Genomic DNA, 288,358 nt, shown 5'->3' on the forward strand with positions numbered 1-288,358 from the left:
GGCTCTGCCCTAAGCCCGCTTCTCTTCAACGTGTATCTCAAACCATTGGCAAAGATTGTCGAATCGTGTGGCGTCAAAGTGACTTTCTATGCCGACGACACCCAGCTGGTGTTCTCCTTCAAAGACCACGCTGAAAAATCCTTTGACAACTTTTGCCATTGCATGCTAAAGATCGCCTCATGGATGTCTGAGAACAATTTAAAACTCAACACTGATAAGACAGAAGTCTTATTTTTTAATCAAAAATCACCTCCACCCCCTAATATCTGGTGGCCCACCGAACTAGACCCTCCCCCAGTGCCTGTCCTAACTGCCCGAAACCTAGGATTTCAATTTGACACTTCCCTCTCCTGTAAAGCCCAAATCAGCAAAGTCACCTTTGCTTGCTTCGGGAAGTTACGCATGTTAAAAAAAATCATTCCCTACTTACCACCAGACTCCCGAAAAACAGTAGTACATGCCCTAATAACCTCCCACCTGGATTACGCGAACAGCCTATATGTAGGTGCCCCATCTTACCTCATTAACCAGCTACAGAGAGTTCAGAACGCAGCGGCCAGGCTAATCAACAATATCCCTTTCCGTCACTCCATCTCTCCCCACCTTATCAAACTCCACTGGCTCCCAATAAAACTACGGATCCAATTTAAAGCCTTGACTTTGGCTTTCAGAGCCCTCAACGACCGAGGCCCGACATATCTTCAACGCAGAATGAGGTTCTCACAGTCACAACGTAACCTCAGATCCAATCATCTACGCCTAATGATATCCCCCCGGTTTCGTCTTGCACGTACAGGAGGAAGAGCTCTTGCAGTCGTCACCTCCAAACTCTGGAACCAGTTACCCACAGAGTTGAGATTCACGACTTCAGAACCCCTCTTCAGAAAAAAACTAAAGACCTGGCTCTTCTCCCAGATCTAAATCCTCCCCCTCTTCCCCCCCGACCCCTCTGAGATTAATGTCTTCAGCGCCGGGACACCTCCGTCGGAGGTAGCTGCGCGCTCTATAAAATACTAAATAAATAAATAAATAAATATTGTGTGGCTATTTGTACTAATTAATTGCTATTAAATCTGATTATGAAATGCCATTTCATGTTTTGGTCATTCAAACTGAGGCCTTAGATAAATGTTTCCCATGAACAACCATTACCGTATCTGTGCCATTTTTAGGGTTAAAGGAATTTTCTCTAAGGTATGTGCATTGATTTGACAGTGTATAGGCAAGGAAATTGACATTCATTGAGTGTTTCGTTATTCCAGGTCCTCATAAGGAAATTGCCTCACGTTCTCTAAATATCCAAGTCCCTGTTAGCTCAACAAAAAGATCCATTGGAGGACCAAGGTTTGATAATCAGGATGGTTAAATATGTAAAGTGATATGATTATGGGCCTGTTGTGGATGGTGATGTGAAATGTTGTTGAGATATAAAATGTGCAAAGCATTTCCGCTGCATCACACTCAAATACTGCAACAGGGAATTGAGAGGTAACCAGTTGACTTTTGCGCAGGAATATCCACCAAGTAGCAACACATGTTTAAATAGTTTTAGTAACTTTTCATCTGTTTGACCTACAAACAAATTTGTTTTGGTAAAAGTTTCAAATTTTGCAACAGATGATGGATTAGGTGGCAAATCCATAGTTATGCGGCAAATGCAGTGGTTGCAGAATCACATAATTCCTGTGGCCTGCCTATGCTTTTGAGTCCATATACTGAACAGGGGTTTGTTGTGTTAAACAAATGATTGTGATACAGAGAGTATGGGGAGAAGTGGGAAAAGAGATTCTGCGAACAGACACTCTTTTTCCTGCACGTTACTATCCGAAAGATGGTATTTGTCTGAACGACACACTTCAACGAACAGCATGCTTTGGTTTTGTAGATATTAGATAGTTATTAATTCATATAATTTCTAGATACATTTATTCAGAGTGTTAAACACAGGTGGAATGAATGGTCTGGATGCTAATGGTACTTCCAAGAAAGTAACAGACAAATCTAAGGGAACATGTATTCGAAATCTGCACAGAAATGAATGTCATCAGACACTTGCTAAAGAAGTTTTGGGACCATTACCAAATAGAGTGTATCTGAGGTAGGTAAGGTTCATGTCAGCACATACTGCTTGGGAAATTGTGCTAAAATGGCCTAAAAATATCCACAGGCTGTAATAACAGAACTCATTTGATGAGCAAATAAAGGTGAGCGTTTTTTCTCAGGGGACCACAATAAAAAGAGTAGGTCAAAGAGAGATTTCATATCACAGGTCACCATGGCGCTCATTTAAACATCACTCAGTACCAGAGAGTGGGATTAGGGAGACATATGCAACAAATATTAAAAGTATGCTCAGAATAACAGCTTTAGAGATCAGAATGCTGAAAGAAGACATGCATTCAGTTTCCGAATTGACATCATCTGCTTTTACAATAGTGACATTTACATTGGAAAGTTATGTGCACGTGTAAGAATAAGACAACGCAATGTTTGTAATGGAATCTTATTTACAGGCGCTGAAACCGCACAAGGTGTGTTATCAATGACCCCATTTGAAAAAGAAAGTATTACATGTTTATTTTATATGTTCACTCTGATACCAATAACAGTTTTGTATTTTGAAGGACATTTACTGAAGAAAGAAATGGGGGTGTTACCATGAAATAGGCACTGCTCATGTATATTATTCCGAGAAAATCCTATACCAATTGCATAATTTGCTGAAATAACCACCAATATTTTTAAATACTGCAAATTGTGATAGCCTCTGGGTACGTCCTCGTACAAAAACAGTTCACTGTGCACAGTCATTCAATGCAATTTGACTGATTTGAATTATATATATATATAGCGTTCGTGGTACGAGTAAAGCCCCTCTCCGTGTTTTTGGGCGTGGTGCAGCAGGAAGCTGGGATTCTGTGAACCGGAATCGGAAACTGTACTCCGGTAGGAGGAAGCTGCCCGAGCCCCTGTGAGGAACACACGTATCTATCTGGACGAAAGGAGTCTGAGCCGACCTGGTTCGTTGCAGGGAAGCCGGTGATAGCCGAGTCCAGGTAGGACAGTGTATGCAAGTCACAGAGGGGAGAGTGCCAAACAGTGAACGCTGTGTAAATTTAAAGCGGGACTGATTTGTTTTTTTCGGTGGAGCAGTCAAAGCAATCACCATTGAAAGCCGAAAATGTCCGCAGACGTGTTGAAACGCAGGGAAGAAGTTGCGGGACACATGTTTGTGGAAAACCCAGAGGGGGCGGATTTAGCGCCTGTTCCGGGACGTAGCATGGGAGCGGCTGGCAGTCCCAACGTGAGGGAGACGTTTCGCAAATTGGAAAAACTAATGAAACGTGAACAGTCCAAGTGGTGGGAGCAGAAGTCTTTATCCCAGTATTTGACGGTCAAACGGGTACCACGGGGCCTCAGAAGTACATTGGCACCGAGTTATGAGGATCCGGACCCGGCGATGTTAGCCGAGTGGGCGGAAATAAATTTGGAATACTCTGCACGCCTCATGACTGTCCTGGTCAAATATGCGGAGAATGATCGAATTAAACTACAGACCGCAATCGAAGCTGTGGAAATGGAGCTGACAGCAATGGTTGTCACGGAGCAAACCACAAAACTGAGAGAGGAAATGATGGTAAGGTTGGTGAAGGAGGAGGAAATAATCAAAAAAAGAAAAATATTCAAATTCGAGCGGGACAGATTGGACTACCTGCATGGCCAAATTTTTACCTTTGCACGACGGTTTGATAATATAAAGGCGTTGGTGGGAAAAAATGATCAAAGGTCCGAAGAAAATGCTACTACATCAGCCTCCTCCATAGATCTGAGTTCAGGAGCGGAAAGTGACTCCGAAAACGAAAGAAGGAGAAAAAACTTGCAAGAGGGGTTTACCAAACTATCCCTGGCTCAAGAGGTCAATTGCCTCTGCGAAAGCCGCCGGGATACATTAAGATCGAAATCGAAGGTAGACCCCAAACAAAACAACAAAGGGCCAACAGCAAACGCGCAGAACGCCGCAAACGCCACGAGAGGAAATACGGCCAGGGGAAAGAGGGGCAAGCAAGGAAACAGGGGCAACTGGAACAGATTCCAAGCATCGTCCCAAATCCAAGCGTCGACCTCAACCCAGAAATAACTATAATGAATTTAACTGATATCAATTTGACCGCAAAGGCGAAGCAAATCTTGATTTTGGGCCTGTCCTACTGTCCCCCAAGTAATATGAATTACGCGAACCTGAGAATGGATACTTTTCGTTTTATTCGAAAGTTAAAGCTAAGTAAATATCATCGCTTACATCCTTACAGAACACATGAAAACTCAGGTACATTGAGCCCCAGGTTGCAGTCAACAGAAGGAGATACAACGCTCAATGAAGTATGGGGCCTTCAACAAGAGAGTTCATTGGGGGGACAGGCCCAAATGCCAAATAACGAGGCTTCAAATGTTGAACATCTTACTTCCTTCAAAAAGAAATCCACCTTTTTTCCCATTATGGTACATGACAGTATTGATCTGTATCAGGATTGTGTAATAAGGGACCTGAAGAAACTTTATGCCACCACAAATAAAAAACATGCAATCATAAGCCGGCAGAACCAATGCTATGATAACTTGATTAAGAAACTGAAAACGGATAAAAACGTTATTGTGAAACAGGCGGACAAGGGAGGAAACATTGTCCTGTGGAATCGGGATAATTATATCAAAGAAGCTGAATCCCAACTGAACGACTTAAATTGCTACAGAAAGAGCAGCCTCACTGCAATAAAATCAGCCTGGTCGGAACAAAACTCCAAACTAATGGCATGGAGGAGCGGTGGCCTGATTACAAAGGATGAATTCAAGTTCCTTAAAAAAGATTATCCAGTGATCCCCACCCTATATTTATTGCCGAAGGTTCATAAGAACATGTCCAGCCCACCTGGAAGGCCCATACTTTCGGCAATAAACAGCTCAACGGAAAACATTTCCAAATACATTGACTTTTTTCTGCAAGAATGGGTGAAAACATTATCATCCTATGTGAGAGATACAGCTGATTTGATTTGCAAGTTAGGCAACCTTGATTGGAATGATGATTACATTTTAATGACACTAGACGTCTCGTCTCTATATACGTCTATAAGACATCATGATGGCTTGAAGGCCGCGGAGGACTATTTGTCCAAACGTCCAGGCAACTGTTCTAATCACAATCGTATGATTTTGGGCATGTTAAAACTGTGCCTGGAGCAGAATTACTTTATTTTTAATGGGCAAATCTATCAACAGCTAAGGGGTGTCGCTATGGGGGCCTGCTTCTCCCCCAGTTTCGCATGTTTGCACATGGGACTGTGGGAGGAGCGGGTCCTCATGGGGACACACGAGGACATCATGAGAACAAATGTTGTACTATATCTGAGGTATATAGACGACCTTTTCCTGGTGTGAAAGGGTCTGAAAACGAGTGCAGAGGAATTTGTGAAATTGTTGAATTTGAATACTTTGAACTTGCACTTTACTTCACAGATAGATGAGGTTTCAGTTAACTTTTTAGACGTTGAAGTGTTTGTAAGCAATCAGAAACTTGAGACAAGACTCCACAGGAAAATGACTGCTGGCAATGCCGTATTGCATGCCGCAAGTCAGCATCCGCGTCATCTCATCAACAGCATCCCCTATGGGGAGATGCTGAGGCTGAGAAGAATTTGTAGTCAGGATGTTGACTGTGAAAATGCACAACAGGCATGCAAACAGCGCTTTCTGGAAAGAGGATATAAAGAGGATATCCTTGACAAAGCAATGAGAAAAACGAGATTGATAACGAGGGAAGAAGCTTTGATTCCAAGAGTCAGGGAAAATGTGATGCCTCTGGACAACTCGAAAGTAAATTCCAGGGTCATAGTTCCTTATTGCCAGCAACATCTGGAGATCAAAAAGATTTTCCAGAAAAACTGGAATTTGGTGAAGGGAGATCCTATAATTGGAGGGGATGTCTCAATAAGACCTCAAATCACTTTCCGTAAGTCACCTACAATGGCAGATGCTTTAGTCAGCAGCAATTTGGAGCCTGCAATGTCAGGTACCTGGGAAGCCTTAAGTAAGGGCTTCAAAAAATGTGCTTTTTGCAAAGCCTGTAAGCATGCAGTAAACAAAACTCACTATAAAAGCCCATTCAAGGAGAATCTCATACCCATCACGAAGAGACTAACATGTAAGACGGAGTATGTTGTTTATGTGTTGCAGTGCCCGTGTCACCTAAATTATATAGGCAGCACGCGCCCCCCGGCACATAAACGCATACTCCAACATATAAGAGCTATAATTGGCAAGGACCAATCCTACCCAGTGGCGCGCCACTTTGAAGCCATGCATAACAGTGATCCTAGTGAGCTTCAATATTACTTAGTGGACACAATCTTGCCACTAAAGCGGGGAGGGGACAGGGAAGGCAAGTTACTCCTTCTGGAAACAAGATATATCTTGGAAATGAACACCAAAAGTCCAGCAGGATTTACACCTGTCTAAAAGAGCTATGAAACCTTGCCAGCACAATTTATAGTTAATGGTATCATTATTGTATATATATTTTTTGCTGATTTGTGGAACGTTTCTCCTGCTTTGCAGTTGGGTACTGGAGGTTGCTTCTGGTTATGTTACGGGTGGGTTGACTGAGCAAACCCTGGTTTATGTGTTAGATTGATCTTTACACAACCATTACATAGCCACATGGATTAGTAAAATACTCTGGATTCCGCAACTTCTGTCCATACTGTGAAGAATTTCCTTTTTTTCTTTTTCGTTTATTTTAAAGTAAATGTAACTAAAGATCCTTTTGGACATACAGCACGAGCACTTTATAGTATTTTTGGATTTTATATATTTCACAGCTGTTTTTCAAGGGTCCTATTATCACCATGAATTAATTGGGAAGCCAATGGCATATCGGCAAAATCTGGTCAAACTATCTGTCTGATGACGATGGAAGATTATCCATTGTATAAAATAATAGAGTAGCATATACTAGATAGACAAGGCAAAACATCAGAACGTCAAATTTCCACAGCAAACGTTTACATGAGAAATTGTAATGTTTACATTTGTATATAAATGGAGGGATTTTTGTATATAGATATTGAGAAGTATATATATATATTTTTGTAGAATGGAGGAAATGTTTTATACTTTAGTATGGAAATGTGTATATAGATGATTGATTTTATAGCTTTTGTACAGATGAAATTAATTATGTACATTAAAGTGGAAATAGTTTATCACAATCATCACTAGAGATGTTGGAGTGTATAGGATTGAAAGGAATGGGCACTTGCCCGCAATCCAAATTGGAATTTAACAGATAGGCACTTGTCACTTTAAACACAAGTATGATATGCCGCGCCCACAAGTGGGAGTACTTAAGACCCTTATTTGTTTCAACATACGTCATGTGATCAAGCCTCGTTTGTGTGGAGGTGAAACGCGTTATGGCGGATGGCTGGTGTGAAACTGAATAAATAATCACCGGAAAATTGCACAAAAATTGGGCTTACTCTCGTTATTCCTTCCCTTGGAGAGGAAAAAATGGTGAATGGCGTTTTCGTTATATATATATATATATATATATTTTTTATTTTTTTTTCTAAAAGAACAAGAAAATGCCCATTGTGGCTTATATGAATCGTGACTTGCCTGTAGTTTATATCAACACAGAGACAGATACCCACAATATGTGGTGCATGTTAATAGACTGCTGATGGATACGCGCCATATGGAAATGTTGTAAATGTATGATGATTGTTTGTAATAGTCACAGGAATCTTTTACACCATGTGGTATCATGTAACTTAACTCGTTACTCTTTTCTTATTTAAGAATGTGACTTTTCCAAAATGCGCGAGGAAAATCTATATGTGTAAATATATGAACTGCATGCACTGTTACAGAGAAGATTTTCTCTTTCTCCACGCAAGTCGGGTATTCAATGATTTATTCTTTGCGAGTTTCTTTTTAAATTGTTTTTGAGCACGAGCACTTTATTTATCGCCATTACTCTCCATGTATGAACGTAAAGAATAGCATTTTGCACCTTACAAGATGTCTGCCACTATCAGTATTAACTGCTGGCTCAGTCCTCTTTTGATGTTAAGGGAGAGGGGGAGATATAATGGCGTATGCACTTTATCACATTGACACTGAGGAAGCCGTTTCTCGGCGAAACGCGTTTGTCTTTTCCTGGGGCAGGGGGTCTGCTATTAAATTCTTGAAACATCTATAGTTTGGAGTGCCGTCTGCTTTCTACGATATCCAGTGAGCGTGTGTTGATATTACGCGGCTCACCACCGCGAGACGAGAGCACCCGGGACGTGGCGGAGCGACGGCGGTGACCGCTCGGTGCTGGAAGTTAATTTGGCCGTTAGCCCCGAGGTAACAGAGGAATTCATCGTGACATCCGTATTGCGGAGCTTGGAATTATTACTGTGGAGGAACCTGGTGCGACGCCTGCCCAACCCGTGAGACCGCAGAACGCCTTGGCTCCTGTGGACGTCCGGAGACGGGTAAGCGCTGTTGACACCGGTATCCGGAAATAGACTGTTTATTCCTTTACCTCTGTCCCGTTAGTAAACTAACTTAGCAGACCCCCCCACAACTTTTTGTTGCCCCGTTAAGGAAACGCTGCTATCTGTTACAGCGTGTTACGCTAGTGCCAAGTCCTCCCTGCCACTATGTCCTCAAATACAGAAAGGGAGAGAGACGCAGATGAAGTGTTCAAAAGCCTCAATGCTGTAACGACCAAAAGACCAGAGCCTTCGAGTTTGCCACAAACAGCTATGAACAGCGTGCAAACTCTATTCCACCAACTAGAGAAAATGCAAGAGCGCGAGATACGCAAATGGTGGGAGGCCACATCACTCCAGAGATACGTGGACTGCAATAGAGTTCCCAGAGGCCTGCGGATCTTCACCGTCCCATCATACGAAAATCCGGACCCCCAACTATTAAAAGACTGGGCGGCATACGTAGCGAATTCATGCAAAGGTATGCTTTTAATGCTAGTACAGTATGCATGGAGCGACCGGGAAAAAGCTCTTGCTGAGATCCAAAGACTTGAAGATCTAATTGGTAAAGAAAAAGACACAAAAACCATTGAAGACCTACGTGCCAATATGCAAAAACGACTCAAGGAGTATGAAAATGTCATCAAAAAAAGGAAACAAACAAAGTTCCAACGGGACGAGCAGGATTATCTAACGGGCAGAATTCTCACCTTCGCGAAAAAATTCGACGCCACGAGAAAAAGGCTCGCCCAAGGAGCAACACGGGCCAACGCCAATGTCACCTCAGAATCAGAGGTTACAACATCTGAGGATGAATCAACGAAAACGAGCGGAAGATCCACAGGAGGAGGGAATGCCAGAGAGCCTTTTTTAGACGAATTCGAGGTGATGAAAGAAACGCGACAACGCCCCCAACCCCAGATGAGGAAAAAAGCTACAAAAAAAGGAGGAAAACCAGGCGCGGCAGAAGGGGCCGCACAAGATACAACATCAGTAGTAACCCGGAGCAGGGGCAGGGGGGGGAAACGATGAAACATGAGAACACCATCATTAACCTCTCTCAGAGAAAACTCACGATTCATGAGGAAAAAATACTGAGAAGAGGCATGACTTTCTGCCCAACTGCCAACTTCGATCCTGTAGAAACAAGGATCGACATTTTCAAGTTCGTAAGGAAACTGAAATTGGATAAAATCTTTGCTAATCGCCCACTATTGGAACAAACAACTAGTGTTGGCACAACTGACGAAATGACTAGCGATCTCATTGATGACGACTTACCTCTCCTTCAAACCACACATACATTAGCAGGCATTGAAGATATGCCAAGCTCGGGAGAGACGCTAAGGAGGGAAGATATCGCCCAAAAAAGAGATCCTAGCAAGTTAAAGAAAAAATCTAGATTTCTGCCACACGTGACACATGACGCGATCGACGTCTTCAATGATGCAATACTTCAAGATTTGGACAAAATGACCTCTAAGAGGATGGAAATCACCAGAAAAAATTCCAATATATCCAGCATGGAATGGCAAGCAATAAAATCGCTCAAGGAAGATAACACCATAGAGATAAAACCCTCTGACAAAGGGGGCAACATGGTTATTTTCGATAAAGATCAATATAAATTGGAAGCTTTGAGACAACTGGAAGACAAAGAATGTTATGAGGTAATCTCCAAGACTGAGTTTGATAAATGCGTTTTGGAATATCATGGACTCCTCAAAACGTGGATGGATGATGGTATGTTGAGCAAAAATGAATACGAATATCTATATTGTGCACACCCGATCATCCCCACCTTCTACCACCTGCCAAAGGTGCACAAAAACATCAAGCACCCACCAGGGAGACCGATTGTCTCATCCATAGGGAGTCTTCTAGAAGCTACTTCAAGGTTTATTGACAATTACCTATCACCCTTTGTCAAGGACCTTCCATCATTTGTGAGAGACACTCAGGACTTCCTTAGGATTATTGATAACATACAATGGGAGGATGATATGCTTCTCATTACTCTGGATGTGGCTAATTTGTACACATGCATCGGCCATCGAGATGGACTTCTAGCCATTGAATGGTTCCTGAAAAAGAAAAGCATGCATTTTCATCAACACAATCGCATGCTTCTAAAGATGACTGAATTTTGTCTTTTTAATAATATCTTTCTTTTTTCAGGTACAATGTATCGCCAGATTAGGGGGACCGCCATGGGCACGTGCTTCGCCCCCAGCTACGCGAATTTATTCGTGGGCTGGTGGGAGAAGCACGTGGCCTGGGGGGAGACCAACGAACACTGGCTGGACAACATTATGATTTGGACCAGATACATTGACGATTTGTTTGTCGTCTGGCGGGGGGACAGACCCTCGGCTGAGAGGTTTGTGTCAACGTTAGGCGAAAACAGTCTCAATTTGAAGTTCACCAGTGAGATCAGTGACAAAACAGTCCACTATCTTGATCTGGAGGTTTTTGCGGAGGGGGGTAGGATTCAAACCAAACTTTACCGCAAGCCGACGGCGGGCAACGCCGTCCTGCACGCTGCAAGTCACCATCCAAGATCCATGGTAAGAAATATCCCATATGGCGAATTTTTGCGCCTGAAACGGAATTGCTCTGAACATAGCGATTTCCTTTCGGCACAACAAGCAGCAACCGCCAGGTTCTTAGAACGAGGCTACTCACGGAAATCACTACTAGAGGCCTCTAAAAAAGTGGATCTGGTAAACAGAAAAGATCTACTGGTGAACAAAAACCTGAAAGAAACAGAAGAGACGAAACCCATAACCAGAATGATAACGACCTATAACATGAGATCCAGAGAGGTGGTCCAGATTTTTAACAACAACTGGCACATTTTATAAACAGATGTTGTTTTGAAGGACAGAATTTCACCGAGACCAACGATCACATATAGACGCTGTCAATCTTTGGGCGATCATCTAACTAGGAGCCACTACAGGGACCCCCCAAAACCAGTGAGATCCAAACCAATTCAGGGCTTCTACCCCTGCATGCATTGTAAGGCGTGCAAATATAGCCATAAAAAAAACAAGTATGAGGGTAGACCCAATGACCCCCGACCAACCAGAACCATCAAGAAATTTTTGAATTGTAATTCAGAATTCGTGGTATACTGTCTTGTTTGCCCGTGCTCAAAGAGGTATGTTGGAAGTACGATCAATCCAGCAAAGAAACGCATCCTTGAGCACATGCGTGCTATCACCAATAAAGACAAAAATTACCCGGTGGCACGCCACTTCGAAACCCACCATAACAGCAATAGAGATTTACTTTCTTTCTATTTGATAGATCAGCTGGAAAAACAAGAAAGAGGTGGGGATAAAATCAGAAACTTGAGGGCTATGGAGTCGAGATACATCATCGACCTCCAGACTATGAAACCGGTGGGTTTAAATAATGATGAAGAACTTTGGGTACATCTGGAATAATTACATAATGGGAGCAACCTGCAAAAAAGTATGGGGTCACATCTGAAACAAGACCAGGACACCAATCTTCTGCCAAAACTCTCCCCTAAGTTCTGTTCTGCAGAACTAGTTAGGATAATAACGGAACACATTAGGGAGGTCTAAGCCCATACAGGGCTAGATATTCTAAAAGAACAAGAAAATGCCCATTGTGGCTTATATGAATCGTGACTTGCCTGTAGTTTATATCAACACAGAGACAGATACCCACAATATGTGGTGCATGTTAATAGACTGCTGATGGATACGCGCCATATGGAAATGTTGTAAATGTATGATGATTGTTTGTAATAGTCACAGGAATCTTTTACACCATGTGGTATCATGTAACTTAACTCGTTACTCTTTTCTTATTTAAGAATGTGACTTTTCCAAAATGCGCGAGGAAAATCTATATGTGTAAATATATGAACTGCATGCACTGTTACAGAGAAGATTTTCTCTTTCTCCACGCAAGTCGGGTATTCAATGATTTATTCTTTGCGAGTTTCTTTTTAAATTGTTTTTGAGCACGAGCACTTTATTTATCGCCATTACTCTCCATGTATGAACGTAAAGAATAGCATTTTGCACCTTACAAGATGTCTGCCACTATCAGTATTAACTGCTGGCTCAGTCCTCTTTTGATGTTAAGGGAGAGGGGGAGATATAATGGCGTATGCACTTTATCACATTGACACTGAGGAAGCCGTTTCTCGGCGAAACGCGTTTGTCTTTTCCTGGGGCAGGGGGTCTGCTATTAAATTCTTGAAACATCTATAGTTTGGAGTGCCGTCTGCTTTCTACGATATCCAGTGAGCGTGTGTTGATATATATATATATATATATATATATATATATATATATATATATATATATATATATATACATATACTCTGAAGGTGTCTCCAAAGCGAACAATCACTAAAGTAGCCACAACCATGAAAAACAGTTCAGATGTAGTCAGATTTGCAGGAACACCCTCTTCTTTCAGAAAACGATACAGTTATAGGATTATAGGGCATTCAACAATTGAATGCTCTGAATATGAGTTGTTCCCGCCAACAACAACATATTTGTTTGTTTACTGGCAAGATACTAAAAACACCTGTATGCAAACCTTGAAAAGCTGCTGCTAAAGGCAGATATAGCACTAAAATCAGCAAATGGGTATGAAACTGTACATGTAGCACATAGCACACCAGCCTCTTTGCCAGTGTCTAGAAGTCATTCTACATGCATGAAACACCACAGTTTGGCACATAAAAGCAGCTTGTATGGGAATATAAAATACATTTAAATAGTCTTTAGAATCAGGCTCACAGATCCTAGGGTACTTTAAATATAGTTTGTATCTGGATTAGCTGCAGTAATATTACTAGGCAGTGCAGTACCAATTGGAGTACAGATAATGCTCAAATGAAATCATGTGCTGAGGGGGCCACAGAGGTGTTCAAAGTGTGAATCATAGGATGAAAATGCTGGATTAGGAAGAACCTGTGAAGTACGGGTATATGAAGACTTTGCCATGTATCTATATTTCTGATCTGGGTCCAAACTGAGGTGGATGGTGTGCAAAATAGCATTGGACTGGGATCCGGCCCCGAGGAATTACGAGAGGCTGAGACTAAGTCAAGAATTCCATCCATAACATTTTAGTTTTTTGTCTGTTTTTTTGTGTACTTCATTAAAGATTGCAGCCCCGCTCAGGAGGCCACCATCCAAAACACAGATAGAAGAATGAGAGGCATGAAGCAGAATCTCATCATTCATCTCGAATATTATTAAACACAAATTACAAATATAAAAGTACAAATAAGCATGCAAGATGGGGCAAGGGATTGTCAACCAATCCGAGCACATGATGTGGGTGATAAGTACTTTTTCTAACAGTTACCGCTAGCGCTGGAATCAGTGCTTAATTTGTAAAATATTAAGTGCCAGGGCTCTGACCATGAGGCCACTGCGGCTTGCACCACCCCTCGCCCCCGTCATCGCTGCCAAAACAACTACTAACAATCTCTCTCGCACATGAAAATGCGACAGTTCAGATTATTCCAGGTCCCCAAAGCTAAAGGAATGGCTGGGGAGGCAGGTATTAGTAATTTTTTAATGTATATTGTTTTCCTAAAGAACTGTAAAACTGCTCATCTCCAAATTACATGAGCAGTGCCACCTTGTCGCAGTCTGCCCTAAGTGTGGTGATGACAATGAGGTGCCAGTGGTGATCACCGGAAACCAATTAAGTGCCGGTGCTCGGCACCGGAAAGCTCCGGCTCAAATTAAGCAGTGGCCGGAACGCCTCTTTGGAGGAAGCTGTGCGCTATAAGTGGCTTAGTATTTTATGTGTGGCAAGGCTTTTCTATGTACTCTTTGATGCTGCATACAACACAGGCAGTGGCGTAGCAAGGGGGGCAGTCCTTCCTGGGTGGTAAGAGCTTTTGGGGGCGGCCTCCCCAATGCCCATACCTGTGGCTGTCGAGGGGCACGCAGGAATCACCAGCACATCCTTCCAATCTAACCGGCAGCAGGGCCGCAAAAGCAGTTACTGCCACAGGCGGCATAAGGTCTAGCTAAGCCACTGAACACAGGTCTGGTTGTAGTTAGCATGATTCCTGCTTGTGTTTTTAAAATGAATGCAGTGTGTGGTGCGAGTACGGGGCCCAGTAGGCACCTGATCTTGTTGTTTGTAGAACTACTAAATATGTACTTAGGGGCATATCAGCAAGGGCCGGCGATAATTATCGCTCAGCGCTCTTAGCGTGAGGATAATTATCGCTGGCCAACTCTGAATGTTATCGCAGAGATAGCGTGCCATCAGCAACGCTTATCTCCAAAGCGATAAAATTCAGAGTGCAAGCTGCCAACTGTGCGATTATCGCTGGAAATCCAGCGATAATCACACAACTTTTGGGGATAGCTTGCTGATAGGGCCTCATATACTTAGCCATGATATCCACCTTACATAGGATATCATGGCTAAGTCAGTTTCAAAGCAGGCGTAAGGAAAGTAGCGATAACAGAGGTTATCGCTACTTTTCTTGTCGCTATGCTGCTTTGCGTGAGGCTTGATAATAGGAGAAATGTCGCTTAGCGACATTTCTACCGTTATCCTGGGGAGGAACGCCCACTTTGCATCTCATTAGAGATGCAAAGCTGGCCGTTCGGGGAAATGGTGATAATGCAAGGTTTCTCGCAATAGCGTGACCTTGCTGATAAGGCGATAAAATTATCGCTGCTTTCCGTCCAAAAACGGACGCTAAAGCGACGATAATTGTTTATCGCCTCGTTGCTGATATGCCCCTTAGTTTGCCCCATTATTCCCTGATTCATGGTAACAAGACAGCGAAAAAATTCCATTCTCTGGAGCACGCCCTGCTCGTAATTGCCACGGGGGAGATGCGGCTGTAAAGGAAGATGCTCTTGTGTGTTCTGTCTCGTAGTAAGAAGGGTGGAAAGCATTAGTAAGCTTCAGCACTTATTTTGAACAAGAAGCATTGTTCAAATATCCTCTGCAATGATCAAGAGAAGTCCTGAAGAAGTTTGTTTATGCAATGGCGGATCCTCCGTTATGGCAGAGGAGAGTCGCCCCACTGCTGGAACCAGCATGAAAACATGTAAAATAAAATGATTATAAAGCAAATAATAATACTGCTGTACTATAATTTATATTACATGTCAGAGGGAGCCGCATCCCAGCCTTTTGGGCAGGGTCATCAGCAGCAGGAGGAGTGGTGGGCACAGAGCACCAAGTGCGCATTTTGGTTTGGCCGGCCATCTTTAGACGCTTAAACGGACATGCGCACTTGGATATCCCCAGGCTGTTGCTTGGAGGTATTAGCAGGGCTCAGGAGCACAGTCCCTGCTGGAGCGTGAAACCACCCAGCTCCACCCAATCCCTGCTCTTTTTTCATGCTGGGTCTGAATTGGCGCAGGCGAGTCTGGCAGCCTGGTTGTGCAGCTCCTATGCATCAGGAGCTGAAGAGCACAGCGATGTGGCAGGTAGATGGCGGCAGGAAGGAAGTTTTATTTTTTATTTTATTTGTCTCCCGCGCTTCCTCACCACTTTTCCATGGTAGCGGCTGCCACTGTGTTTATGACACTAATGAGAACATATTTTCAAACAGACTTGTCTGACTCCAAACACTCCTGCCCATTACAGCACAACTCTGTGGTAGAGGAGAGACACCTGCCCATTCTCCTTTTCTCCAAAAAGGATGCAGTTAGCCCCTGGAAGACTGGTCACTATAGGAGCCATACACATATACAACTCGATGAGGCACGACATTAGTAGAGCAACCAACTGACATATCCACTAATCATATCCATCACCATAGACTCTATGGACACAAAGCAATATGGTGTATCTATGTAATCAATGTGCCAATGTTACAACAATACTTATGTAAATGTAATGAAAATGAAATAAGATCGTTTTACAAACAAACAAAAAAACTTGGAAGTAACACAACACTTTGGATGCACTCCCGTCCAGTCCAGTCCTCTCCAGTCCAGTGCTATCCAGACCAGTCCAGTAGAGCCTGAAGCCTTGCTGGAGAAGCAACATAAACAGTGTGACACCCACAGTAGCCAAGATTAGTGAGCCACACAGCGACAATACTGGCCAGGAAGGGCTGGGCAATGCGGGCACTTTCTAACCACCCTATAAACACATCATAGTCATAAAGTTAAATTCATTTATGCGTCAAATTTTACAGTAAGATCCATTGTTACTTATGGGGGAGATCAATAAAAGGCTTATTTTAAACAAGGTTCAGGAAATCAATATTTATGATAACCAAGGTTCTGACGTCAATGTTAGAAGGCCGCAAAGTCAATGTTTGTCACAAGATTCAAAGGATGTGGAAAAATGTCCTCCATGCACAGCTGGTTAGCAAAAAAACCTTCAAATAGTTTATAAATAACTACTGGTGTCAAACGTGGCACAAACTCATAGGGAGCGGGGGAGGGCAGGGCTGATAACAAAGCATGTGATTTAATAAGCAAAGAATAATAGAGGAAAAAGCCTTATAAATATCATAATATCCTCGTCTTTTCATATAAACCTGCCTTGTGCCACTCTGCCAGTCACCATGAGGGCATTAATCCTTCTAGCAGCCACCGTAGCCACGGTGTTTGCAGAAAGTGAAGTCTTCCAGGACGCGCCCACAGGTAAAATGTTATTATTTTATTATTTCCCATTCATGCTTTTCCTTTCTCACTTGTGTTTCCGAAGGTTCCATTTTTATTTCCTTCCACATGTACAAAAATTCGTAACAAAAAAGCCTACATACCATACAGTTCCAGAATAAAATAATTAACATATGACAACATCATGCCTTATTCTTTGTTTGACACTTGACTGAACCCAGGATGTCCTATTTTATCTGCCAGTGGACATTTGACAAGTCATTTCAGTCTTAATCATAAATAGATTACAAACTATAATGTAAAATTAGCTTTTACTGCTCTGGACCAACTTTAAGGACCATTCCTTAGACACACAGTAAATACTTTTAATTCCACTCATTAACCGATTCAGGGCATCTTTGTCCATGCAGGAACCAAGTGATAGATATTTAGATTTCTTAAAATTTATTTTTGACATCTTCATTGAAAAGAAAAGTTTTTGTATCAATAACATGCCAGTCGTGGTTTAGTACCCCTGGCAAGCTCCAGTTCTTCCTTATCTTCATTTTTCCAGGACCCTGTAGGCATCTCTTGTGGCAACATACATTCAATGATGTATGTACCCCAATAAAGTCCAGGATACAGGAAACCCCCTGAAAACCACTGATAAACTGAGGTACAGCGACTGATTTCAGGGCTGGGTGGACTTGGGTGAATCCTGTCCTGTATGCAGTATCGTGGCACACAATAGTTTTACAGGCCCAGGCATGATTTTCTGTTTTAGAATAATACAAATAAATTGAGAGCTGCCTTCTCCAGCTGGCTGATGACCAAGGAGGTCAGTGCTGATCCTGTGATCATAGGTGCTGCAAGCAGGAGTGCAGAGGGTACCACAGCACCCCCAAAATAACCATTCTGTACTTCAGAAGGTGAAAGCGCAACAAAGACGCCTTTAAAGTTTGTTTATATCTTGTCACTATGGGGCATATTACCAAGCAATAGCGATAATTATCGCTATTGCTTGGTTAGAGACAAAAATGTATCGCCGACCTGCGGCGATTTTTATCGCAGATAAACCTTGGTATTACCAAGGTTTATCGCAAATGCGAAAAAAATCGTCCGCAATGCATGAATATCGCTGAAAAGTCAGCGATATTCAGGCATTACCAAGCTAATGCTCTTAGCCATGTTATCCACCTCCCATTGGATAACATGGCTAAGAACTGCTCTGGGCAGGTGTTAGCTTTTGGAGATATTCACGCTTAGCGCGAATATCTCCATAAGTTGGTAATAGGAGATAGCGATGTTAGCGACTGTTTCCAGTTGCTAACATCTTGGCACGCCCACTTTGCATGTCATTAGTGATAAATTTCTCTGACATGCAAAGTGGGGCCCAAGATGGTCGCTATCTCCTACTAGCTGTCGCTAACTGGTGTTAGCGACAGCTAGGTAATAGGGAGATAATTTTATCTCCGCTTTCTTGGCCTTTAAAGCCAAAAAAGCGGAGATAAACCCCCTTGATAATATGCCCCTATGTCTTCTGACGAATTGCTGCTTATTTTTTGTGCGGGGATTGTTTTCTAATTGAAGTATGTGGCAATCTTGCTGGGGTACAGAGTTAGATAGGAAAGACTGTAGGATGGCATTGTTCCAACACACAACATTTAAATACCTATAAATAAACTGTACAAACATTTAAAAATGTTTCAGCAGCAAGAAAGCACAATGAGACACATTTATAATTCAGAAGTGTGATAGAAACAAACGGCCTCATTTATGAAAAGTGACACATTGCTGCGTGAAAACAGAGATGCGTCACTTTTCATTGCGCCCTCCTTGCGACATGCTGGATGCGTCATATTTACAGTATGATGCATCATGCCGCAAGGAGTTACAGATACGTCAGTTTTTCTGCCGTATCTGTAGGCGCAAAAATGACGCATTGCTGGAGTGTGTCACGAAAGTGACGCAACTCCATCAATGGGTCATTTCAAATGGGAAAGTCCCATTTCAGATGTGCCTGCGTCAGTCTACAGCCTGCTGTGAGGCAGGCGTAAGATATTGACGCATTTGCGTCCTAAAAGTGACGCAGTGAAATCTCATAGATTTCACTGCGTCACTTCTACGAGGCTTACTTGTGTCAGAACGCCCACCCTGCATACATTATACTTGGCGCAGGTATAATGTTGTGCAGGGGTTTACAAAGTAACGCATCTACCTAGATGCATCACTTTGTAAATATGACGCAACATGGCGTATTTTTTACCCTGCTGGTGCGTCACAAAAAGTGACGCACCGGCGACACAAAAATGATGCATGGGCTAATAAATAAGCCCCAAAAATTTTAACAGGATCCAAGTAAATCAATACACTTTGCTTGGTGAAGTGCAAACTATATATATCTGCTTAAACCTATTTTCCAGAAATTATCATTTGTGTGCTATGTGGTTTTATCAGTAAAACTGTGTCTGTGCAAATTTGTTAGTCACTTTGATGGAACTTGTGCTGTCCGTAAATTATAGCGCACTACCACACCATGCCTTACTGATATGTGCAACAGTGTGCTACAAAATGCTCACGGGACAGATTTACACACCTACGGTTCTAATAATGGGATCACTGACACAATATCGGAAACAACAATATTGTTTACATTGGGTCGAAGATCAAGAGGGGGCTGGTAAGTGCCTACATCAAAAGGGTGGCACCAGACATCGTCCTACTACAGGAGACTCACCTCAGGGGCAATAGGTGTGCTTTTATAGCGAGGGGGAACCACGTGGCACTGGCACATGTGGGATATACATCAGACTCCAGGGGGGTGGTGATTTTAATAAAGAAAACAGCACCGTTTCATATCACACGCACATGGATGGATCCACAGGGGACTTATGTGGGGGTGCAAGGGACATGGAAAAACTGTAGGTACACTATCATTTCAGTATATGCACCACCGAAAATCCAGGAACGCACCCTCAAAGCAGTCACCTCCATCCTCATCGATACAGCGGACACTGTCCAGATAGTGGGTGGCGATTTCAATGATGTCATGTGTGCAGCACAGGATCGTACTGGAACAGCGCGTCAAGGGGGGTCATGTTCGGCACTAGCACGACAAATGCACACCATAGGACTCACTGATGTCTGGAGGTGGCTCCACCCTACACAAGCGGCTTACTCTTTCTACTCAGGGGCACACAGAGTCTTTTCAAGGATAGACTACATATTCACATCCAGACAGTTCCTAACCTCGAGAGACATGGCGGAATATAAAGCGAGGGGAATCTCGGACCACTCGCCACTCTATGCACAGTTGGGAAGGGAGATGGGTAGAAGAGGGGCTGAATGGCGCCTAGCGGCATGGCACCTCCAAACAACGGAAATACTGCGTGGCATCAGAGCAGACATTAAGGTTTACATAGCCGAAAACGAAGGGACAGTCAACTCAGGGGTCACATTCTGGGAGACAATGAAGCCGGTACTGAGGGACCGAATACAGAGCAGATTGGGGGAGGCACGACGGGCACAACAAGCTGAGGTGTCCACCTTGGAAACGGATATCCTGGCCCTAGAGGCGGATTACCAACAGAGGCAGGAACACTCAGACAACTGCTGGATACTCAAAGACACTATAGGGAGAAGGTGTCCAATGAGGCTCGGACACAGTCGTTGGCAACCCTACACCGATTATACGATGTGGGGGACAAATCGGGCAAACTCCTGGCATGGCTCAGCAGAAAGGAAAGAGCGGCGAGGTGGGTGGAACAGGTCACGGCAGCAGATGGAAGGCAGATGCATACAGGCGAAGCCATAGCGGAGGTCTTTGCGTCCTATTTTGAACGTTTTTATGAGGCCAGGGACCTGGGCACGGGTGACGACGCACAGTACTATATAGGCGATGCAGAGGTACCGGTATTGTCCACCGAGGCCTGCGAGACACTGGAGGCTGAGGTCACTCTGGAAGAGATAGCAGACGCCATAGCCACTCTGAAGTCGGGGAAAACGCCCGGACCGAATGGCTTCCCAGCGGAATTTTTCAAAAAGAAAGCCGATCTACTGACACACCACTTAAAAACCCTGTTCTTGGAGGCATGCCGGGAGGGATGCCTACCACCAGACCTCACGTTGGCCACAATAGTACCAGTTTATAAGGAGGGCAAGCCGAGGGGAGAGTGTGTATCATACCGCCCCATATCTCTCCTTAATATGGAGGTGAAGATCTTGGCCACCATTCTAGCTAAACGTCTGAGGACAGTCATAACAGACCTTATCCATATGGATCAGTCGGGGTTCCTGCCGGATAGGGCGACTAAGTTGAACCTCCGTCGTACTCATAACTGGTTGCAGGAGGTTAGGGGGAGGAGGGAGCCCCATTGGTTCCTCTCCCTCGACGCGGAGAAGGCATTCGACGCGGTACATTGGCCGTTCCTAATGGCGGTGTTACATAGATTTGGATTCGGCCCCAAGTTCCAACAATGGGTCCGACTTTTGTACACAGCCCCAAAGGCACGGGTTTGGGTTAACGGGAGGCTGTCTCGCGAATTCCAAATCGGCAGAGGCACACGCCAGGGGTGCCCGCTAGCCCCCCTCTTGTTTACACTCACCATAGAAATCCTAGCGATAAGGATTAGACAGAATCCGGAGATCCGGGGCTTTTCGTGGGGAGACCCCAGCGCTACTCAGGAAAAAATATCCCTGTACGCGGACGACGTGTTGTTGTATGTCACCGAGCCAGAGACTACAATCCCGGAGTTATTCAGGGAGTTGGGCGGCTTTGGTGCCAAGGCGGGCCATACCATAAACTGGCACAAATCGGTCCTCTATGACCCTCAAGGTCGAGAGCGAGGGGAGTACCTCCCGGAGCAACTAATACATACTCCGGTGGGATTCCAGTACCTGGGTATCTACGTTACCCTGGATAAGGAACTCTCCTTTAACAAAAATATAAAATGAATCATGGATAGAACGACGACGGAGATGACTAGATGGAGACACCTGCCGCTCACCATATTGGGCCGAGCGGCGATGTACAAAATGATTATCCTTCCGAAGTTTCTGTATGCGCTCCAAAATGAGTACTACCAGCTACCGGCCAATACAATAACCAAAATCCACGCAGACCTCCGGGCGTTCCTGTGGTTAGGGAAACAACCCCGAGTGGCCTTGTCGACTTTACAACGCCATCAGTACAGTGGGGGGATCTCACTCCCCAACCTAGAGGCATACTACTGGGCGGAACACCTCGCCCCGATCAATGAATGGCTACACGCGCCTGCTGATCACCCCACTTATGCGCTGGAACGCTTCACTATGTCGTCCAGAAATTTCTTCTATTATCTATACGGGGGCGGTACGGACATCGCTTTTACCGGCCGCGGTGATCACCCTAGACGCCTGGAACAGGGCTACTAGACGTATGGGGTGGGACAAGAAGCCTACCCGACAGACGCCACTGTGGCATTGCCAATGGTTGAGAGAACTCAGTAAGTTACGCGGTTTGCGGAGATTGGATGATATAGGAATATCCACCATTGGGGATGTAATTGCAAGGGGGGGTTGAAGTCCTTTCAGGTGCTTAGAAACGAATTTGGGTTGCACAACACGCAGTTCTATAAGTACGCTCAATTGAGGCATGCATGGAGGGCACAAAACATCACGCTCACAGAGATCCCAGAATATGCACCGCTGGAGGGTAGGCTACTCCAAGAGCAGGTCATGGGAAAAGTGGTATCACTCACATATAAAACCCTGACGAACCACATGTTAGGCGACTTGGCAAGGCTGCGGAGAATGTGGGAGGCGGATGTGGGAGAAATGGAAGATCTAGACTGGGAGATTGTCTTGATGCATCCTCGTGAGGTGGCGATTAAATCAAGGCTACGCCTCATCCAACTGAACGTGCTACACAGAACCTATTTTGACAGGGTACGCCTCCTCAAAATGGGAAGAATAACTGACCCGGCGTGCCTTAGGTGCCACCACGGCCGTGGAGATTTTTTCCACACGATCTGGGCATGTGACACTATACAGACATATTGGGGGCACATATTCACTGAGCTGAAGGAGGTCCTGGGATTGGCTTTGACACGCGACCCTAAATTAGCTTTATTAGGCATGACAACTGAGGTTGACCTACCGCGCCCTCTGCTTATCTTCTTGGTACTTGCCTTGGTGGTGGCGAAGCGAGACATTGCAAAATATTGGGGTGAGGCGGAACGGCCGGACATTGAGGAGTGGAGGAGGGGGATGGACCTGTATATGGCAGCTGAAAGAGTGACTTATAAATCTAGGGGCTGCCCCAAAAAGTTTAAGAGAGTGTGGACAAAATGGAGACAACACCATGGATTGGAGGGAGGCCTAGGGGGGGAACTGAACGACGGGAGGACTCGGGACACAACAGATTTGGTAGAAGCTACAGTGTGGAACAGGCGCAGCTCGACTGCTCATACTCTTGTGTGGGGATAACAGACTGACTTGATAGGGTGGAAGGGAGGTGGTTCCGGGGGAAGAGGGAGGGGGGGGAGGTAAGCTGCTTTTGAAGTGTTGACGCCCTGCCGGCTGCTGAAATATCTTGCCGTTTATTCTTACAGATGCAACAATAAAAATAAATTAAAAAAAAAAAAACAATATTGTTTACAAAAATATCGTGTCAAAAATATTGTTTACAAAAATATTATGTCCCAGTACTTATAATGGTGAGTACAAAAATATTGAAAATGAAATTTGTTTCACAATAATAACATTAAAACCATACAAAAATATTGTTGTTTAAATATAGATAGTTTAAAATAGTAATCTTAAATATTTTAGTATATAACATTAATATGTAAATTAAATAAATGTAACTAAAATGAATACAATATATAAATGTATACTTCTAGAAATAATGAACGTGGTAAAGGTATGCACACCGTTTTTATCCATTTTTACTCCAGTATATTTCATATTTATCATAAGAATGCGTGCCTAGTGGGTAATGCCTTGCCCTGGTAGCATATCAATATAATCGTTACTGTGGGGAGCGAAGATTCGTTCCACACCCAGTCGCACAGCGGGAAGTGGATATACCAGCTACCTTGAAAACGTTCCTTTTTAAATTCATCCTTATTCATTACCGTTTTTTAACAAACTTTAGTCCATATTTTAAACTCTTCTTTTTAATCCACAAGTATTCGAATCCTGCTTTTCGAATGCTTCACATGTTAAAGATGTGCCCATCCAGGCCTCTATCAAAAACACGATCGAAATGCGTGGTACGTTCAAAGCAGCAGTTCTTTATTGTTACCCAATGCATTTCGGGCTTTATATAAGCCCTTCTTCAGGGGTCACTGAAAATATCAATAGAAAATAGCCATTACCTCGTGTATTTTACAAGAACATACTTAATATTGTCATTTACTTATATGACAACAGATTAAATACAACGACAAGCAGGATTCGAATACTTGTGGATTAAAAAGATGAGTTTAAAATATGGACTAAAGTTTGTTAAAAAACGGTAATGAATAAGAATGAGTTTAAAAAGGAACGTTTTCAAGGCAGCTGGTATATCCACTTCCCGCTGTGCGACTGGGTGTGGAACGAATCTTCGCTCCCCACAGTATCGATTACTTCTAGAAATACACACACATATATTTGTGTGTGTTTATATATACACAGATATGTATATATATATGAACTCCACTTCCAGTTTCCTCAATTGGAAATGGACACTGACACAGAGGCTGGATTTTGAGTCAGTTCTGCATTAATTTATTTTTCTGTTACGCGTTTCAGCATTTCCTGCCTTGCTCACACATATATACGCATACACATACATTAATATGTCAATTAAATACATTTAAATAAAATGTATACAATATATAAATGTATACATTTATAAATATAAATATACACATATATTATATATATAGATATATATGTATATATTATAGGTATATAGATATATATCTATATATATCTATGTATATATCTATATCTATCTATCTATCTATCTATCTATCTATCTATCTATCTATCTATCTATCTATCTATTCACTGAAAGAAACATAGGTTTCAGGCCTTATATAGTTAGGAATTAGCATTTAAAAAACCTTTAAAATTCACTCAAAAAACTATAAATTTTAGGGGTGTTATAGTTAGCTGGGCATTTCACTCATACAAAACCATTGAAATTGCTCCTGTATAGTTAGTTGTACTAACTATATTTCGCGCACCCGCAATCCACTGCTGATGATGTCACATATTACATCGGCTAGGGAGGACAGTGGCAGTGTCTCCCCGATCCGCTTGATGCCAGTTAGCGACGATACGGGTAATTATAACTGGAACAAGCACCTCATGTTGGTAATTGAAAGCTGATTTTAATATTGCACATTCTGAAAGCTTTTTAAAAGAAAATTGATAGCGCCGTTTTTAGTGGGTGTCACAGAGATAAATAAATAGTACCTGCTCACATTAAGGGAAGTCTGCTCGATGTTGTAGCCTGCCCGCCCCGGTCCGACTCGGCAAATAGCGCCGTAGAGCGGAGGGCGGACAGGTAAGCCCGAGACAATCACATCGCTCCACTTCCGCTTCACGCTGCGGGTAGCGGTCTAGCTGTTTACAAGGAGGGGTTACTTAGGCAGCGAGGAGCTGCCGGCTGACACGGCTAGGGAGGACAGTGGCAGTGTCTCCCTGATCCGCTTGACGCCAGTTAGCGACGATACGGATAATTATAACTGGAACAAGCACCTCATGTTGGTAATTGAAAGCTGATTTTAATATTGCACATTCTGAAAGGTTTTTAAAAGAAAATTTGTAGCGCCGTTTTTATTGGGTGTCACAGAGATAAATAAAAAGTACCTGCTCACATTAAGGGAAGTCTGCTCGATGTTGTACCCTGCCCGCCCCGGTCCGACTCGGCAAATAGCGCCATAGAGCGGAGGGCGGACAGGTAAGCCCGAGACAATCACATCACTCCACTTCGGCTTCATGCTGCGGGCAGCGGTCTAGCTGTTTACAAGGAGGGGTTACTTAGCTCTCTCGTCGCTCTGGGCGCGCAGCGGTCGCGTGCAGGGGAGCGCCTGAGGACGCGCCTGAGACAAGCCAGAGAGAAGTCCGTCCACGACCAGACGGGGCCAGGGGCCATGGAGTCAACATCGTCTGGAGCAAGTGACCCAACGAAGGCTAGGGTGAGCTATTCATCTCAGGCTCTGATGTGTTTAAGAACCTACCCACAGATTGCATGTGGATTAGAAGAACATACCCCTCCCGAAGGGCCGTTTTCGTGCAGGCATTGCCATTTTCAGGCTGTATGTGATTTAAGCCCTAGGACCACTGACCAAACTCAATACAACACCACATATATGGTCACTGAAACCATTCAGGGGGGGAAGAACCTGTTATGTAATATAAGGTCGCTACCCAAACATTACATCAAGGTTTGGGACCTTATGTCTACACATGAACCCGACCTGTGTTTTCTCACAGAGACATGGCTCAAACCCCACTCTATCCCGGTTATTACCCATGGGATCCCGGAAGGGTATAAAATCATTAGATTGGATCGACCGAAGAAAGCAGGAGGGGGCATAGCGATTGTGCATAAAAGCAGCATTGCTGTTTCTATTCTAGATCAATGGTGCAACTCTGCTTTTGAACTGATGGTTTTTAAAATTGGCACGTCTGCCAAGTATAGCAGGAAGGGAGCGTTAGTGTATCGCCCTCCAGGCCCGATAAAACAAGTCTCTAGTTTGTTGGTGGAAACACTCGCTCCGTATGTTGATGCAGATAAAGACTTCATACTGCTTGGAGATTTTAATATCCATAGCGAGGTAAAAGATAACATGGAGGTTCAATCTTTTCTGAATGATGTCTCCCTGTTGGGACTAAAACAGTGTAATAGTGGGCCCACCCACTTGGCGGGACATACTTTAGACTTGATTCTTTCCAACTTTCCTGATATTAAGTGCTCTGCGCCTAAACAGATTAACTGGACAGATCATTTTATTTTGGAGTTCTCAATGCCTAAAATTGATATATCTTTTAACCGCCCTTCGCAGATTCCGGTACGGTGAAGGCAATGGCATAAAATATCTTATGAAACCTTTAAGAAGGTCTACGTTGCCCCGAAAATCCATCTTACGGAAGACATTGATTCTGCCCTACTCAAATATGAATCTGCTATTCACTCTGCAGTAGAACAGATTGCCCCACTTAAAATATTTAAAAGCCGTCCGGCGAAAAAACAGGAAGTCTGGTTTTCCGAAGAGCTGCGGTGCCTTAAGCGTACCGCCAGGAAATATGAGAAAGTTTGGAGAAAGTCGCACTTGGAGGTGGATAAAATGAACTATCAGATGGCAATAAGCACCTACCACAAAGCCATCCGAGTGGCACGTAAGAGCTATGTTACCACACAATTGGAGGCGGCAGGCAACGATCCTAAAGTGCTGTATCAAATTGTAAACACCTTTCTAAAACCGGTGGCGTGTGAAAGTGCGGACATGTCGTCCCAACAATTATGTGACGACATCTCAAGTTTTTTCACTGATAAGATTGACATTATCTATGAAAAAATTGAGGCATCCATTCCACCTATAAATAATCATGGTATTCTTATGCCGGTGCAAGCAGTAGCGGCCAATCCCAACACCTTCCTTAAATTTCCGCATATCACTCTCTTAGAGGTAGAGATGTTGATCAATAACATCAAAAGTGGGAGCCCCTCAGATCTATTACCAGCAAGATCAATGGGAGTGGTGGGGAGAGTGCTTGGTCCGGAAATCCAGAGCCTGGTAAACCTCTCACTAAAAACGGGAAGTGTCCCACGAGAGTGGAAAAAGGCTCTAGTTAGACCTATTCGGAGGAACATCGCCGTTCCATGGACCAATCTATCTAATCTTAGACCCATCTCCCTGCTGCCTTTTCTGGGTAAAATCATTGAAAAGCATACTAATAAGCATTTGTCTAACTTCCTGGAACAATCGGGAAGCCTTGATCCTTCACAGTCTGGTTTCAGGCCAAAATACAGCACCGAAACGGCCCTGCTGTCGATAACTGATGATCTCCGTATGTACCAGGACAGGGGTATTTCCGTTGTCCTGGTACTTCTGGATTTATCGGCAGCGTTCGATACTGTCTCTCATAAGATCTTGATCGAACGACTGACTGTGAATGGACTGGGTGGCAAGGCGCTGGATTGGATAAAGAGCTTTCTCTCCGACCGTACCCAGTGTGTCACCATGGGTGAATTTCGGTCGGATGAGGTTAGGATTACCAAGGAGGTGCCACAGGGCTAATGTTTGAGCCCAACTCTTTTTAACACCTATGTGGCACCCCTGGCAGATATAACGAGAGCTTTTGGTTTCTGTCCAGTGTCCTATGCTGACGATACCCAGCTGCTTTTCCCATTTAAATCTCTGACCCCGGAGGTTATACAATCTTTCTCCGAGGGGATGAAAGCAGTATCCCAATGGATGTCTTCCAACTTTCTTCAGTGCAATGTTGGTAAGACTGAGGTGATGCTTTTCGGTGAGGCCAAGATGCTATGGTCCCCTGATTGGCGGCCATTAGATCTGGGGCCAGTTCCCGAACCAAAACAAGTAATCAAGAACCTTGGGGTTCGTTTAGAGCCGGAACTGACAATGAAACAACATGGAAACAATACGGTGGAGTCCTGTTTCCATGTCATAGGACTCCGCCGGAAGATATTCCCGCTCCTTCCGGACTCCATTAGAAGGACTTTGGTGCAGGCTCTAGTGATCAGCCAACTTGATTACTGTAATGGTCTCCTGGTGTCTGCCAATGAAGAGGTGATGGACCGACTACAGGTGATACAAAACACCGCAGCCAGGTTGGTCCTCAACGCTCCCCCTAGATCTCCTTCTAAACCTCTGTTGGAAAAACTGCATTGGCTATCCGTCCGCCAAAGAGTGAAATTTAAGACATGCTGTATAGTACATAAAGGACTACATGACTTAGGACCTGTCTATTTCGCAAATAAATTTGTTCCATATGTTCCCATGCGCACCCTTAGGTCAAGTGATCAGTTGCTGCTAAGGGTACCCAAGATTAGCAGGACCAGACTAGGTGGCAAGGCTTTGTCAGTGGTGGGTCCCATTTTGTGGAACAGTCTTCCTCTCCAACTAAGACAGTGTTCTGATCACTTTGCTTTCAGAAAACAACTGAAAACTTTTATGTTGCAGGCCTAATGAGTTAAGTTACGAGGTAGTCTAATGTCAGCCAATTTGTGTGTTTTGGTCTGTTACTGTTATTATTGTCCTGGCTTTTGCTTCTGTTGTCTTTGAGCGCGGAGATAATCCTTCGGGAGTTTATTCAAGCGCTTTACAAACCCGCAAATAAATAAATAAATAAATTCATGACATGGTCAGTGACATCACTGATGACATCTCAAATGACATCACTGATGACATCACTGATGACATGATCCAGTGAATGTGGTTTGCTTCGTTATTTAAATATGCATTATATATATAGCAATTTGCGTTGAAGAATGAGTGGATATATAAAAAATAAATATTTGGATGGAGGATTTAGTACCAGTGTAATTGACTGTTTACTTGACCAATGTATAGTGTCTCACTAAATATAGTGGATAGTGACTAAACTGTTTGAATATCTGTATCACTTTGTCAGTTGTTGTGTAAACTGGTTTTCCAGTTGGTTACTAGCTATGTGAAAGTCTGTATTAGTTATTGATTAGTTAACTGAGTATTTGTATGGGAGAGTGAATGTGTGTGGTTTGGTGGGGGGGGTGTGACTGCCCAAAGATGTGTGAATAGTTGATTCACTAGATATATGAAGTTAAAACTACATGTTCTAACAGTTGTTTGGGTGAGTGAATATCTTTATGGGTGTGGTGATGAGCAAATATATTTCTCAATGGTACATGTCCAACAAACTAGAAAAATAAAAGGCAGTGTATGTGTCAGTTGTTGTATATTAATAAGTATACATAAGACTCAATGATTGTGTGAGTGACTGTATGGATAACTTTATACTTGTAATAATGATTTTATAATTCACTAAGTATGACTTACTATCTAAATGAATAGATGAAGTTGTGTTTGTATAAGTGTGAAGCTAAGTAAATATGTAAGTATGATCCATTGTTTGCATAAGTGAGTAGGATGACTTCATATGTGAATAGGATGTGTGCTGGTGTGTAATGTCGATTTAGGTGTATAAGTATTTTTGATAGTGTGCTATTGTTCATTGACAGCATGTATGAGTGAATCTACAGGTAAGTGATTAGATGTGTGTATACATCTATGAATCACTGAGTGGGTTTTTAGATACTTGTATTGCTGTAACAATCGATTCAAATATGATACTCTGTATTTTACAAAGAGTGAAGAAAGATTTTACGAGTGTATGAAAAGGTGTATGTGATTGTCACGTGGATGATGTCATCAGTGATGTCATCAGTGATGTCACTGACCATGTCCTGAGTGATGTAATATGTGACATCATCAGCAGTGGATTGCGGGTGCGTTAAATATAGTTAGTACAACTAACTCTATAGGAGCAATTTCAATGGTTTTGTCTGAGTGAAATGTCCAGCTAACTATAACACCCCTAAAACTTATAGTTTTTTGAGTGAATTTTAAAGGTTTTTAAATGCTAATTCCTAACTATATAAGGCCTGAAACCTATGGTTTTTTCAGTGAATTTGCAAGGTTTTTTAAATGCTAATTCCTAACTATATAAGGCCTGAAACCTTTGTTTTTTTCAGTGAATTTCAAAGTTTTTTTTTAATGCTAATTCCTAACTATATAAGACCTGAAAGCCCACCAGGAATCTCCAGTATGCGCCAGGGGACTGCATTGCAGAGAGGTGTAATGAAGCCATGCCCCTTTTTACACCTCTCTGCAACGCAGCCCCCGTGCATGTTTGAAGAGGGGGAACTAACTCCCCTTGCATAGGGGGGGCCCTGGGGGCCAACTAGCCCACCTTGAACCTCCAGTATGCGCCAGGGGGCTGCATTGCAGAGGTGTAATGAGGCTATGCCCCTTGTTACACCTCTCTGCAACGCAGCCCCCTGGCGTGTTTGTAGAGGGGGAACTAATTCCCCTTGCATACTGGGGGTCCCTGGGGGCCAACTAGCCCACCAGGAGCCTCCAGTATGCGCCAGGGGGCTGCATTGCAGAGAGGTGTAATGAGGCCACACCCTTTTTTACACCTCTCTGCAACACAGCCCCCGTGCATGTTTGAAGAGGGGGAACTAATTCCCCTTGCATACTGGGGGTCCCTGGGGGCCAACTAGTCCACCTGGAACCTCCAGTATGCGCCAGGGGGCTGCATTGCACAGAGGTGTAATGAGGCTATGCCTCTTTTTACACCTCTCTGCAACGCAGGCCACTGGCGCGTTTGCCGAGGGAGGACTAATTCCCCTTGCATACTGGGGGTCCCTGGGTCATATCTGCCCAAACGCCGAAATTCCGAATGATTGAAAATGACTTTTATTGAGAAACATTTGGATTTGGATTATCATGTCCTATACTTTGGAATTTTTGAAAGACTGACTTTGAGGATGCTATAAATTACTCAAGTCTGCCCGAATTGTGTGGGTAAAATTGATACCTAGTCACTTTGAATAAGAATGTACTTACGTCTCGTCTAACATTTGGAAGAAAAATCTAGTTATATGACAACAGGATACCAACATAACTTGAAGGAAATAAGAACGCCCTAAAGAAGTTCTGTTGTACAGAACGAAACGTGTCAGCTGGCTGTGGTACATAAACTTAAGCAAAATAAAAGCATTTGAATATACACCAAGATTCAGCGCTTCAATAAGGACTCTAAGTGATATGATTTGATTGGACTTATTGTGCAAGTGGTGCTGTGCCAAACTTTGGAATATTCTCCACTACTCTCTACTACTTACGCTCTACTACTCCACTACTCTCTAATACTCACTCTCTACTACTCATTCTCTACTACTCTACTACTCTCTCTCTACTACTCACTCCCTACTACTCACTATCTACTACTCTCTACTACTCACTCTCTACTACTCTCTACTCTCTACTACTCACTCTCTACTACTCTATCTCTACTACTCACTCTTTACTACTCACTATCTACTACTCTATACTACTCACTCTCTACTTCTCACTCTCTACTACTCTCTATTACTCACTCTCTACTACTCTCTCTCTACTACTCTCTACTACTCACTCTCTACTACTCACTCTCTACTACTCTCTACTACTCACTCTCTACTACTCTCTCTACTACTCACTCTACTACTCACTCTCTACTATTCTCTCTCTATGCTACTCACTCTCTACTACTCTCTACTACTCACTCTTTACTACTTCCTACTACTCACTCTCTACTGCTCTCTACTACTCACTCTACTACTTACTCTCTACTACTCTCTACTACTCACTCTCTACTACTCACTCTCTACTACTCACTCTACTATTCACTCTACTACTCTCTACTACTCACTCTCTGCTACTCTCTCTACTGCTCTCTACTACGCTCTACTACTCACTCTCTACTCTATTACTCACTCTCTTCTCTCTACCTCTCTACCTCTACCTCTCTACCTCTACACCTCTACACCTCTACCTCTCTCTACACGCACACATATACACATATATATATGCAGATATATGCATATGCATTTATGTATGTGTGTATATATATATATATACATACACATATAAACATATATAATCTACATATCTATATAAATACAAATTTAAATGCATGCATACATATACATATATGCATACATATGCATGTTATTTACCTGAAAGTTTTAAAAACACTAATAAAAACAAAGCTAAAAAGCCACCTCATTACAAACAGAATGGCTTTAACTTAAACGAGGGCGAGATCTATTGCATTTTCAATGCTTGTTTACTTTGGTTCCATCAAGAAGGCATTCAGATGTGTCACACATTTGCCATAAATTCTGAATGTTAACACTCTAGTTGCTCATTAGATCACTGTAGTAAAGCTACTGCTCACCAGGGAAGTCTGCTGCTAATCATACTTTCTATTTCTATGGCAAAATGAACCCCCTCATTTTGTTCCTTTTTAAATTAAATGTTTTCAGACTTACCACTTCATTCCAATCAAGATGGCTTCTGGTGTGCCATACTTTTGTCATAAGTAAGACTGTTAGCGCTCTAGTTGTTCTTTAGAACACTCTGGGACATTCTGTCATTGGGCTATACTTGGGCTACATCTGGGTGATATTTGGGCTACATTTGGGCTCTTTTGTCTCTGGCGGCCATCTTGGGAGACTGCATGTCAGAATTTTTTTATGAAATAGAAGAGGATTTGGGAAGTCACTCAAAATGTGCCCTAATTTTTCTTTCTGCAGCACTAATCATACTTTCTATGGCAAATTATACCCCCTCATTTTGTTCCTTTTTAAATTAAATGTTTTAAGAGTTACCACTTTATTCCAATCAAGATGGCTTCAGGTGTGCCATACCTTTGTAATAAATAGGACTGTTAGCGCTCTAGTTGTTCGTCAGAGCACTCTAGGAGGCTGCAGTAGAACACAAAGGAATCAACTGAAAGTCTCTGTCCTTGTTGGATGTACATGTTTTACTGAGAATGTCAGACTTCATTCTCACATGACTGAGAAAGATAATGTGAATTACTGAAAATATGCTTTCAGTTTAGCTTATAGATCCCCTTCCAAACCACTGTGGGAAAAGCATGAGATAATAGTTTTCTTTCAAACATGATTCATGATATCCCAGCAGAAGGCTTTTTCACATGGTAAAATCACCTTAGAACACACCACAATTCCTAAAATGAGTATGGTACCATCAACAAATGATTTATAATGTAACTAAAGTCTTAAAACCCTCTATTAACTGCAATGCTTTTTAATGAGGTGCTATCATGTATATTGGTCCCAAGATGGCTGCCAACACTTCTTGGATGAAGTGCTGAAGCCCAATCAGATCTCACGATGAGATGTGTGGTTAGGCTCCGCCCAGATATATATGTGTTTTTGAAGTTAATTTTCATAAAAACCACTGGAGCAATTTTCACCAAATATAGCAAAGGCACTTCTGCGTACCAGTCCCTACAATTTTGCCAAGTTTGGTGTAATTCCGTTCAGCGGTTCGAGCTGTAGCCTTGTCAGAACGTCCTATGGAAATTAACATGGGGAAAAAACGTTTTGGGACCCACTTTTTTCTCAGCCCCCACTTCACGAATCTCCCCGAAACTTTCAGGGAAGGAGCGCAGCGGAGTTGGCCACAATTTTGGAAAATTACACGCAAATTCCTCAACCGGCGCCAAAGTTATTCCCAATAGAATATTGCGGATTTCCTATGGTAGCTAGGTCCTAACTATATATACCTACTGGCTATCGCCAGTAGGTAATATATATATATATATATATGTATATATATAAATTGCATTTATATAGCGCTTACTACCCCTGACGAGGCGTCGGAGCGCTTTTTCGGCGGGTAGCACGCTACTCCGGGACCCATAGAGGATTAGTGTTGAATTAGTATAGTGAAACATGCAAGTACATTTTAAGTGGTGGATGGGTTAGTCAGTTATTTGGATTTGGAATTATAGCAGAAGGATAGAGGAGGACAAAGGTTTGTATTTATTTATCGCTCGCTTAATGACACATGCTATTCAGGAAGCCTATAAAGGATTATTGGTGAATTAATATGGTGAAATATGAGGTAATTTCAGTGGTGGATATTAGTCTGTTACTTGGAATGAGAAGGATAGCGGATGGATAAAAGAGGAAGAAAGATTTGAATTCATATAGCACTTGTTACCCCTGATGGGTGTTGAAGCGCTTTTCTGGCGAGTAGCACGCCACTCCGGAACCCATAAGGATTAGTGTTGAAAATTAGTATAGTATAAATATGAAGTAATTTGAGTAGTAGATATGTTATTCAGTTATTTGGGCAGTATATTAGTATAGTTGAATATGGAATATGGAATTTGAGAAGTGAAAATGTTAGTCTGTTAATTTTGATTGAAAAAGGATAGTGGAGGGATAAAAGAGTGAAGGATTGTTTTTTTTTTAGGTCTTAGCAGTAGGGAGAGGCTTTTGGATGAGTAAAAAGGAGTTTTGGAGGGAAGGAGTCAGCGGGGAGAGTTTAGAAAGGTTTGTTTTAGGGGATCGGTGTAGTAAAAAGAGGTGTCAGATGATGCAAGGAGGGGTAGAGCAGGAGAGAGTCTAGAAAGGGTTATTTTGGCGATCATAGTAGTGGTATGGGGTTTGGGATAAATGAGAGAGTGGATGTAAAGGATATATTGATACATGTATAGGATGAGAGATAGGGTAGTGCATTAGAAGGAGTAGTAGAAAGGAGTTTGAGATGAGTCAGAAGGTTGGGCTACAAGATATATTGAGCGAAGTATACGCTGAGAAATAGGCTAGTGCATTGGAAATGCTAAATTAGAAGAAAGTGATAAATATATAGATCCATAAGTACATTGAAAGTATATAGATACATAAAGGAAGGAAGTATATGTAGATTAAATATATTGATAGAGGCATACGATGAGAAATAGGGTAGTGCATTGGATATGCTTTTTCAGGAGAAAAGTAACAGACACACAGATCCAAGTACATGGAAGGTACATGGATGCACAATGGAAGTATGTACATGTAGACCAAAGATGATTTTTATTTATTGATGAATATTATTATTATTATTATTATTATTATTTTTTTTTTTTATCTTAACAACATACTTATTTTACATGTTTTATAAAGTAATACACAAAGATAGGTACATATCTATAGTGAAAACAAATGCTTATATACAGAGGTATATGCTGTAAATTTCTGTTTCCGTATGGTGCTTATGTGGGGAAGAGCCAGATCTTGAGTAGTTTTCTGAAGATAAGGTGGTTGTCGGTGGATCTTATGTTGGGGGGTAAAGAGTTCCATAGTTTGGCTGCTTGAACAGAGAAGGATGTGCCACCCATGGTTTTTTTCTTGTATGGTGGGATTTTGAGGCGAGATGCTCCTTTAGAGCGGAGGTTCCTTTGTTGAATGTGTTTGGTGATTTTATTCCTGATGAAGAGTGGTCCTATTCCATGTATTGCTTTGTGGGTAATACAAAGCAGCTTGAACGTGGATCTTCTGGCAACCGGTAACCAATGCAGGGCTTTCAAGGCAGGGGAGATGTGGTCTCGTGGTTTGATATGCAAGAGTAGTCTGGCAGCCGAGGTCTGAATCCGTTGTAGTCTTTTCCTGGTCGTCAAAGGTGATCCGTGGTAGAGGCTATTGGCGTAATCGAGTTTGGATAGAACAAGGGAGATGGTAGCTTGAACCTTGTGTGGAAATCCCAAATGAGGGAAAATTCGTCGCAGCATTTTTATAGTAGCAAAGCTTGATCGTGCTAGTTTATCCACTTGGACATTCATCGACAGCTTGGAGTCCATAGTCATTCCGAGGTTTCTTACTTCCTTCGATACTTTAGGCAGTGATCCCAGTTCATTAAGCCATGCGGCAAACGGGTTGTAATTTTTCCATTCGCCACACATGAGTATTTTAGTTTTTTAAGCATTCAATTTGAGATGGCTCCAAGTCATCCACTGATACAAGGCTCTGAGACAGCTGAAAATTGGTGATTTGCCAATGTCTTTGGGGCACTCCAGTTGAAGGAGTATTTGCGTGTCATCTGCATAGTTGTAGCACGTGAGGTGAAGTTTATTGATCAGTACTGGTAAAGACTTCATGTAGATGTCGAAAAGCATGGGCGAGATGATAGAACCTTGAGGGACCCCTGCTTTTGTGGAGTTCAGTTTGGACGAGAAAGGTGGGGTGTGGATGACATTAGTTCTGTTTCGAAGGTAGGACGCGATCCAGTCTAGAGCAGTTCCCTCTATGCCAGCTTCATAAAGTCTTTGTTTCAGAGTGTCATGGTCAATTGTGTCAAAGGCAGCTGAGAGGTCCAAGAGGAGTAGCGCAGCAACCCCATTGCGGTCAACTGTATTCTTTAGGTCATCCCAGATGGCAAGGAGGGCAGATTCAGTGCCTCTTCCCGGACGGAATCCTGTTTGGAAATCTGAAAGTATGTCATTCTTTTCAATGAATTGTGACATCTTGGCGAACGCTGCTCTTTCTATCAGTTTGCCCAGGAAAGGTCCATTTGTAATGGGTCTGTAGTTGTCAGGGTTCAGCGGGTCCAAGTTTATTTTCTTCAGTAAAGGGCATATGTATGACTTTTTGAGTTGTTCTGGAAATATTCCAGTAGTTAAGGAATCGTTGATGATTCTTCTTACTGAAATGGCAGCAGAGGTTGTTAAAAGAATTGTCTTGAAAGTTTGTGGCCGACAGGGGTCAGAAGGGCTGCAGGCAGGCCTGCTTGCTTTGACCAGGTCCATAAGTTCATTGTGTGAGATGTTTTGGAAGGAACGGAGAGGCTTGATTAGAGCATTCTTGGATAGTTGTTTTGTACAAGGGTTAGTGCTGGTGCTTTGTTTCTGTTGTAAGTACGAGTCCAACGTGTCTGCTTTGTCCCTGTAATGATTTGCCATGTATTAACTCCACTTCCAGTTGCCTCAATTTGAAACAGACACCGACACAGAGGCTGAATTTTGAGTCAGATTTACGCGCTTTGGCATTTCCCGCATTTCCCGCTTTGGTCATATACATATATGCGTGAACAAGGGCTTTTCAGCTCGAAACGCGTCGCTGGTTCTGTTTTTGTAATAAAAACATCTTTGCTGACTTCGTTGGTCCGTTCCTCATTACTGCTGGCATGGAGGCGGTGTCTGCGAGCGCAGAGCGTGCTGAGGAGGAGCCTTAATTTTATATATATATATATATATATATATATATATATATATATATGAAACAAAATCCAGCTCCCACAGAGGCTCCATGGAAGAAGGCACGGACTCGAGGTGATAAAGGATTCAGCATCTGTTTAATCAATCAGGTTGCCCTTAATCCCAAGAACGAGGAGAGACGCGTTTCGGCATACAGGTAAGCTTTTGTCAATCTGGTTTGGCGCCATTTTACAAAACAGTTATATAACCCTTCCCACTCAGCCCATTGATAAACATAAAAAACATACTATCATGTATGAGATCAGCCTATAGTCCAAATGCCAAACATACATATTTGCTGCAGCTAACACTCTACGTTGTTTCAGGTAAGGTATAACACAATAATCATGTAGAAAAATGCAAATTAGAAAATACTATTATGTGTTGCATAGGCATCTGAATTATATGTAAATCGCTAGAGCATCCGCCAATGTGGGACTAGTGTGGTCAAATTAATACATCGCCAAACTCATCATCCTATAATGCCTCAATAAAATACATAATGCAAAATAAACTTTAAAAGCAATGCTGTGCTCCGTCACTAAAAATGTTAAACATTACTAATCACATTGTCCCGGAAAGCATTTTCAAGCTGATAACTAACAGCCAGCGTGAGACCTCTGACCTAGACTGAGAGTGGATCTGGATTTCTGCCACGCTGTAAATGTCTCAAACCATGCAATTCAAATACCGAGGGGCACGGGAACAGAAACTTGTAGCTTCACCTCGGGGTTATTATATCCGACAGTGTCTATTTGCAAAACAATGTCAAAATGCAAATCTGAATCGGTACTTGTGCATGTGCTTCCCACCTCCTCGGGACTACTGGTCCCATAATGCCCCTTGATAGTCCAGGTTATCGAAGACAGCTATCCATTGCAATCCTTATAATCCACACCTCATGGGGAATCGGGGAAAAGGAAAAGGAAATTGCAGCCTCACCACAGGGTTTATAATGACAGACGAAGTGTCCATTGGCATCTTCATGACGATATGCATTCCAAATGTCATGCTCGAGCTTGACCTTCAAACCCCACGGGACTGACAGTCCCCAAATGCTAGCAGAGAGTCAGAGGCTATAGCAAGGAGTGAGTCAAAATGTGTATGTTCCTTGCTACACGGTCAGTGTCCAAACCGCATGTGCCCTGGACAGAGATACAAATCTTAATGACGGGCAGCAAAAATTAGCTTAGATACGGCACAAACTCGGGGTTAAGGGGAACCCATGGAAAAAAATATGGATAGAGCCAGAACCACCTCACCGCATCGGCATAAGCGTCCGCGGTGCCCAGTCACCAGGTGGCGCCAGTCTTCTGGGCAAGGCATTTCTTGCTGGAGAAAACGTGGATCCCATGCTGGCAGTCGCGAAGACCGCCCCGCTACGAGACCCTGCTCTCCCACCACTGTCATCCTCGTTCCTCTTCCTGGCTGTCCACCTGGGGGCTCCCCCGATAGCACTCCCATACTCCTCCAAAGACATCAGGTCTGAAGGGAGAGCCACAAACAACTGGTGTTCCGTGAAAGCGTGACGACCGCTCACGCTACATTAAATGAAACAAAATCCAGCTCCCACAGAGGCTCCATGGAAGTAGGTAGTTATAGTTAGGACCTATTTTCCATAGGAAATTCACAATATTCTATTCCCAATAACTTTGGCGCCGATTGACGAATCTTTGCGAAATTTTCAAAACGTATGGCCCGCTCCAGCAGCTCCTATCTTGAAAGTTTTGGGGTGATTCATCAAACGGGGGCCGAGAAAATAGGGTGGTCCCAAAACATGTTTTCCCCATGCAATTTTCCATAGGAAACTTTAGACACGGCTACAGCCCGAACTGCTGAACGGAATTACACCAAATATGGCAAAGAGGTAGTTCTTGGTTCAGAAAGAATCCTATTTGATAAATGGTGTAAATCCGTTCAATAGTTCCTGAGAAAATCAAAAGTAAAAACACATATATATCTATGGCCACGCAGGATCCGCGCACCCTCCCGATCACAAGCTGTATGCTAATTGGCTGTCAACACACCAAACCAGGATGTGTTGGCAGCACTCTTGTGCCTCGGTAGAACCGAGGCACAAGAAATCGGGAACACTTGTGAGCAAAACGCAAAAAGGGGCAGGGTAGAAACACCCTGACCCCCTAGGCCAGCTTAGGGGGTCCCACAAGGACCCCCAGGGCCTCCCAAAAATTACTGGGCGAATTGGAGAGACTGCGGAGACATGAGGTGGCTAAATGGTGGGAATGCACATCACTTAAGAGGTACCTAGATGTGGGCCACATACCGAGAGGGCTGAGGAATCCCGTGGCTCCAACCTACGAGGACCCGGACCCTGCTATGCTTCAGGAATGGGCCGACAACAGTGCCCAATCATCGAGAAACATGTTTCAGATATTAATAAAGTTCGCAACAACAGACAGAGAGAAAATATTGGCCAAAATAGAGGAAATATGTAAGGAGCTTGAAAAAACAACCAACCAAGATGAGGTAAAGAAAGGTTTGACTGACATAAAGAACCGTGTATTAAAGTATGAGCAAACGATCAAGGAAAGGAAAGCCAGCAAATTACAACAGGACAGAAACAATTAACTGTATGGTAGGATTTACACCTTCTCGAGGAAATTCTAAAACATCCGTCGTCAGCAGCTATCGACAACAAGTACTGGCCCACTTGGATACCATGAACCCAGTGAATCCAATCAGAGTTCAGAATTAGAGTCGGACCCAGAAGCAAGTGGAAGCGGGAACCAAACACGTAAGGCTCCAACACCGGTTCAGGAGGTTTTTTTTTTACGCGTAGAACGTCTGATGAGTCTACGCCCAAGACCCCCACGACAGGAGCAATCACAAAAGGATTGGGGAACCCCCCATGGTCCCCAACGGAGAGGGCCAGCCCCGGGGGATTGGGTCCCCGGGGCTATAAGTGGCCCAGGAGGAGGGCCACGCGTCCTCCCTCCCCAAGTTAAAAAAAATATAATAAAAAAACAAAGGCCGAACCCGGGGATAGGTACCCCGGGCCATAAGTGGCTCGAGGAGAGGGCAACGCAGCCCCCTACAAAAGAAGGAAATTTAAAAAAAGGCCATGCCCCGGGGGATGGGGTCCCCAGGGCCGATTAAGGCCTCGGGAGGGGGGCCACACAGCTCCCTTCCAAATTTTTGTATTACATTTTTTTTTTTAGGGGGCAGGCCCTGGGGGATGGGTTTCCCAGGGCCAATAAATTAGAAAAAGAAGGGGGAGCACACAGCCTCCCTTCTTAAAGAAATAAATAAAATAAAAGACCGGCATTACGCCGGGGGCCACACCCTCTCCTTTCAGCATTCTGGAAACGTGCCCCTGGCGTGTTTGCAGATGGGGAACGAATTCCCCTTGAATACTGGGGGTCCCTGGGGGCCAACTAACCCACCAGGAGCCTCCAGTATGCGCCAGGGGGCTGTGTTGCAGAGAGGTGTTCTGAGGCTACGCACCTTTTTACACCTCTCTGCAACGCAGCTCTGTGGCGCTTAATGGAGGTAACTGGTGGGCTAGTTGCACCCCAGAGACCCTCAGGATTCAAGGGGACTTAATCCCCCAACAGTGGTGAAGGGAGGGGGCGGGGCCTGAGGTGACATTTGTACAAACATTACCTGTGGCGCGTTTTAAGTTGGGGAATTAATTCCTCTTCAATCTAGAAGACCCCTGGGGGCCAACTAGCCCACCAGGTACCTCCAGTAAGCGCCAAAGAGCTGCGTTGCAGTGTTGTTAAAAGGGGCGTGGTCTCTGAATACCTCTCTGCAATGCAGCTCCCTGGCGCATACTGGAGGTACCTGGTGGACTAGTTGGCCCCCAGGGACCCTCAGGATGGAAGAGGAATTAATTCCCCAACTTAAAATGTGCCACAGGGCGTGTTTGCACACATGTCACCTCAGGCCCCGCCCCCTCCCTTCACCACTGTGCAAACGCGCCCGTGGCGCGTTTTAAGGTGGGGGATTAACTCCCCTTGAATCCTGAGGGTCCCTGAGGGCCAACTAGCCCACCACGTACCTCCAGTAAGCGCCACGGAGCTGCGTTGCAGAGTGCTGTAAAAAGAGGCGTGGCCTCTGAACACTTCTCTGCAACGCAGCTTTCTGGCGCATACTGGAGGTACCTGGTGGGCTAGTTAGCCCCCAGGGACCCTCAGGATTGAGGAGGAATTAATTCTTCAACTTAAAACGCGCCACAGGGCGTGCTTGCAGACGTGTCACCTCAGGCCACGCCCCATTCCTTCACAATTGTGCAAACGCGCCCCATGGCGTGTTGTAAGTTGGGGAATTAGTTCTCTTTCAATACTGAGGGTCCCTAAGGGCCAACTAGACCAACAGGTATCTCCAGTATGCACCAGGGAGCTGCGCTGCAGACAGGTGATCAGAGTCCACGCCCCTTTTTACACCTCTCTGCAACGCAGATCTGTGGCGCTTACTGGAGGTACCTAGTGGGCTTGTTTGACCCTAGTGACCCTTAGGATTCAAGGGGACTTAATCTCTCAATTTAGAACGTCCACTGGGTGCGTTTACACAGTGGTGAAGGGAGGGGACGGGGCCTGAGGTGACGTGTGCAAACATGCCCTGTGGCGCGTTTTAAGTTGGGGAAATAATTCCCCTTCAATCCAGAGGGACCCTGGCGGCCAACTAGCCCACCAGGTGCTTCCAGTAAGCGCCACTGCGCTGCGTTGCAGAGAGGTGGTGCATGCCGTGCCCCTTTTTACACTTCTCTGCAATGGCGCTTACTGGAGGTACCTAGTGGGCTAATTTGACCCTAGGGACCCTCAGGATTCCAGGGGACCTAATCTCCCAACTTAAAACGGCCACAGGGCGTGTTTACACAGTTGGGGAAGGGAGGGGACTGGGCCTGAGGTGACGTGTGCAAACACGCACTGTGGCGCGTTTTAAGTTGGGGAAATAATTCCCCTTCAATTGTGAGGGACCCTGGGGGCAAACTAGCCCACCAGGTGCTTCCAGTAACCACCACTGCGCTGCGTTGCAAAGAGGTGGTCCAGGATGTGCCCCTTTTTACACCTCTGTGCATTGCATCTCCTTGGCGCTTACTGGAGGTACCTATTGTTCTAGTTGGACCCCCGGGACCCTCAGGATTCAAGGGGACTTAATTCCCCAACTTAAAATGTGCCACAGGGCGTGTTTGCACACATGCCACCTTAGGCCCCCCTCCCTTCACCAGTGTGCAAATGCACCCGTGGTGCATTTTAAGAGGTAGTTTTAATCCCCCTGCCCTATTATATACTAGGGGCTTACAGAGGAGGTCATGCTAATCACAGGGGAAGCCCAACGCATAGTGTTCCCTAGTGTATGTAGGTGTTTTAACTGTATTCTAAGCGTCTTTTACCATAGCTCTGGCTCTAGGACTGGTCAGTCAGAGTCAGTTACCACCAGTACCCATCTGAAAAAGTTGAGGGAACAGGATGATTTTGCAACAATGCCGCTTTCTCCTCCTCTGTTTGTTCTTTCTACACGTCTTCCTTCTTCCTGCACTTTTTGTCTTTGAGGATTTCTGTTGCTTCTTTCTGCATTTCTTTTTCTTCTTTCTGTGTGTTTTTTCTTCACATGTCCTACCTCTGTAGGCATAGTTAGAAACTAGCATTTGAAAAACCTTTGAAATTCACTGAAAAAAGCATAGGTTTCAGGCACGTTATAGTTGCAAATTAGCATTTAAAAAAACTTTGAAATTCACTGAAAAAACCATAGGTTTCAAACACGTTGTAGTTAGGAATTAGCATTTAAAAACCTTAAAAATTCACTGAAAAAAAATAGGTTTCAGGGGCGTTAAAGTTAGTTGGACATTTCACTCGTACAAAACCATTGAAATTCCCCTGTTATTGTTAGTTCAGCTATACAACTCGCGCGCCCGCAATGCACTGAAGCTTTTGCAGTGCCCCTAGCTTTGAAGTAGCACTCCACGAAGGCATGTTTAACAAAACCATTTATTCAGGAAAACGGCAGCCATAAATCCAATTGATGTCTTTCCAGTAAGCGGTATGCCGGGAGTAGAAGTACCAATTCTTCCGTTCCGGTACAGCCACGTATTTACCAACAATGTTTATTCCTGCCAATATTTATTATTTCGACAGCCCTCCAGTGGGCCTCAGATTACAATGTCTGATTTCCTTTCCTTGAAACCTTCGTGCTGCATAGGAGCTGCAGTTTATTAACCGGCCCCACAGACATTGTCCAGTTGTGAGTAGCGGTGCATACTTCCACGGCAGGAACCGCTGTGTAATTAAATCTTCAAAAGAAAGCCTCAAGCTTTGAAGTACCACTCCACAAAGGCATGTTTGACAAAACCATTTATTCAGGAAAACGGCAGCCATAAATAATGAAATATTGGCAGGAATAAACATTGTTGGTAAATACGTGGCTGTACCGGAACGGAAGAATTGGGACTTCTACTCCCGGCATACCGCTTACTGGAAAGCGATTGCCAAAAGGGTACAAAAGGTGGTGGTCTGTTTATTTATCGTCTGAGACATCACTGTATATAATTCTGTCACCTTGCGCCGTTCACGCTGTTCATCCCTTTCACTTGCGTCGTCACCTTTCACTTATACACATCTCCTTGTCACCAAGTGCTTCTTGGGTTGTTGCATGATTTTTTCTTGTACAGTGCTGCTTCCAACTGTATTTCCATGTGTAAATATCTCTAAAAATTGGTGAATTACAAGCCATGTACTAACTAACTGAGCCTCCTTGTTTCCTTCATATGTAATGTTTTTTACATGCATAACCTAATTGCCTGTGAATTTGTTACCTATTGGGACATCGTGTTCTATATATCAGCAACGCTTACGTCACAAGCGATAGGAATCCATGCGTTAGCTGGAAAACAGTGTGATTATTGCTGGAAATCCAGCGATAATCACACTGCAATCAGAAAAACCTTGCTGATAGGGCAGGGTGATCTTAGCCCTGCAATCCACCTCCCATTGGATTACATGGCTAAGTCAGGTTACAAGTAGTCATTAGGAAAGTAGCGTTAACTGTGGTTAGCGCTACTTAACGCTCTGCTTGTTTGCGTGCAGCTTGATAATTGGAGAAATGTCGGTTAGCGACATTTCTCCAGTTATTTTGGCATGGAATGCCCACTTTGCATCTCATTAGAGATGCAAAGCTGGGCGTTGTTATAAGGGGCGCTAAATCAGTAAAACACACGATAGCTTGTCTTTGCTGATAAGGCGATAAAATCATCGCCGCTTTTCGGCCGAAAACAGCGATAATTTTATAGTGCCGTCTTGGTAATATGCCCCGTAGTTCTTTGCTGGTGATGGAATATGGAGACTGAGACATCCCCATCCATCGAACAATGCCCCCCCAAAAACAGTGCAGTAGAAGAAAGGCTCTATTATATTGACATGAAAAGCGGGTGAGTTGAAGAAGAGAAGGGTGCAGGGAGAGAAGGAGAGGTTGCATATATAATGTTATACAACAGTTACATTATTTAAGGGAGCAGGGAGAAGTTAGAAGTCCCATACATGATGTTACAGGATGGTGAAATTATTTAGGAAGCAGGGAGAGGAGAGATTGCCTACATAATATTATATGTTAGTGACCACTGGCAAGGTACAGGAATAGGCCGTAAAATGTGATTACCAAGACATACAGACATCCCTTCGGCGTCAGCCTCTTAATGTTTCACAATGGAATCACCTCATGCTTATCAGTGGAGCTCTTCTGCCTCACCCGCCTCATGGGTAAGGCAAGGGCACAAGGCTGATGCCTAGAAGTGGGCAGGGAACTTAGCTACCTTCCACATCCAAAAAAACAAAATGCAAAATTCCTTGGCACATAGTCCAGTAACTCTGTTTTCATTTTATCTAGAGGAGAGCGAATATAAATTGGACTCTCGATGGCTGAATGGCTACGACCAGCCACTGTTTTTTACTTGCCCGGGTCAGGATTCGATCAGCTCAATAATAAGGTATGATTAATGCATCACCTAAATGTTTGTTGTTAATATCATCATTGACATTGCTGTAATGTACTCCATAGTCACTCTGCATTGTTCTTCTGATTGTTGCTTAATCCCTCCCCTATGTCTGGTATCTTTCCTGCCATGTTTCACAAGGTTTCTCTTCTTCCGCCTCTGAGGAAACACAGGGGCATATTTACAAGCCCCTAGCGCTACTGGAACGTCACTTTTTATGACATTCCTGTGGCGATATGGGCTTCGCCTTATTTACAAGGCAGCGTTAAGCCACTTAAGGTGGCTTAATGCTGCCTTGTAAATAAGGCTCCCTTTCACGCTATGCTTAGCGTGAAATGGGAGGGCATTGGGTGTTGCTGTGGGCATTCCACCGCAAAACTGCAGAAAGGTTCTCCTTGCTACTTATAAACAATACTTTTTTTTATGGTGTTTTGCAACTTTTGTGTATGCTGCATTACGCAGCTCACATAGAAGTTACAAAACAGCATTTAAAGATTGTTTATGTGCAGGAAGGGGGACATTCCTGCACATAAGCAATCTTCAAAGGCACGCAGACACCCTTGCACTATGGTGCAAGAGTGCCTGTGTTGGCACTAGGCTGCTAAGTGTAGCGCCAGTGCAGGAGGAAACACAGGGCTGCACCAGATTCTTGTAAATATGGTGCAGCCCTGCGTTTCTGAAGTGGCGGAGTGGGGTGTTAAGGCAGGAAGGCTTATGCCTCACTCACCCACTTCCCTTTTAAATATGTCCCACAGATCTAGTATTACTTATTTTTCACCCAGCATAGCCCAACAACCAGATTCTACTAAAACTGGCCTGCTGCTGCTGTCATTCTATGCACTAGTGATTGGCGCATCGCACAGCCTCGCACCATGGTGCAGAGGTGAATGTGCTCTTTCTGGCATAGGTTTCTAGTGCAAATTCCCATATCTAGACAAACATAGAAGGATCCAGTGGACAAGACATGTGATATGCACTTCAGCACACATACAATGCATTGTTTTTGGAGAAATAAACACATTTCGATTTGTTAACACTTGCTTCAAGTCGGTGTTACTTTTAAACACAAAACCTGATCTGGCTACCTTAGAGGATCTAAGTTTGCATTAAAACCTATTGGTTTTTGTGCTCATCTGTCCCAGTAATGCCTCCTTGCCGAAATCCAACACAGTGCAGCACATAACAGTATTTTTGTGCTGAGAATAAGGCATGTTTCCAGCACAAAACTCCTTTGGTTTTACTTACCAGTAACAAATATCCTTAATCACTTTGCATTGCTTTGCGTTGTTACAAGCCTTAAGTAAATCTGTGCCAAAATATTTTCCCTCTATGATTTCAGTTGTCACCTTCTTATCTCTTTCCTTCCCTTTCTTTAAAATATCACTCAGTGAACTTTGCATCAACACCTCATCTGCTTTATTGACTCAAGGTCTCCCCTTTCCCTTGTAATGCATTAGGTTTGAACCCTTAGCTATGGGCACCTAGAAGGTTAATTTAACATGATGTTTTGGAAGTTTGAAGACACACCGGCTTTGCTCTTTCAAACTCTGTGTTCATTATGTAGGAACCTGGCAAATTCACATCCATGTTTGTTTCTTATCACTTGACACCCCTGTGTACCACACATGTAAAGAAGAGATGCTGCAGTTGTCACAAACACCAGGGGCCCTATAATGTAGAGGGCACAGTTTCCTGTTTGCGACCAGCGCACCTTAAAACAGGTGGACCAGGTGCAAACGGAAAGTGTGCCCTATTACATGGAATGCACAGCCACAAACACGCACTGCCCTTGGGGCAGCGCATTCCTGTGAAAAACGGAGCGGCTCCTTTGAAGCAGCTCCTTGTGTTCCGTGTTCCCCCTCCAGAGGACTGCCATCAGGGATCACTGTTTAGATGGTGCACTATCAGTGCACCTCCTGAGAGCTTCTTTGCCCCTATTCCGTGTCTGTAATACGGCGTGAGCGCAGAGACAAAGGGATTCAATAGTGTGCATGGGGCACACTCCATGGAAATGAGGGAACGCCCCCTGAAGATAAAGGGCATCTGCGTTCCCTTCTGTAATACCAAAGTGCCTCGCTGGCACTTAAGTAATGTGGCCCCAGTTAGGTTAATACAGCGATTTCCATAGAGGCTCTTTATCTCTCCTCATAAACCTTTTTAAATTCAGGCCATGTTTCCTAATTATCCCTCTGCTGCTGCTGTAGTACAGAAAACAATAGCTTTGTCATTTTTAGGTTTCGCCTGCACAGTGCTTGAGAAATCTATTGTTTTTAATATAAACTTAAAATGGGGCTTTCAGCCCACCTCCTCTCCTTCTGGCTTCTCATAGGTTCCTGTGCGTGCCACTTCCTTTTCCTCCATTTCTATAGGCTGTAGCATATTGTCCTGCATTTCCCAATGCTTGTTCCTCGTATGCTTCTCTTAGCACTTTCCCGTACCCGAAATGCTGTTAACATCCGCTTTGATGGAACTATTTTTTATGAAGTTTTGCCTCTTTTTGCTTTTTACTCTTGCGTCATATTTATATAACAAATTATAACTGGAGAGATTAAGTGATTTGCATAGAAACAAAGGATATTGGCCCACGGTGACTAGAACCAGGATCCCCAGCTCTGGCCGCTGTGCCACACCCTCTTCACTCCCATGTGTTTTTTCTTCTTCTTCCGGTTTGATGTTTTATGACTAAGCAATTACTTCCTCTCCATAGTGCTATAAAGCCGTAATCCCGCCTTCGGAATTGCTGTATTTCCCATGACAGAGAGGCTAGTCTGTAGCAGGCTATGTTTAATCTGTGAGCAAGATCTCACGTTTTTTCCAAGATGAGTCGCTTTAAAAACACAGTGACACCTTTTCTTTCCTTTGTTACACTTGGATGCGCAGGCCGTGAGTGTGCCAGTGATTCATGAGTGGCTTAGCAGCTGATCCCCGTCAGCTGGAAGCTTTACACCCAAATAAAAACAGACTCGACATGTTTCCGACTGGCATCCATATTTTTAAAGGCTGTCCTAGCACCAGTGCTTTAAGTGAGCCGGGTCTCACCGCTGCTGAGCACCAGCAGATTTTTAAAGGTGGCCTCAAAACGTGTCTCTGTCGGGCTCTGTCTTGTGCACAGGCACAGGCTGTCAATTTTTTTCTGAACTGCAGTGACAGCAGGCTCATCGATGTGGCGTGCTCACACTGATCACTTCTCACTATTGGAGAAGTTACGGCATGACGTCATGCCAGGGTAGCGTTGTAGGGGAAGGGAAATCCTTTAAAGAGAGTCATTTTCTCTCTAGAGTTCCCATCTATTTTTGAAACTCAGAAGCAGCAACATTCTCGTGGTGTTACCAGGGCTTTAAGTGGAAGCTTTTTCAATATTATATACAAGCCATAGTGGCTGCTTATTTATCTTATGCAACTTACAACCATTGACAAAGCCAATAGGACTGACCTGTTGTAGGTATGATGTTACTACTTGTTGAATCATATATCTGGATGCAATGACAGAAACAGCACAAGCATTTACAATGCAATGGTCTCGGCATTATTAAAGGTAGAGCTATTGGCATTGCTCATGACATTTAAAAAAAAAATTTTAAAACATAAATAAATGGTATTGTCATTTACAATGGCAATAGGTGAGCATTAGAGAGTAGTAAAGAGTATTCGGGGACACAGAGCCACACACACAGAAAGCCACACACACACAGCAAACCCCACACACAGCCAGCCACACACACACAGCCAGCCAGCCACACACACAGCGAACCCCACACAAAGCCAGCCAGCCACACACACACAGCCAGCCAGCCACACACACACAGCCAGCCAGCCACACACACACATCCAGCCACACACACACAGCCAGCCACACACACACAGCCAGCCACACACACACAGCCAGCCACACACACACAGCCAGCCGCACACACAGCGAACCCCACACACAGCCAGTCAGCCACACACACACAGCCAGCCAGCCACACACACAGCCAGCCACACACACACAGCCAGCCAGCAACGCACAGCCACACACGCACAGCCACACACACACAGCCAGCCACACACGCACAGCCAGCCAGCCACACACAGCCAGCCAGCCAGCCACGCACAGCCAGCCAGCCACACACGCACAGCCAGCCAGCCTCACACACAGCCAGCCAGCCACACACACAGCCAGCCACGCACACACAGCCAGCCACGCACACACAGCCAGCCACGCACACACAGCCAGCCACGCACACACAGCCAGCCACGCACACACTGCCAGCCACACACACTGCCAGCCACACACACTGCCAGCCACACACACACAGCCAGCCACACACACAGCCAGCCACAAACACACAGCCAGCCACACACACACAGCCAGCCACACACACACAGCCAGCCACACACACAGCCAGGCACACACACACACACAGACAGCCACACACACACACACAGCCAGCCACACAGACACACACACACACAGCCAGCCACACACACACACACGCACAGCCACACATGCACAGCCACACACGCACAGCCACACACACTCAGCCAGCCACACACACTCAGCCAGCCACACACACTCAGCCAGCCACACACACTCAGCCAGCCACACACACTCAGCCAGCCAGCCACACACACTCAGCCAGCCAGCCACACACACTCAGCCAGCCACACACACACACTCAGCCAGCCACACACACTCAGCCAGCCAGCCACACACACTCAGCCAGCCAGCCAGCCACACACTCAGCCAGCCAGCCACACACTCAGCCAGCCAGCCACACACACGCACAGCCACACATGCACAGCCACACACGCACAGCCACACACACTCAGCCAGCCACACACACTCAGCCAGCCACACACACTCAGCCAGCCACACACACTCAGCCAGCCACACACACTCAGCCAGCCAGCCACACACACTCAGCCAGCCAGCCACACACACTCAGCCAGCCACACACACACACTCAGCCAGCCACACACACTCAGCCAGCCAGCCACACACACTCAGCCAGCCAGCCAGCCACACACTCAGCCAGCCAGCCACACACTCAGCCAGCCAGCCACACACACAGCCAGCCGCACACACAGCCAGCCACACACACAGCCAGCCACACACACACACACACAGCCACACACACACAGCCACACACACACAGCCACACACACACAGCCACACACACAGACAGAGCCACAGACACACACACACACAGACAGAGCCACACACACAGACAGAGCCACAAACGGCCCTGCCGTTGACTATTTCCAATACTAAATCAATTAGCAGGCAGCCTTATATTCCAGGAAGACGCACACTCACCGGGCTATAAGCAAAAGACCCCTCATCCCCCAAAGCAGAATGAAACAGGCTGCATAGGGTGCATGAAAGGGCGCATGAATCGGGCTGCGGCTCTGCCTTCAAGAGGGGGGAAGCGAGCTGCAGCCGGCCCTGGAGAACTTCGGACGCGCAGAAAAGTCATTGTGCGAGCTCTTCGGGACTTTCAAATCTAACTCTATGCGTGTCGGCAAAATATCCACGCTCCCTCCACTGTCCCAGGCCCGGGTTTGTGTTACTGACTGGGGTGCGTGTTGCAGAAATACCAACGCTCCCCCCACAGCCCCAGGTTCCTGTTATGTTATGTTAGACTGGAGCTTTGACTATGGATTTCTCGATTTTACAGCAATCAACTCGAGCAAATACCGCGGCTATTTCTGCAGATCGATTTTCCATACAAAAGGCCCCAGACTGGCTGTAAAATAGTGAGAACCTAAAAAGTGCTGTTTTAACTAAGACTGTTTTCGATCAATATCAGAAAACCTGCCTTACATAGGATACTTCTCATGAAATTCAAAAGCCTGTTTTCTTTTACCTTTTCTTTTAGCCACAAAAAAATACAAAATAACCACAATATCAAAGTGGTATTTAAAGGGTCTTTGAAAAATAATGTCTACATGGAAAATTTATATACCCTGGACATATATCTTTTTTTTGCCCTCTGCTTGTTTCTGCCCCTACATTTATGTTGGGCTAAGTCGCGGGCGGTTTGACGCGGTTTTACAAATATTTCATTTATGTAAATTAAAAAAAAAGCACGCATATTTCACTTACTGCACTCTGCTTATCTCTCTTCATACTCGCAAACTATAGGCGTGTTTTTATATAATTCACTAATGAACGCAAACATCAAATACTACTTAATACATGAAAGTATTTATGAATACATTGGCCTTTTTTGCTATATAATTTTCATAATATTTGAATTGCATAGAAATACTAGAATAAACTGGAGACGAATTACGGCCACTAAAACGATCAAATTAACCGCAGATAACTTTTTCCCAGGCATTTACGTGCAGTGGAAATCCACTGACAGCTTTGTTTGTTTTCGTGTTGTATTGATATGGTGATTTTTATAGACTTAGCCCGAATGAAGGCAAATCATTTATATTTATATGTATTTACAAATGCCCTTACGTAAATCTCTGCAATACTGGACATTAAATATATGTGTTATATGTAACTGCCGCTATATATCAGGTATCACGAAATGCAACTATATATCGGGAGAGAGAAAAATACAGCATTCAGATACTTTAGTGTTCCGCAAAGATTGACGTAGGTTAAGGTCTCATGGTGAGATTGTGATCTCAGGGTGGGAGTGGTGTCAAGTTGAGAGAGAATGGTTTCAGGGTGTTGGGCATTTATGGAAGATGCGGAAGTTACAGTGTGAGAGTTTGGTATAGAAATGTGAGGTATGATGCTGCCATACCGGGTGTTTTATAAGGATATGGAGTTCAGTTTGGTGGGGTGTAGTCTCAAGCACAGGATTAGTGTCCAGCTGGAAAAGTCTGATCTTAGAATATATGTGTTGGATGTCTTGTCATCATATGATATGTGGTCATATGGAGCTGCAATCTAGTCTCGGGCTTGGGGAAGGGTATTAAGATAAGGAAGTTTAATATGAGGGTGTCAAAGAGTGTTGTTTATTGTGGGAGTGTTTCATTGCTTCGTAGGCTGCAGAGTTTGGTCAGAGTCTAAGCTGGGGGGAGGGGGGTAGGGGGGAGGTGGTGATAAGTTTTTAATTGTGCTCTAAGGCCCCCGTAATAGAGGGGAAATTATCTAATGGTTCGTGGTCCTGCCCCTTGTGTTGTCCGGTGTTTTTGTTTGGGGTTGCGATCTCAGTATGGACTCGACTCGGTGCACTTCAAAGAGAGTGTTAGAAGCACTTACCTCTCAGGCAGAACATCCCGCACGGCTGTGCAGAGAGCGGTGGAGACGAGCCACGAGAAGGAGTTGGTGCTTCATTCCTGTCTTTCCGCGATAAAAGAGTTGATAAAAGGTTTTGCGATACCATTCGCAGTATGTATCTTTTCTGCAGCAAATGTTCTTCTTTTAAAAATATTTCAAATAAAAGTGAATGTTTCCTGGCTTCTTGGATGACGCATACTAGAGCCGCCTTTTGCACTTTTCAGACTACATTCAAAATGTGTATGTCTTACTGCCCAGTTTGTACTTCGCTTGCTGCGAGCGTCATCATTATGGTGCGCATGGAACCTTTTAGTGTGGTTTCCATGACGAGCGCTACCTCAGGGGGTCTTGAGAAGGTTCTCAGCGCGACCGCCTGAGTGTACTCGACCATCTGAGGTGGTTTTGTTTGCTGCCAGATATTTATTTCCAACTAAGTTATTTCCTTCGAAAACCACTGTGAGGAAGCACAATACACCTGCACGTGCTCAAAAATAGTAAGACACTAACTGAAAGTGACTTCGTGAGTGCCCGGCTTGCGTAGATTTGTCGGTCCCGTGCGCCTGGATTCGGTTCACAGGAAATAAACCACGTCTTTCTATTAGTTCTCTAGTCTGTTAAGTAGAGAGAACGCTGTGCAGTCACGCCGCCCATTAAAGAAGAGAGAAAAACCAAAGGTGATGATGGACGGAGCGTTGACAATACAAACACTCACCCCCAGTCAACTGATCTGGGTTTAATCCATCACCGTTCTTTAGCTCACTCCGCCACCCCAGTTCAGACATGGCTATATGCAAATCAGTCTGACCCTGTGCCTTCTGGGAACAGTACAGCCCGAACTGCCAACTGGCTTGGCAGTTCGGGCTGTACTGTTCCCATGAGGCACAGGGTCAGACTGATTTGCATATAGCCATGTCTGAACTGGGGTGGCTGAGTGAACTAAAGAATGGTGATGGATTAAACCCAGATCAGTTGACTGGGGGTGAGTGTTTGATTCGTTCAAACGCTCCGTCCATCATCCCCTTTTGTATCGCTTTGTTCGCCCTAAGTGTGGCAGGGTATGCTCAGACGTGAGTCCCTTGGCCACTGGATTCAAGATAGCCTGGCTGATGAGGATTATGAATCCGAAACCGGTCCCAGGATGCTTGTTTCCGGTCCAGGGAAGACATGGCTTGTCAGTTCGGGCTGTACTGTTCCCATGAGGCACAGGGTCAGACTGATTTGCATATAGCTGAACTGGGGTGGCTGAGTGAACTAAAGAATGGTGATGGATTAAACCCAGATCAGTTGACTGGGGGTGAGTGTTTGATTCTTTCAAACGCCCCGTCCATCATCCCCTTTTGTATCGCCCATTAAAGAAGAGCAAGAAGGTGTGTTTGAAGGTGTGTTTGTCTGGGTTTTTTGTAGACTCTCTGTGATGAACTGGTCGGAATAGTAATCGGCGTGATTAGTAGCTCCGGCGTGATTAGTAGCTCCGGTGGAGAGGGGTTAGCTAGTTCCTGTGAGATCCCGAATAAAGGGCATCGGTGAACTGTCAGTTTAGAAGAGCAAGAAGGTGTGTTTGAAGGTGTGTTTGTCTGGGTTTTTTGTAGACTCTCTGTGATGAACTGGTCGGAATAGTAATCGGCGTGATTAGTAGCTCCGGCGTGATTAGTAGCTCCGGTGGAGAGGGGTTAGCTAGTTCCTGTGAGATCCCGAATAAAGGGCATCGGTGAACTGTCAGTTTTAAAGAAACAAGGCAGTGACGTGTCAGAGGAATCGTTAAACCTGTAATTTGAATCAAGCAACTAGAATTACCGGCACTGCAGAGTTTTGGGAAAGCCTGTCAAAGTGGCAAATCCCGCTGGGGCGTAGTCGGGTGCCATAATGCGATCAAAGAAAATGAATGCTGTCCTGTTATTGAGTGTACTCGGCGAGAGGTCTGGATCCGGGTCCTGGTTAGAACTTAGAAGCACTTTCGGGTCGCCACAGGCAGCGCGGCGGCCCCTTCAGGTCACTGCAGGCGGTGCGTCAGAGCGCTTCACAATAGGAACAGAAATGATCCATGAGACGAGTGAACACTTTACAAAAGCAGACGTTAAGTTAAGTTAGGCAAAAGTGACAATTGTGAGCAAACAAAATACAAGAGGCAGCAAACGGTGCATTACAGGAGAAATAGACTGGGACCTCGGTGAGAGGGAGGGTGTAACGCCCATCACTAGAAAAGGGGCGGGGCTTAAAAAAAGAGACAAAACGCCCCCGAATCGCGTCAAGGCGGGGCATGAACTGAGCGACGCCCCTCTCTTCCAATGGCTGGCCAGCATTTACAAGGCCAGCCAATGGAGAAGAGGGGCGTGTTCTAGCCCCCATACTAGACAACATAAAATCCCGGACTCAGCCCACTTCGTGGGACGCTAGTCCGAGACCTAAAAAACCAAGTCCCATGGCACACTATGCTAAGCACATATTTTTAGCTTATGTGTTTTTAAGTCACGCCTGTAATTACATTGGAGTATAATTGGGGGGGTTTTACCCAAAAGGAGTCCCTGGGACCTGGGTTAGCTAAGTATTATGAGAAAGGGGTCCCATAAGGATAAGGAACATACATTTTGAACTTAATACAGAAAGTGATCACTGAAAAGGTTGAAGGGACATCCTGTTTGATGTTCCCCGTTAGTCTGAAAACAGTGTTCGGAGTCTGATTAGATCGTCGAACAGATCGGAGGCCGAATGAATCTGGCTGAGAATCCGCACGTGTTTTCAGACTAACGGGGAACATCAAACAGGATGTCCCTTCAACCTTTTCAGATTCCGAATCGTTTTCAATAAGGTGGTCTGCCCCATCTCCCTTGTCCTGAAGAAGACCCCGCTGCAAGGATATATTAAGACCTGCATATCTGAGAGGGTCGAAACGTCGACAACTATCTGTTTTTAAATGTCAACTCCACTGCCCAACCGTTCATATATTGTACTGTGTGGAATATGATATGGCTTGATTTACAATCCAAGTTCTTTTGTTTTTTCTTGTACATAATGTGTAACCATCAAAACTATTGTGGTTTGAAGTATTGATTATTCTGTCACCCTAACCTTTCCCAATCACAGTATCCTCACATCATCACGCACTCCGCCTCCCTCCGGGGCATTGCTCCACCTGTTCACTTCTAATACTTGATTATTGTCGTTATTTGTTATACATCCCCATTGTGATTAAAACATGGCGGTTTGATTCAATGTCTTTGTGATCACTTTCTGTAATTACATTGGCCACACCCCTTTGAGAGAGCCCCTAGTTTTTTTATCCCACTTAAAGCCCTGCCTAGCACATTTGTAAAATTGCTGTAAATATGCTGCATTGTTGCATTTTTTCATAGATTTCATAGCTTGGCAGCCATCGCTAACAGTTTTCTCTGTGTATCTCAGTCCTGACCTTCCGCTGCGCAGCGCACAGTCTCGGCCCCTCTGGCTATCCGCTTCAAGCAGAAATCCAAATGGAACAGGTCTGCGCGGCTGATGTGCAGTTGGTACATTTATAGTGCTGGTGGCAGAGTGTGGCTGTAAAAGGACCTCTCATGCACGTGTGTATGTCCACCTCTATGCCTCTCACTCTCTACCCCCTGCAGCGCCTCCTCAAATTGAGCCACTCCGCTGGCATTCTATGCGCTTGTGTGCGTTATAATACTGGAAACTTCAGCAGACAGAGCCATTTACCTATTGCTGCCAAAAGGGCAGGTTGTGCCTTTCAGCTATTCGCTGCCTATCGTTACTTGCCCCCTAGCTCAGATCACTGTTGGCGCTGACCCCAAGCATGGCAGGGACTGCGTTAGAAATCAACATAATAGAATTATGTAAACTGCATTACGTTGTTGTTTTGGGTGACAGAGGATAGTTGAGCCATCAATAGCTTTGAGCTTGTTGCAATGAAGGTCCTGAAATCTTGTTCCACAGAAGACTTTCTACTGAAATGTATTTTTAATATTGCAATATTTAACTACCAAACAGGGAGACACAAGTGCAGTCACTTTGCAGTTAAAAGAGGCATAATTTGAATGGTGCAGTAAATGCAGTGTCACTGGGGCCAAAAGCTCCATGAGCACCACTAAACACAGATTATTGCAAAATATTACTACCAAACAGCTGTCCCAAGGGCAGTTATCTAGCAGGCACTAGGGTCATGATTTCAATGGGGCTGCAGGTGCATTGGCACCAGGGCCAAAAGCTCTATGGACCCCACTAAACACAGATTACTGCTACATTTTACTACTAAACAAGACAGTCACAGGTGCAGTTATCTAGCAGGTACTGTTGTGTATCGATTTAGATTCCGTATGAATTTCCCGATTCATGCCCTTATATAGGTACATTTCACATTGCCCTTATATAGGCATAGATATCCCGTCCTTATTTAGGCATAGTCCATGCTACCCTAATGCAGGCATGGCTACTTCCATCCGTTCATCTACGTCACAACGAGTTCTTGGGAAACCAGACTCTTAAGCCGTTAGGGACTTCCCCTTGCTTGGTTATTGATTTCTCCAAGAACTCATTTATTATGCATGAACATCTATTCCTTAGGGGTTCATTCATGACGTTCATATGCCTGACTTTACGTCAATACTGGCATTCCTAAACACCTTCAAGGTATAAATATACCTTCACTTGCTATGGCAAAGCACGGTGTGGTTTGGTGCAGATTGACTACGTACTTGCACGACGCAGCTCGACACAGCAAGTCCAGAAGGAAGCCAACTCTCCAGCTGACGCACTGACTAGACGCTGTTATCCTCCTTCCGAGAATCCAGCTCCAGTGTTTCTGACTCCCTTTGCGGGGTGTTGGGAAATCGGGGCCTGAGAAAGAGATACCAACCTCTCTCATTCTAAGGTATGGAGCTGATTAGAACCTAGAGAAACCTTTGGCAATTCTTGGCAAAACGAAACTTAGCTAAAACAGCACCTACGTCTTCCCTTGTACTAGACCTAGGTTAGGTACACCGGGGTAGGCATATTTTAGAAGCACCAGTTGAGTATTTTGGCCTGTGTTATTAATATATATATTTTTATATATGTCATAGCAACAGACAATGCTATTACAGTATTATTTTATATTACTGCTTACGCTGTAGCATTATACTTTGCATTCTGTGTAACGATTGTAGCAGTTCATATCTCTTGCATGAGAAATAAGACTGTTCAATGAACCCCTTTTTTAGGACTCGCGCCTGAGATTGCAGGGCGAAAAGCCCTGCTGTCGCAAAGCGAGTCTATTGTGATCGTTTCAGTTGTTTCAGCTTTCAAGAACTACCAAGAGGAGTCAAGAGACTGGCACGCGCACGCAGCCTGCCGGAATCGGATCAGGTCGCGCGCGTGAACACGTGCTCCGATTCCGGCAGGCTGTTCACACACACACAATAAATATAAACGCGCACACACAATCAGACAGGTACACACAGACACACGTACACAGACACACGCACACACACACGTAGACACACGCGCGCGCACACACACACACACACAGACATATGCAGACACACGCGCACACACACAAACATGCACCCCTCCCCCCACCACTCACCGGGCTCTTTCTGGTACCGGCTCCTAAAATGCGGGGCTCCCTCAGCTCACGGGAGCGCGGACACTGCTACAGGATCCAAAAACGCACTGCCGCACACTCCCAGGCAAAGTTTGCAGCACGCATGCACAGTGCGTAAGGACTGCGTGTGTGTGCGCTTTCGCTTCGGCTAGGCGTCCCTTGTTAGGTCGAGCCTGCGAATAGCGCGCTCTCGCTTGCGAGGACTATAGCTGTCTCACTACGGGTCTCTTAAGGTTTCCATTAAGGTTTCTCTCCTCACACACTCTAGCGGGCGCTCTCTCGCGCTTCATTAAGCTGTCTGTCTCTCCCTGTCTTGTGCAGTGTCTCTCGCTGCCGCTCTCTCGCTCTTCATTTAGCCCGTCTCTCCCTGTCTTGCGGGGTCTCTCTTAGGCCCGGTCTCCATCCCACTCCGCTCTCTCCCACGCCGTCTCGAGGGAGCCCTTACCAGAATCCAGCTTTTAATTTGTTGTGATGGGTGGACGGGCTGACGGTCGGATTACTGGCAGTAAAACCACAACCACAGTGTGGGCTCGAGGAAACGCAGGGCGGGGGTGATAGTAGGAGGGCAGGTACGGTGGGGTGGGGGCGGGGGTGATAGCGGGGGGGCGGGGGGAAGGAACACGGAGTTACAGCAGAGGGGCAGGTATGGTGGGTGGGGAGGGGGGATAGGGCACCGGAGTGACAGCAGGGTGCAGGTACAAGGGGCGGGGGTTGAGGGACATGGGGGTGACAGCAGGGCACAGGTACGAGGGGGTGTGAGGGACACGGGGGGACAGCAGGTACAGGATATGAGGGACGCGGGGGTGATAGCAGTGGGGCAGGTACGAGGAGGTGCGGGGGTGACAGCAGGGGGCAGGTACGGGGGGTGGGGAGGAGGGGTGAGTATCGTAGGGGGACAGCAGGGGGCAAGGTATGGGGGTGCAGAGCAACGGTGACCGTAGAGAGGTGGGGAGTCCACTGCACATCTGACAATGCCAAGGCAGGGAAGTGCACTCAGGCGAGATTGGGGGGGAGGGGGTGCAGGGAGGGACCGGAGGTGCTTAAAGACGGTGAGCGCAGAGGAGGGGGCAATGCAAAGCGAACAGGATAATGCAGGCAGACGAGGGAGGGAGCGGCAGGGGGCGCAGAGGGCACGCGCAGCGTTGAGTCGAAGCCGAGGGGGAATGCAGACACGTGAAGTTCCTGCAGTTTCAGGGGGGAACTTCCTTCAGGGGTGCCGAGAGAGCGGGCAGTGCAGGAAGAGGGTAGTGCAGAGCGAGCGGGCAGTGCAGAGAGAATGGGGAATCACAGAGAGAGGTTAGTGCAGAGAGGGCAGGAGGATCCAGAAAGAATGGGGCAGAGAGAGTGGAGCAGTGCAGAGAGGAAGGGGTGCCACACAAAGACCGGGGTAACGTCAGCGGAGAGGGCAGTTTGAAGAGAGAGAAAAGGGGCGGGGGGGGCTGTCAGAGAAACTGGTGGAGTGGATGCGTGAGGGGCATGTAGGGCGCAGAGAGACAGAGAGCGCAGCGCGAGTTGGAGGGTGCAGTGAGGCCGTGGCAGTGCAGAGAGAGCCCTATGGGCAGTGCAGAAAGGATGGGGCATCACAGAGGGAGGGCAGTGCAGAGATAATAGGAGGGTGCAGAGAGGGCAGGACGGTGCAGAGAGGGTGGGAGGGAGCAGGGGACGGGGGTGGTGCAAAAAGAGTGGGGCAGTGCTGAGAGAAGAGGAATCACAGAGAGAAGGCACTGCAGAGAGGGCAGGAGGGTACAGAGAGGGTGCAAAAACAATTGGGCAGTGCAGAGAGGTTGGGGCAGTGCAGAGAGAGTGGGCCAGTGCAGAGAGGGCAGAGTAGTGCAGAGAGGGTGGGGCGGTGCAAAGAAAGTGGGGCAGTGCAGAGAGGATGGGGAATCACAGAGAGAGGGCAGTGCAGAGAGTTTGGGGCAGTGCAGAGAGGTTGGGGCATTGCAGAGAGGTTGGAGCAGTGCAGAGAGAGAGGGGCAGTGCAGAGAGAGAGGGGCAGTGTAGAAAGGGCAGAGTAGTGCAGAGAGGGCAGGGCGGTGCAGAGAGGGTGGAGCAATGCAGAGAGTGTGGGGCAGTGCGTTCATATGCCCGACTTTACGTCAATACTGGCATTCCTAAACACCTTCAAGGTATAAATATACCTTCACTTGCTATGGCAAAGCACGGTGTGGTTTGGTGCAGATTGACTACCTACTTGCACGACGCAGCTCGCCACAGCAAGTCCAGAAGGAAGCCAACTCTCCAGCTGACGCACTGACTAGACGCTGTTATCCTCCTTCCGAGAATCCAGCTCCAGTGTTTCTGACTCCCCTTCCGGGGTGTTGGGAAATCGGGGCCTGAGAAAGAGATACCAACCTCTCTCATTCTAAGGTATGGAGCTGATTAGAACCTAGAGAAACCTTTGGCAATTCTTGGCAAAACGAAACTTAGCTAAAACAGCACCTACGTCTTCCCTTGTACTAAACCTAGGTTAGGTACACCGGGGTAGGCGTATTTTAGAAGCACCAGTTGAGTATTTTGGCCTGTGTTATTAATATATATATTTTTATATATGTCATAGCAACAGACAATGCTATTACAGTATTATTTTATATTACTGCTTACGCTGTACGCATTATACTTTGCATTCTGTCTAACGATTGTAGCAGTTCATATCTCTTGCATGAGAAATAAGACTGTTCAATTAACCCCATTTTTAGGACTCGCGCCTGCGATTGCAGGGCGAAAAGCCCTGCTGTCGCAAAGCGAGTCTATTGTGATCGTTTCAGTCGTTTCAGCTTTCAAGAACTACCAAGAGGAGTCAAGAGACTGGCACGCGCACGTAGCCTGCCGGAATCGGATCAGGTCGCGCGCGTGAACACGCGCTCCGATTCCAGCAGGCTGTTCACACACACACAATAAATATAAACGCGCACACACAATCAGACAGGTACACACAGACACACGTACACAGACACACGCACACACACACGTAGACACACGCGCGCGCACACACACACACACGCAGACATATGCAGACACACGCACACACACACAAACATGCACCCCTCCCCCCACCACTCACCGGGCTCTTTCTGGTACCGGCTCCTAAAATGCGGGGCTCCCTCAGCTCACGGGAGCGCGAACACTGCTACAGGATCCAAAAACGCACTGCCGCACACTCCCAGGCAAAGTTTGCAGCACGCATGCGCAATCCGTAAGGACTGCGTATGTGTGCGCTTTCGCTTCGGCTAGGCGTCCCTTGTTAGGTCGAGCCTGCGAATAGCGCTCCCTCGCTTGCGAGGACTATAGCTGTCTCACTACGGGTCTCTTAAGGTTTCCATTAAGGTTTCTCTCCTCACACAGGAACTCTAGCGGGCGCTCTCTCGCGCTTCATTAAGCTGTCTGTCTCTCCCTGTCTCGCGCAGTGTCTCTCGCTGCCGCTCTCTCGCTCTTCATTAAGCCCGTCTCTCCCTGTCTTGCGGGGTCTCTCTTAGGCCCGGTCTCCATCCCACTCCGCTCTCTCCCACGCCGTCTTGAGGGAGCCCTTACCAGAATCCAGCTTTTAATTTGTTGTGATGGGTGGACGGGCTGACGGTCGGATTACTGGCAGTAAAACCACAACCACAGTGTGGGCTCGAGGAACGCAGGGCGGGGGTGATAGTAGGAGGGCAGGTACGGTGGGGTGGGGACGGGGGTGACAGCGGGGGGGGGCGGGGGAGGGACACGGAGTTACAGCAGAGGGGCAGGTATGGTGGGTGGGGAGGGGGGATAGGGCACCGGAGTGACAGCAGGGTGCAGGTACGAGGGGCGGGGGTTGAGGGACATGGGGGTGACAGCAGGGTGCAGGTACGAGGGGGGGTGAGGGACACGGGGGTGACAGCAGGTACAGGATATGAGGGACGCGGGGGTGATAGCAGTGGGGCAGGTACGAGGGGGTGCGGGGGTGACAGCAGGGGGCAGGTACGGGGGGTGGGGAGGAGGGGTGAGTATCGTAGGGGGACAGCAGGGGGCAAGGTACGGGGGTGCAGAGCGACGGTGACCGTAGAGAGGTGGGGAGTCCACTGCACATCTGACAATGCCAAGGCAGGGAAGTGCACTCAGGCGAGATTGGGGGGGGGGGTGGTGCAGGGAGGGACCGGAGGTGCTTAAAGACGGTGAGGGCAGAGGAGGGGGCAATGCAGAGCGAACGGGATAATGCAGGCAGACGAGGGAGGGAGCGGCAGGGGGCGCAGAGGGCACGCGCAGCGTTGAGTGGAAGCCGAGGGGGAATGCAGACACGTGAAGTTCCTGCAGTTTCAGGGGGGAACTTCCTTCAGGGGTGCCGAGAGAGCGGGCAGTGCAGGAAGAGGGTAGTGCAGAGCGAGCGGGCAGTGCAGAGAGAATGGGGAATCACAGAGAGAGGGCAGTGCAGAGAGGGCAGGAGGATCCAGAAAGAATGGGGCAGAGAGAGTGGAGCAGTGTAGAGAGGAAGGGGTGCCACACAAAGACCGGGGTAACGTCAGCGGAGAGGGCAGTTTGAAGAGAGAGAAAAGGGGCGCGGGGGGCTGTCAGAGAAACTGGTGGAGTGGATGCGTGAGGGGCATGTAGGGCGCAGAGAGACAGAGAGCGCAGAGCGAGTTGGAGGGTGCAGTGAGGCCGTGGCAGTGCAGAGAGAGCCCTATGGGCAGTGCAGAAAGGATGGGGCATCACAGAGGGAGGGCAGTGCAGAGATAGTGGGAGGGTGCAGAGAGGGCAGGACGGTGCAGAGAAGGTGGGAGGGAGCAGGGGACGGGGGTGGTGCAGAGAGAGTGGGGCAGTGCTGAGAGAAGGGGAATCACAGAGAGAAGGCACTGCAGAGAGGGCAGGAGGGTACAGAGAGGGTGCAAAAACAATTGGGCAGTGCAGAGAGGTTGGGGCAGTGCAGAGAGAGTGGGCCAGTGCAGAGAGGGCAGAGTAGTGCAGAGAGGGTGGGGCGGTGCAAAGAAAGTGGGGCAGTGCAGAGAGGATGGGGAATCACAGAGAGAGGGCAGTGCAGAGAGGTTGGGGCAGTGCAGAGAGGTTGGGGCATTGCAGAGAGGTTGGAGCAGTGCAGAGAGAGAGGGGCAGTGCAGAGAGAGTGGGGCAGTGCAGAGAGGGCAGAGTAGTGCAGAGAGGGCAGGGCGGTGCAGAGAGGGTGGAGCAGTGCAGAGAGGGTGGGGCAGTGCATAGAGAATGGGGAATCACAGAGAGAGGGCAGTGCAGAGAGGTTGGGGCAGTGCAGAGAGGTTGGGGCAGTGCAGAGAGAGTGGGGCAGTGCAGAGAGGTTGGGGCAGTGCAGAGAGAGTGGGGCAGTGCAGAGAGGGTGGGGCGGTGCAGAGAGGGTGGGGCAGTGCAGAGAGGGTGGGGCAGTGCAGAGAGGATGGGGAATCACAGAGAGAGGGCAGTGCAGAGAGGTTAGGGCAGTGCAGAGAAGTTCGGGCAGTGCAGAGAGAGTGGGGCAGTGCAGAGAGGTTGGGGCAGTGCAGAGAGAGTGGGGCAGTGCAGAGAGGGCAGAGTAGTGCAGAGAGGGCGGGGCGGTGCAGAGAAGGTGGGGCAGTGCAGAGAGGATGGGGAATCACAGAGAGAGGGCAGTGCAGAGAGGTTGGGGCAGTGCAGAGAGGTTGGGGCAGTGCAGAGAGGGCAGAGTAGTGCAGAGAGGGTGGGGCGGTGCAGAGAGGGTGGGGCAGTGCAGAGAGGGCCGTGCAGTGCAGAGAGGGCCGTGCAGTGCAGAGAGGGCCGTGCAGTGCAGAGAGAGCCGTGCAGTGCAGAGAGAGCCGTGAAGTGCAGAGAAGCCAGGCCCGCACAAACACAGTGGGTTCGGTGAGACTTGAGAGGTGCAGTGAGACATATGGGTGCAGGGAGATATCAGGTACCGAAAGAGAGCACAAGAGGAGTGCAGAGGAGAGATATGCAGAGAGTCAGGGGGTGCAAAGAAACATCGGTGGTGCAGAGAAATATATCAGGTGCAAAGAGAGCGAGAGAGGAGTGAATGCGAGAGACGTGCAGAGAGAAGGAGTGCAAAGAGACATCTGGGTGCAGAGAGATATCATGTGCAAAGAGAGAACGAGAGAGGAGTGCAGAGGAGAGATGTGCAGAGAGAAGGAGTGCAAAGAGACATCTGGGTGCAGAGAGACATCAGGTGCAGAAAGAGAGCGCGAGAGGAGTCAGAGAAGAGACGTGCAGAGAGTCAAGGAGTGCAAAGAGACATCTGGGTGCAGAGAGACATCAGGTGCAGAAAGAGAGCGCGAGAGGAGTCAGAGAAGAGACGTGCAGAGAGTCAAGGAGTGCAAAGAGACATCTGAGTGCAGAGAGATATCCCGTGCAAAGAGAGAGCGAGAGAGGAGTGCAGAGGAGAGGTGTGCGAGAGTCAGGGGGTGCATAGAGACGTCAGTTTGCAAAGAGATATCCGGTGCAGAAAGAGAGCTAGAGAGAAGTACAGACGAAAGACGTGCAGAGAGACAAGGAGTGCAAAGAGACATCTGACTAGCATCTGATTAGCAGTGGAAACCGGTGGGACTCATTTGAGGGGCAAGGAGCGGGTGTCTGGGGCTGTAGGGCAGTGGGAGAAGCACGGGAGAGCAACAGGAGATCAGGCAGGATGTAAGGTAATTGGGTGATGGAGAAGTACCTCTGAGGTGGCATTGAGATGGGGGGTGAGTTCTGGGGGTACATTCTCCTGGATTTCCACTCTTCTGGGAGGCATGATGAGTCCCCACAATGAAGAGCAAGTTTTGGGTGTTAAGTTATTCACATTTGCATAGCGCACTATCTGCCAGTGGTACGCATGCCCTGGGCATTAAGTAGTCTTGCGATACATTTGCAGACTGTTCTGAGGTTTCCTTTGCAGACCTGCCATCTCCCTGCCCCGACCATTCCTTCATGTTTCTTTAGACTCTTTATTCCTATATTTTCCCCTCCAACTTCCCCTGAGCAATCTTCTGCTCATTAATACATCTAGATGTTTTCTACACAGTTCCCTTCCTCTATAGCACTTACATTATCCCTTCCTTTAGCTACACAATCCTTTCCTGATCCTATAAATGCCCTTCTGCTGTTCCGGGTTACTTTCTACTGCAATGTTATAATCGTCCTTATCTCATGCACTCCCTTTCCAATCCCATTCACTGCTCGGCTGTTCCTCAGACCCCAGTAATGTTCCTGTAGAACCCCTTCCAGGGACCAGAGAACCCCTTCTTGCTGTGTTTCTTGCTCACAGCTGCTCTACAATTTTTGCTTTTTAGGTCTCGCTGCGAAAAGTGCGCGAAAGCGCTCTCTCACCGAGACACTATAGCAGTCGGCTCAGCCAACAACGAGGGGAGACAAGAGCTGGCCACGCGCGCAGCATTGCCTATGGTAGAGGCGGAATCAGACGCTCGCCTTCGGATTGGGTCGCGCGCATGAACTGTCTACGTTACAAGCTCAGGCGCGTGACCCAATCCGAAGGCGCGCGTCTGAATCCGCCTCTGCCATGATGGTGTCCTGTCCACTCTTGTGTCTACTCTCCGTTCTCGCAGGATTCGAGGTTCAGCTGGGAATGACAGAAGGCCTCCCTGGTGCTGGCTCCTATGATGTGGCCCCCTGTTTGAGCGCGTAACACTACAGGGTTCAAAGTGGAGAACACGTTTTATAGCCCGGTCACCAGCAGGCATGGGTGTGTGGCAGATGGACGGTGACGAGAAGGGCTGGGAGGGTGACTGGTGGTGAGCGGGCCCGTACCCCAGGGAAGTGCGGATTGTGTGACTACCTACTGGGGCGGGAGCCCTCAAGTTTCACAATGAACTCCGGATCGGGACGATCAACCCGCTAAGCTATGTTGGTCAGACTGAAACATACGACTTGCAGGTCACACGCATAGATATCTCTGCAGCTGACGCGTCAACCGACTGAACTACGCCACCGGCTAGACACTGGCCCTGGGCTTCTCCCGGAGTCGGATCCCTCATTCCTAGGGGGCATTCCTTGCCCTCGAGGGCCCTCCCTTCCCCCTGGTTAGCTGGCGAGCATGATCAAAGCTCTTTCGCTCCTCCCCCAACTACCCCCCAACCCCGAGGAGGAGGGGGCACAGCTGTCGCCTGCGAGGGCCGGCCGAGGCTGAGCCTGGACACAGCTCCATGGAGGCAGCCGGGACACAGCAGCTCCGCTTGGACATCTCCCGGACCGCTCCAGGCCCCTCAGGGCCAGCTCGGGCCCCCCGGCCGAGGAGCGAGGTGTGGGCCTACCTGATGACCTTGGCGGACCGGGGCCTGCAGAGGAAGAAGACGGAGGAGGAGGCCAAGCACGGAGTGAGTGTCAGACACAGGGGCCCGCGGAGTGAGTGTATGGGATGGGCTCTGTGAAGGTGATGAGAGGCAGCGGTTGGGGGCTGGAAGGGGGAAGTTTGAAAGGATGGGGGCAGCGGAAAGGGGTTGAGTGCTGGACGGTACAGGGGTGAGTGAGTGTGCTGAATAGGGAGTGAATGTCCAAGTTTGGTGGCTAAAGTGGGGATTTGGAAAAATGTATAGGGTGAAGGATTATGGTAATTCGGGGATGGGCAAGAGAATTGCTGCGTGCCGGGAGTAATAGGCTGGGTGCTGCAGGCAGAGAGGAGGGTGAATAGGAGGCGCAGAGCTGGGGTGAGTGTTGGATGAGTGACATGGGGGCTGAAGGGACTCGGGCGGGATGATGGACTCCGAGAGGGGTCGCCTGGGCACGATCGTGTATGTGTGGACCGTAGCCCACTGTATGTCAGTCACTGGGTATGAGGAACCTCAAAGTTGCAGAATTAAGGCGGTAAGGGGTTTCCCCCTTCCTCACAGGTGAAAATCCTCATTGGAGAAAAATCTGAGGGAGGTGGTGAGTGTGGGGGTGTGACTCTTCTCCCTCGAAGGTGGTTCTGGTGCCTCTAAGGTGAAAGGAGGCTAGGTATTCTCTCGTCATAAGCGGAGGAGCTGATGGGGGCGAGAGGGGATTTGCCCATTATGGTTAAGTAATTCAAAGTACATTATTGGCCAAGTAACTCCATGAAATGTAAATGCTGATTCAATGCCACTGGCTCCCGATTGGGCACTGAGGCCACTGCACATTTCTTACTACCTTTCAGGCACAAACACGTATTTATAAAAAATGCGCACTCTCTTCCAGTCTGGTGATCTGACTATGTGCTGCCTGGTGTCAACAATGAGATAGCATACATTCTCTCTCTCGCCAATAACGTGCTATAAGTGTTCTTGTTCACTATAACACTATAACAATCCTATCCAGGCCCTTACATGACCATCATAACATTAAACCTTAACCAAACAAATATACAATGTTTACATATTTATTTACAAACAACAAAATAGGCACTTGCAAATCATCTTCATGCGCCAATACAGAGTTTGTAAAAAAATTCATGCAACACATTGACATATACAATGCCAATAACTCAAACTTGAATGCTGCGAGACCTATTGCATTGCAAATGCATGTATTGAAATGCCGTCCCTCTATTTCTATGCAACTCTGTAGAAACAAAGCATGCACCATTGACTGAGTGAACTAGTTATCTATTGTTTCCACGATTCTGAAGATATTGTTTCGATTCTAGGGAAAACAAAGTTGTCATATTTATGCGGTTGTCAGAGACTAATCCCTTCTTGTTTATTCGAGAAAGTTTCTAGTGACATCTGAGTTAGCTGGCACACACACAATTAAGTTTAATATACTCGATAGAGACACACTTACCTTAGTCCTATGTCAAATCTATAGTGTATGTTATTCCAATGCACAGAGCTTATTAGGGACATGGGAACTACACTACTGTGCTGGGGTCATGATTTCAATGGTGCTGCAGGTGCAGTGGCACTGGGGACAAAAGTTGTCAGAACTCCTCTGAACACCAACTATTTCTAAATGTAACTACTAAACAGGCAGTGGCACCGTCGTCAAAAGTTGTCATGGCAATATCTGGAGTTTAGAGGATTTATGACAACTTTTGGCACTGGTGCCACTGCACCTGTTGCACCATTCAAATCATGACCCTATTGCCTGTAAGGTAACTGCACTTGTGACTGCCTGTTTAGCAGGAATATATTGCAATATTTGGTGTTTAGAGGATTTATATTTTACTACTAAATAGGCAGTCACAAATTCAGTTATCTTGCTAGCACTAGGGGTATGATTTGAATGGTCCAGCAGGTGCAGTGGCATCAGGCCCAAAAGTTGTCTGAACTCCTCTAAACACAAAATATTGCTATTACATCAATGAATTCTAATATTTCCCTCTTTCATTTCAATTTTCATTATGTTACTATTACTTAACCACACTATATCATTAGTAATATCACAATATATTTTCTTTTTGTACATAAACTAGTCATAAAACTTTAACACACTTTCTGTATCTTATACTAGCTTATCCGTCGCGCGTTGCTGTGATCTCCGAAGAAAGGAAATTCAAGGAAACTCGTTATGATAACATTCAATTTACATTGTGTCATTTTTATTGAAACTTATTCATTTGAATATGGAAAACATTTCAAAGTGTCGTTTTAATTTTTTTATTCCAGGAACCGTTGCGGGAGTGTACTCATTAACTTCTCAAAGTTTCCTGGTGATCGGATGAATGCTGTTTTAATTCTAATTATTTATTCGAGTGCTTGTGGATACACGATTTTTTGTTTTTCCGTCTTGTGCGTACACCAGTATTCGAAAGATTATGAGGGCCCTGGGGGGCCGATATTTAAAAAATAATTATGCCAGAAACCTTTGCGGGAGTGTATTCAACAACTTCCCAAAGTTCCTTGGCGATCGGATGAATGCTGTTTTAATTCTAATTATTTATTCGAGTGCTTGTGGATACGCGATTTTTTGTTTTTATGTCTTGTGCGTACATCAGTATTTGACAGATTATGAGGGCCCTGGGGAGACGATATTTAAAACAATTTATGCCAGAAACCTTCGCAGGAGTGTACTCAACAACTTCCCAAAGTTTCCTGGCGATCGGATGAATGGTGTTTTAATTCTATTTATCTATTCGAGTGCTTGTGGATACACGATTTGGTGTTTTTTAGTCTGGTGCGTACATCAGTATTCGAAAGATTATGAGGGCCCTGGGGGGCAGAAATTTAAAAAATGTTTATGCCAGAAACCTTTGCGGGAGTGTAATCAACAACTTCCCAAAGTTTCATGGAGATTGGATGAATGGTGTAGTAATGCAAAAAGGACAAACAAACAGACAGACAAACAGACATACTTTCGTTTTTATATATATATAGATTATACAACTACTCAGCAAGCTACAACTACTACAAAAACAGCTTATTATTAATCACATAGGTGAAACTAATGCATTTACCAATGCTTGTTAAGCATGTTCTTCAAATTCTCTCTCTTCCTTAGTATCTTCAGTTAAGACTGTTAACCCATGTAAACATTGCTGCTCACATCGATAACTGGTTTCCAACTTCCTCCTTCACCCCATCGTTTTTATGTCACCAGTGATGCCCTGCGTAAATTCAGTACCATGCTTGGTGCTCTCATCTTTGGCTCTGAGGGCTACAGAGGTCAATGAGGCTTTATGAGCTAAAGGAACATAAGTACTGACCCCTACAATACTGAGTAGTAACAAACATCTGTGCTGACCTAGGCATAGAGTCTACTGAGATACAAGGCATGAAAGTCTTACCTATATAAGGATGAATATTTCCTTAGATATCCTGAGCTGAAGGGATATTTTGGATGTGATTGAGGGGTATATTTATAAGGGGATAGTGATAATAATAATAATAATAATAATAACCCACATTTGTAAAGCGCACAATCACCCGTAAGGGTCTCTAGGCGCTGGGGGCCGTCGGGAAGATTAAGCAAGCTTTTGCCCAGAGTCACATGGTGCTGGGCTGACCTGCCACCGGTGCCGGGGATCGAACCGTGATCCCCAGATTCCGGAGTCAGTCGCCCTGGCCGCGGCGCCACCAGAATGTCACTTTTAGCACAATTCTGGTGGCGCTATGCCCTTCTCCACATTTACAAAGCGGCGATAAGCCACTTACATGCCTTTTAAATACGGCCCCCTTACGTGCATCACTTAACGTGAAAGGGGTGTGCAATGGGTGTATCGGTGGGCATTTGACCGCAACATCCATTGTTTTTGACACTGCCCCAGATTTGCAAGGGTCTGTAAATCTGAGGCAGCGTCAAAAACCATGCAAGGGCAGGTGTTAGAATGGCGAAATGTGGAGAATTACGATTATTTCTCCTTGTTTTTGCTTTTTGTATGTGTGCTGCATTCTTCAGCACACACAGAAAGAGCACACCATCTTTAATGATAGTTTATGTGTAGGTAAGTGTCCCTTTCAACACATAAACAATCATTAAATAATAACGATTTGCTACTTCTATGTGTGCTGCATTCTGCAGCACACCTAGCAGTAACAAATCTCCATTATGGATTGTTTATGTGCAGGAAGGGGTCCCATCCTGCATATAAAACAATCATTCCCTGCAAAGCAGAGCCTCTTGCACTATGGCACAAGGGTGTCTGTGTTGACCCTGGACAGCTATTTTTAGCACCAATTCTAGGGAAAACACAGGGGTGTACAGTATTGTTGTAAATACGGCGCATCGCTGCATTTTGGAAATGTCGGAGCACAGCTCTGCGACCAATATTTCATAGTAAATATGCCCCAGAATACCTAAAACTCACTGAGAGTCACCAGCTATAGTGAACAGCCCTTGCTTCCTCCAAAGGCATTCCTCATGACCTCAAACATGATGTCACAAAAAGCATGAAAACTATCATCATTGGTGGAATCACAGATAACATCACATACTTAGATACTCCTTTTGGGCTCAAGCCACAGGCTCCACAATATTGGTACATATACATAACATATTGATATAAATTGTAAATACTTCAGGGTCTACCATAGCAGTGATAAAATGATGGATGGCAACATAAGCAGAGCAGGTATATTTCATTTTGTTGCACAGCTCCTCCCACATGTCTAGAGTAGGTCTCTCCAAAATGGTCATGTTGGCCATTTTATTATACTTTTTTGTCCAATTAAAGTTTTTTATAGACCTGCATGCAATGCTGTCTGACCTTATATGAGGTAAATGCAGGAAAGGGGTGGTCACAAAGTACAGATATCCCTTGATAAGGGAGGACTGGGAGCTCCCAACTATGAAGTATATTATCTTGCAGCTCACTTGCAATGACCCATGATATGGTTTTGATAGGCTGAGAGGGAAGAAAAGCTGAACCTTTAAGTGAGGCTCACTGTGAAAATATATCAGCAGGGGCACAGCTTAGTTAGTCAGATTTGTGGGTGTGAATCTCAAATTTCCCAACTAAAAAAAGCAATGGGCCACAGGGTAAATCGGTGAGATGACCAAGGTTCGGCATGGACTGGTCCCATGAAGTGCAGGGTCAGAACTGATATGCATTAAGTGGTCCTCTGGGGCTGATTTGTAGTTTGGTTGACAGGTATCAATTGCAACAGCAATGGAGTACCCTGTTCGCCAAACTCTAGGTATGCCTGTCCGATTTAAAGTCAGACGGACAACAACCTTTGCACTGATGGGATAAAATGTACTCAGTTGGTGGAAAATAACCTGCAACAGCCTGACGGAGTAGGCACTATTGGCGGCAAGCCACCTGACCGTCCGCACTATTTAGAGTGGACAGTCAAATGGCTTTTTTTTCTTGTCCATCACAACCAGGTATAAAGTCCTCTGCCTCCCATTCTGCCAAACACTAAATCAGGCCCTCCATCTAGAGAGGCACATTGGGTGAAAAACGGTGGTTTGGAAATCTACCCTGAGCAAATGCAGTGGTTAAAGTATTTGTAACCATTTGTCCCATTACCTTTTGGGTGATTGCCAGTAGTACACCTGGAAACCTGAGACTGGCACAGCTTCCAAGCCTACTACCGCCAATGTTTGTGGATTCCAAGCAGCAGTAAATGTGCGTCCATTCGAAGAGTACTTCTATGGATGCAGATGTGCTTCTCATTTGTATATATAGCACCAATAGCTATATTACCTACTGGCGGTCGCCAGTAGGTAGTTATAGTTAGGATCGATTTCCATAAGGAAATCACAACATTCTATTTGGAATAACTTTGACGCTGGTTGAGGAATCAGCCTGAATTTTTCAGTAACTTTGCCTCGCGGCTCTCCGCTCCTTCCCTGAAAGTTTGGGGGGGATTCGTCAAGCGGGGGACGAGATAAAAGGGGGGTCCCAAAACGTGTTTTCCCCATGTTAATTTCCATAGGGCGGTCTGTCGCACTTTTAGCTCGAACGGCTGAATGGATTTTCACCAAACTTGGCAAAATTGTAGGGACTGGTAGCCCGATGTGCCTTTGCTATGTCTCAAGATATGTGTTCCAGAGGATTTTGAGTAATTTAGGTTTAAAAAAATGTATATATCTAGAGCCGCGCCCCGGTACGCGTACCGGGGAGCGCTCCGGGCGCGCCACGCGACCTGCGCACGGGAAGCTGATTGGCTCCCGGGTGTCTGTAAACATTCGAAACAGTTCGCAGCGGCCGCCATCTTGTGTCTCGGTAGGATCGAGACACAAGAGGTGGCAAAAAACAAAGGGGGAAATGACCAAAAGGGGGCAGGGTACACCCCCCCCCTGACCCCCTAGGTTTGATGTGGGGGCCATAAAAGGGTCCCTCGGGTAAAACATTTTTTTTATATTTTTCGATTATCGCGGGGGGAGCGCCCGGTACGCGCACCGGGGAGCGTACCGGGGAGCGTACTTTGGTGAAAAATAGTGAAAATAATAGTGTAAAATAATCATTTTGAGTGATTACAGGTAGGGTAGCTCTGAAAAGAGCTTTTGGGTTTTGTGGCTGTTTTAGGTACCTACAAGTATGTCCCACACACACCCACACGCACACAACCCCACACCCACACACTCCCCACACACACCTCACACCCCCACACCGACACCTTACACATGTATGTATGTATATATAGATATTCTTATATAGCGCGATTTCCGTCACCCAACGGGCATCCTGGCACTTAGACTGTCCTGACACCTACACATACATGATGTTTTCCAGCAGCAGATGCATTTACATTGCCCTGGGGAACAGGTGAGTTTTCAAGGCTTTTTTAAAAGAGTTAAAATTTTCCAGACCTCTCAGACCTAAAGGGAGGGAGTTCCATAATTTTGCAGCCGCAAATCTAAAAGACCGACCACCAGTCCGGGACCTCAGAATCTTAGGTACAACCACCCGATGAGAAGAGCCTGAACGTAGCAGTCTGGACGGGGTGTACCAAGAAAAAAGGTCCCGCAAAGGGGGCGGACCCTGCCCATGTAAGGCCCTAAACACCAAGCATAATGCTTTAAAATCAATCCGCTGGGAGACTGGCAACCAATGAAGGTCCCTAAGTGCCTTAGCGGAGGAGTCCAGGCGACGGCGTGAAAGGGCCAGTTTGGCGGCAAAATTCTGCACCCGCTGTAATTTACCGACTAAGTTAGCCGGGGCTCCCAAAAGTAGTGCGTTGCAGTAGTCAATGCGACTTAGAATTATGCTCCACACTACCTCTGATCTTACCTGTGACGGGAGCAGGGGCAAGATCTTGCGCAGCGAGCAAAGCAATGCCATGCAGGTGGCCACCGTTCGATTCACTGATGCATCAAGCTGCAGGCCAGCGCTCCACACATCCACATCCACACCCACAACCACACATCCCACACACCCAGACACACACACACACCTCACCCCCCCAACACACACACATGCAAACACAGATACCTCACAGACACATCTCACACATCCCACACACCTCCCCCCCACACACACACGCACACCTCACAGACACATCCACATATCCCACACATACACACACATCCTATACACATACGCCCCACACCCACACACACCCCCCACACACCTCACACACTCACACTTCCACTTCCACCTACACCGAAACACCCCACACACCCACACCCACACACACACTTTACACACCCTCATCCCCACCCACACCCACATACCACACACAGATATACACCTCATCCCCCCCAGACACACACACACACATACACACCTCACAGACACACCCCGCACATCCCCCACACACACCTCCCCCACCCCCACACATGGGGAAAACTCAGTGAAACACTAAAATAATAATTTAAAGTGCTTAGAGGTAGGGTATCCCTGAATAGAGTTGTTGTGTTGTGTGGGTGATTTAAGTACCAACATGTAGGTACCAATGCAGAGTCTTAAATTCAATGTACACCGTTTACTCTGTAGATAATTTGCATGTTGTTATAGAAGTTATTGTGGTATATGGAATCCATACCATAGTCTGTCAGGAAAACATAAAGAACGTGGAGGCAGGAGATGAAAAAGAGATGTCAAATACACTTTGGAGATAATATAGTGGGAGAAAGGAAGTATCTATGAGCAAAATTACTATGTAAAACAAAAAAGTTGCACAGTATACTATAAGTTTGACTTTACATTATAATCAATTTGGTAGTAGTTTAAGATTTACATATAAAAATGAATAATGTCTCACACAATTTTAGAATTATTAAATATACATTTATTTTTGAGATTCATTTTCAAAATTTGATAGAACGTCTAACATTTGACTGTCCGAAATGTCCTCTTTTTGAGTGAACATAACTTCCAACATTTGACTGTCAGAAACGTCCTCATATTGAATTAACAAATCCACAGATTCTACACATTGTAGAAGTTCATGGTCCCGAGATTCATCCATGAATTCCAAGTCAATGGGTTCAATGATTTCCTCATTGTTCATCTCTAGGACAATTTCAAAGGAAACGTTCTGTTCTCCTTCCATTTTTGTGCTGAAATTTGCATTAAAAAAAAATCAGTAGAGATAGGGCACTGTTGGGTTTAAGTTCAGACAGGTAGTTTTGATTTTTTAATAGTGAAGTTAACTTTGGGCAATGTATGGTAACAGGCAGGAAGTAGAAATATAAAAAAGTGCCTGTGAAGAAGCGTAAGTAAATTCATAATTATAGCAGAGAAGCCTAAGTCAATCCATAAATAAACAGAAGAGCCTATCTCTATCTATAACTATAGCAGAGGGACAGTAAATAACTATCAGAAAACGTTTTTAAAAAATAACTTAAAGTGCCCCTTACAAATTATCAACTTACTTTACAGAGAGGTGAAGAAGACAAAATGCGAAAGTCCTTTCAAGATGTACCTCAGGCAGTTGTACTCAAAATGGCCGTGTTTCCCTCTCATTTTTCATTTATATTCATGTACGTAACCAATCAAATGTCAGGAAAAAAAAATAGAAAATGAAAGTAACATTTTAATTGGTTGTCAATTCTAACACTTCAGATGTGTTTTTGTGAAGTAATTTACCTCAGGGTATTTAGAGAGGTCTACAGGCTAAATGGCTCAATGGAATTCCATCGAATTTGGGAAAATGGTAGGGATTGGTATGTAGTATGAGCTATTCTATATTTGGTGAAAGTGTCTCCAGTGGTATTTATGTAAATTAACTTTTAACATTTTTTTAGAGCGCTTCCCGGCGCGCGCCCCGGTACGCGTACCGGCAGCGCTACGGCAGTCCTCCATTTTGTTTTTGGTAGATTTAAGACAGAAAATGGAGGACAAACAACGTTGGGAATGGGTATAAGGGGGAATCGTAGGCACTCCTTGACCCTCTATGTTTTGTGAGGGGGTCTTAGGAGGCCCAAATAGGCAAAAAAAAACAAAAAAATATTAAATTTTTCGCGGGGGAGCGCCCGGTATGCGCACCGGGGAGCGTACTATAGTGAAAAATAGTGAAAAAAGTTAGAAAAAGATAATCATTTGGAGTGATCAGAGATAGGGTAGCCCTGAAAAGGGCTTTTGGGTTCTGTGGCTGATTTAGGTACCTACAAGTAGGTACCAATGCACAGTCTTAAATTCAGGAGGAATATTCTATTCCCCTCATCTGAAAAGTGCACACCATCTCCCCTGTAGATATCTAGATATCTTCCATGTTGTAACGTAAGTTATTATTGTATATTGAACCCATTCCATAGTCTCTCATGTAAGCAGAAACAGATTTATTCAAATGTTTCCGTGCTTTCTCAAATTGTGGACAAAATTGATTGGACCACTTCCATTTCTGTCTTTGGCATATATTGGAATATACCAAGGCACTTTGTGGAAAAAGTGCCATCAAATGATCAAAGGCGTCCTTTAAAAGCATTTCCAGACCTACCCCAGTTAAAGTGCCCAAGTCATTTCCTCCACAGTGCACAATTAACAGGTCAGAGTGTGGCAAATGCAAAAAGGTTTTCACCAATGGAATCAATTGGTGACATTTTAATCCTCTCTGGCCAATCCATTTGAGGTTCACGTTTGATAAATCAAGGTTGTGAAAATTTCTGGTACTAGCATACCTTTGAGCCCAGTGGATATAGCTATGTCCAATAATCCAGACAGAATACATGGTGAGAGGAGATTCTGATGCAGTCAGATGAAGTGTGGAAAAGAAATGGCAGTTGGAACAATAGGAGTTTGTAAAAAAAAACCTGTGGAGTTTCAGTGCTCTTGAATCACAAGCAATGATTGGTAGACTCACGAACATCTCTGCGGTTACCCTGCTAGCCAACCAAGCTCTCGCAAAATCCAGGCCTTTGTACGCTTGCTTCGTAGACCTGAAAGCAGCCTTCGACAAAGTCCCAAGAGCCAAGTTATGGGTAAAATGCGCAACTGGGGTGTTCCAACCAAACTCCTGGATGCCATAATCAACTTGTATTCCCGGACATGGGTTCAGGTCAGGAAAGGCGACGGGCACAGCATCACCAAAAAGATTCAAACCCTAAACGGGCTAAAACAAGGGTGTGTGCTGGCACCCTGCCTCTTCAACATCTATATCGCCGACCTAGACAACCAACTACGGTCAACTCCATCAGACCCTCCAAAACTGGGTAACGTCCCTATACCCAGTCTTCAATATGCGGACGACATTGTGCTCCTCGCTCTAACACCAGTAGGCCTGCAGCGACTCATCACCAAATTAGGAGCTTATACCACCAATGCCCAATTAACTATCAACCATCAAAAAACAAAAGTGATGTGTTTCGCCAGAAGAGTTAAATCTAAGGCTCATCGCAAATCTACCTGGCACCTAGACGGGCAACCCCTGTCCCCAGTAGACTCCTACAAATATCTAGGTTTCACTATTGACCGTAACCTCAACTTCAATTTACAACTGGGGCAAGGCCGTATCAGAGCCAAACAACTGCAGTTCGCCTTCAGTGTCCTAAAGAAAAAACTTACGGGGTGCTCTACAGGCCACTTGCTTAAAGCCATTTCAGCTAAATTTTTACCCTCAATTTCATACGGCTCGGAAATTCTAAACACGAAAGACGTTATCTCCTTAAACGCTGCTCAATCAACTCTCTTCAAGGCCCTGTTCTCAATCCCCCGACACATTTCACCATCCCAAATTCGTCTTGAGTATGGCCTGAGAAACCAGACCCCCGACAGACAAGGGACATTAGTAAAATACTACTGGAGAATGAGGGACGCAGAGGATAACACCTTAGCACACTACTGCTGGAAGGAAATTGAAACCCAATCCAGGCTAAGTAATTCAACGTTCAGCATTCTGAAAGTCTCTCTCGCGGCACTGCAAGTCGAGGAGGCCTGGCTCACCCTCCCCACTTACTCCAGTTTCAAAATCGTAGTGAATAACGCAATTAAAAGGACCTCCCTATTAATGGACAAAACAACTGTCTCAAAAAAAAAACACGCTTGGACCGTGATTCAAGGCTATCAGCGGCTGAAACCTCAACCATATTTACTTGATCACTTCTCCCAGGAGAGAAAACAGTACTTAACGTTATTGCGGCTGGGGTCATTTCCATCAAAAGATATGATACCAAAATGGAAACACCTCTGGCAATCCAAGGAATGTCGCTTATGCGGAGGTCGGGAAGAGTCCCTTTTACACCTGCTATGCATATGCCCCTCCCTAGCAGCCACCCGAAGAACGGTCCTTCGGGAAGCCTTAAGGAAGGAAGAAATACGGACATGTAGAGCAGCTATCATCCAATGCCTTGGAGGGTCATCAATCCAACTGTCCTGTAGGGCAATAACATTCCTCAAAATGGCAGCAAGAGAGCTGGATAAAAAGGAAACCATTCACTAATTTAAATAGTTTCAGCATACCCATCAATGGCATAGCCTTAATGTTTTAAATTCCTCTGTTTTAAAATTTAAAATGTATTTTTATTTAAGGTGGTTTTCCACCCTTTTATGATTTTTTAATTGAAATCAAATAAAAGTATTCAAGACTCTGATTGGTAGAATGAGATAGGTGAAAACTGAAAGTTAGGGTGCATGGTTGTGTTCTTTGTAAGAAGTAATTTGAATGGTTAAAAAAAAGTCATTTAAAGAAACCTTACAACAGATAAGCTGGTGTATTTGCAGGTCAAACATCCTTGCAGAGGTGATTTGCAACATTGTAGAATAAACTTTTAACCCTGGCAGCTCAGTGAGGAGGGAGTTGCTATGGTAACAGGTAGAAAGGGCTGAGGGGGGGAAGGGTGTTGGTTTGAAAATACAGAGGGAAGAGTTTTGATTGGTTACCATGAGCAATATGTGTGTAGAATTAGAGGTTTTCTGTGCCTTTATGGTTTGCAGTGCCTGGAGAACATACCTTTTCCTCTGCTAAAGAAATATTGGTGTGTGTATCTGACACTGTTCTGAATCTCCTAAAGTATTTGTAAATGTGAGTTATGATTCATTTACTATACATAGAGACTTCTATACTCTATGGAGAAGATTTGGAAGCAAAATGTTGCTTTGTGTCATGCTTTTTGATAATGCTTGGTAAAAAGTTTTTACTGCATAGAGGAATTGTATTTTGTAAAATTGTGAAGTTTTAGTAGTGATATGGAATGCTTTTATTTGGGACCTGTGCTGTGTTTTTCAAATGTGATGTCAAAAACGATTTTGGGAAAAATGAATGGCTTTTACATTTTTTAAAAGGAATAAAGAATGTGTGCATGTTTAAAGAAATATATTTGACTCTTTACAATGATGTTACCTGTGTTTTAACTCAGTGTAGGAAGCATATTGAGTTTGTTTGCATAGAGGAATTGTATTTTGTAAAATTGTGAAGCTCCATGTGAAAGCGTTTGCCTCAGTCTTATCCCTGTTGTGAGGCAGGTGCAAGATTTTGCCTCAGTCTTAACCCTGCTGTGAGGCAGATTATTGTAAATAGGATCTGTGCTGTGTTTCCTAAATGTGTTGTCATAAACGATTTTGGGGAAAATAAATGGTTTAAAATTTTTAAGTATAATGTGGCGCAAAGGTTTAAAAAGTGACGCATACATGCGTCACTTTTTAAATATGGGGAAAAAAGGTACATGTTCGGGCTTTCCTGGGGAGCCTAGGTGGTGAGGCTTGTATCTAAGAGTGCGTGGACTAGGCTTCATGAAGCATATCCCTGTCTGCATTCTTAGACACAGGTGTCAATTTGACTCTTTACAATGATGTTAGCTGTGTTTAAAATCAGTGTAGGAAGCATATTGAGTTTGTTTGCACAGAGGAATTGTATTTTGTAAAATTGTGAAGCTCCATGTGAAAGCGTTTGCCTCAGTCTTATCCCTGTTGTGAGGCAGGTGCAAGATTTCGCCTCAGTCTTATCTCTGCTGTGAGGCAGATTATTGTAAATAGGATCTGTGCTGTGTTTCCTAAATGTGATGTCAAAAACGATTTTGGGGAAAATAAATGGTTTTTACATTTTTGAGTATAATGTGGCGCAAAGGTTTAAAAAGTGACGCATACATGCGTCACTTTTTAAATATGGGGAAAAAAGGTACATGTTTGGGCTTTCCTGGGGAGCCTAGGTGTTGAGGCTTGTATCTAAGAGTGCAGTAGACTAGGCTTCATGAAGCATATCCCTGTCTGAATTCTTAGACACAGGTGTCAATTTGCCTCTTTACAATGATGTTACCTGTGTTTTAACTCAGTGTAGGAAGCATATTGAGTTTGTTTGCATAGAGGAATTGTAATTTGTAAAATTGTGAAGCTCCATGTGAAAGCGTTTGCCTCAGTCTTATCCCTGTTGTGAGGCAGGTGCAAGATTTTGTCTCAGTCTTATCCCTGCTGTGAGGCAGATGATTGTAAATAGGATCCGTGCTGTGTTTCCTAAATGTGATGTCAAAAACGATTTTGGGGAAAATAAATGGTTTTTACAATTTTGAGAATAATGTGGCGCAAAGGTTTAAAAAGTGACGCATACATGCGTCACTTTTTAAATGTGGGGAAAAAAGGTACATGTTTGGGCTTTCCTGGGGAGCCTAGGTGGTGAGGCTTGTGTCTAAGAGTGCAGTGGACTAGGCTCCATGAAGCCTATCTCTGCTGCATTCTTAGACACATAAATAAATAAATAAATAAATCTGCTGTGAGGCAGATGATTGTAAATAGGATATTTATATTATATATATATATTTAAATAAATAAATATCTCTGCTGCATTCTTAGACACATACATAAATAAATAAATCTGCTGTGAGGCAGATGATTGTAAATAGGATATTTATATTATATATATATAAATAAATAAATATCTCTGCTGCATTCTTAGACACATAAATAAATAAATAAATAAATCTGCTGTGAGGCAGATGATTGTAAATAGGATATTTATATTATATATATATATATATATATATATATATATATATATATATATATATATATATATATATATATATAAATAAATAAATATCTCTGCTGCATTCTTAGACACATAAATAAATAAATAAATAAATCTGCTGTGAGGCAGATGATTGTAAATAGGATATTTATATTATATATATATATATAAATAAATAAATATCTCTGCTGCATTCTTAGACACATAAATAAATAAATAAATAAATCTGCTGTGAGGCAGATGATTGTAAATAGGATATTTATATATTATATATATATAAATAAATAAATATCTCTGCTGCATTCTTAGACACATAAATAAATAAATAAATAAATCTGCTGTGAGGCAGATGATTGTAAATAGGATATTTATATTATATATATATATATAAATAAATAAATATTTCTGCTGCATTCTTAGACACATAAATAAATAAATAAATAAATCTGCTGTGAGGCAGATGATTGTAAATAGGATATTTATATTATATATATATAAATAAATAAATATCTCTGCTGCATTCTTAGACACATAAATAAATAAATAAATAAATCTGCTGTGAGGCAGATGATTGTAAATAGGATATTTATATTATATATATATATATATATATATATATATATATATATATATATATATATATATATAAATAAATAAATATCTCTGCTGCATTCTTAGACACATAAATAAATAAATAAATAAATCTGCTGTGAGGCAGATGATTGTAAATAGGATATTTATATTATATATATATATATAAATAAATAAATATCTCTGCTGCATTCTTAGACACATAAATAAATAAATAAATAAATCTGCTGTGAGGCAGATGATTGTAAATAGGATATTTATATATTATATATATATAAATAAATAAATATCTCTGCTGCATTCTTAGACACATAAATAAATAAATAAATAAATCTGCTGTGAGGCAGATGATTGTAAATAGGATATTTATATTATATATATATATATATAAATAAATAAATATTTCTGCTGCATTCTTAGACACATAAATAAATAAATAAATAAATCTGCTGTGAGGCAGATGATTGTAAATAGGATATTTATATTATATATATATATATATAAATAAATAAATATCTCTGCTGCATTCTTAGACACATAAATAATCCTCTATGCAAACAAACTCAATTTATTTTCCCCAAAATCGTTTTTGACATCACATTTAGGAAACACAGCACAGATCCTATTTACAATCATCTGCCTCACAGCAGATTTATTTATTTATGTGTCTAAGAATGCAGCAGAGATATTTATTTATTTATATATATATATATATATAATATAAATATCCTATTTACAATCATCTGCCTCACAGCAGATTTATTTATTTATTTATTTATTTATTTATGTGTCTAAGAATGCAGCAGAGATATTTATTTATTTATATATATATATATAATATAAATATCCTATTTACAATCATCTGCCTCACAGCAGATTTATTTATTTATTTATTTATGTGTAAGAATGCAGCAGAGATATTTATTTATTTATATATATATATAATATAAATATCCTATTTACAATCTTCTGCCTCACAGAAGATTTATTTATTTATTTATTAATGTGTCTAAGAATGCAGCAGAGATATTTATTTATTTATATATATATATATAATATAAATATCCTATTTACAATCATCTGCCTCACAGCAGATTTATTTATTTATTTATTTATGTGTCTAAGAATGCAGCAGAGATAGGCTTCATGAAGCCTAGTCCGCTGCACTCTTAGACACAAGCCTCACCACCTACGCTCCCCAGGAAAGCCCAAACAAGTACATTTTTGCCCCATATTTAAAAATTGACGCATGTAGGTAGATGCGTCACTTTTTAAACCTCTGCGCCACATTATACTCAAAAATGTAAAAAACATTGATTTTCCCCAAAATCGTTTTTTAAATCACATTTAGGAAACACAGCACAGATTGTATGTACCATCATCTGCCTCACAGCAGGGATAAGACTGAGGCAAAATCTTGCACCTGCCTCACAACAGGAATAAGAGTGAGGCAAACGCTTTCACATGGAGCTTCACTATTTTACAAAATACAATTCCTCTATGCAAACAAACTCAATATGCTTCCTACACTGATTTAAAACACAGGTAACATCATTGTAAAGAGTCAAATTGACACCTGTCTCTAAGAATGCAGACAGGGATATGCTTCAGGAAGCCTAGTCCACTGCACTCTTAGATACAAGCCTCACCACCTAGGCTCCCCAGGAAAGCCCAAACATGTACCTTTTTCCCCCATATTTAAAAAGTGACGCATGTAGGTAGATGCGTCATTTTTTAAACCTTTGTGCCACATTATACTCAAAAATGTAAAAACCATTTATTTTCCCCAAAATCGTTTTTGACATCACATTTAGGAAACACAGCACAGATTGTATGTACAATCATCTGCCTCACAGCAGGGATAAGACTGAGGCAAAATCTTGCTCCTGCCTCACAACAGGAATAAGACTGAGGCAAACGCTTTCACATGGAGCTTCACAATTTTACAAAATACAATTCCTCTATGCAAACAAACTCAATATGCTTCCTACACTGATTTAAAACACAGGTAACATCATTGTAAAGAGTCAAATTGACACCTGTGTCTAAGAATGCAGACAGGGATATGCTTCATGAAGCCTAGTTCACTGCACTCTTAGATACAAGCCTCACCACCTAGGCTCCCCAGGAAAGCCCAAACATGTACCTTTTTCCCCCATATTTAAAAAGTGACGCATGTAGGTAGATGCGTCATTTTTTAAACCTTTGTGCCACATTATACTCAAAAATGTAAAAACCATTTATTTTCCCCAAAATCGTTTTTGACATCACATTTAGGAAACACAGCACAGATTGTATGTACAATCATCTGCCTCACAGCAGGGATAAGACTGAGGCAAAATCTTGCTCCTGCCTCACAACAGGAATAAGACTGAGGCAAACGCTTTCACATGGAGCTTCACAATTTTACAAAATACAATTCCTCTATGCAAACAAACTCAATATGCTTCCTACACTGATTTAAAACACAGGTAACATCATTGTAAAGAGTCAAATTGACACCTGTGTCTAAGAATGCAGACAGGGATATGCTTCATGAAGCCTAGTTCACTGCACTCTTAGATACAAGCCTCACCACCTAGGCTCCCCAGGAAAGCCCAAACATGTACCTTTTTTCCCCATATTTAAAAAGTGACGCATGTATGCGTCACTTTTTAAACCTTTGCGCCACATTATACTTAAAAATTTTAAACCATTTATTTTCCCCAAAATCGTTTATGACAACACATTTAGGAAACACAGCACAGATCCTATTTACAATAATCTGCCTCACAGCAGGGTTAAGACTGAGGCAAAATCTTGCACCTGCCTCACAACAGGGATAAGACTGAGGCAAACGCTTTCACATGGAGCTTCACAATTTTACAAAATACAATTCCTCTATGCAAACAAACTCAATATGCTTCCTACACTGATTTAAAACACAGGTAACATCATTGTAAAGAGTCAAATTGACACCTGTGTCTAAGAATGCAGACAGGGATATGCTTCATGAAGCCTAGTTCACTGCACTCTTAGATACAAGCCTCACCACCTAGGCTCCCCAGGAAAGCCCAAACATGTATATTTTTGCCCCATATTTAAAAAGTGATGCATGTAGGTAGATGCGTCACTTTTTAAACCTCTGCGCCACATTATAATCAAAAATGTAAAAACCATTCATTTTCTCCAAAATCGTTTTTGACATCAGATTTAGGAAACACAGCACAGATCCTATTTACAATCATCTGCCTCACAGCAGGGATAAGACTGAGGCAAAATCTTGTACCTGCCTCACAACAGGAATAAGACTGAGGCAAACGCTTTCACATGGAGCTTCACAATTTTATAAAATACAATTCTATATAACTATATAACTCAATACTTTCTCGGGAAGCATAGGTGGTGAAACCTGTGTATAAGAGTGCAGTGGACTTAGACATAGGTCTCATCTTCTTTGTACTTGTGGACAGAGCTGTCTTCCACTATACTCTTCAATACAGGCCTCACCTTTTGTGCACCCCTGGAGAATCCTCACTTGATCTGTAACCCTGTATAGATCGTTTGCTTTTTGTCATTGCTTTGTTGTTTGGTAATAGTGGTCTATAATGTGCTACTTTTTTCTTTAACACAGATTGAAATCGTTATTTGAAGAGTAAGCAAAGATGCCCACAAGGGAAAGGACAAGAAAACAATGTAACCGGGAAAAAACAAAAACAGCAACGGAATTACAGCACTCTTCCACAACAAATACTTAAAAAAACAGGAACCAAGCTCCTGGTAAGACAACTAAGTCTTTTTTACGTAACATATGTACATCCCAAAAAAATGATGGACAGCATGTACAAAAAGAAAATGAGAGAGTAAAAATAAAAAGGAAGGAGAGAACTTCAAAGAATCCTAAAACTGGAGCAGGAGAGAATAATATGTATAGGAATAGAAGGCAGAATCAGTTTAGAGACATTCGTAGACGAATGTTTTGCAATAGAGTGGTTTTAAATTTGTTAAAAAACATTAGGAAAGGTAAACAGAGAGCTGCTTTTTATAAGAAAAAGAAAAGTGTAGAGAAGATTGTTGATCAGGCTTTTGAAGTTAAGAAAAAATTATTTATTTTAATAATCAATAGAATTAGGACACTTAACAAGACAATTGATGTTTTCAAATCAAACAGTAGATGGAAAAGAGTAATTAATCGGACTAATTTTTGTAAAGTTTTTTCTGGAGAATGGATGCACAGTTCAAGTTGTGAGCCATTTTTTAATGAGGAAAGTTACTTCCAGGAGAATGATTTAGTGCATGCAGTTGACACCAGTGGTCGAGCGTATAAAGTGAAAGACGGTTGTCCGATTGAAAAAGAGAAACTTGTGCCTAGAGAACCAGAAGAGGTGTTATCTGATGGAGTTTTAGGGAGACGTACTAAGGGTCCAGTGTACACTTGGAAGTGTAGTAGTATTTGTAGTGTGCGACAGGAATCAATTGATTTGTTTTGTAATTTCTTACGTACATATAGTAAGAAAAGTATAAAGCAGAAAGTGAAGTTGTTGCAAGACTTAGATCCTTGCAGAGTGAGAGGAATCACAGGTTTGCAAGGCCATTCACTGGCTTGTCTTTCTAGAAAAGTCTGTCAGAGTGTTTTTCATCATTTTAGGATGTTAGCAGTGCATCATACCAAAATGAGGAAATTAGTGAGAATGTTGTATTATGCAAAAAGTCCCGCACTTAAGCTTAAACAATTAAACAGTGCTCTTTTGCATGGAACTGAATTAGATGTGAAGAAGATTTGTGAAGAAATTGAGATTTTTTTTCGTGAAAAAGAGGACAGTGTAGAAATTGAGACAGCAGTTCAAGGTAATGTGGAAGACAATGTACAGATTTTAAATACAGAAAAGTTTGAGAAGGAAATTACCAGGTTTAAGGTGAAATCAAGTGAAAGGCCGAATTTTACTTGTGTGTGTTGTCGACGGACTCATTATAAGATTCAGACTAAGTTAGTTGATTTATATGCAAAAAGTGAAAAGATGGATAATTATGAGTGGAAAGATTTACCAACTTATTTGTGGGTGGAGAATTGTTTTGATTTGAGTTCTGATCAGCGTATTTGTAAATATTGTTATGATAAATTAAATCAAAACAGAATGCCTGCTAGAGCTGTTCATAATAATCTGGAGTTAGTAGACATTCCCCGTGAATTGATGGATTTAAATACATATGAGTCTATTTTGATTCAATGTGTCCATCCTTTTCAGGCAATTGTTCGCATGGAGCCTAAGATAGGGAAATTGCCTCCTACAGATTTGCAGCGAGGATTAAAGGGAAGAGTTGTTTATTTGCCCCTAGATTTGAAAAAAAATATTGATACAATTGGTATAGAAAAAGTAGAAGAGGAACCTTTAGTTAGTCTAGTTAATGGGGTTCCAACAAAGAGTAAAAATAAATGGCAAGATTTAGTGGATGTTAGGAAAGTCAAAAAGGCAACGTTGTATTTAGTCAAAAACAATGAGTACTACAAAGATGTATGTGTTGCAGCAGAGGAAAAAGCTGCAGATGAAGACAGTGATTGTTCAGGCGGCCAAATTGAAAAAGTTGATGTGTCTAGAAGTGAAGAAATATATCAACATTATACTGTTCATCCTTTGCATTCCAAAGAAGTAATGGGGAATGCAATTGAATTGTTTCAAATGAAAACAGCAAAAGGAAGTCCCATTAGTGTATGGGAAGAAAGTTTGGAAGCTCGTTGTTTTCCACAGCTATTTCCAACAGGTCGAGGTGGACGATATGACGATCGACCACTTCAAATTCCTGCATCTGAATATCGAACTGTAAGATTGTATGCTGAAGATGAAAGGTTTCGTCAATGCATTCCCTATTTGTTTCATCTACTGTATGAAAGTGACTTGTCTGGGCTTTCTTATGCAGTAAACCATATTCTGAAAAGTGGAGCACATCTGCAAAATGTTTCGGCGAGGGACTTTATGGAGAAAGTGAATCTGCAAGATAATATTTTAGAATCTCATCTAATCAATCTCATGGCATGTCAGCGTGGTACAAATGAGTATTGGTACCGTCGCCATGGGGAATTGAAATGTATGCTAAGAAACTTAGGAACTCCTACATGGTTCCTCACTCTTAGCTGTGCCGAGTATGCATGGGAGGACTTACTTCAATTTCTACGAGAGGCCAATGCTAATATACAAAATATAGAATTCAAAACACCTGGAGAACTGTGTTCTTTGGATCCAGTGAATGTATGCAGATATTTCAATCATAGATTTGAAGCTATGATGTCTTTTATTACCAACAAAAAAAATCCTCCCCTTGGAGAGGTTTTCGATTTCTTTTGGAGAAAGGAGTATCAAGCGAGAGGTGCTCCTCACATTCATATGTTATTATGGATTAAAGATGCACCCAAATTTGGAACAGATTCAGATGAGACAGTGATGAGCTTCATTGAAAAGTATTCAACATGTGCTGTTCCGAAAACTACCGAAGAAAACAATTTAAGGCAACAAGTTTTACGCTTTCAATCCCATCATTGTGGAAAGTACTGTCGTCGAAAATTCAGAAACAAGGACAAGTTCTACACAAAATGTCGTTTCGCTTTTCCACGACCAGTGATTTCTAAAGGAAGAGTAAATAATTTAATGTCTTCTCTGCGACATACTGTGACGAGAAAATCACCAAAAAATACATACAATTTAAAAAGAAACGAAGAGTCCAAGTACATCAATGACTACAACCCAGTGATTTTGTCCATGTGGAATGCTAACATGGATATTCAATTTGTTGCTGACAACTCTATTGCTGTAGCTCGATATTTGACGTCTTACATCACAAAAAAAGAAAAGACAGAACTGAAGGAAATGTGGGAGGACATTTCACATGAAGAGAGCCTAAGCAAGAAATTGTACAGTTACAGTCTGAAGATGTTGTCGCATCGAGAAATTGGAGCATATGAATGTTCTGATCGATTGTTGTCAGCAAGTCTCTATGCCAAATCTAGAACCATCATTTGGGTGAGTCTAGGTCTTGCTGCAACACGAAATCGAGTTTTGAAATCTGTACAAGAGATAGAGTATTTGGCGGAGAAAGAACCAGAAAGTACAGATATTTTGAAGACAAACATGTTGGATACATACTATCCAAATAGAAGTCCTCACCTTGAGAACGTTTGTCTCTATGAAGTTCTGCAAAGATATATTTATAAAAGAAACATCAGAGAAGATATCAATAATGGGATATATGGAATCATTGGATGTGAAGGATGTCTACTGTAACAGAAAAAAGGTCATTTGATTAATCATCGAAAATTGAGTTGTGAAAATCCAGACAAAAGAGAATTTTACTATTTGGCTCTTTTGCAACTCTTTAAACCATGGCGAGAAGAAGAGGAACTACTTGGAGATTTTCTCTGTTATGAAGACTCTTTTAATGCTACGAAGGATACAATAGAATGTCCTGTTTTTCCAAATTATCTGCAAATGTTGAATGAAGAAATAGAGCAAGAATCAACAATTGCTGCAGAGATTGCGAGAGATTGTTCTCAAGGCAGTCAGAGTTCTGCTTCATTGAGTCAGGATCCACTAGGAGGACCAATTATCCAAAATGAAGCTGCCACTGCAATGGATGAAGTGGAAAGAGCTATGGAGCAAGCTCAAGAGGATGTAATTCATTTAGAAGATTTGGTGAAACAATTAAACCTTGAGCAGAAACTGATATATGACGAAGTCACAGAACAGGTTGAACATGGATTGAGTCATGAGAAGAAAGAGTGCTCATGTACATCATTTAAGCCTGTCCAACTGTACGTGAGTGGAGAAGCGGGAACTGGAAAAAGTTTTCTGATTAAAGCAATTGCATCTTATCTGCAGAAAAGGACTGAATCACCGCTGTCTTGTGTTGTTACCGCTCCAACTGGGCTGGCAGCACATAATATTAAAGGGATTACTTTACATTGTTTACTGATGCTGCCAGTGGAGCATGATAACAAGTTGCAATATCACAAGCTATCTGGAGATGAGTGTTCCGAAGTTTCGAGAGTCCTGAAGAAAATGAAACTTCTTATCATTGATGAAGTAAGCATGGTGTCAAATATAATGCTTGCTTTTGTGCATTTGAGAATGCAAGAAATTCTTAGAACAGACTATGATGTTTTATTTGGAGGAAAACATATTATTGTTTTTGGAGATCTTCTGCAGTTGACTCCAGTGAAAGGACAACCTGTGTTCAAAATGCTCACACATGAAGATACCAGGAAGTGCCTAGGAAGCATTGGAAACGTTAATATATGGTTAAACTTCAAATATGCAGAACTGCTTCAAAATATGCGGCAGGCAAAGGATGAAGATTATAAAAATATTTTACAAGATGTAAGAGTAGGAAAAATAAGTCAACAAGGGAAAGAAGCTTTACATGGACGGTTAATTTCTAATTTGTACCCAAATGAAAACATTCTTCCAGAGAATATTTTTAAGAAAATTAACGAGAAGAAATCTGCCATATGTTTGATGCCTACTCTGAAAGAATGTTCCATGTTCAACAACAAAATGTTGAAGTTAGAAAATGAAGAGATAGTGAAACTGGAAGCTATAGATAAAATAGAGCATATGGGAGCAACAATTATTTTGTCAGAAAATTTGAAATCAAAATTGGATTCATTGGAGAAGACTATATCTAAAACTGCTGGTTTTGAAAAGACTCTGAATGTGTGTTTAAATTGTCGTATTATTTTGAGAAGGAATTTAAATGTTGAAAGAGGTCTGGTAAATGGAGCAATGGGTCATGTTGTTGGTTTTGTGAATTACAAAAATAGAGATGGAATTTAAATTTAAAAAATGTAATTGGATGGCATTGACGAAATAGAACAAATTTGTCGTTGTTCAGCTAGATTTTTGCTTGTGAAAGACTTATATGTTCGCCGAAAACAGTTTCCTGTTTGTTTGGCATATGCAGTGACAATTCATAAATCTCAAGGTTTAAGTGTAGATAGTGCTTTGGTGAACATTAGTTCTGTGTTTAAAGAGGGTATGGCATATGTGGCATTATCACGAGTGAGAACTTTATCAGGATTGTACTTGATTGAGTGTGATGAAACAAAGATTTGTGCTGATCTAGATTGTGTTAAAGAATACAATAGGTTAAGAAGAGAGTATGCTCCACATTTGCCTCAATATCCTCTGATTGAAAAACGTGTGGTAGGCCGAAAAAGAAGAAATGAGAATAATTGCAGTAAGGTAGAAGCAAAAAGACAAAAAATAGATGAAACTGTAATGGTAAGCAGAATGAAAATTGATTCTGTTGAAGATGTTGTTGGATTTCAGTTTGAAAACAGTTCTGGTGTCAACTGCTATGCTAATGTAGTAGTTAATGTTGTTTTTTTCTTCAAAATGTACAAAAACAGATTGTCGAAAATCGGGAACAAACATTGTGCTGTTTATTGAATTCTGTGTTAGAGAAATGTAGTAGTGATAGAGGAAAAATAGAAAGTGTTTCAGAAATTAGGAATCTTGTAGACATATGTTCAGGTCAAAATCAATTTTCACAGATAATTCAGCAGGATTGTCAGGATTTTTTAATGTATATGTTTGATGTATTGGAAGATGAAGGAGTAGATATAAAAAATCTTTTTAATCTTTCTTATCAATGGCAACATGACTGTGATAACTGTGCTTCATCAAGTACTACTAGAATAGACAGTGAAAGATTTATATATTTGACTTTACCAGACTGCAAATCAGTGCCTTTTAATGATCTAGTTAAAGCAGCTGATCACAATATGGTGTGTACCCAATGTAAGTCTACAATGCTGTCCACATTATTTCTACAAAATTATGGTCACTATGTCATTTTAATGTTCCAACGATGTAGACCTGATGGAACTAAATTGACAACTTCTATTAAAAATTTCATGGCTTCTCAGTTATCGATATCAGGAAGAACCTTTGCAACTGTAGCTATAATTTTTCATCATGGTCCTTCTACAACATCAGGGCATTACACATGCTATTTAAAAACTTCTAAAGGTTGTACCCAATGTAACAACACTCATTTGACTTTCAAACAACGTTTGCCTTTTGGATTTATAAATTCATACATAGGGGTCCATTAGGATGTCGGGCGGATTTCCTCCGCCAGGCTGGCGGTGGCTACCGCCAGCCTGGCGGAGGAAATCCGCCCGACATCCACAGCCCAAATCCCCCCCGCCATATTAGTATGGCGGGGTGGACCGCGGCGGTGAGAAACACCGCCCGCATGTTTACCGCCCCGGTCGCCTGGCGGCCGGGGCGGAAAACGAGTAACATGGTGGCGGTGTCTGTTAGACACCGCCCGCCATATTACAATGGGCTGACATCAATGCATTTCCGTGGCGGCAATGCCGCCACGGAAAGGCATGAGGAGACTACCTGCGGGGGCCCGTTGCGGGCCCTCTGGGAGTCCCTGGCTTGGGGGGTTGCACATGGGGGGTACCTATGGTACCCCCCCGCATTTCAAAGTGCAACATGGCAGGCACCGCGCGGTGCCTGTCATGTTGCACTTTGAAATGCACAACGTGCACGTTTCACAAGGCAGCGGGCGGAGATTACTGCTCCGCCCGCCGCAATGGCAACAATACAGGATGCGCCCGCCTGTGTGGCGGGCGCATCCTAATGCACATTTCAGGACCCCCGCCCTCGAGGCGGGCTGTCCCGTTTCCCGATAGGGTGGCGGGCGGGCCCCCATAGTGTTTTTACAGCCAAAATTGAGGTAAAAGTAATTGGCATATGAAGACAGGAGTAGTTTATAAAGATTATTTTGCTCTTTAAAAATATATTCTGAGTAAAAGTGTTCCAGGCAATATAAAAAATTGACTTGTCATATAGGTACTGTAATTGGATCTCATAATAAGTGAGGTTAGTATTATACAAAATGATGAACATGAGTGAGTTAGAGATGGTTTTACAAATATTTAAATGTTGTGAAAATGTTGTAGAGCCTTTCTTTCAGAACGTCGGGAAAAAGATAATTTCAGAGTGCCTTAGAATTAATTTGAACAAATACTCATACATCTGACACTATTTGGCCAAATGGAAAGGTGCAGGAATGAGTAAAGAGTCATGACTGAAAAAAGGAGTATATGAAAATATTGAAAATATTTCAGATGGTCTTGAAGCTTTTCTTCTAGAAAGTCGATGAAATGGATTTTTAAGTGAACAGCAAAGTACTTTCCAACGCGAAAAGGACCACCATGATACAGTATTTGGCCTCAAGGAAAAGTAAGTTAATCTAAGATTAGCGTAGATTTGTGATTTGTCAGTATCTAAGGTTTTTTTTAAAACACAATCTTTTAGATTGTGTTTTTTTTTCCCGCTGTCATATGATGAGTAATTTGAACTCAGTGAAATTCAATATATTCTGAGAACAGCAAAAATAAACTTTGTAACATGTTGTACAAGTTATTTTATACTTTGGATTGTGTAAATTAAATTGTATTCCATTCTCTGACATTTACTTTCCTTTTTCCATCCTCTTTCACCTCTTTTTACTCACTTATAATGTCTTTCTCTCACTCTCTGTAACCCCTGTTCCCTTACTCCACTTCTTTGACAATCCCTCATTTTCATTTCAACTGTGTGTATCCCGTCTCTCCCTTGCATAACTTTTCAGCTTTCAGTCTTTCTGCTTTTCTTTTCTTTTCCGTATTTTCCTCCTTTGCTCTTTTAGTAATTCCTGTTTACTCACTCAGCAGTATTATTTCACTCTATCACTATAAATCACCCACTCTCCTTAGCTTATCTTTGTTTGCTCCTTACTTTTGACCTCTTCTCTCTGTTTTTCGTTCACTACTTCTATGTCCTCAGTGCCTCACTCTACTTGTGTTATGTTCACTTGTGTTTATATACCTTCTATCACTTCTTTTACAACAACTTCACTGCTCCTTTCTCATCGTTCTTCATCCCATTTCTTTTACTCTGGTTCCATTACTATCCTTCATTTCCTTTCTTTCAATGTCCTTCTCTTTACTTTCATCACCAAATTATTTTTTCTCAGTACCACTGTTTTAGTCGTCTTCTCCTCTCTTTCCTTCTTTTTCCTCACTTACTCATTTCCTTTTCTCACTCATTCTACTCCACCTCACTCAGTTTTTCTCTTAGTGTGTCTACCTTATAACTTCCTCAGTCCATTTCCTTCAATCGTTGTATATTATCCTGTCTCCCTTCATCCTTTCACTCTATGACTGTTCTTCACTTACTCTCAGTTATCTTCTATTCCTCATTCTTCTAAATGCATCCTTAATTAGACTGTTTTCTGTCTCAGTCATTATCTTTTTACTTACTTCTGTTTCCTGATTTAGTTTTGCTAACTCACATTGTTTTAGTATCTTTCTTACCTTCAGTTCATTTCTCTGCTCTTCTCTCTCTTTTTCTCACTGAATCTATATGCCTTACTCTTTGTAATTTGCTCTCCTTCTATTTCTTGTTCCCTCTTTTTGTCCTTCTACCTTAGTTTATTTCCCTTTCTGTGTTCTTCACTCTAACTTTATTTCTAAATAGAGTGTTATGATTTGTAACCTCTTCATTTGTATCTTTTAATTTAAAATACATATTTTACTAATTATAACCTATTTTTTCTTCTCTCTTTCACAGATATTTATTTATTTATTTATTTTTACCATTTGTTGAGCGCACTGTTACCGGGCGGTGTCCTGGCGCTGAAACGATACATTATCTCCAAGAGGCAAAGAAAGTTACTGGAGGTTAAAAAGCCATGTTTTGATATTTTTCCTGAAGGTCAGGAGATCATTGCTTTGTTTTAGGGCGAGGGGCAATTCATTCCAGATGTTAGATGCTCCGTGGAAGAAGCTACGGCCTCCCCATCGGGCTTTCCTAATACGGTTAGTCATGACCAGGCTTTTATTAGCAGATCTTAGTTGTCGCCCTGGTTTGTACAGTTGGAGGTGTTCTTGAAGGAAGGATGGACCTATTCCATTTACTGCCTTGAATACCATACAAAGAGCCTTAAACATGATACGTTTCCGTATTGGAAGCCAGTGTAGATTTTTTAATTCCTGAGTTACCGATGCAAACTTAGGTAGACCAGTAATCAGTCGGGCAGCAGCATTTTGTAGCGTTTGCAATTTGTTCAGAACTCCCTGCTGGGCCTCCAGATAAATGCTATTGCAGTAGTCAAGGCGAGACAGCACAAGTGCTGTCACCACCGTTTTCCTGCTATTACTGGAAAGGAAAGGAAGGATTTTCCTGATGGTTTTTATTATCCAGTGAATGGAAGATGATAAGGCATTAGCCTGTGCTTTGAAAGAAAGTTGGGAGTCAATAATTACCCCCAGGTTTTTTACTGTAGTGGCTGGAATGGGTAGGGCTCCCATTTCATGAGGCCACCAGTCAGGGGTCCAGAGATTGGTCACATTTCCAAAGAGAAGAACCTCAGTTTTAGAGGAATTCAATTTAAGGCAGTTCTTAGCCATCCAAGAACTTACTGCCATCATGCAGATACCAACTATAGTAAAAAAAATTAAAGTTACATTTATTATATGGTAAGTATGACTAAATAATGTAGTTTGTTATCACCCTTTGCTTTAAGGTCACTAACATTTTCTCAATCTACCTCACTCCTGTGTTTTTACTCTGCTTCTCTCACTTATTCTTATTCTCCATGTTTACTCCCCTTTCCCTATTTACCCTCTCATATTCAACTTTTTTTGATCCCTATTCTTTACTTCACTTACCCTCTGTTCCCTTCCTTTGATTCTTCACTCATTCTCTTTTTCTTAATTATTTATCTTACTCCTACACATATACCTCATCCCCCTCCCAACACATACACACACCTATTACATACACCCCACACACACACCACACACACACCTCATACACACAAAAAATCCTCCCACACACACTCCTCAAACACACACACACATTCCATACACACACATACATCGAACACATATACACCCCACACTCATACACTTCTCACACATATTTCACACACCCTCATCTCTACCCACACCAAAACACTCCACACAACCACAGACACACCTTACACACCCACACTCCGACCTACACCCACTGACTCCCTGTAAGTCACACACACTGCATTACTTATCTTTTTTTGCTGTTTTACTCAAGCCCATTCAGGTACTGTTTCCTTTACTCTCTTTGTCCTCTCCCTTTGTCACTCCCCATGTGTTATCCTAATTCAATATTTCTCCCTCTTTCACCCCTCTTTACTTATACTATGGGTAGCGCACCGGGGAGCGTAACAAGGGGAAAACCAAGAGAAACAGTAAAATAATATTTTAGAGTGCTGTGAGGTAGGGTAGCTGTTGTGTTGTGTGGGTGATTTACTTACTGCACTCCTTCCACTCCTTTTCTCAGTCCCTCTGTTCCCACAGTTCCTCACTCCCGTTCACTCAGTCCGTCTCTCTTACTGTAATTGTCTCTGTCGCTTCACTCTTACACTACTTGTTCATTATGCTTTCTCCCTGAAGTTCAAGCACACTACGTTATTTACATTTCTTTGCTCCTTCAATTATTCCCTTTCTGTTACTTCTTCTTTTCTTCTTTCAGTTTTTTCTCTCTGTCAATCCACATGTTTTAACTTTAGGCGATTTTATCCATCTTATTTCATCCCTCTTTAGTTATGCACACTACTTTTTTCTCTCTCTCCCTCACCAGTGTTATTTAAATCTGGTTCCGTTATTACCTTTTATTTGTACATCATTTTTCTCTTTCCTTTTACTCTTTACAGCCACTCACATTCTTCATGTGCCTCTGATTTAGTATTCTTCTTCTCTCTTTCTTTGTTTCACAGCCTTATATTTTTTTCATTTTCTCTCTTACACTTTCTTATATCTTTTACACTGTTTTACTATGTATTACACAGTACCTCTGTGTTGCTCCCTCTTGCTGTCTGTCTCTTAACATTACTCTCTCTTTCTCTTTCTCTTATGCTCTCCTTCTCTTGTTTTTTTTTTCTTGTTTTTTTTTTGATTGCGCTAACGGGGCGCGCACCGGTCCGCGCACCGGGAAGCGCACCGGGAAGCGAACCCATGAGAAAAATGAAGTCAAGAGTGCTATAATTTTAGTAATTTTTTAAAAATGGGAGGTAGTTCTGAAAAGAACTTTTTTAAATGTTTTTGTTGTTTTATATTTTTTTTATTATTTTTCTGATTTTTTTTTTTTAAATATTTTGAACACTTTTATAATTTTTTGGGTGTTTTTTTGGGGGAACAACAAAAAAAGGAATTACAAATGGCTCAACAGGAGCAAAAAAAAAAGATTTATTGCCTCTTCTTTTGGTTACATTGATGGTTTTCCACCGCATTGCTTATTAAGATCACGCTTAGTTCCCCATAGTGTCTTGCCACAGAAGACACATACAAATTTGAGACTGCCAACATTTTTTTGAACATTGGGCACCATTTGACGTCCTTCAGGTGCTGCATGTGATACTTTGGCAGAGGAGGTGCTGGGCTGTGGATTCTTCTGATTTTGCGCCATGGCACGAACCTCTGCTTGAGCAAGATTATTAGGATGCAACCTTTGCATGTGGCGCAACATAGTATAATTGCCGAATGAATATTTCTTTTTGGAATTGCCCCTGGAAAGAATATCTCCGCAAATAAGGCACTTAACCTTAGGGGCATTCACTTTCTTCTGCCCAGGAGGGTGGGAGAAGAAGTCCCAAATAAAATGCACTTTTATGTGACTCTGTCTTGGCTCTTCAGGCAAAAATTGCCTGAGTTGTTCCTCCTCCTCCTCCTGTTCTTCCTCCTCATCCTCTTCTTGTTCAGGGACAAGGAACTGGGATGGTGGTCCTTCCTTTCTAGGTGGTTGTGGTGGTGGAGGGGGTCCACAAGCTGCAGCTACTAATGATGCCATTGTGAGAATCAGATACAGGTCTTCCTCTCTCAAAGTAGAAAGTCAGAGTGAGGAAAAAGGTGGGGGCTTTCATCATATGAAAAAAAAGTGTTCTGGACCAATGAAAAGTGTTATTTTCAAGTCACATGATCCAAGGTTTCATCATTTGGAAACCAAAACTGATCTGCACCAATGAAAAGTGTTATTTTCAGATCACATGACCCGACGCGCTTACGCTACGCGCCGGGGGCGCGCCCTGGGTCGCGCCCCAGGGCGCGTTGCGTAAGCGCGTCATGACGTTGCGCGATCGTATGCCATCGCGTGATTCCGGGTGCGCTTACGCAGTGCGTCATATGACGCATCACGCGACTACGCGAAACGTCATGATGTTGTTTTCGTTCGCAGGAATAGCGCTCTCGGGACGCTCCCCGGTACGCGCCCCGGGGCGCGCCGTAACATTGCGCTCCGGGGCGCGTACCAGGGCAAACAATAAAAAAAAAAATATTTACACTATTTAAAATTTATTATACAAATTATTACTTTCTTACCTATAGATATTTGCTATTAAAAAACCTATGAAATTCACTGAAAAAACCATAGGTTTCACACCAGTTATAGTTAGGAATTAGCATTTAAAAAAAACCTATTAAATTCACTGAAAAAACCATAGGCTTCACACCAGTTATAGTTAGCTGGAAATTTTACTCGCATAAAACCATTGAAATTCCCACGTTATAGTTAGTTGGACTCACTATAACTTGCGCGTGCAATGCGCTGCTGATGACGTCACATATTACATCACTCATGACATGGTCAGTGACATCACTCATGACATCACTGAAGACACCATCGAGTGAATGTGTGTCTTTCAGAAAAATAAATAATAGTGAGTAATGTTTAAATATTTAAATATATATATTAATGTAACACTTTGTGTATAAGTGGCTGCATGGGTTGGTGAGTAGCTACATGTGTATGTATATGGGTTATTAGATGTTTTTCTTAGTATCAGTGTGAGTGTCTGTATGGTTTGGTGGGGGTATTACTTAGCACATAGATGCATGAATGACTGACTCTCTGTATGTGTTTTGAAGACAGCATATGTGCAGGACTGTATGGGTGGATGAGTGTGTATATGTGTGTGTTAGTGAGTGAATGACTGTCTCACTAGTGTCTTTATCAGTAACTACATATGTTTTAATGTAGTATATGTGAATATTGATGTATATAAGTGAGTATATGTGAGAGTAAGAGATTGTAAGAGTTCCTGTTTAAATAAGTAGGTGTTTCTATAAGTGATTGTTTAAGAGAGTAAGTATGTGAAAGTTTCCTTAGAAGTAAGGTGGTAGTGTGTGTATAGCTGTATATGCAAATAAATGGATGTTCAATAGTTTATTTGCACGTGTGAGTATGTGTGTGAGTAACTTTTGGATGATTGTCGGTGTGTAACAGGATGTATAGGTGTATCACTACATATGACGAGTGAGTATATGTATGAGTGACTATATAGAACTGTTGGTGAAGGAGTGGATGTGTATATAGATGGTGGAATTACTGAATTGGTTGTTGTAACTGGTATGGGTATCTCCATTTTTTTGAAAATTTTAGTTTCTATTTTTGAATATGTTTCAAGGGTTACATTACAGTGAAAGGAGGTCTGTCACTCTGTCACAAGGATGATGTCTTCAGTGATGTCATGAGTGATGTCACTGACCATGTCATGAGTGATGTAATATATATATATATATATATATATATATATATATATATATATATATATATATATATATATATATATATTACCTACTGGCAGTCGCCAGTAGGAAGTTATAGTTAGGACCTAGTTTCCATAGGAAATCTGCAACAATCTATTGGGAATAACTTTGGCGCCGGTTGATAAATCTCCGCGAGTTTCTCAAAGAAGTTGGCCCGCTCCGCTCCGCTCCTTCCCTGAAAGTCCCAGGAAGATTCGTCAAGCGGGGGCTGAGAAAAAAGGGGGGTCCCAAAACGTGTTTTCCCCATGTTAATTTCCATAGGACGATTAGACACGGCTACAGCCCGAACCGCTGAATGGAATTACACCAAATTTGGGAAAATGGTAGGGTCTGGTACGCAGATCACGCATTTGTTTAAATGGTGTAAATCCCTCCAGTAGTTGCTGAGAAAATGAAAGTTAAAATCAATTAAATATCTATAAGCACGCACCGTGCGCGCACCGTGCGCGCACCTTGCCGTGCACGAGCTTCATGCTGATTGGCTGCCACTGTCTGTCAACACTCCAAAACAGAAATTGATGGCAGCCATCTTGTGTCTCAGTAGACTGAGGCACAAGAAAGCAGAAAAAAAAGTGTAGAACTCAAAAAGGGGGCAGGGTAGAAGCACCCTGACCCCCTAGGCCTGCTCAGGGGGTCCCAGAGGGACCCCCTGAGCGAAAAAAAACACCCTGACCCCCTAGGCCTGCTCAGGGGGTCCCACAGGGACCCCTGAGTGAAAAAAAAAAGTTTTTTTGACTTGGGGGTCCATGTGGGAACCCCTGAGCAGGCCTAGGGGGTCAGGGTGATCCTACCCTGCCACCTTTTTGAGTTCTAAAACTTCTCGAGCACGAGCTGCATGCTCATTGGCTTTCAACACTCCAAACCAGGAAGTGTTGGCAGCCATCTTGTGCTCGGTAGACCGAGGCACAAGAAAGCAGAAAAACAAACGTGTAAAACACAAAAAAGGGGGTAGGGTAGAAGCCCCCTGACCCCCTAGGCCTGCTCATGGGGTCCCACATAAAAAAACCTGGTATGTTTATTTAAAAATTACCCCCCAGGGGGACCAAATTGTGGGGGCATAGTGATAAAGAAGTGTGGGGGGTGCCCAATCCCCCATCCCATCCTGCCCCGGGGACCGCCGCCCTCCGGGGCAAAGCAATGCAGCCCCCTGGCGCATACTGGAGGTTCCAGGTGGGCTAGTTGGCCCCCAGGGACAACCAATATAAAAGGGGAATTAGTTTCCCTTCTGCAAACGCACCAGGGGGCTGCGTTGCAGAGAGGTGTAAAAAGGGGCATAGCCTCATTACACCTCTCTGTAATGCAGCCCCTTGGCGCATACTGGAGGTACCAGGTGGGCTAGTTGGCCCCCAGGGACCCCCAGTATGCAAGGGGAATTAGTTCCCCCTCTGCAAACGCGCCCGTGGGCTGCGCTGCAGAGAGGTGTAAAAAGGGTGTGGCCTCATTACACCGCTCTGCAATGCAGCCCCCTGGGGAATACTGGAGGTTCCTGGTGGGATAGTTGGCCCCCAGGAACCCCCAGTATGCAAGTGGAATTAGTTCCCCCTCTGCAAACGCATCAGGGAGCTGCGTTGCAGAGAGATGTACAAACATTTTTTATCAATTTATATTAAAAATATGTAATGTAATTAAAAAAATTATATATCTAAAAATAAAAAAACTATAATAATGTAGTAAATCAGTATAAAAAATATAACAATTATTACATTAAAAAATGTTCATTTACAAAACCATTGAAATTCACTGAAAAAACCAAAGGTTACAGCCACGTTATAGTTAGGAATTAGCATTTAAAAAACCTTTGAAATTCACTGAAAAAACCATAGGTTTTACACACGTTATAGTTCAGAATTAGCATTTTAAAAACCTTTGAAATTCACTGAAAAAACCATAGGTTTCACACCAGTTATTGTTAGCTGGTCATTTTACTCATACAAAACCTTTGAAATTCCCCTGTTATAGTTAGTTCAGCTAACTATAACTCGCGCACCCACAATGCACTGCTGATGATGTCACATATTACATCACTCATGACATGGTCAGTGACATCACTCATGACATCACTGATGACATCTCAAATGACATCCCTGATGACATCATCCTTGTGGCAGACCTCCTCTCCTTTGATAAACACGATCAAAAATAGAAAGTAACATTTTCAAAAAAATGGAGATACCAATTCCAGTTAGAACAACCTATTCAGTATTTCAAAAATCTACATACATATCCAGTTATTCACTAACAGTTCTATATAGGCACTCATACATGTACTCACTCATCAAATGTACTCATACACCTATACATCTTATTACACACCGACACTCATCTATAGAGTTACTCACACATGCAAATAAACTGTCAAACATCCATTTACTTGCATTTACAGCTATACACCTACCACTACACTAATTTCTACAGAATCGTACACATACTTACTCTCTAAAACAATCACTTATAGAAACACATACTTATTTAAACAGGAACTCTTACAATCTTTCGCTCTCACATATACTTATTTATATACATCAATACTCACCTATACCAGTTTAAAACATATGTAGTTACTCATAAAGATACTTTTGAGACAGTCATTCACTCACTAACACACTCACTAACACACCCATACACACACTCATCCACCTATAAAGTCATGCACACATGCTGTCTTCAAAACACATACGAACAGTGAGTCAGTCATTCATGCATCTGTGCGCTAAGTAATACTCCCCACCGAACCATACAGACACTCATTCTGATACTTAAAAAAACAACTAATAACCCATATACACTCATGTAGCTACTCACCACCCCATGTAGCCACTTATATACAAAGTGAGACACTGATAGAGATATTTCAATATTTAAAGATTACTCGCTAATACACCTATTCACTAAGATATACTTAATAAGTCAGTTATACAATCAATTTCACACAAAAAACATCCATTTAGAGACTTATTTACCCATTCAATCTTCCATCGCTCTTTAGATATACATATATAAAAAATATTTATTTATTTTTCAGAAAGAGACACATTCACTGCATGATGTCATCAGTGATGTCATCAGGGATGTCATTTGAGATGTCATCAGTGATGTCATGAGTGATGTCACTGACCATGTCATGAGTGATGTAATATGTGACATCATCAGCAGTGCATTGCGGGCGCGCAAGTTATAGTTAGCTGAACTTACTATAACAGGGGAATTTGAAAGGTTTTGTATGAGTAAAATGACCAGATAACCATAACTGGTGTGAAACCTATGTTTTTTTCAGTGAATTTCAAACGTTTTTAAAATGCTAATTCCTAACTATAACGTGTGTAAAACCTATGGTTTTTTCAGTGAATATATATATTTATATATATATATATATATATAAATATATGTGTATATATATATATATATATATATATATTCACTGAAAAAACCATAGGTTATAGACCATATATAGTTAGGAATTAGCATTTAAAAAACCTTATTTTACTCACACAAAACCATTGAAATTCCATATATAGTTAGTTGCACTAACTATGTATCGCGCACCCCCAATCCACTGCTGATGATGTCACATATTACATCATTCATGACATGGTCAGTGACATCACTGATGACATCACTGATGACATCTCAAATGACATCACTGATGACATCACTGATGACAACATCCAGTGACTGTATGTTTCTGTAAAGTTAAAATATGTCTTACATATTGAAGAATGAGTGGATGTATAAGTGTCTGGATGAAGGATTTAGTAGGTGCATGACTGACTGTATAAGTGAGTGATTAAATGTGTCTCACTGAGTGCATGGGTTAGTGACTAAACTGTTTTAAATTGTGCATTATTGTGTCTGTTGTTCTGTAATCTGATGCATGTGTTGATCAGTAGCTAAATGAGTAACTATATGGGTTATTGATTGGTTGCCCAAGTATTTGTATGGGAGACTGAGTGTGTGTGTGGGTGGCTGGGAGGTGTATGACTCTGTGCATAGATGTGTGAGCAGTTGATTCACTAGATGTATGGGTTCAAAAGTGCATGTGGAAACAGCTGTATGGGCGGTTGACTGTGTGCATGAGTGTATTGGTGAGTGAATGGATATCTCAGTGCTACATGTCAAAGTAAGTACATATGTAAAACACAGTACATGTGATAGTTGACATATATAAATAACTGTGCATAAGAGCCAGTGAATGTGTGAGTGGCTGTATGGATTGTTGTGAACATGTATCAGGGATTGTATAACAGAGTAAATATGTGTTATATGTTTCAATAAGTAAGGTGTGTATAACTATATAGTTGAGGAAATGGAGGTGTGATTGATTCTTTGCAAGACTGACTAGGTGTGTGAGTAACTCCATGGATGAGTGACAGTCTGTGAGTGTCTGTTTACACTGAGTGTATCTAAGGTTATATTAGAGTCTGAAGAGGTTCATCGTATCATCACATGAATGATGTCATCAGTGATGTGATCAGTAATGTCAAATGAGATGTCATCAGTGATGTCATCAGTGATGTCATTTGAGATGTCATCAGTGATGTCATCAGTGATGTCACTGACCATGTCATGAATGATGTAATATGTGACATCATCAGCAGTGGATTGCGGGTGCGCGATATATAGTTAGTGCAACTAACTATATATGGAATTTCAATGGTTTTGTGTGAGTAAAATAAGGTTTTTTAAATGCTAATTCCTAACTATATATGGTCTATAACCTATGGTTTTTTCTGTGAATTTTCAAGGTTTTGTAAATGCTAATTCCTAACTATATATGGTCTATAACCTATGGTTTTTTCAGTGAATTTCAATGGTTTTTTAATAGCAAATATCATAAGCTGTCGATTGTCAAGTACGTGGTAAGAAAAAACATTTTCGTGTTTATGCACACTGATCTGCTTTTAATGCTGCCCCCCCCTCATTTCTATTAGGAGTACTCTCTCTTTCCAGATAGTGAAGGGTAGTTAACGCAGGCCTTTGCCCCCGTTGTAATCCGTCGTGCCTGCTTCTCTCTCCATTTGATTGATTGTTATCCAAGCATTTGCAAACAAGCACAGAATCGCCATACTCTGTTTAGTCTTTGCAGATAGTGAAGGATAGGTAAATGCAGACTTTTGTCCCCATTGTAATCCGTCATACCTATTTTTCTCCCCATTGATTGATTGATTGAATCGAGCATTGAATTGTTCGAAGTTGGTTCTCTTAAGGATCTTCTCTGCCTGCAAACGGGGAAGAATAGGAATATTCTCTATCCCTTTGCAGATAGTGAAGGGTAGGTAACGCAAACCTTTAACACATCGTGCCTATTTCGTTCCTCATTGATTGATTGTTTGCCCGAACATTGACTGTTTGGGAATTGGTTCTTTTTGGAGGTATTCCCTGTTTGCAAATAAACGTAGGAAAATCTTTGCAAGTAGTGAAAGGGTAGGTAATGCGGACCTTTGTCCCCCGTTGTAATCTGTCATGCCTATCTACTCCCCACTGATTGATGCACCTGTTTCACCCGGACCATTTACTAGAGATAGGTCATCTGGCCCGACCAGAGAGCACCCCTAGTGAAAAGGACATATGCAATAATAACGAAGTGATCACTGTATCCTGTTAACAGAAACTTTAGCATGAAACAACCTGGAAAGAAAGGAATAGGAAAACGAAAATCAGTAGGCCACTGATGAACTTTTTATTAAATAACAAACAAAGTAACAATAACAATACGTAATGATAAAACCTATTATTGTCCTAGAAACAAGAAACGTTAGAAGTAAGCCCGTAATAAGAAACCTGAAAACAGTAAGAGAAACCAAGTGTGACATTGCAACGGCCACAAGGCAACGAGGCTTCATCGCCCCTCACTGCCCCAAAACGTGTCTGTCCCATCGCCTGCCACGCCCAAATAACGGCAAACTGGGAAAGATACAAGTCAGCAGACATCCGCCCCATTCTGGAAACTTCCAAAGTGCAACAGGTTTGCGGCTACGCCCAGCCGGAGGCAACACATATAAGGCGGGTCCTGCTGCCAACCGTCGGCAGAAGATCATCACGTAGGGTGTAGCCGGAGGAAAGGCCGAGGCCAATGGGACCCGGCCAGGGGGATTGCTACGACAACCCTGGAGAGTTGCAAGGGGGGGAATGTCTGTGTCCTCGACCCTCCCCTCTCCCAGTCCGGCCACCATCAACCAGAGGCCGAGGCCGACGGGATCCGGCCGCGGTGGCGGTAACCCTGGAGAATTGCAGGTTAGACCCTCTCTCTCCCAGTCTGGGCCAGCATCCATGGAGGGCCTGGGAGTGGAGAGGCCACTGCACGAAAGGCCCAGGAGAGGCACCACACGCCAAGGCCTGCCCCACCGGATGAGCCAAGGAACCCGTTCATGGGGCCAGAGCAAAGGGCGTCCGGCCGCCATCCACCGGAGGTCCGGCCCAAAGACGGACGGGACATTTCTTCTTTCTTTTATAATGGCTGCGACAACACTGGGGGGGGATGTCTTGCACATGCCTCCGACCCCCCCCCTCGTCCTCATCGCCTGGTCCGGCCATAACAAATGTCAAGCGAGACGCCGTGGGGTGCACTGGGAGGGAGAGACGGTGCGAACCGGCCTCTCCCGCCTCCCCAGGTGGAGGCTTCCCAGCTGCACCCTCAGCGCTCCAGGCGCCCGGAAAAGGGTTCTTCCACTGTGGCCATGCTGCAACGTCTCGCCCGGCAGGGTAGAGCCCGTCCGCTCATTTGACCCCGCGATCGCCGGTAGCTACCGAACTCTCAAAATGGCGGTCGACCTGGCAAGAGCGGGCCCAGCATAAAGAAATGGCCCGGTCACTGGTTGACTCCACCACCGTAGTCCTCCACGACCTTGAAGATTCTAGAGGAGCCGCGGGAGTTCCCGACCCCCGCAGACACCCCCGATGGGGAATGACTGCCATGATCGCCCGTGGAGTGACGAAACTGTAGCCGCGGGACGTCGGCGCTCCCATGCTGGCGCCAGCCTCAGTTTGAATGACTAGAATCCTGCAGACCACAGTTCGGATCAGTTCCGGTGAAAGCACAGTGTGACCCGGTAGGAAAAATTGTTGCACCCCCTCCCCTTTTTGACTGATGGTTCAAACCACCGATCCTTTCCTTTGCCCTTTTAACGGAACTTTGGACTGCCTCCCCCCCCCCCGGGGCGCCCCACGCCGTTATTCGGAGGGCGGCAACTTACTGGACATCACCTTGGTGCCATCCACATTTCAGCGCGTTCAGCTGCCTTGGAACTATTCGCACAACAGACCGCTACTGACGACCCACCCCCCGGGACGCCCCACGCCGGATACCCAAATCAGTGCGGCACCCAGGCAACATCACCTGGGTGCCGTCCAGAAATCTGGACGTTGTGCTGCCTTGGGACTATTCGCACAACCGACCGCTACTGACCATTGTTCCTTCTTTTTCCCTAAAAATGTTTAAATGTTTTTACTGTTTTTGTTTTGTTGTATATATTTATAAGTTATTAAAGTTTTATATTCCTACTACTTTGTTGGAGTGCTATATATTTTTAATGTGACACATAATTGTAAAAACTTTGATGTAGAAAGAGTCATCCCTGGAATCTTCCGCTTCAGGCTCAGTCCCCTCCCCAATCACAATACAGGATGGTTTTCAGATAGTAGAAACGCGTGTGGTGTGATGGATCTCATCGGGTGTGGGCCTTGATCTACTATAACTCCTTTGAAGAGGGGTGATTCTTTACAGCTGGGGCCATAAACTACATCTGCAGGGCTAGCTGATAGCCTGGGACCGGCCTGGACAATCGGACACAGAGGAAGAGGAGTGTCAGAGGGTGCGGTAGTGAATAGGGCGAAAGGGAGGTGTCGGGCGGGCACAGAGTGTGATTCTCAGGGAAGAGCAGCGCAGATGGGGGGAGGTTTATTGCCCATGCATAAGACAGAGAGCGGGGGTGACCAGTGCCTGGGGGAGATGCTTGCGAGGGTGGGGAGCCATGCTACGGATCGACAGCGTGCAGAGAGTGGGTCTGGTCAAGGCATCTAAAATGGCTGCCGTGCACGACAAAAGTGTGGCATTTGAAAAAAGGCAAGATGGCGCAGACAATGTTTTTCAACACTTCCTGATTTCCTTCGAATCGAACGTTAACAGACGTTGGGGCATATTACCAAAGTTAAGCGATATTTATCGCTAACGATGCTTAGCAACGAATTTTTTACCGCTAAGCATCGTCAGAAATTATCGCAGATAAACCTTGCTATTATCAAGGTTTATCGCAAATGCGATCAAAAACGGCCGCAATGCATGAATATCGCTGAAAAGTCAGCGATATTCATGCATTACCGAGCTATTGCTCTTAGCCATGTTATCCACCTCCCATTGGATAACATGGCTAAGAACTGCTCAGGGCAGGTGTTACTTTTTGGAGATATTCACGCTTAGCGCGAATATCTCCAAAAGTTGGTAATAGGAGATAGCAATGTTAGCGACTGTTTCCAGTCGCTAACATCTTGGCATGCCCACTTTGCATGTCATTAGTGATAAATATCACTGACATGCAAAGTGGGGCCCAAGATGGTCGCTATCTCCTACTAGCGGTCGCTAACTGGTGTTAGCGACAGCTAGGTAATACGGAGATAATTTTATCTCCGCTTTCTTGGCTTTTAAAGCCAAAAAAGCGGAGATAAACCCCCTTGATAATATGCCCCGTTATCTCTCCCACACTACCGGTCGAGGCCGGAGATGAAGAAGAGATGTCAAATACACATTGGAGATAATATAGTGGGAGAAGGGAAGTAAATATGAGTAAACTTACTATGTAACATAAAAATGTTGCACTCTATACTATAAGTCTCATTTTATACTACAATCACTTCGCTACAACCGCATAAATTAAAAATAAAAATGAATAATGTCTCAAACAATTTTTGATTTCTAAATATAAATTTATTCTTCTGAATTTTCATAATTTGAAAGAACTAGTAACATGTCCTCATCAGGAATTTCCTCTTCAATCATCTCATCAGGAATCTCCTCATGAAAAGTCTGCAATGATGATTCTTGTAACTCTATAGTCTCCAAACATTCGATAAATTCGCCGTCAAGAGATTGATCAAAAAAATTATTCAAGTCATCTCCTCCTTGTGAGAATATTTCATTATTGGTGCTGTCAATTTCAATAAATGTAGTGGATAATTCAAAAGAAATTGCCACGGTCTCTTCATTGTGATCCATTTTATTTTGAAATTTCTTGCTGTAAATTGCAGAAAAAAATAATCACTTTCATTTATCGTAATACATAATATAAAACTAACTTTATCAAGTATTTAGTATAACAGAAGGACTGTAAATAAATAACAGAATTTTTTTTTCAAATTATCTTAAACTCACCTTTTTGAAAGTAGGAGAAACGTTAGTACTGTGTAAATCAAACACCAGAAATTGAGCACCAAAAATTCCTCACAAATGTACCTCAGACAGTAGTATCACAAAATGGCTGTGGTTTCCTCTCATTTTAGATATATACATAACCAATTAACTTTCATCACACACAAATACAAAACCAAAGTAACATTTTAATTGGTTCTAAATTTCAACGCTTTCAAATGTGTTTTCCCCATGCAATTTTCCATAGGACATTTAGATACGTCTACTCCCTGAATGGCTGAACGGAATTACACCAAACTTGGCAAAATGGTACATCAAACCTAGGGGGTCAGGGGGGATCTACTATGCCCCCTTATGGTCATTTGCCCCTTCGCTTTGGCCTCCTCTTGTCTCTCGATCCTACCGAGAGACAAGATGGCGGCCGCTACGGACTGTTTGGGATGTTTACAGACGCCGGAGAACCAATCAGCTTCGCTTCACAAAGGCGGAAATAAACCCCCTTGATAATATGCCCCGTTATCTCTCCCACACTACCGGTCCCCCTGGGCTTAAACGCCGAGATGGTAGGGACTGCATCCCGTGGAGATAGTCCGAGACGTCACTCAGCAGAAAAAAAAGTTAAAAAAAAGTCTATAAACATACAATAAGTTAAAAGTCAATCATTCTTCTTTCCTTGTAGTACGCTCCCCAGTCCGCTTCCCGTTACGCTAACCGGGCGCACCCCACCAAAAAAACAATTTTTTTTTTTTTTTCCCCGCGGAGCCCTTTTAAAGCCTCCACATCAAACCTATGGGGTCAGGGAGGATCTACTATGCCCCCTTATGGTCATTTGCCCCTTCGCTTTGGCCTCCTCTTGTCTCTCGATCCTACCGAGAGACAAGATGGCGGCCGCTACGGACTGTTTGGAATGTTTACAGACGCCGGAGAACCAATCAGCTTCGCTTCACAAAGCTCCGTAACGCGAAAAGTACGCGAACTGGAGCGCTGCCCGGTCCGCTGTTACAGATATATATCTTTTTTTGAACGTTAATTTCTCAAAATCCACTGGAGCACATATATTGAGACCTAGCAAAGGCACATCGGGCTACCAGTCCCTACAATTTTGCCAAGTTTCGTGCAAATCCATTCAGCCGTTCGGGCTAAAAGTGAGGCCAACCGCCCTATGGAAAACTCAATGTTAAAAACACGTTTTGGGACCCCCCTTTTTTCTCGGCCCCCCCTTGACGAAACCCCCCCAAATTTCCAGTGGCTGCTCAGAAACAAAATGTTCCATTTTCCTGAAAATTTCAGCCAATTCCGTCCACAAACGCCAAAGTTATTAGACATAGAATTTTCAAAAATCCCATAGACAAAAAATCCTAACTATATATACCTACTGGCGACCGCCAGTAGGTAATATATATATATATATATATATATATATATATATATATATATATATATATATATATATATATATCGGAATCCACAGTCCTGCAGTACACGGATCCAAACGAATACCAGCACAAACAGGTACAGACCACAGCAATGGAGGGATGATAAAAAGTGCTTTATTCCAAAATGGGTAACATTTATATCCAACCAAAAAACTCTCCTTAGTAAGAAAAGAAATCCGGGCCACTTCCAAGTTGCAAAGCGTGTTTTTATTTCAAAGGCTTTTCTTGATGTGTTTCGCAGATGAACCTGCTTTCTCACGAGCTCGTGGGACTCGCTATCCCATCCGAGGCCCGCCACTGGAAGCGGCAGGGATCCCAAGCGACTTTTGTTTGGCTGGAATATATATATACATATATATACAAAACCTCCTCCGAGTACCGGAGCCCCCGACCCTTCAGGGAGGCCTCTTTACACAATGACCACAGAACAGCCCACTAATTCCACAAGCATGAAGCAACCAATAGAGGCCCAATGCTGGAAAAGTTGCATTTATTCTTAGCACAACAGCACGGAAGCTTCCGTCTCCTTACACGTTTCGGCGAACATTGCCACCTTGCTCACAGGTGGAAGCAGTGAAAAATGCAAAGTGCAAGCGTGCATATTTAAAAATCATTATGTCACATGACCAGTTAGTTGAAACTTCATTTCCCATAATGCAGATAAGTTCTCTTTGCAATACAAGTAAGGAAGTCCTTTTCCTATTTTACCTGCACGATGTTGGTGTGGAGAAAAATAAATGCAACTGGTCTTGCTAGTTTATAATTTTTGCAAAGTGCTGAAATGTTTGCGTGATTCGAAAATGCCCATCTCCCGCACGATCAGAAAGGATGTCTTCCTTTCCGAATCCCTTTCATGCACTCTCTGGATTCGCTAATTAGCATGTCTGTTGATAAGACCTGAGAGGACAAGTGGGTCATGCTCCTCCTTCAACATTCCAAAACCTCCTCCGAGTACCGGAGCCCCCGACCCTTCAGGGAGGCCTTTCTACACAATAGGCATTGAGCAGCCCACTAATTCTACAAGCATGATGCAACAGATAGAGGCCCACTGCTGGAAAAGTTGCATAGCTATATATATATATATATATATATATATATATATATATATATATATATATATATATATATATATATATATATATAAAAAAAAAATTATTATCCTGTGACAGCACAAATGTATCTAATCCCAAAGATCCATAAAAATCACAAAACGCCACCAGGGAGGCCGATCATATCGGCAATTGGAAGCCTATTTGAAAATACAAGTATCTTCATAGACCACTTTCTTCAACCTGAAGTCAGAAAACTCCCAGCATACATAAAGGATACAGGAGACTTTCTAACAAAAATATACGATGTTAAATGGAAGGAGAACTATCTATTCTTAACATTGGATGTCCAGTCGTTATATACGAGCATTAGACACAAGGGCGGCCTAAATGCCATAAAACACTTTTTGGGGAAAAGACCAATAACCCTATTCGAGCACACCAAGATGCTACTGGAAATGATAGAATGGTGCCTGACAAACAATACATTTATTTTTTACAGACTATTTTATCAACAGGTCCAGGGATCGGCCATGGGTACTTGCTTCTCCCCCAGCTATGCAAATCTGCATATGGGCTGGTGGGAGGAGCAGGTACTTATGAAATTATATCATGGAATCATGACCCGAAATGTGATTGTCTATAAAAGGTTCATAGACGATATTTTCATTTTGTGGGAGGGCAGTGTGGAAAGTGCAATGATGTTTACAGAAAAACTCAATGAAAATGCTTTAAACCTTAAATTTACCTGCAACACAAGTAGGGAAAGCATACAGTTCCTTGATGTAGAATTGTTTGTCCAGAACAACAAAATACAAACACGCACTTATCGCAAACCCACTGCTGGTAACACGATCCTTCATGCCAATAGTTTCCACCCTGCACCACTAAAACAATCGATCCCCTACGCAGAATGTCTTAGGATGACACGCAACTGTAGCACAAATGAAGGACTAGCTGATGCCAAACGAAATCTATTCACGAGACTCAAGAAAAGAGGGTACTCTGATAAAACATGCAGCATTGCCGAAGTCAAATGTAATACTAAAAACAGACATGACCTACTGTTCCCAAAGGCAACAGAAGGTGAGAAAGCCACACAAGAAAGACAACCCCCGAGGCTTATCACTGGTTTCAATCGCCATCATGCAAACCTTCGTAAAATCCTCAGAAGGCACTGGCCTTTGATCCGCAATGATACAACCATAGGGAACTTAATGGGCGGGCAAACCGCTAGTTTCCTTTCGCAAGGCGAAATCAATGCGGGCGGAATTGGTGTGCAATGCCCCGGTTGTCAAGAAAAAGAAAAACTGGCTACAGTCACAAACGGGCTTCAGAAAATGCAGTAAATGCAAGGCATGCATTCATGGAATTAACACGACTAGTGTGATGGCACCATTTAGACAAAAACCATTTACCATCAGAGACCAATTTACGTGCAAAACAGAGTTTGCAGTTTACGTACTCACATGTGAGTGCAGCAAACAATATGTGGGATCCACTATCCACCAAGCACATGTGAGAATCCTACAGCACCTGCGAGCCATCACGAACAGGGATCAAACCTATCCAGTAGCACGCCACATCCATGAAGCTCATGGTGGTGACTCAACAGGTCTGACGTATTTCGTCATAGACAGCATCCCCAAAAATGTGAGGGGCGGGAATCGCAAATTGGCACTACGCCGATTAGAATCAAGATATATCATTCTCTTGAATTCCAAGATCCCGTCAGGGTTAAATGCAGACGAAGCCCTTAGTGTCCACATATAATACAGTCATCCAATTCCAGCCGCCTTCCCTTTTCTTTCCTGAGTACCCCCATAAAAACATCCGCCATCCATGCACCATCACTGTATTAATACAAAATGATGTCATAATGGGCATTTGTACGCACTGCAGACACAGAGGCAGCATCACCATGACACGTCTTCCAAATCCCGTAATTCCCGTAATTCCCCCACCACATGTATTTTACTCGAGAATGACCACGAGACATTGAGCCAGCGCAGCTTGGGCCCATGTATACGCACTTACCGGCACTATGCCGCAAACAGGGACACATGCTCCTATGTAAAGTAAGCCGTGCAATGGTTCCCGGAACCAGCAAGCAAACCAGGTACTGGCGGTGTGGTTACCATGGTTATAGACATACTAACAGGGCACATCCAATCAGAATCGGGGTACGATCCCAGCCACAGTCAGACAACGAATCATGAGAGTCATTACGGGCCATTGGCATAACGGGGAGTGGTAAACAAAATGTTAAGACACTACGGATGTATTGTATTTGTGATGTTTGAGTAGTCTCAGTGCGGAAACAATTTATTTGCACGCCCTTGCATAATGTAATGTTTTAAACATGATGTTAATATTTGAAATCAACATATGATTTGACGTAAAGAAAGGATAAAAAGACTGCCATGAAATTAATGTGCTGAGTCAGAAAACTTTTCACGTCGCCGCAAGGGTGCAACCTGATTACCATAGCAACCAACAATACTAATTAGCTTTGTTAATTGAAACCCATGACATGATGTATATGTGTATATATAGTGCACAGCAATATGGTCAGATGTTAGTGAGCAAGGCGGGAGCAGGCCGCCGAAACGCGTCTGAGCAGAAACTGATCGAAAAATAAACGTTTGAATTGAGATACACGGAGTCAGCGCCTTCTTTGATGGAAAGTGTGGTATGGTGAAAATATATATATATATATATATATATATATGATGCGCTGATGTGCACCATCTGTTGGAGCACAGTGTAACTGAATTTCACGCAGCTTGCAATGACCTCCTCCTGCTTGCACAAGATTACAATGACCATATCTGTTCTTTTGACTTAGTGAATTGGAAGGGGACCCTGTTTGCTCGGAAAGGTGCATCCCGCAGTGCTTTCGTCTTCCTTGGCTTTCAATGGATCTCTATAACTGCACATGGAAAACTGAATTTATAGCCTGTTATTTCTACACTTCAGAACTCTTTCCCCCCCTTTAACTCATTGTTTTCAGATACTCACTATTTCTACGAATACGACTTCCCACATTCGCTTTGGCTCTGCTTTTCTTAGCGTTGTGTTTGCTTGGGTACTACAGACTTCGCTGCTGAACATATTATCAACTGCACTAATTTAGCATGATCCCTGCAGCCATTATTCAGCTTTTGCGCACGATAACGCAAATCTTTATTTTTCCAAAATACCTTGTGTGGTATCCTCCACCTCCCTTGCTTGTCCTTCCCCTTGCTTCTGTGTGTTCCCTCCGTTCTATCTTGGAATGTGTTGTTCAAGATGTTCCACCTTCCCTGAGTCAGTTGCCTGCTGATCTCTGGAGGATGAGGTCCCAAGTTTATGTACTACAATAAACCTCTACTTGTTCATCTCTATCTGCCTGGACATCATTCATTGGGCAATACCACATTTTGGCGACGAGGATGGGATACGAACCCACGCGTGCAAAGACAATCTCTACTCTCCTCATTGCCGCTCCAGGTCTAGTAAAGCTCAAAAGAAAGTGCGAGTGGTGGATATATATGAACCAGAACAAACAGATTCAGCTGTATGTCAAGTGAATGCGGTTGGTGTTGACGGTCCCATGGAAGATGTATTAATAGAGGGATGTTCTGTCAACATATTATTTGATTCAGGTGCCAAGATCACACTAATTCCCAGATTGTTTTTTGAGAAATACTTACTTAACAAAGTAAAGTTACTCAAACCAGACCTAATTCCTAGAGGGTATGGTGGCAAAATAATAAACCTTTTAGGGTACTCTCTGGGTTCCATTGACTTCAAAGGGAGAGTTACAGCCGGTAAAATTTATGTTTCCATGAAAGGAGATTCCCTTATTAGTTGGGAACATCAGAGAGACCTTGGAGTTTATCTTGATCCCAATCAGTCTCCTTCAGTGTGTTTAAGAGATATGCCTGTTAATATCGCAGTTGTCTCAGATCACACTGGTTGGGCAAAAAGATATCCTGGGGTCTTCTCTAAAGAACTGGGGTGCCTTAAAAAGTATCTTCATTTGATAAAATAAAAGAGAATTCTGTCCCCATTGTGGCAAAGGTGAAAAATGTCCCACTTTTGGTTCGTGACAAAATGAAAGCTGAACTTGATAAGCTTAAAAACAATGGTGTAATAGAAGAGGTTGAAGGTACAGAATGGGTTTCGCCTGTGGTGATGGTCCGTAAGGCCAATGGCGAGGCAAGATTATGCATCGATATGAGAGAGTTAAACAAAGCTGTAATTGTCGACCATTACCCCCTCCCGAATATAACTGAAATGTTGTCCTCTTTAGGTGGGGCCACACACTTTTCTACACTAGATCTGTCCTCTGCTTACCACCAGGTAAAATTACATCCATCTTGTCAAGATTTCACAACCTTCATCACTCCCTTTGGGACTTTTAAATTTCTTAGGATGCCGTTTGGCCTTATATCTGCGGCCTCGGTATTTCAAAGAGTGATGGAGGGTATTTTAGATGGTTTGTGTGGTGTCAAAGTTTATCAAGATGACATTTTGGTTCACGGAGTTGGTCCTAAGGAACACGATGACAGGGTCTGCGCGGTGTTGCATAGGTTACAAGACGCGGGTCTCACGCTTAGACTAGACAAATGTAAATTGGGAGTAGAGACAATTGAGTATCTTGGACATCTTGTTTCGGGTTCTGGTATCAAACCTAAGCCTTCATTAGTGGAAGCTATATCCAATCTCAAATATCCCAGCAACAAAGATGAGTTGGTTACATTTCTTGGGATGTCTGAATTTTATAATAAGTTTGTTCCAGGTTTTGCCCAGAAAACTGAAAGGTTGAGAGGTTTACTTAAAAAAGGACAAGAATTTGTTTGGGACAAAAGTTGTTGTGAAGAGTATAACCTTATCGATTGATTGATTGATAAGCTTTTATTCGATATGCAGGATATCTTATAAGCGTACACACAATACAGCCAATACAAATCTACAAAAAAAATCACCTTATCAAGAGTTGTCTCAATAATGCACAGAATCTTGCCAGCTTTGACCCCACCAAAGATTCCTATATTATGACGGATGCCAGTTGCAAAGGCATTGGAGCTGTTCTGTTACAGAAAGGTGAAGAAGTCGACAACACCATACTCTTCATTTCAAGACCTCTTAGAGGTGCTGAGGAAAACTATTCTGTGGTGGAAAAAGAGGCTCTCGCTGTCTATTGGGCAGTTCACAAGTTGAGGAAGTTTGTTTGGGGCAAAAGATTTTCTGTTATCTCTGACCACAAACCTCTTAAAGAGGTTTTTGAAAAAAAGGGTGTTGATTGCATTTCACACAGAATTAGGAAGTGGGTTGTTGCTTTGCAAGATTTTGAATTTGGTGTGTCTTATCTACCTGGGTCTAGTAACATACTGGCTGATTGCTTGTCCAGGTTCACGGGCGAGGCTATTTCTGAACCACATGATGACTTCTCTTTGTGTAATGAAGACGTGTCAGAGGATTTAAAAGTTTGTGTGGTCACAGAGGGTGTCATTACGGAAGATGAGTGGATAAGTGAATTAAATTCTGATGTCGATCTTCAGCAAGTTATTGCATATGTGCGTGATGGTTGGTGTTTGAAGAAAGATTGTAATGATTATGTGAGGAGTTTTTGGTCTGTGAAAGATCAGTTGTCATTGGTAGATGGTGTCTTAATGAGATGCAGTAGGCTCGTTCCTCCAATCAAATTAAGACATAGAATTGTAGAGTATGCACACTCTAGTCACATGGGCATTGCAAAAACCAAAACAAGGGTCAGGGAAATTTATTGGTGGCCTGCCATGGACACTGAGATCGAAAGAACTGTGAGGGATTGTCCACAATGCTCTGTGAGTGATAAGATACTCAAATGTAGGACTCAACCCATGGTAATCAGAAAACAGTCCACTGGTTCGTGGGTTGATGTCTCGTTGGATATTTTGGGTCCTGTCAAAGTTAGCAGTCAGGACAAGTATGTTATTGTTTGTGTAGACATGTTTTCTAGGTGGCCATTTATTAAAATTGTGAACAAGGTAGATTCCTCTTCTGTGGTTACCTTTTTGGATGAGTTGTTTTCTAGTGAGGGTCTACCCAACTCTGTACTCACTGATAATGGTGTACAGTTCATCTCTGGCCTCTTTGAGGGTTTTCTTAAGGAACGAGGTATTCTTCACAAGCGTGCCTCTGTTTATCATCCAGAAAGCAACGGTGTTGTAGAGAGGTTCATCAAAGTGTTGAAGGAGACGATGCAGTTAGCTTTGGTTTCCAGCTACAATTGGGAGGAAGCTATTAAAAAGAAAGTGTGTGAATATAGGTTTACCACACATTCCTCTACAGGTGTGTCTCCCTTCGTGTTGTTTAAAGGAAGGTCTCCTTGCACGCCTCTCAAACCTTCTTGGGTTGCCACGAAGCTTGGGGTTAATGAAACTCTTAACGCTGCATGGAAAGAGAAGGAGTTGAGAAAGGTGGTGAAGAGGAAAAATGAGTATGACATGAGGAAAGCTGTTTTTTTTTTTTTTTTTTTTTTTTTTTTTTAGTCCTCATTAGTGCAATTTTATTAGTAAGGAGTTGTCGGGGCCCCAAACTCTCTTTGATTTTAGCCTTCACCGTCATATATCCGAGTGTATGTATCTAGACAGTTCCCCTGGAGCGTTTGAAAGAGAGGAGGATTCCCTTATTTCCATTACTTTGTAGAAGGATTTAGTGTAGGGGGGAGAGCTAGCCGTTTTGGCTACTCAAACAGGCCTTCTTCCTGATTTTCTATTGCTTACACATAATCATTGGACTTTTGTATTGGTCTCTATGCGCCGTATCAGCCTTAGAAGCAATATCAAAACAAATACAAGAACAGTTAATCAAACAAATTAGCTTAGGCTTATCTGGTAATTTTCCCAGATGTCCCAAAATTTAAGCTTTTTACTTGGGGCTTTTCTTTTATCAAATTTATATATTCTTAAAATTGATGTTAACCAATCACTATGGGATGGAGGGACTGGGTTTACCCAATTCACACAGATTTCTCTCCTTGCCAGCAGTATTAACATGAAAAGTAAATTTTCCTGTGCTATAGAGAGTTTTTCTAAGACATTTGGGTTCCTTACCCCAAATATAATTAAGTCAATACTTACATTTAGATGTCTTCCTAGGACCCCCTCAAGTGTCTTACCCACATCACTCCAGAATCCGTCGAGAAGGGGGCACTGCCGAAACATATGTAAGTCGTTGGCCCTTTCCAATCCACATTTTGGGCAGACTTTCACTACTGTCCCAGCAAATTTCGACAGTTTTTTCGGGGTCCAGTAGGCTCTATGAGAAGTGAACAGATGGTTTCTCTTTAATGCAGCTGATGTTACAATTGTCCAGCATTTATTCATAGATACTTGCCATTGGTTGTTTAACTCCAGCGTCGGCAGATCTTTCCCCCATACTCTCTCCGGAATCCGAAATTCTTCTTCCCCTGCCAGAATCAAGGCCCAGTACCAAAGCGAAATTTCTTTTTTTATAGTCTCATTTTTCTGCATTTCTTTTTCCAAGGTTAGATTGCCCGCTCTAACTTCTTTAAGAGATTTAGCCCAGCTAGATAGTTGATAAAACTTAAATTTTGCTAATAGGCCATTAGTTTTTGAATACAAGGTGTTCCAGTCCAGAAGGATGTTTTCAGACATTAGATGACCCCACTTGGTTATTCCTGCTGATTTTATCGGGAGTGCTAGTTTGTCTTTAAGACACTCTGGGGTGCCAGGGGAGTCCCATATGGGGGCCAAGTCACTGTGGTAAGGAATGTTCAATGTGCATCTTATACCGAACCAAGATTTGGCCGCAAACTTCAGCGTCTTAAGTTTAATTTTTTTGAAAAATTTGGGATGTCCAAATTTATATAGGAAGTGGCTGGTTTTGTTAGTCATTGTTTGGAGGTACGACGGATAAGTTTCAAATGTATTGAGGAGCTTTCTGGTTGACTTAAATTGAAAAGCTCTGCAGTACTCAAAGAGATCCGGGCTTGCGATCCCCCCCTGCACTTTTTTCCTTCTTAGTTTGCTCCAGGCAATTCTGGGGGTTTTTGAAGACCAAATAAAACTTGCGATTTCGCTCTGGATTCTTTTTATTACTTCTTTTTTGAATTCCAGCGGGATGGCACCAAAAGCAAAAGTAAATTTTGGTAGAATTGACATCTTTATTAAGTTCGATTTACCTAGTAGGGTCAAGGGGAGTCCCTCCCATACCTTCAGTAACTTTTTCACTTCCTTTTCTATTCTTTGTATGTTAATGAGGGTCACCCTGTCTAAGTCTTTTACTAAATCTATACCAAGATATCTGATTTTAACCTTATTATAAGGGCTAATTGAACTATCATTCCAACTCATAGTTTCCGTTTTATCTTGGTTGATTTGATAACCAGAAATACTTCCAAAGCTGGTTAAGGCCTCTTCGACTGTTGTTATTGATCCACTGAGGTTGCTTGTGAAAATCATCAAGTCGTCTGCATATAGGGCAATCTTCTTAGTCCAGTTTTGGAAGGAAAAAGGAGATATAGAGGGATCAATTCTGAGATGTTCCGCCATAGGCTCAATATAAAAGTTGAAGAGCAGGGGGGAGAGGGGGCATCCCTGCCTCGTTCCTCTCTTTATCTGTATATTAGAGGTAAGGCTTCCATTAATTAAGATTTGAGCTCTAGGAGAGGAGTATATTTTTGTGACCATGTTCAGGATATTTACCCCTAGATTAAATTTTTTCAGAGCTTCGCATAGATATACCCAGTTAACTCTATCGAACGCTTTGGCGGCGTCGATGGTGATTATTGATAGAGGGATTTTCTCGATGGTGGCGAGATCTATAACTGCGAATAGTTCTTGCGTTAGATCTTGTAATTGTCTTCCGGGTATAAAGCCCTTCTGGTTGTTGTTTATTAGAAGTCCCGCTATTTTTCCGAGTCTCTTTGCCATAATCTGTGTGTAGATCTTGTAGTCACAATTCAAGATCGAGATTGGACGGTAGGATTCGCATTTTTTGGGGCTTTTCCCCTGTTTTAGAAGGATGGTAATTGTCGCTTCATTCCATGAGTCTGGAAGATCCTCTTTTCCTATAAATATTTTGTTCAATAGTGTGGTTAGGGGTAAAAGTAATGCTTCTTTTAGTTTTGTATAAAATTCGTTAGGTAGAGCATCTGGACCTGCCGCTTTGCCTTTCTTAAGGTTTTTTAATATCTCTTCTACTTCCTGGGACGAGATTTCTGCGTTTAGTTCTTCTCTCAACTCTATTGATAAGGTTGGAAGAATTAGGGGATCCAAAAAATGTTTTATTTCTTCCAATTTGGGATTACAGTCCTCGTTGTAAAGATCTGAGAAAAAAGTGTGGAATTCTTGTTTTATTACGGCTTCTTCAGACCCATTCTCCGCTGGGTTTTTGGGGTCGATACAAACAACCTTATTCTTAGCTTGCTCTGTCTTAGTTTTCCAGGCGAGCATCTTGCCACAACCTTCACCATATTCATAGTGGGCGAATTTGCTGGCTTCCCATTTCTCTCGCACTTTGTTTTCTAATATTTCTGTTAAACTATCTTTTTGACTCATCCGGTCCACCTCTAGTTGTTCTTTGTGGGAGGGAGAAGTTGCTGCGGCTATTTGTATATCTAGGATTTTGATTTTTTCTTCCAACGTTAATATTGACTGTTTCATGCTCTTTGATTTATGGGCTGCTAGGCTTAGGATGTGTCCCCTGATCACCGCTTTATAAGCGTCCCAGGTAGTCTGTATCGAAGTACCTTCTTTATTATCCTCAAAGAAAGACTCGGTCCTTACTTTTAGCTGGTCAATGATCTGGGGGTCTAGGAGGATTGTACGGTCCAAAGTCCATCTTGTACTTTCCTTAATAGAGTCTAGTTTCAAGGTGATCAAGACTGCAGAGTGATCCGAAAGGTGGGCAGAGATATGTTCTACTTTAACTGTTTTTTCAACTAGACCACGCTCCAGCAAAAAGAAGTCGATTCTTGATTGGGTTCCGAGTCTTTTGTTTTTGAAAGTGAAATTGTTCTGTTTTTCCCCCTTTAGTTTCCATATATCCACTAGGCCCAGATCTCTTTTGTATACCCCCAACCAATCTCTCATTTTTGGCAAAGTAATTTGTTTTCTAATGGGGAGGCGGTCTGTTTTTGGGTCGAGTATTATGTTGAAGTCTCCACCTAAAATTATTGGGGAAGAAGCCGAGAGTAAATGAGAGTACAAGGTCTGCAGCGGAACCGGGTCGTCCATGTTTGGACCATAGTAACCTACCACGGTTAACGGATTGTTCCGTATCCTTACTCTAGCCAGGGCCCATCTCCCCTTTGGGTCAATTTCTGAAAATTCCACTTTTACCCTCAGAGATTTTTTAAAGAGAATGGCAATGCCTTTAACAACGCACTCTTGATTAGTGCAGATATATGAGTCTACCCAATGCAATTTTTTCATGATGTCATCCCACTCTTTTTTTTGTAAGTGAGTTTCTTGGAGGATTATGATCTCGCTATCTATTGTTTTTAAATATTCTAATATTCTCCTTCTTCTACTCTTAATTCTTAAACCATTCACGTTCCAGGATATTATTTTGACATGAGTTGTAATTGTATTCATTTTTGAGATTAGTTCGTTCTGTTTTTACGGGGCTCCAAGTACTCCTTCTATTTCTGATTGTTGCTGAGGACGTTTTTTCCTTTTTTTTCCCTATTTTGCTCCCATTTCCCGTGTGTAATTTTTGTTTCATTTTATCTTTTCTATAGTGCAAAAATAAAGTAATACATTAAAAAATTCCCCCCTTCCCTGGAGAAACCTCCCTTTTACCTTGGGCTTGTTATGGCCCTCTTTTGAGCTCTGTGCTTTATTAACATTTGGGCAAGGCATGTAAAGGTGCAATCTACTTTTTCGTCTGATCACGTAATTGTTCCAGAAAATTTTCGGCTTCTTTGGGGTCTTTTATATTGTGCATTTTATTTCTCCACATTATCCGGAGAGAAGCCGGAAATTTCATCTGAACAGTAGCGCCCAGCGCTTTCAATTCCGGCATCATCTGGCCCAACTCCCACTGCCTGTCTTGCGTAGCTTTTGAGATGTCTGAACGGATCCTGAATGACCAATCATCTTTATTGTATGATCCCGTTTTTATTGCTTCGCTTAGTAGTCTCTCTTTGATTGAGTATGTGCGAAAATTCACCAGGATCTTCCTCGGATTCTTTCTTTCCTTATTTCTTCCAAACGGGTCTCTGTGCACCCTCTGAATATCATCTTCCAGCCCGAGCTCTTTGCACCATGGGAAGAATTCCTCCAGAAGCGCAATGGTGAACCTTTTAATGTCTGTACCTTCTCTGCCTTCCGGAACATTTAAGACTCTGAAGTTGTTTCGTCTGGAGTTATTCTCTAATGATTCCAGCTTATCAGCGAAGGTTTTATCCGCATCTCTCAACGATCTAATTTCTTTTAAGTTGGATTCCACTCTTCTGTTTATAGAGACTACCTCAGCTTCTACTGCAGTTACTCTGTCTCCTAAGGCATTTAGCTTGGAGTCTAAGAGATCACATGCTTCCTGGATCTTATTTTGATTTCCTTCTGAGATCATGAATCTGGATTTCATCTCTTCCATCATTTTTTCTAGGAATAGGTCGGTGGGAGTGGGAGCGGGAATGAGAGTTTTCATCTGACAAGGAGTTTGGGCTACTACTACTGTTTGAGGTACTGTTGAGGTATGAGTCTCTGTTTGGGTTTCTGTTTGAGCTGAGCATTGGTCTAGGTCTTGAGTAAGATGGTCTACATCCCTTGCTAGTGACGTATTTGACATGGTTAAGCTGATTGGGGGCCCTGGTGGATTCCGGGTGTAATTAGTGGAGACTCCTACTTTATTCTGGACTACAGTTTTAGGTTTTTGCTCAGAGTCTCGAGTCTTCTCTCCCTCTTTTTCCTTGTCCAATTTTTATTCTTGTAATTTGAAGAAGGATCTCAATGAGGGAGTAATTTTGATCCTTGCACAGTCCGGACCCTCCCGTGTATCTGTAGACCCCCCTGTTTTTTTAGTGGTCTTTCCTGCCTTTGTTTGCACTTTAGCGGATTTTTTGGATTTTCTTTTGGTGCTTCTGGGGAGGACAGGGAGTTTGGTGCTCGTGCCTGGGTTAGTATTGAGAAACAGCCTGTTAAAAAGACTGTTGTGTGTGTGGGTGATGTTGTGAGGATTAAATTGCCAGAAAGAAAGTTTGGCATTACGAAATTCAGCCAGCCAATTAAGGTCATAAAACTTCTGGGTAATGCTGTTAAGACACAATATCATAAAGTATGGAATCTCAGCAGAATAGCTGTGTGTCGCTCCAAAGATATTGAAGATATTGGTACTAGCCATGCTCCCCTTCCCTCAACTTCTGGTCCAGTGAGAAGGTCTACAAGGGAAAGGTTTGTTCCTTCTCGCTTAATTGACTGAGACTCTTCCCACTGACAGTTTTTCCTTGTGATGTATTTTCCAGTGGTTTCATTTCACTTCTTTCTGATTTGTTTTATATTATAGATAAGAGGGAGGTCTTGTGGTATCCCCCACCTCCCTTGCTTGTCCTTCCCCTTGCTTCTGTGTGTTCCCTCCGTTCTATCTTGGAATGTGTTGTTCAAGATGTTCCACCTTCCCTGAGTCAGTTGCCTGCTGATCTCTGGAGGATGAGGTCCCAAGTTTATGTACTACAATAAACCTCTACCTGTTCATCTCTATCTGCCTGGACATCATTCATTGGGCAATACCACACCTTGTTTGTATTTTTCACACAAGAACTTTCTGAAGTGTGTGCTCTCTGCATCTTTTTGGACTTTATATTCAACAATGTGGGCAACACCAATAAACAATATCCCTTCTTATTGTCCTCTACTGACGCCGTAGCATCTGTACAAAATGTACTAATGCACTTGTCCTTAACACCCATAATAATATTTAAATAAACTTTAAACATTGTATCAGAATATCATTCATATAATACTAGCTACTCTTACCTTTTTGGGTAATTTGGAAACATGAGTCTGTTGAACTATTTTAAACTACTAATCTCCTAAACAGGATTAAAAATACTATCAACCTTCACACCAACCTACTGTAAAGAGAAGAACCTACTGTAAAGAGAAGAACAAAAACTGTTATGTAATGTAATGTGTTTCAACAATAATACTATTACATTATTAAGTGGAAAACATAATTTCTAGAATTAAGTGACATTTTCAGTTTCTCTTTTTTACTGTTCTTAGATTCCATTTAACATCACCATACACAGTGATTTCAACGTAGTATCTTCATGGAACAGCGGGGAAAAACAATCAACTAGATTGTTGATTTTTTTTTAGCATAGAGCATTATTTACAATATCTGTAGGTATGTGTTTCCTAACTCCAGTTTCTTTATTACATCCTTTTTCTACTCTACGTCTATTATTTATCTCAGACATTTCCAAAATCTGCACTCTCATTTACATCTGGTATGATATACAGAATATATCTACTATTTTCTTTACAACGTAATTTTCAAAATCCAATAACAATTATTACAGATAATAATTCAAACACTAATTATAATTACAAAAAATTGTTTGCTGTGGTGTCTACTTCCTGTTCACACCTTCACACTAGGCAAAAATGATAGAATTTTTGGCTTCCAAAATATCCAACAGGAATTTATTAATTTGTGCTCACATTTTCCCAAAAGGCCAAATGATGTACTCAAAACATTGGTTGGAGAAATAGCAAATATGAATTTGGTAATTCATAAGGCAATCTAGCTTTGAATTCCACGTGGGCATCACTACAGTGTGTCCATCCTTTATTACACTTTGAATACACAGTATAGTGTCCAGAAGTGGTAGTTGGTCCAGCATGGAAAATAATAGCCACTGTTGTACAAGTTCATCCACAAATAGATACTTTACTAGCAACAACAAATTTGATTTTGCTCTCCACTTTTCTGCCATTTGGTTGACAACATTGTAGCATTAAAATAAGATATTTTCCATATCTTTCTATATGTAATGTAGACAACATCTCTGATTTATAATGCAAACAATTCTTATCAAGATTGGCTGCTTTTACTAATTTATTAAAAGGTACTGATTTGCAGTCTGGTATGGTTAAGTATATGAATCATTCTCTGTCTATTGCAGTGCTGGAAGTAAATGAACACTGTTCACATTCATGATCCCATGTGTAACTTAGTCTAAATAAGTTTTCAATCTGCATTCTTTCATCTTTTAATACTCCAAGCATAAGCATCAGAAATTCTTGTGCATCTTATTGTGTATTAAGAGTAAAGGTCAAAGAACCAGTACATAAATCCAAAAGATGGCGAATACCAGAAGCAGTATGGATTTTACTTCTGTCAGTTACCAACTGTTGAAATACATCATGTAGTGTAGAACAGAATCTTTTTTCATGGTTTCCCATGATTTCATGATGAAGATCTTGTAGATAAAACCCAACATTCAGAATAATATTAGCATAACTGCGGATACCTGAACTATTTTCTAACAATGTCATCAACAGTTATTATTTTCTGTTTCTTTACACCTTCAATTTTCTTTTTAATTTTTTTACTTTTTTCAACCTCACTTGAATTTTCACATATTTCCATTTTGCACACACTACACGTTTCTCATATATGGGATAATCACCTAAATCTGGTGCATAAAGTCAGCTTAACCGATTATACTCTGTTACACAATTTACATCATCACTAAACTTTTTCTCATCAAAATCAATCAAATATAAAGCAGCCAATGTTCTTACTCGAGATAATGCAACGTATGCTATTCCATCTTTGAACACTGTACTTCCAATATTTACTAAAGCATTATATATACTGAAACCCTTGACAATTATGAATAGTTACTATATATGCTAAAGACAGAGGAAACTGTTTTCTGCAAACATACAAACCTTTCACAAGTACAAAATGAGCAATACAATGCCCAATCTGTTTCACCTCTTCAATCTGATCAAATTTTTATTTTCAAAAATTCTATTCCATCTCTCTTCTGAAATTTTATAAAATCAACAACTTTTCCTATTGCTCCATTTACTAAACCTGCGTCTACATTCAAACTATGCCGTAAAATTACCCGACAGTTTATACATAAATGTAAAACTTTTTCTAAGCCTGCAGTTTTAGATACAGACTTTTCCAAAGAGTACAATTTATTTTTTAGTTTCTCTGTAAGAAGAATAGTCACTCCCTGGTGTTCAATTTGATCAATAGCTTGAAATTCAACTATTTGTTCTTTTTACAGTTTTAAAAGCTCTTGATTGAATGTAGACCAATCTTCAAGTGTAAGCATTAGCCAATCTTTTTGTACATTAGTTCAGCTGCTGTGTTTTCAGTTGCAAACAAGTATTTTAGTAGCCGACTTTCTAAAGCTTCTTTGGCATGCTTTGTCAAGACATCAATTCTTATATCTTTAAGAATTTTTCCATAATCTTCATCAGTTGCTTCTCGCATATTCTTTGTAAAGTCTTTATATTCGAAATTCAACCAAATGTTCACATCTCCAATACTTCCCAAAGATTTTCTAGTGTCTTCATGAGCAAGTTTTTTAAAAACTGGTTCTCCTTTTCCAGGAGTTAGCTGTAGTAGATCACCAAATACAATTAAATGTTTCCCTCCAAACAGAATATCGTATTCTGTTTTTAAAACCTTTTGCATTCTCAAGTATACAAAGGCAAACATTAAGTTTGAGACCATGCTCGCCTCATCAATGGTTAAATTCTTTTAAGTACTCTTGACACTTCATAATAAGTTTCCCCAGACAGCGTCTGCTATTCCAATATATTATCATGTTCAACTAGTAGCATAAGTAGTCTATGTAAAGTAATCCCTTTACTATTGTGTGCTGCTAATCAAGTTGGAGCTGTTACAACACAAGATAAATGTGAATCTGTAGTTTTCTGTAGCTAATGGGTCAAAACTTTAATTAAAAAACTTTTACCTGTTCCAGGTTTAAATGATGAGCATCGGCATTCTTTTTTTCATGTAGCAAACCATGTTTTATCTGTTTTTGTACTTGTAGATATATTTCTTTCTGGTCAATATTGAGTTCTTGTTCTAATTTTTCCAACTCAATACTATCCTGTTGTGCTTGTTGCATTGTAGTTTATACCTCATTCATAGCTATTGCTGCTTCTAGCTGTCCCAGTCGACCTTGACTCAGCGGGCCAGAACTTTGACTCTATTCAGAACTTTCTTTAGCTATTTCAGCTGCAATAGTATTTCCTTGTTCAACCTCATCATTTATCATTTGTAGATATGTAGCTAAGATTGTGCATTCAATGCTATCTTTACATGCATTAAAAGAATCTTTGTAACAGTCAAAGTCTCCAAGTAATTATGTTTCATTACGCCATGGCTTGAACAGTTGCAGAAGTGCTAAATAGAGAAATTCTCTCTTATCTGGAGTTTCACAACTGAGTTTTCGGTGGTTAACAAGATTTCCTTTGGCATGTTGTACTAAACATCCGTCACATCCAATCACTGCATATTTTCCTTGTTTTATATTTTGTGAAACATTTCTCTTGTAGCTGTAATGTTGAAGTATTTCATACAGACATAGCTTTTCAAGATGTGGACTCCTTTTTGGATAGTATGTATCCAACATATTAGTTTTAACAATATTTGTACTTTCTGTATCATTCTGTGCTAAGTATTCAATTTCCTGTAATATCAATACTCTATTTCATGTACAGGCAAGACCTAATCTTACCCAAATGATTTCTCTTGACTTTGAATATAAACTAGAAGAACCCAACTGATCTGAACAATTATAGGATCCAATATCTCGGTGTAAATGTAAATGTACATGTATTTATATAGCGCAAATCACCAACACGGTATCTAAGCGCTTGCTTAGGGAACCCGTCCTGGTATTCCCCTGTGAGATACCCCGGCAGGGTATCCACAAGGTGAAAGCCAGGCATCCCGCCGCGAGGGGCTGTAGTGGAGATTAAGCAAGCTATTGCCCAGAGTTGCAGAGTGTGACCCCGTGTGTCGAGTAGGCACCGGAACGAGAATTTTCGAGTCCGTAGAATTTATGAGCCCGAGACCCGTTGAGGCGGAGAATCGAACCCTGGTCCACGGCCGATCTCAGCTTCCGGGTCTGCCGCCTCTAACCACTGAGCCACGCTTCTCCACCAAGCATTGGGAAAGCATTTTCAAGCTAAAGCTGTACAATTTCTTACTTAGACTCTTCTCTTTTAAAATTTCTTCCCACATTTCTTTCATTTCTGTCTTTTCCGATTTAGTTAAATAAGACGTCAAATACAGTGCAACAGCAATTGAATTACCTGCGTCATAATGAATATCCATCTTTGCTTCCACATTTTCAAAATAACAGGATTGTAGTCATTAATATACTTTGACTTTTCTGTTCTTTTCAAGTTGTATGTATTTTTGGGAGATTTTCGAGTGATTGTATGTCTTACTGCTGACAGACAAAAAACTATTTATTCTTCCTTTAGAAATTATTGGACGTGGGCATCCAAAAGGACACTTTGTATAAAATTTCCCTTTAGACTTGTATTTTCGTCGACAGTACTTTCCACAGCAGTGACTTTGAAAACGTAAAACTCCTTGTCTCAAGCCTTTTTCTCCTCCTTCTCTTGGAATCTCACAGGTAACATACTGTTCGATGAAAGACAATACAGTTTCATCAGTATCAAATTTTGGAGCATTCTTCATCCATAACAGCAAGTGTATATGAGGAGCACCTCTTGCTTGGTACTCTTTTCACCCAAAAAATCAGTAACTTCTCCAAGAGGGCAACTATTTTTGTAGTGTAGTTCCTATATTCCCAATAGGCTCTGCGCATTGGAATAATATATCCTGCTGCTTAGAAGTAGGACTTAAGTCGACTATGTCTCTGCCGAATATATTAGACTTAATTGTGAGTGCCAGCCAGAGGTCACTAGAAACTTTCTCGAATAAACAAGAAGGATTCTCTTTATTATAAATAAAGAAACAAAAGTGTACAAGCAACCAACAGAACTGTGGAAAAACCAAAAACGTACTAAAAGGGAACTAGCAAAACAAAAACAGATACATGCATACATTTCAAGAACGTGAACACAAAGTGTACAGTTGCTGCTTTATATTTCACTACCCCAAACACTGTGACTAGTCACTTAATATGGAAGCTACTGGGGAGACCTTGAATATCGCTGTTACCTGCATTTGGGATCCTTTTTTGCCGCCAGGACAACGACGCTGTCCCCAGTTCTGCGCTGTGAGCGCATGCTGCCTGTGGTTGTTGTTCCCCCCTGCCGTTGCTAACAGCCATCAAGCAGCTGCAGAGCGGGGGGACTACAACCCCCAGAATCCTCGGCGGGATTTACCGCCCACACACGCCCACTTCCGCGCCCGGAGGCGCTAAAACACCGCGGCTCCCTCCGCGTCACGGGACGCGTCGCGGGACGCGCGCGGGCGATGCCGGGCTAAGCCTGGGCAAAGGGCGGGCCATCTGTGGCCGTCCGGGGCTGGACAAGGCTGGGCTGGGCCATTTCCCTTGAATATGCTCTGTTGTTCCCCACATCCTTGTATCCTTGAGTAAGTTCATGTACCCAATTGCCTTTTGTACGCCAAGAAAGCTGAATTTTCATTAAACTGTGGTATATAACTAGCTGTAGTCAAACCATTCAATATGGACAATTGGTTTAAAACTGGAAGGATAGCCATGACAGGAGGGTCGGTGAGTGGGAAACTAGATCATATTATCAACAGGGCCGCCTCTGTTTTAGAACGCGAGATCGCATTCACTGAGCGGCGTTTGTCGTCTGAATAGTTAAAGAAGCGTTCTTCACTGGGCCATATTCAGCTAGTAACTACTCCATCGAATCACGCCACTGGGATAGATTGTATAAGTGACATTGGTATCCCCTCACAGTTACGAGATCTCACAGAGTCACAAGCTCAAAGCAGGGAAATGCACCATACAAACATCACCATAGGATCTGAAACAGATACCTCTATAGAGGAGAAAATATTGATGACACCTAGTAAGCCCCTTAAAAAGAAGCCCATGGTGAAAACATCTGCCCCGGCCCCTCCAACTAAAAGGAAACATGGCAGGAATAAGCAAAAAGGCACTCGATCAAAAACTCCTAAATTAACTAGAAGCTCTAATGAAAATAATGGCCCCATAAGTAGGACAATTAATAAAGATTACTCATCTGCACATTCGCATCAAGATCTTATGTCCAACATAGAGCAATTGGTCAAATCCTTATTGCTACCATTGGTAGAGAGGGTTAAAAGAATGGCGGAGCAACTGGGGTCCATTCAAGAAATTGGTATTACCAACACAAATTTAATTAAGGAATTATCAGCAAAGAGGCCTGATATCACTCCACCTGTTCCAATAATGGTACCAAAGCCAATTAATCCTACAAACAACGCAGAATCACTGCCCTCTGCGCATGGTAGTCTCCCGGTAAAAGAAGTTATGAAGGCAGTACACGAACCATTAAAGGACAGGGAAGGGAGAGACATAGTACAAGGTAATAACAATCACAGACATGAACAAGGACGGGAAAAAGGGAGATCATATCAAGATTTAAATTTAAAAAAACATGCACATTGCATAGACTTACCACCGGAGTCAGTACCATATGTTATTGTCCTGACTGGGGTGCCGGAACTAATTGAGGGGAAATTTGAAGCCTACCAGAACCTTAAGAACAAGGTAGTGCGTTGGTTACGAGTAAATAGGCCATTACCTCGTAACATAAATGGTGAAATTTTGCATGTCAGACGGTGTGGCTGGGTGGGCCCTAGACAAGAGGACCTACACGGGGACATCATTATTATACATTTTAAGGACTATAGGGCGACAAATTATATAAGAGACTGGTACCTAGAGGGTTATGAGGGTGGTATGTCTACCAGAATCCTTGGTTACTTCTACCCAAGGTCCTTGGTAGAAAAACCACTGAGACCAAGATATCAGAATGCCAGGACTGTGGTGGCCCCCAGTTTAAACATTGTCACCCAAAAAGGCTTTGCTCCTCTTTCTGGTTTAGAGGGGGTCGATTGACTTGCTAAACTGACTGAAGAGTACGCGAAGGAGTATGACACACCTGTAAGCACGTCCAATGACATACTAGATAAGGGAGAAGGTCATCCTGAGAATAAACCTAGGGGGGGTCAGCATGATCTCATCTGTAGGGACCACTAGAAGGGCCAGTTGATCATCTCCTGGAATATAGCAGGACTTAAAGATAAGGTGGATCCACCAGATTGGTCGGAGATTATTAATAAACACAACATTTCGTGTTTTCAGGAAACCTGGACGGCTCATGACATTCATATGCTGGGATATCAAACCTATAATACTCCTGCTAATATTAGCACCCACGGAAGAAATAAAGGTGGTCTATGCACCTTTATTTCTAATGCATCAGGGATTAAAATGATTAAGTTTATTTCAGCAGAGTGTTACCAAATTCTGATGGCTAGTTGGATGGATGTAAAAAACATGGCCATTGTAAATTTTTATAATAACGCCCATGCGCCGCAATGGGAAGAGATAATATCAAGTCTCAGAAGACGACTACGGGAATTAGAAGAATATGGAGAGGGAGTTCTGACCCTCCTATGGGTTGGAGACTTCAATTGTTGTCTCTGTACCAGCTATGTCACAGGCACTTGCCATCTGGCCGAGGACAGGGGAGACATACCAACCCACTTTAGTCACTCTAGGCTGGGTGACTTATTGAATTCCCTGATACATGAGTTTGATCTGGGCTACATTAATGAAAATTGCTCGCCACCGGCCCTTTTTAAACCAACATTCAATGGGAGAGGGGTGAACTCTATAATTGATTTCACCCTCCTATCCTCTAGACATCAGTCCTTAATGTTGTTGTGGGAAACACTAGATGCTGCCCACAGCGATCACTACCCCATCTCTTTCTGCTTGGGAAAAAGGGGATGTGTACCAACCATGGAGGTAATTTATAATACCACAATAAACCTGGCTAGTACCAATGGCTATCGCATTAATTGGGCGATAGTAGACCCAAAAACCTTTATGCATAAACTGATTACTAAAGCCTACGACCAGTTTAATATCTGCCTTGCACTACCTGTAAGCAACAAGCAAGTCCTCGATGCTTTCGGGGACATAACATCTGAAATCAAAAAAATGCTTACTAGAGATCTTAAAACTCATACTCAAAAAGCAAGGAGTTGGTTTGACAAAAATTGCACAAAGGCGCATCAGAACTTGAAAAGGGCTCTACATGAAATCCCCAGAAATATGTCATTGATAAGACAAACTCGGAAACTGTATAGGGCGGCAATAGCCAGAAGGAAAAAAGAGTTAAAAACTGAAATTTGGCGGAATCTTCATGATACCTGTCTAAAAAAAGATAATATATCCTTCTGGAGAGCTGTAAACGCCCCGTTTTTGTCAGATAGAGATTTTGACATCCTTGATATAGCTATACCAGGGGATACCTGGGTTACACATTTCATCACTTTATATAAAAATACTACCGCTCCTGAGATTGACAATGTTTTGGATAACCAGGAGCGTTTAAAGCCATTCCCGCTAGGAGTTTCTTTCGAGCATGCAGAGGTCGTTAAGGCAATTCAAGATAGTGCTTCGGGTAAAGCACCGGGCCCGGACGGCATCCCTATCGACCTGTATAAAGCTGAATTATCCTTATGGTCGCCCTTATTAACTAATGTTTTAAATTGTGCAAATGCATCTGGTTTTATTTCGACTTGGCCAGAAGCGGTGGTTGTACCTATTTTTAAAAAGGGGGACAGGAACAACCCTGTCTGCTATCGACCTATATCGCTTTTGGACGCCCTAATGAAGGTAGCGGTCAGAATTGTTCTTAATAGACTACAGGTCTGGGCAGAGGACAAAAACATTATTTCTAATCTCCAATACGGATTTCGCAGCGGAAAGGGCACAATAGAACAGGGCCTAAATTTGGCATTGTTGACCGCCAAGTATACACAGCCAAACAGGAAAAACTTTTTATTACATTTGTGGACCTAAGTTCCGCGTTCGACTGTGTAGACCATTCTATACTATGGAAGACGCTTGGAGACATGGGTGTAGACCACCAGCTCCTTTCATTTATTAGAGAACTATATAGGGATGCGGGGGCCAGGGTATGCTACGGGAGAGCGGGGGCTTGTTCTAACAAATTCAATATTAAAAGAAGTGTCCGACAAGGGTGCATTTTAGCGCCCTTTCTTTTCACTCTATACATCAACAGCGTGGGACATCTTAGAAATTTCCAGTTTGATTACCCGGCTGTTGGTGGAACATCCATCCCCATCCTTTTGTATGCTGATGACGCAGCAATAATGTCTCGTACCGTCATCGGCCTACAACGGGCTGTAGCTGAATTCTCGGAATATATGAAGACCCGTGGCCTACTGATTAATGTCTCTAAAACATATTCCATGACATGTAGTAATACAAAAAAACATAGCAAGGCAATCCATCTGGGGAGAGATAAGATCAAAAACACGGACAGTTTCTGTTATCTAGGAGTCATTTTTGACAGCAGGGGGAGTTGGAAAGAGGCAGTCTTCACCAGAAAACTAGCTATTATTAGGGCGAATGGTGCCTTGATAAACTTCTCCAGGAAACTGGGTGGGCGCCCAGCAAAGGAACTAACCCAAATTTATAAGGCAAGATGTATCCCTACCGGTACCTATGGTGCTGGGCTCTGGGGGATTGTTAGTGTTGATCAGATCTAACGAGCTGAAAATGATTTCCTTCGTTATTTACTGGCTGTACCCAAATCCATGCCCACTTCCTTTATTCACAGTGAACTGGGGATATCGTTTGTAGAGGACACGATTAAATCATACCCACTGCTTTTATGGCATAAAATTTGGGTAACAGCAGAAACGTCCCATCGTTTTAGATTGTTTAGCGTTGGATGGAGTAGCAAACATTAAGTGGTTAAACTTCATTAAAACTATGGCCTCGGACATAGGGCACAAAGAATATTTTGACCACCCTACGTGTTTAGAAACGGTCCCAAAACGTACACTTAAAAAATTGATTTTGGAGTTTTTAAACCATAAAAGGTGGCTGGTAGAAAAGGATAAACATACATTCTTGGAATACCAGAAAATAAATCCACACATAGGTATGCAATCATACATTTTATTGGAAACAAGTCCCTATGCGAGAATGTTATTAACGAGGTTCCGGGCAGATTTTATTTTATTTATTTATTTATTTTAAATTCTTCTATAGCGCCGGAATCAATCCCATGAGGGTATCTCCGCGCTTTGCCAGCTGAGGAATTTTTCCCAGAATGAGCAGCCTGGAGAGTTATGTGGATAGAAATGCCTCTTGGTAAAGAAGGGTTTTCAGTGTCTTTCTAAAAGACAAGTGATTTGTGTTAGTTCTTAGGTCAATGGGAAGACTGTTCCAGAGGGCGGGGCCAACAGAGGAGAAAGCACGGTCTCCTTGTCTAATTTTCTTTGTGGTAGGAGGTTTTAATAGGGCTTGATTGCATGAGCGGAGGGACCTGCTGGGCTGGTACAGTTCCAGGGACTGGGATAGGTATTTAGGGCTTGCTCCATACAGGCATTTATGCACCGTGCAACAGATCTTAAAATTGATGCGCTGCCGTATGGGAAGCCAGTGCAGTTCTTTCAGCAAGGGCTTAGAAGGAGTCCTGGCGGGTACACCCATGACCAGTCTTGCAGCCGTGTTCTGGACTACCTGCAAGCGGCCTACAGCATCAGCATTAGCTAATGTTAGCAGGCCGTTACAATAGTCCAGACGACTAGTTACCAAGGCCTGTACAAGTGTCTTTCTACATGTGGCCGGGAGAAAAGGAAATACACGCCTGAGCAGACCAATGGTGTGAAAGCACAGACCCGCAATATAGTTTGTGTGATCTTTTAGGGTCAGTTTTTGATCCAGCTTCACTCCGAGATTTTTAACGTGAGGTTTGGGTACAGGTACTGGGCCAAGGTCTAGTGGCCACCAGTCAGGGGACCAGAGGATACTTGCTTTGCCAAAGAGCAAGACCTCTGTTTTTGTTACATTACACTGGAGGCAATTCCTCGCCATCCAGTGTGACACCGCTCTCATACCCTCAGCAAAGTTCTCCTTGGTTTTGAGGCCAAGGGAGCTGAAAGGGTAGAGGAGCTGGGTGTCGTCGGCGTAGGAAACCGGTATGAACCCATATTTCCGCACAATCTCAGCAAGGGGGGCCACATAGACATTAAACAATGTAGGGCTGAGGCAAGAGCCCTGTGGCACCCCCTTTGTGAGCCCCCTAGAGATGGAACTGCAAATTGTAATGATTGGTCAAAATCGCTAGGTAAATGTCCTTGTGATGAAACATCTGTCCAATCTAATATTCATTCCATCCTGTTTTGTAAATATTATTTGAACCCCAGGAAGAGGTTTTTGAAGCCGGTCCTTATAAAATGGAAAATAAGGAGTTCCAGAGCAGTTTATTTTAAACTGAAGCAGCCAGAAACAGCATTTGTGGTAAAAGCGGTCTCCTCTTATCTGAGAAATTTAATTGCCCTGAGAAATACCATAGGATTGGGATTATGCAGGCCACAATGTATGTAATTTGTTCCTTCTCATTTTTCTTTTTAACCGGGTAATATTTATTTTAAAATATATGAAATTAAATTGATTGTTATACTGTGTTCAATCTTAGCAATTGAAAAATGTATGGTGATAGTTATGTGTAGTTTTTGGTACTATCCCATCTGACCTTTATTAACTAATAGGAAAGTATCGATTGTTGCTGCAATATGATCGTTTTTATTGTGTAAATATGTGGCGATCACTTTCTTTTTAACTTTTTTAAATTGTCTATTTAATGTATTGTGATATTTGCGCCTTTATGATTTTGCAACAAAAGTTGAATAAAGCTAATTTTGAACTTTGAACTTTGGAAGCTACTACAAAACATCCAGTCTTAAACATGTTCCCGAAGGCATTAGTCATTACAGTACTTTATACAAGTCTTTGGAAAGGTACATTTCAACTACGGGATACATATTTTGGTGTATTTTTCAAATGCAAACTGCATCTCTCTAGTTTACAAGAGTCCATAATCTTCTGACTCAGTTGTATTTTTACTTGTACATCTACTTTTACATGTGTTATGCATGTAAACACAGCACACCCTTAAACACAGCTACACCTCTACTTGTATCGTTTACTTTATGTAGGATGGCACTAACAATTCAACAAAGCAGCCTAATCACTAACCCTGTGCCAGAATGTGTAAACCTCAGTTTTGTGCAGCAGCTTCAGTATTCTGCAACAACTAACAGTGTTCAGCCTAGTCAAATATAAAGGAGGAATCCATCACATGTTACAGTTGTAACTCTCATTATATCTCTGAAAGCATTCATGCATATGGCTGTGGTATTTGTTATTGTTGTCATTCATGAAATAAACATACAAATAGATATATAGCTGTGTTTCATAGGTTTAGCATGTTCTGATCAATAACACATGTGAAAATACATGTAGAATTATAGACATACCTCACCAAGATCACATTCCTAACACGAACACTCAGTCAATATACAACGCACCAGTGTGTATTTTGTAATTGTGTGTTGTTTTTTTCTGTTGCATAAAAGCCGATTCAGATTTTGTCTTTGCTATTCAGATGCCTCAAACACCCATTGAGGGCCTAATTGATATTTTTCTACGCAGATGGGCCTCTGCTACCTTCCTTTTACAAACTAGGATTGGAGAAAGTGTTGGGGATGGAAACCGAGGGGGGAGGAGTCTAGGAAGATGTCAATTCCACTCTCTTGATGTGGCAGCCCTGTAATGCACGCAGATTTAGCATGGACACAAACTCTGACAATGATCTATACTTATATTCCGCTGTGGTTCTCTTTTGTGTAGAAATAGTTCAGCAGGATCCCATTGGTAACACGGACACCCGGACAATCTACAATGCGCCAATATGTCAGTTGCAAGTGTGGGCCGCTTTTTTGTGATTGGATGAAAGCCAAAACAGAATGTATGTCTCCGTTTCAGATCCCTTAACCACCCACTAAGGGCCAAAGTGATATTTTTCCACGAAAATTGGCCTCTGTGACCTTCCTTTTACAAACGGGGATCGGTGGAAACGTTGGTGGAGGGAGACTGGAAGGGGTGCGGGGGGTCGAGGAAAGTGTCAATCCCAGACTCTGGATATGGCGCTTCTGTAATGTGTACACATTCACTATGGGCAGGAAGTCTCAGAGTTACCTTCAGGATTATATTCCGGAGTGGTTCTCCAGTGTAAAAAAATTACTTAACAAGGTCACATTGATCACAGCCACACTCTGGCAATGTACAATGCGCCAGTATGTAACTTCCAACTGTGTGCGATATATATACAATGGAAGCCGTTTGAGATTATATTTATGCTTGTCACATAGCGCGGCCAGCCCACTAAGGGTCTAAGCGGTATTTTTCCAGGCACATCGGTCTCAGTTACCTTCCTTATACAAACGGGGATGGCAGAAAGTATTACGAACCGGGAGGGCTGGGGGGGTTAAGGGTGGTGTCAATCCCATACTCTCCATATGGTGGCCCTCTAACAGAGATTCACCATGGGCATGCAGCTTGAGAATTAGCTTCACTTATATTCCACTGTGGTTGTGCATGTGAAAAAGTACTCAGGAAGGTCACATTAGTAAGACGGACACTTCGGCAATGTACAATGCGCAGCTATGTAACTTTCAACTGTGTGCAGCTTTTTTATATGGCATGGAAGCAGGTGTACAACGCCCATAGGGCTGAAAGGGCTTCAGCCCCCACCGTCGTGTAGGAGAGCCCGGGCTGAGGCAGCTTCCTGGGCACACATACGGACAGTTTTTCAGCTTATCGCAGCTCCACCCAAGTACTTCAAAGGTCTGTAAAAGACCGTGTACAAGTTAACAAGGCTTTGTTGTTTTTTCACCCCTTCATCGTCACTCTGCCTATTCCACAAAGAGTTAGCCCCCCCCCCCTGAAATTTTTAGTAGCCCCCTCGAATTTTGGCTCTCGTTGCGCCTCTGCATGGAAGCTATTTGAGATTTTTTCTCTGCTGGTCAGATGCCATGACCAGCCCACTGAGGGGCACAGTGGATTTTTTCACGCACATCGGCCTCTGTTACTTTCCTTTTCCAAACGGGGATGGCAGGAAACATTAGGGGGGAGGGAGAGACCGAGGGGGTTGAGGGAGGTGTCTATCCCAAACTCTCAATATGACAGCCCTGTAATGTACGCAGATACACAATGGGCAAGCACCCTGAGAATCAGCTTCACTAATATTCGGGTGTGGTTGTGCAGTGTGAAAAAGTAGCTCACCAAGGCACCTTTTTTATATAGCATGGAAGCCGTTTGAGCTTTTGTCTCTGCTAGTTAGATGCCGAGACCAGCCCACTGAGGGGTATAGTGGATTTTTCCACGCACATCGGCCTGTGCTACCTTCCATTTACAAACGGGGATGGCAGGAAACAATAGGGGAGGGAGGGAGGACGGAACGGGGGAGGGTAGAGGTGTCAAGCCCAGACTCTCAAAATGGCGGTCCTGTAATGTATGCAGATTCAGCATGAGCAAAGAGCCTCAGAATTGGCTTCACTTATATCCCGGTGCGGTTCTGTAGTGTATATAAATGCGTTCTGAAGCTGTGGAAGCAACATTTGCTTTCTTTTTAATCTCACTCAAGTTAATAAAATATCTTTTTTTAACCCACTCCCTCACCCCCCAGTATTTAGTGGCAAGGCACCATCTCAAATGTGGGCCATTTCTTTAATGTTGCCCGGGCCCATTTTGCATACCAATTCAACCCTTTACCTCAGTAACAAGACCATGCACTCTTTTCAACATCCCACTGTACTTCTTATTTAACAAAGAGACCTAAAACTATACATTGTACTTCAAATTTATTTCTTTTTTAAAACTTGTACCAAGTACCACAATCACTATTCCCTCTGCCAGCATGTCTCAATTTCGTCTTCCAGCTTCACCACTCACCAACTACGACACTCTTTCTGCATTCCATAACATATTTTAAACAGCACACCTTTCTATGAACTTGTAAAATGTTTTAATAAACTTCTGACCAAACTTAAAAATATCACTCAATTAACTGAACGACTACTACACAATACATAACACTCATTACAAATCTGTAACTCACCTCGGTAATACTATTGCTGAATATCAAATATCTCAAACGAATTAACATTTTTGTTTCTCACACAAAAAATGTAATGCACCAGTCTCAACAAGGTAAAACCATTAATGGCAAACGTTCTCTCTGTTTCTCACCAGAAATCTATGTAAGCAACAAATGGAAATTTGTTCCTTCATTATTTTGATTGTAAAACACATTTCTATTGGTTACTCATATTAACCCTTTTGGAACTGTGTTCTATAAGCTCCCAAAGTACTTCTATAATGTGCTGCAGCCCCCCACTTCCCCATGCTGTCGCATTGCCATGGATTCCTAAACCCTTATGGCAGTTTAAAATCATATTTCCAATAATACTACTGTTCTTTTTGAACAACACGCTTCTTGTAAACATACTATGATTTTGAAAAAATAACTTTAATTGCTATTTACTTGTATTTAAATCGACATTTCATATGTTAATACCACAGTTGTTTCAACACTTCCCCCACTCTCCTTAATGGGAGTTTCCATTGTAACAGTTTCTAAAACACTCAACTGCAGTCGAGGTCACAAGTTCACCATATTTCTAACTTCACAACACAAAGTTACAAATGCAAATAGCAGGTGTGGTTGACTCCTGCAACCTTTTATCTTATTCTATCGACTGTACCTTTGAAACTGTTTTTATTAACCAATCACAAACCTCCTTTTTCACGAAAGTAACATGCATCCTATTTTTCAGTGCACAATCTTCATCTTCAGCCAATCAGTTATTGGTTTTGTTAAAAAATCTTGCTCTCCACTTTTTAACATATTTCTCATTCTACCAACGGACTACATCAGCTACAGAAATCTGTTCTTTCCTTGCACACATCCTTTCAAAATGCTTACAGTATGGATCATAGGGCACAGCTATGTTTTCTGGTGCAAAAGGTATGCTGAACACAGAGGGATTGACAAAGACCTAGGTTAGCAAAATGTGGATATTAAATGGGTTGCACAGAGAGGATTAAAGTGTCACCAATTGATGCATTTGGTTAAAAACGTTTTGCATCTCCAACCCCCTAACCTCATGATTGTGCACTGTGTTGGCAATGACCTAGGCACATTGACCGGGGTTGGCCTGGAAATTCTAATGAACGACACCTTTGCACAGTTGATATTTCTTTTGCCGAAAACTGTCTTTGTATACTTTAATATAGTCCAAAGACAGAAATGGAGGTGATCAAATCAATTCTGGCCACAGATTGAGAAAGCTAGAAAGAGTGTCAATAAAGCTGTTTCTGCTTACCTCAGAGATCATCGAATGGGCTCCATCTATAACAATAATCTATGTTTTGATATGGATGACATCTACAAAAGTGATGGAGTACACTTCACAGATCAAGGAAACAGAATATTTCTCAACAACCTAAAGCTGTGCATCTGCACTTAGATGTAGCTCCAACAAAGTCATCATGAAAACAAGGGCTCTTTTTCGAGCCACCCTATAACCCAGAATTCAATCGCATTTATTTTTATACACACTATTTTCAAATTTTGTTTGGATTTGCAAACCGGTTGCGACGGTGCATGGGAACTCGCGCTACGAGCCACGATCCGGTTTTAAATCCTTCCCCAAAATGAAAAAATACATTACATAATAACCCCCAGTTACATTAGTCTATTTGGGACTGGGAACCCCATCTCCTCCCATTTCTAATGGCCATTTCAATTTTTTTTAAACAAACAACTAAGGCCCACTGGCCCCCCTCCCATGCCATATTAGGTTCCGGGGACCCTATCTCCCAGGGCCTGTCCTCACGTAAAGTCATGCAGGGACAGCTCCAATACTGCCGCGGTCCCTGCAACCTCCCCGTTTCCTGCAGGAGCCGGCATTGCTTTTTAACAAAGGCACCTACTGACATGCACTTCCCTTTTCCCAATAGCAATTCCGCCCCCTCCATAAATCCAAACACAAATTTCCTATCCCTACTTCCATAAAGCGAAGGAAAAGTTTGGTATGGCATGGCAGGAGCACCGCTCCCGCCATACCAAACCCCAATGTCCCTGGGATAGACACCACAAAACATTCTTCGGACCAGCCCTCAAGGAAGCTGCTCCCCAGACCCATGTAGAGCTTCTCAAGTGACACTGCACGATCCCCCTTCATCAAATTTAAAGCTCCCCCCACAAGATTGTACTCATTGAGACTGGCATTCCACAACGGCCCCCGCATTTTAACCCCTTGCGTGCTGCCAATTAATGACGGCAGCACTACCTCCCTAGTGCTGCCGTCGGCCAATGGCCGACACAGCCCTGCCCACTCTTCAGAACACCCGCACCGTGGCGGTTTTTAGGCGTTAATTAACAAATGCCCCTGAGAGATACTAGTCCCCAGAGCAGTGTAAGGAGGGCTTCAGGCCCTGCACACTCAAATTTCACATATAGCCCCAGGTACATGGTGCTCTCTGAGCCGGAGGATGGCTGCGTACCCCCGCATATCATTATATATGCCCCAGGAAGGAGCCGGTCCCCGGTACAGAAGTAACCACCCACATTATAAGTAGCCATTGTTTCCGCGACCTGGCCCACCCGGGGGCTAAATTAAACAAACCGCGTGACACCACAGTTTTTTTCCCCTTTTTTCGGTGTCATTCCCCGACCCTATGCGATTAAAAAAAAATATATCTTTCTTTACTCTTCGGGGTCCCTTTGGCAACCCTGTGCAACCCTAGAGGGTCAAACTGTTCCTACCATGCCCCTTTCCTTTTTTCACTTTTTTCTTGCGACTCGGTTCCAATGAGTGACAAAATGGCTGCCAACACTTCCTGGTTTGAAGTGTGAACCTCGGCATCGAGAGAATCCGTGGTCCACAGATATCGATATTTTTTTAAATATCAATATCTCACGAACTACTGAACAGATTTATGCCATATAACAACAAGTGTGCTTTCTGAACCAAAAGATACCTTTTTTCCAAATTTGGTGTAATTCCGTTCAGCAGTTCGGGCTGTAGCCGTGTCTAAAGTTTCCTATGGAGAAAATGCATTTTGGAACCCCCTTTTTCTCGGCCCCCATTTCAGGAATCACCCCAAAACTTTCACGATAGGACCGGACCGGAGTGAACCATTAGTTTTGAAAATGTTGCGAACATTCGTCAAACGGTGCCAAGGATATTGGCAAAAGAAAAAAAATGCTTTTCGAATAGAAACGAGGTCCTAACTATAACTACCTACTGAAAAACCATAGGTTTAAGGGACGCTATAGTTAGAAATTAGCATTTAAAAAAACCTTAGAAATTCAAGGAAAAAACCACAGGTTTCAGGGAAGTTATAGTTAGTTGGACATTTCACTCGAACAAACCCCCGCAATGCACTGCTGATGACGTCACATATTACATAGCTCATGACATGGTCAGTGACATCACTAATGATATCTCAAATGACATCACTGATGACATCATCCAGTGACTAGAAAACACAAGTCCTATCGTCGAGATCGGTGGTGTCTTGTGATTCTGTTAGATTTACAAGACACCACCGACCTCGACGGAAGCGCACTGGCGTAGATACCCACATAGACGTCCGTACCCGACTGTGCCATTTCATTTGATGTTCCTTACCCTTACGATTTCTATTATACCCGTAACTGTCGGGTTGGAAATATCACCGGCATACCGAACCCTTATTTGACATTCAACTGACAGCCCTGAAGAGTCACGGGTACAGCACCCGCATGACGAAACACGTGTCGGCTGGTTGTTTGCCTTGATGTTACCATTCCTTCCTACCAGGATGGTCATAATATATTTCACTTGAAAGCAACTCCTCAGACTTGTCCAACTTGTCTCATTATCTGCTTCTGTTCATTTACTATGAATGTGATTTCAATACGGTATTCCTAGCGTGTGCATAGGACTTTTGTTTTCTTTTCATAGGGTGAGCCCTTGTCACTCCCTGCAGAGGTTTTAGTGGTCTCCTCTGACCTATAGCACTGCCACACTATTACAATCTCTGACATCATCTACACACCGCTACCAGACCAGGCGCCAAATTTTCCTGCATACTCAGAAACCCTACACAGAACCCATCATCCAGTAACTGTGTGTTTCTGAAAAGTTTAAGTATATTTTATATATATATATTACCTACTGGCGATAGCCAGTAGGTATATATAGTTAGGATTTTTTTCCTATGGGATTTTTGAAAATTCTATGTCGAATAACTTTGGCGTTTGAGGACAGAACTGGCTGAAATTTTCAGGAAAATGGAACATTTTGTTTCTGAGCAGCCCCTGAAAATTTGGGGGGGTTTCGTCAAGGGGGGGCCGAGAAAAAAGGGGGGTCCCAAAACGTGTTTTTCCCATGCAATTTTCCATAGGGCGGTTGGCCTCACTTTTAGCCTGAACGGCTGAATGGATTTACACTAAACTTGGCAAAATTGTAGGGACTGGTAGCCCGATGTGCCTTTGCTATGTCTCAAGATATAGGCTCCAGTGGTTTTTACGAAAATTAACTTTGAAAAATATATATTGGGCTACATTGGGCTATATATATGTTGGAGCCCAAATGTAGCCCAATGTAGCCCAATGTAGCCCAAAGATGGCCACCAGAGACAAAAAAAAACAAATGTAGCCCAAATATCAGCCAGATGTAGCCCAACTATAGCCCAATGACAGAATGTCCCAGAGTGTTCTAAAGAACAACTAGAGTGCTAACAGTCCTACTTATTACAAAGGTATGGCACACCTGAAGCCATCTTGATTAGAATAAAGTGGTAACTCTTAAAACATTTAATTTAAAAAGGAACAAAATGAGGGGGTTCATTTTGCCATAGAAAGTATGATTAGCGAATATATGACAAAATCCCGCATACCATCAGTCCGCAAAAAAAATCCCGCATGTACTATTAGGCCGCAAATTAAAATAACGAAAACTTTTAGAACGAATATGCCTTTAGCATACACTAAACAACTAAACTACCCTAAACCCTAAAACACTACCCCCAGCATGACCCTACACTACACAAACAGTACAACACTACCCTAAACCCTAAAACACTACCCCCAGCATGACCCTACACTACGCAAACACTACAACACTACCCAAAACCCTAAAACACTACACCCCAGCATGACCCTACACTACGCAAACACTACAACACTACCCTAAACCCTAAAACACTACCCCCAGCATGACCCTACACTACACAAACACTACAACACAACCCTAAACCCTAAAACACTACCCCCAGCATGACCCCACACTACGCAAACACTACAACACAACCCTAAACCCTAAAACACTACCCCCAGCATGACCCTACACTACGCAAACACTACAACACTACCCTAAACCCTAAAACACTACCCCCAGCATGACCCTACACTAAGCAAACACTACAACACTACCCAAAACCCTAAAACACTACACCCCAGCATGACCGTACACTACGCAAACACTACAACACTACCCTAAACCCTAAAACACTACCCCCAGCATGACCCTACACTACGCAAACACTACAACACTACCCAAAACCCTAAAACACTACACCCCAGCATGACCCTACACTACGCAAACACTACAACACTACCCTAAACCCTAAAACACTACCCCCAGCATGACCCTACACTACGCAAACACTACAACACTACCCTAACCCCTAAAACACTACCCCCAGCATGACCCTACACTACGCAAACACTACAACACTACCCTAAACCCTAAAACACTACCCCCAGCATGACCCTACACTACGCAAACACTACAACACTACCCTAAACCCTAAAACACTACCCCCAGCATGACCCTACACTACACAAACACTACAACACTACTCTAAACCCTAAAACACTACCCCCAGCATGACCCTACACTACGCAAACACTACAACACTACCCAAAACCCTAAAACACTACCCCAGCATGACCCTACACTACGCAAACACTACAACACTACCCAAAACCCTAAAACACTACCCCTCAGCATGACCCTACACTACGCAAACACTACAACACTACCCAAAACCCTAAAACACTACCCCCAGCATGACCCTACACTACGCAAACACTACAACACTACCCAAAACCCTAAAACACTACCCCCAGCATGACCCTACACTACGCAAACACTACAACACTACCCAAAACCCTAAAACACTAAACCCCAGCATGACCCTACACTACGCAAACACTACAACACTACCCAAAACCCTAAAACACTACACCCCAGCATGACCCTACACTACGCAAACACTACAACACTACCCAAAACCCTAAAACACTACCCCCAGCATGACCCTACACTACGCAAACACTACAACACTACCCTAAACCCTAAAATACTACACCCCAGCATGACACTACACTACGCAAACACTACAACACTACCCAAAACCCTAAAACACTACCCCCAGCATGACCGTACACTACGCAAACACTACAACACTATCCTAAACCCTAAAACACTACGCCCAGCATGACCCTACACTACGCAAACACTACAACACTACCCTAAACCCTAAAACACTAGCCCCAGCATGACCCTACACTACGCAAACACTACAACACAACCCTAAACCCTAAAACACTACCCCCAGCATGACCCTACACTACGCAAACACTACAACACTACCCTAAACCCTAAAACACTACCCCCAGCATGACCCTACACTACGCAAACACTACAACACAACCCTAAACCCTAAAACACTACCCCCAGCATGACCCTACACTAAACAACCACCACAACTCTACACTACACTAACACAACACTACACTACACAACACTACACTACACTACACAATCACTAACCCACGAAAAAATTAACACAAACCCACTTACCTCTCTCGTCATCGTGGTTTTCACAACGCAAATGCATTTACCATACATGCCTTTAAAACGTAATTCTTTGTAAAGGCATGCGCGATAAATGCACATGCGTTTTGAAAAAATGCGGGATAATGGTATGCGAGGTCAATGACCTTGCGGGATAATGGTATGCGGACTGAAAGTCTGCGTGATAAAAAATGCGGGAAAATGGCTGCAAACCATGATTAGCAGCAGACTTCCCTGGTGAGCACTAGCTTTACTACAGTGATCTAATGAGCAACTAGAGTGCTAACATTCAGAATTTATGGCAAATGTGTGACACATCTGAATGCCTTCTTGATAGAACCAAAGTAAACAAGCATTGAAAATGCAATAGATCTCGCCCTCGTTTAAGTTAAAGCCATTCTGTTTGTAATGAGGTGGCTTTTTAGCTTTGCTTTTATTAGTGTTTTTAAAACTTTCATGTAAATAACATGCATATGTATGCATATATGTATATGTATGCATGCATTTATATTTATATAGATATGCAGATTATATATGTTTATATATGTATATTACCTACTGGCGATAGCCAGTGGGTATATATAGTTAGGATTTTTTCTCTATGGGATTTCTGAAAATTCTATGTCTAATAACTTTGGCGTTTGTGGACGGAATTGGCTGAAATTTTCAGGAAAATGGCAATTTGGGGGGGTTTCATCAAGGGGGGGCCGAGAAAAAAGGGGGGTCCCAAAATGTGTTTTTCCCATTCATTTTTCCTTGGGGCGGTTGGACTCACTTTTAGCTCGAACGGCTGAATAGATTTACATGAAACTTGGCAAAATTGTAGATATGGTTTGCCCGACGTGCCTTTGCTATGTCTCAATATATGTGCTCCAGTGGATTTTGAGAAATTAACGTTTAAAAAAATATATATATCTGTGACAGCGCTCCGGTTAGCGCCCCGGTTCGCGTACCTGACGCGTAACGGAACTTCGCGAAGCGAAGCTGATTGGCTCTCCGGTGTCTGTCAACATTCTAAACAGTCCGGAGCGGCCGCCATCTTGTCTCTCGGTACGATCAAGAGACAAGATGTGGTGAAAAACAAAGGGGGAAATGAAGGAAAGGGGGCAAGGTAGACCACTCCTGACCCCCTAGGATTGATGAGGGGGATATTAAAGTGCCCCACGGGGCAAAAAATAAAAAAAATATTTTTTTTGCGATTTTACGCCGTAGAGGCACGTCCCGGTACGCGAACCGGGCAGCTCACCGGGCAGCTAACCGGGCAGCTAACCGGCAGCGTAGCTGTCAACATTGTAAACAGTCCGGAGCGGCCGCCATCTTGTCTCTCGGTAGGTTCGAGAGACAAGATGTGGTGAAAAAAGAAGGGGGAAATGAAGGAAAGGGGGCAAGGTAAACCCCTCCTGACCCCCTAGGATTGATGAGGGGGATATTAAAGTCCTCCGCGATTTTTCGCGGTAGAGGCGCTTCCCGGTACGCGAACCGGGCAGCTAACCGGCAGCGTAACGGGAGTCCGCCATCTTGTGTTTTTGGAGCGTCCGGTTCGCGTACCGGGTAGCGTCCTGGTAAGCGTAACAAGGGGAAAACCAAGAGAAACAGTAAAAAAAAAATTAAGGGAATAGATTTCCAGCAAACTTGGCAAAATTGTAGGGACTGTTTGTTTGATGTGCCTTTGCAAGGCCTCAAGATATGTGCACGTGTGGATTTTGTCTAATTAAGGTTAAAAAAATATATATATCTGTAAGCGTGCTCCGGCACGCTTACGTTACGGGTTTTGTTTGCGCTGCAGAGCCGATACGTCACGGTTATGCGACGCGTCATGAGGCGTCCCACGTGACTACGTGATACGTCACGTAATAAAGAATATATTTTACAGCTATAGATATTAGCTTTTAAAAAACCAATGAAATTCACTGAAAAAACCATAGGTTATAGACCATATATAGTTAGGAATTTGCATTTACAAAACCTTGAAAATTCACTGAAAAAACCATAGGTTAGAGACCATATATAGTTAGCTGGACATTTTATTGACATAAAACCAATGAAATTCCATATATAGTTAGTTGCACTAACTATATATCGCGCACCCGCAATCCACTGCTGATGATGTCACATATTACATCATTCATGACATGGTCAGTGACATCACTGATGACATCACTGATGACATCTCAAATGACATCACTGATGACATCACTGATGACATCTCAAATGACATCACTGATGACATCATGACACACCAATACCAGTTACTACATACGCACTCACTGATTCCTACGTCTACACACACATTCACTCATTCACCCATACAATCACTCATACATACAGTCACTCATTATTACAACACTATCATATGCACTCATACACCTATGCAGACACTCACACACTGCCACTCATCCATGGAGTTACTCACACACCTAGTCAGTCCTGTAAAGAATCAATCACACTTCCATTTCCTCATCTATACAGTTAAACACAGAACACCATACTTCAGTGACATCACTGATGACATCACTGGTGACATCTCAAATGACATCACTGATGACATCTCAAATGACATCACTGATGACATCATGACACAACAATACCAGTTACTACATACGCACTCACTGATTCCTACGTCTACACACACATTCACTCATTCACCCATACAATCACTCATACATACATATATGGTCTATAACCTATGGTTTTTTCAGTGAATATATATATATATATATATATATATATATATATATTCACTGAAAAAACCATAGGTTATAGACCATATATAGTTAGGAATTAGCATTTACAAAACCTTGAAAATTCACTGAAAAAACCATAGGTTATAGACCATATATAGTTAGGAATTAGCATTTACAAAACCTTATTTTACTCACACAAAACCATTGAAATTCCATATATAGTTAGTTGCACTAACTATATATCGCGCACCCGCAATCCACTGCTGATGATGTCACATATTACATCATTCATGACATGGTCAGTGACATCACTGATGACATCACTGATGACATCTCAAATGACATCACTGATGACATCACTGATGACATCGCACTTGACATTACTGATCACATCACTGATGACATCATTCATGTGATGATACGATGAACCTCTTCAGACTCTAATATAACCTTAGATACACTCAGTGTAAACAGACACTCACAGACTGTCACTCATCCATGGAGTTACTCACACACCTAGTCAGTCTTGCAAAGAATCAATCACACCTCCATTTCCTCAACTATATAGTTATACACACCTTACTTATTGAAACATATACTAACACATATTTACTCTCTTATACAATCCCTGATACAAGTTCACAATGATCCATACAGCCACTCACACATTCACTGGCTCTTATGCACAGTTATTTATATATGTCAACTCTCACATGTACTGTGTTTTACATATGTACTTACTTTGACATGTAGCACTGAGTTATCCATTCACTCACCAATACACTCATGCACACAGTCAACCGCCCATACAGCTGTTTCCACGTGCACTTTTGAACCCATACATCTAGTGAATCAACTGCTCACACATGTATGCACAGAGTCATGCACCTCCCAGCCACCCACACACACACTCAGTCTCCTATACAAATACTTGGGCAACCAATCAATAACCCATATAGTTAGTCATATAGCTAATGATCAACACATGCAGCAGATTACAGAACAACAGACACAATGATGCACAAATTAAAACAGTTTAGTCACTAACCCATGCACTCAGTGAGACACATTTAATCACTCACTCATACAGTCAGTCATGCACCTACTAAATCCTTCATCCAGACACTTATACATCCACTCATTCTTCAATATGTAAGACATATTTTAACTTTACAGAAACATACAGTCACTGGATGTTGTCATCAGTGATGTCATCAGTGATGTCATTTGAGATGTCATCAGTGATGTCATCAGTGATGTCACTGACCATGTCATGAATGATGTAATATGTGACATCATCAGCAGTGGATTGCGGGTGCGCGATATATAGTTAGTGCAACTAACTATATATGGAATTTCATTGGTTTTATGTCAATAAAATGTCCAGCTAACTATATATGGTCTCTAACCTATGGTTTTTTCAGTGAATATATATATATATTCAAGGGAACAAGGCCGGTTGTTTCCGGCCGAAACTTGTCATGGCAACAGGGTGGTAGCACAATAAAACCACTTGAACTAATTTGGGTCTGCACTTGCCTTCTTCGTATGTCAAGAGGATTGAGTGGCAAGCGTGTGAATATATATATTACCTACTGGCGGTCGCCAGTAGGTATATATAGTTAGGATTTTTTTCCTATGGGATTTTTCAAAATTCTATGTTGAATAACTTTGGCGTTGAGTGACGGAATTGGCTGAAATTTTACTGAAAATGGCACATTTACTCTCCGGTCCTTCCCTTAAAGTTTGGGGGGGATTCGTCAAGCGGGGGCCGAGAAAAAAGGGGGTCCCAAAACGTGTTTTCCCCATGCAATTTTCCATAGGGCGGTTGGACTCACTTTTAGCCCGAACGGCTGAATGGATTTCCACCAAACTTGGCAAAATTGTAGGGACTGTTAGCCCGATGTGCCTTTGCTATGTCTCAAGATATATGCTCCAGTGGTTTCACGAAAATTAACTTTGAAAAATATATATTGGGCTACATTGGGCTATATATATGTTAGAGCCCAAATGTAGCCCAATGTAGCCCAATGTAGCCCAATGTAGCCCAAAGATGGCCACCAGAGACAAAAAAAATCAAATGTAGCCCAAATATCAGCCAGATGTAGCCCAACTATAGCCCAATGACAGAATGTCCCAGAGTGTTCTAAAGAACCACTAGAGTGCTAACAGTTTTACTTATGACAAAAGTATGGCACACCTGAAGTCATCTTGATTGGAATAAAGTGGTAACACTTAATACATTTAATTTGAAAAGGAACAAAATGAGGGGTTTCATTTTGCCATAGAAATTAGTAGGTATATATAGTTAGGATTTTTTTCCTATGGGATTTTTCAAAATTCTATGTTGAATAACTTTGGCGTTGATGGATGGAATTGGCTGAGATTTTCCTGAAAATCGCACATTTACTCTCCGGTCCTTCCCTGAAAGTTTGGGGGGGATTTGTCAAGCGGGAGCCGAGAAAAAAGGGGGGTCCCAAAACGTGTTTTCCCCATGCAATTTTCCATAGGGCGGTTGGACTCACTTTTAGCCCGAACGGCTGAATGGATTTCCACCAAACTTGGCAAAATTGTAGGGACTGTTAGCCCGATGTGCCTTTGCTAGGTCTCAAGATATGCGGTCCAGTGGATTTTGAGAAATTAAGGTTAAAAAAAATATATATATCTATAGCAGCTTACCCGTGAGCTTACCGGTGCGCTTACGGTACGCGCACGTACGCGTACGGTAAGTGTACCTCAAGCGCACGAGCTGCATGCTGATTGGCTGCCAATGTCTGTCAACACTCCAAAACAGAAACTGTTGACAGCCATCTTGTGCCTCGGTAGACTGAGGCACAGGAAAGCAGAAAAACAAACGTGTAGAACTCAAAAAGGGGGCATGGTAGAAGCACCCTGACCCCCTAGACCTGCTCAGGGGGTCCCACAAGGACCCCGAAGGCAAAAATATATATATATATATTGTTTTAAGTCGCGGGGTACGCGTACCATACGCGCACGGTACGCATACCCCGATTTTTACAAAAAAAAAATTTTGTTTGCCTTCGGGTTCTTTGTGGGACCCCCTGAGCAGGCCTAGGGGGTCAGGGTGATTCTACTCTGGCCCCTTTACGAGTTTCACACCTTTGTTTCACTGCTTTCTTGTGTCTTGGTTCTAACAAGGCACAAGATGGCTGCCAACACTTCCTGGTTTTGAGTGTTGACAGACAGTGGCAGCCAATCAGCATGCCTTCCCGAGAAAGCTGCATGGTCATTGGCTGTCAACACTTCTAACCAGGAGGTGTTGGCATCTATCTTGTGCTAGTGTTGACAGACAGTGACAGCCAATCAGCATGCCTTCCCGAGAAAGCTGCATGCTCATTGGCTGTCAACACTTCTAACCAGGAGGTGTTGGCATCCATCTTGGGTCTTAGTAGACTGAGGCACAAGAAAGCAGAAAAAAAAACGTGTAGAACACAAAAAGGGGGCAGGGTAGAAACACCCTGACCCCTTAGGGCTGCTCAGGTGGTCCCACTAGGATATTAATACATTTAAACGTTATCCGCTAATGGAATTAGCATTTAACAAACCTTTGAAATTCAAAGAAAAAAACATCGGTTTCAGGCCTTATATAGTTAGGAATTAGCATTTAAAAAACCTTTGAAATTCACTGAAAAAACCATAGGTTTCAGGCCTTATATAGTTAGGAATTAGCATTAAAAAAACGTTTGAAATTCACAGAAAAATCCATAGGTTTGAGACCATATATAGTTAGGTATTTGCATTTACAAAACCTTGAAAATTCAATGAAAAAACCATAGGTTTGAGACCATATATGGTTAGGTGAATATTTTAATCATACAAAACCAATGAAATTCCATATATAGTTAGTTGCACTAACTATATATTTCGCGCACCCGCAATCCACTGCTGATGATGTCACATATTACATCATTCATGACATGGTCAGTGACATCACTGATGACATCACTGATGACATCTCAAATGACATCACTGATGACATCTCAAATGACATCACTGATGACATCACTGATGACATCACTGATGACATCTCAAATGACATCACTGATGACATCACTGATCACATCTTATTTGACATCATTGATCACATCACTGATGACATCATTCATATGCTAATACGATGAACCTCTTCAGACTCTAATATAACCTTAGATACACTCAGTGTATACAGACACTCACACACTGTCACTCATCCATGGAGTTACTCACTCACCTAGTCAGTCATGCAAAGAATCAATCTCACCTCCATTTCCTCAACTATACAGTTATACACACCTTACTTATTCAAACATATACTAACACATATTTACTCTCTTATACAATCCCTGATACAAGTTCACAATGATCCATACAGCCACTCACACATTCACTGGCTCTCATGCACAGTTATTTATATATGCCAACTCTCACATGTACTGTGTTTTACATATGTACTTACTATGACATGTAGCATTGAGATATCCATTCACTCATCAATACACTCATGCACACAGTCAACCGCCCATGTAGCTGTTTCCACATGCACTCTTGAACTCATACACCTAGTGAATCAACTGCTCACACATCTATGCACAGAGTCACACACCTCCCAGCCACCCCCACACAAACTCAATCTCCCATACAAATACTTGGGCAACCAATCAATAACACATATAGCCTCTCGTATAGCTAATGATCAACACATGCAGCAGTTTACATCACAACAGACATACTGATGCACACATTCAGACAGTTTAGTCACTAACCCATGTATTTAGTACGACACATTTATTCACTCACTCATACAGTCAGTCACGCACCTACTAAATCCTTCATCCAGACACTTATACATCCACTCATTCTTCAATATGTCAAACATATTTAAACTTTACAGAAACACACAGTCACTGGATGATGTGTCATCAGTGATGTCATTTGAGATGTCATCAGTGATGTCATCAGTGATGTCATTTGAGATGTCATCAGTGATGTCATCAGTGATGTCAGTGACCATGTCATGAATGATGTAATATGTGACATCATCAGCAGTGGATTGCGGGTGCGTGAAATATATAATTAGTGCAACTAACTATATATGGAATTTCATTGGTTTTGTATGATTAAAATATTCACCTAACTATATATGGTCTCAAACCTATGGTTTTTTCATTGAATATATATATATATATATATATATATATATATATATATATATATATATATATATATATATATATATATATATATATATATATATATATATATATACTTGAAGATGAAGGATCACAAGAAAACAACAGCCAGCCAGGGCAAAAATCTGGATCCCAAAGGATACAATGAGTCACAAAGAAATAAAATATCCAAGAAAGAAGTGACTCAAACAGATATATTCACCAAAGAACAAAAATATATTTCCACTACAACGTTTCAGCTTCCGCCTTCCTCAGGTAGTTTCAAGATGGTAAGCTCAGTGGCTGCACAGATGACACAGCTGAATTTTCAAAAAGCATCATGAGTGAAGATTCCATTTGGAATGTGGAATCAATGCAGTCCTGAGAGTTCTTGAGATATGCAGTAATCAGGATGTGTTGTCAGTAATGTTCAGGTGTTGAGTGGGTGCACAAGTGTCTGAATTGCTGATTTAGTAGGTACATGACTGACTGTATAAGTGAGTGATTAAACAAGTCTTAGTGAATGTATGGGTAAGTGACTAATCTGTATGAATGTCTGTATCAGTCTGCCAGTTGGTGTGTAAGTGGCTGCATAGGTTGGTGAGTTGCTACATGAGGGCCCGATTCACAGAATGAACTTAAGACTCAATCCTAAACGTACTACTATTTTGGTATCCACAGAATACACTTATACTTTTGGCATTCACAGAATGAACTTACTACTTTTGGTATTCACAGAAGTTAGGATTTTGTCTTAAATTAGTCTTAAGACAGACTTAAGACAGACTTAAGTCAAACTTAAGACAGACTTAAGACAGACTTAAGACAAAATCCTATCTTCTGTGAATACCAAAAGTAGTACGTTCATTCTGTGAATACTAAAAGTAGTAAGTGCATTCTGTGAATACCAAAATAGTAGCAAGTTTAGGATTGAGTCTTAAATTCATTCTGCGAATCGGGCCCAGTGTGTCTATATGGGTTAATGATTGGGTGTCTGAGTACATGTATGGTGCCTGAGTGTCTGTGTGGGTAGGGGAAGTATGACTCCCTGCATCGATGTGTGAGTGGGTGATTCACTGGGTGTATGGGCTTATGATGCTTCTATGAGGGGTGTATGGGTGGGTGAGTGTGTGTATGGCTGCGTTGGCCAGTGAATGGATGTCTCAATGGTACATGTATGAGTAACTACATATATGAGTGCTGGAGTGTACAAGTGACTGTGTGAGAGTGAGTGATTGTAAGAGTATCTGTATAGATGAGTGTGTGCTTGTGTCAGTGATTGTTTAAGAGAGAGCGTATGTGTTAGTATCTGTATTAATAAGTGAGGTGGTGTGTGTATAACTGTATGAGTAAATGTCCGTGTGATTGATTGTTTGGGTGACTGACTAGGTGTGTGAGTAACTCTATGCGTGAATGGGGTTATGTGAGTATTTTTATAGGTATATAAGTGCATATATTAGTGGCTGCATTGATGAGTGACTGCGTGTATGAGTGGCTATAGGGGTGAGTGGATGTGTGTGTAGACCTATGAATAAATGAAAGGGTATGTACTAACTAGTATTGGTGTGTCTATTGTTTCGAGAATGGTAGTCTGTATTTTTGAGTAGGTGTATGAAAGGTTATATTAGGGTGTGAGGAGGTGCATCAGATATTAGATAAGTGATGTCATCAGTGATGTCATTTAAGATGTCATCAGTGATGTCATCAGTGATGTCACTCACCATGTCATGAGTGATGTAATATGTGAATTCATCAGCAGTGCCTTGCGGAGCATGACTTATAGTTAGCTCAACTAACTGTAACAGCCGAATTTCCCTTGTTTTGTACGAGTGAAATGTCCAACTAACTATAACGCCCATGAAACCTGTGAATTTCGAAGATGTTTTAATGCTAATTTCTTACTATAACGTCTTGAAACCTATGTTTTTTTAGTGAATTTCTGTTTTTTTAAATGCTAATTTCTAACTGTAACGTTCCTGAAACCTATGTTTTTCTTAGTGAATTTATAAAGTTTTTTAAATGCTAATTTCTAACTATAATGTAGTAGTCACGTTAGCAGAGTGATGCAGAAAGGGGCCTGGGCCTCCGACCAGCACTCAGCAATTCCGCTGCGTAGGACTTACAGAGGTACAAGGAGGGCTACTTGGCCCCCAAAAGTCCCTCAGGAGTAAAGTGGACTTCATCCCCTAACTAGTACTATGTCAGGAGGCCTGTTAGCATAGTGGTGGAGAAAGGTGAGCGTGGCCTCTGAAGACCTCTTAGCAATTCCACTTTGTGAGACTTACTGCAGGTAAAAGGAGGGGTAGTTGGCCCCCAAAGAAGACCTTGGGGGCCAACTACACCTCCTATTACCTCCAGTAAGTCCCACACAGCAGGATTGGTAAGTTCTCATAGCAGGCCACACCCCCTTTGCCCACCACTTTGCCCAGTTGGATTGGGATTAAAGTCCCAGTCACTGCCTGTGGCCAACTAGCCTACCTGATACCTCCAGAATGCCCCAGATAATGGGATTGCTGAGAGGTGGAAACAGGACACACCCCTTTCTCCACCACTCTACAAACGCACCTCCTGGGGCGCTCTTGGTAGGGGGGATGAAGTACCCTTGCCTCCTGATCCCTGGGGGTCAACTAGCCCTCCTGTTATCTCTAGTCAGCCCGACATAGCTGGATTGCTGAGAGTGGTCCATGACCACGACCCTTTTTAACCCACTCTGCAAACGCGCCTCCTAGTGCACTGCAGCTTGGGGGATGAAGTCCACTTTAGTCCTGAGCTCCTCAAGACACAAGAGGACCTCATCGCCCCACCAGCAGTGTGCCAAGAGGCGTGCTTGCAGAGTGGTGTAAAAGGAGTGTGGCCTCGGACTACCTCACAGCAATCCCACTGTGTGGGGCTCACTCGAGGTACCTGGTGGGCTAATTGGCCCATTAGGACTCTTACGTGCCAGGAGGCACATTTGAAGAGTGGTGTAGGGAAGGGGCAAGGCCTCCGACGAGATGCCAGGGTTTTTTCATTTTTTTTTAGACAGGGGTTGTGTGGCCCCTCTTCTCTTAATATTTCGTGGGCCCTGGGGACCCCATCCGGAGGCCCTGTGACATTAAACAAAAAAAGAAAAGAAAACGGGAAGGGGGCTGTGTGGCTCCCTCCCAAGACTGATTTCAGCCCGGGGACCCCATCCTCCGGGGCATGCCATATTTTTTTATTTATATTTTAGTTTTTAAGGAGGGGGGCTGCGCGGCTGCCCTCCTGAGGCCATTATTAGCCTCGGGACCCCATTCCCCAAGGCATTGCCTAATTTCATTTTTTATTTTTATTTACACAGGAGGGGGCTGCGCGGCCTCCTTCCCCTGGCCACTTTTGGCCCTGGGGACCCGGTCCCCGGGGCCTGGCCTCAATGCTGGGGACGCAGGGGAAGCCCCGCAGTCCCTGCCGGCTCCCCACCTTCTGCGGGAAGTTTTAAAAAGTTTTTCGGAGTGGAGTGGATGTACCTTGTGTGTAGTGGAATTATGTGTTAAGTTTTGCAGTGAAATTATGTGGATAGAAAGTAGGTGGTATTTATTTTATAGGAATTATGCAGAGTGGGATTATGTATTATGGAGAGTAATTATGTGGTACGGTAGTCTGTCTTGTGGAGTGGTAATGTCAGGTTTAGTCTTCATTTCCACAAAAGCTCAACTATGAACTCAATGAGACAAAAATAAAACCAAGGAATCATTGAGGAGGACTTCTGGACCTAGTCAGGGGTATGAGCAGGGCCACTGGAATTATGCTACTGTTTGGCTGCACTGACTCTTGTACAAATATACATTTTCCGCATTAGCCACATAATTCATCATCTGCTGCCTAATCTGCAGATTTCAACAAAAAAGCCTTGTTTCTAGCTCAAACGGCTCAAATGTTGCCAAAAATCCAGTGCTACAGCGTGTTGGAAGGCCCTTGGCCAACCTAAAATGGTCACCTGTTACTTATTGCTAAATGTGGGTGATAAATTGGTACTAATGGTGTGCAAGACACTCTTGCTTCCTTCTGCACTGCTTTCTACAGTTCTCTTGCCTATTTCTGTACTTCACTTGCCTCTTTCTGTAACTCTCTTGCCTGTTTGTACACCTCACTTGCTTCTTTCTGCACCCTTTTTGCCTGTTTCTGCACCCCTCTTCCCTCTTTGTGTAACTCTCTTGCCTCTTTCTACACATCCCTTCTTTCTTTCTGTACCACTCTTGCCTCTTTCCTTCTTTCTTCACTTGTCTTGTTTCTTTCTGCACCCTTTGTGTCTCTTTCACCACCTCTGTTGCTTCTTTCTGCTGTTCTCTTTCTCTCTGCACCCCTCCTGCCTCTTGCTGTACCCCTCTTACTTCTTTGTATACCTCTCCCGCCCCTTTCTGCATCCCTCTTGTCTCTTTTTCCACCTCTGTTAGTTCTTTCTGCACCACTTTTTTTTCGTTCTGCACTTCACTTGCCTCTTTCTGTAGCCCTTTGCCACTTTCAGCACCTCTGTTTGTTCTTTCTGCACTGCGCTGGCTTCTTTCTGCTGCTCTGTTCCAAATTTCTTCATCCCTCTTGCATTTTCCTGCACCCCTTTTCCCTCTTTCTACACCTCTCTTGCCTCAGTCTGCCCACCTGTTTCCTCTTTCTGCACCCCTTTTGCCTGTTTCTGCAACTCTCTTGCATTTTTCTGCAGTTCTCTTGCCTCCTTCTGCACCGCACTTGCCTCTTTTTGCACCTCTGTTAATTCTTTTGCACTGCTCTTGCTTCTTTCTGCACCACTCTTGCTTCTTTATGCACCCCATTTACCTGTTTTTCACCTCTCTTGCCTGTCTGCACCTCTGTTCTCTGCCTCTTTCTGTACCCTTTGCTTCATTCTGCACTCCCCATGCTTCTTTCTACACCTGTCTTGCTTTTTCTGCACCCCTGCTGCATCTTTCTGTATTTGCCTTCCCTCTTTCTGTACCTTTCTTGCCTGTTTCTGCACTTCTCCTGCTTCTTTCTATACCTCGCTTGCCTCTTTCTGCACCTCTGTTGGTTCTTTCTGCATCTTACTTGCGTCTTTCTGCACTTCTGTTGCTTCTTTCTACACCTCTGTTGCTAATTTCAGCAATTCTCTTGCCTCTTTATGCACTTCTCTTCCTTCTTTCGGCACCATTCCTGCCTCTTTCTGTATCTCCCTTGCCTCTTTGTGCACCCCTCCTACCTTTTTCTGCAACCCTCTTGTCTCTTTGCACTTCTGTTGGTTCTTTCTGCACTGCTCTTGCTTCTTTCTGTACCTCACTTATATCTTTCTGCACTTCTCTTGCTTCTTTCTATACATCTGTTGCTTCTTTCAGCAATTCTCTTGCCTCTTTCTGCACTTCTCTTCCTTCTTTTTGCACCCCTATTGTCTCTTTTGCACCTCTGTTGGTTCATTCTTCACTGCTCTTGCTTCTTTCTGCACCCCACTTGCCTCTTTCTGCACTTCTCTTGCTTCTTTCTACACCCCGGATGCTTCCTTCAGCAATTCTCTTGCCTCTTTTTGCACTTCTCTTGCTTGTTTCTTCACTTCTTTTGTACATTTCTGTATCCCTCTTGCCTTTTTCTGCACCCTCTTTGCTATTTTTCCACCTCTTTTGCTTCTTTCTGCACTTTTCTTCCTTCTTTCGGCACTGCTCTTGCTTCTTTTTGTACCTCTGTTGTAAATTTATGTATCCCTCTTGCCTCTTTCTGCACCCCTGTTCCCTCTTTCTGCACCTTTTTTTGCCTGTATCTGCACTTTTCTTGCCTCTTTCGGCACCTCTGTTGCTTCTTTCTGTACTTATCTTGCCTCTTTCTGCACCTCTGACTTAGAGGTAGTTTTAATCCTCCTGCCCTATTATGTACTAGGGCCTTACAGGGGAGGTCATGCCAATCACAGGAGTACCCCAACCCATAGTGTACCCTAGTGTATGTAGGTATATTCACTGTATTCTAAGTGTCTTTCAGGATAGTACTTGCTCTGGACCCGGTTATTCATCACCACCAGTGCCAGTCAGCAAAAAGTTGGGAGCACAGAATGACTTTGCAACAAGGCCTCTTGCTTCTTTCTGCACCTTTCTTCATCTTTCTGGACTTCTGTTGCCTCTTTCTGCATTTCTCTTCTTCTTTCTGTGAGTTTCTTCCTCTTTCTGCACATGTCCTACCTCTGTAGGAATAGATAGAAATTAGCATTTAAAAAAACCTTTGAAATTCACTGAAAAAAACATAGGTTTCAGGGACGTTAGAGGTAGAAATTAGCATTTAAAAAACCTTAGAAATTCACTGAAATCCACTCAAATGACATCACTAATGACATCACTGGTGACTTCATCCACGTGATAATCTGATGCACCTCCTCACACCCTAATATAAACTTTGATACACCCACTCTAAAATACAGACTACCATTTCTGAAACCATAGACACACCAATACCACTTACTACAAACCCACTCAATGCTTCCTAGGTCTACACACACATCCACTCATTCACCCTTACAGCCACTCATACATGAAGTCACTCATCAATACAGCACTATCATATGCACACATACACCTATACAGACACTCACACACTGCCACTCATCCAGAATTACTCACACAGCTAGTCAGTCATGCAAAGAACCAATCACACTCCCATTTACTCACCTATACAGTTATACACACACCACCTCACTTATTCATACAGACACTAACACATACTTAGTCTCTTATACAATCACTGAGACAAGCACACGCTCATCCATACAGCCACTCTCACAATCACTCACTCTCACATATAGTCATTTATATGTTCCAACACTCACATATATTGCCTTTCACATATGTAGTTACTCACACATGTACCACTGAGACATCCATTCACTCACCGACATACCCATACACATACTCACTCACCCATACAGCCCTTTACAGATGCACTCTTGAACCCATACACCCAGTGAAACACATACTCACACATCTATGCACAGAGTCACACACTCCCCACCCACCCACACAGACACTCAGGCACCCATATACATACTCAGACAACCAATCAATAACCTATATAGACACTCATGTAGCTACTCACCAACCCATGCAGCCGCTTACACACCAACTAATAGACTGATACAGACATTCACACAGTTTAGTCACTCACCCATGCATTCAGTAGGACACGTTTAATCGCTCACTTATACAGTCAGTCACGCACCTACTAAATCATCCATTCAGACACTCTTGCATCCACTCATTCTTCAATACACATTGGCATATATATATATATATATATATATATATATATATATATATACATACATATATATATATATTCACTGAAAAAACCATAGGTTATAGACCATATATAGTTAGGAATTAGCATTTACAAAACCTTGAAAATTCACTGAAAAAACCATAGGTTATAGACCATATATATTTAGGAATTAGCATTTAGAAAACCTTATTTTACTCACACAAAACCATTGAAATTCCATATATAGTTAGTTGCACTAACTATATATCGCGCACCCGCAATCCACTGCTGATGATGTCACATATTACATCATTCATGACATGGTCAGTGACATCACTGATGACATCATCTAGTGTCTGTGTTTTTGTAAAGTTTAAATACGTTTTACATATTGAAGAATGACTGGATGGATGGAAGACTGAGTGTGTGTGTGGCTGGCTGGGAGGTGTGTGACGCTGTGCATATCAATGTGTACTTGTATCAGTGATTGTATAAGAGAGTAAGTATGTGTTAGTATATGTGTGAAAAGTATGGTGTTCTGTGTTTAACTATAGATGAGGAAATCGAAGTGTGATTGATTCTTCACAGGACTGACTAGGTGTATGAGTGCATATGATAGTGTTCTAATAATAACTGACTGTATGTATGAGTAATTGTATGGGTGAATGAGTGAATGTGTGTGTAGACGTACGAATCAGTGAGTGCGTATGTAGTAACTGGTATTGGTGTGTCATGATGTCATCAGTGATGTCATTTGAGATGTCATCAGTGATGTCATTTCAGATGTCATTAGTGATGTCATCAGTGATGTCACTGAAGTATGGTGTTCTGTGTTTAACTGTATAGATGAAGAAATGGAAGTGTGATTGATTCTTTACAGGACTGACTTGGTGTGTGAGTAACTCCATGGATGAGTGGCAGTGTGTGACTGTCTGCATAGGTGTATGAGTGCATATGATAGTGTTGTAATAATGAGTGACTGTATGTATGAGTGATTGTATGGGTGAATGAGTGAATGTGTGTGTAGACGTAGGAATCAGTGAGTGCGTATGTAGTAACTGGTATTGGTGTGTCATGATGTCATCAGTGATGTCATTTGAGATGTCATCAGTGATGTCATCAGTGATGTCATTTGAGATGTCATCAGTGATGTCATCCGTGATGTCACTGACCATGTCATGAATGATGTAATATGTGACATCATCAGCAGTGGATTGCGGGTGCGCGATATATAGTTAGTGCAACTAACTATATATGGAATTTCAATGGTTTTGTGTGAGTAAAATAAGGTTTTCTAAATGCTAATTCCTAACTATATATGGTCTATAACCTATGGTTTTTTCAGTGAATTTTCAAGGTTTTGTAAATGCTAATTCCTAACTATATATGGTCTATAACCTATGGTTTTTTCAGTGAATTTCATTGGTTTTTTAACAGCTAATATCTGTAGCTGTAAAATGTATTCTTCTTTAAATCCAAAAATATATTTTATATGTTTATTAATAATTTTTTTTTTAAATATTTTTTTTTCTTCGTTCCCGCTTCGCGAATCGGGAAGCTTCCCGTTAGCTGACCTTGATGCCGCGAAATAGACCGCGAGCCGGTAAACGTTTCTTTACCGCAACTGCCGCGTTAGAAAACAACATCGTGACGCCTCCCGTCCGCATGACGTTTCGCGTTGTCGCGTGATACGTCATATGACGTGCTACGTTAGCGAACTGGTACGCTTACCGAGTCGCAAAGCACAGGTTTCTGGAAGCAAACCTGGAGGCCCTGCAAAGCGCTTAACGTAAACACAGCAGGTCATGTGACTTGGTAATAACACTTTTCATTGGTTCATTTCGCTTTTGGTTTCCTAATGATGTAAGACTAGGTCATATAATCTAAAATGAACACTTTTCATTGGTTGAGAACTATTGTTTTTCCCAAATGATGAAAACCCCTCCTTCTTTCCTTACTCTGACTTTCATCTTTGTGAGAGAAAGACCCTTTGTTACCAGTGAGCAATGGCTTCTTTAGTAGCTTCAGCTGGTGCTTCCCCACCACCTCCACCACATCCAAAGAAGAGTGGACCACCTGCTCAAGTTATAATTCAGCAAGAAGAGGAAGAAGAAGAACAGGACGACGAGCACGAAGAGAGGCACTTTTTGCCTGAGGAGCCCAGGACGTCTCACCGGAAAGAAAACTTCATTTGGCAATTTTTAAAAATTCCCAAATGTCAGAAAAAAGTAAATGCAAGATACGTAACTTGCCTTATATGTCAAGATAGACTGTCCAGAGGGACCGACAAAAAATACAGTTTCGGAAACTACACAATGCATCGCCATATGACTAGGTGGCATCCTAACAACTACAGTGCTGCACAGTTTCGTAACGACCTAGATAATCTCCCTATTATGGCCAGAAGATCTGTTGTACCGGAAGTAACGGGACCAGAGGGCAGGGAGATGGTGCCAAATATACAAACGAGATTTCATGAAGTAAAACAAGTCTGCGTACATTGCAGTGGATTCATTTGCTACGGAGAAAGAAGCATCACTCTGATCAACAGAGCTATTGACTATCATATGCAAGTTTGTACGAAACGCCCCAAATAATAAATACTTTTTTTTTGTTTTGTTGCTCCTGTTGAGCCCTTTACAATGAATCGTTTCCATTGCCCCCTCCAAGAAAAACCCAAAAAAATATAAAACTGTTCAGAAAAATTCAAAAAAAGTAAAAAAATGTTCAGAAAAATAATAAAAAAATATAAAACAACAAAAACAATAAAAAAAAAAGTTCTTTTCAGAACTACCTCCCCGTTATTAAAAAATTGGTACAATATTTGGAACTGTGCCAACCTCTATTTCTCGTAGTTCGCTTCCCAGTTCGCTCGCCGGTACGCGAACCGGAAGTGAACCAAATTAAAAAAAAAAAAAAAAGAACAGTAAGTATAAGGGAAGGAAACAGACACTTATGTTAAAAGAAAGACAGCTATAGGGGAGTAAACTAGAGATACTATTACCCGTAATCCACTGCTGATGATGTCACATATTACATCATTCATGACATGCTCAGTGACATCATCAGCAGAGGATTGCGGGTTTTTTGGCAACGTGCCTTATCCACGGTTTAATAACGCTGCCTTTTGCTTTATATAAGTTTTCAAATTGTATGAAATATATACCAATAGGTCGTTATGAACCTTTAGGTAGTGCTTTTCTTCATGAGGTCTGGTCGCTTCCATACACATACAGATGTTTCAAAGATGATCAAGAAGTTTATCTGAATGGAGAGGAATGCACTGAGACGCCACATCATTCACTAATGTGTAGGCACATACAGTTACACGGTTCATGCAACAAACACCGACCAAATATGGCTTGCGTGTTGCAAGGCACGCCAGTTCCTGCTATCATCCCCACGTTCAAGTTGTTGGAAAATGGTAGTTATTTGATGCTCAATAATGAAGATTGTTCTGGGTTAATTAAAAGTATTCCTTTTATCGTAACAGTAAGTGAACGGGTTATTTGCTGCAGAAATGTTCTATTTCCTCCCACACATGAACATAGGGAGTTTTCAATCTGGCCACAAATACCAACCTTGGGAGCAGATTTCAACGGCATGGCAAGAATAAGAGCTCTTTTGTCTCAGAGAGAGGTGGCCTTGAGTTCGGCCCGTGAAACTTTCGTGCTTCACATAGCGAACACCCGTACAGAGGTGCAGACCCTTTTCAATACTGATTCGCCTTTGCATTTCAGCAAGATGGTTCGGACTATCTTTAACGCGTCCTCCACAAAGGCCCTGGCGCACTTTTTTAAAGTTGTTACCAGTGGTCTCGTGACTTCATTTGAGAAAATCTTTGGAGTCATCCCTGCTTTCTTTCATTCTATTTTCTCCACTGTGCTTCGTGGATTCCCATTTTTACTTGCATTACCAGCGGACGCTCTTGTGCTTTTTTACATTTTTAAATATGGATGTCCCTCCTGTGCAAGCTCCCGCCCTGCAGCTGCTGACACTGTTCCGCAATCGCATGCTAGAATATTATGGCACAATGCCGTTGGCGATATTAAGCACGGCATATGGATTATCTTTTCGATTCTCCTACTTCACCTGTGTCCAGCCTGTATTTCACTGCCTGACCTGTGATTTCGATTGGGCCATTGATTTGTGTCTCTGCGGACCGGTTTCTCCTGACGTCGACTTTAATCAGCTGATGACTCCCATCATTACTCACGAGTTGGTTTGTCCTGGCGAAAGGATTATGGCTGTGGCATTGATGCATGGACTAATTGGTCCCTGGAATTTACTGGCGGCAACACAGTCTTTCTTGGAACAGAGCTTTCTTGAAAACCCACCGAGCTGTCCTCTGATGGTGATAGAGGATCCGGTGCTGGGAGAGCACGTATGTTCTTTTCCGCTTTTAAATTGGATGGCTGAACTCTTTTCGGATGAAGACGGTGACTTCCTATTGGAGGCTGTTGCAGCTTATTTTGCATACACAGTTATGTCATAGACCTTTTTCATGTTTGATATGCTGAGTACTAGCATTTCATTGACAATTCATTGAGTTATTTGTCAAGTTTTTATTATTTAGCTTGCCTATTGGCTTAAGACTCGATAAAGTACTTGGCTGTTTTATTTTTCTTTAGCATTAAATTTTCCTAGTTTTTAATGTTTTACCTTGCGGACCGTCCACATATAAAGTTGCAATCTGCTCTCATGAGATGGCACTTCTATTATCTTATTCAGTTCGTTTCCGGATCATGGGGAGGTGTCATCTAGGTCCTGGATATCTTTACACCGTGTTAAGTTAGCATGGGCTCATTACCGGTTTAAACGCCATTTTTCCTTTTTTGCAACTTCTGCACACGACACTTAGTTGTTGCTTTAGCTTTCAACCTAGTAGTTCATCGTGGTTTACATAAGAATAATATGTTATTGCTCTACTATCTGCTTTGCTTGTTAAACTATATCTGTACAGCGAGTGCTGAAGTTTCAAGAACAACACGATACAGAATTGTTATGAGGTCTGATCTCCACGACTTCATACTCATAACATAAGTGCAGCTTCTGCCAATTCTGGGCATGAGGCGGGTTTTATATTGCTTTGCCGAACACACATACACAACAGTTGATGCGGTTCACATGAAGAGAGAGCTGGTGTATGCTGATGTGATTCCTTCAAATCTAAGACACTAAAGTATGGGCACGCCCTAAACCAACACAAACAGACCTTCTTAGCAAATAATATAATATGTGTATTAGGGAGGGTGAGATATAAGCAGCCGTGGGCCGTGGAGGGAGTTACGGTGGGGCAGGGAGGCGGGGAGGGGGAGGGGCAGGGTGGAGCCCTCTCCACCCTGCCCCTCCCCCTCCCCGCCTCCCTGCCCCACCGTAACTCCCTCCACGGCCCGTGGCTGCTTATAAGTGTTGCTAACTCTTATTCATTTACAGCATGTTAACATACTGTCACCATTCGCTTTTTATGTACTAGTAACTATGCTGGTAATTTTGCTACTGATAATATGTGTACTTGTATTATCTAAGATACTACGCCTGAGAAGACGGCATTAGTAAATAAACATTTCAAATACACATGTGTTCTTCTTAACTCCATGTTCTGGTTTCTAAGAAATATATAACGACCGACTGTTCATGAGTTCCACGTATCCTGAGGTACTATAAGTTCATATTCTGGATTGTCTAAACATTAAGAGTTTGTTATATCCAATGTGACACTGTACCTAGCTTGCTAAGGGGTTTTTGATTACTAAGGTGAGTTTTGGGGCACCCTAATTCGCCGAGGTTCCAATCCTCTGTCCACAGTTCTGTGTGAGAACAGAAACCCTGCGACAGGGGCACCCCCGACCCTTGCTGGAGCTTCATCACACTTGCGATACAACTCCAGCAATGCGCCACCTTTACGGCACAGATACATCACGCATCTGTGCTGTTTTTGCCCCATGATGCGCCGCATTGTAAATGCAGCACACCATAGGTGACGGAACAGCAGCACAGAATGACTAACACATCCCTGGTGATGCGCCAGTCATCATAAATCTATCCCTATGCTTCTTATCTTGTTAGAGATGAACCGCCATATGTATCATCAAAGTTTTTTGCATTTCCTAAATAGCGAACTTTAAGGAATAAATAGCGATTCTTTACCATTCCTAGTTTGCGATGAGCTATTTGCTAATTACAAATTACCCATTCATTTCCTTCATTTCCATAGGGCGGTTGGACTCACTTTTAGCTCGAACGGCTGAATGGATTTCCACGAAACTTGGCAAAATTGTAGGGACTGGTAGCCCGATGTGCCTTTGCTATGTCTCAAGATATATGCTCCAGTGGTTTTTACGAAAATTAACTTTGAAAAATATATATTGGGCTACATTGGCCTATATATATGTTGGAGCCCAAATGTAGCCCAATGTAGCCCAATGAAGCCCAATGAAGCCCAATGTAGCCCAATGTAGCCCAAAGATGGCCGCCAGAGACAAAAAAAACAAATGTAGCCCAAATATCAGCCAGATGTAGCCCAACTATAGCCCAGTGACAGAATGACCAATCAGCTTCGCAAACCTCCGTTACGCGAAGCGGAGCGCTGTTACAGATATATATCTTTTTTTGAACGTTAATTTCTCAAAATCCACTGGAGCACATATATTGAGACCTAGCAAAGGCACATCGGGCTACCAGTCCCTAATATTTTACCAAGTTTCGTGCAAATCCATTCAGCCGTTCGATTATTATTATTATTTTTTTTTTTTGCCCCGCGGGGCCCTTTTAAAACCTCCACATCAAACCTAGGGGGTCAGCGAGGATCTACTATGCCCCCTTATGGTCATTTGCCCCTTCGCTTTGGCCTCCTCTTGTCTCTCGATCCTACCGAGAGACAAGATGGCGGCCGCTACGGACTGTTTGGAATGTTTACAGACACCGGAGAACCAATCAGCTTCGCTTCACAAAGCTCCGTTGCGCGAAAAGTACGCGTACTGGAGCGCTGCCCGGTCCGCTGTTACAGATATATATCTTTTTTTAAACATTAATTTCTCAAAATCCACTGTAGCACATATGTTGAGACCTACAAAAGGCACATCGGGCTACCAGTCCCTACAATTTTGCCAAGTTTCGTGCAAATCCATTCAGCCGTTCGGGCTAAAAGTGAGGCCAACCGCCCTATGGGAAACTCAATGTTAAAAACACGTTTTGGGACCCCCCTTTTTTCTCGGCCCCCCCTTGATGAAACCCCCCCAAATTTTCAGGGGCTGCTCAGAAACAAAATGTTCCATTTTCCTGAAAATTTCAGCCAATTCCGTCCACAAACGCCAAAGTTATTAGACATAGAATTTTCAAAAATCCCATAGAGAAAAAATCCTAACTATATATACCTACTGGCGACCGCCAGTAGGTAATACATATATATATATATATAAAACATATTTAAACTTTACAGAAACACACAGTCACTGGATGATGTCACCAGTGATGACATCAGTGATGTCATTTGAGATGTCATCAGTGATGTCATCCATGATGTCACTGACCATGTCATGAATGGTGTAATATGTGACGTCATCAGGAGTGCGTTGCAGGGCGCGAGTTATAGTTAGCTCAACTAACAATAACAGCCGAATTTCTCTGGTTCAGTACCAGTGAAATGTCCAACTAACTAAAACATCCCTGAAACCTGTGTTTTTTTCAGTGTATGTATATATATATATATTTCAAACAAAAACTCTCCAGGGATGGAGAAATCACAGGAACTCATGGGCACGTTCTTAATTCATAATCCATAATTTATTCAGCGACAGCAAGGCGCGTTTTGGCTCACATGCCTTTATCATTTGGTCGGATATCATGCTTTTAAATCCATACTTTGACAAGTGTTTGGTGGAAATTTGACGGAACTGTGTAATGGACACATTGGGGATGCCTGCCAGAACCACCGCATTCGTAGAAAATGACTCGTGACAATCAAGAGTGTGATTTTAAGATTGTGTGAGTGTTCGGCATTGTGCCAGAACCACCGCATCTGGATGAGCAACCTATGGAGGTTATGGATTATATATTTGAACTGCGGCAGAGGTGAGGGACAGCATTCTTGTGATTAATAAATCATGGCAACAACTCGGTAATTAACTGCTTTGGGCCAGCGGGATCGAGCGTTTGTGCCCAGGGGACAATGAATGACGGTAAAATAATAGATCATAAGGGTAATGGAGGGTGGCTCATACAGAGCAAGATTTTTTTAAGGGGACTCAAATATTGGGCATATCTGTGGTGAAATGAATGATGTTATACTGACTTGATTGTAATTACCTATTACAGGTTGAATATTGATTGTAATATAGAGTGGATTTAAATCTATAAGGCAGCCATCAAAACAATAAGTTGAATATAGTAATGTAAAAGAACTTATATAGCGCAAACTGTCACCCCACGGGTTATGTTATGTTATATTTAACTTATAGAGCGCGCAGCTACTCAAAAGTGTAAAAGTGTCCAGCCGCTTACTACAGAAAAGGAAGAAATGCACACCCGTCAGGTTAAAAAAGCAGCGTTTTTAATTTTTTCTTGAACAACAGTGGATCCTGGATGCCCCACAGAGCCAGGGGCAGCATATTCCAGGCCAGGCCTGCTTTCCGCACAAAAGAATTCCCACCAAGACACTGGCGCTTAAACTTCGACGTCTGCATCAGCAACTGAGCAGAAGAGCGCAGCTGTCTCCCTGGTATATAGAAGGCGAACCTCTTCTGCAAATAGATAGGGCCTAGACCGTAAAGGGCCCGATGAGCAATTGACAGCATTTTAAATGTAATACGCGATTCAACCCGGAGCCAATGCAAAGTACACAAAAGAGTGCAGACACTATCCCTAGATGACAGACCCCCAAGAAGTCTGGCCGCCGAGTTTTGAACAACTTGCAATTTCTTCACAAGAAATCCCGGACTGCCAACCAAAAGGGCGTTGGCATAATCTAAACGGGACAAAATCAATACGCGGACCACAGTTTCTCTGGCCGTGCATGGCAAAAAGGGAAGAAACTTCCTCAAGATCTTCAACGTGCCAAAACAAGTGCCGGCCAGTTTCTTTACTTGAGTCACAAAGTTCAGATTTTCGTCGAACCAGACGCCAAGATTTTTGGCAGCACCTTTCCTCTCAGTAGGGCGAGGAAAGCCAGAAGGCCAGAGCCTCTCTCTGAAGTCCGTTGAGAAGGAGCCATACAGCAACACTTCAGACTTTCCTTCATTGCGTTTCAATTGTGCATTTGCCAACCACTGAAAGACCGAGGAAAGACAGTGTTGGACTCCTTACTCAAGGTAAACAACAATTGGGTGTCGTTGGCATAGGCCATCACCTTAGTCCCCAATGACTCCGCAAGATAAACCAGTGGAGTCACGTATATGTTAAACAGAAGAGGGCTAAGTGATGACCCCTGCGGTACACCAGTAGTCACCCGAATAGGCGCTGAGGCACACGGAGGGAGCCAGACCTGCTGCAGCCAACCTTCCAAAAAGGACCAAATCCATTTCAAGGCCATCCCCGAAATACCTATTTCAGATAGGCGGTCTAGGAGAAGAGAATGGGGCACAGTGTCGAACGCCGCCGAGAGATCCAGCATAACCAAAGCTGCTCTCCCGCCGGCATCCAAATACCCCCGAATCGCCTCTGTGACCTCTAACAAAGCTGACTCCGTGCTATAAGAGGCATGGAAGCCAGATTGTGCCGGATGAAGCAGACCTGCCCCCTCAGCAAAGTTGGAACGTAACCACCTTCTCGCATACTTTAGCCAGACTTGGCAGAAGCGAGATAGGCTGATAGTTCTCAGGCAACAGAGGGTCAAGTGACAGCTTCTTAAGTAGGGAAGAATCAACGCATGTTTCCATCCCTTTGGAACACAAGCTTCATTCAGTGATTTATTGACCATAAGATTCACTTCTAAATTAATAGTATCTACCAAATCGGACAGAAGCCTTGCTGCACACGGGTTGTTAGGTGAGCCGGACTTAAGGGCCTTAAGGATTCTGAGAGAGCTGGCAGAATCAACCGGCCTAAATTCAGGAAAAGTAAAGTCAGGTTCAACCATAGGCTTAGGCGGCGCCAACACAACACCGAAAGTCCTGGGCCGAAATCGAAAATGTCTCCTGGATACTAAGGATTTTGTCCCTAAAAAATGTTGCCAAGATGTTACACCAGGTCTCTCAAACCGGTGCCGCCGCCACCTGGGCCCTACGGGCCAAAAAACTCTGCACAATTGCAAAGATTTCTTTATGGTTGTTATTGGCCCGCTCATTGTGAGTAGAATAGTGCTGGCCTTTGGCCTCTCCTATCGCGGAATAATAGAGTTTTTGTTTAGCCTTGAGAGTGTTTTTATCAATCTGGCGGTAGCCACTGGAACGCCAGGCTCTCTCTGCTATTTTGCACGCATGTTTCAGAGTCCCCAACTCAGGAGTAAACTAAGGCTTAGAAGGAGACTCCCTCCTCAGCTTTGGCTGACATGGTGCCGACAGAGTAGCCACCGAGCTTGCAATCCAGTCAGCAAACTGAGATACATTTTCCTCCAGATACCCCAACAGGGAAGGCCTGGAAGCTGGCAGAGAAACACTCAGCATACCCCGGTCCATTTTCCTAAAGGCTGGGGGACGGTGGCAGATGGCTGGTCGAAAAGAGTTCTTCATTGCCCATGAAAAAAATATGGGGAATTTATCTGCAAAACACACAAGGTGATAGACGGAATGTTGCACATTGGTAAAACATTCACCCCCATCACAGATCTGGGTTTAATCCATCGTTATTTTGCTCACCACGCCACCCCAGTTCAGACATGGCATTATGCAAATCAGTCTTGACCCTGTGCCTCATGGGAACAGTCCAGCCCGAACTGCCAGGCCATGTCTTCCCTTGACCGGAATCAAGCATCCTAGGACCGGTTTCTGGCTATCAGACCAGGCAACCGCCCTCGGCCTTAGCATCGATATAGGGAAATTAGTGCACATGGCATGCAAAATATGCCCTCATAGGTGGGTAGAAAACATAACTCTTTGTGAAAGGTTACCCAGATGAAGGGCATCCAAAAGAACTGTAGAATCAGTCATCTCTCAGTGTGGTCATGGTGAAGATTTACATCACCAAGAAACACGTAATTTGAGAAACGCAGTGCACGCTCTGCCAGCGCATCCCCACAGGTGTCCAGAAAGGCCCTGGCTGGCCCAGGAGGCCGATAAATCAGAGACTCCCCCAAAGTAAAGTGGGCTGAAAGTTGTAAACTAAAATCCAGAACCTCACAATCACCCCAAGGGGTGGATATTTCACTGTGGAGGGTCCAACCTTCCCTATACCAAATGGCTAGACCACCCCCTCTGCCAACAAGGCAATCCATCCGATGGACTTTGAAACCAGCCGGTGTAGCCAAGGGCACTAAGGGGTTAGAGAAGGCGTCAAGCCAGGTCTCAGTGACAAACAATATGTCCAGACCGTTGTCAGTAATTAGATCAGCAACGTCTACAAAATGCTTCTTGACTGATCTAGCATTAAAGAGACAGGCACTAATATTCCCCGACCTAAGTGTATCAGCTAACACATCAGTTGGCAGCAGCAAGGGCTCCGGTGAAAATATAAACCCACAATCCTCACAAACATAGTCCCCAATAGGTCCTATTGGCCCATCTCTATAGGATGTACAGGGAAGGGGTTTCAGGGATTTCAACCATGCACTTGATAAGTGGATGACATTACGGCTCCCCAAGTCATCTCGAGCACAATGGCTCGCCCTGAGCGCTGACTTAGCGCTGACAGGCGCAGATGGGCTTGCCTTAGGCGCTCCTTTGGAGCGCCGTCAGCACGCCCGCTGCGCTCGCCCGCTGCGCTCGCCCGCTGCGCGTTCGAGCAGGCACCATTCAAATAGGTGTGGCTAAAGCTGGCGTGCAGCGTGCATCATCTGGAACGCTGACTGCGAGCAACGCCAGTCGCGTCCAAGATGGCCGCTGTCTCGACTAACCCCCTCCGTCTAGTGTGCCATCCGATGAGGAAGGGCTATGGCGCACTCTGTTTCAAGACTTCCACACAATGTCAGCTAACAAAACAATTCCAACGCTGTATTTTTTAAAACATTTCCTAAAATGTCCCAATTCACGCAAATAACCTTCCCCCCAAATTCCTGGCGCTGAGACGTATCCTAATATCAGTGTGCATATAGATAAACCTACCCAGAAGATAGTGAAATTACTCCTTCCTCTGGATGAGCCAGGTCTTAAAGCTCTTCCTAAATGGAAGCAGGGTTTGGATTTGTCTGATATCTAAGGGGAGATCGTTCCACAGTCGTGAGGCTGCTACACTGAAAATTATGCCGCCAGTCCTAGTCTTCTTGAATCTCGTAGTGACCACCAGTTTTGTGCTTGCTGAGCTGAGATTTCTTCTGGGAGAATACCACGTGAATTTTTTCAGCAAGGCTTTTGGGCCCAGCCCATGTACTGTTCTAAACACAGTACATAGGGATTTAAATTGTATTCTTTGGTGAACTGGCAGCCAATGAAGATCCTTCAGAGCCAGTGTTGTTGAGGATTTGCACTGCCTATTTTGAGCCAATTTGTCTGCTATAATCTGAATCCTTTGTAGCTACAGTATTACTGAGTTTGGTGCACCCAGGTACAGTGAGTTGTAGTAATCCAACCTGCTCAATATTACATTCCTCACTACCTGTGACCTGGCAGAAGTGGGTAGCAGTGGAAGGATCGTTCGTAAGGCTCTAATTAAAGAGAAACATGTGCCCACTGTCTTACTGACTTGTGACTCTCACTGGAGATTATCATCCAGCATGACCCCCAGGTTGAGTACTGTTCTAACTGGAGTCAGAAGTTTATCTGTAGGGGTGAGTCTAAATTCAGAGGGGAAGGGCGAGCGATTTTGGTTCTGTAGCAATATACAGTTTTCGTTTTATCTCCATTAAATTGTAAGGCATTATTTCTGAGACATTTTGTCGTACTTTGCATACACTCCTGGAATTTATCCATTATTGTACAACCAAGATGGCGGCCAAGAAATTGAATTTTACCTGGATGGCGCATGCCTCTCATTGCCCCATGCTGCCATTTTATAGGAACGTCATTTTATAGATTTAAAAGCATGATATCCGACCATGTTTGTTTTATGTTGCAGCAATTGATGAAGGCATGTGAGCCGAAAAGCGTCTTGCTGTTGCTGAATAAATGATGGATTATGAATTAAGAACTTGCCTGTGAGTTCCCGTGTTTTCTCCTTCCCCGGAGAGTTTACATTTGAAATGTGTAACGTGAGTTACAAAGCGCTGCAGGAATCATAGATACAGGTGTCCTGGACTGTACCAGATGTATGTTTAACAAAAGAGAAAAGTTTGGTTTCAGAGCACAGCAGGCCACTTTATAACATTCAACTCTCTTGTGAGAGCTGCTTTTTGGCATGAGGGAAAGGCAAACAAAGAATCAACCTCTAACCTTCTGCCACTAATATTCACATAAGGGAAAGGCAGAAGAGTAAAATCCTTGATTCTATGTGCTTTGCTGAAACTCGACCATACAAAGATCAAAAAATGAGTAAGAATTATGGGAGATAAAAATCTGCATGCTCCTACTTGATACTTACAAATAAAAACTCTGCAATACACACGTTTATCCAATTTAATTGGCTGCACCAAGCCTACCTCTCCCCCCAAGTCCACATGAAGCATGTATAACAGAGATCTCTACCCAAATACTAACCCCCCCCACCAGAGATTTGTTCCACATGATGTAGGAATGTCCCTTGATTAGTGAATACTGAATTAACAAGTGCCTCTGATGCCAGACATGTAGCTTGAGTCCTGCCCATTGAGACACTTTTCAGATCCAAGAATTACAGCTGTGCAAACAAATGTATTGGTCCTACATTTATCCTAGCTAAGAGGGGAATTACCTTGTCTTAGAAGGCATCAACTGCACCTCCTATACATCTACGGCTGAAGGGTCTACAGAGACAGGCAATAGCTGGAAACGATACTCTGCAAAGACAAACAAAGGGCAAGGAATCTAACACAATATTTTGCTAGGCTTAACCAATAAGCAGAATGAAAGGCCCCATGAGGACCTGGAATGCATGCTAGGCCAAAGCTATGAACAAAGAGTACAGTTTGGGAAGCATGTTGCCGCGTACTATCTGGTGTATTGCACTGATAAATGACAATAACATTCTGGACATCCTAATTTGTGTATGGAGAAGTCCACTCAACATGATGTTCTAGCAGGAGGAGGTCCTTCATAACAACCACCAATAGATATACACGTCATCACTAGACTACATTTAATATGATTTTTAAGTTTGTTGGATGTTTTCTGTTGTATTCTAATTGATGATCTTAAATATTTCCACAATATAATGAGCACCACTAGATACAGAACATTGCACAGTCCACATTCATAAAGCTTATAAAGAGTAGTTAAAAAAATCTTTCATGCTCAATCCATAGTCACTTGTTATTAGTAGACATTTCAGAGTCTCAGTGAGGAGTGTTTTAATTGACCCAGGTTTAATTTTCTTTATAGTCAACATCACAACAAGCATGAGGACCGCCAGTGGGATTTCACCTGCAAGAACACCTTCAGCGGATCAGCATCATGTCAATGGAGCCCCTATGTTAACTACTTTGATGAGGAGTTCTCCTACACCTGCCCTTTTGGATCTGTCATCAGTGGCTTTGACAGCTATCATGACAACAAGCGTGAGGACAGGAGGTAATGCCATCCAAAGATTAGAAAGCAAGTCTTCATATGCAACTCAGCTGTGACAACAAATCTTCAAAACATTGCCACCAATCTAATGCCACATGAAACCTCTCAACAATCACAGCCTCTGTAAAACAAACAGTTCCATAGACCATTACCATTCCAAACAAACACAACAAGATGATGGACTTTTCAACCACTCACCCCCAGTCAAGAGATCTAGGTTTAATCCATTGTTCTTTTGCCACTATGCCACCACAGTTTGGACCCAGCAATATGCAAATCAGTCATGATCTTGCTCCTCATGGGAACAGTTCAGCCCAACTACCAGGCCAGGTTCACCCTGGACCAGAAACAAGCATCCTCGGGCCAGTTTTGGGGCATCACCCCTCATCAGCCAGGATAGCTTGAATCCAGTGGCACAGTGAGCGCGGGACCCACGTCTGGGTAAACCCTTGGCCAATTAGGCCGAGCATAGCAAACACAACAAGATCATGGACGGAGTGCTAAAACTTTTCAACCACTTTTTCAGGAACTGGCTTGGCAGCTCGGGCTGCATTGTCCCCAGGAGGAGCAGAGTCAAGACTGATTTGTATATGGCTGGTTCTGAACTGGGTTGGCGAAGTGAGCAAAAGAACGATGATGGATTTAACCCAGATCTGTGACTGGGGATGGGTGTCTGAAAAGTTTCAGTGCTCTGTCCATCATCTTATTTTGTTTGCTTCATTAACATTCCACGCCATGCATAAAACAACCACCATCTCAGACTCACTATTCACATACACTATTACCACGAGAAATCAAACCGTTGCCACCAGCCGTCTGATGAGGACCCACACTAACCACTGCCAAGCTAAACTTGCCTCTTCTTTCAGAGTGTTGCGACTACGATCCTGTTTATTCCCATGAATCCACTACCACATAGAGCAAAACTATCATCTGTGACACAGCACCACACAAAACCTATCCTTTCTCACTGACTACCTGCTGCCTGGGCTCATCCAGTCCCACTTTCTCACAGCTATGAACACTCCTGCAGTGCTGCCAGATTCACCTCTAACCACAGACCAACCAATCTAGTAGATGGCTTTATGATGCAGTAATGGAAAACTAAAAATACATGATGATCATGGGTCGGCCTTCCATTTCTCCGTGGTGCTTCTCCCTATATTTGCTTCAGTGTGTTAATGCATATGGTGGCTTTTAAATGCTGCACATATTGCTGTATTAAATAAAGTGGAACCCCCGCCACATCAGATATTACCATTCCAACCGATGAGAGGCATAGGATGATAATCTTAGCCATTCTGACATCCAGCTAATGCATATCTATCACTATCATAGGAGAGAGAGAGGACTAGGTAGCTAGTCCGTATCCCCAGGCTAATGCAACCATCCTCAATCTTCACACATACCAACTGGTCATAAAAACATAAACTGCTCTACATAGTCAGTAACAGAAACAACCTTTAGACCTGGTTCTACATAAAGGTTGTACCAAGTACACACATGCCCACACACTCACTGCTACACTAAATGCAATCTGTTTCCACAACTTCACTTTTGCACCAAACCAACCCTGCCAAATAACTAAGCAAATATGCTGAATCAAACTATTTCCCATCTATGATCACAGTGAATGTAGTCATTTTAGTGGTAGAAACCCACTTCCTTACACAACCCAACCATTTATAGTAGCCTGGAGCCAAGCCTGCACCAACCATACCAATAGAATCACTACAATAGCAGCACTAACCATGACAACACATCCATGGCTAAATCACTTCCTTCTGTTTGAATCTCTTATTAATCTATATTGCCAAGTAAAAACATTCATATGCAAACGATACACGATGTATCAAACTAATCCGTCCCGTACACAAACTGCCACCCGCGATAAAACACATCCAACAGGCACACTATCTATGCAGAAGGTAATCTTTCTCAAGGCTATTACCTAATGTGTCTGGACCACCAGACAACACATCTTGCCAAAGACACACATTTGTACAACCTCACTATAAACCATCCTAAACAACTGAAACAGCTGTACCCAAACACTCCAGATATCCACCACTGTAGGATTACAGCTCGGTAAATGGCATATTCTAAATTAATTAAGCCATTTCCCATTAGACAAATCACATCTTTGAAAATCTATTTTACCAAATTTAAATATTTTACACCAAGGTCCTTTATAGGTCATAAAAAACAAATCCAGGCTATCAATTTCAATAAAAAAATCAGTAAAAGGAAATATATATAGATATAGATATATATTTGCACGACCTCCATCCTCATAGATGCCAGGTATCAACAACACAGTGCGTCCCCAGGGTATGAGAAAAACCCTGTAAATGTTGATTTTCACCAATAGCAGACTCACTGCTTGGCACGCTCTCCCTCCAGAATGATGGGAAAATGATTAAAAACACCTCACATGTGGCTCAGAGTGATTTATTCATAGCCAGCTAACCCAAAGCGTTTCAGCGTCCCCACACCTTGATCAGAGGTGATACAAATGGTAGTCAGCTTGGTTTAAGCAGAACATAAAACAGTGATATAAAAGAAGGACTTACATACACATTAATAGCCTACACTAGGTGGTCATTTTGTACTATGCAATGTGTAGCAAAAAAAGCCTCATATTCACAGTAGCCATCTTATAATGTGCAATATATGTGCAATTCATCGTGGTAAAACCCATATTAAAGCATGAGCAAGAGCAAAACTACTTCCAACAGACATAAGTGTGTAGCAAAATATTTAAAATGTTTCGAAGATGTATAAGTAATCATGCAAAATTACATCATTCTGAATAAAGGGCACCAATGTAACATGACACCATGAACAATCACAGACAAATACGGTCGATAAAAAGTTTCTGATTTAAAGTCCTATATTTTGATCATACCTATAAAGTTATGTCACAAAGGTAATTCCCAGCCTACTCAAGATTTGCTTATTCTACTAAACAGTAAATATGCCACAATACTAAAAATGTCTGTAAACATTACTCTCCAATATTGTGCTCTGTGCTATATTGCTTATAAATGACCTGTAAACACCATTCTCCAATAAAGCGCTGTTTTACTTATACTTGACCATCTTTTTTTGCTTTTTGTTTTCTTATTTTCTATCTGTTTATATGACTCTTTTCATCTTTTTATGGTAATTTCACCCAATAATTGAAAACTGGTATATTATATCATCACTTCTCTCAACTTTATAAAACTGCTCAAATGTATAAACTCTGAAATTTTACATTGAATAATTAATGAGAGGATCCCTTTAATTACAAATGAACATCAACATACCCTTCAGGGGGAATCCACAATTGAGAGCAAACAATTCAGCCCGAGTGGGCATCCTACAAAATACTAAGCACAACTCAATATAAAGATTTTTATTTGATGAGGAGTAATAATATTCTGCCAATATAGCACGTAACTCATAAACATAACCAAGACTAAATCTCATGCATAATATTTTGTAAAGCACTCTCCAAAAATATATATGAAGAATTACTAGCAGTTGAATTTGAAAGATGTCTTATGTACGATGGCAGAGTTAGATTTTCATGGGAGAACATTGCAGCCAACCTAAACAGAACATACACATATGTGTTACAACACCCCAAGTCCTACTTAAATCTAAAGGGCTATGTGAATCTAAATTGCAATGTGAATTTTAAAAACCAAATTCATTACAGAAACAGATTTCTAAAATGTAATTATAACTTAACAGCAATTTACCATTTCAGTGTATTAAACAGTGTATTTATTCACCTAAATAGGAGACCAGCTCTTCATCGGAATTCAGACCCCCTGGTATTTTAGTATCCAGCTCTAATATGTACCTAGATTCCAGATGCCGTAATTTGCTAATCCTATCTCCTCCTCTAACTGTCTGAGGGACACGGTCTATCACACAAAATCGGCTCAGATTTCTATTGCTACAATGTGATTCCTCAAAATATTGTTTATTCTTGTTCTGGATAGCCCTCATATGGTCCAGGATGTGCTTTTTGGCCGGAAACATTGTGCTGCCCATGTATGATTTCAGACATGGGCCCTTTACCATTTTTAACATTTCCCAATATTTACAACTTCTATCATGTTGTTTCCTAGGTGGAAAGTTTACTGCTGCACTAAGAACTCAGATATAACCAGTGACTGCCAGTGGACTAATTATGTCAATGATTTTGATGCATACTTTAATTGGAATGTGCCCAATGGAAGATACCTCGTGGGATTCTCCAGTTACCACAGCAATAAAAGAGAGTAAGTCCTGACAGTATTTTACGAGCTATTGTAGCCACTGATTCGAGATTTTGTTGCTGATCGGTTGTGCACAAAGTATATTACTTCAGACTGGAACTGTTTTTCTACTGGTTGATATAGAGACCAAAAGATGTTTGACATTGCCATTTCTGTTTTTGCGTTATACTCCACTTAAAAGTATTTTTACTGCTATGACTTTTAATTTCCAGATACTAGAAGACTTCAACTCGTAGCTGGTGAAACCTACTCATTGACACTTTAGGACTGGCCCAAATGTTTGCTAATTTCCTCCTACTGATGTGAATGCCCTTAGACTTTCTGATAAACAATAGACGGCCCGATTGCGATGTCGGGTGAAAAGCCTTCTGACATCTATTCGAAGGCTTTCCGCCTGACATCATTGATTTCTGTCCGACCACCATATTACAATACCGGCGGTTGGAGGGAAACCCGAGGGGGGCTTCCCATAATGACTCAGGAGCTGGCTCCGCTCTCAGGATTACAATGTTGGTTTCCATCTGTCTTTTCATGGCGGTCTACCCTCCCCAAAAAGGCAGGCAGAAAGTAACTTAGGGGGCCCCTAGCAGGGCCCCCTTTCCCCCTGGCCCCTCCGCTATGGGGCCTGGGGGCACTTATGGTGCCCCCTAAACATCCCTGCACCGTGTGCCTGCCACATGGTGCAGGGATCTTTATAAACATCGATTTTTCAATTGTAGCTTGTGCTGCACCCCTTTTCCACACGCCGCACAAGCTGGTATTGAATAAAGGATGTTTCCGACCACCCATAGGGTGGTCAGATCCAAATGCAGCTGGATGAACCGCCGACGTATGGTCGGACGGTCCCGTTCCGCTATGGTGTTGATCGAACATTCGTCTGACCGACATCGTAATTAGGCCCAGAGTGTCCTTCTTCACTGAAGAGACACTCTGGTTCTCTTAGTTGATACCAGAGGATGGATTCTATGTATGTGAGGTGTTGAGGGGACTTGATCCATGTAATTCTGCTGCTAAACATCCTTGATGGATGCCAATCTGAAGGAAGAGTTTTAACCTATTGGTTAAAATGTTCTGAATGCAGGACACTTCCAAGGTTGATTAAATAATGCTATCAAATCTCCTTCACAAATTTGATTTGTCATGGCTCTATCCTGCTGTTTCTGTTTGCACTCATCTGTTATGTTTCTTTAGGGAGGAAAGGAAGTCCGGTTAATTGGTGATCGTACCAGATTTGAATGAATAGTTGTCATTTTAAGATGTCAAGAATGTCAATGAATGATGATACACCCAAAATTAACACAAACAACTGGGATTAAAGCAATTAAGTCGCTAGCAGAAATGCAAAGACTTAAAAAGAGAAAAGTAACATTGATACTTCTCTACACTTTATCCAACAATCCTCAGGAAGGTTCTAGTTCCCCTTCTTTGATTGACTTTCTATTCTGCTCCCTGTTCTTCTCCTCATCTTCGACCAGTCAATTCGTTTGTTTAGGTGTGCGGCTGCTGTCGAACTGACCTATTGCTAACAATATTCTATGAAAATGCCTCATTTTGCACGGTCACCACTATTAATTCTGGCCTGATCTTGCAGTTTGTTTATTCTATGTACTGCGTTGCTGCTAACCGGGCCCCAGCGCATGTACTCCCACCCCAAAAAACAAGCCGAAATTGGATACACTCCTGATTGGCATATTTAACCAGTGTTGCTTGAACAATGATCAAGGTGGGAGTGCTGCTATCAGTTTAACATCACTGATGTCATTGGAATTATGAAACATCCAACAGTTGCACAAAGAGCAATTGTAGCAAATGTATTCAGCTGGAGAGTGGCGAGGGTATAGCATGTAGCTGTTGGTGCTTTTTGGGGCGCACTGTTGCAGATATATTGCCTACGTATTTAACTTACCTATAAGTCCCTAGTGTATGGTGCAAGAGTTTCATATAAAAAAGTATCTAGGGCCTGTAAGTTAAATGTCACTAGTGAACTGCAGCATGCATTGTGCTGCCACAAAAGGGACAATGCAAAGCATGACTCCAGGCCTCCCCCTGCAGATTGGGTAGGCAGTTTGAAAACTGCCATTTTGACTTGGCAACATAAACATTTTTCCAGGCTTTATCCTTCCTTTTTATACAATACTTATGAGCCACCCTAAAAGAAGGCCTTACATGTCTAAAGGGCAGGGTGCATGGTATTTAAAGGTTCCTCCCACCCATCCTCTGACAATACAAAGGAGCTGAAACCCACGCCCTTTTGCAGTACCTCCCTATAGGTAAATAAAATTGTTGAGGTGGTCCATCTCGCTACAGGAATGGACTTTATGGTGGAATACCATCCTGCATCAGACCACGCCAATGCTGATGGTCTCTCCAGGTTTTTCCACCTTACTGATGAGGAAACCCAGGAGGTTGGGTAGTTCTCCCCACTTTCAGTTGGACCTGTCAGTCTTAGGGTGGTCTTCCCCCAAATGTTTTGCTACACCCCTCCTAATTTTTCTGATCTCCTTCTTGTTGGCCTAAGAACTCTGCACACTTTACCACTGTTAATCAGTGCTAATGTGCTTGAGCTTTCACTTTTACATGGTAGAATTGGCTTGCAACCGAATGGCATATTTAGTTTACTGGTAAGTCCCTAGTAAAGTAGTACTACACGTACCCATGGCCTGTAAATTAAATGCTACTAGGGGACCTGTAGCACTTGTTGTGCCATCCACTTAAGTAGCCTTTCAAACATGTCTCAGGCCTGCCATTACAGCCTGTGTGTGCAGTTTTCAACTGCCATATCAACCTGGAAAAATAAACCTTTTGTCATTCCCAAACCTTGTTTTTTAATACATTTAAGTCACCCCTAGGGTAGGCCCTGCACAGCCCAGAGGGCATGGTAAAGTGTATTAAAACCTTGGACATCTACTTTTAAGTTTTACATGTCCTGGAAGTAACAAACTCTCAAACTTGGCTTTCAGTGCTGCAAGGCCTACCTCTCCCATTGGATAACACTGGAGTTACTTTATTAAATTTAATAAGCTGTAACTTTCAAATGGAAACAGGTGACCACTTCATGTTTGGTGTCTTTGGAATTGGAATTTAGTGCCTGCAGAGTGTCTCTGGGTCACAGCTGACAGTTGAGTTTTGTGTATTTCTCTTAGAAAGGCACACAAATACAGGGTTTAGGTATACCATCACTGGCAGAATGGGAGGGCGTAGCTAGCACAACCCTACTTACGCTTGAATAAACTGTGTCCAGCCTCCATACAAAGCGCTGCATACCCCGTAGTTAGTCTGGAGCCAGGGAAGGGGAGGTAGGAAACCTGTGCACTTCAAAGAGAAACCTCTAGAAGCTATTCACACTTCAAAGGAGGCACCTGGTATACCCATTGGACATCAGACGCCATTATTCAGTTCAGTTCTGAACCTGTGGGCTCTGTCGGGAAGGACTGTTGTGATGCAGAAAGGATTGTCACTCTGCTGTACTGGTGCTCTGAATGACTGCTGCCCTGCGGTGCTGAGCTGCTGCCTTCTGTCCTCTCGTCTGGGTGAGAAAGACTGGGCCCGCATCTGTTGATCTCAGAACCCCAGAGTGACTCCAAGGACTAGTTAGTTGGTCTCCTGATTACAGCTTCATGGACAGAAGGCTCCATCAATCTTGAACCCAGCACCTGGACTTTGCCTCCTATGAGTACTACCCTGCCAAATGGTGCCACCACAGTCCTGGACTCTTGGATGTGGGCCTGCAGGTGCTGTGACAGCCCATCAGTGGATCCGGAAGAACTGATGGATCTCCTCAGCTGCTTGGCACAATCCAGAGCAGAACCGACTCATCGCCGCTGCTGTGTGGACTTTCCCGAGAGAAGATCTTTGCATCGCATTCTCACAGCCCCATCTGAGCCACTGCTACATGATGCATCCCTAGCATAGGCCCACATCCGTCAAACCTCTTTTCAAAATGATCCTCGACGATGATGCAGGACCTTGCAACCCAGCCTCACAGCTCCCTGGAATCGTTAAATTGCCATGGCGGCATGACACATCCTTGCCACTGGGCCCTGTAACTTACAACAACCAGGATTTTAGGTAATCTTGTTCAGCAGGCCTGGCTGGGAATCTGTAGCCGTCATGCGATCCATCGCCGTCAGCTTGAACTTGTGATTTTGTCCTGGTCTAGCACAACCAGATATCCACAGTAGGCACTTTGCGTTTTTTGACACTATTTTCGCTCAAACCTTTGAAATTACATATCACTGATTCTGCTGATTGGATTTTTGTCATTGTGGTCCTGGTTTATTTATTAAAATCTACTCTATTCTTCTAATCTGGTGTGGGATCTGCTTTTTAGGTGTGTTTTCTAAGTATGGGCGGATCTAGCGGATCTCGCGTACGCAAATTTGCGAATTTACGGATTCGCAATCCGCAAAAATACGCGAACTCTCGCGGATTTGCGGATTTTTACGTTTTTTGTGTTGGCGCGCGTTCGCGAGGATTTGTGGACCATTTCGCAATTGCGAACTTACTTTTCGGCTCGCAACGGCCGCGACTATGTTGTTTCTACGTCTGGTTTATCATCACAGGTTCACAGCACCCTCTGTTTCACCACTGCCACCCTCTGGTACACCCATGCCACCCTCTGGTACATCCTCACTGCCACCCATTAGGTTTGTTTATCACTGTATATTATGGGGGTGAAAAAAAGCAAGCACACCTGCCCTGCTTCAACTGCCATGAATTAATTTGGGGTTGATTAATGTGTCAGTGATTTTGAAACTTCCAGTCTGGCTGGCACCTGCTTCCTTCCTTATCTGTAATTTGCTTTCTGTTGCAGTGCAATTTTTTTTCACAGGACCTTTATGGTCTACTTGTAGCTATTCTATGAGCCTGCTGTTTGGGTCATAGCAGGGTCATAGAATAGTTGCAAATAGGCAACTGAACTCTGGGGGGCCCCTCAGGAAGCACTAGAGTGAATGGTTACTAATGTTAAGTTTGAACTTTTGCACCTGGTGATTGCTTTCAGTTTAGCAAAAATCGTTTTTCTGCAATTTCGCGCGATTCGCGGGGCGCGAATCCGTGCGAGATCGATTTCGGAAGCCGCGAATGCGTGCAAATACATTATTTTTTTTTGCGGCGTGTATGTTCGCGTGATTTTTTGCATGTTCGCAAGGCGCTTGTAGTGATACGTTTGCGAACTTACCCACGCGGTCGTACACGGGCGCGGGCATCTTGTTTGCGTGACGTAATTCCGTTTCCGGCCGCTATGTGTAATCTCGCAAAGTGTGCTGCTCGCTAGTACAATTTCGCGCGTGATCGCGAGGAAAATCTTGCGCGAACTTACCCACGCGGTCGTGAATGGGCGCGGCCATCTTGTTTCTCATTCATTGCTATGGTTCTGGGCATGCTTTCTGTATCCTCTCTGAATCTCTGCCATCCTTTGCTTGTTTGAAGTTTATTTGATCTATTTTACTTATTATCTATCCCTCTATTTTTCTAGCTCTATATTTTTGTGTTTTCTGCTACTTTTAGTTAATTTAAACTACTTTTTTAAACTCTTTTCTTTTCTTCTTCACTATTCTATTTCTTCTTTATCATTTAACTTTATTTCTGCCCAGACCATGGTAAAGGGAGCCGGGAAGCACCCTGAGAAGGGGAAGGGTCCCGCACCCCGTGCCCGGCTCCCGTGCGGGCGTTTGAGGGGGGAGCAAGTGGTGCCACGGGAGATCTTTAGCGCGGAGGAGGTGGGCGCACTAATCTTCTACGTCCAGCGCCGCCTCCCCAAGACCATCCTTGGAGGCGGCAAGATCGCAACCGGCTATGGCATCCGGGAGCGCCGGAAGCGGTGGGAGAAGGTGTGCCGGGCCATGTTTAAGCTCTCTGGGGTCCGGCGCACCTATAACCAGGCCACCCACCGCTGGACGGATGTCATGGACCGGGAACGGGACTTGCTGGACGCGCTCGGCGTAGAGGTCCCCGGGCTTGGTGAGTAGTAGTAGCTATTCATCACTACTCTGTTTTATCCGGCTCTGTTATTTGCAAATCTTTGTTCTTTACCAAGAGCAATAATGCTGCCGATTACATTGTAGGTAAATTATATTTCAAAATCTTCTATGCATTTCAGGTGCACTGCTCTCCTTCTCAGTAGCCTTGCTTGCTACTATGCTTATTTGTTTTGTATTTTGTGTTCATTTCATTGGCCTGAGAAATTATGTATGAGTGTAGTGTAAAGATAAGAACTGCGTAATGCTAGACACTAAGGGCCATATTTTCAATTACCGGCGCATCCCTGCAAAGTAGCAGGGATGCAGCAGTAATTGTGCGCCATGCCACCACCACCCATTGGCCCAAAACGTCACAGAAGCCTTACGCATCTGTGCCGTAAAGGCGGCGCATTGCTGGAGTTGCGTGCCAACGATGGCGCAGCTCCAGCAATGCTCTGGGGTGCCCTATCTCCCCAATGCTGCATCAAGCCGTACGTCGGCTTCAAGCAGGCGCAGGGTTTGAGTCCCGCATCATTGTCCTAAAAGTGACTGGTTGACATCTTGTAGATTTCCCACAGCCACTTTTAGGATTCGTTCCTGCGCAGGAACACCCTCCCTTGCGCCGGAACGCCCCCTGATGGCGCAGGGCTTTACAACGTGATGCATCTCCCATATGCGTTTTTTTTTAATATATACGCCGCACCATGGCGACTCTTTTGTTCTGCCGCTGCGTCACAAAAGTCACGCAACAATGGAGGAAAATGAGCCGCAAGGGACTTCTAAATCAGCCCCAACAGACTGAAGTCCAGTCCTTCCTTTAGACACATGGCTATAAGAAGAAATAGTGGTGGTGGTCGGTGGATTGATAGTTTGAGTATTCACTGATCTGCAAGCAGGATGGACTTTGTCTGTCACTTCGCGTGCTGCGGACTGCTGCCTGCTAGGCCTAGGCAAACCTTTTTAGTAGTCTGTTTATTGAGTTACATAGGAACTTTCAAAGTCAACGGTCCGCAAATCAGGCAATACGAATAACGAAGTATACCACATGAGATAGGTCAATATATCCCGTGGAATAGTTGTCTATCTATTTGCTATTTCTCCAAAATATGTTGTTATTGTTCTTTTGAAATGTTTGGTTTGGTTGACAAATCTCATCCATGTTTTCTAGTCTTTCTTTCTTTCATGTTGTACATCAGCTCCCCCCAAGGGCAAGAGGACACAGGAGGAGGAGGAGGAGGGTGCTGTTCAGGAGGATGCAGGTCAGGATCGGGCAGGCGATGGCTCCTTTGCTGGCCCCAGTAAGTTTTCATTTTAATATAGAGTACCTAGTTTTTCCTAGGGTCCCTCATTCAATTTTTTCTAAATCGTCTTTGATCTTCTTGTAGACTGGATCTAAATTCTTATCCTGCCTCGACTATGACTCCCTGTGGTATTACTAGATTATTCTTATTAGTCTGTCTGTGTAGCTAACTAAGATTGCACATTTGGCAATTCCATTGGACTCCCATTCTAGTCAGCAATAGCTCTATGCACTGAGTGCAGTCCTCTGGGATTGTCCATAATGTCTTTTCAAGTCTTCTAAATGTTTATGCTTTGACAATTGTCAACAATAAAAAGGTGAATGACCACCAAGAAAGAATAAGATACTACTTTACTTTTGGTTTGGATAGGAGGACAATCCATTCTACTACTGTTGCAGGGACAAATCTGCACAAACCGAACTATGAACACTAAATAGTGCATTGTTTATCAATTATAATAGGCGCAGGTAGACTTTCTTTCCACATACCTCAGTGATATCAGACTTTGAAGAACCCCCAATCTCCTTACTGACTAGATAGTGTGGCAGAGTCATTTAGCTCCCTAAGTCACCGATGATTGATCCCCAATGATCATTAGATTATCCTACGCAGGACAAGAGTACGGAGTCACAGTCAAGAAGTGTCAGAGGCACTCATGCTTGCAAAAATTCCAAAACCTTTAGCTCATCCACTCTAGTCTGGAGGACCAAAAACCACAGAGTCTATTTAAGTTTAAAAGCTTTATTAAAACTAAACACATTTATTAAAATCAACTTTGTCATAAAAGTAAACGTTTAACTGAAAATGGAAAAGTGCTTAGTGCTAACGATTAATTGGACACATTTCTTGTGGTCGAGCTGAGCTCTCACCTGGTTTGAACTTGAGCTTGACCCTGATCGTGTTCTTAGAAGTCAAGCTTCTGTTAGGAGAAAAAGTGTTGTGTGTTAAAAATAAAAAGCAAGCATTCATCAGTTGTGCCAAAAAGTGCAGGAAGACAACAGCCTTCCCTGGAAAAAGGGACATTTTTACTGTAGAGTATACAGTTACAAATTATTACATTGTATTTCGTTTTTTTAAAATTTCTTTATTCCTCCTAGACCAAATATTATATAGTAGTGAGTGGTGTATTCTAACATTCTTAAATGTACTTTGTAGGTGGAACATCTGGTGGCAGGGCCAGCGCGGAGGTGGTGGATGAGGAGGACAACACTTCTGGGGAGGAGGCGGTGCGAGTGCCGGACGACACCAATGTGCCTGTGAGGGTTCACACGGTGGTGGCGGGCAGAGGTAAGCTATATATTCCTTACTTATTGAGATTGAAGACTGCATAGTGTGCTTTCTGCACGGGTGTATTATAAATCAACCAGGTAGTAGCCTCCACTAAATGTACTTCGACTTAGCTGTGAAGTTTTTGGCGAGAAGAATCCCAATAAGATCTGAGATGAACTTGATGGATGGGATGAACGAAAAGTGAAAGAAGGGTGTAAGTAAGTGTGGAAGGACGAGAAATTTTATGATGGCTGGCAAAGAAGAATGATATGTGTTTGCTTGGTCCCCGTGGTGGCTGGGAAGGAAAGAATATGGTATGGTGCATGGCTGGGTCAATGATGAAGCAAGGATGGGTGGAAGGACAACAGCCTGGGTGGGTGAAACAGAAACTGTATGTGTGCATATACTTTGAATGGATGGATGCCTGGAGCATGGTAATATCTGACTCTTAGATCGCACATGTGTATCTAGAGAGAGTAGATGGTCGCTGGATGAACTAATTGTTACCTTGAAGAGCATGTAACACCGCACCCGCACGTCCGTTCCAGTGTAGGGAAGGCAAGGAAAAGAAATTGTAAATTTGTCCAATACTACCATGAATAGTAGCAGTAGTTTGTATTGCAACTGCAAGCACAGCATATATCCGGTTATTACGGTGGACACTCCGTACCTCTCTTAATAACTTTAGTTTAGTAGTAGTAGTACGTCATTCATGTGTGGGTGTATCACTGTTCACTCAATAATAAGCAAAGCACCTAAAGTCATCCCATATGTCATCAAATACATCCCATGTGAAGTGATAGATAATCTAATTATTTAGCTTCTTCATTTTCCTTTTCTAGTACTCATTTGCACTGTAGGGTGAAAGGTAAATTAATTAAGCAGTAGCCCTTGTAACAGAGTATTCTCAGTGCCACCCGTAATAGAAAAGTAATAGCTTCACCACCTGCATGTACTGGACCGGTACAGTAACGCAAGTCTGTCTCACTCATCATGGTGTGCGTCTGTTTTTCTCAGGTGCAAGTTCACTGCGCTGCCATTCTGTCGGCTTGCATAAGATAACGTACCAATTTTCCTAAACAAGAGAGAAGAAAAAGAATACGACTGGTGTACTGTCATAGTCGACTGTAATGGAAGTCCATAGTGGTCGTAGAATTTGTTAATTAAACTACCACTAATGTTAGAGCAAGGATGCAGAAGTGGGAGGTTAGATAGATACTGTCCTCAATAGTTATGTACTGTGCTTTCAATTTGCTACTTGTACTGTGACACAACTTTCGGCTCAATCACTTTGTGTTATTAATGTGAAGGAGCATTGGTTACAGACTATGTCTTTCTTTCTTCATATAGTTGCTCCTTCCAAATCGACATCACGGAGGGAGCAGGCTCGAATGGCCCGGCAACGGAGGCTGGATGCCACTGTCGCCGAATATCGGCGGCTGGTGGCCCTGGAGGAGGAGGAGGACACGCAGTCGACCGGTACAACCACAACATCCTCGACTGGGACAGCTGCATCCTCCTCCGTGACCCCACGGGCTGCCAGCCAGCGCAGTGCTCCAGCGGTACGGAGCCGGGCTAACAAAGCCAACCGCCACCGCCAAGCAGCAAAAAGACCAGCTGCCCCCCACAGGAGCTGCAAGGCACGCCAGCGCCGCCTAGGAGTCCGAATGTCCTACCTGGAGCAGGAGGTCCTTAGGTACAAGAACTTGGTGGAGGGCCTCCGCTTCGAACTTGCCACCCTCCGCAAGGAGTATGATGCCCTGGCCGCAAAATTCACCAGCACCCTCCAGTAGTGGAGTGTCCCTTGCCCTTTTTTTAGAGACTTTTGGGGGATGGGAGTTGCATGCCTATGGGAAAAAAGAAAACGAAACCTGGTTTGTCCTTACTGTAGCATTACAACGGTTACGGTACGATCGAGAATATAGCAGGTGACAGTAAACTAGAACAGTGCCACAATGTAGCCTAACAAATGGTAAAGTATTGCAAGTATAACTAGTACTTGCGTTGAATTTAGTTGACATTGGCTCCTACTACTACAAGAAATAGTACTGAAGGTGAGTAAGTCTAGAAGATATCCTCATATTCCTTCACCAGCCTGTTGCTATGACCATATCCTCCCCAGCAAGTGTGTGGAATTATTGATGTCATTTACTCAGACGTCAAGCAAAACCACACAGCCCGGGGGAAGAGGGTTAGGGTTTGGAAAATGGATGGGGATGGGGGTTTCTTTTTGGGTAGGTTTTGTTGAGAGAAGAAAAAAAAAGCACAGCATGGACAAACAATAATTGAAGATAAAGAAATCTTTGGGTACAAACTAAAGCTAACCACATGCAGTCACACTCATAGAAGAAAACAATGGATACTGTATCTGTATTCTGTATGTTGTTGGAGTTGTCCTGTTGAATTTGGTAAGTAAGTTGCATGCAGCAAACAATTCCTCTTATTAGCGGCACTCCTCCATTCCAGCTGACGCTTCGTCCATCAATGTTGGTGACCACTGACAGAAGACACCCTGTCCACTGCCTGCCTGGCGGATGTCGACTGAAACCCGGCCTGTAATTATTGAACGGAAAACAGGAAGTGCTATTACAATACCACTGATAAATAAATATAAGGTATGTAAGCTGTGTGGTGCAAAAAGTCACACTTTGATTTCCCTAATAGACAGTACAATATTTTTGAAATTGCGTACTCTGTCTGAGTCACCTTTTTAAGGATAAATAAGTATGGCCAAAATATTATAGCGGATCTTTCCCCTCAAGGTAGGTGTACTGTAAACTGTGTTTTAGAACAAAATTTGACCTTCCCAGCAATGCTCCCACCAAGACCCTTACTAAAGCCAGTCGCAAATGTAGAAGACCCCCAATCAGATCTCAAAAAACGAGGCCTAGCAGAAAAATGGTGACAAAACGTACTTTAAAAGTAAAAGTAGGCCCAAATACACCCTTACCCACCGTGGATTGTATTCAAACCACTTGCAAGCAAGCAAAAGTATCCATAGCCAGCATCGCTCCAAGAGTGCTCTAAAACCCCAGAACTGAGTTGCAATAGAACACCCCGAAACACATGCAATCCTGCTGCTAGGGCTAACCCTAACGAACCCTAAGTTACAAAAAGTGGCAAAAGGTTTTGCCTTATGGATTTTGTCCAAAACACTTCTATCCGGTATTAGACCTTCCCAGGAATGCCCCAAGACCCGCCAACCCACCCGCAAAAAAGCACGCGACCACACCCCCAAACAGCAAAAAAGCAAAATTCTCATACTTACAATATCTCTCGGCCTTCGGTCCAAACGCGCTGTGCAGCTAGGTCATCATCATAACTCCTGTTTTCCACCACGCCAAAAGCAAATGCAATCAAGATTAGACTGTCGCAGCAGTGCTTCGACAGAGACCCCGCAACCCACCCACAAACACCAGGAAGCCCCCCAAAACGCTACATTGAGCAAGATGTCAGAAGAAATAGCAAAGAAAAGGCTTTTCCTTATGGATTTTGTCCAAAACACTTCTATCCGGTATTAGACCTTCCCAGGAATGCCCCAAGACCCACCAACCCACCCGCAAAAAAGCACGCGACCACACCCCCAAACAGCAAAAAAGCAAAATCTCATACTTACAATATCTCTCGGCCTTCGGTCCAAACGCGCTGTGCAGCTAGGTCATCATCATAACTCCTGTTTTCCACCACGGATTTCCTGAAAAGCAAATGCAATCAAGATTAGACTGTCGCAGCAGTGCTTCGACAGAGACCCCGCAACCCACCCACAAACACCAGGAAGCCCCCCAAAACGCTACATTGAGCAAGATGTCAGAAGAAATAGCAAAAAAAAGGCTTTTCCTTATGGATTTTGTCCAAAACACTTCTATCCGGTATTAGACCTTCCCAGGAATGCCCCAAGACCCGCCAACCCACCCGCAAAAAAGCACGCAACCACACCCCCAAACCGCAAAAAAGCAAAATCTCATACTTACACTATCTCTCGGCCTTCGGTCCAAACGCGCTGTGCAGCTAGGTCATCATCATAACTCCTGTTTTCCACTACGGATTTCCTGAAAAGCAAATGCAATCAAGATTAGACTGTCGCAGCAGTGCTCCCAGACCCCAAAACTCACCCACAAACACCCGGAACCCCGCCAAAGAGCACCTCAAAGGCAAGCAAGTCAGCAAAAACGGCAAGAAATTTCCGCCTCATATTTGGTCCAAAACACTTTTATCCGTTATTAGAGCTTCACAGCAATGGGCCCAGAGCCGTCAACTCACCCGCAAAGAAGTAGAACACCCCCACAAGTGCTGAGTCTTTCTTCATTGGGCGTAATCCAGCCCTCTGCTTTGAGGGAAATCGGAGTCTGGAGGAGGAGGATAGAGGAGCATGTTCTTCAGAACTTGTGAACCTGAGGAATGTAGACTGCGGCACCTTCAAATCAATAAGCAAACAAGTGAAGACAGTTCTGCTGATGGGCTTGTTTTTGGGATTAGGTGATTAAAGTTTGAATTAAATTAACTGTGCAAAACAAAGAAAGACAGACACACAGAAATAAAAGTGAATAAGGACGAAAAAGAAAGTTATTGATTCATTGTCTCATTTTCAGGGCTCGGTGTCAGGGAATAAGAAGAAGATTTCGTCATCATACTCTGCGAATTCAGGCAGGATGAGGTCATTGTCACCGAACAGAGAACAAATCCCCTCATCTACGTTGCCGTCCTCCTCGTCTTCATGCGGCGTGCTTTCTCGTACTTTGTAATCTGGTGGTATGAGGTGCTGATTCATCTTGATCATTGTCAGCCGCTCCACATTTTTGGGCGAGAGGCGGCTCCGTTTGGGAGTTACAATGCCACCAGCAGCACTGAAAACACGTTCAGAAGACACACTTGCTAGTGGGCAAGACAAATAGTTTATAGCCAGGTTGCAGAGCTGTGGCCACAATTGTTTTTTCCCATGCCAATACTGCAATGGCTCATCATTAAGAAAGACCTCTGTTGAGTCATTCAGATAGTCCTGCACCATCGACTCAAGGTCATCAACGGTTCCTCCACTTTGCTTACTTTTTGCTGTGCCTGTGACAATTTTTCGAGAACCATACCCAAGCAAAGTTAGCCAATCCTCTACAGCAGCCACTGTTACTGTTGTGTGCGGTGCAGATGATCCGGTTGCCGGTGTCTTTAACGGCTGAGAGGTCACTTGTGCCACAGCCACAGGTGCAGAAGTGGATTTTTTTGACCGGGGATGGCCTGCTGATGCTGATGTACTGCCTTCTCCTTCAATATCCTGCCGTTCTTTTTCAAACCTCTTGGCTGACCAGGCTAGCCAATGTTTGTAGTTTTGAACATCTTCATCAGCAAAAGGAAAGAATGCTTGGCCTGCCAGCGCCTTTTGTAGCGTGGATCCAGAATAGTAGCACAAATGTAATGCTGTTCTGACTTGATCTTTTTAAGACGTTTATCACCACGTAGGCGCTCTAATAATTTCTCCGACAAAATAAAAGGGTCTTTTTTTTTTTCATCTTTTTCAAACTCAGAAGACACCGCCTTCAGTTGGTGCTCCAGCATGCACAACAATGGGATAGCTTTTCCCAAATTACAGTCCTCCTGGCTGACTGCACGCGTGAAGAACTCAAAAGGACGAAGCATGTCTGTCAGGCTTTTAACTATGTCCCATTGCGCCGCACCCATCCGCAGGTCCTTCTGAGCTGTACCCTCTGTTAAGAAATAGTGATCGAGTACCGTATACTGCTCATACAGACGCTCAAGCATGTAGAAGGTTGAGTTCCAACGTGTTGCCACCTCCTGGATGAGTGCTTTCACTGGCATTCGACGTTGAAGTAGCAGGCTCCTCAGATGCTTCCGGGCCTTAAAAGAATGGCTGAAATGGTTGCACATTTTGCGGCAGGTGGCCATTACCTCGAACGCTGTACTGTCTGTATCACTCAAGAACTTTTGAACTACCAGGTTGATACAGTGCACCAAAAACGGCACTCTGAAATATGCACCCAGCGACATGGCCTTAACTACATTGGCGCCATTATCCGTGGAAACATAACCAATCTGGCGTTTTTTTGGGGACAGCCAGTGAAAGACCTTTTTGTTAAACTCGTCCAAAATGTTTTCTGCTGTGTGACTTTTCTCCAAGCCAAACATGGCTAGTGTTGCATGTATCCGAGCAGCTTTAAAAACTTGGTCCGGGTCAACACCTGCGTTTAGCTTTGCTTTAACACCTGAAAAAGAGACCCAGTGTGCAGTGATGCACATGTAATCAGCGCCTGCGCCACTGGTCCACATGTCTGTTGTCAGATGTATAGTGTGAACAGCACTCTTCTGCAAAGCTGCCCCAATCGCCTCCAGCACATCTTCATGTAGTGCTGGAACCGCAACTCTGGCAAAATAGAACCGGCTAGGAACCTTCCATTTAGGGCAGAGCGTTGCCACTAATTCTAGAAAACCTACCGCTTCTACAAAAGAAAAAGGGAGAAGGTCCACAGCTAGCATTTTAGCCAGCTTAGTGTTATACAGACGCGTCAGTGGGTGGTTGCGTTCATATGGCGCGTCTGAAGAAAACATCGTTCTAATGTTGCCCTGGACCAAGCATTTACGGGATGATAATGACTTTGTTGACCCAATTATGCTCGCTGGTGAACTTTTGAGCGTTGGTGTCTCATTCGCTCCAACACTCTTAGTGTGCCTCACACGGGGTGTGCTGCTGACAGGGGTACTGGGTGTAAGTGAAGTGTTTGACACGTCTTCTTCCTCCTCGTCATCATCAGATGCAACATCAACGTTTTCTTGACTTCCAATTCGGGCTTCCTTGATCGCATCTAGGTACGCAAACCATTGGACAGTGTGCTGTCTCTCAAGATGACCTCTCTGGCCTCCGGTACCATAGTTGGTACCTGACTTACCACGACTAACTGCAAGCTTACAAAGGGTACAAATGGCGAACTTTTCCCTTTTTTGGCAAACAGTAAAGAAGTCCCAAACTGGGGACTTGAAGTGTCTGTGGGGCCTGGAGGAGGCGGCGATACTGGTGGTGGTGGTCATGCTGCTAATGCCAGATGAAGTGGAGGATCTGGATTGCCCAACTTTTGTACGTTGTGCACTTTCACCGCCACTAATTAAGGTCGAGGTGGATGGAGGTCCCTTCTTGTGAGAAAGAAATATGGAAGCGGTACGAGTTGGTGTACTTAACTCCAATGATTGTGGTGTTTCCACTGCCTCCTCGTCGACAACATCATCATCATCACGCTCAGCAGCTTTTCGGGCTAGGGTCAAAATGTCTGTTTGCTGCATGCCCGCTGGGGCTGCAGTGACCTTTATGATGACTGGGTCGTCGTTGTCAGAGTCTTCATCAGCAGCAGTATCCGCCACTTCTTGTTGAGCCTCATCATTACACTCCATAACTCTGAGACTTTGGACGAGCTTCCTTTTACGCTTAAATACCTTTGTCAGATCATGTGCCTCACTCTCAGACGGCAGTGGTGCTGGTTCCCAATTTTGATCCGTATCATCAGAAGGAGGTGTGCTTGAAGAAGATGTAGACACCACCCTTGATCTCTTCCTTGCTAGGGGTGTGGAAGACAATGAATGATCATCAGGAGGAGTGTCTTCCTCAAATGATACCTCGCCTTGATTGTCGATTTCCTGATGTGCCCCTACTTTGGGAGGAACAACTATTGTGGGCACTTGTGACCCTCCATGCACCTCTGCTTGCGCATCTCCTTGCGCTGCCTCTCCTTCCACATGTACTTGGGCTTGTACTTGCACATGTGGTTTTTGTTGCGGCTGTGGTTGTTCAACACTCGTCAGATGAGTTACAACAACCTGTGTTGATTGAGGGACATTGCTGCTACTTTCTTGCGATGAGCCAACATCACTGGTCGATGGTGATTGAACAACTAGACTAAGTGCCTCTGCAGCAGTGAAGGGCTTGGACTTAAGTTGGCGTGGTGGTGGTGGCACTGAGCCCAATGGAGAGGGGGTGCTGCTCCCAGCTTGGTCCCCAGCAGATCCCGCTGCTGCTGCAGGCATACTTTTTTTTTTACTCCCAAAAAAAGGGGCGGCCGGCACACCAGTCTCCTTGGTAACTTGCTTCTTCTGCTCCTTACTGGCAACTTTCTTGCTAGAGGAGCTACGGGTAACTTTTTTTGGGGCCATCTTCTTCAGAGCAGGTCAGAACAGCAGGCAGCAGTTGCACGAGTTGCAGAGTTGTCTGTGTCCAGACATGACGTCGCGTGACGTTATGCTGCACACACACACCGCTGCAGGACTTCTTCCTGGCACTGGTGGTTCTCTTGAGTCTTGTGCACCTAAAAGCAATGGAAGACAGAGGAACATCAGTTCAGTTATACACCCCAAAAAATCGAAAAACACAGAAAAATCAGCACAATCCCATGCCATCCATGATGTTTACATTCAAGACACCCCACAGAAAGACTAGGCCCATGCAACACTCACTACCCCTGGGGATAATGGATGAAAAGTAGGCAAAATAAGTGCAGGCCTCAGACACTGCCTCTCTTCAAAATGGCCCCTTGCACCCCAAGCACATGTTGCCTGTACCAGCCAGCACTCAAGATGGCCACCACCACCACCCACAAGGCCAGTCCACATCAACAGTACACCCCAAAAAAACAGAAAAACACCCACAAATCACCACAATCCAATGCCATGCAGGATGTTTACATTAAAGAGAGTGAGACCACACTACAGGCACACTAAGTCCATGCACCACTACCCCTGGGCAAATGGCCACACCAGCAGCCCCAAAAAAAAGACAAAAACCACAAAAAACAGCACAATCCCAGCCCATCCATGGCCTCAATGGTGTTTAAATTCAAGAGGACACCCCACAGAAAGACTAGGCCCATGCAACACTCACCACCCTTGGGCAAAGGGCCCCACCAGCAGCCCCAAAAAAACGACAAAAAACAAGAAAATCAGCACAATCCCAGCCCATCCATGGCCTCAATGGTGTTTAAATTCAATAAGACACCCCTCAGAAAGACTAGGCCCATGCAACACTCACTACCCCTGGGCATAATGGATGAAAAGTAGGCAAAATAAGTGCAGGCCTCAGACACTGCCTCTCTTCAAAATGGCCCCTTGCAAACCAAACACATGTTGCCTGTACCAGCCAGCACTCAAGATGGCCACCACCACCACCCACATGGCCAGTCCACATCAACAGTACACCCCCAAAAAACAGACAAACAGCCAAAAATCCCCACAATCCAATGCCATCCATGATGTTTACATTAAAGAGAGTGAGACCACACCACAGGCACACTCAGTCCATGCACCACCACCCCTGGGCAAAAGGCCACACCAGCAGCCCCAAAAAAACGACAAAAAACAATAAAATAAGCACAATCCCAGCCCATCCATGGCCTCAATGATGTTTAAATTCAAGAAGACACCCCACAGAAAGACTAGGCCCATGCAACACTCACCACCCCTGGGCAAAGGGCCCCACCAGCAGCCCCAAAAAAACGACAAAAACAACAAAAATCAGCACAATCCCAGCCCATCCATGGCCTCAATGGTGTTTAAATTCAACAAAACAGTTGTATCATGCACCCATAACCAACCCTGGTCCTACTGGATACTGTGGCTACCCACAATATAATTTATTTAATGTTCTGAAAAAGTTCCAAAATTGTAGTTGCAGCAACTGTAATGCCCCAAACAAACTTACTTGTGAAAGTTGATTTCTAATCCAAAAGTGATCCAAAGAAAGTCAAAAAGGCCTCAAATCCAAATATCCAGCAGCACCCACAAAAAGTAATCCTTCCAGCTCCAGATCCAAATGAAAGTGACCAGGAGATGGACAAAGCACTGGGAGGAGCCTGCTGGACAGGAACAGGAAGTTGGAGACTGTGGGGCACTTCCTTCCCTCCCCCCCCCCAAAAATGGACTCCTTGCAAAAAAAAAGGCCATGCAAATGTCAACCTGAGGAGTGATTCTGATAAAAATAATCATTTTCTGAAGGTTTATCCTGTTTGCTGGTGGATTTCTTGTGCAGAATTGCAAAATCTCTATTTCGCGAGAGCGAGATTGTTCCTTTCCGCCGCAACTACGTGTTCGCAATTGCGAACTCTCGCGAGGTGTGCTGTGCAAGGTGGCAAGCCGCGATTACGTATTCGCGGGCGCCAAACTCCCGCGGGATCACGCAGCAAGATCCAAAATGGCGCAGCACTCGCAAAATATGATCGAGAAAAACAACTCGGCAAACGCTTAATGGCGGAAAGTGAACGCCGTGCACCACGCCGCACGCCGCAACCAAGCAAAAAATCAGCCGCAAGCGGATTCACGGATTTTCGACAAATTCGCGAGAGTTCGCGGATTGCGAATTTGCCGAAAATCCGAAAAATCCGCGAGTGGAGCGGATTTTACGCCCATGCTTAGTGTTTTCATTTTATTACTGTTTGAAGTGCCTCTAAGTTAGGCTTGACGGCTCCATGCCAAGCTATCACAGAGATGAGCACAGGTTAATTTGAGGATTTGCTTGTGACTTCTTCCTGACAAGGACTGTGGTTGTTGCTTGAGCAGATTTTTACTCCCCTCAACCAGTAACCCAATTTCTTACACTCAGCTTCCTTGATACAGCTGTCAACAGAAATCCTGAACTTTTTCAGCCTTCATCAACGATGGCATGAGGACCTCATCATCCTGCAACCCGTCGCCTTCGAACCCTTCTATTGTCTTAGTCCACTGCATACAATGCCAACAAACTTGTCTAAGAAGGTAACTTTTCACCTGGATGACCCAGTCTGTGTCTGGCTAGTGGGTGATCGGTCAAGGTCGGCCTTAATCTAGACTTTGACCCAGTCTATCATGACCAGTTGCCCGCGGTTGGTGCTGTATGGTGTTTTGAATCTAATATTTAATTCCCTTGTAAATGGTACCCCTGGTACTAAGGGCATTGAACTGAAGAGGGACCCCAAGAGTAGCAGAACAAATTGTGCCACCCTTGGTTCCCCTCACAAAGGCCATGCACACTGCCATTGCAGACTGCGTGCCTTGGTGCAGACAAAACCAAAGAGTCAGCATGATATTGGTAAGACACCCTGTTAGACTTGGCCCTTTTGCAGGGTTATCCCCAAACCTTTTGCTTCTTTCTCCTATTTTTTTCCTGACCTGCATTTGTTGGCTACAGGACTCTGGGCACTTTACCACTGCTGACGAGTGCTAGCGTGCATATGCTCTCTGTATAAATTGTTAGCATGATTGATTATCAATGATTGACATATTTGATTTACTGGTAAGCCACTAGTAAAGTGAACTGGGAGTGCCAGCACTTATTGGGCCACCCACATAAGTAGCCCTGAAAAGATGTCTCAGACCTGCCACTGCAGTGTCTGCACACAGTTTGTTAACTGCCATGTTGACCTGGCAAGTGCACCCACTTGCCAGGCCCTAACCTACCCTTTTCTTACATGTAAGACACCCCTGTGGTAGGCCCAAGGTACCCCCATGGGCAGGGTGCAGTGTAAAGGCAGGACATGCACTGGTATGTGTGACATGTCCTGATAGTGAAATACTGCCAATTTCGTTTTTCTCAATTGAAAGGCTATCTTACCCCATAGGATACAAGGGGAAATGCTTTGTAACATCTTACAAGCATAACTTCCCTTAGGAAAAAGATAGAGAAATCAAGTTTAGGCTCTCTGAATTTAGACTTTAATAACACATATTTTTAGTAAAGATGGTTTTTAGATTGTGTGTTTGAAAATGGCACTTTTAGAAAGTAGGCATTTACTTGTGGGAGAGGTGTGGCGCCGCGGCCAGGGCGACTGACGCTGGAATCTGGGGACAACGGTTCGATCCCCGGCTCCGGCGGCAGGTTAGCCCAGCTCCATGTGACTCTGGGCAATAGCTCGCTTAATCTTCCCGACGGCCCCCCAGCGCCTAGAGACCCTTACGGGTGATTGTGCGCTTTACAAATGTGGACTTTGCTTTGCTTTGCTTTGTTTCAACATTCTGTGTGCCCCTGCCTGTTTGTGTATGGACTGTCTGGTTTTGGAAAGACAGGGGCTGGGGATGTGCATTCTCTCAGACAGACACCGGGGTGGGCGGGGGGGTTGAGATGAGCCTGGCCCTTCCTGGATATCTCAGAGCTGAGCTGAATAGACCGTGGCTGATTTTATAGTAGTGGGAGGAGATTGCTTTGCACCTGAATAGGGCCTGTCTCCCTTACACAATGCTGTCTCCACCCCCGGTGGTCATACTGCACCAGTGAGGACAGAACTGGTTTGGACTGGGCTCAGAGACTCTTGCACAAAGAGAAAAAAGACATTTTATGGTATAAGTATTAGACCTAAAACTCCGGAACTGTAGATCATTTCTGGAATTCAAGAGGAACCTTTGCCAAGGAGAAGAGATGGAGAAACTGAAGGAGAAGTACTGCCCTTTGCTGTGTGTTGTCTGGGGTTGGCCTGACCTGCAGTAGCTGATCTGCCAAGGGAAGGACAAGGACTTTGCTGTGTGCTGGGTCCCCTGCTTGAGGAAGCTCTCCAAGGGCCTGTGTGTGCTGGCCTCCTGTTCTGAAGTCTCAGGGACAGAAAGACTTAATCTCCAGCTACCCTGAACCCTCTTGCTGAGAGTTCTGACCTGCCAGGAGGTGCCTATTCCAGTTGTGGGCCTCTGGAGGTTGTTCCTGCTGTTGGGAGCGGAACGAAACCTAAGAGAAGCAAGAAAACCTGTTTCTAACGCTGTCAGCGACGTCGCTGTGACGGCGTGACCTGCACCGAGACCCGGGGCACCGCTCGTGAAGTGAACGATGCACCGCCCATCCTGCACCTCAGCTCAGACGGTCTTCAATGCCTGCAGTTATCGGCCATGCCCGACGCCAGCGCTCCCACTGAATCCGTCATCGCCAGCTCATGCATCCTGTTATTACAGCGCAGATAACCGCTGAGAGTGACTCCATGAACTTGCTGACTTCGCATCATCACCGGAACGATGCCTCATCGCCAACGCAATCCTCTTCCCCTGTCCTGGACACGATGCGTCGCCTCCTCACGGACACGAAGCCTCACCTCCCTTGTGGCAGCTAAAGAGCCGGCCTCGACCTCGGCACCCACACCTCACCTTCACGACGCCGTGCACCATCATAGACAACGTTTCCAAGGTACTGTTTGTTTGGGGGACCGGGTGCCTCGGTATAATTTTTGCCTTAGTCAGTACAACAGATGCTTAGCACTGCCCTCTGATAAGCCTTACTGCTCGCCCACACTACCACAAAAATAGAGTGTTAGTATTATCTGATTTTGCCTCTGTAAACCAATAAAGGCCTCCTCAAACTATCTGCACAGTGTACCCCCTTGTGGTACACTATGTAGAGAGGTGGGTTTCATACAGATGGCTTACACCGCTTCTTAAGCTCAGCCTGGCTGCTCTGTGACATAGCTACTAAGGGTAGAGCTCAGGTTTACATTACTAAAACCTTTACTGAACCTTACAAGGATAATGCAACTATTACTTGTGGTGGATTACAATCTACCTTAATTAATAAACTCTCTTACATTGAAATTCAGTGGTGGGAGACAGGACTTGTGTTTAACAGTAACACTCAGCTATTAAGGTAACAATTAATAAATCCTATTTTGAACAAAAAGCAAAAATTGATTTTTGATTTTCAATTTTCACCAGGTAATAAATTGGGTCATATTTGATTTGTCGGAATTATTTTTTAGTCCAATTTTTGCACCTTTTAAAATTCAAAATAACATGGAGCTGGATCTGACTGCCTAATTCCAAGTAATCTTGCTGAATTCACTATTCGTAATTACGCTACAGCGAATTGTGCGAGTTACATCCAACACTACTTAAAAGGCATGATCTGAGGAACTCTGGAGGAAGTGTAATGTCCTACTCCAATTTCTTTTATTTGCCTATAGGGAGGTACTACAATAGTGGGTGGGCTTCACCCCCTTTGAGCTTTTGCATGGGCACCCTGCAAGAGGACCCTTAAGTTTTGTCAGAGAAGAGTGGGAGAAACTCCTCAAGGAACCCATACAGGACATTGCAGACTATGTGCTGGGCCTGAATTGCTAAGCCCATGAAGAGTGCTAACAGAAAAAGCCAGCCAGGGGCTCATCAAGCACTGGTATGAGCACAACATAACCTGGGTGCAATACTAGACATGTCAGAAAGTGTGGGTTGTGGAGCCTGGACAAATGGACTGCAACCTACACGGTACTGGAGAAGAGGAGAGTGGCTAACTAGCAGGTTGACCTTTGTACCCTAAGGCACACCCACAGGATGGCCCATGACAACAATTTGATGCCCCACTTTGACTTTACAAGCTTGTGTTGGTGCACCTATGCCCAGTTAGGGGTACAGAAACATGAGAAGACTTTGGCAGCACTTCCACCCCCACTACCCTCTACAGATGAAGGAATTAATCAGAAAACACGATTCTAGAATTACGTAGCACAGGCTGCACCAACAAGGGTGACGACTACTACTGAAGTAAGTGTTGTCATGCACTGCATTTACCATGATGCATTGGGGCAGATTGAGCACTGGGATGTGAGGCAGAGTGCTCCCACCCCCTCCTGTTTGAAACGGCCAATCAAGATTGGCCTTGGGAAGTTGGCCAAAGTACACAAAAAGTAGCCCCATGAGCTACTCTGCATCCAGTGGGCTTTCCCATACAAATACAAATACAAATGGGTTTTGACACAAATCTCTATCTACTGACATTGCTAGATTAAGATATGCATGAAAAACGAACACCTTCTCAAGGCAGGCAGACCCACAGGCATAACAAAGAAGCTCAGGAGCCCCTCATCATATTCTGCAGGAGGGTGGGAGGGGGCCTCATTTTGTGTTTTGCTACTGGACGTAACTGTGCACATTTTTTCCAAGTTTGTGTGTGGGTTGCACTCTAGAGCGCACATACAAAAAGGGAAAAATACTAGAGCATAGATTGCACTGCGGCAGATTGAGCAATGGGATGATGAGGCAGTGTGCTCCCATCCTACCCCTCGGGTTTGAAAATGCTCCCTTGAGCTACTGATCTGACGAGCGTGTGTTGATGCACTTGCGCTCAGTGAGTGGTACAAAGACTTGAGAAGACATTGACAGCATTTCCAGTGCACCCCATTACTCTCTACTGATGAAGGAATGAATCCAGAAACACATGTCTAGAGTTACACAGCACAGGCTGCACTGAGAAGGGTGAAAAATGAAAGACTACTACTGAAGTAGGTGTTATAATGCACTGCATTTACCATGATGCATAGGGGCAAACTGATTGCTGGGATTTGAGGCAGAGTGCTCCCACCCCCTCCTGTTTGAAAGGGCAAATCAGGATTGGCCTTAGGATGTTGGCCAAAGTAACACAAAGAAGCCCCATGATCTACTCTGCCTCTAGTGGGCTTTCCCATACAAATACCAATGGGTTTGGACACAAATCCTTATCTGCTAGCATTGGCGGATAAAGATATGCACCAAAACAATACACCTTCCTGAGGCAGGTAGAACCACAGGCATAACAAAGACCTTAACAGCACCTGCAGTGCAGTGGCCCCCAATTCAGCCCAAGACCAATGAATATCTGAGATATGTGAAACTCGGGAGCCTCTCATCACATTCTATGGTGGGGAAGGGACATCATTTTTTGTTATGCCACTGAGCAGAACTGTGACCATTTTTCCCACTTTGCATGTGTGCTGCACTCTAAAACGCACATATGAAGCATAGCTTGTGCGATGAGATGATTGCCTTTCAGTGCAAAATCTATGTGTGATAGAATGCAGACATACTTGCACTATGGTTCAAGTGTTTATGGTGAAAGGGGGTGTGTAGTGCGCCAGCTTAGGGAGAAAGGAAAAAAGCTCCATGTCTTAATAGATATGGCACAGTTCTGCTCTTTCCATTTCAGACACTGCAGCATCATTGGTAGTTTCGTGGAGTGAAAAGCTAGTAAATCTGCCCTCTCATTTGAACAAATCTCTTTTGCCCTGAATGATGGCTCATAATAACTGTCGAACATGGTACCACAATGGTAAGTTATTAACCGAGAACTAAAAATCAGCTGCCACCTATTCGCCCTCGCCATGGAGCCTCTGGCTGCCTGGGTGCGCATAGATGCACAGATGCCAGGTTTTGTGTGGCCCGGGGGCATCTCTGATAGAATTGCGTTGTACGCGGATGATGTCCTTTTATTTCTGTCTGACCTGCGCCGTTCAGGGCCGAGGGTGCTGGAAATAATGCGGGTCTTTGGGGAGGTCTCGGGCCTTTACCTCAATCTGCGTAAATCTACCCTGTGGGTCCTTGGAGGTGGTACTGTAACGGACCCCTGGATGTCGGAACTGCAAGCAGCAGCCGGTGGTCTGAACTACTTAGGGGTGTTTTTATCGGAATCGGTGAGCCTTACATGGGAACGCACCATACTGCCTGTCTGGGAGCGGGTTCAGGCAGTTGTGAAAACGTGGTCTCGGATGCCCCTCAATATCTTTGGGCGGTCTGCAATTTTTAAGATGGTTGCGCTTCCACGCCTTTTGTACCAACTGCAGAATTATCCTCACCCCATCACGCCCCAATGGTTTAGGCAGGTAAACTCTGTATTGGGACGTTTCCTGTGGGCTGGAGGGGCAGCCAGAGTGGCACTACGTACTTGCTTCTTATCTACATATTGCGGAGGACTAGCCACCTCGGACCTTTTGTCCTACTACCAAGCTTCCCACTTGCTTATTCTAAATGACTGGTGGTATAGCGGCAGAGATGATCCAGCCTATGCTCTAGAGCGTGCATTGATGGGTGACCATACGCTCCACACGCTTCTCTACTCGGTCCGCCTGCGGCGGACATTGCCTAGAATTACAAACACTGTTTTCATAGTGTGGCGACAAGCGTTACGCCGGATGGGTTGGTGGGGTAGGCTAACTGCGGAAACACCACTGTGGCATAACGGACGACTCCCGGGACTGTGGTCGCTGTCAGGATTCGACGGCTGGGACAGGATTGGGATCTCGCTGCTGGGACATGTGATGTCCGGGGTCACGCTCAAATCATTCCAGGACCTTAGTGCAGAATTCCTTATGCCTCAGACCCAATTCTTTCGATATTTGCAGTTTAGGCATGCCCTGGCGCCCAACATTGTCAACTTAGACTCACTTCCCGAGTTTAGCCCGATTGAGGCGAAAGTCTTCATGGGCGATCTTGGAGATAAAAAAGTGTCCCGCATCTACCAGACGATGGTCACCCACTGCTCATCCACCCTTCTTCCCCTGCGGACGGCCTGGGAGACTGACGTTGGCCCTATGGATGAGGATGATTGGCGGGAGGCCCTGGAGTCCCCGCGAGGAACTGCCATAGCAATGCGGCTCAGGTTCATCCAATTCAAGATCCTCCACAGGGCGTTTTATACCCGTGAACGATTGTGGAAAGCGGGGCTGATTGAATCGCCGGAATGTTTGCGCTGTGGTGCGGAAGTTGGTTCATTGCTCCACACTGTATGGTCATGCCCGAGAATAGCTGGTTTCTGGGGAGGTGTGTGGCACTGCCTGTCCGAAGTACTGGGTTGGGAACTCCCACGCACTCACCGCCTAGGACTACTTCACATCCTTGAAGGGGTTGGGGGGAACATTTACAAACGAGTATTTCATCAAAATGAGGGAAGAGGAATAGGTGTCCTATCTGTTCCCCATAACTAGGTAAGTTTCATCAAAAAGGATAGGACACTTGTAACCACTTACTCCAAGAGATATATTGAAATATGATGAAAAACCCTCATAAACGTTGTGTTTTACGAGAAGCGGTATATGTTGTTCTCCGCCCCACACAAACGTTATGGCAACAGTCATTGGGTTTTTGCATTCAGTATCTTGCCAGCCTCACCCGAGGCGATCTCTGGTTTTATCGTGGCAGTGTCCAGAGAAAGTTTGAGTGACCCCACTGAAGCTGAAAAAGTGAGTAAAATAGTTTCCAGGCGATACTGTATTTTATTCAAATCGCTGGTCCACTAATTAAAATATAAGGGTATGCTCTGGGGATAATTAGGAATCCTTAGCATAGGTCATTAGGACAGAAAAAACGTCAACATGTTTCTGCTCTCTTGGCCCGTGGGTCTAAGAGCATTCGTCAGGACAACAATAAACACACACAGTTAAAAGTATATTGTCACTATTTTGTGACAATAGTGGGTCTATACAACATAATAGTCTTACCCATGTAGGTTCTGAATAGTCACCTAGAGGATTAGAAAGGAAAAAGGGGGGGTGACAGGTGGCATTTTAACAGTTTTCTGTTAAAAAACGTGGTCATTAAGAACATGCATTGTGTTTTTTCAAAAGTTATACGCTCATGTTAGAGACATATGCAAGTTTTAGGAAACAAAACAACATAAATGACATCATGGCGAGTTAAATCAAGGAGTGGTGTATCAGCGGTACGTAGTGCACAAAAAGCTAAATCATTTGTGACATTGTATAACTATTTTTAAATCATACCTCTATTTAGGGTGTACACAGAATGAACCTGGATAGGGAAAACGGAAGTATTATGAAAATACTACTCGTACCGAGTGTTTGGTGCTCAATTACCTCATGTGAGGTCTTACCTTTAGGTAATTGTTACCAGGTCCCGTCAGGAGGTACGGACTTTAAGTCCCAGGCTATAAAGATACCAAGAGGGGGGTAATTGTGAGGTTGCTGTCTGCCGGTGGCATTGGGGCAGCGAGCGGTAGGGGAAACACTCACCCGCGTTGGAAGCGTGTTCCGCGTCTTGTGCTGGCTCTGCCTCCTGGACGCTGGGAGCACGCTTCCGATGGCGTTTTCTTCGTTATCGGCCATTGCGCTAGAAAGAGGACTGATTGCAAATGATCGAGTGACCTGATTAAACTCAAAATTAAGCGGTTTAACTTTCTTCAAGTGCAATAATTTTCATTTTAGCGTTAATAGGGGAAAGTGTTTGTAATTACCATAACGCTAGATGGGAAGCACAAAATTTGAATTTTTTTTTTAAAAAATGTGCAACTAATGTAAAGAAACGTTATCTCGTGTTGGACTTGCACTTAGATGTTGTATTTCAACGTGCAAAGTGGTGCCATGAGATTTCATCATTTAAACCATACTGATTCGTTTTCAGACGGTCAACCCAACGTTGTTCCTTTTCATACAGTACCTTTTCAACATTGGGTGTCCCTTCCGGTATTTTTTCGACGACAGTCCATCTCAAGTCCTCAATGCTGTGATTTTGCTCAACGAAATGGGAACAGAGTTTAGTGGTGTTCTTTTTTAGGCGAATATTACTTTTATGTTCCCCTATTCGTAATTTCACCTTCCTGCAAGTCATCCCGATGTATTTCTTTTCACATGGACAGGTGACCATATAGATCACATGGGATGAATTGCAGTTGCTATGTTGTCTCTGTGTCCAATTCAATGTGGGGGAAAGTTGTAATGTTTTTGAGCTGGTGGTTGATTTGCAGGCCAAACATGAACCACATGGGTAATGTCCTGTTACAGGGGCCATGTGGGCATTCCTAATTGGTTTGGTTAGGATGGCTTGTCTGGGGCGAGTATGGACCAACATATCACGTAAGTTCTTGGTTCGTTTATTGGCAAAGCGTGGTTTTGGCCAGTTGTATTGTCCTGTATTTACAATGTGCCAGTTCTTCTGAATGAGTTTGTTTACTTGGTATGATGCTGGACCAAACGTAGTCACACAGGTCATGAGGTCCGCATTTTCTCTTTTTTCAAATGTAGTCAATAGATTTTCTCTCGGTTGGTTCAGGGCTCTTTTTTGGCACTTTTTTATGGTTGATGTTTTATACTCCCTTTGTTGTAATCTGATGCTGAGATCCTTTGACTGGACAAGATAGTCAGTTTTTTGGCTACAATTTCTTTTGAGACGTAAAAACTGGCTGTATGGTAAATTGTCCCTTAATGGTTGGGGATGGTAACTTTTATAAGACAATAAACTGTTCTTGGCCGTTGGTTTTCTGAATGTTTTTGTCTCAATTTTGTTATCCTTTGAGTATATAGTCAGATCTAAAAAGTCAATGCTTTCTTTATCAGCTATATATGTAAATCGAAGCCAAGGATCGCGTGTGTTCAGCCACTCCACAAATAGTTTCAGGTCGTGGTTATTGTGCCAGATCAAAAGAACGTCATCGATATAACGTTTCCAGTAGAGTATACACCAAACACTCGGTACGAGTAGTATTTTCATAATACTTCCGTTTTCCCTATCCAGGTTCATTCTGTGTACACCCTAAATAGAGGTATGATTTAAAAATAGTTATACAATGTCACAAATGATTTAGCTTTTTGTGCACTACGTACCGCTGATACACCACTCCTTGATTTAACTCGCCATGATGTTATTTATGTTGTTTTGTTTCCTAAAACTTGCATATGTCTCTAACATGAGCGTATAACTTTTGAAAAAACACAATGCATGTTCTTAATGACCACGTTTTTTAACAGAAAACTGTTAAAATGCCACCTGTCACCCCCCCTTTTTCCTTTCTAATCCTCTAGGTGACTATTCAGAACCTACATGGGTAAGACTATTATGTTGTATAGACCCACTATTGTCACAAAATAGTGACAATATACTTTTAACTGTGTGTGTTTATTGTTGTCCTGACGAATGCTCTTAGACCCACGGGCCAAGAGAGCAGAAACATGTTGACGTTTTTTCTGTCCTAATGACCTATGCTAAGGATTCCTAATTATCCCCAGAGCATACCCTTATATTTTAATTAGTGGACCAGCGATTTGAATAAAATACAGTATCGCCTGGAAACTATTTTACTCACTTTTTCAGCTTCAGTGGGGTCACTCAAACTTTCTCTGGACACTGCCACGATAAAACCAGAGATCGCCTCGGGTGAGGCTGGCAAGATACTGAATGCAAAAACCCAATGACTGTTGCCATAACGTTTGTGTGGGGCGGAGAACAACATATACCGCTTCTCGTAAAACACAACGTTTATGAGGGTTTTTCATCATATTTCAATATATCTCTTGGAGTAAGTGGTTACAAGTGTCCTATCCTTTTTGATGAAACGAACATTTACAAACGTCATTTACTGCTTCTGGGGCTTGTGCTGGCCAAACGGGATCTGGCACGGGCTTGGAAAGATGAAAGGGCCCCTCCCCTGGGTGCATGGAGAGCTGGATTGGACTTTTGTATGGGTCTGGAACGACCGATATTTGAGGCTCGGGGATGCCCCCGCAAACACTTCAAAATATGGAAGAGGTGGGCTGACTACAGGGAGTTGACACTTGATCCCCCGGTGGAACCTGAGGAAGATCCCTAAAACACTCATCTTTAAGTGGGCCTGTGACATGCGCCATATCTACCTCACCGAGATCACACGCTGCTGCTCCTACTACACACGTGCATAGGGTTAGGGAGGGCTGCTGGGAGGGATTGGGAAATGGGTGGTGGGAGTTGCGGGGGTAGGGGTGGGGCGGGGAGGGGATGTTCCTGTTATTCATGTTTTCCTATAATTCTTGATGGGACTCAGGTCCAGTAATGTCACTGTATCAAAATGCCTGTTGGTTTCTCCTGATTGTGGGGTGCCACATTGATTGCTCTGCCTAACCTCATCAATAAAAATGTTGTTGTGAAAAAAAAAAAATCAGCTGCCAAGAATCAGGGGCTTTGAACGATGCATAGACGGCTGGGGTGCCAGCGCCCCTCATGGATAGAAGGTGTGATCCATGCAGGGTCGCAGATGCTTAGTATTGGAGGAACGGATTCTTGAGTAGGGACTTTACTCTGAGTACAGTTGTTGGTGCTGTTTCTTCCCTTTTTGAAAGTGGGCCTGGGGAAAGGGGGCTGGTGCTGTTCTGATATAAGATGAATGGTTACTTGAAACAATTCGTCTTTAAGACTTGTTTGAAGCCTAGTTGATTTCTTAATTCAATGGAATACCCTATGGACATTACTGCTCAGGCCTCGTTAAGGGGCATATTTACAAGGGCTTTGCACCACCAGAGTGTCACTTTTTAGGTCTCTCCGGTAGCGCAATGCCCAGCTCCATATTTGCAAAGCAGTGTTAAGCTATTTTGCGTGGCTTAATGCCGCTTTATAAAGATCATACCCTTTCAAGAGAAAGGGACGTGCAGTGGGTTTTCATGTGGGCGTTCCACTGCAACACCCATTGCTTTTTTATGCTGCCACACATTTACAAGCTACCTGCACATAACCAATCTTCCCTGCAACGCAGGCATACTGACACAAGGGTGTCAGTGTGGCACTAGGCAGCTTTCTTTAGCGCCAGCACAAAGGAAAACACAGAGGTACACCGTATTCTCGTAAATACAGCCCATCCCTGTGTTTTTTTAATGATGCAATGCTGCACCATTTTCCTGTAAATATGCCCATCAAAGTCAATCTCTGCTTTAGACTTTAGGAGTTGATCTGATAAAACACAAGGGGCAAATTTACAGGGAGAGTGGCGAAGCGTGTCGTTAAACAAAGAAGGCTAAGAACATGCTACGTCATATTTACAAGAATATGGTGCAGCCCTGCATTAGCTCCTCCACTGGTGTAATCTTAGCTGCCTATCGTCAACGGGGACACCCTTGCATCACCCAGCACTTCTAGGTGTGCAGCTTAATGCAGCACACATAGAAGTTGCAAAACTTCATGTTTTTTTAAATGATTGTTTGTTTATTGTTCCTTCCTGCACATAAACAATCAATGAACTTGTGCTGTTCTATGTGTGCTGCACAACATTTCATCATCTCGTTGCGCCTGTTTAAGACTAGATTTTCCCTGGTCTTAATTTTGGAGCTGCCTCCTATTTATGCTACCCTTGTAAATATGGGTCACTGTCAAAATCAAAGGGTGTTACAGTGGAACGCCCACAACAACATACATTGCCCACCCCTTTCACGCTAAGTATAGCGGAAAAGGGGGTCTTATTTACAAAGCTGCCTTGAAAATAAGGCAAAGCCAATGCTGCCACAGGAATGTCACTAAAAGGGACTTTCCTGTGTCGCTAGGGGCTTGTAAATATGCCACAAATACTCAGCAACTATGGCACCAAGAGCTATGTGCCTGGCTGTCTAGACCTCTCTGTGTCAGCAACGTCGTGAGGGATTTGTTCAAAATGGCACCTGTTCTGCACGCAACTGCCTCCTTTTCATGCAGAGCTCAGCAGGGTATCTGAAGTTTGGAGAACATGCCCTAAGCCACATAATACACCTGCTAAAGCTACCACGTTTATTGTAACACATTAAAAGGCACAAAATGGGCCATAGATGAGCATGCACCAAAGTTTACTGACCAATGAGGCAAGTCTTAACCTGCACAAAGATTAGTGAATAATGGTGCATATCTGAAGATCTGAGTTTGCAGTCCAAATGAATGAGGGATTGAACAAATATGGGCAAATGACTGTGGCGGCCTGCATAGCTCATAGGTGGGGAGGGGGGGCGGGCACCGGGGAATGCGGGGGGATTGCGATTGCTTGATGGAGTGCACATAATAAAAAAATATATATCTTACCTTGCCGCCGGGTTGCGCGTCTCTGCTCCTGGTCTCCTTGAGGAACAGGAAACACAGCCAAGCCCCACTGGCCAATCACAACACTGCAATGCAGCATTGTGATTGGTAGGCACCCAGTCTCCCCATATCAATCACAACACTGCAATGTAGCATTGTGACTGGTTTTGAGCGTCCTGGTTCGATGCTCAACCAGGAAATGGGGGCATGGGTATGATCTCCATGCAGGCTGTAATGCCGCCTGCATGGAGAACAGGGAATGTGCGCATGACTGGTTTGGGAAGCCTAAGTGCGCACTTAGGAGTGGGCAAACCACTCCTCCCCTGCCCTGCTCTGAGAATAGAGCATCTCCTTCCATCCACCCGCCTCCAAAGCAGTACGAAGCATAACATGCTAATAACTTGAAAGTACTGGGGCGATGCTCCTCCACCATAGCGGAGGAGCGGCAACTGGCAAATGATCCGAATTTCTGAGCACTGGTGCAAGTTTGAGCAGACATTGATTTTTGGTGTGTGAAGGCATGGTTGTGCACATGAATTGATGATCACTGAGCGAGTGTGGAAATCTGAACATGAAGTCATCATACGGAACGATACTGCAAATGTGGCCAAGCAGCTAGGACATCTAAGTGATGGCATACATCTGTGCCAGTAATCAAGAGGCCTGAATGAAAATGTAGATATTAGCGAGTAAAAAATGTGTTGTAAAGGTTGTTTCCCATGAATCCCTTCATCTATTCAATAATAACTCCTGTGGCTAGAAATCAGTACACAATAATGTCCTACAACTTTTAAAAGTTCTGTTTTAAATTACTTCAGAAATGATAACCTAAAGACAACTTTCCTAGAGAATGACAGCTTGTCCCAGGTGTTCTGTCTCCTAACACCTGCCGTTTCTTGTGCTGTATTATATTGGTCTGTACTGAATGGGTTGTAAAAAACAAATCGATTTTATTTTTTTGTAGGGACCGTCGATGGAAATACCAGCACTGTGCCAGAAGAGCTTGAGTTTAGAGGATGCGGCAGGAGAGCGCTTCTGTGATTGGAGATTCGCCTCGGTGTGCAGACACTACATTTGTGTTTATGTATCAATCAACATTCTCTGATATCCACTCTGTATCAATCCTTGACATTAGGTTATCTGTTGATTAATAAACCATGTCCCATAAGTTTTTTGTTTTGTGGTTGAGCTTCTTTGTGTAGGTAGGGATTCTTTGAGAAAGATAGTATTGATTTTTTTGGGGGGGGGGCTCTAGGTGGCGCTAGTGCGGAATGGCCGACATTCTGTGAGGCTCCCGCAGTCCGGTAACATTCGATAATTATCCTGCGTCCAAACGCCTAGCTGGTCCCGGGAACAAGCAGGTAAATGCAGAGTAACTTTCTCTGGGGAAGCAGAGCTGAGAAATAAGGCGTCTGCTGAGATAATTGGCTGGAGAACCCGGGGTGAAACTGCATCCGAGACGCACCTCTGCCATACTCGGAACTGAGTGCGGGGGGGGCAAGCTCCAGGAGGCCCCCTCGACACTGCCCTCTGGCCGGAGAGCTCCTGATTGAGCTCGGATGGGGGCCCCTCTAAGTTCCGTGCAGGGAGGCCTCCTCAGTTTTCGTTACGCCAGTGGCGGGTACTGCTCCGTCGAGTCCAGAAGGCGGCGTAGATGCGTTGCTGAGCAGCTACAACATGATGGCATCCGGCTGTTCGAGCCCCTGATCATGGCGGATTGAATCTGGTGAAAGGAGCACGGGCGACTTGCGAGGGTCGGAGCTCCTGGTGTGAGTGAACGGCAGCAGGGCGGGACACGTCAAGACACGTGTATAAGCGGTGCCGCCCTGGTGTGAGTGAACGGCAGCAGGGCGGGACACGTCAAGACACGTGTATAAGCGGTGCCGCTGCAGCTGATATACGCTGCTTCAACAGACATGGCGCGTGTAGATCAGCTACTCACGGAAGGGGGGGTGCATCTCAAGGAGTGCCCCAGTGAATTGTAATGAAATATAGCAGGGGAGCTGAGTGAGCCAGTATGACGTGGACACATAAAGGGGCACCAGGTTGGAACTGCCTCACTGAAGTAAAGGCGCCATTGCAGAGCATAAGCGAACACTCGGGCAGTACGCCATACTACTTAACGCCTGAGGGCTGGGAGGTGCGACAGAGCAGGTGACTGGAGTCAGCGCTTTATTGGCAGGGGGCCCATCTGTGCTCATCATCGCCTGATTTGAGGGGCAGGTGGTCGGGAACGGGCCCTGAATATTTATGAAGTGAAACACTATTGAAGCATGCTGAGCAGCCCCACATTGTATTAGGCTGGTGTTAATTGCAGACCCGCACACTGCAGACGTCAGCAAAGAGCCACGAAAGTACCACGTGGATTGGCCTGGAGGTGACTAGTAGACCTGTAGCTAGCGGCAGGCGCCATTATGGGGAAGCCGGACATGCGTCAGCCGCGGCTCACGTTTGAGTCTAAGAAGGGCACTCAACAGCAGGTAGTTGATGGGGACAATGAGGCAGAAGGTGTACAGCAGACTCCCCAAGCGGAACCAGGTGACGAACTCAAATCCATACTTACGGAGGTGCGTCAGGGGTTTGCAACCATCGCCGACAAAATGGACACACGCATTGATGCCATAGCTCACACAATCGAAGGGCATGACACGAGAATAAAGATGCGGAGCAACGTATATCTGACTCGGAAGATGTGACAGCCCAATTGCAGAAAACAGGTAAGATGGAGGAGTATGTAGAAAAACTTCTCAGAGCGGTGGTGGGAGTGGAGTCGTTATCCCCACATTTCATCGTGGCGCGGGCTCATTGCTCACTTGGGCCCAGAACACCCCCTGGGACTGCACCTCAGCCTATAATCGCGCGCCTGTTAAATTATAGAGATAGAGACACAGCATTGAGAGTGGCTAGAGAGAAAAAGGAACTGACCTATGATGGAGTGCCTTTTATCATATACCCAGACTTCACACCGTTAGTCCAAGAAGAAAGATGGAAGTTACTTGCTATTAAACAGAAACGAAGGCAGGCGCAGATACCCTATACCCTCCTTTACACGGCACGACTCTGCATAACATACCAGGGGACCACCACGATTTGCGCTTCACCCCAGCAGGCGGAAGAATTCCTTAAAAAACTCAAGAAGAAAAAAAAAACGGTCTCATGTATTGGAGGACTCTTCAAAGACACAGACATCGGATGTGGAATAAGTACTTGCGGAAATGGCTGATGGACTATAGGGACTTCTTATGTGTTCAGTGGACAGTGGATCCCTCTGTTGTTGTAGACTGTCAAGGAACAGGTGTTTATTGGAAAGGAGATGGAACATGGCAGAATTATAATATTACATGTTTAGGACGGACAAAAACAGAGTAAACGGACACCCTCAGAGCTTCCTCTGGGACTTGGTCAGGAACACCGACTACCTGGAGAGTCGAGAGGTCCAGCAGACTACCCCCACACAGGTGCACCCCACGTTTTTTTCTTTCCAAATAACTGTATATTTTGGCGGGTTGTTTCTCTTGTTTTTTGTGTAGTTAACTCGACATCAGAATTTGCTGGGAACAGATACCAAATGCAATATGACAGGTAAGAGGTTGCGGGTTGGGGTGGAGGGTGGGATGATGGATACTGGCGTGATTGGGATGCTTCAGTGGGAGGTGTTTGGGGTGGGATTGCGTATTTTGTTGTTTGCAGCAAACACAGTACATATAGGCAGACAGACCATTCACTATTGAATTGGATTTACACAGGTGCATTGTTATCATCTACATACTTTGTACTGGGCTGGCATGATGGCTTCAGGTGATGAAAACATACTGAGGGTATTGATATGGAACGTCAGAGGCTTGGGTGACCCGAGGAAACGTAGAGAATTAATAGAGTATCTGGATAGACAGCAGATACAGGTAGCAATGCTACAAGAAACACATTTGAGTCCGAACTCCCAGCCTACGTTTGCCAGTAAATGGGCATCTGTGAGACTCTTTGCTTCCTATTCCTCGTACGCCTGGGGCACGGCAATATTGATAAAGAAACAGACACCATTTGAGGTGGGAGGTATGATAACAGACCCTCAAGGGCGATATATTATAGTATGGGGAGGATTGATAGGGAGTCGGTTACTTTAGCCAACTGCTATGGCCCTAATGTTGATACTCTGAATTTTTTACCACCATAGTGGGGAGGATACTCAATATAGGTTCCACGCACTTGATCTTGGGAGGGGACTTTAACGTGGCTTTGAACCCGGCCCAGGATCAGTCTTATATGGCGAGGCATCACTATAATAAGACCCAGGAGGTGATGCAGGGTATTATAGAAGAAAATTATCTCATTGATAGCTGGCGGTACACCCACCCACTGCTGAAAGAACACAGCACATACAGGGATGTGGGCACGATTAATTATTGCTTGCAGTCAAGAGGATTAGGTAATGCCATTCGACAGGTGGTTCATCCTGCTAGGACCTTCTTGGATCATTGCCCCGTGAAGTTGATGCTAGCACTACCGGGGTACGACAGGCCTTGACCTCATTGGAGATTGCATTCACAAGCTTTGTTAGATATGGTGTTTCAAGTTGAACTTGGGAAGGAAATAAAAGATTTCTTTATTAGAAACAAGGGTCAGTAGATAGTGTTGAAGTTATTTGGGAAGCATTTAAGGTCACAATTAGGGGGTACTGTATATCGAAGAGCTTTTGGGTACTTAGAGATATACAAAGAACGATTCAGAACCTACACCGGGAATTGAAAGATTTGGAAAGGAAGATGGAGGGAGGAGGATATGGTCGGGCACAGAAAGAGTTCCGGGAAAAATTGACTGAATATGAAGAGGCCTCAGCACGCAAAATGAAATTTAGGGGACGACACTGGATGGCTCGCAGATATGGCGAATGGGAGAGGCCAGGAAAGGCGTTAACAGAGGTGACAAGAGGCCCACGATTTGCGACCCATATACTAGAAATAGAGGGACCTGGGGAGGTGCTGCATCGAGACACGTTAGACATACTGGAAGTGTACACTGCACACTACAAAGCGTTATACACTTCGCAGCGGCATGGAACAGTAGACGTAGATAATGTTTTTGGGGATATCGCGCTTGGGTGGCTGGGAAATGTACAAAGAGACTTTTTTGGGGCGCCATTTGAAATCGACGAAATTAGGGAGGTGATAATGCAATTAAAAAATGGGAAGACACCGGGGTTGGAGGCCTACCCGCAGAATTTTATAAGTCATATATAGATATTATGGCGCCGGTCCTCAAAGAAGTGTATGAGGAATCCCTTGAAGTAGGGATACTTCCTCATTTGATGAGAGAGGCACTGGTGACATCCCTCCTGAAGCCAGGAAAGGCCCCTAAGTCTTGCGACGGGTACTAGCCGCTGTCGCTGATGAACTGTGACACCAAGATGTTGGCTAAAGTGCTGGCTAACCGTCTCGCTCTTTTAATGGATAAGCTTATTTTACCGGACCAATCTGGCTTTGTGCCGGGCAGATCTACCTCCCATAACCCTCGCACCCTCTTTTCCCTGATACAGACAGTATCGCCAGACTTCCCGCTCGCTGTAGTTTTTCTAGATGCCACTAAGGCGTTTGATTCTGTGGAGTGGGATTACCTGTTTGGGGTGTTACAGCGTATGGGATTCCCAATCATATACATTTCGTGGATTAAATTGTTATATAATCAGCCCCTGGTTAAAGTACTAATCAATGGTCATGTGTTCTCTGAACTGTCCATGTCGAGGGGCACTCGTCAAAGGTGTCCACTATCCCCATTATTATTTGCCTTGGCAGTAGAACCCTTGGCCTCCAGGCTGCGGCAGCTCCACCAGGATAAGGCATTCCGATGCTTCCTACGTCAAATATTAATTTCCTTGTATGCGGACGATATGACGCTTTATATCAAGGACCCACAAATTAACATCAATCCCCTTTTAAGGGAATTTATTGTGTTTGGTCGGCTGTCCGGTATACAGATACATTGGGGGAAGTCACAGGTATTTCCACTTACTCACTGAAGTACTGGAAAAATATCCTAAGGGCCACACTTACCAATAGACCGAACACTATTACCAAATAACCAGTCAGTTGGCAGTGAAGAAAAGGCAATTGTTTATTAACAAAAAAGGCTCTGCGCAGAGGAGCCCCCTCGTCCACACCCAATCAGTTACATTACATGAAATAACCATATTTGGCAACCTACCAACAGGTCCGAGATCTCAAGGAAGAACAATATATGGCACACAAAGTCTGCTCTGAAGTCTGTTTCTGCTATTATGGGGAAGGTCAGAAAGGGTAACTACCTTTCGTCTCGGTACATGGGAGTAACAGCCCGGCGCCGGCAAGAATGTGCTTATCACCTCCAAAGCCAGATGCGACCTTGGGCCTTAGAGTAGAGAGAACATCATGAATTCAGCTGTCTTGCAACTCAACTAATTGGGGCTTGCTCAGTAACAGGAAAACAACACGTGATCACTACCCAGGCCCGAGTCGACAAATACAAAATGGCGTTAGTGTGGTTTCTCTAACTACTGTGCAACTTAACCTATATGTAAATAACAAAAGCTACTTTCCGTTACTAACATCAAATGATACATAAACTATGAATATACATGTATGCAGCTACATCATGCAAACAATTATCAGGTTAGCAATTCCGGCAAAAGGAATTCTGTTCCACAGAAACCGCCCTTTTAGCGTGATGTAGCTAAATCAATCCTCAAAGATACCCTCATCTATCTGCATCAAGTCTCGAATTTCCTGTTGCACCATCTGAGATTTTTCTTTCGGCGAGGGTGACGGTACCAGGGCAGAGGATACTCTCCTGGCGCAATAGGAACAACAGGCAGGCCCACAATGTATACATAAGCAGCATGTGAAAATGATACTCGCTATACCCACCAATACCATTAGGATCTTCCATCCCCAGGCTGACAGTAGGCCCCAAAACCAGCCGGTAAGGGACCATCCTCCTGTATCAGTATGTATTTCTGCTGCCAATCGGTGTAACTTCTGAATGGCTAAATGGACAGAGGGAGCGGAGTCAGGGATGTATACGCAACAGGAGCTGCCGATGATGCGGCAAGCTCCTCCTCGATCTGCTAGTATGACGTCTAACACCATACGATTTTGAAGAGAGACGAGTCTTGTAGCCTGAAGCTCTACAGTCAGATTTGTCAATATACCAGCAGTAGTAGTATTGACTCTTTCCACCACTCTGGATAATCGCCTCACCTCCTTACTAGTTATTATAGGTCCCCAAATAGGAAACACTCCTTTTACTATATCAACGAAAAGCTGCTCGGGGTATCGGTTTGATCTACTTCAGACATGTCCAATTCTCTTTTATCTCGTTGTATTAGGGTCCTTTGTCCATCTAACCGATGATCCTTATGATAATCGGAGGGAGCTATATATACAGGTGGTTAAAAGAAGGATAAATAACAACGGCCCATCCACCCCCGAGGAAGCCAAGTATAGGCATTCTCTCCACAGACAAAATAAACATTCGGGGTGTTATCAATGGTGGACTACTAAAGGTACGTAATCGAAAGGTGTAATAGTGTCTCATACAGAGATATGTCCTGTTCCTTGTACACAAAACGCAGAAGTGCTATTTAATATGGGCACAGGGATTGGCTTGTCGTTGGTAACATTTCGATCTTGAAAATGTTGGAAATACTGGGTGAAATTAAATTCAGCAAAATCCAGTATCTCCGTTTTCAACCACGTAACATTCTCATAGTCGGTATACATATTCATGCAAGCCTTGGGGTCTAGAGACCCTTCTCTATTATTTCCCTGTGGGTCAAAACCTTGATGTATTTCTATATAATTCAAAATCATGTCATAATCCCTCTCGGTATATCGAGAGGTATCTACAGTGTAATGTAAGTACATCATACTTAATAATTTGAACCAGGCTTCACAGCTTCCTAAATAGGATAATGGCAATGAAATAAAGAGATCATGTTGATGCATTACAGAGGGTAATAGACCGCAAACCCAACAGTTTGTCGTATTGGTAGCACTGTGAGTCTGATGCAACATTTCTACAAATACATTCTTAACGTAGGTCTGACGATGTCTTTCTTTGTGAGGAGCTAACGTAAAGAAATGGTGCTCTATTGGCGGGGTAGGGGTCCCTATCATAGTATGCATGGGGGTGATGAAATTCCAAATATAAAAACACACTCATTATTATGGTAAACAACATTGCAACAGTTATCACGAAAGCAACCTCACTCTGGTTGTCCACAATGAAAACATAGGTACATAAATGGGCAAATATCGAGGAGCAAGGGGACGCTCCTCCTCAGGAATAAATCGACCAAAGGGATACATTCTAACTAGTGTCCAAACTATTCTAAAAAGGTGCAGTCCGTCCTGCCAGAGGGTGCTTCTTTCCTGTGTCCGTCTAGAGCCTCACAGGCAGGCTCCTATCGTTCATCAAAAGAACAAATCCTTTCGTCTGTTATCTTCTCTAATTACAACTTAGGCCCAGTTTCTTTACTTCTCAGTCTTTCTTTCTGAATAGAGCAACACAAAGTTCCAGCTCTCAATGGGTTCAGTCCAGTGTCTCGCTCAGTACCCCCAAACTTCTCTAGCAAACCTTTGTTACTATAGTCTTTCCCTATCTCCTGCAATTGTTGGGGGTACTGTGTCGATTTCTGGGCCGTAGGTTGTATCGAGCCTGACCTGGCAATTCCTGATCATCAAACAAAACAGATGAGGAAGCATCCAAGGTGGCAAATTTTCCATGTATTTCTCGTTCAACAACTGGAGCAACATATTCTGAGGCCAATTCTGCACTTGGTGACGCGGCCTCTCTCGTGCCCTCGGCTCCGCTTTCTTGCCCTTCAAGTTCCTGGGCGTCGGAAAAAGGAACCACGCAAGGAGCTCTTTCACTTTCCTGGGTCAATATTCCTTCTGAATTCGGGCGATCAAAAGGAAGGGGAAGAGGCACCCTTTTTACATGAGCAACATGGATCCAGTGCTTCCGTCCAGTCACCTTCACTGCGATTCGGGTGGCCAAAAAAACTTGCACCGGTTCCGTCCACCTGGGCTCAAGGCTCGATTTTCGCTGATAATTCTTTACCATTACCCACTGGCCGGGCTCCAAACGATGTCCCGAACCCTCCGGCATGGGCTGCAATACATCAGATACCTGTTGGTGGATAGAACGTAGGTCTTTAGTCAATGTATACAAATAATCTGTCATCATTGGATAATCTATTTCTCTAGAACTTCTCGGACGAGGAACACCCCATACATTAGCTGGTCCGAAAATAACCTCATACGGGGACAGACCTAAACGTGAATGAGGGGTCATGCGTAAGGACATTAAAGCCAGAGGCAAAGTGGCCGGCCACCGCAACCCCGTACTCTCCTGAATTTTAGCCATCTTTAACTTCAGAATCCCATTAGATTTTTCAACTAATCCAGCTGACTGAGGGTGTCGAGCAGCATGAAATTTCTGTTTTATGTGTAATCCATTACAGATATGCCTGATAAGATCAGCATTAAAATGGGTTCCGTTGTCCGACAATATATGACCCGAGGGACCCCGTATCTAGAGAAATATTCTTTGATTAGAATTTTAGGAATTTTAGCAGTTGCTAATGCAGTATTTTCCTTGGTAGGGGAAGCTTCTACCCACTTACTGAACGCACAGACCACTACCAGGACATACTTCAGGTTATTCACTCTCTCCAGTTAGATATAATCCATTTGGAGCACCTCGAAAGGTAAAGAGGGTGGTGCAAAATTCCCACTAAGAACAGCTTCTCTTCCTCCAGGATTATGTCGTAGACAAACCATACAGTGTTGAACCAAATGAGTGTCAGTTTTAGAAATATTGGCATTTTTCCAAACTGGGTCCAATAATTGACAAATTCACTTCGCTCCTATATGTGCAGTCCCATGGGCCATAGTCACTACAGCATTAACAAAAGCATTAGGAAGCATCCATCGCTGTTTTTCACTTAAATCAATCCAACAACCATTATCATCCAACCTCCCTACTTCATTCTCCCATCGGGCAAATTCAGCAGGGGTAGCTTCCTTCTGTATTTCTCAGACACTTTCCATGGTGTTATCAAATATATCAGACTCCTCTACCCACCTGGGTGAATGTACATACATCGGGGACATTTTAGATTTAGCAGTAGCTTTTGCTATTTGGTCAGCGGAAGCATTTCCTTCTCCCACAGTATCCACTATGGTTTTATGGGCACTACACTTAACAATTGCCACCTTCCGTGGCAAAGTCAACGCATTCAACAACCTTAATATCAGGGGCCCATGCTGTATTCGTTGACCATGGGAAGTAAAGAAGCCTCTTTCAGCCCACAACTTCCCAAAACTATGAGCCATGCGAAAGGCATATTGGCTATCAGTATAAATATTTACCACCAGTCCCTCACTTAACTCACTTGCTCGTAACAGGGCTATTAGCTCAGCTGCCTGTGCAGAATGATAGAAAACTCGAGACATTTCAACTACCGTACGCAGCGTAGTAATTGCGTACGCAGCTGTCGTGGTGCCATCTGGTAACTTAAAACAGGAAACATAGGAGGGTACACAGTTCCCCAAAAGTGTTGCACCACAATTAAGTCAAAGAAGGTTGAGACTAGGCCCCAGTGAATAAAGGGGGAAAGGGAGTGGGAATCTCCTTTTCGGGACTAAAACCCTCACACACCCAGCAAGCTAGGTGTCATGCTTCATCATTTGGGTTTTGCTCCTCGTCAAACTGGCGGTGCAATGTCTGACGGGCACCCTGAAAAGGGCTCTTTATCGGAGATCTTCTGTCTCTGCCAATTGGTGCTTGGGTGAGAGGGCCCTAGGTGGGGTGTAGATGCCGGTCAGTGGTGAAAATGTTAAAAAAGGTTAGGTAGTCCACTCTGCAATTGTAATGGTGTGGCTAGCTACCTTAATAAAAGAAAAATAGGAGAGGTCACTATCCGGTACAAAGTTCAAGGGAAGTACTCTCTACCTAGCGGTCAACATGTTTCATGCTTTGTGTTCAAAGTGATGCAGTGCAATTCGTCAGGACCTCAAAATTAAAAACTATCTACACAGTGTGATAGGCCAATACTTAGACTTCGGACTTAGTAGGGTCCCACTAAGGAATGGCAGTACCTCCGGACTGTCATTGAATATCATGTGGGTTAGGTAGTATTGGCCTATCACACTGTGTAGATAGTTTTTAATTTTTAGGTCCTGACGAATTGCACTGCATCACTTTGAGCATAAAGCATGAAACATGTTGACCGCTAGGTCAACATGTTTTTCCCTGGAACTTTCCCTGGAACTTTGTACCGGATAGTGACCTCTCCTATTTTCTTTTATTAAGGTCGCTAGCCACGCAATTAAAATTGTAGAGTGGACTACCTAACCTTTTTTAACAAGTCTGTTTCTGCTATTATGGGGAAGGTCAGAAAGGGTAACTCCCTTTCGTCTCGGTACAAGGGAGTAACAGCCCAGCGCCGGCAAGAATGTGCTTATCATCTCCAAAGCCAGATGCGACCTTGGGCCTTAGAGCAGAGAGAACACCATGAATTCAGCTGTCTTGCAACTCAACTAATTGGGGCTTGCTCGGTAACAGGAAAACAACAAGTGATCACTACCCAGGCCCGAGTCGACAAATACATAATGGCGTCAGTGTGGTTTCTCTAACTACTGTGCAACTTAACTTATATGTAAATAACAAAAGCTACTTTCCGTTACTAACATCAAATGATACATAAACTATGAATATACATGTATGCAGCTACATCCTGCTAAGAATTATCATGTTAGCAATTCCGGCAAAAGGAATTATGTTCCACATCCCGCAGTGTTCAGGTTCCAGCTTGATTTCCCACTGGAGTGGATCGACACAGATCTTAGATATTTGGGCATACAGGTAACTAGGGATAGAGATGAGGCAATTCAGACAAACTATGGCACGGCCATTACGAAGCTTACTGGCGACGTTACGCGCTGGATTTCCCTTTCGTTATCGTTGGCGGGTTGTGCCTCTCTTATAAAAATGATTGTTTTCCCTCGCTTTCTGTATCTTTTTTCAAATATACCATATCACCCAGGGCCCTTTTTTTTTTCAGGGCCTTGCGTACTGAACTGGTAAGACTGTTATGGGGGTGGGAGCAGCCACGACTTCAGTGGAAGACCCTGATCAAGCAATACGAACATGGTGGGTTTGATATTCCGGATTTTGAGACCTACTACCTTAGTGCCCAAGCCCAATACACTTATTATTGGATACACCCCCCCAGATATATATGCCACAGGTAGCCACTGAGGACTGGCTTGCAGATCCCATACCACTCAATGGCATCATACATAGGCCCAGTCGCTCACGGGCGGGGTCACCAACTACAGTCACAAGCACAGTTGACGCCTGGCATCGAATAACCAGTATCCTCTCTTTGCCACTTTTATATTCCCCAAGACTGCCCCTGACATATCACTCTGCTGTGTCCTTGCTACAAGAGCATGGGTGTCAGAATTTATGTAGGTGCCTATTTATCTTGGTCTGGGGAGACCTATTTCGTAATGGACAGTTTCGCTCTTCGGAAGATCTATTTCAGGGGACACAGCCTACACCCCTGAACGTGTTTCTCTATGTGCGCCTGAGGCAGGGAATGAGAACACTCCTACCAGATTTCCTTTAAGAACCGGCAACTCTTCTTCCATTACACAACCTACTGGTTTCCACAGATGGGATGCACTTAGTGTCTAACCTGTATAAATGTATTCATACCCAACAAGAGAACACGCCGAGCTCCACTCATTCTCACTGGAGTGAAGAGCTTGGACAGGAACTGAATGACGAGCAATGGGAATGCTGTTGTCTGCAAAGCTCGCATATCTCTGCTAGCTGCAGATTGCAGTTATTGGGAAACAAGGGAACCCGAAGGTAATAAACTAGGGACCTTGGGCGTTAGCTTATTACAAAGAACAGTGGACCCTAGTATTTGAGAGATCAGGGTAAGAATAGGCATACACTAAATAGTTGGTATGTCCTTTGTCCAGCCGGACAGGAATTTATTTTGAAAAATGCAAACAATAGCAATGAATCAGAAGTAATGTTGAGGGGGCACAGCCTGTGACTCACAAGGAACAAGACAAAACAACAGATTTTAGGCAAAAGCGAACAAGGCGGTCTGTGTACTAGTAGTCGGTGTACAGACTGGATTGCATTAAGGTACCATTGTACAGAGCATTGAGAGCGTCTTGGGAACATATGGTACTACTATGTCGACGACATTTCGATGCCAAACCTCAGATACATGGCATAATCTTCAGGACAAGTGAATAAATCATGTTTGTCTTGAATAATATATACAATTGCCCTTCATACTACTTTTAACACAAATTCAGAGCATTTAAGACAAAATGGAGGGAAGGGGGAAGAAAAGAGGAAAAAACATTGTGATTATGTTGCTAGGCATTTGTCGAAAGTTTTCACTATAGGTGACATGAAGGCATTTATTGTGATCATTCCGAATACGGTATTACTCATGATGGATGACATAATAAATTTGGTTCAGTGACTTATCGGCGTGGCTAGCATGCTCGTACCTGACTCAGAACTTTAAGGTTTCTGCGTCAATAGTAGGGAGACTAGCGTAGTGAGTGGCTGTTTAGTAAGAATAAGATGCCGCAACCCACAGCCAAAGTAACGCTCAATGATGCATGGGGCCTCCCCACCCTCACAGGTCATGTGAAATGTGGCGATTGTATAGCATTTGATTCTACTATTGAAGGAAAAACATTCAAGTGTTTAGTCCTTAGGGGCGACACCGCCGGTGTGTGAGTAGTGTGCGACCCCACCCCCATTTGTAGCTCTTCTATGTGCACTTTCACAGGACTTTATAGGGTCTTTATGATCATCCAACTGAACTGCTGCCCACTCCCCTCCCGCCCCCAAAGGGGATAATGAAAAATACTAAAACCTAGCAGTGTATGGTGTGCTTGTAAGCAGCCAGCTCTGTGCATCAATTGTGACTCTGTGAATACCCATAAGTCTGAGGGCTCACTCATAGCTTGTGGTGTCGGTGGAGTGCAGGGTCCTCGTGAAAAGTCTACTCACTCAGGTAGGAGTTAAGTATTGCAATCAGTAACGATTTTAAAGAACCGGCCTATGCACAGGTTCTTAAAAATATAAATCATAGTGGGTCGCAATCTGACCTACCTCATCAATAGTAATGAGGTAGGTCGCAAATTGCGACTCATTTGTTTTGTAAACAAACTTTATTGGAGTTTCAATTAGTACACATTGATCTCAAGTCATTTTTAATTCTTGGCAACATGTATCGTAGAGTGCCTTCAATCCACCAATCTAATAGGATCCCTGCTATACAGCTACAAACAGACCTCTGCATGGAAAGCTAAGAATACAGCAATCCAAATCCAAAATCAATAGATTATGAGGCTGACAAAACAATAATAGACGAAAGTAAAGACTAAAACTCCAATCCTGCACCTAGCTAACCCTAGTCTAAGTTATCCCACTTAAGACATAATCGATCTATTCCAATCCATCTGTCCCCCAGCTACCCCTCACCCTCTCCCCAGGCATGCCGCAACTAGTATTGGACCTTGCATCAATATCCTCCATCATCACATAACTAGAGTAAGTTCCGTGGGCTAGGATATAGATATGTGCGTGGCACTGCTCTCTGAACACCAACCCTGCACACTGCAAGCACCATTCCGCCTTTACTGTGACAAATTTGCTGGGTGGCGCCCTGAATCCTGTGCTGGAGGTGTAGCATCTTCCTCACTATCACCGTGTGGATCCTTCAACAGTCCCACCAAGTGCTCCCACGCCCTGACCGCCTCCAGCATCCTCTCGCTCCCCCGTAATCTTAGCCACTTGCAACCGCACTATCCCATCACATTCCGCCCATTTATGGAATTCCATCTGGTTATGCTAGGGGCCGTTCTCGCTTTCCAGTGCATCGTAATTTCCCTTTTGGCCAGCAAGAGCCCCGTGTCTGCGAACTTACTAGTGATCTTGGTTTTAGCCGTATGAAGAAACCAGTGTAAGATACATGGCCCCAGGGCTAGGTCTAAATCCCTGTCCGTCACTACATTTAACAGGTCAACCACCTCCTTCCAATAAAGTACTAATAGTGGGCACCTCCGTATCATATGCAGGAAGTCCGCCCCCTCCTGTCTACAGCGCGGACATTCACCTGTTTCTGTGTTAAAATATGCTTTAATTTTTGCCGGCGTGAGATAAGCACTGTGCAGAATATAGAAATGCACAAGCTGAAATCGAGCGTTCCTGGTGCTCTTCCACACCGGCGTGAGTATATCAGCCCAGGGCCTATCTGGTATCTCGGCCCCACATCCGCTTCACATTTGAATTCAAGGGCATCTCAGGGAGCAAGCCTCTCGAGGGTCATGCGCCTGTATAGGCACGTGACTGCTTTATGTTTCCCCGCTGCAGACACTACATACTGACAACCCAAGGACGTTCTAGGTTCAGTCTGGCCCTCCATCCAATGTGTCCGTATGGCCGCCGTAAGAGCCGCATGCAGCAAGAAGTCCCCTCCTTGCAAGTCATTGCGCTCCTGCAATATGTGGAATGGCAGCATAGTCCCGTCCTCGTACAGATCACTGATAGTCGCAAGCCCTCTCTCTACCCATTCACTCAGTGCACACCAGAAACCCCCATGAGGAAGAGCCTCACATACGGAAAGCGGTATGTTGGACGCATATGGCACTGCCACGCCCACTCGTCTAACACTCCTCCTCCAACATTGTCGTGCTGTCTTGAGGTCCTCAGATAGGCCACCTATTTGGATAGGAAGGTCTAATAGGATTTGCGAGAGCAAGCGCAGCTCTGGGACTCCCCCCTCTCTCTTGTTCTGGGCAGCGCAGCCTCATCGCCACTGTCTGCGTTAGCCACTTCAGTTGCGCAGCTAAATAGTAGGTCTAGAAATCAGGGACCATCCATCGACCCTCTGAGCATGGTTGCTGTAATATAATCAGTGCTACCCAGCGCCTCCGAGTGTCCTACAAAAAGCTTGTAATCATGGACGTGAGCTGTTTAAACACCCGCGCCGGTATCCAAATCGGGAGGGTCACAAAATAATAAAGCAGCCGAGGGAGGGCCACCATTTTGAGTAAGGCCACTCGACCCTCCACCTATAGCGGAAGCGCACCCAAGAATTCAAAGCTGCCCGCCAGTCCACGCACCGCTTTAAGGATGTTACCCTCTAGCAAATCCGGTTGTGTATGGTATATCTGGACGCCCAAATACGGGAGGCAACTATTCTTCCACCGCACACCTGCCACACTTTGCGGGGCCCCCCATCTCCGTTAGTTGGAAAAGACATGATTTAGCCCAATGAACTCTGAGGCCAGACACTCTCCCAGGCCATGCAGCAGCTCCTACGCGCCCAATAACGCTGGCCCCGTGTCCACTAAAAATATGTGTAAATCGTCCGCGTACAAGGCTATATGATGAAGCTGTTCCCCCACTTGTAGCCCTCGGTAGTATCTCCCAGTCCTAGCCTTCATCACCAATGGTTCCATAGCCAGTGCAAATAGTAGGGGGGATAAAAGACATCCTTGTCTCGTGCCCCTGCTCACTGGGCATGCCTCAGATAACGCCCCACCCGTTCTGACTTTTGCCGTGGAGGACTGATAAAGCAGCACCGTCCATGCTATAAATATTTCTCCCAGCCCGAAAGCAGCCATTGCATGGAACAAATACGCCATTCCAGGCTATCAAAGGCCTTCTCTATATCAACAGCGAATACTGCAACAGTGTCTTTTGCATATGAATCTGCATCGAGCACCTGCAATAAGCGTTGAATATTTAAGGCCGTATTCCGGGCAGGAATAAAGCCTGCTTGGTCCCGATGAATGAGGCTCAACATGTGTGGCAACAATCGAGTGGTCAATATACGGCTTAGTATCTTATAATCCGTATTAAGCATGGAGAGCGGGCGATAGGTGGCCCTGTCCCATGCCGGCTTGCCCGGCTTAAGAAGAGGGATAATAACCGCCTCTCTCGTGGAGAATGGGAGGCGTCCCAGACATCTTGCCTCGTTATATAATCTTACTATGTGTGGAGCTAAGTGTTCAGTATAGGTTAAATAAAATTCAATTGGGAGGCCATCCGTTCTCGCGTCTTGTTCTGTGCCATGTGCTTAATAGCCGCCCGCACCTCTCGCAATGAGATATCTGCGCCCAGTGCCTCTGCTTGCTCAGCATCTAATCGAGGAAAGTGAAGCTCGCGCGTAAACTCGACTAGGTCATCCCTTGTATTAGTCGTCTTGCTCTTATACAACTCCCTGTAATAGGCGTCGAACAGCCCATTAAAACCCTCCTGGGTAAAACAGGCAACGCCCAGGTCATCTCTAATCTCCAGTACCGTTGTCCGCCATCTCGACCGGTTGGCTAACTAGGCCAAGAGAGCCCCCGACTTGTCCCCCTCTAGATGTGTACAGGCAAGATAAGCCTTATAGTCAAAGCAGCGCAGTCGCTCCACACGTCCTGCCACGGTCTCCCTCACCTCCAGCAATTCTGACTGTTTATCGGGTCTCTCAGGCCGAGCTTTCTCAACATCCCGCAACCTCTGTTCCACCTTTGCCACTTCTGCTAACAATACTCTGCGCACTTCTACAGTCTCTGCAATGCACCGGCCCCGTATCACAGCCTTAAAGGCATCCCATTCCACCAAAGGCATGGAGGCGGTCCCCACATTGTCCCCAAAATAGTGCGCAATAGATTCACCCACTGCCTCGCGGAACACCTGGTCTTCCAGTGCTTCCGGGCGCAGGCGCCAGTTCGGAATCCGGGCCTGGGTATGCAACCATTGCATCCAGTTCAGGACAGGGTTGTGGTCGAGAGTGTTCTAGCAAGATACTCACTCCCCTGTACCAATGCATGTATGTCCGGAGTACCCAGCGAGGCGGCAAGCCGCACATGAAGGTCGTGCAGTGCAGAATAGAACAAGCAATCTTGGTCCACTTGGTGAGTAGCCCTCCAAATGTCAACCAATCCACACCGGAGTTGCCAACTACTGGGAAGCGGGGGATGCGATCTATCTAACAGTATGTCTGAGACACAATTAAAATCTCCCCCTAGCAACACGCAGCCTGTGAGATAAGGAGCCAGTTTCCCAGATAACTGCGAGAAAAAAGCTGGCTGCTCCGTATTGGGGGCATAAATGCTCCCTAGAGCAATGTCACGTCCATCCAGTTTCCCAAGGACCACCACATACCGACCCTCTGGGTCTACAAGCTTTTCCCTGCATTGAAAAGACACCCCTGCTCTGATCCAAACCAAGGCCCCACTGGCAAAAGCAGAATAAACAGTATAGAACAGTTGACCACACCATCTGTGCTGCAACGCTACCCCTTCCCGCGCCTGCAAGTGTGTCTCCTGCAAGAATGAGATGTGTACTCCTCTCCATAGCAAATAGGCATGCAATTTCTGGCGGCACCACATAGAGTGCATACCCTGCACATTCCATGATATAGACCTCAGGTTATTGACGGAACCCATCCCAGCCCTGCTACATAAACAATCCTGAGAACAATGCTAGCGACATGCCTGGCCCCAAAACACCCCAATAATGAAAAAAAACTCCCCATCCCCAGGACAGCTACTCTGAAACTAGTACCCATCCATACCTCAAAAATACGCAAAATCCCTCGTCAGCTACAGAGCCGCGGCTAGTCCGGATCACCGTCCTCCACGTGCATCAGTCCCTTCACAGGTAAAAAAGTATTCACAGCCCCACAATAATACCACCTCATGTGCAAGAATCAACCAGATCCCCACTGTTCGCCCTCAACTGACCCCCCTCTCATCAGATTAAGCCATCTGCTGTCTGCAGCGTCACCTCCGGCATGCGACCTCCGCTACCCAGAGAAGTGTCCGAATCATTTCCCCCGATGTGCCAGTTTCTTCAGTCAACACCACTGCACGATCTTGCGCCAGTGTCACCACTGCTTGGAGTGCCTCTGCTCTTTCTCGCGCCATCTAAGAGTCTGTTGGCTTCTTCTGAGTCTTTCTGCGAGGCCGCCTGCGTGGGCCCCTCGGTCTGGTCAAGTGTTTGCCCTGCATGCCCTCCGGGCGCCTGTCTCTTATTGTCTCCTTCCTGTAGGCTTCCAAACAGTCCCATGCCTTGTTAGGGGAGTCCATGTAATGCGTAGTGCCATCCAAGATAATTCGCAGCCATGCTGGGAACATCAGATAGTAATGAAGGCCCTCCTCTCTAAGCGCCTTTTTCACTGCGAGATATGATGCCATTTCCGCTGGACCTCTAGCGTATAATCAGGGAATAGCGTGACCGTGGCGTTATCCACAGTGAAGGGCCCTCCCATCCTCGCTTTTTGTAGGAGCAAATCTCAGTCACGATAATGAAGCAGGCGACCCACCACCGGCCGTGGCGGAGGACCCGGGGCCAGCGGCTTGGCCAGAACTGTGTGCCCTCTCAAGGGTGTAAAAGACTGTGAGTCCTTCCGGGGCAACAACAGTACGAAACCAATTTTCTAGGAATACCACAATGTTGCTCCCCTCGGCCCCCTCCGGCATACCCACCACTCACACGTTGTTCCATCGATTGCGCCCTTCTGCATCTTCTGCTCTGTGTTCAAGCAGACTCACCCTCTCCTCATAAGTCTTCAGCTGCTGCGCCGCTTCTGATTGTGCCGGTGCTATTTCTGCTACAGAAGTTTCATTTTTCTTAACCCTTTCCGATAGTTTTTTATGTTCGTCCCCCACTGCTACCGTGCCAATGTCTTCGTGTAGCGTCGCTTTTGTGTCCGCAATCGCCTCCAGTATCTGTTGGAACTGCAGTCGCAGCTGGTCATCTTGGTTGGGGAACACTAGATCTCCTCCCTGCCCAGGCGTAGAAACCCTCGAATTTCTGGGATTTCAGACCCACCTCCGCTCGTCCAGTCTGGCTTCTACTCTAGAGATCCGCCTCCGGTCGAATGCTCATTAGAGCTCTCGTGCCTTAGGCCCTGGGCAAGACAGGCACCTCTTTCATTCATGTTGTGCCCCTCTAGGTCAACAGGGGGGCCCACCAGCATCAGCACGGGGAAGTCTCCAGGGGTCTTTCTCGGGAGGCACTGCTTCCATCAACCCCGTCCACAGCTGGTTCTGCGTCCCTCTTGCCACACAGACGTCTCCTTGGGTACATACGGCTATGGCCAATCCGTGGTGTATATGGCCCCAGGGGGTATGATCACCACCCCAGCCTCAGCTCATAGTCAGATATCCAAGTAGCTCTCGCGCAACATTGGCCCGGCTCACCAATCACTCACCAACCCATTGGCAGGTCCAGTCCTCAAGCTGAGCTCCTCTTCCGATCACCAGAGGGGAGAGCGAAGTGCGAGAAGGCGCGCTCCCGCTGCCCCATACTTTACAAGGCACCTGATGGCTACCTGCCACAGGGCCGTCAGAGCAGGGGGCGACGCTCTACCACTCCAAATAAAAGTAGCCTCTTCCGGTTCTGAACGTAAAGGCGGTCGGGGGAGGCGGGTAGGTCAACCCGAAGTCCGCAGTCGGTTGGCCCCACCACACGGCCACCGGTTCGCAGTGATCGCCCAGCCATCACTAGGCCACCTCGCACCTCCAGCCCCCAACTCCTGCAGTTCTGAATCAGCAAGTCTTCACCAACGAAGCAGATTTCTGCCTCGCCGCTGCATCACTACCTATCGGGTCGCCGCCTTCGACTTGAGTACCAGGAGCAGCCGTTGTCGTCAAGACATGTCTGTCTTACCTCCGGCCCCGGTAGTAGTACAATTGCGTGGGCGGCGCCATAATATTCCACTGTGCAGCTCTTCTGTGGTGCTGATTTATCAGGTACCGCTTCCTGCGTCCCCTCAGCGGCAGAGCGTGCACCTCCAGCCACCTCACAGCAACGGTGTCCCTCTGATACAGTCCTGACTTCCAGGCGTCACCGCACCAGTCTCAGGGGGGACGTCCGTACACCGCAGACAGTCTCAGGCCGCCATTTTGCAGACAGCCCCCGGCTTCGCAACCGCCGGCCGCCACTTCCCGATCGCCAGCTTTGATCCGATGCAGGGTCCGTCTGGGTGCTCCCCGCAGCTTAGGATTCATCTGGAGGGCCAGCAAGGCCAGTCAACTTGGCCCCAGATGACCAATTTGAAAGGATAAAGATTGGGCTGGTGCGGAGCTAGCAGCTCACGCATCCCCCATGATACTCGGCTCAGCCACGTCCCTCGAAAATTGCGACTAATTATGATTAGGGCCCATCACAGGGAGCGTGGCCTGCTGATTGATTTATAAGTGCAGACCTTTTTTCTTAACGAATGTGTTTAACATTTTTTTTGTTTTTTATGTTTGTTGTTAGACCTGGCACCTTGAGAGAACAACATGAAAGGGGTGTTACCAAATAGAACAAATCAAAGTTTAATAAACATTAACAGAATACCCACCAATTCACAAAAAGAGCAAATATATTCAAAAAAAGTTTTTAATTTTCATTTTGACAATCAACACGATTTTTTTTGGATAATAAATAAAGTGATTCCATTTGAACAATACATAACATTTGGAAAAAATATACATAATCAGAAACATACAAAATTAGTCTAAAAACTAGGACACGCAAAAACACTTCAAACCGGACAATAAATTAAATCCACTCATACATCCAAACATACCTTTTATACAATCAAATTCATACTCAGACATTCACATCCATATCACTACACACAAGGACAAGAAAAGCGCCGACGCGCGTTTCGGACAAATGCCAATAAGGGCTTCCTTCATCAGGGCGCACTTCAAATATTGTACAGACAAACAGAATAGATAATGTCTGTGACACGGTCCTGACAAGCGGTCCTAGTAGCAGCAAGGCTGTGGGTGGGTATTCTGTGGGCAAAAAGGAAGAATAAAGGGCAATTCAGGAGAGAAAATTATTTGTTTCAATAATTAAAACATATACTGGTCTAAGACTAGAGTCAGCAAGACAAAAGGGTTTCAATCAGTCAGGGACATACACATCAATGAAGATAAACTATCCTTATATCCCCAAAAAGAAAAAAAGCACCAGAAAGGAATATTCAGGGATTAAAGAGAAGTGTGTCAAGAATATCAGAATAAACATAAGTGGATAAAGAGAAATTAAAGGAAAAAACATAGGTCGGTTGCCCAAAAATTGGTACACCTGTAACCAGAGACAAAGTTTCAAGTAATGGTAACCTACCTAAATACCCAACAATAACGAAGCCCCTTTAAATATGTGGTTCACAATCCCAGGGTTTCATCGGTCATGGATAGCGCATATTAGAATAGGTCCACAAGGGATCCAAATGTACGAGGGAACCAGGAATAAAAGCAGTACAATGAAATAAATTCCAAGTATCTAGTAGGAATATAAAAATAAAGACAGGGGTAACACATCTCAACATCTAGCATAATGACAACACAAAGTGAAGTAATTATGGTTTAAGGAAGGGCAAGACTACCTCAAAACGAATAGAAAGCACTGATGCAGAGCAGTAAGTAACCCCGGGGCCGACAGTGAAAAACGACCTATGAAGCAATGAAAAAGCCATAATGAGCTACACAACTCATGAAAAGGTCGTGACTCTAACATGAAGCAGAGTTAACAAACAGCGACCTGAAACCTACCTCAAGACAGCAGAATTGAGCCATCCTTTGAATGAGGTGAGACGAACACCGGAAATATCATGATTTGGCACAGCTTCAATCCCGGGGAATAAAGGGCCTGTAGGGACAGAAACGGGAAGTGGAGTTATATACAAGTGTTCAAGGGGAAATGCAGCGCACCTGGGCGCCGTCAAGATCGAGGAGGGACTACCACGAGAACACAGGGAAATGAAAAGAGACGAAGGGCAAAAAATGAACAGCTCCAACGTGGGAGACAATGAAGACAGACTATCCGAGCCAGCTGACATGGAGGTATACATGTAAATAGACCACACGGCAAGGTCCAAGACATCAAACACTGAAGGTGGGGCAGACAAAAAAATGAAATATGATAAATAAAGAAAAAAAGAAATAAGAAACCACAAAAATAAAAAAACAAAAAAACCAGGGATGAAGAAATAACCGAAAACCAAATATTATAAACACAATAGAAAAAAATAGGGAATAAATAAGAATCAACTAGAACTGTACAAGGAAGCAATTAAGACCAATAAAGAGACCCAGAACACTCTAACTTAAACAAAGATTCTCTCCAAAATAAATTACAGACAGAAAAACTAGATGGATGAGAGAGAACAAAAAGAGATGCTACATCTCAGGGTCATTCAATGAATGGCATTCTCCCAGGGTATAAATTCGTTTAATCCTGAGACAGCCGTCCCAAGATAAAAAATCCAGAAGACTTCTCTTTTAGCTCTGATAGCGTCAGTGTTGCCATCCTTAGGGTTTTTTATTTTCTCCAGGATAAGCCATTTCTTCCAGGGTGTGATTAAGGGCTTTCCAGTGCGTTGGTTTCTGATGCAAGATTTATGCTCCGAAAACCTGGTCCTGAATTCCCTGCTTGTTTCCCCTACATAGCCCTTGGAGCACGGACATGTGATGAAATATATGACGTTACTAGTTCTACAGTTTGTCATATCTTGCAACGTGATTCTTTTTTTGTTCCAGTTCAATTCGGGGACAGTCATGATGTTATCACAAGCGTGACATCCGCCACACTTATGACTCCCATAAATGGGGTTAGTCCCTTTGATGCTGCGTTGACTGACCATGGGTACGTCAGGGTGGGAAGCTCTAACCAAGACATTTCTGAGATTCCTGTTGCGACAGAACGCAATAATAGGTTTCTCGAATTTCTCCATATTTTTGTCTAGGTTAAGCAGATGCCACTGTGAATTAATGATGTATCGGAGTTTCTCATTAAAGTTGGAGTGAGTAGTAACTAACACCAACTTGTCATCAGGTTTTTGGATTTTTGATTCTAAAAGAGCCTCTCGGTTATAATATTTGGCTCTTTTGTAGGAATCCCTAATAAGCCTATTAGGATATCCCCTTTAGAGAAATTTCTTCTTCATAGCGGTGGCATGTGTTTCAAAGTCCCTCGGGTCAGTACAGTTCCGACGGAGCCGAAGGAACTGGCTGAACGGTATGCTGTTTCTTTGTGTCCGGGGGTGGAAGCTATCGTACATAAGAAGGGTATTCCGTGCTGTGGGCTTGGTGTAAAGGGAAAATTCTATATGTCCATTAATAGCCTGTATCCAGGTGTCAAGAAATTCAATTTTCGAGGAGCTGATGTTCGCTGTAAATTTAAGATGGGAGTCACAGAGATTTATCCATAGGATAAATTCATCAAGTTGGTCTCGTGTCCCCCGCCAAATGAAAAAGATATCGTCTATGAACCTGTTATAGTTCGTGATGTTTTCAAAAAACGGGGCCATCTCATTGTAGATGTGTTTCTCCTCGAAGACCCCCATATAGGAATTGGCCACATTCGGAGCACATGCCGCCCCCATGCTGATGCCAAGAACTTGTTTGTAGATGGACTTGTCAAATTCAAAATAATTCTCCTTTAACACAATACCTAGACATTCGAGGACAAACAGTTTCTCGGAAGGACAATCGGAGTCTCTAAGAATTTTCTTAACAGCTTGGAGGGCACCTTCTTGGGGGATATTCGAATAAAGTGCCTCAATATCCATGGAGACAAGTAGGTCGGAGTCAGTATTAAATTCCAGTCCCTCAATTTTCGAAATAAGATGTCCGGTGTCACGGACAAATGCAGGGAGGCCACTCACAATTGGAGAGAGACAAGAGTCTACAAATTTCGAGAGCGGTTCGGTGAGGGACCCGATGGTCGAAACAATAGGCCTAAAAGGTGGACATGAAAGGCTTTTGTGCATTTTCGGAAATCCATAGAGGACTGGTATTTTGAAAAAGGATTTATTCAGAAAATCAAATTCCTGTTTACAAATAGACCCACGTTGTAAGGCACTATATGTAACGTTAGAAATCTCAGTCATGATTCTTTTGGACGGGTAGTTAGCCACTCTAAGGTAGTGTTCTTGGTTACTGAGCATAAGTAAGATCTGTTCCTTATAGTAATCACTATCTAAGACAGTGATACCGCCCCCTTTGTCGCTCGGTTTCACAATAAGGGTACGATCAGTCGACAGTTGCTTAAGGGCCTGATATTCATCGTAGTTGAGATTGTAAGGGGGCTTGGGAACGAACTTGGTAAGTTTAGAGATTTTAGAGCAGACACTCTTCTCAAATATTTCCACCTCAGGCCCAACTTGCTCGAGGGTGGGCGTGAAGACTGAAGCAGGTCGAAAACCAGAGATATTGTTCTCTCCTTCATATTCTCTACCCATAAAAAACTTTTTAAGGCGAACTTTACGAAAAAAGGCCTGTATATCCCTGTTAAGTTCGAATGCATTGAATGGAGCACTCGGGACAAAGGATAATCCACGAGAAAGAACTGCTACTGTACTGTCATTTAAAGGTTTTTTTGAAAGATTGAAAATAGGGATCAGAGACTGATTAGTGGGTGTCTCTAGTTTCTCCAGTACCGATTTTGTCTTGTCTCCAGAAAGCGTGGCTGGTTCTCCGTCTGGTGAAAACCTGTATTCTGGAAACGTCCCCTTTCCGATGGTCTGAATCGAACACGATTCGTCCCTCGGCGATTCCCTAAAAAATGATGGGATCTTTGAGGACCGTCAAAATTGTTCATTCTATCCGGGGGATTTTCATTAGAGGTAGACCCACCTTCATCAGATTCAGATGTATTTGAAAAAGTCCGAACTTGCTTATTTGACCAATATTGTTGGTCATTTTGTTGGTATGAATCCCGGGTGGTATAGTATTGGGCATGTAGGTAGGGGTATACTCTTTCTTCTGAAAAGAATCTGATGTCTTTTTTGAGTTTCTCTGCCTTCCTTTTAACGATATACTCATTGAAGGAGTCAAGTTCAAGGTTAACTTCTTCAAGTTTGCGTTTAGCATCGCCCACTACATCATTTTTAAGGAGTGATTCCTCCATCTCTGTAATTTCTTTAAGCAGCTCAGCTACTACCTCTCTCGCTGTCTCAATAATAAGTAGCATCAGGTCTCTAGAACAACGATTGGCAATAAGAGACCATCTTTCCAAAAAGGCGCGCAATTCCACGAATAAGCCTGGTATATTTCTAATACGCAACCCATTGGGTATGACTCCAGCTTTTAGATATTTAATCATGAAGTCTGCATGAGACTCCGTCCTTTTTGATTTCTTTTTCAAGTTGAGAAGTTTAAGCCATTCATCATTAGTACCTTTGTTAAGTGAGGATGGCTGGTCAGAAGAGGTGGTAGGTCCAAGCAACCTGGTGAAATCTTCCTCACTAAATCCAAAAGTTTTAATGGCATCCATGATTTATTGTCTATCACAAGAAAAGAGAATTGAGATATCAAAGAACTAAATGAAAAAGAAAGAAAATATGCATCAACAGAATATTCTTCCCCACCAAGGGCAGAAGGAAGGAAAATAAAAACCAAGAAGACACAGTAATTCAGATATCCAAGGACCAGTGAATGATCCCACCCTCAAACTCGTCTTGCTGAACTCAAGGCCAAAGGGAGGGACCTATCTAACCCTCACGGCAAAAGTGCCGGGAAACAATTCTTAAACAGAAGAGGGGCCCTGAATCTAGGAAAAAACTACAACAGGGGAACAACCCGCCAGGGCGAGAACATGAGAGAACAACATGAAAGGGGTGTTCCCAAATAGAACAAATCAAAGTTTAATAAACATTAACAGAATACCCACCAATTCACAAAAAGAGCAAATATATTCAAAAAAAGTTTTTAATTTTCATTTTGACAATCAACACGATTTTTTTTGGATAATAAATAAAGTGATTCCATTTGAACAATACATAACATTTGGAAAAAATATACATAATCAGAAACATACAAAATTAGTCTAAAAACTAGGACACGCAAAAACACTACAAACCGGACAATAAATTAAATCCACTCATACATCCAAACATACCTTGTATACAATCAAATTCATACTCAGACATTCACATCCACCTGGCACCTTGGCATGGGTTTCCCTTCCACTTTTTGCTGATGTTCCTCAGACGTTTTTGCTGGTGTCCGCTGCTCAGGGCACTGCGCCATGGCCAATCCGTGCCGCAGTGCAAGTGCTCCCAATGTAAAGTGTAAATGTGATTGATGTCCCTGATTGGTTCATTGGATTTACTGTCAGTCCCCAGTAAAGTGCACCAGGAGTGCCAGGGCTTGTAAATGCCAATACTGCTAGTGGGCCTGCAGCGCTGGTTGCGCCACCCACAGAAGCAGCCTTTTAAAAATGTGTCTAGGGTCTGCCATTGCAGAACCTGCGTGCAGTCTGGTACTGTCATGCTGGTTGGGTAAGTGCACACACTTGCCAGCCTCTAAACCTTCCCTTTGCTTCATATTAGTCACCCCTATGGTAGGCCCACGGGCAGGGTGCATTGTAAGTGTAAGGTAGGACATGCTCTGATGTATGTGGCATGTCCTAATAGTGAATTACAGCCAAATTTGTTTTTCACTATTGTAAGGCTACCTGTTCTCTTAGGCCAAGATGACCTGCTGGAATTATTACACTCTATAATCCCAGCAGGCTCAGGGAACATGGTAGAAAGTCAAGTTTAGTATGCCTGAACTCAGAATAATAAAATACTTCTTTTAGTAAAGTTAATTTTAATATCCTGTGTTTGCAACTGCTACTTTTAGAAAGCTAGCTTGCCTAACCATTTCAGCCCGCCTCTGCTAGGATGTGTATCTGACTGTCTGGGTTATGTGAGTGACAGGGCTGGGGGGTGACAGGTGGTGAATGTCAGGATTACACCTCGGTGGGAGGTGGGAGTGCCCCTGGACTCTGAATAGGGCTGTGCTCTGCCACCACAATGCTGGCTCCGCCCCCTGGGGAGCGACTGATGACTCAGCCCGACACCTGGCCCCCCAGGAAGGGAGAATCACTGTCAACAAGGTACTCCTGGCTGCCCCTGTCCACACAATGGTGGCTCCACCTCCTGTGGAGCGTCTGATGTGCCTGCCCCTCACACTGAAAGAAGAGACCAGAGTACACCCAACAAAGTGCTCAGAGACTGAAAGAAGTTATGCAGAGGCCCCCCTGGCCTGTAAGAACAAAGAAAATGCTGTAAAAAAGTAGGAGCCCTGCTCCTTGCAAACCAGATCCTGCTGGTGAACCAAGACGACCCCTCTGCCTGAGGAAAAGGAACCAAGGAAGCTGAAGGAAGAAGACTGTCCCTATCCTGAAGGACTGACCAACAGTGGGAACCTTGCTGCCAAAGGAGAGGAAGAAGCTCTACAGAAAGACTTTGCTGCTTTTTACTTTCTACAAACACGTGTGCTTCCTAGCTGATCTCCAAGGGCCTGGAAGTGAGCTTGCCCCCTGACCTGAGCCCCAGGACCATTGGGCTCTTTCCCCTCCTTCGACCCAAGCTGCTGGGCTTGCTGAGTCCTTGCCCCGCTGAAGGCCGTCATTTGAGCGCACCCCGTGAAGATTGTCTGCCTTAAAGTGCTGGGAGCCGTGCTGTAGCCGCCCGACCCCGTGTGCCTCCGCTGATCCCAGCCGCCGCCACACCGTGTCCCCAGGGGCCGCCCCGCACCCTGCTTCCCCCCATCTGCGAGGCCAAAGTTGCACCGCCCGCCTATCAGCCCCCCGAACTCCCGGTACTCAAGTGAACAGATCGTAAGGTGCGTGCCCTTGAACGTTTGCTTCGCACCGTACCTTGCCACTGAGGCCGCGCCGCACCAGCTGACCTGCCGGTGCAAGTTGTACCCGCTGCTGGGTGCCGCCGCGCCGCCTCCCCTCTTGCCTGCTCACTCCTGCCTCCGGACTGTGCCTCCCCAGCCGGTACAGTGCGTACAGCAAAGGAGTACTGCACTGCACCAGGAGAAACCCACGAGGCTGCACCACTTCCAAAGGAGCTGCCCTGTACTACGAGTACGGGTCGCTCTGTGTGGCATTTCCACCGAAGGATTTTCCCAGAAGCTTTGCGTCGAAGGGACGCCTATGCCCGGACACAGACAGCACCCCTAACAGCCCGCAGAGCCCCTCGGAGGCCCCGCTCCGGCGCCACATGTCTTGACGATGCCACGAGCCGGACCCACCTCAGGTGCCCTGCTGAGCCCTATCCCGGCCTACCGCTGTTCCCCGCATTTGTCCGCGGCAACCCCTACCAAGGTACTGTAAAGTGTGTGCCTGAGGGTGCATGTCGCAGACTCGAAGGTCCGCCCCTCGGGAAATCTGTTGCTGGCTGTTAACCCCTTGCAGGGCCTGGTAATCTGCTGGTGCCCCAGTAACACGAAGTGCACAGAACAGCGCCTTAAAGCCAAGTATCTTTTAGTCGAGAATCCTGTTCCCCTTGCCATCGAGTACATTTTTTAACCTGTTCTTCTTGACACACAGACGCTTGGCTGAAAGAACCTTGTTTTAAAAACACCTGAACTGAATTATTGATATCCAAAGAAAGTGTCCATTCCAAGTTGGTGAAATGTATTGTGTGCATCCTAATTTAATGTTATTTAAGGTCTTGTGATAAGTCTGCAAAGCTACTATCTTTTACATAAAGTATACGTATTTTTATATAAATACAGCCTGGTGTCCATTTGTGGGGGGGGGGGGTCAGTGTTATTTATTGTGTGTGATTATAAATGCTTAACTAATGCGCCCTGAGGATTAGCCGTGACTGCTCGCGCCACGCAACCTAGAGGGTGAGCAGGAGTTACTCTTAAGGGGTAGCTCCCTTGCCCTGACTAGAGTAGAGGGTCCCTGTTTGTCACAAGTGCATACCTGTGCCAACTAGAGACCCCCAATTCTAACATTGGACGCAGCGGTGAGGATTTCGAATTTGCATTTATAATTTATATACAGTAAATTATTGATCACCACATAGTTAGAGCAGACCTATAAAAGAGCCACATACTGTTGAATTTGTTTTTCTATTTTTGGGATTGCTGAGGAATCTCCATTTTTTTGCGAATCATGCCTTGCTCAAAATCTGCAGGGAAAGCAGCATCCATCGCCTCTAGTGTGAGTGACATGGAGGAAATAGAGTGGGAAGATGAACAACTTGAGAACTACAAGTGGGAGCAACTGAGAGGCTTCTGCAGGAAGTTTGGAATCTCCCAGTCAGGATGTAGAACCAAGGCTCACTACCAAAAGGCGCTGAGGGCCTGGATGGAGTCAAGGGCACCTGGGAATGGGGGGGAAATGGTACCACCAGAAAGCATCCATGGAGTTGGCGCAGTCCTGTCGCCAGAGGAGCTGGCAGACAGGGCAGCAACCAGGGCACATGAAGTGGAGATGGCAAAACTTAATGGACAGATGGAGCAACAAAGAGGAGAGAAACATCCTGTTGGAACATGAAGTGAAATTGAAGGAGTTGGAGCTGAAAGCGAAAAGTTTGGACACAACTCCCTCTGGTGGCAGCACAACGCCGGTGCAGGTAGAGTCCAGGGTGTACATACCCAAAGATGTGGTTAAGAAGTTCTTTAAGGGGAATTACATAGGACAGTGGTTTAGGGCCTATGAAGTAGCCATGTCCTCCCACCGGGTCCCTGACAAGGATTGGGGAGCGGGGTTGTGGGGGAGGTTCCTTAGCGAAGGGCGGGACACCCTACTAGATTTGCCCACTGAAGAACACCGTTCCTATCCCCACATGAAAGAGGCCTTAATGACCAGGTATGGGCTAACCCCTGAAATGTACAGACAGAAGTTCAGGGGGTGTGAAAAGCGTCCTGGGAGTACGTATGTGGAGTATGTGACCAGTTTCTGCAGAGCACTGGATGGCTGGGTGAAGGGTAGTAAGGTAAATGATTTTCAGGGGCTTCTTGATTTAATGGCATGGGAGCACTTGTCGCAACATTGTTTTCCTGAGCTACGCCAGCACCTGATTGATAGCAAGCTGTCCAACCCGAGGAAGCTTGCTGAGGAGGCGGACCGCTGGCTCAGCACCAGGGTCCACAAGGGTCCAGTGGGAGACTCAGCCAAGGGTGGGCAGGGTCCCCAGCAGAAGAGTGGGGGGGACAGGGGTAAACCGAGAGGGTTCCAGCGAGGCCCCCAAAGTAATCCCCAAGGGAACCAGCAGAGAGGTTCTCAGCCTCCCCCACCCCCGAATCAGACCGGGGCCCCGACAGGTAGACCTGTTCCAAAGGGGCTCTTCAATTGTTACAGGTGTGGTGACCCGGGTCACATTTCCACTGACCATAAGTGTCGCCTGTTTGGTAAACCAGCACCCACTGGTGCTTCTCCCCGGCAAGTGGCTAGTGTTAATTTGGGGGAAGAAGTAGTAGTCCCCGGGGGTGGAGATCCTGTCCAGATGATCCTAGTCTCTTTAGGAGACAGTGAGATGGTCCATGAGAACTACCTGCCCTCTAACACTAAGAAATATGGGCAGGTGGTGACCATCAATGGTAAGAAAGCAGAGGCTCTTAGAGATACAGGAGCCAGTGTGACTGCAGTGAGGCAGCACATGGTGTCTCAAGAGCAGGTTGTACCCCATGCCTACTGTAGGGTTATCAATGCTGACAACTCAGAGAGTCAATGTCCCATGGCTCAAGTTCCCTTTGAGTGGGGGTGTCTCTGATACTCTGCAGGTTTGTGTGAGAACGGCCATGCCTGTAGACTGTTTGCTAGGGAATGACCTGGAAGACTCCCCTTGGGAAAAGGTGGAGAAGACGACTCACCTGAGGATGGTGGGCCTGCCTGACTGGGCGTGCGTGACCACCCGGTCAATGGCAGCCAGTAGGGGTGCTCAAGAGATCATGGGGCCTGGAGGAGAGGCCCAGGAACCGGCCTTAGAGAGGAGGCGCAGGGGGCGCTTGAAACCGACCCCTGAAGTTCCCACGGTCCAGGAGGAAGCAGACCTTGAGGGGGATGCCCTGGAGCCTACAGGGGAACAGATTGCTGAACTGGGGGACCTGCCTGAGCTGACCCATTGGCAGCAAGAAGGAGGCTCCTCCAGGGAGGAATTCTGAAGGGAGCAGAAAGAATGCCCTTCTCTCGTGGGTATGCGGCAGCAGGCTGCAGACCAGGCCAATGGTGTTCAGCCCAAGACACATTATGTGTACTGGGAGAATGGCCTCCTGTATTCAGAGCCTAAGGTTGCTGAACCTGGGTCAGCCCGTGTGCTGGTGGTACACCAGAAGTTCAGAGCCTTCCTACTGGGGTTGGCTCATGATGTGCCTTTAGCAGGACATTTGGGGATGGACAAGACCTATGACAGGCTTGTCACCCACTTTTATTGGCCCCAAATGCACAAGAGCTCAGATGCTCACTGTAGATCTTGTCAGACTTGCCAGGCAAGTGGTAAGAGCGGAGGGAAGCACAAGGCTATTCTGCAACCCTTCCCCGTGGTCAGTACTCCATTCCAGCGAGTGGGTATTGACATTGTTGGGCCTCTGGACCCCAAGACAGCCATGGGCAACAGGTTCATCCTGGTCTTGGTGGACCATGCCACCCGGTACCCTGAAGCCATCCCTCGGAGGACAGTGACGGCCCCCGTGGTGGGACAGGCACTGATGGGAATTTTCTCACGAGTGGGATTCCCTCTAGAGGTGGTGAGTGACAGGGGGACCAATTTCATATCCAAGTATATGAAATCCCTTTGGCAAGAGTGTGGTGTAACATACAAGTTCACCACCCCTTACCATCCCCAAGCAAATGGGTTGGTTGAGAGATTCAACCGAACCCTAAAAGGCATGATCATGGGCCTGGAAGGTCCAATGAGGCGTAAGTGGGACGTCCTCTTGCCGTGCCTTCTCTTTGCATACCGTGAGGTGCCACAGAAGTCCCTAGGGTTCAGCCCCTTTGAACTGCTGTATAGTCACCCCATGAGAGGACCTCTGAGTTTGGTAAAGGAAGGCTGGGAGCAATCTCCCAGGAAACCTCCCCATAATGTATACAGTTACATGCTGGCCTTCAGAAACCAGACCAGGCGATTCAGGCAACTTGCTGAGGCAAATCTGGAAGCCAGCCAGGAAGAGATGAAGCGGTGGTACGACCAGAATGCCACTCTGGTATAGCTTCAACCTGGACAAAAGGTGTGGGTCTTGGCCCCAGTGGAGCCTTGTGCACTTCAGGATAAGTGGACAGGTCCATTTGAGGTTGTGGAGCGCAAGAGTCCGGTCACCTACTTGGTGGACATGCAGTCTCCCAGGAACCCTTTGAGGGTCCTACATGGTAACCGCCTTAAGCCCCACTTGGAGAGGTCCAAAGTGGGCATGCTCTTGGCAACTGATGATGGGATGGAGGAGGAGACTGAGCCTCTTCCTGACCTCTTGGTCGCCTCTGAGAAAGATGGGTCAGTGGATGGAGTTAACCTCTCACCCACCCTGACGCCTGAGCAACAGGAAGACTGCCGCCAATTGCTGGGGCAGTTTCCAGATCTGTTCTCCCTGGTTCCTGGTGTCACAGATTGGTGCGTCCATGATGTGGACACAGGAGACAGCTTACCTGTGAGGCATAAGGCCTACAGAGTGACTGACAGGGTCAGAGCCTGCATCAAGGAGGAGGTCTCCAAAATGCTTGCTCTTAGGGTGGTTGAGTCCTCCAGCAGTCCTTGGTCCAGCCCCGTGGTCTTGGTCCCAAAGGCTGCTGCGCCGGGAGCTACACCTGAACTCCAGTTCTCTGTGGACTACAGAGGACTCAATTCGGTCACGAAAACTGACACGCACCCTATCCCCAGAGCTGAGGAGCTCATTGACCGGCTAGGGGTTGCCCGGTTCCTCAGCACGTTTGATTTAATGTCTGGGTACTGGCAGATCGCCTTGACCGATGGGGCAAAAGAGAGGTCAGCATTCTCTACCCCAGATGGGCATTTTCAGTTCCGGGTTATGCCATTTGGAATGAAGAATGCCCCTGCCACCTTCCAGAGACTGGTCAACCAGGTGTTGGCGGGACTAGCTGAGTTCAGCGCCGCCTACCTGGATGACATCGCAGTGTTCAGCAGCACATGGAAAGACCACCTGCGACACCTCTGGGAAGTGTTGATGGCACTGCGCAAGGCAGGCCTCACAATCAAGGCAAGCAAGTGCCAGATTGGGCAGGGTTCAGTGGTGTACTTGGGACACCAAGTGGGGAGTGGCAAGATGGCGCCCTTGCAACCCATAATTGAGACCATCCTGGCTTGGGAACCCCCCAAGACCCAGACTGCAGTGAGAGCCTTCTTGGGGCTCACTGGGTACTACAGGAGGTTTGTCAAGGGATATGGCACCATTGTTGCCCCCTTGACAAAGCTGACGTCCAAGAAGCAGCCCAGGAATGTGATCTGGACTGACACCTGTCAGAAGGCTTTTGACACCCTGAAAACTTCCATGTGCTTGCGCCCGTGCTCTTGGCTGCTGATTTCTCCAAGGAATTTCTAGTGCAAACAGACGCTTCAGAGCATGGTGTAGGGGCTGTTCTCTCACAAATGACTGAGGAGGGCTGGGACCAACCTGTAGCCTTCATCAGTAGGAGGTTACTTCCCCGGGAACATAGGTGGAATGCAATAGAGCGAGAAGCATTTGCTGTGGTCTGGGCGCTGAAGAAGCTAAGACCCTACTTGTTTGGGTCTCACTTCCGGGTTCAGACAGACCACAGGCCCCTCAGATGGTTGATGCAAATGAGGGGTGAGAACCCAAAACTGTTGAGGTGGTCCATCTCCCTACAGGGTATGGACTTCACGGTGGAACATCGCCATGGCACAGATCACTCCAATGCTGACGGTCTGTCCAGGTTTTTCCGCCTTAGTAATGAGGAACTCCCTGGGGAAGGGTAGTTCTCCCCACATTTCAGCTGGAGGGGACACGTGTTAGACCTGGCACCTTGGCGTGAGTTTCCCTTACACTTTTTGCTGATGTGCCTCAGATGTTTTTGCCGGTGTCCGCTGCTCAGGGCACTGCGCCACGGCCAATCCGTGCCGCAGTGCAAGTGCTCCCAATGTAAAGTGTAAATGTGATTGATGTCCCTGATTGGTTCATTGGATTTACTGTCAGTCCCCAGTAAAGTGCACCAGGAGTGCCAGGGCTTGTAAATGCCAATACTGCTAGTGGGCCTGCAGCGCTGGTTGCGCCACCCACAGAAGCAGCCTTTTAAAAATGTGTCTAGGGTCTGCCATTGCAGAACCTGCGTGCAGTCTGGTACTGTCATGCTGGCTGGGCAAGTGCACACACTTGCCAGCCTCTAAACCTTCCCTTTGCTTCATATTAGTCACCCCTATGGTAGGCCCAAGGGCAGGGTGCTTTGTAAGTGTAAGGTAGGACATGCTCTGATGTATATGGCATGTCCTAATAGTGAATTACAGCCAAATGTGTTTTTCACTATTGTAAGGCTACCTGTTCTCTTAGGCCAAGATGGGCTGCTGGAATTATTACACTCTATAATCCCAGCAGGCTCAGCGAACATAGTAGAAAGTCAAGTTTAGTATGCCTGAACTCAGAATAATAAAATACTTCTTTTAGTAAAGTTTATTTTAATATCTTGTGTTTGCAACTGCTACTTTTAGAAAGCTAGCATTTGCTTGCCTAACCATTTCAGCCCGCCTCTGCTAGGATGTGTATCTGACTGTCTGGGTTATGTGAGTGACAGGGCTGGGGGATGACAGGTGGTGAATGCCAGGATTAGACCTTGGTGGGAGGTGGGAGTGCCCCTGGACTCTGAATAGGGCCGTGCTCTGCCACCACAATGCTGGCTCCGCCCCCTGGGGAGCGACTGATGACTCAGCCCGACACCTGGCCCAGGAAGGGAGAAGCACTGTCAACAAGGTACTCCTGGCTGCCCCTGTCCACACAATGCTGGCTCCACCTCCTGTGGAGCGTCTGATGTGCCTGCCCCTCACACTGAAAGAAGAGACCAGAGTACACCCAACAAAGTGCTCAGAGATTGAAAGAAGTTATGCAGAGACCCCCCTGGCCTGTAAGAACAAAGAACATGCTGTATAAAAGTAGGAGCCCTGCTCCTTGCAAACCAGATCCTGCTGGTGAACCAAGACAACCCCTCTGCCTGAGGAAAAGGAACCAAGGAAGCTGAAGGAAGACTGTCCCTATCCTGAAGGACTGACCAGCAGTGGGAACCTTGCTGCCAAAGGAGAGGAAGAAGCTCTATAGAAAGACTTTGCTGCTTTTTACTTTCTACAAACACTTGTGCTTCCTAGCTGATCTCCAAGGGCCTGGAAGTGAGCTGGCCCCCTGACCTGAGCCCCAGGACCATTGGGCTCTTTCCCCTCCTTCGACCCAAGCAGCTGGGCTTGCTGAGTCCTTGCCCCCCTGAAGGACGTCATTTGAGTGCACCCCGTGAAGATTGTCTGCCTTAAAGTGCTAGGAGCCGTGCTGTGGCCGCCCGCCCCGTGTGCCTCCGCTGATCCCAGCTGCCACCACACCGTGTCCCCAGGGGCCGCCCCGCACCCTGCTTCCCCCATCTGTGAGGCCAAAGTTGTACCGCCCGCCTATCAGCCGCCCGAACTTCAGGTACTCGAGTGAACAGATCGTAAGGTGCGTGCCCTTGAATGTTTGCTCCGCACCTTACCTTGCCACTGAGGCCGCGCCGCACCAGCTGACCTGCCGGTGCAAGTTGTACCCGCTGCTGGGTGCCGCTGCGCCACCTCCCCTCTTGCCTGCTCACTCCTGTCTCTGGACTGTGCCTCCCCAGCCGGTACAGTGCGTACAGCAAAGGAGTACTGCACTGCACCGGGAGAAACCCACGAGGCTGCGCCACTTCCAAAGGAGCTGCCCTGTACTACGAGTATGGGCCGCTCTTTGTGGCATTTCCACCGAAGGATTTCCCCGGAAGCTTCGCGTCGAAGGGACGCCTACGCCCGGACACAGACAGCACCCCTGACATCCCGCAGAGCCCCTCGGAGGCCCCGTTCCAGCGCCGCACGTCTTGACGCTGCCACGAGCCAGACCCACCTCAGGCGCCCTGCTGAGCCCTGTCCCGGTCTACCGCTGTTCCCCGCATTTGTCCGCGGCAACCCCTACCAAGGTACTGTAAAGTGTGTGCTTGAGGGCGCACGTTGCGGACTTGAAGGTCCGCCCCTCGGGAAATCTGTTGCTGGCTGTTAACCCCTTGCAGGGCCTGGTAATCTGCTGGTGCCCCAGTAACACGAAGCGCACAGAACAGCGCCTTAAAGCCAAGTATCTTTTAGTCGAGAATCCTGTTCCCCTTGCCATCGAGTACAGTTTTTTAACCTGTTCTTCTTGACACACAGACGCTTGGCTGAAAGAACCTTGTTTTAAAAACACCTGAACTGAATTATTGATATCCAAAGAAAGTGTATATTTCAAGTTGGTGAAAAGTATTCTGTGCATCCTAATTTAATGTTATTTAAGGTCTTGTGATAAGTCTGCAAAGCTACTATCTTTTACATAAAGTATACGTATTTTTATATAAATAAAGCCTGGTGTCCATTTGTGGGGGGGTCAGTGTTATTTATTGTGTGTGATTATAAATGCTTAACTAATGCGCCCTGAGGATTAGCCTTGACTGCTCGCGCCACGCAACCTAGAGGGTGAGCAGGGGTTATTCTTAAGGGGTAGTTCCCTTGCCCTGACTAGAGGAGAGGGTCCCTGTTTGTCACAAGTGCATACCTGTGCCAACCAGAGACCCCCAATTCTAACATTTGTTTAAGAGTTTGTAGTGGTCCACCCGGCCACTACCTAGTTTTGAACAAACTTTTTTTATTCCACTCACAAAGGGGAAGGGGTGTCCAGGGGACCACTTCCCTTTTGCAACTGTATTAGAACCTCTTTTGAGGTATTGGTAAAATATTTATGCTTTGCGACTGGATTTTGGTTGCAAAACAGTCAGACATTAGATCCCGATTCAGTATTTGAAAGGGATGCTTAGAAAACACCTCTTGTAAATGCTGAATGGTATCCTTTTTTAGTCACATTTCAGAAGTTTTACACGCATTTCAGGCTCCTAAAAAATGATTACTACAAAGAAAAAACATGTTAATGTTTGCAAACACCAAACTGGAGCATTTAATCTATTTTCGAAATGCCCAGTGATCTTGTGTGCTGCGTGCCATGAGTGGAAGAGAGTTCCATAGGGCAGGGGCCAGAGACCTAAAGGAGCGCCATCCCGCTCTGCTGCTGCGCACCCTAGGGGTGCAGGCCAGATATAGGTCTGTGGTGCGCAGTACTCGCGTTGGGACATAAAATGTACAGAGCCCCTGCAGTATCTGGGGGCCCTGGCCATGTAAGATCTGGCCAGGGTGGCACAGAGAGTTTTAAACTGAATTCTCTGTTTGATAGGCATCCAATGTAGACGGTGCAGGAGATGGGAGGTGTGACAGCGCTTAGGGAGGGCAAAAAGAATGCGGGCGGCTTATTTCCGTACCCTTTGGAGTCTCTTGGTGAAAGTTTTATTAAAGCCCAGTAGCAGCCTGTTGCAGTAGTCGAGACGTGACAGAACCACTGATTGAATAATCACTTGTCGTGTGGAAGCGCCGAAAAACCCACAGTGCTCGCGTTGGGACTGAAAATGTACAGAGCCCCTGCTGGATCTGGGGGCCCTGGCCATGTAAGATCTTATGGGTGACACAGAGAGTTTTAAACTGAATTCTCTGTTCGATAGGCAGCCAATGTAGACGGTGCAGGAGATGGGAGGTGTGACAGTGCTTAGGGAGGGCAAAAAGAATGCGGGCAGCTGCATTCTGCACCCTTTGGAGTCTCTTCATCTCAGTTTTAATAACGCCCAGTAGCAGCCTGTTGCAGTAGTTGAGACTTGACAGAACCACTGATTGGATAATCACTTGTCGGGTGGAAGTGTCGAAAAATCCCAGAATGGGTTTGAGACCACGTAGGTGGCCAAAGCAAGTGCCTGCCACTTTTTTGGCATGGAGCTCGAAGGAGAGGGAATTGTGCATCAGGACCCCCAGATTCTTAACTGCTCTTTTCCGTTGGGGAGGAGGGCCCAGTGCCGCAGGTCACCACTGATAGTCCAATTTATGGGAATCCCGGCCTACCAGAAGCATCTCCGTTTTTGAGGAATTAAGTTGAAGATAGTTATCTGCCTTCCAATCTGAGATGGCCAGGACATCTTCACGGAATTATTGTTGGTCTTGGGATGGGTTATTAGTGAAAGTGAAAATCAATTGCTATCAAATTATATCATGTTAATCTTCCGGGCTGTAGCCAAAAGGGCAAGAGGGCGGATGTACACATTAAACAACGTGGGGCTTAGAGCAGAGCCTTGGGGGACACCACAGTTGAGTGGGTGAGTACTGGACAGATATGGAGGGGCGTGGATCTGAAAGGAACGATCGGATAGAAAAGACGCAAACCATAAAAGAGAGCCAGCCCAGAGCCACACATGAAGAACAACAGATGCCATGGAGCTACTGATCATGCAGCTCGGAGCCCCAAGAGGGCCACAACACCCACCGCCACCACCCCCAGGCCCGCCCCCTCCCTACAACCTCCACCTTCCCCCCCGGACTACCACAGAGGCATCGCAGACAAAGACAGCAGACCTTCAGAAAACGCACCAGTCTCACAGACTTAACACCAGAGGATGTCATTGACCACTACAGGCTCAAAAGGACAACCATCCTCCGTATCCTGACCATCATTGCCCACAGGCTGATGGTACCAACACAGCATGAAGAAATAAAAACCTTCTAAGGGGTTCACTGATACACCTGGTTCTTTAAACCAACAAAGAAGAAATTGGCACGGAAGCTGTAATATAAAAACAATGCATTTATTAACCTCACATGAGGGAGACTGCGTCATACGGTACCCTCAGGCCACTGTAGGAGACAGTCTAAGGAGTACACAGGACAGGGGCCTTATATATATGCATTTGTTACATAGTGTGTAGGAGAGTAGGGTCTGCTTCCTATGGTCACCTCCACTTTTTGCTGTGATTTTCTGGTTTTTCGACTTTAGTGTGGCTGTGGGCCTGCTAATCAGACCCACAGCCCAGCTGTTCTCTCTCTAAATTGATACCATGCACTTTAGGTGCATACCAGATTGTTTACTGGGTCACCCTTGTGAGCCCCTGTATAGTGTACCCTAGGTACCCAGGGCATAGGTGTACCCAAGGCCTACCAGGGGCTGCAGCATGTGTTGTGCCACCCCTGGTTTGCCTTCCAAACTGACACCACAGGTCTCTTCACACAGCCTGGGTAAGGTGGTGTAATCACCCCTTACTTAGATATAGTATACCTATATCTACCTTTACATATAGACACATATACACCTATAAGCCACTCCTATGGTAGGCCTCGACAATCCTGAAGGCAGAGTGCTTGGTTTTATGTGAGAGGGTGCCCTAGCATGAGCTGAGCCCCTCTGCAGCTTTCAAAACCATCTCCTTATAGATGTTCTATGATATAGCCATACCATATACTCTTAAGTGCATTATAATCCTTGCGCTTAATGCTAACTTTGGTTTGGCTTTATCAAAACATGTTGTGTAAGGTGTCAAACACTTTGGAATACTACCCCTCCCCCCCCCCCCCGCCAATTCTGGTGGCGGGGTTAGCATTCCACCCTTCTAGAGGGAAAAGACATGTAAGTTACTGCTTTACCCGGTTAAAGTTAAACAGAGCCTCAGCATCACAAAATGGATGCTGCTGCCACAGACACGAGTCTGACCTCCTGTTGCTGGGGGAAACTCCAGCAAGGGCAGCCTGGACGATAGGTTACCTGTAGAGGGAGGTGCCAGCACCTCTCCAGACAGGGGTTTTGTGTATTGGGGATTGGGAGGGCTGCATTCAGTGAAGGCATCTAGACAATGCCTGGGGCACACAAGGTCCTCCATGCATAGCCCAGTTCAAACCAGTGGCTGGGGCCCTCCAGCCCCAGCTCTAGCACGAAACTGGACAAAGAGAAAGGGGTGTAACCACCCCCTTCTCAGGTCCACCCATAGGAGGGACCTAGTCAGGGAATCCAGCCCCCACCCTCAGTATAAGTATAGGAGCTGTGTCCCTGGGACTTTAGATTATCCTGGCCGAATGTTTGTAAGACATATCTTGGACCTTCGACATTCCATTCTGACTGGAAGATGGAAGACATCTCCCTTGGGGTCAAGGAGTGACCACACTGTGCAAACAGGCCAGTCTGCAGTTTCAAGGCTCCTGTCGGAACCCGAAGACTCTGCGACTCAAGAACTAGACTTTCAGACTTCTCTGACCCTGACCCACATCCACAGCAAAGCTGAGACCCGTGGCGGACACGAGGGATGTGGGACCGGACATCTTGGACATCCTGCATTTTTCTACCTGCACTCCTTTCCTGAAGCCTCAGTAAGTTGTGCATTGGGATACGAGAAGCCGCAGCCTGCAGCATCATTTGAACTGAAGCTCAGGCCCACACTCCGCGAGTGTCCCGTGAGCCCCGCCTTTACATTTGTGCTTGACGCGTCTTCCCAGTTCCTTGCCTGTTGGCTAGTGAGCCCCCTGAAGATGCCATCTTAAATCTAACTTGCAATCCCGGTTGCTCTATGTGTGCTCCAGCTTCCCTAAAAAGGAGAAGTGCCACAGACCTAGCTGGTCTGCAACAGAGCCAATCTTGACATCCTGCGTGGGTTGTGGTTGCCAAGGCTTGTTGGGTCCAATCCGGATACGGATGCTGCAGTCATCTAGATCCATTGTGGGACAGCTCAAATTCAGCTCCTGGTCATCGTCGATGCCTCCTGGACCTCGTGGCTGAAGAGACAAACTCACCTTCTTCACCTTCAAGCACCCGACATCGCCTGGTTCCTTCCTGGTACCTTCCTGGTCACTGGCTAGTGACCCAGACTCTGTCCCCTCTGCTTTCAGGTTCTTCACATCTCTGATCCACCCTTGGATCCACCCGGACACTTTTCCTCTGGTCGCCTGCAGCACTTCTTTGCAGCTCTCCTTAGAAAACGACGACAAAACCAGACACGAAAAGGCACCTATGCACCCGGCTTCCCTGGGTGAGGTAACACAAGTACTCTGATGCTCCTGTGGGTCTTGACTCTGGAAGTGTCCTAGTTTAAAAGGGTTCCATCCTAGTCCATCCGGAAGTGTCCTTAAACTGTAACTTTCGAACTTTTACGAACTCCATAGAAAGTCAATAGGAATCCGCGCCTGTGTTTCGACACTGCACGCGGCTCCCGTGGGTCTCCTACTTCCTAACTTTTGGTTGTTTAGTGTAGCCCCAGCGATTCTACAGGCCGTAGGCCTGCTTTCTAACTCTCACGTGGTACTTATACCACTTTCTTAGTATATGGTTTGTGAGGCCCCTAGGGCATAACGTATACTGTGCAACTTATCGTATATTAACTGTGTGACTTGTATTGTATTTTTACCTCTGACCTCATAAAGAGTGCAGAGGGGTTGTGTTTAGATTAACTACATATATATATTTGATATATACATTGTGTGGTGTCCTTTCATTTGGTATTCAAGGGATTATATATGGTAAAACAACTTGCTTAACTCGCCTACTGAAGTCTTAGCCTGAAGACTGCAGGTTCATGCTACCACTAGGATAGCTTTCTATAAGGTTGACTTTACAACCACCATCAATAAGGGTCGATTAGACTGGTGCAAGGTGCCCACTAGAACTAGTGGACATCATATGCCAGGCTAACTTCTCACATTGGTGTGCAGCGGTTGGGATAAGAGCTTGCAATTTGTTTGACCAAATAATCTTGTAAATATCATCTAAAAGATCATATCAAGGTACCTGTATGTACATATAAATCAAGTCTTAAATACATAAGTTCTACTGAACTTAGTAGTTGTAGGTGGTAAGGGCTTAGCACACCCTGACTGAAACTCCTAGAAAGGTTCTAGTAGGAAACCATTTAGTGTAGGTAGGTGCACACACCACACCTCACTAGAAAATGTCCTTGGAAGCAGGCCCTAGAAGAAGAAACCCAGAGGGTGCCTTCTAAGTATAACTCATTTACTTTTCATGAACTGAGAAGCCTGTGTGCAATCAGAAAGTTGAGACAAGGACAGAGTCCAACCTTTAACCACCCGGTAGATATCTTAGTGGCTCATGATGTAGAGAATGCATCAGACCCAGGTAACCAAGGAGGTAGACAGGGGGGCCATCTCTCAACAGAGGAAAATACCACTGGAAATTATCCATTGGTCTCTGATGAGGATGATGACGAGGATGCAGTTGATGAAACTGACCTGGGCAACACAGGACTGTCTGAAGGTGGAGAGGGCCATGGTAGGCCCCCTCTAACCTTCCAAATAGGCCTAACAGTGGAAACAGAAGGCCCAGATCACTGTCTAGTGGTTCTGATTATTCTGATTCCTCAGTAGGGTCTAGTGCCTCTGCTCTGAGGAGGATGTCTTTCCCCCAGAGAAGAGAGCACAAAGCTAGGACCAGCGCCAGACCCCCTGGTCCTCGCAAAACCCACCCCGTCCGCATAACGTTTGACGCCGCCACCCTCACTGCCCTCAACCCCGGCCGGCCACCAAACTGCCACCAAGCCACACCGGGACACACCCATGGACCCTTCACATGCTACTCCTGCAAGTTTGACTGCACCAAGAGCCACACCAAACCGACAAACACCAAACGGACATCCGACACTAACCACCTAAAATGCATCCTGCTCAACACCCGCTCGGTCCACAGACACGCCATCGACCTTTGGAATCTACTAGACACCATTTCTCCGGATGTCGCCTTCCTAACAGAAACATGGATGAACGCCTCATCTGCTCCAGACATCACCATAGCCATCCCGGACGGCTACAAGATCATCCGAAAAGACCGCCCCATCCAAACAGGAGGAGGCATCGCCATCGTCCATAAGAACTCCATCCGCATCTCAACCAACTCCGACGCCAACTTCACTATCGCCGAACACCTTCACTTCCAGATCCACACCGACCCCAACACAACGCTCAGAGGCACCCTCCTCTACAGGCCTCCAGGACCCCGTACACAATTCAGTGAAGACATCACTGACTTCATCACCCCACACGCCCTCCCCTCCGAGGACTACATTCTACTGGGAGACTTCAATTTTCACCTGGAAAAGAGCAACGACAGCAACACCACCACCCTTCTGGACAATCTAGCCAACCTCGGACTCAAACAACTAGTAAACGCCCCCACCCACTACGCAGGACACACACTCGACCCTATCTTCACCTCCAGCAAGCACATCTCCTTCAATCACACCACAGCCCTCCACTGGACGGACCACAGCTGCGTTCACTTTAACTACAAAAAGACCACAATCCACATCCACCCTCAACCTACTCTGCGAAGAAATTGGAACAAAATCTCCATCGACCAGATCTCCACATCGCTTCTCCAAAACACCCCTGCCTATTCGTCGAACCCTAACCAAGCAGCCAGTAACCTCACTCAATGGCTAACCCACAGTGCCGACAACCTAGCTCCCCTGAAAAAACGTCAAATCAAGATAGGCAGTAAAAACGCCCCCTGGTTCAACGATGACCTCAAGAGCTCCAAGAAACTCTGTCGCTCCTTGGAAAAAGCCTGGAAAAAAGACTCTAACTCCATCACCAGAGACGCCTTCAAAAAAGCCACCCGCAGACACCACCAATTGATCCGGACAGCCAAGAAATCCGCACTCAAAGACCGACTAGACAACAACGCCCACAACAGCAAGGAACTATTCAACATCGTCAAAGAGTTTACCAACCCCACCGCCAACTCCAACGACATCACTCCCTCTCAAATCCTTTGCGACTCCCTAGCTTCATTCTTCCACGACAAAATCGCCGACATCCATAACAGCTTCAACAACCATCCCGAAGACCAACCCTCCCAACCTACCCCCAAAGGCAAACCCCCCTCGAACACCCTTTCTGACTGGAACCCAATCTCCACTGAGGACACCATTCGCCTGATGAACTCCATCCACTCAGGATCTCCCACAGATCCATGTCCCCACCACATCTTCAACAAAGCAGACTCCATCATCGCACCTCACCTCCGAGACGTCATCAACTGCTCCCTCAACTCCGCCACCTTCCCGGAAAGCTGGAAACACGCCGAACTCAGCGCACTTCTGAAAAAACCCACAGCCGGCCCCACCGAACTCAAAAACTACCGCCCCATCTCGCTCCTACCATTCCCGGCCAAAGTCATCGAGAAAGCCGTCAACAACCAGCTTGCCGCCTTCCTCGAAACAAACAAATCCCTCGACTCCTCACAGTCCGGCTTCCGAACCAAACACAGCACCGAAACCGCTCTCATCGCAGCAACAGATGACATTCGAACACTACTGGACAACGGAGACACAGTCGCCCTCATCCTCCTTGACCTCTCTGCAGCCTTCGACACAGTCTGTCACAGCACCCTTATACAACGCCTCAATAACGTCGGAATACAAGGAAAAGCACTGGACTGGATCACCTCGTTCCTTGCCGGAAGAACTCAGAGAGTCCGCCTCCCACCGTTTAAGTCAAAAGCCACCAAAGTCATCTGCGGCGTACCACAAGGATCTTCACTCAGCCCCACCCTCTTCAACGTATACATGAGTCCCCTCGCGAGCATCGCACGCCAACACAACCTCAACATCATCTCCTACGCTGATGACACTCAACTAATCCTCTCACTCACCAAAGACCCGAACACCGCCAAAACCAACCTACACGAAGGAATGAAAGAAGTAGCCGAGTGGATGAAGCACAGCCGTCTTAAACTGAACTCAGACAAAACAGAAGTCCTCATCTTAGGTACTTCCCCTTCCGCATGGGACGACTCCTGGTGGCCAATGGCCCTAGGAAAAGCACCCATCCCAACAGACCACGCACGGAACCTGGGCGTCATCCTGGACTCCTCACTCTCGATGACCAGACAAGTCAACGCCGTTCATCTTCTTGCTTCAACATTCTCCGCATGCTCAAAAAAACATTTCGCTGGATCCCCTCCGAAACCAGAAAAATGGTCACCCACGCACTGGTCACCAGCCGCCTGGACTACGGAAACACCCTTTACGCCGGTACCACCGCAAAACTTCAGAAAAAACTCCAACGCATCCAAAACGCCTCAGCCAGACTCATACTAGACATCCCGCGTAGAGACCACATTTCCGGTCACCTGAAAGACCTCCACTGGCTCCACGTCAATCAGAGGATAACGTTCCGCCTCCTCACCCACGCACACAAAGCACTCTACGAACTTGGACCCGAGTGCCTCAACACGCGACTATCCTTCTACACCCCCTCCCGCCAATTACGCTCTTCCAACCAGGCACTCGCTGCTGTTCCACGCATCAACAAAACCACCATGGGAGGAAGATCCTTCTCCTATTTAGCGGCTAAAACCTGGAACTCCCTTCCCATTCACCTCCGCCTTACTCAAAACCACCTAGCCTTCAGAAAGCAACTTAGAACCTGGTTATTCGACAAGTAATTCCCCACCCTTCCTCAAGCGCCTTGAGACCCTCTGGGTATGTAGTGCGCTATATAAATTTATTGACTTGACTTGACTTGACTAGGATGAGAGAAGCCAAGCTTAGGATCAAGAGGCAAGAAGTTGCCCTTGCAAAAGACACCCTAGCTCTTGAGAGAGAGAGAGAGAAGAAATTGTGTGGGCTAGAATCCACTGGTGGCAGCAGAATTCCTAGAGATAGGGAAAGGTCTCATGACCATAGAAACCTGAACAAGATTGTCTCTCCCTATCAGATTGGGGATGAGATCCACAAATGGATAACTGCTTTGGAGAGGGCTTGCAAAGTACAGCAGGTACCCCAGAGTCAGTGGGCAGCAATCGTGTGGCTCTCCTTTTCAGATAAAGGCAGAGATAAGCTCCTGACAGTTAGTGAACAGGATGCTGACAATGACTATGTCCTGAAGAGTGCTCTGATAGATGGTTTTGGCCTAACCACTGAGCAGTACAGGTTGCTGTTTAGGGATACCCAAAAGACACAGTCTCAGGACTGGACTGATTTTGTAGATTGTGCAACTAAGGCTCTGGAGGGCTGGTTACTGGGCAGTAGGTCAATGACTATACAGAATTGTATAATTTGATTATGAGAGAACAAATTGTTAACAACTGTCAGAACCAGTTATTGCATCAGCACCTGGTTGACTCTGATCTGGCCTCTCCCCAAGAATTGGGAAAGAAGGCAGACAAATGGGTCAGAACCAGGGTGAAGTAGAAGGTACAGAACCAAGGTGGTGATCAGAAGAAGCAAGACCAAAAGGGTGGGGAGAAAGCAAAAGACCAGAAGTCTTCTCAAGGTCCCCAAAAAGCTTCTAATGGTGGGGGTTCACAACAATCTAAAAAGAAAGAAGGCCCAAAGAAACCTTGGTGCAAGATTTGTAAAGTAAATACTCACTGGACCAGTGATTGTGCCTAAAAGGAGACAGCTCCAGCCACCATTGCCCCTAAGGCAACTGTTCCCCCTAGTTCAGCTCCAAGTGGTGGTTCTCAACAGAAGGGTGTAGTAGGGTTAACCCTGGGAACTGAAATGGATTCTGGCCTAGTCAGAATACCAACTCAAGCTGTTTTGATCCATGATGGGGACATAATTATGTCCTCTACTGTGAGTCCCAATAACTTGGTCAAGTACAGGCAAACTCCTTTAATTAATGACAAAGTGGCTCAGGCCTACAAGGACACGTGTGCTAGTGTCACAATGGTGACGCTTGGCTTTGTGGACCCTGGACAGATCAAACTGGGTGAAAATTACCTAGTGACCAATGCTAGCAATGTCACTACCACTAACAGTATGACAATTGTTAATTTCTCCTGGGGAAGGGGTTACTGGCCTCAAAAAGGTTGTGGTTAGCTCAGACCTCCCTGTAGAATGCTTGCTTGGAAATGACCTGGAGACTTCAGCTTGGGCTGAAGTGGAGTATAGGACCCATGAAGAAATGTTAGGGAGATCAGCACATGTCCTTGCTGTGACTAGTAAGTAGTGTACGCATAGACATGCGTGTACATCCCTGAATGAGGCACTCCGGGGTGGGTCAAAGAATTGATTCCAAAGTTCTTAGAATAATACTTTTATTCTTTGATGATTGTCATGAGAAGTTTATTGGTGATATTAACATCATATCATATCAGCAAAGTTCAAAATTAAATCAACACATTGATGGTTGAACGAGAACTCCGATGCATTTCGGGCGGGAAGCCCTTTGTCAAGGAGAGCTGAAAAGAAGAGACGAGCCTGCGTCAGGGTAAACGGCGAGAATAGTGTGATAACCAAAGAAGTGGTATATTACGTGCCAAACAGCAATGGTGAAAAGTAGGGTGCCTAGCGAGAAATATGGGGTGTAACGGTGAAACGCGTAGTGAACTAAGTGAATGGATAAAACGAAGACAAAGGTCAGGGGTAGTGCGGGAGTGTGATAGGAAGCTCAGCCGAGTGGGTGGAGAGTGGCGGGGTTTAAGAGAAAAAATAATAACGAACATTAACCTGATACTAAGTGAGGCGGTCCCGGAATGGAGGCCTGCTCGGTGAAAGAAGAACTTACTTCTGAGTGAAAGCGCACGCTTGCGCTAGGTTCGGTCGGCGTGTGTTGATGTTCCGAGTAGGTGTACCCAGTGACGTGTGGGAAGGATACATATGTGGGTGTGAAGATAGAAAGAGGACTCACGAGATGTGTAAAAAGGATGGAAAAGGGTGGCCATGTTAGACAACATGGCCTCCCTTTTCCATCCTATTTTTTCTCTTAAACCCCGCCACTCTCCACCCACTCGGCTGAATGCATCGGAGTTCTCGTTCAACCATCAATGTGTTGATTTAATTTTGAACTTTGCTGATATGATATGATGTTAATATCACCAAGAAACTTCTCATGACAATCATCAAAGAATAAAAGTATTATTCTAAGAACTTTGGAATCAATTCTTTGACCCACCCCGGAGTGCCTCATTCAGGGATGTACACGCATGTCTATGCGTACACTACTTGCTTCATATACTTATAGGCGTTTGACGGAAACGCCACCTGCGAGTGCACCCATCCTTTAAAAACTACAAGATCCTCCTCATCCAACCAGGCTGTGCACCCCCTACTTTCCCCTTGCTGTGACTAGGTCACGTGTCAGAAATAGCAACACTGAACTGGCACTGGATTCTGGAACAATGGACCAGTTGCCTACCAGGAGAAGAAGCAGTAGGGTTAAGGCAGTGCCTTCCCCCTTGCCTCAGCAAGAGGGTCAGACTTCACAGGAAGCTGATTGTGAGACCCAGGAGGAAACTGTCCTAGAAGAGCTTGAGCCTGATCAGGTTGATTTTCTTGGGACAGGGGGACCCTCCAGGGCATATCTGAGGCAGGCGCAGTTAGACGGCCCTTCTCTTGAACCCCTCAGACAGCAAGCTGCTGCAGAGGCTGCTGGGAATGCTAATGGGGCCCACAAAGTCTATTGGGATGATGGGCTCCTGTATTCAGAGGCTAGAGACCCCAAGCCTGGAGCTTCCAGGAGGTTCATACCTTTGGCATCCAGGGGCTTCCTTCTCACACTAACCCATGATATTCCCCTTGCAGGACATCTTGGCCAGAACAAGACTTGGGACAGGCTTGTCCCTCACTTTCACTGGCCTCATATGTCAGAGGATACCAAGGAGTTTTGTCGCACCTGTGTCACCTGCCAAGCCAGTGGCAAATCAGGTGGCACCACAAAGGCCCCCCTAATACCACTACCTGTGGTGGGGGTTCCCTTTGAACGTGTAGGGATTAACACTGTTGGACCAATGGATCCCCAAAAAGCCTCTGGGCACAGATTTATTCTGGTGGTAGTGGATGATGCCACCAGATACCCAGAAGCTATTCCCCTATGGGCCACAACAGCACCTGTTGTGGCAAGAGCCCTCCTGGGAGTTTTCTCAAGAGTGGATTTTCTGAAGGAGGTTGTCTCAGACAGAGGTGCAAACTTTATGTCTGGATACCTGACTGCAATGTGGAAGGAGTGTGGAGTGAACTACAAGTTCACCACACCCTATCATCCACAGTGCAATGGTCTAGTTGAGAGTTTCAACAAGACCTTCAAGGGCATGATTAAAGGTCTCCCTGAAAAGCTCAGGCGGAGATAGGACATCCTGCTGCCCTGCCTTTTGTTTGCTTACAGAGAGGTCCCACAGAAGGGGGTTGACTACAGCCCTTTTGAACTTCTGTTTGGGCATCCTGTAAGAGGACCCCTGTGTCTGGTGAAGGAGGGATGGGAGTTACCTCTCAAACCTCCCAAACAGGACATTGTGGATTATCTACTTGGTCTCCGCTCCAGGATGGCCGAGTACATGAAAAGGCATCTAAAAACCTTGAGGCTAGTGAGGAATTGCAAAAGGCCTGGCATGACCAAAAGGCTGTGCTGACTGTCTACCAGCCAGAACAGAAAGTGTGGGTGTTGGAGCCTGTGGTCCCAGCAGCTCTCCAAGGCAAGTGGAGTGGACCCCACACTATTGTTGAGCAGAAGGGAGAAATCACCTATTTGGTTGACCTTGGAACTCCCAGGAGACCCCACAGGGTGCTTCATGTCAACAGACTGAAATCATATGTTGACAGGGCAGACATGGGCTTGCTCATGGCTACAGATGAGGGACAGGAGGAAGAGAGTGACCCTCTCCCAGACCTGCTCTCTCAGAACCCTGATGATGGTTCAGTTGATGGTGTAGCCTTGGCAGGCAACCTTACTGACCAACAGCAACAGGACTGCAGGAAAGTTCTACAGTCCTACAGACATATGTTTTCTCTGACTCCAAGTCAGAATACCTGGTGCACTCATGAAGTGGACACTGGGGACAGTCTGCCTGTTAAAAGTAAGATTTACAGGCAACCTGATCATCTCAGGGACTGTATCAGGACAGAGGTCCAAAAGATGTTGGATTTGGGAGTCATTGAGCCCTCAGAGAGCCCTTGGGCCAGTCAATCAATCAATCAATCAATCAGGGGATTTGTAAAGCGCACTACTTACCCGCTAGGGTCTCAAGGCGCTGGGGGAGGGGTGGAGGGGGGCAGCTGCAGCTAGTGGTCGAAGAGCCAGGTCTTGAGCAGTCTTCTGAAGGCCGGGAGGTCTGTGGTCTGTCGTAGGTGGAGGGGGAGGTCATTCCAGGACTTGGCGGCGTGGTGGGAGAAGGATCTGCCCCCGGAAGTGGTTCTGTTAATGCGCGGGATGGCGGCCAGGGACAGGTCGGCGGAACGGAGTTTCCTGTTGGGTACGTGGAAGGCGAGTCTTTTGTTGAGATAGGCAGGGCCGGTCTTGTGGAGTGCTTTGTGTGCGTGGATCATAAGTTTGAATGTGATTCTTTTGTCGACGGGGAGCCAGTGTAGGTCTCTCAGGTGCGGGGTGATTTGGTCCATGCGCAGGACTTCAAGGATTAGGCGTGCTGAGGCGTTCTGTATTCTTTGGAGTCTGTTGATGAGCTTGGACGGGGCTCCGGCGTAGAGGGCGTTTCCGTAGTCAAGTCGGCTGCTGACGAGAGCATGGGTGACGGTTTTCCGTGTGTCCGTCGGGATCCATCTGTAGATCTTGAGGAAGCAGGAGGAGGAGACTGGGTTGACTTGGTTGGTCATGCTGAGCTTGGAGTCGAGGATGACTCCTAGGTTACGTGCGTGGTTGGTTGGTGCCGGGGGGGTTCCCAGTGATGCTGGCCACCAGGAGTCGTCCCACGCTGAGGGGTTGGGCCCGAGGATGAGGATCTCTGTCTTGTCCGTATTCAGCTTGAGCCTGCTTGCCTCCATCCAATCGGCGATGGCCTTCATGCCCTGGTGTAGGTTGGCTTTGGCGGTGAGGGGGTCCTTGGTGAGGGAGAAGATCAGCTGGGTGTCGTCGGCGTAGGAGATCATGTTGAGGTCGTGTAGTCTGGCGATGCGAGCGAGGGGGGCCATGTAGACGTTGAACAGCGTCGGGCTGAGGGAGGATCCCTGGGGGACGCCACCGATGGTTTTGGTGGTTCCGGAATGGAACGGGGGGAGGAGGACTCTCTGGGTTCTGTCGGTGAGGAAGGAGGTGGTCCAGTCCAGGGCCTTGTCTCGAATTCCTGCGCCGTAGAGGCGTGTGCGTAGTGTGTAGTGGCAGACGGTGTCGAAGGCGGCAGAGAGGTCCAGGAGGATGAGGGCCGCTGTCTCGCTGTTGTCGAGTAGGATTCTGATGTCGTCTGTGGCGGCGATGAGGGCGGTCTTGGCACTGTGATTGCTGCGGAAGCCTGACTGGGAGGGGTCCAGGATGCTGTTGTCTTCTAGGTAGCCAGTGAGCTGGGTGTTTACGATCTTTTCCATGACTTTAGCTGGGAACAGAAGCAGGGAGATGGGCCGGAAGTTCTTGAGGTCGCTCGGGTCACCCTTGGGTTTCTTCAGGAGGGCGTTGATCTCGGCGTGCTTCCAACTCTCCGGGAAGGTCGCTGTTTCGAAGGAGAGGTTGATGATGTTACGCAGATGGGGTGTGATGAGGCTGTCGGCTTTGTTGGCGATGTGGTGGGGGAGAGGGTCCGACGGGGAGCCTGAGTGGATGGTGCTCATGGTCTTAGTTATGTCTTTGGTGCTCACGTTGGTCCAAGTGGTCAGAGGGTCGTGGTCGGTGGGTCTTGGGGGGGTTCATCGTGGCGGGGTCCGTAGGGTGCGTCCGGGGGTTGAAGCTGTTGTGGATGTCGGTGATCTTGCGGTGGAAGAAGGCCGCGAGGGTGTCGCACAGGGCTTGAGATGGCAGGATGTCGTTGGTGCAGGAGCTAGGAGTGGAGAGTTATTTCATGATATTGAATAGCTCTTTGCTGTTGTGGGCGTTGTTGTCGAGGCGGTCTTTGAATGAGGCTCTTTTGGTGGTCCTGATGAGGTGGTGGTAGTTGCGGATGGCGTCTTTGTGGGCTGTGCGGTTGGCGGGAGTTCTGTCATTGAGCCAGATGACCTCGAGTTTCCGGCAGGTGCGCTTGGAGGCTAGGAGCTCTGGGGTGAACCAGCTGGCTCTCTGGCTGGTGTCTCTGTCGGTGGGTTGTTTCATAGGTGCTATGGAGTTGGCGCAGTCCTCCATCCAGAGCCTGAGGGCCGAGGAGGGGGCCCGCACCCTCCTCGGCTCACCCACTGACCCCGACAGTGGGGCTGGTTGGTGGTTTGAGTGAGAGGTGAGTTTCCAGTCGCTCCTTGGTGACTTTGTCCCAGCGGCGGCGGGGGATCTGTGGAGTGCTGTGGTGGGTGACGGGTTTCTGGAGGGTGAAGTGGACGCAGTGGTGGTCGGTCCAGGTGAGCTCGGAGGCGTGGCTGAAGGTGACTTGGGGGCTGGTGGTGAAGATGGCATCGAGCATGTGGCCGGCGATGTGAGTCGAGGTTGTGACGATCTGTTTCAGTCCGAGGGTGGCAAGGTTGTCGACCAGGGTGGAGGAATTGCTGTTGTTGTTGTTTTCTAGATGGTAGTTCAGGTCGCCGAGCAGGATGTAATTGGTGGAGGTCAGCGTGTGCGTGCTGATGAAGTCGGCGATGGAGTTGCAGAATTGGGGATGTGGGCCGGGTGGTCTGTAGACGAGGGTGCCTCTGAGAGTGGTCTTGGGGTCCGTGTTGATCTTGAAGTGCATATGTTGGGTGGTGGTGAGGGTGACATCGGTGTTTGTGGAGACCTTGATGGGGTTCTTATGGATGATGGCGAGGTCTCCTCCCATTCCATTGGTGCGGTCTCTGCGCGATATTGTGTATTCGTCGGGGATGGCCACTGCGATGTCTGGGGCGGAGCCTTTGTTCATCCAGGTCTCGGTCAAGAAGGCGACGTCTGTCGTGGAAAGTTACGAACTAGGCACCTTACCGCTTGACCAAAGGCTGGCTTCGATAGTGGTCATTCGTAAGCCAAACAAACCCCCCACTGACTGTAGTTCTTACAGACCTATCTTGTTAATCAACTCTGAAGCAAAGGTACTTGCCAAGCTCCTAGCGACACGGCTCCTAGCCGTACTTCCCTCTTTGATCCATGTAGACCAGTCAGAATTTCTCCTGGACCGCAATACGGCCCTTAATATCCGCAGGGTCAATAATGTATTGGCTAGGATGCCATATATTGAGGAGGAGGCTGCGATCCTATCATTGGACGCCTCGATGGCTTTCGATTCCATCGAATGGGCGTATCTTTTTGAAGTCCTCGCACGCTACGGTTTTGGACCTAAATTCATACAGTGGATAAGGCTGCTATATACCCATCTGTGGGGGCAGGTACGAGTCAATGGTCCCACTTCCCGAATATTTCCATTATATAGAGGGACCAGGCAGGGTTACCCCCTGTCGCCCCTGCTTTTCGCTCTCACTCTGGAACCGTTGGCACACTGGGTCCATACTGACATTTCCATTTGAGGTCTCAAGTGGAACGACAATACTGTCGATAAGATCTCTCTATATGCGGATGACATTTTGGTCTATATGGCCTCTCCGGCGTCGTCCATTAACGCCCTTTTTCATGTAATCACGAATTTCTGTAAATATTCCGGCTATGCAATCAACTGGTCCAAATCGGTTCTCTATATGTTACATGGCCCTCCTCCGAGGCTTCCACGCGGCTATTCTATCCCCTTGGCGCTGGATGGCTTCAAATATCCCGGGATTTTTGTCACCCCTGACCCAAAACTTTTTTTTATCATAATTTGAAGGGCCCACTACAGCGACTGCATGACGACATCTCCCACTGGAGATCTCTGCCTTTGTCCCTCCCCGGCAGAGCCACCCTGTTTAAAATGCTTGCACTTCCGCGCTTCCTCTATGCCTTTCAAAATTGCCCCTTCCTTATTCCTGATTCCTTCTTTACTACGCTGGAGGGAGACTTGCGTCTATTATTATGGGACGGGAAGGCCGCGCGTATTGCGCTCCGCAAGCTAACTAAGGGGTGGTATGATGGCGGCATCGCACTGCCTGATATGCTTTTATATTACTGGGCGTCCCAGTTGGTAGCCACAAATTCATGGATCCATGGGTCTCCTGCTAACCCGGGCTATCATCTGGAACGGTACCAGACCGGTCCAGAGGGATTCCTGGGGGCACTTTACAGCAAACCCACCCGCAACCGCTACGTAGGTCCAATGCACCACACGATGACTATCTGGCATAAAGCCACGAAGAGCCTGGGATGGGCCAACAGATTCACCAGGGCAACTCCTCTCTGGTCCTCTCAGGCCCTCGGCTCCCTGTGCTTCCACTTGGGCTTTGACAAGTGGGACACAATAGGTATCTCAACAATAGGTGACCTGCTACACAAGGGGACACTCATGACCTTCTCTGACCTACAAAAGAGGCTCTCACTCTCACAGGGGGAGGCTTTCCGATACCTACAGATCAAACATGCTATGCTCACAACAATTCCTGATCTCTCCTCCCTCCCGGAGGCATCGCCTCTAGAAGATCGGCTACTCTCTGAACCTCTCCTGAAAAAGCTGTCTCCTGTACATACCGCAAACTTAGTAATAATCTACCTGACTCCTTCCAGGCCCTGCGGGAGAAATGGGAAAGAGAGGTCGACAGTCTAGAGGATGAAGAATGGCAAACGGCACTGATGACCCCACGGGAATCTGCAATTAGTCACCGCTTCCGACGGATACAACTCAAAATCCTTCACAGGGCATATATGGCAGGTCCTCTATTGGCCAAACTTGGTAATCGCCCGACTGACCATTGTCTGAGGGGTTGCGGTTTGACTGGAACCTTTTTCCACATCCTTTGGGACTTCCCCAAAATCCAGACTCTCTGGACTAAGGCGACTGAAAAAATGGCTACAGCACTGGGCAAACAGATTCCACTGACGGCTAAGGGGGGCCTTCTCAATATATGGGGGACGACTGACCTCACAGAGATAGAGTGCCAATGGCTGGCCCTTGGATACCTTCTTGGAAAACGTGCCATTGCCATGAAATGGGATCCCCAGATCGTCCGCTGGTGGTGGGATGGATAGCGGAGATGGACAGGGCAATGCTTGCAGAAAAAACGGTCTACAAACTCCGGGGATGCCCCAAAAAGTGGGATAAGAAATGGGGCGGTTGGAATGCTTTCAGGGGTGAAATCTGCAGTTCCCCTACCGCAGATATGGCAATGGAGAGGTCAGGTCCTCGACCTTAAAACTCTCGATAAATGTACCCAAATGTTTTTATTGATTGTAGATGTCTTCATGTTGTGGTGAAATGCAGGGTTATCTCGTTTGATTCCTTGATGGGACCTGCTACTGAGTCCGCCTTGATCTATGTAATACACACTTCAATTACAATGTGATGCCATTTACGCTGACGAATCACTGTACTGCTGGTTATGCTCTGCTTTTTGTTTCTTTTTGCAATAACATTTTAATTTAAAAATAAAGAAGGCGACGTCTGGTGAAGTGGTGGTGAGCAGGTCCCAGAGCTCGACGGCGTGCTTGCGTGCGGAGCGGGTGTTGAGCAGGATGCATCGCAGTTGGTTGGGTTCCGTTGCTGTGGGTGTCTCTGCGTCGTTGTTCCAGGAGAAGTTGCAGTTCTGGCAGGTGAAGGGGCCGTGGGTGCGCTTGGGGGTGGCCTTGTAGCACTTGGTGGTGCGTCCGTAGTTGAGTGCGATGAGGGTGCTGGCGTTGTAGCCCAGTAGTCCTGGTGCCTAAACCTCACACCCAAGATGGTAAGAGAGAGATGAGGTTTTGCGTCGATTACAGAGGCCTCAATGCTGTCACTAGGACAGATGACCATCCAATACCAAGGGCAGATGAACTCATTGACAGATTGGCATCTGCCAAGTTTTTGAGTACATTTGACCTGACAGCTTGCTACTGGCAGATCAGACTAGCTGATGATGCCCTGGTGGGCATTATCAATTTGTAGTGATGCCCATAGGTTTGAAGAATGCACCTGCCACATTCCAAAGGTTGGCGAGCCAAGTCCTCTCAGGTCTGAATGACTACTGTGCAGCTTATCTTGATGATATTGCTGTCTTTTGCTCCACTTAGGAAGATCACCTGATCCACCTAAAGAATGTTTTGGAGGCCCTGCAAAAGTCAGGCCTAACTATCAAGGCTACCAAATGCCAGATAGGGCAGAGTCAGGTTGTATACTTGGGCCAACTTGTAGGTGGAGGCCAGGTTCAACCTTTGCAGAGCAAGATCCAGACCATAATGGACTGGACTGCTCCAACCACCCAGACTCAGATCAGAGCTTTCTTGGGCCTGACTGGGTATTACAGGAAACTTGTCAAGGGGTATGGTTCCATAGTGACACCCCATAATGACTTAACTTCCAAGAAAATTCCTAAGAAAGTTCAGTGGACAGTCAGCTGGCAAAAGGCATTTGATAACCTGAAGCAGGCCATGTGCACTGCACCAATTCTGCAAAGTCCAGACTACTCCAAAGAATTAATTGTTCAAACAGATGCTTCTGAGTTGGGGGTAGGGGCTGTGCTATCACAATTGAATAATGATGGTCAAGACCAGCCAGTAGCTTTTATTAGCAGAAGGCTGACCCCTAGAGAGAAACGTTGGTCAGCTATTAAGAGGGAGACCTTTGCTGTGGTTTGGACCCTGAAGAAGCTGAGTCCATACTTGTTTGGTACTCACTTCAAAGTTAAAAGAGACCATAAGCCCCTCTTGTGGCTAAAACAGATGAAGGGTGAAAATGCCCAAATTGCTCAGGTGGTCCATTTCCCTACAGGGTATGGACTTTACAGTGGAACATAGACTTGGGAGTAACCATGCCAATGCAGGTGGACTCTCCAGATATTTCCACTTAGAACATGAAGACTCAACTGGTCAAGGTTAGTTTAATGTCCCTGCGTTTGGGGGGTTGTGTATGAGAGTAGGGCCTGCTTCCTATGGTCACCCCCACTTTTTGCTGTGATTCTCTGGTTTTTCGACTTTAGTGTGGTTGTGGGCCTGCTAATCAGACCCACATCCCAGCTGTTCTCTCTCTAAATTGATACCATGCACTTTAGGTGCATACCAGATTGGTTACTGGGTCACCCATGTGGGTCCCTGTATAGTGTACCCTAGGTACCCAGGGCATAGGTGTCTACACTCCCTATATGACCACTTCCTGTGAGGAGTGGGCATAACCCTGACCCAGAGTTCTTAGTTTCACCAAAACCAAGATGGTGAAACCCTTCTTCGGCTGTCCACTTCAAGTGGCCCACCTTAGGGGTGAGCCTAGCCTGTAAGGGTGAGAGGCCTTCTGACTATCTAATGTACCATCTGCTCTGGTGCCAAATGGCCTCCAGGGCAGGGGGTGGCGCTCCCTAGGTCAGAGGGAAGCCTATCAAAGGCGACAGTGCCTTTAAAGCCTCTGGTCTTGATATGCTAAACCACAAGCCATCATGCTGGAGGAGGTCTGAACATCTTGCGCCAGAGCAGGCATAGTTTCTTACCTCTGAGAGCATAGGCTCTCCCTTGCAGGGGGTCAGGACCCGTCTGTGGTGGCAGGCTGGAAGATACCAATCAGCCAGCACACTATGTGACTGGTAGGGTTTCAAGGGCACCTCTAAGATGACCTATGGGTGTATGTCATGATAAATTCTATATTGGCATCAGTATAGATTTATTAAGACAGGGTGTTTGATACAAAACACCATTATTGTCAGGGAAGTCATCATGTAGCTGGGTAGCCAGTGCCCAGTTCATGTCCTCAAGATGGCTTCCTGCTTACCTGCAATGTCTAGCAATGAAACTAGGCATTACAGAGACACATCTGCTCATGCCGATGTGCCTTTACATGTAATATAACGCACCCTGCCTTGGGGCTCTAAGGCCTGCTGTAAGGGTGACCCTCATATAGTACCTGAAGTGTATATGGCCATGGCACACTATGAGTGTGCCGTGTCATGTTTTCAGGGTGGTTTGCACCATTTCATGCATCCTGCAATGGCAGTCTGCATGTGGTTTGTGTGTGGGTTCCTTAGGGTGGCATAATACACACTGCAGGCCTCCGGGACCCTCTTTAGTACACATGCCCTGAGTTTGGGGTTTTCACCTTTTATTTGCATCAGCCATCTGAGAGGTCTGTGGTCGGTTTGAACAAGGAAGTGAGAACTAAACAGGTATGGTCTCAGTTTCTTCAGGGACCAAACCACAGCAAAGTTTTCCCTCTTAATGGCACTCCAATGAATTGCCAATGATGAAGGGAGTAACCTTCTGCTAATAAAAGCAACAGGCTGGTCCTGGACATCGCTGGTTTGGGCTAGGACTGCTTCTATGCCATGCTCAGAGGCATCAATCTGCACAATGAACTGCTTTGAATATTCTGGAGCTTTTAGAATGGGTGCCTAGCACATTGCTTCCTTCAGAGTGTCAAAAGCCTTGTGACAGTTCACTGGTCAGTTTACTTTCTTTGATTGTTTTTTGGAGGTCAGTTCTGTTAGAGGTGCCACAATAGTGCAAACACAAGGAGATGGAACTGGTCCCAGGACGCTTGTTTCTGGTCCAGGGAGGACCTGGCCTTGCACTTCAGGCTGGACTGTTCCCATGAGGATCAGGGTCAAGACTGATTTGGTTATGGTTGGGTCTGAACTGGGGTGGTGAAATGAGCTAAGTAATGATGATGGATTTAACCCAGATCTAATATTGACTGGAGGCGAGTGTCTGAAAAGTTTCAGTTCTCCGTCCATCATCTTATTCTGTTTGTGGGGTGCCACAATAGTACCATACTCCTCCAAAAACTTCCTGTAGTACCCAGTCAAGCCAAGGAATGCCCTGATGTGAGTCTGGTTTGTTGGGTCACCCAGTTCAGAATAGTCCGGATCTTGGGCTGTAAGGGTTGAACTTGGCCTCCACTTTCAAGGTGGTCCAAGTATGCAACTGATCCCTGTCCTATCTGCACTTTCTGGCCTTGATGGTCTGACTTGTTTTCTGTAGAGCCTCAGGTAACTTTCCAAGGTGGATCAGGTGTTCTTGCCAACTGGAGCTGTAGACCACACTATCAGCAAGATATGCTGCATTAAAAGACCCCAGCCCAGCCAGGACTTTGTTCACCAGCCTATGGAAGATTGCAGGGGCATGCTTTAACCAAATGGCATTGCAGTAAACTCGTAATGCCCATCTGGGGTTGACAATGCTGACTTTTCTTTGGCTCCTTTAGTGAGACCAATCTGGCAGTACCCTGATGTTAAGTCAAAGGCACTGAGAAACTTTACTACACCCAACCTGTAATTCCGTTCTTCTGCTCTTGGAATAGGGTGTGCATCAGTCTTTGTGACAGCAGTGAGACCCCTGTTGTCCACACAAAACCTCAGCTCTGGTTTACATCCCTTGGTATGAGGTTTTGGGACTAAGATCACTGGGCTGGCCCAGGGACTCCCTGAGAGTTCAGTCACCCCTAACTTCAGCATCTTGCTGACCTCTGCTGTGATGATTCATTCAATTTGGTCAGACTGCCTGAAAATTTGAGTTGTGACAGGAACGCTGTCCCACGTGTTCACATCATCTGTGTACCAGGTTGTCTAACCAGGAGTCAGGGAAAACAGTTCTGCATAGTGCCCCATGATTTCCTTTATCGAGATCATATCTCAGCCCAAGAAAATACAGGGCCTTCGTAACATGTTTTCGATAGTGTTCCTTAGTTCAACATTTGCACTTTTCTGTGTGCAAATAATACACTTTGTAGGCAGGGGTGTGAAATTCCTATTATCCAGGACATTAAGGCAAGATATGCAGCCATTTCTACAAGTTGTTTATAACTGTACATATGGTTAATTAACACAAGACGTTACAGTCACAGCAGACATTCTAAGAAAAATACTGAACAGTAAGCTCAGCTTACAATGTGTACATATAAGCAACATTTACCAATTTATGGTTAATTATAATGCACCCATATTCCACCTGTGCGAAATTAGGTTGTTGGTTGAGGGAGATATGTGCCCTTCTCAAGCAACAGCCACAATCCTTGCCATGGTGAACCACAAAAGTCATAAAATTAGCCTGTGCTTAAACCTCTAGTGGCTTGGCACAAAATGAATTTTTAAAGTGTAAAGGGAAAAATAGGACCTAAAAAACGAGACCACAACAGAATCTTCAGTCACGCCCGACCATAACAGAATGGATTGGGCCCGGCTTTGGTTTACCTTCGGACCTGGGGGAATTTTTTGAGGTAAATGTCCGGCAAGGTAAAGTTCATTGGGGCAAGGCAGCTGGCAGTGTCCGAGGAGGAGTAGTCGTCAGGAACCCCCTGGACGAAGTTGTGGTGAAGATTTCTACGTTTGGACTTAGTCTCTTTTTTGGAAGTCAAAAATCTCCAGTGGGATGAAGCAGCAGGCTGTTTCTGATAGGGGCTCCGAGGGGTCCGAGATGAGCTGCTGAACACAATTTGCTGCTTAGAAGAAGAATGTAGCCGGAGCCAACCAGTGATGCACCTCAGGTGGATCGACGAGCCGGTAGGTCCCAGTCTCCTTTCAGTTCTCAGGCCACTTTTTTGCAGAATATTTTTGGAAGATTTAGAAGAGGGTTATTTGGTCTCCCTTAACTCGACTTGCATGGGTCTAACAGTCAATCAATCAAACAGCATTTATGTGGTGCAGCACTGTCATCCCATAGAATATCTGGGCACTGAGGGTGCAGTGTCTCTGTCGAAAAGCAAGGTCTTGAGTTTCTTTCTGATGTCTGCCAGGGAGGGTGCTGTTCGGAGGTGGAGGGGCAGGTCGTTCCAGGTCTCGGCAGTGATGAAGGAGAAGGAGGGCACCCGCTGCAGTTGCATTGGCTGTGGGGTGTGTGTGCGTGAGAGGCGGAGTACAAAGCAGGTGTTCATTCGATGGTTAATGTATGGTGGTCCTTCATCGTGGAGAGCTCTGTATGCGTGCTTCAGGTTCTTGAACTGGCATCTCTTCTAAATGGAGAGCCAGTGGAGTGTTATGAGATGAGCGGTGGTGCAAGTCTGTTTGTGGAGATTCAGGATAAGTTGGCTGTGATGTTCTGTATGCTGTGAAGTCTTCTGAGGAGCTGGCTGGAAATTACGGCATAGAGAGTGTTGCCATAGTCGAGGCTGATGGTGATGAGGGCTTGCATAATTGTCTTTCTGGTGTTGATGAACTTGGGTGTGGAGATGAAAGGGGGCAGTTGGAAGCTTTGAGTGCATCAATAAAGGAAAGAAGCGATCCATTTGAGGGTGTTCTGATGTATGCCAATGTTGTGGAGTCTGTCAATGACACTGTGGTGGGCGATATTGTTGACCACAGCACAGCGGTTGAGAAGATCAGGGCCACAGTTTACCCACGATCAAGGAGACTTCTGATGCTGTCTGTGGGCACGATCAGTGCGGTCTCAGTGCTGTGGTTTGGCACAAAATCCTGATTGTGAGGCATCGCGTAGATTGGTTTGATCCATGTATTCATGGAGCTGTTGGTTGATGGCTTTCTTGAATACTTAAACTTACGTGATTTGTGGGAATTGACTGGTGAGTCTTTGAGGGGGACATTACTTCCGGCTCTTTCTCATGCCGACTAGGAGAGACGCCATACCGGGGAAGTGCGCTCACTAGTCGTTAACCCCTTTCTTGCATACAGATGCACGCTGCGTGGACGCGCCGCTGGCGCGCTGCTGGCGCGCCTATGGCAAGCCCGTCTGCACCCGTCATCTTCTCGGACGTGGCCACGGCCAGTTATGCTGCCCATTCCATGGTTTTCTCTGGAGGTCAAAGGGGTTATAGTAGCGAGCAGCTCTTCAGCCTTTAAACGCAGCAGTGTCTGCATAATAGTTGGTGGGATTTGTTTGACTGTATCAGTCCTGTCTGTTCAACGTATGGATTTAAACTGAATAATGGGGAACATGGTAGCTCTCCTCCTACTGTTGTGACTAATAGAGGCTCACAGGAGCCTTGAATCAAGGCATCCCTAATTAACACACGCTCACTCAAGAATCATCACCAGGATGTTTTTGAGCTTCTGGTTGATAAGCCAGTTGATCTTTTGTTTCTCACTGAAACATGGTTATATGTTTTCTCAAATCCTACAGTGAGGCTTGCTATTCCGAATAGTTACACGATCTCTAAGCTTGACCGATCTTCAGGGAGAGGGGGAGGAGTGGCCATTATCCATAGGGACAAATGGGTCCTTCCACGGGGCAAGGCCATAGAGGGGGGTGATTGCGAAGCTCTGAATTTAGCATTACAATTTACGATCATTTTACACTGGGAGGCTCTCTGATCTACAGACCCCCATGCTCGGCAGGAGTCTTTCTTAAGGCACTGGTTGATGTCATCATGCCCGAGCTCTCCATTACTCTAACTTAATTGTCCTTGGGGACCTGAACATTCACCTTGACCAGGGTTCCTTGAGAGAGGCTTTAGAGCTTTTAGACATACCGAATCTCGCCCAGCTTACACAATGGGTTAATTCATCGACTCACCTAGGGGGTCATATTTTAGACCCCATTGACTCTAAGTTCCCCGTTTTGGTTGGTTGAGGATCCTATTCCGGTCCATTGGTCGGATCATTTTCTAACTATTTTTACTTGGGCTATTTCGAAGGCTAATTCCCAGCCGAGACTCAAGCAGGTCCCCTCCTTTGCTAGAATTGATCCATTGGCTTTTAGCCAGGCCTTAGATGCATCTAGAGCTAAACCCTTTGAGGACCTCGTGGGAGGAGTATTGCACTTCACTAACTAGATTGCTAGCTCTGTGGGTCTCATCTCCCCTGCCGCCCCCCACAGGTACTCCAGACAGCCCCCACCAAGCTGTGGTTTACTCCCGCCTTGCGGGAACTTAAACAGAAGTGTAAAAAACTGGAACGGTTGTGGAGGAAGGACTATTGCCTAGAGGCTAAACTTAGGCTGAGATATAAACAAAAAAAAATATACTGCCATAACTCATGCCAAAGGGGCGTATTATGCAAGCCGCATTGATGCTGCTAGGAATAATTAGAAGGAGATTTTCTCCAGAGTTTTCTGACTCCTGAGGCACTAACAAGTATTCTCCCCTCTTCTAATTCCGGGTGTGAACAACTGTCCAACTTCTTCTTGGAGAAAAACCGCTCTATTCAGGCATCTTTTCCTTCCGACAGTTTGGATTCAGGTCTCCCTCTGGCAGACAGAGTCTGCCCTCCTCCCTCTTAAACTTAAGCTTCTTTTGTCCATATTGACCTACCTAGCTCCCTTAGAATTGTTAAAAGTCTGAAGTCTGGTCCTCCATCAGACCCTTGTGGTGCTAGACTTTTGGCTGCTGTCGCGGAGACGGTCAACCCAGAAGTCAACAGACTTATAAATATGTCTCTTCAGGAGGCATGTGTTCTGCATGCTTGGAAGCAGGCCAAGATCTTGCCCCTCTTGAAAAAACCCTCTCTTGACCCTACGTGCCCTGGGAGCTACCGCCCTATTTCCCTCTTGCATAGTATGGCTAAAGTCTGCAAAAAAGTAGTGAACAGGCAGCTGACTGAGTTTATAGAGGATGCTGGCCTGCACCATCCGGCTCAGTCGGGATTTAGGGCCATCCATGTGATCTGTTTGTAGACCAACCCTTCTTGTGGCAGGATAGAGGGGGTTAGAAAAAAATAAAAGTACCTGAATACGGCTAAGATTGTGAAGATGATTCAGTGTTGCAAGGCAGTTCTAGGAGCGGTCATCTGTCTAGAATGGGGTCTAGAAAGAGAAGTCTCTTAGAAGCCGAGCAAGCTTAGTCTCTCCCTCGACTCTCATCTTTTTGCGTGAGTAGTTTGGTTGCACTCCTGGAAGTAAATAGTTAGCCATACTTCAGCCTGCTTAAAACTCCACCGTTTATAGAAAAAGTTTTGTTAATCAGGCCCTTCATGTCACAGCTGTCACATAGACATCTGGCCGGTCTCACTCTTTAAATGCAGTCGCCTTGTTTAGTTACATAACTAGGAGTAGGTAAGACTGTGTCTTGTTTACTATAAAGATAAAACTATCCTTTATCCACTAAAGATACTGAATGCATTGGCACTAAGTACCTGCTCTGCGGCTAATCCATATTTTAAGCTGGTGTTGGTTCACTACTCTATTTGGAAACACATAGTTTGAAGTGAAAGCTGTAACCCAAAATGTACATATTTGCGAGATTAATTGCAACGTTCTGAATAAAGAGAGACTCTGCAAGCATCATAAAGCCTAACAGGTGAAGTCTTATGGGGAGACTGAAGCAGTGTTAATGTTATTCAGGGTAGAGAAGCAGAGTGACATTTGTGAGGTTTTCAGAGATGGTGCTAAATGTGACATGGCTGTCGTGTTGCCCACATTCCCACCCTGCCCATCTTACGGAGTGACCATGAAGCACCTACGTTGTGGAAAAGTGTTAAAACTATGATTGTGAGAGCTTGGGCCTAGAATGGACGTGGGTGCTTAGTGCCTCGGGTTTTACCTCCCAGTGCAGAAAATAGAAAATGTAAGAAAACCTACTGCTTGTCCTGGAGAAATGTGACTATGCCCATCATAACACTTTCATTAGATAACTGCTCACCGCTTGTTAGTAATCCTGAGCTGACTGCATGACTACTGAACCCACCATGTGCAGCTCCTGCTCAACCACTCACTCTGTGAATGCAGCAACAGTAAGAAGTCTGTCCAGTTAGATGTGGCTGTCCTATTTATATGCATACCTCACAAGTGGTTTCTGTAGTATGCAGATCGTTGTAGGTATAGTTCACCCTGTCTGCCATTTACATCTCTTCCTCACATTTATATTAGGTCGAGCCTGAGTCAGGCGCATGCGCTGCTCTGCGAGACTCGCTGTAGTGAAGTATGGAAGAGAAGCCCCGCCCACTCTCTGCCCATATTTTTCATTGGCTTGTATCTTTGTCCTTCGTAAATGCTAGCTCTGATTCAGTATTTGGTTTGTTAGTCCCTTCTTAGTACGGCCTTGACTTCATTTGTAAAACCACCCATGGCTACTGTCCCTTTACTTTGCTTGTAACAGGTGTTCTGAAATCTGTAAGCACTATTTTCTTTATCAAGTTTCTCTTACTGCATGCACGACGTGCTTTGCTTACATTCAGCTTGGGACAAAGGCGGCCGCTTCTTTGAAATGCAATTGGTCTCTCATTTAAATGTGACACCTATTGAAGTGTAAATATTTTTTTATAATGTGGTGACAACAAAATATTTTGGTGCTATTCCTGGTATTTTTTACAATAATATATGGTACAAAACTTTCTTAACCCCTTCGCTGCTAAGCCTCCCGCCCCCTTGCCCCCCCTCCCCCCGCTAAGCCTTTTCTGGGCTATTTGGGGTAGTTCACGCTTAGGCCCCTGTAACGTTTTGACCACATAAGGTATCCCCGCCAAATTTGCATCCTTTTTTCCCCAACATCATGGGAATTCTAAAGATACCCAGGGGTTGTGGATTCCCCTGGAGGAGACCCAGAAATTAGCCAAAATAAAGCTAAATGTTGTTTTTTGGGGGGAAATTTGAAAAAGGGCTACAGATGAAAGTGTCTGGTTTTTGATCCTGCAAATGGTATCAAAAAAGGGGTTGCAGTGCTGAAATCACCATCTTCCCAGCTTACAGGGACAAGCAGGCTTTTGTCAGGAAACCAATTTTTTACACAGTGTTGGCATTTTTCTGGTACATATCCTATTTTTTGCTATTTTTTGTGCTTTCAACCTCTTTTCAGTTAATGGTAGAAATGGGTATGAAAGCAATAATGGATCCTGGAAAGCTATACATTTTAGAAAAGTAGACAACATTCTGAATTCAGAAAGGGGTCATTTGTGTAGATCCTTCAAGGTTTCTTCATAGAAACTCACCGTTGAATATAGGGAACATTGAAAATTAGTTGACAAAAACAGCCATTTGTGTCAACGTTTTCACCTGTACCTTCTTCTAATTATGACAGCTGTTTGAAAGCAATATACCATTACTTCTGGGTGTGGGGCTATATAGGACTTGTAGGTTCACCAAGAACCCGACGAACCTAGAGCCAATAACTGAGCAGCGACTTGCAATGGTTTATTATGTACCGGGTATATAGCAATTATTCTGAGAAAATGTGTAAATGGAAAAATCGGTATGAAAGACATCTATGTATTTCTGAAATGAGAACAAAATATAGAGTTTATAAACAGTAGATATTTGCACATTTCCAAAATTGGGAATACCCAACCTAGCATGAGAATTATAGGTAATTTTTCAAATGACTTCTTTTTTACACATTGTCTTTCATTTGGAAGGCAGAAATGCATCGAAAGTCCATAGGTAATAACAGTTGCTCTACAATTTTGTGTTACCCTAAGTCTCCCGATAAAAATGGTATCTCACTTGTGTGGGTAGGCCTAGTGCCCACGACAGTAAACGGCTCAAAACCCAACGTGGACACACCACATTTTCACAATGAAAAATTACCCTTTTTTTGCAAAGTGCCTAGCTGTAGTTTATGAACCCTAGCTATGCCGGCACCTACGGAAACCTAGAAAACCTATAGATTTTTGAAAACTTGACACGCAGAGGAATCCAGGATGGAGTGAGTGAACTGGCTCTCACCAGGTTCTGTTACCCAGAATCCCTTGCAAACCTAAAAAATTGTCCAAAAAACACATTTTCCTCACATTTCTGTGGTGGAAAGGTCTGGAATCTGCGTGGATCCACGAAATTCCCCCACCCAGCATTCCCCAAAGTCTTCTGAGGAAAATAGTACCTCACTTGTGTGGGTAGGCCTACCGCCCGTGACAGGAAACGGCCCAAAACGCAATGTGGACACACCACATTTTCACAGTGAAAAAATGACCCTTTTTTGCAAAGTGCCTAGCTGCAGTTTTCTAACCCTAGCTCTGCCGACACTTAGAGAAACCTAGCAAACCTATACATTTTTTAAAACTAGACACCTAGGGGAATCCAGGATGGGGTGTCTTGACTGGCTCTCACCAGGTTCTGATACCTAGAATCCCTTAAAACCTAAAAAATTGGCAAAACACATTTTCCTCACATTTTTGGAATCTGCATGGATCCACAAAATTCCACCCACCCCGCGTTCACCAAAGTGTTTCAGGAAAAATTGTACCTTACTTGCGTGGGTGGGTCAAGTACCCGCGACAGGCATGGGCCCAAAACCTATTGAGTTAACATCAAAATTACCTATCACAAACCAGCCAGGTTTTGCAAGGGGGTCCCATGAGTTTTTGGCCCGGGGGTCGGCAGAAAATGTGTTTTTTTCAGCTAGATTTGAGTTTTTGCAGGGGATTCTCGGTAGGAAAATGTTGGGTGACCCACCCATGCCATACCTTGTTGAACTCCCCAGGGTGTCTAGTTTTCAGAAATGTGTGGGTTTGGTAGGTTTCCAGGGTGTCTAGTTTTCAGAAATGTGTGGGTTTGGTAGGTTTTCCTAGATGGCAGCTGAGCCCGGGGCCAAAAACTCATGGGAAAAACTCTTGCCAAACCAGGTTGTTTTGTGATGGGTCATTTTGAAGTCGCCTCAATAGGTTTTAGGCCCTTGCCTGTCGCCGGTACTTGACCCACCCATGCAAGTGAGGTACCATTTTTCTCAGAAGACTTTGGGGAATGCGGGCTGGGTGGAATCTTGTGATTCCACACAGATCCCAGAACTTTCCACCACAGAAATGTGGGTTTTTAGGACAAATTTGGAGGTTTGCAAGGGATTCTGTGTAACAGAACCTGATGAGAGCCAGACAACTCACCCCATCCTGAATTCCCCTGGGTGTCTAGTTTAAAAAAATGTATAGGTGTGCTAGGTTTCCCTAGGCGCCGGCAGAGCTAGGGTTCAAAATCTACAGCTAGGCACTTTGCAAAAAAAGGGTCCGTTTTCACTGTGAAAATGTGTTGTGTCCAGGTTGCGTTTTGGGTTATTTCCTTTCGCCGGCACTAGGCCTACCCACACAAGTGAGGTACCATTTTTCTCTGAAGGTTGTGGGTAATGCGGGGTGGGTGGGATTTTGTGGATCCACGCAGATTCCAGAAATTGCCACCACAGAAATGTGAGGAAAATGTGTTTGTTTTTTTTACACATTTTGAGGCTTGCAAGGGATTCTGGGTAACAGAACCTGGTGAGAGCCAGACAAGTCACCCAATCCTGGATTCCCCTTGGTGTCTAGTTTTCAAAAATGTATAGGTTTGCTAGGTTTCCCTATGTGCCGGCTGCGCTAGGGTCCAAAATCCACTGGTATGCACATTGCTAAAAACAAGTCTGTGCCTAGTGGACTCTCTGCCTCCCGGGGGGGTGCCATGATATGCCCCCAAGGGGGGCAGAAAGACTGTGGGTATGTTTTTGGGGGGTGGAGGAATTGGTTTGCCCATTACGGGCAGCCCCCACGCATAAAAGAAGCTAGCGTAATTGCTGGCGCCTTGTGGGCGGTGGGGGGAGGCAGACACTGTGGCATTTTTTTGGGGAGGTGTGGGCATTGGCATGCCCATTTTGGGCTGACCTCAACCCTGAATAAAAAAATAAAAATCCTGGGGCCAAGACGGCTTTCTACCCCCTCCCCCGGCCCCGGAGGCAGATAAGGGGCTATAGCCCCAATATGCATCCGGGGAGAGGCAGAAAGACTGCATTATATTTTTTAAAAATCGCTGGTGCCTAGTGGGCTTTCTGCCCCTCCCCCGGGGGACAGAAAGACATTTTTTTGGGGGGTGGGGTGGTTGCATTGTCATGCCCTTTTTGGGTAGAACCCACCCCAACGTCAATAAATTTAAAAAAACTGGTTTCTAGTGGGCGTTCTGCCCCCCCAGGGGAGGCTGATTGGGGGCTACTGATATTTATCTGGGGGGTCATTGCCATGCCCTTTTTGGGCAGCCCCCACCCCAACGTCACTAAAAAAAAAGCCCTGGTTCCCAGAGGGCTTTCTGTCCCCTCCCCGGGGGGCAGATTGGGGTGGCAGAAAGTCTGTTTCGACCAAACAAATATGGGAGGAGAAAAGTCCCTTGCCCAAGGGGCTGTTCCCCCCTCCCGGACGCTAGTGGCTGGATCCCTGCTTGGGGATCGTCCTCCTGGGGTGATCCCCACTCTCCCCCAGCAGGGATCCACTAGGGAATGGTACCATTGGAAAGGGGAGATTCTCCTCTTTCCAATGATACCTCTCCCATCTTTTCCAGTGCTCTGGGGGCAGAGATAGCCCCACAAGCACCGGAACTGAGAAACTGAAACTAAGTTGAAATGGCACTGACGATGGCGCGCCATTGTCATTGCAATGAAATACCAAAATATTCCCCACCTCCACGGGCAAAAAAAAAAAGGGAAATCCCTCTGCTGAGCATGTGCTCATGACGGAACGGTTCCATCATGAGCACACTATAACTTGTGCTAAGGACAGAACCATTCCGTCATGAGCACAGAAGGGGTTAATTAGCGTAGTGTTAGTGTGTTCCAGTGCATTTTTAGTTTTTTTGTTCATTGAGCGATCCGCCATGTTTGAATCAGCACTTTTTACAATAACGTTGTTTTAAAAAAAAGCATGAAAAAAGCTTGTTGATATAGTTGTTCAGAGAGGAGTTTTAAGTGCTGGAATCTCGAAAATAAAGTTTAAAGAGTATGAGTTGCTCTTGAGAGTTGTTTGCCAAATAGATCTAGACAAGAGACCAGGAAGTGAAACCTTATTAGCATTGCAGAAGTGGCACCAGAGAAAGCTGCTAACAAGCTGTTAGGCCTCAGCGGAAGCTTGCTACCTTCTTCGACATATGTAATCAACAAGAGGGAGAAGTATGAGGAATCACTCTTAATCCCCCTAAACCGGCAAAAGAAGTCTTTCTTATTTATTAAAAGAACCCTCACTCACCAACCTAGTTGGTGACATGCTTCATCACTGGGTTCCCACCAGAGAGGCCGAGTGCTTCCCTGGTGTGCTACGACGCCTGATTAGAGCAGAGCAGATTATTTTGCGATGCTAGTGTGAATAAGTGAAAAGTGGTTTAAAAAGTGCTTGGTTCATCCGTAAACAAACTTTATTCAAGGAGAACCAAGCACATCTTAAAAGCAGTGTGATGGATGTTACAGAAACTAGCTAAATTGACCAGATACATCCATAGTACAGAAAAGAAAAGTTTTGTGATCAACATGTTTCTGCCTCCATTCGCTTTTTGCGAGGCTTTCATCAAGACCATGAGACAACGGCGGTATGCGCATGCTAAGGCGCATCCTAACCTGTGGTGTAGAAAGAACCGGTATGACTTACAGTTTAAGTAGTGCCTTCAGCATTAATGAAAGCGATGTGTATCTGTAAAAAAAAGAAAACGTACACAGAGACAACTCAAGTCACATAACCATATATATATATTGGGGTTGCGTACTTGGATAGTCCCAAAAGTGACCATGCTCATGCCGTTTGTATAGTGCTCTTCATAGTACCACCAAAAGCTATACCATTGTGGGCAGGAGTGCCTAGCTGTGCTCCTGAGATATACATATATTTATAGCATAGTTACATAGTGATGTTTACGTGCTATTTCAAAGTACCAGGCTCTAGTTCTTGCACTGGTTCCTACATGGTTTTTATGGTCAAAGATAGGCGCGTATTAGTCTAGTGCGCCAACACGGACAATGCCGATCGTTAAAAGTAAAATAAAGGACATGACTGAAGGACAGTCATGTCCTTTATTTTACTTTTAACGAATAAGCACTTTTTAAACCACTTTCCACTTATTCACACTTTCATCACAAAAAAACCCGCTCTGCTGTAATCAGGCGTCGTAGCACACCAGGGAGGCACTCTGCCTCTCTGGTGGGAACCCAATGATGAAGCATGTCACCAACTATGTTGGTGAGTGAGGGTTCTTTTAATAAACGAGTGACTTCTTTTGCCGGTTCTCTTTTGGCCGCACTGTTTTTGTTGTTTATTTAATACTAGCTTACCCGTCGCGCGTTGCTGCGATCTCCGAAGAAAGTAAATTCAAGGAAACTCGTTATGATAACATTCAATTTACATTGTGTCATTTTAATTTAAACGTATTCATTTTAATATGGAAAACATTTCAAAGTGTCGTTTTAATTCTATTTATTTATTTGAGTGCTTGTGGATACACGATTTTTTGTTTTTCTGTCTTGTGCGTACATCAGTGTTCGAAAGATTATGAGGGCCCTGTGGGGCCGATATTTATAAAAAATGTATACCAGAAACCTTCGCGGGAGTGTACTCAACAACTTCCCAAAGTTTCATGGCGATCGGATGAATGGTGTTTTAATTCTATTTATTTATTCGAGTGCTTGTGGATACACGATTTGTTGTTTTTCCGTCTGGTGCGTACATCAGTATTCGAAAGATTATGAGGGCTATGGGGGGCCGATATTTTAAAAAATGTTATTCCAGAAACCTTCACGGGAGTGTACTCAACAACTTCCCAAAGTTTCATGGCGATCGGATGAATGGTGTAGTAATGCATAAAGGACAAACAGACAGACAGACAGACAGACATACATTCGTTTTTATATATATAGATAATCTTCGACAACTATAACTAACCGGTGTCACTTTTCAAGTCACAGCAACTCTCTGCACTCTGCAATCCCCAGCGCTTAATGTGGCAAACATGAAAGGCTGGCAACTGGGGGAATCTGGAAGATGTGTTGTCTACTTTCGTACAGTAGCACCCATAATTGGGCACTCCTTATTTCTGTGTTCCATAATGTAAACAATTCCCATGTTTGAGACATTTGTCCCTGATAATGTGAGGGCTCGTCAGCCTTACAGGGTCTGCACATTGTCCGTTGTATTTTAAGATTAATCACCAGCCTTCAAACTTTTGCTAGTTACTTGCTGCAAAATGACTCCGAACATAGATATTAAAAATGCCCTAAGAACTACAGAATTATGGAACAAGAAAAATTCTCCCGTATCAGAAATTGAGACGGCAAATAAGTTGTCGTATGGCGTATCCTGTCTTTCAAGACTACCACTCACTCTATATCAGCCCTTAAGTGGGGTTCTATGGATTGATTATTTTTTACACAAACTCTGTCCTGTCTGAAATAAAGCTGGTGAACCAAGGTAACTGCGAGGTGCGTGGAGCTATTTTTTTAAAGCAGTGTTTTTGAATGGGTAGCACTGAACCCATAGCCAAGCATCAACACCGAAAGGCTGTATATGAAGCCAATACTATATATTTATATAGTAGCAGTTAACAAATGAGCATTGGTTCTGGCAGATACATGCAAAACTACTGAAAATTGAATTATGGCTATGATCGCACATAAAACACACCATAACTCATGGCTTCTGCCATGTACACCTATTTTCCATTGGCACTGATAGTTATTTCCAAGGACAACATGGCGGACACGTGTTGTTTGTGCTCTAACCATAACTGGTGAATTTCTGTGGCTTTACATATTTGATTGATATGTGATTATTTACAGTGAGTTTCATTGTTTTTTTTAATAATGTACTTAATTTCCAATCTTCGTTGCACATGGCCTTTGCCTACAAGAGGTGATGTGAAAATTCCGAATAATCACCAAGTCACTATCCTGGTCAGAAAAAACAGAATAGAGTTTATTTATTTATTTATTTATTTACTTATTTATTTAAAGAGTTTTATATACCGCTGGCTAGACCCGAAGGTATCAGAGCGCTTTACATGAAAATCAACAATGTAACAGAAAAAGATGAACAATTACCAAATACATAAAAAAATAGGTAATACATTAGGAGAGGAGAGAAAGGAGAGAGAAAAGTAGTGGGGGGGCAGGGGAGGTGAGAAAGGGAGGATAAGGGGAGAGACGAAAGGAAGTCTGTCTAAGGACCGACTGGGTAGGTGACGACCAAGGAGGGAATCCACGGCCCATCTCCCCTATAGCTAAACCAGGTAGTTCCATCGGGCATCAGTCAAAATGGCTAGGTCTCAAATTGACGAGGGAAAATTCACAGATAGACAGGGTGGGGGCTAAGGGCCAGAACAAGTGAACGCAAAGGTCAGTAGCAGGAACGTGGAGAAGAGTAGAGCGGGGAGGGGTAGGGGCTAGGGGGAGGAGGGAGTATACATGACAGGTCAGGAGATAGCAATAATCCTAAAAACCTGCGAGAGTATGCAGTGACTATCCTGTTTACTATAGCACCCTTTTGTATATATATATATATATATGCAGCTGATGGGAGAAAAACTACAGTTTAAATCAATTTCAAGAGCCCTGAATTATTGCAAAATAAAGTCAATGTACATCAGCAGATCTGCAGAAGGATGGGGGACACCAGATTAGCAGAAGGGCGCAGGTCCCCGATGGATGCCCCTGAGTGGGTAGTCGTTACAGGATGACTGCCAGTTGAAAGTGGAAACAACCTAGTTTCGAAATTGCCCGTGAGAAAGTGGCTGAGGTGGATTTGCAGAGTCAAAGTCAGGAGAAGTGGTCTAGCACAAAATGTGCTGTGATTGAGCGATTAAACAAAAACAAAACCAAAATCACATGATGTTAGTCCGAGATTTCCCATTGCCAAAGCCAGTTCAAACCATCGGCTGATCAGAGCAGACCTGGGCCGGTATCGGGGCCTCAAAGAGGAGCTACAGGCATAATTATGCGCACATTGATGGGCTCATCTTAGGTCCGGTGTGGCGTCAGGCTGGGGATGCAGCTGAGAGAGCACGCCGGGCCGAGTGGAGAGGGTAACCAGGCTGTCGAGCGCTACAAGGCTGAGGTTATCGTGGCCAAATAAAAGTACCTAAGCAGAAGTCTGCAGCTCATTGAAGGCGTGCCCAGGCATTAAACCTCCGTCGCGCAAGAAAACACCTTCTTTTAGGAGCAAGAAAGGCCACTTTTATTTTAGGACAGGTGCATCATCAATATCATAAACATATTCATTATTTATTTATTATTTACATAATTCAACTCTACAGTGAGCCTACGAAACCTAAATCCCAAAACCCCGAAGAAACTCCTGCCTACTAACCCTAGCCTACCCAACGCTACCCTTCAGGATGGCCAACCCGCTCCAGGCTGCCCACCCCCACTAACAAAAACCCGCCACCCAGGAAAACCTTTAGCGTTTTCCTGCCCCACCTAAAGGAAAGGAAGGAGCACACCACAACTGTACTTGAAGAACCTTGCTAATCAAGTCCCTGAGTTCAAGGAGGTAAAAAGAGAGGCCCAAAGCTGAGAGATGCACACCGTCCTCACAAAATAAATGATGTTCAGATACTTGTAAATGATAATGGTTCAAACTGTATATCCCCCAATGTTGACAAAAAAGGCGCATTGTCCTGTTCACCTTCCGTCTAGCCTTTTCCAGGGCAGAATGGGTCCGTGCCCCACGCCAGTGCAAACGGGGCACAAACTCAGTCCATATGAGCATGGTGCTCTCCCATGTGGTTCGGATGATTTCCAGGTCCTGCTTCATTAATTTTAACAAGGTCAGCCCAGAGAGAGAAACCAAGTCATTCTCTCCCAAATGTAGCACCAGGAGATCCGGAGGGCCCCCCAAACACTGCGAAACCAAAACAGCCAAGGCGGGAAAAAGCCCACCCCAGCGCATTCCCCCTGTTCCATGCCATGAGACTTCATGTGTCATACTGTTCAGACCAAGTGATCTCCCACAAAGCTGGCTGGCAGCGGCTAAAGCTGCTCGTTTAATAAAAGAGTGCCCCAGTATCCACACCCTTCTTTTGCATCCGGCGACTGATAGCCAGGGACCTAGGAGAGAAAGAAATGTTAGACCAGCCAAAAATGCACTATTTCCTCACATACTTTTCACAACACTTGGAACGCCAACGACCAATGCGTCGGATCTGGGACCAGTCCCACCCCAGGCGGGCGGCCTCCGTCGCCGCACCAATTCTGAAGGAATGGGTACCAAACTGAACAGGGTCCTTCCCCAAACGCAACAAGACCTTGCGTAATACAGCCAACAATTGAGATGCAACTATGGGACTACCATCCGCATGACAAAATATGGACCCCTGGAGAAAATGCGGAGAGGACATAAACACTTCCCATTCCCCAACCGGGCAACATGCAGAGACCCCACTCCTACCAAGGAACACCCACTTACCCCTCCCCATCTGGTCGGTTTTGGATGCCCGCAGCCAAAGTCGCACTCTGTCACTTTCCAACACCACCTCACCGCTGGTCATACCTACCCTGCCCCGCAACCCCAGCAACTCTGATGCCCGAAATGCCCCAAAGAACAACCACACAAAACACAAACGAAATTTGGCACACTCAAAAGCATCAAGACAACACACCTCCAGTTCCGGCAACATCAACTGGAGCAATTCAAACGTCACAGGCTGCCGGAGCTGCTGACCCCCAGCCCGGAGCCTGGCCAAACCTTTCAACAATTTACGAACCAACACCCCCCCAACCGGATCCCTCCC

General features: G+C 44.6%; 1 protein-coding gene across 1 annotated transcript; it reads left to right on the forward strand.

Moving 5' to 3' along the window:
• Positions 1–17,010: 17,010 nt before the first annotated feature.
• Positions 17,011–213,529, forward strand: LOC144794735 (hemagglutinin/amebocyte aggregation factor-like). The gene is made up of 5 exons (XM_078668194.1): positions 17,011–17,182; positions 45,782–45,881; positions 175,906–176,094; positions 180,216–180,368; positions 213,326–213,529. Exons 1-5 carry the CDS (start codon positions 17,104–17,106, stop codon positions 213,366–213,368), a joined length of 564 nt encoding a protein of 187 aa, XP_078524320.1. The 5' UTR covers positions 17,011–17,103; the 3' UTR covers positions 213,369–213,529.
• The last annotated feature ends 74,829 nt before the right edge of the window (positions 213,530–288,358 follow it).

This window comes from Lissotriton helveticus, chromosome 1_1 (genome assembly GCF_964261635.1).
Source record: "Lissotriton helveticus chromosome 1_1, aLisHel1.1, whole genome shotgun sequence".
Taxonomy (NCBI): Eukaryota; Metazoa; Chordata; class Amphibia; order Caudata; family Salamandridae; genus Lissotriton; species Lissotriton helveticus.

Bases quoted from the DNA above. Each gene is read 5' to 3' on its own strand.
- LOC144794735 (XM_078668194.1), top strand. From the start codon at position 17,104: ATGAGGGCATTAATCCTTCTAGCAGCCACCGTAGCCACGGTGTTTGCA. The intron at 176,095-180,215 runs GTAATGCCATCC...GTTGTTTCCTAG, and splicing joins AACAAGCGTGAGGACAGGAG to GTGGAAAGTTTACTGCTGCA. The intron at 180,369-213,325 runs GTAAGTCCTGAC...ATTTTTTTGTAG, and splicing joins TACCACAGCAATAAAAGAGA to GGACCGTCGATGGAAATACC.